A 288,358-nucleotide genomic window follows, 5' to 3' on the forward strand; every position below is an offset into this window, starting at 1 on the left:
AATGCCTTTAGCGGTTCAAGTTTTTTCAGTAATTTGTTCAAAAACCCAATTTGACCTTTAGTAGGAGCGCAGATATTGACAATGGTATAAATTTGGGAGTCTATACAACAGACAAGGACATGAAAATGACCGTTCACATCACCGAATTCCTCCAGCAGTTCGAACGACAAGGAGTCCCTGACTAGGGTCATGACACCTGCCTTTTTAGAGGGACCCGAGGCCTCAAAAACATGAGGGTAATTTTTTAGGGAAAACGTGGGATGATTATTAATTTTAAGTTTAGTCTCCTGGAGGCACACGACATCTGCTGCAGATTTATTAATTTCTCTCTGAAAGGAAAAACGCCTATTTGGACTATTAAGCCCCTTAACGTTATAAGTAACTAACGTAAGTACCATAAAAAAAAGAGAAAAATTGGCGTTAAAGAGCAATCACCAGCTGGAAAGTGTCAAAAAAAGAAAACACTACAAAACTAAATAACCAAAGAATAAGTACAAACTTAAAATTGTACAGTGTTAGAACCCTAAGAGGAAAACCACAGAAAATGGTTCTCCTACTTGCGCCGGGGGAAATGTCCGTGCAGCGCAAGGCTAAGAAAACCCTCATTAACACCTATATCAAATAGACAAATATACAAGCTAAGCACAATATTAAATCATATAATATCCGATAACCCATAGACACACATCACAATAGGCTCAGGTGACATGTCCTGGACCAGCAGAAGAAACTGTAGGAACAGAGGACAAAACACGCTGAGATTTCAGGAATTATAACCCCTCTTCAGGTAAAAGAAAAGTTGCATTCTTCCCTTTGTAATTAAAAAAGAGGCGTAGAGGAAAGCCCCACTTATAAGGAAGGCCTTGCTCCCTCAACACGGAGGTCAGTGATCGAAAGTGTTTCCGACCTTCTATAGTTGCTTTAGATAGATCAGAAAACAACGTTAGATGGTGATATGGTTCCGGGAAGCCTCCCTTAATTCTGACCAAATTCTGAATTTTCTCTTTTATGTGGTAGAAATGAATTTTCATAATTACATCCCTGGGTAGGTCTTTAGGGATGGATGGAGGCTTAGGAAGACGATGGATACGATCAATGATAAGATCCGTATCCGAAAGATTGGGAATCATCCTCCTAAAAACTCCCTTAACATAGTCAGAAAGCTCGACGGGTGAAATATCTTCTGATATACCCCTGATTTTAGTATTGTTGCGGCAAGAGCGGTCCTCCAGATCTGCCAATTTAAGTCGCAACTGGTGTATCTCAGACTTGGACTCCGAATGGTGTTTTAGAGATACCGTTTGTGATTTTTCCAATTCCCCCAATCTAGACTCATGGTTATCCAACCGAGCAGTAAAGTGTTCAAGAGTCTCTTGAAAAAGCTTTGTTTAGTTAGCCATGTCGACACACATCCTGGCACTAAGTTTTTCAACTAATGTGTTCATATATGCCTCAAGGGTTGTAGCACCAGGGAAGGCCCCGGACAACTCCTCAGGTTTTGGCCTGGATTTTTTTGGAGTAGGGTTGGGGGAAGAACTACAATCCTCTCCTGAGGAATTGGCACTGGAAGACCGTGTACTCCCCCCACCCAAGGGACCCTTCCTTTTTGAAGAGGAAGAAAGATCCATTGTCTCAGTATGAGAATTTGAGGAAGGAAGATCTCCACTTAACGCTGTCAAACAAGCACCATGTGTGGACAACGAGAGAGACACATTGTCGGTAGAAAGCTGCGAACAGTCTCTGTCAATGGGAGAACGGGACTTAAGCGGACTCAATAGATTAACCGTGTCCCTGGAAGAACCACGAGGAGACTTGGGTTCTTTATTTGGCTTTTGTCCTCTAGAGACACCTGTAGTTTTAGCCATAGGTAATTTTGAGTTGAAATGACTCATTTTGCCAAGTGATATAACCAAGAACTGAGAAAGAGTAGAATAGTAACTTTATATTAAATAAATTAACCCGGGAGATAATGTCACAGAAGTGTATAGGGTTGTGTTATTTTGAGGTGACCGGCTAGGGACCACCGCTACCCAACGTCAATTTTTACTAAAAAATTTTATTTATTGTTTTATTTGTTTTTTTGTATTTTATTATGTTTTATTTATTATTTCTAATACTGTTTCTTCTGTTTCCTCTCTCCCCTCTCCCTCCAATTTATATATTAAATATTATAATTATACTTTATAAACTTATTATTTAGTTTTAAATAATTAATATTAATTATATAGCATATTTGTTATTTACTTTATATATTAAATGAGCAACAATCCCCTATACCAATCAGTATGATGAAGTATGTATATACACTTTTCAATGCAAGAACAGCAAAAAAAGCAACATCAAATATTGAGTTCAAACCCACCAAGAAAATGGCCGCCCCCAGCAGCTGCGACACTAGACCGACCAATTAAATGGCTGCTACCATAGTCGGCGACTGCAGTCCCCCACAGCTTCCAGACAGGCTGCAATCAACGGCGATGTCACAGGCAGAGGTGAGGAAGCCTGTGGAGCAGGAGTATACAGCAATCCCTGCCTGTCACAGCCACACAATGCAGCTGGAGATCACTTCATTCAGAAGGCGGCCCTGGTCTAGCAATGATGTCACAGGAGGAGGAGCAGCCGGAGTATAGAGGAACAGGGCGAGCTGACAAAGGAACTTCTCGGGCAATGTGCCCTGGTAAAACATTCAAAAAAGATCCAAAGCCCCCCGGTCCATCAGGGGTAACCCCATAAATGGGGATAGATAAATTTTTATTCAATTTTGAGCCCAGAAAAAAACTGCATATAGCGGTGACGTCACTGGGAGGGAGGCGGCACCTGCAGCAGTCCCAATCCAAATCTTCACCTGCGATGTGCCCAGGCAAAATAAAGTTAAAAGGGGGAGCAAACCCCCCGGTTAGACAGGGGAAGACCTATAGAAGGTCACAGGTGGGGTTCCAATGTATTTTGTGACGCCACCCGAATAGCGGTGATGTCACTGGCAGAGGAGGAGGATCCGCAGCGCAGCAGAGCCCAGCGGTCTGTGGGGGGAACTTCCACAGCAGTGTCCAATGAAAACACACACAAAAGAGATCCCCGACCCCCCGATCCACAAGGGGAAGCCCCAAAACCAGTCTAGTTCAAATTTGATCTCAGGAAAAAAAAGTTTATAGCGGTGACGTCACTGAGAGGGAGGGAGATGGCGCCTGCAGCGGTCTCAGTCCAAGTCTTCACCTGTGATGTGTCCGGGCTAAACAAAGTTAAAAGGGGGCGAGAACCCCCCGATTGGGTAGGGGCACACATACAGAAGGTCCCAGAAGGTGTTTTAATATGCTTTATGATACCCACCGATTAGCGGTGCCGGTGACGTCACTGGAAGGCAGAAGATGGCGCCCAGAGAAATTTCTGACAGGATCTTCACCCCCGCTGTGCCAGGGTATAACACAGACAAAAGGGGGCTAAAACCGCCTGGTTGAACAGGGGTACATCCAGAGAGGGTCCAAGAGGAAATCTTCCAATAAACTGGCGCAATATCAAAATAACGAAAACGTCACTGAAAATTGATAAAAGCTCCAAAAGTCAAAAAAATTGTGGGAAAATGAATATAAATCCACACCAATGTGATGAAAGGTGAAAAATAAAATATAAAGAAAAAAGAGGCAGTCTGAGTCTTTTTTACCTCAGACAGGATCTCTCACAGTGACACGGCATCAACCGACGCCATTTTAGCAGGCCGCAGTCTTCGCCACAGGATAAAATGTCCTACGTATATCCGATTTTGACAGGAAACATCTTAAAACGTGCAAAACAACTTGCTGAATAAAAGTAAGTATGAATGAGAGCGAAAATTTAGAAATATAGTTGCGTAGTCAGTAGCTGTAGAGGGTTACCTCAGGAGCACGCACGCAGTGCGACTTACATCACCTGCGCCTAGGCCACGCCCCGACCACTGTCAATTTATGAGGCTATAACTCTGGAACACTTTAACGCAGTGTTCCCCAACTCTGGTTCTCAAGGCCCACCAACAGGTCATGTTTTCAGGATTTCCCTTGTATTGTACAGGTGATGCAATTATCACCTTGGCAATACTAAGGATAAGGAAATCCTGAAAACCTGACCTGTTGGTGGGCCTTGAGGACTGGAATTGGGGAACACTGCTTTAACGGATCCTGCTGATTCTGAGATTGTGTTTTCGTGACATATTGTACTTCATGTTAGTGGTAAAATTTCTTCGATATGACTTGTGTTTATGAAAAAAAACGTAAATATGGCGAAAATTTAGCAATTTTCAAACTTTAAATTTTTATGCCCTTAAATCAGAGAGATATGTCACACAAATTTCTTAATACAGTAAACTACATTTTCCACATGTCTACTTTACATTAGCACAATTTTGGAAACAATTTTTTTTTTGTTAGGAAGTTATAAGGGTTAAAAGTTGACCAGCGATGTCTAATTTTTAGAACAAAATTTACAAAACCATTTTTTTAGAGACCACATCATATTTAAAGTCATTTTGAGGAGTGTACATGACAGAAAATACCCAAAAGTGACATCATTCTAAAAACTGGACCCCTCAAGGTGCTCAAAACCACATTCAAGAAGTTCATTAACCCTTTTCGTGCTTCACAGGAACTGAAGCAATGTGGAAGGAAAAAATTAACATGTAACTTTTTTTTTTGCAAAAAATTTACTTCAGAACCAATTTTTTTTTATTTTTTCAAGTGTTAAAAGAGAAAATTAACCACAAAGTGTGTTGTGCAATTTCTCCTGAATACACCAATACTTTATATGTGCGGGTAAACCACTTTTTGGGCGCATGGCAGAGCTCGCAAGGGAAGGAACGCCGTTTGACTTTTTCAATGCAGAATTGGCTGGACTTGAGATCGGACGCCATGTTGCATTTGGAGAGCCCCTGATGTGCCTAAACAGTGGAAACCCCCCACAAGTGACACCATTTTGGAAACTAGACCCCCTAAGGAACTTATCTAGATGTGTGGTGAGCACTTTGAACCCCCAAGTGCTTCACAGAAGTTTATAAAGTAGAGTCGTAAAAATAAAAAATCATATTTTTTCCACAAAAATTATCTTTTTGCCCCCAATTTTGCATTTTACCAAGGGTAGCAAGAGGAATTGGACCCCAAAAGTTGTGAAATTTGTCCTGAGTATGCTGATACCCCATATGTGGGGGTAAACCTCTGTTTGGGTGCACTGTAGAGCTCAGAAAGGGAAAGAGCGCCATTTGTCTTTTTCAACGCAGAATTGGCTGAAATTGAGATCGGACGCCATGTTGCATTTGGAGAGCCCCTGATGTGCCTAAACAGTGTAAACCCCCCACAAGTGATTGCATTTTGGAAACTAGACCCCCTAAGTAACTTATCTACCCATAACCCTAATCCCAACCCTAACTCTAACCACAGACCTAACCTCAACACACCTCTAACCCTAATCCCAACCATAACCCTAATCCGAACCCTAACACACCTCTTTCCCTAATTCCAACCCTCACCCTAATTCTAACCATAATTCCAACCCTAACGGAAAAATTAAAATAAATATATTTTCTTTATTTCATTATTTTTCTCTAACTAAGGGGGTGATAAAAGGGGGATTGGCAACTAAGGGGGATTATTTACTATTTTTTTTATTTTGATCACTGTGATAGGGGTTATCACAGTGATCAAAATGTACCATGAATGGAATCTGCTGGGTGCCGGCCGGAAGATCTCGGCAGGCGCACTGTGCATGCCCCTGACATTTTCTTCCCGGAAGAAGATGGCTGCGCCCACTGGAGGATGCAGGAGGGCCCGAGGACCACTGGGAGGTACCAGGGGGGGATCGAGGACCCTATTTCTCTTCTGATGTGCGATCACAGAGGAGAGAGTAAATGCAAAATTGCAGCTTTTTTTGCGGTCGCCGTTATACGGTTAATAACGCCGCTCGCAAAAGCGGAGTCGGTAAAAACAGACCTGAATCATGTTCTCTGGGGTCTCAGCTACCCCATCAAGCAGCCGAGACCACAGAGAAAATCTGACTCTGGGGGGCGCTATACACTTTTTCCACACCGCTGTGAATTAACGGCGCTGTGGTTTAATCCCTTCACCCCCAGGGTGGTTTGCACGATCATGACCGGGCCAATTTTTACAATTCTGACCACTGTCCCTTTATGAGGTCATAACTCTGGAACGCTTCCATGGATCCCGGTGATTCTGACAATGTTTTCTCGAGACATATTGTACTTCATGATAGTGGTAAAATTTCATTCAAATAACTTGCGTTTATTTGTGAAAAAAGCGGAAATTTGGCGAAAATTTTGAAAATTTCGCAATTTTCCAACTTTGAATTTTTATGCCCTTAAATCACAGAGATGCGGCACACAAAAAACTTGATAACATTTCCCACATGTTTACTTTACATCAGCACAATTTTGGAGCCAAAATTTTTTTTTCGTTAGGAAGTTATAAGGGTTAAAAACTGACCAGCGATTTCTCATTTTTGCAACACCATTTTATTTTTAAGGACCACATCACATTTGAAGCCACTTTGAGGGGTCTATATGATAGAAAATACCCAAAAGTGACACCATTCTAAAAACTGCACCCCTTAAGGTGCTCAAAACCATATTCAAGAAGTTTATTAACCCTTTAGGTCCATCACAGGAATTTTTTGAATATTTTAAAAAAAAATGAACATCTAACTTTTTTTCACAAAAAAAATACTTCAGGTTCAATTTTTTTTATTTTACCAAGGGTAACAGGAGAAATTGGACTGCAAAAGTTATTGTGCAATTTGTCCTGAGTACGCTGATACTTGATATGTGGGGGGGAACCACTGCTTCAGCGCATGATAGAGCTCAGAAGGGAAGGAGCGCCGTTTGACTTTTTCAAAGCAAAATTGGCTGGAATTCAGATTGGACGCCATGTCACGTTTGGAGAGCGCCTGATGTACCTAAACAGTGGAAACTCCCCACAAGTGACCCTATTTTATCTAGATATGTGGTGAGAACTTTGAACCCACAAGGGCTTCACAGAAGTTTATAACGCACAGCGGTACAATTAAAAAATCATATTTTTTCCACAAAAATGATCTTTTCACCCCAAATTTTTATTTTCCCAAGGGTAACAGGACCCTAAAAGTTATTGTGCAATTTGTCCTGAGTACGCTGATACCCCACATGTGGGGGTAAACCACTATTTGGGCGCATGGTAGAGCTCGGAAGGGAAGCAGCGCCATTTGACGTTTTTGGCTGGAATTGAGATCGGACACCATGTCGCGATTGGAAAACCCCTGATGTACCAAAACAGTGGAAAACCCCCACAAATGACACCATTTTGGAAACTAGACCCCCTAAGGAACTTCTCTAGATATGTGGTGAGAACTTTGAACCCACAAGGGCTTCACAGAAGTTTATAACGTACCGCGGCACAATTAAAAAATCATATTTTTTCCACAAAAATGATCTTTTCACCCCCAATTTTTATTTTCCCAACGGTAACAGGACCCTAAAAGTAATTGTGCAATTTGTCTTGAGTACGCTGATACCCCACATGTGGGGGTAAACCACTATTTGGGCGCATGGCAGAGCTCGGAAAGGAAGCAGCGCCATTTGACGTTTTTGGCTGGAATTGAGATTGGACACCATGTCGCGATTGGAAAACCCCTGATGTACCAAAACAGTGAAAACCCCCCACAAATGACACCATTTTGGAAACTAGACCCCCCCAAGGAACTTATCTAAATGTGTGGTGAGCACTTTGAACCCCTCAGTGCTTCACAGAAGTTTATAACACCCTGGTATGAAAATAAAAAAATCTTATTTTTTCCCAAACATGATCTTTTAGTCACCAATTTTTTTTATTTTCCCAAGAGTACCAGGAGAAATTAGACCCCAAAAGTTGCTGTCCAATATGTCCTGAGTACGCTGATACCCCATATGTGGGAGAAAACTACTGTATGGGCACATGTCGGGGCTCGAAAGGGAAGTAGTGACGTTTTGGAATGCAGACTTTGATGGAATGGTCTGCGGGTGTCATGTGCGTTTGGAGAGCCCCTGATGTACCAAACAGTGGAAACCCCCCACAAATGACCCCATTTTGGAAACTAGACCCCCTAAGAAACTTATCTAGATGTGTGGTGAGCACTTTGAACCCCCAAGGCTTCACAGAAGTTTATAATGCCCGGGCATGAAAATAAAAAAATCGTATTTTTTCCACAAACATGATCAATTAGTCCCCAATTTTTTTATTTTCCCAAGGGTAACAGGAGAAATTGAACCCCAAAACTTGTTGTCCAATTTGTCCTGAGTAAACTGACACCCCATATGTGGGAGAAAACTAATGTATGGACACACGTCAGGGCTCGGAAGGGAAGAAGTGACATTTTGGAATGCAGACTTTGATGGAATGGTCTGCGGGTGTCATGTTGCCTTTGGAGAGCCCCTAATGTACCTAAACAGTGGAAACCCCCACAAAGGACCCCATTTTGGAAACTAGACCCCCTAAGGAACTTATCTAGATGTGTGGTAAGCACTTTGAACCCCCAAGGGCTTCACAGAAGTTTATAATGCCCAGGCATGAAAATAAAAAAATCGTATTTTTTCCACAAACATGATCAATTAGTCCCCAATTTTTTTATTTTCCCAAGGGTAACAGGAGAAATTGAACCCCAAAAGTTGTTGTCCAATTTGTCCTGAGTACGCTGAAACCCCATATGTGGGAGAAAACTACTGTATGGACACACGTCGGGGCTCGGAAGGGAAGTAGTGACGTTTTGGAATGCAGACTTTGATGGAATGGTCTGCGGGTGTCATGTGCGTTTGGAGAGCCCCTGATGTACCTAAACTATTGAAACTCCCCACAAGTGTCCCCATTTTGGACACTAGACCCCCCACGGAACTTATCTAGATGTGTGGTGAGAACTCTGAACCCCAAGTGCTTCACAGAAGTTTATAACGCCCGGGCTTGAAAATAAAAAATTCATTTTTTTCCACAAAAATAATATTTTTGCCCTCAATTTTTTATTTTCCTAAGGGTAACAGGAGAAATTGGACCCCAAAAGTTGTTTTGCAATTTGTCCTGAGTAGGCTGATACCCCATATGTGGGGGTAAAACACTGTTTGGGCGCATGTCAGAGCTTGGAAGGGAAGGAGCACCATTTGACTTTTCAACTCAGAATAGGCTGGAATTGAGATCAGACGCCATGTTGCATTTGGAGAGCACCTGATGTGCCCCAACAGTGGAAACCCACAATTCTAACTCCAACCCTAACCCCAACACACCCCTAACCCTAATCTCAGCCCTAACTCTAGCCCTAGCCCTAACCCTAGCCCTAATGGGAAAATGGAAATAAATACATTTTCTTTTAATTTTATTATTTTTCGCTAACTAAGGTGGTGATAACGGGGGGTTTGATTTACTATTTATGGCGGTTTTTATGTTTGGCAGCTGTCACACTCTAAAAGACGCATTTTATTGTAAAAATAGTTTTTGCATCAACACATAATGAGAGCTATAATTTTTCCGTATCTTGACCCACCGAGTCATGTGAGGTCTTATTTTTTGTGGGACGAGTTGACGTTTTTTATTGGTACCATTTTCGGGCACGTGACATTTTTTGATCGCTTTTTATTCCGATTTTTGGGACGCAGAATGAACAAAAACCAGCGTTTCATGAATTTCTTTTGGGGGGTGCGTTTACACCGTTCCGCGTGCGGTAAAATTGATAAAGCGGTTTTATTCTTCGGGTCGGTACGGTTACAGCGATACCTCATTTATGACTTTTTTTATGTTTTGGCGGTTTTATGCAATGAAAACTATTTTATATAAAAAATAATTATTTTTGCATCACTTTATTCTGTGAGCTATAACTTTTTTATTTTTTCGCTGATGATGCTGTATGGCAGCTCGTTTTTTGCGGGACAAGATGACGTTTTCAGCGGTACCATGGATATTTATATGCGTCTTTTTGATCGCGCGTTATTGCACTTTTTGTTCGGCAGTATGATAATAAATCATTATTTTTTGCTTCGTTTTTTATTTTTAATTTTTAAGGGATTCGCTAAAGGGGTTAACTAATGGGACAGTTTTATAGGGCAGGTCGTTACGGACGCGACGATACCAAATATGTGTACTTTTATTGTTTTGGGTTTTTTTATTTCCAAATTTATTTATTTGGGAATATTTTTTTTTTTCTAATTTATTTAGCGATTTTTTTTTAATTATTTTTACACTTTTTTTTTACCTTTATTAGGTTGTCCCAGGGGGGTCATCACTGTCCTGTGACAGATCGCTGATCTGTCACATCACAGATCACTGTGATAGATCAGCAATCTGTCACAGGCATAGACGCAGACTTTGCAGGCACTGAGGAACTCAGCTCCCTACAGGCCCCCGAAGGTCCCGTCGCCATCTTGGATCCGGGGACCTGTAGGGAAAGAGACCCCCGCAGCAGCGCTGCACATTGCGCTGCTGTGGGGGGATCAGGGAAGCACGGAGGGAGCCCCCTCCCTGCCGATGCTTCCCTTTAATCCCCGATACACTGCGATCGTGTTTGATCGCGGTGTGCAAGGGGTTAACGTGTCGGGGACGGTCCGTGACAGCCCCTGACACATAGTGCCGGGTGTCAGCTGTGATAATTAGCTGACACCCGGCCGCGATCAGCGGTGCTCACCACGTGGGCGCCGCTGATCGCTATGACGTAATATTCCGTCCATGGGACTTAGGGCCCAGGTCACATGGACGGAATATTACGTCCCCAATAGGCAGCATAGGTCCCCAATAGGCAGGTAAATGTCCCCAATAGGCAGCATAGATCCCCAATAGGCAGCATAGATCCCCAATAGGCAGCATTGGTCCCCAATAAGCAGGTAATGTCCTAACAGGCAGCATTGGTTCTCAATAGACAGGTAAATTTCCAAAATAGGTAGCATAGGTCCTGAATAGGCAGCATAGTCCCCAATAGGCAGCATAGGACCCCAATAGGCAGGTAAATGTCCCTAACAGGCAGCATAGGTCCCCAATAGGCAGGTAAATGTCCCAATTGACAGCATATGTCCCCAATAGGCAGCATAGGTCTCCAATAGGCAGCATTGGACCGTAATAGGCAGGTAAATGTCCCAATAGGCAGCACAGGTCCCAATAGGCAGGCAAATGTCCAAATAGGCAGCATATGTCCCCAATAGGCAGCATAGGTCTCCAATAGGCAGCATGGGTATCCAATAGGCAGCATTGGACCCTAATAGGCAGGTAAATGTCCCAATAGACAGGTAAGTGTCTCCAATAGACAGGTAAATGTCCCCAATAGGCAGCACAGGTCCCCAATAGGCAGGTAAATGTCCCCAATAGGCAGGTAAATGTCGCAAGTAGGCAGCACAGGTCCCCAATAGGCAGGAAAATGTCCCCAATAGGCAGCACAGGTCCGCAATAGACAGGTAAATATTGGGCAGCATAGGTCCCCAATAGGCAGCATAGGTCCTCAGTAGGCAGTATAGGACCCCAATAGACAGCATAGGTCCCCAATAGGCAGCACAGGTCCCCAATAGGCAGGTAAATGTCCCCAATAGGCAGCACAGCTCCCCAGTAGGCAGCACAGGTCCCCAATAGGCAGGTAAATGTCCCCAATAAGCAGGTAAAGTCCCCAATAGGCAAGTAAATGTCCCCAATAGGACCCGCCATTAAAAAAAAAAAACAGTACTCACCTATGTCCCCCGCTGCTCTGAAGAGATGCCTACTCGTCTCTGTCTTCTTCCAATACAGGCACAGGAGGCGTGACGTCATCAGGCTGCGCAAGCGGCGTGATGACAATCACGTCGTCTGTGTGTGCTCGCTTCATAGGGAGGGCTGCGCAACGCCTTTCTTCGGTGCCTTGTTGTTCTGCCCGCGATTACAGGGCCCACCGGCATTGAACTGCAGTGAAGTTCAATGACGTCCGGGGCCAGGGGGCCGGATAAAAGTCCTCGGCGGGCCACACGTGGCCCGTGGGCTGTAGTTTGAGGACCCCTGATATAAGCAGTGATCTTGCAAGTAGCTGGGCACATGTGAGTTCCTCAGAGATCCGGGAGAAATGGCTACAACTAGCTAACCAATAAGCTGAAGGGGCGGTTCTGAACAGAACAACAGTTAAAGGAAAAGGATTCTAAATCCATGAACGGGGCAACTATGACCTCTAATGGACATAGCTGGAACAGCAGTAAACCAAATCTAATATTATTTTCCTGCTATGCTGTTTATGCAAGGATCTACTGTATAACTTGCCACAACTTGTCTTTTTTGTACCCACAATTACATCCATATCTCCAGTAATACAGCATTCAATAGTTGACAGTTTGCAAAAAAAAGCAAATGCATCTTCATTGCCATTAGTGCAGACAGGACCGTATTTAGAGTTTATGCTGCCCTAGGCACTTTTAGTGCTGCCTTCCCCATTGGTGAGTAAGACTAATGCAGACACTTAGGTGTTATGAATGAGTCACCGTAGGAGGCAAAAAAATAAATGCTATCTAAGTCCAGAAAACCAGAGAAGTTGGCAGCTATCGGATTGCAGACCCCTGAACCTATCAACAACAACTAGCAGTAGCCGTGGGGGGTTCCTACGGTGCCCTAGACCCCTCGATCACAGCCGGAGAACTACATAGCCTAAAGACAGAAAACTTCCCCAGAGCAGACCCCAAAGCAATAGGCAGCCCCCAACATATAATGACGGTGAAGCAAGATGAAAAAACACTAACACAGATAGAAAGATAGACTGAGCAAATGATGGGGCCCAAGCTAACTAGATAGGACAGGATAGAAAAGCTGCTGTCTGTAATCGGCCGAAAACCCTATCAAAACATGAGCCAACAGACTGACAGGGAAAAAGGCCCTGAAGACGCTAGGCTTCAAAAAGACTATGTCAGTACTCAGGTATTTTCTGAAGACAGAGCAAAAAGGCACAAAGGAATTCAGCTCACCCCAGCAGGGAATGGCAGAATCCAGAAAAGCAAGGCAAAATAAAACCAAAACACAAATGCAAAAAGCAAGGCAGAAAACTTAGCTTTTGAGGAGCAGGAATCAGACTGGTCTCCTAGAATCCCTCAGAGAAATCACCAGCGAGGCAGAAGGGCGTCGGCTGCCTTATATCCAGTCAGCAACTCCCGTCACCCAGTCATCCTCTACCAGCTCAGGTGTTTGGTAATCAGCCTCACTACCTTCCTTCACCAGAAGAGGGAGTTCATCAGACCTCAATGGTGAAGGGGAAAATGAACTCATAACAGTACCTCCCCCTTGAGGAGGGGACACCGAACCCTCATCCACGCCACCAGGGCGATCAGGGTGAGCCCGATGAAAGGCACGCACCAATCTTTTGGCATGAATATCAGAGGCAGAGACCCAGGAATTATCCTCCTGACCATAACCCTTCCACTTAACCAAATACTGGAGTCTCCGTCTAGCCAGACGGGAATCCAGTATCTTCTCTACCTCATATTCCATGTTACCTTCTTGCGAGGCATCTCCACAAAAAAAACACAGCTTATTACGCCTTCTGAACTCCTGACGTTGCTCCCTGGACAAAACTCTATCACATTGCATAGGTTCATTCACTTGTTCAACAGGTGGCAACACCTCTCGTGCAGTCCTGCGTTCACGTAAACGCGGATCAACCTGAATGGCTAATGACATAGAATCGTCAAGACCAGAGGGAACAGGAAATCCCACCATAGTATCTTTTACGGCTTCTGACAAACCCTTCCGAAAGAGAGCTGCCAAGGCATTATCATTCCAGGTAGTAAGGACCGCCCACTTTTGGAATTTTTGACAGTACAATTCTGCAGAATCTCGACCCTGGCTCAATGCCAACAGGGTCTTTTCAGCCTGATCAATAGCATTAGGTTCGTCATACAACCCCAAGGCTTGAAAAAATGCATTCACATTAGTCAGAATAGGATCATCTGGTTTCAAAGAAAACGCCCAATCCTGGGGATCGCCACGCAGCAAAGAGATGACAATTTTAACCTGCTGCGCGGAGCTCCCTGACGAGTTAGGCTTCAAGGCAAAAAATAATTTACAATTATTTTTGAAATTCAAAAATTTAGACTGATCCCCAAAAAACACATCAGGAGTAGGGATCTTTGGTTCAGCAGCATGTGAATGAGCAAGGTAGGCGGAAATTCCCCGCACTTCCGCAGCGAGCTGCTCCACACGTTCAGACAATTGCTTTATCTCCATTGAGAGAAAAAAAAAAAAATTCCCCCAACAGCCTCAGAGATATAGAGGAAAAAATATACACACCTTTTTTTTTTTTTTTACAATTCTTTCCTGCTATTGAGTACCCTAGGATCTGCGGTATGGCTGGTGATTCTGTTATGAATGAGTCACCGTAGGAGGCAAAAACAGAAATGCTAGCTAAGTCCAGAACACCAGAGAAGTTGGCAGCTATCGGATTGCAGACCCCTGAACCTATCAACAACTAGCAGTAGCCGTGGGGGGTTCCTACGGTGCCCTAGACCCCTCGATCACAGCTGGAGAACTACATAGCCTAAAGACAGAAAAGGAAATCTAAACTGCCCCAGAGCAGACCCCAAAGCAATAGGCAGCCCCCAACATATAATGACAGTGAAGCAAGAAGAAAAAACACTAACACAGATAGAAAGATAGACTGAGCAAATGATGGGGCCCAAGCTAACTAGATAGGACAGGATAGAAAAGCTGCTGTCTGCAATCGGCCAAAAACCCTATCAAAACAAGAGCCAACAGACTGACAGGGAAAAAGGCCCTGAAGACGCTAGGCTTCAAAAAGACTATGTCAGTACTCAGGTATTTTCTGAAGACAGAGCAAAAAGACACAAAGGAATTCAGCTCACCCCAGCAGGGAATGGCAGAATCCAGAGAAGCAAGGCAAAATAAAACCAAAACACAAATGCAAAAAGCAAGGCAGAAAACTTAGCTTATTAGGAGCAGGTATAAGACTGGTCTCCTAGAATCCCTCAGAGAAATCACCAGCGAGGCAGAAGGGCGTCGGCTGCCTTATATCCAGTCAGCAACTCCCGTCACCCAGTCATCCTCTACCAGCTCAGGTGTTTGGTTATCAGCCTCACTACCTTCCTTCACCAGAAGAGGGAGTTCATCAGACCTCAATGGTGAAGGGGAAAATGAACTCATAACAGTTAGGCTACTTTCACATCAGCGATTTTTGCCATTCTCCCTAGTGCAGCCATCTCCCCAGTGCAGCCATCTCCCCAGTGCAGCCATCTCCCCAGTGCACCCTTCTCCCCAGTGCACCCTTCTCCTCAGTGCACCCTTCTCCCCAGTGCACCCATCTCCCCAGTGCACCCATCTCCCCAGTGCACCCATCTCCCCTGTGCAGCCATCTCCCCTGTGCAGCCATCTCCCCTGTGCACCCATCTCCCCAGTGCACCCATCTAGCTAGTGCACCCATTTCCCCAGTAAACCCATCTCTCCAGTGCACCTATCTCCTCAGTGCAGCCATCTCCCCAGTGCACCCATCTCCTCAGTGCAGCCATTTCCCCAGTGCAGCCATTTCCCCAGTGCACCCATCTCCTCAATGCACCAATCTCCTCAATGCAACCATCTCCCCAGTGCACCCATTTCCCCAGTGCAGCCATCTCCCCAGTTCACCCTTCTCCCTAGTGCAGGATGTGGGTGGAAAGTTTCCACAGCCTTCCCCACACCTCATGAAATATTCAGCGTCTCCTCTCCGGTTATTGAGTGACAGTGGGGGCTGAGCTCATCTCCTGCACTTGTTACGATGTCCTACAGTGAACGAGTCAGGACACTACGTGACTGAGTCTGCAGCCATATACACCCCAGAGCCCCGGGGCTAGAACAGAAGGGAAAACAGTGGCTCGGTTGTGAGGGGACAGGGGAAGTTTAGCTCCGCTCCCTCCCGCCGTCCTCTTACCTGGCTCCATACAGCCACCGTCGAAGTGAAGTTTGTCACTGAGAATCTGATGAAGACATGGCTAAAATATGCACGAAGAGGGGAGGCTGCAGCCTGAGCCACGCACACTCCCCTTCATAGCAGCGGCAGCTCCCTCATGGCTGGGGAGAAGGAGAGGAGGAGAGATGGACAGGGACAGCGGATGGAGGGAGGATGTGCCGAGATCAGTGATAGCTCGGGAGCCGGAAGACTGAGGTGGGTGGGCGGATGGGCTGATGAACCCCAGACTTAAAAAAAAGAAAAAAAAACCTTGCTGAGGTGCCACCCCCCACATCCTGGCACCCTAGGCACGTGCCCTCAAGTGTCTAGTGGCAAATAGAGCTGAGTGCAGACTCATTTTAGCAAATTAAATATCGGCAGAGGTTGTTTTATCATGGGACTTGTTAATCTCATATCTTTTGTATTTTGAGCCTAAGCGTTCATACACATTTGCGAGAAAAAAAACGGTCCTATTTCCGGACCGAAAAAAATGGACGAGTGCTATGCGAGAGTCGTGCGAGTGTAATGCGATTTTTCCACAAAATATCCTTATGACATCCGTATGACATGCATTTGCAATCAGTAAACAATGCGATTTTAACATGAGCTTTTACATACAGCAGTTGTCTCTACGTTAAATCTCATGTTAAAATAGCATTATAAAAAAAACCTAACACATCATTTTAAAACAAAATAATCATCAAAACATAGATATACAACCCCTGGCAGAGGTGGTGCAACAAAATACTAGTGGAATGTTGGTTTGTTTTTCATGATTCCCTAATTTTTTCCTCAGAATTGAGTGATTCCATAATTTTATCCCTATGCTTGGTTTAAAAAGCAACCATTACTGACTACCACATTTTTTGTTTTTGATTTCTTTTAGTGTTTCTTAAAGCCAGAAAGTTGCCATTTGAATTTACTTCAGTTTTGTGCCATGTCTGTGATCTGCTTTTTTCTACAAAATTAAACAACTGAATGAAAATCCTCCAAGGCCGGTAATTCCATAATTTTTTGCCAGGGGTTGCATATATACAGTATGTGTGTATATAGATAGATATATTAAAAGCTGGTAGATGCCGCGTACAGAAAAGAATAGAACAGGTTCGAATAGAATAGATAGACAAGATATATATAGATAGTATAGGCGTACAAAAACTACAAAAGACAAAATTTAAAAAACCCTGCTATAATTAAATAAGTAAAAAGCAAAAGTGCATTTAAATCATACAGAGTTCTCAGTAATACTGTATTTGATCAAACATAGCTTAAAAGCCGTCCCACCATCGACAAGGTGACTCTGTGGTCGGGGCGGTCCTACACTGTCTAGTATTAATACTAGACAGTGTAGGACCGCCCCGACCACAGTCACCTTGTCGATGGTGGGACGGCTTTTATGCTACAGTATGTTTGATCAAATACAGTATTACTAAGAACTCTGTATGATTTAAATGCACTTTTGATTTTTACTTATTTAATTATAGCAGGGGTTTTTTCATTTTGTCTTTTGTAGTTTTTGTATGCTTTTTGGCCATGTGAACATGCATTTATTTGCTGCATGTGTACCAACTCAAACCAAGCTCAATTTTTGTGTTTTTTTCTTTGTATTTTTGCATTCTGTGCAAGCTGGGGTGTGGCCTCCCTCTCCTGAGCTGGAAAATTGTATTTAAAGGCTTCCCCTGACTGGTGTCCGGTGGTTGGGACCCGGTCCTTGTCTGCCCTTATTCACATAGACGTCAACTTTGACACATGATAAGGGTATTAATACTAGACAGTGCAGGACTGCCCCGACCACAGAGTCACCTTGTCGATGGTGGGACGGCTTTTATGCTATGTTTGATCAAATACAGTATTACTAAGAACTCTGTATGATTTAAATGCACTTTTGCTTTTTACTTATTTAATTATAGCAGGTGTCATGATCCAGGACAGGGTTTCGCTTTGGCCCGTCCTGGTCAGACTGGGGGTTAATTGTTCTGCCTCTCTCTGGCAGAGAGCGGCTATTTAATGTTCACTGGACCTAGGTCCGGTGTCAGTTATACTCCTGCCCACGGTTGAGTTAGCTGACATCTTGTATACGTGTGCCTTGTCCCTGACAACTTGTTGCTTGTTTGGTTGTGATCCGGTTCTGTCCCTGTTACGAGTTCTGCCTGCCCCTCTTGTACCGCACCGCTCTCTCGTGTATGATTCTCTGCTTGTGACTCGACTGCTCTCTGCTTGTCCCTTTGGTACCGCACCGCCCTCTTGTGTATGACCTTTGGCTTTGTCTGACCTCCCGTCTGTTTACCCCTCCTGTACCTCGTTTGCCCGTACTGTCTATGACCTCCGTTTTGCCCGACTCTGAGTTTTCTACTTTCTCTGAAAGCAGGATGCTAAGCCCCACCCCCTTGCAGTCACATGACCGTAGGTCCTGTGCCGGCTTGCTAAACTTCAGCGTTTAGGTCCTGTGCATCTGTACTTTCTGGCTGTTCTTGTCCCCAGTGGTCCCTACGGTGGGGGTGAGTCCCTGCTCAGCAGAGGCTGTACGCCGGCGCTGTCAGGATTCTGACAGCAGGGTTTTTTCCATTTTGTCTTTTGTAGTTTTTGTATGCTTTTTGGCCATGTGAACATGCATTTATATGCTGCATGTGTACCAACTCAAGCCAAGCTCAATTTTTGTGTTTTTACATAGTATAGGTGTGTACATATATATATATCTAATATTTAAAGCTCAAGTGTGTATGTATGTGTGTGTGTCCGGGATTGGCATCCGCACCGTCACAGCTACAGCCACAAAATTTGGCACAGTCAGATGTCTGGACCCCGAGAGTGTCCTAGGCTATGTTGTGAGGCGAAATTTTAACCCCGCACGTTCCAATTCACCAAACAATTTTGCCCCATCTACATAATGGGGAAAAAGTGTGTATCAAGCCCCGCCCCTCATTATGATGTCATAATGGTTGCCATGGCGATGCTGATGTCATCATAGGTTGCAAGCCCCGCTGCTCATTATGATGTCATAATGGTTGACTATGGGATGGAGGATGTGTGATGAGTATATGGGCACTGGACTATGGGATGGAGGATACGTATGACGAGTATATGGGCACGGGACTATGGGATGGAGGATGTGTGATGGGTATATGGGCACTGGACTATGGGATGGAGGATATGTATGACGGGTATATGGGCACTGGACTATGGGATGGCGGATATGTATGATGGGTATATGGGCATGGGACTATGGGATGGAGGATATGTATAATGGGTATATGGTCATGTGACTATGAGATGAAGGATGTGTGATGGGTATATGGGCACTTGACTATGGGATGGCGAATATGTATGATGGGTATATGGGCATGGGACTATGGGAAGGAGGATGTGTGATGGATATATGGGCATGGGACTATGGGATGTAGGATGTGTGATGGGTATATGGGCACTCGACTATGGGATGGCGAATATGTATGATGGGTATATGGGCATGGGACTATGGGATCGTGGATATGTATGATGGGTATATGGGCACGGGACTATGAGATGGAGGATAATTATAATTTGCTATAACTAACCACAGTTAGTTACTATGCCCGGGCAGCGCTGGGCTCTTCAGCTAGTATATATATATATAATATATAAAGCTCAAGTGTGTGTATGTATGTATGTATGTATGTACAGTGGGGCAAAAAAGTATTTAATCAGTCAGCAATAGTGCAAGTTCCACCACTTAAAAAGATGAGAGGCGTCTGTAATTTACATCATAGGTAGACCTCAACTATGGGAGACAAACTGAGAAAAAAAAATCCAGAAAATCACATTGTCTGTTTTTTTTTCATTTTATTTGCATATTATGGTGGAAAATAAGTATTTGGTCAGAAACAAGCAATCAAGATTTCTGGCTCTCACAGACCTGTAACTTCTTCTTTAAGAGTCTCCTCTTTCCTCCACTCATTACCTGTAGTAATGGCACCTGTTTAAACTTGTTATCAGTACAAAAAGACACCTGTGCACACCCTCAAACAGTCTGACTCCAAACTCCACTATGGTGAAGACCAAAGAGCTGTCAAAGGACACCAGAAACAAAATTGTAGCCCTGCACCAGGATGGGAAGACTGAATCTGCAATAGCCAACCAGCTTGGAGTGAAGAAATTAACTGTGGGAGCAATAATTAGAAAATGGAAGACATACAAGACCACTGATAATCCCTCGATCTGGTGCTCCACGCAAAATCCCACCCCGTGGGGTCAGAATGATCACAAGAACGGTGAGCAAAAATCCCAGAACCACGCGGGGGGACCTAGTGAATGAACTGCAGAGAGCTGGGACCAATGTAACAAGGCCTACCATAAGTAACACACTACGCCACCATGGACTCAGATCCTGCAGTGCCAGACGTGTCCCACTGCTTAAGCCTGTACATGTCCGGGCCCGTCTGAAGTTTGCTAGAGAGCATTTGGATGATCCAGAGGAGTTTTGGGAGAATGTCCTATGGTCTGATGAAACCAAACTGGAACTGTTTGGTAGAAACACAACTTGTCGTGTTTGGAGGAAAAAGAATACTGAGTTGCATCCATCAAACACCATACCTACTGTAAAGCATGGTGGTGGAAACATCATGCTTTGGGGCTGTTTCTCTGCAAAGGGGCCAGGATGACTGATCCGGGTACATGAAAGAATGAATGGGGCCATGTATCGTGAGATTTTGAGTGCAAACCTCCTTCCATCAGCAAGGGCATTGAAGATGAAACGTGGCTGGGTCTTTCAACATGACAATGATCCAAAGCACACCACCAGGGCAACGAAGGAGTGGCTTCGTAAGAAGCATTTCAAGGTCCTGGAGTGGCCTAGCCAGTCTCCAGATCTCAACCCTATAGAAAACCTTTGGAGGGAGTTGAAAGTCCGTGTTGCCAAGCGAAAAGCCAAAAACATCACTGCTCTAGAGGAGATCTGCATGGAGGAATGGGCCAACATACCAACAACAGTGTGTGGCAACCTTGTGAAGACTTACAGAAAACGTTTGACCTCTGTCATTGCCAACAAAGGATATATCACAAAGTATTGAGATGAAATTTTGTTTCTGACCAAATACTTATTTTCCACCATGATATGCAAATAAAATGAAAAAAAAACAGACAATGTGATTTTCTGGATTTTTTTTTCTCAGTTTGTCTCCCATAGTTGAGGTCTACCTATGATGTAAATTACAGACGCCTCTCATCTTTTTAAGTGGTGGAACTTGCACTATTGCTGACTGACTAAATACTTTTTTGCCCCACTGTATGTGTGTATGTCTGGGATTGGCATCCGCACCGTCCATGATTCCTTCATTTAACACCTACATCCGATCCAGGATGGGGTTTGTCTTTGGCCCGTCCTGGTCAGACAGGGGTTAATTGTTTCTGCCTCTCTCTGGCAGAGCGCGCTATTTAATGCTCACTCGACCTAGGTCCGGTGTCAGTTATAGTCCTGCCCTCAGCTGAGTTAGTTGAACTTGTGCTTACATGTGCCCTGTGCCTGATAACTTGTTGCTTGTTTGGTTTTTAATCCGGTTCTGTCCCTTTTACGAGTTTTGCCTGTCCCTCTTGTACTGCGCTCTCTCTCTGTGTATGACCCTCTGCCTATTCTCTGCTCGTCCCTCTGGCACTGCACAGGCCTCTCCGTGTATGACCCTCGCTTGTCTAACCTGCGTTTTTCATTACATCATCTGCAGCAGTAGGACGCTAAGCCCCGCCCCCTTCAGTCACATGATCGTTGGTCCTGGGACTCCTTACTATTTTCAGTGCCGCAGGTCCTGTCTGCTTGAACCATCACTACAGTATTGGACCCCGTGCTCTCCCATGGTGTGGGTAAAGCCTGTTTCACACATCAGTTTTTCACAATCAGTCAAAATCCACCGTTTTGCAAAAAAACGGATCCGTCATTTTTCTTGACGGATCCGTTTTTTTCCCCATTGACTTGCATTATCGGCGGATTTTGACTGATGGTTGTCCGTCCCATCCGTATTTCTGCGGATCCGCCAATATGTTGGCGTCCGCTGACATCACAGGATGGACAATGCAATGTTTTTTTGGCGGCCGGATCCGCATTTTTGCCTTTCGCTACAGATTTAACCCTAAATCCAATGTGGCTGCTGGACAAAATTCTCTCTCTCTCTCCTCACCGTGTGACTGACGATATCCCAAACGACATTGCGGTGACCCGACATCTTCATCACAACCATTTGCCGCTGACATTCCTGCGATAGCCCAGCCTCTTCCCGCGATAGCACGCCCTCTTCTTCGCGGACATTCCCATGATAGCTTACCCTCTTCCGGCAATAGCACGCCCTCTTTTTCAAGGACATTCCCGCGATAGCCCGTCCTCTTCCCGCGATAGCACACCCTCTTCCCGCGGTAGCCCGCCCTCTTCTTTGCGGACATTCCCACGATACCCCGGCCTCTTCCAGCGATAGCATGCCCTCTTCCCGCGATAGCCCGCCCTCTTCTTCGCGGACATTCCCGCGATAGCCCAACCTCTTTCCGCAACATCGGCAGTATTTTTATTTCATGAGAAGAGAAGAAAAAGAACCACTGCAAATAGCGCACACTGAACCAGTACAAAAACAATGTTTTATTGATGCAGCAATACAATTAAAAACATAATAAAAACATATGAAGCATCCCACAATATATAACAGTGAAGTATGGCATATCACAATTATAGATTATGCTGTAATAACCTGTATATCAACCATGTGGTCCAACCTCACTGCAATTAATCACAACAACCACCCCATAAACCTGCTCATGGAGACCAATTTTTATTATGTTTTTAATTGTATTGCTGCATCAATAAAACATTGTTTTTGTACTGGTTCAGTGTGCGCTATTTGCAGTGGTTCTTTTTCTTCTCTTCTCATGTTTATTATTCCACTGTTGCTGCACCTAAACCTTCATTTATATATTTGTGATTGGTACAGTTGGTGCGCCCCATTTTTGTTATACAGTATTTTTATTTCAGCGCGGTTCCTTTAACTTTCCCTCATCGGCGGATCCCGTTGGTGTTTCCACGGCTACGGATCCTTTCTCCGCCTTTTGGCCGATGACTACTGACACAAAAAACGTAAGTGTGAAACAGGCCTAAGTCACCCTGCTCTGCGTGGCAGTTTGCCGACGCTGACAGGGTCCTGACATTAGAGTCCTGACAAGTATCATGCGAAGACAGAGCCCCTGATTGCAGTGATATGTCACTTACTTGGCTCCTTTCTATAGTTTTGATAAAGCCACTGTTTATTCAGCAGGAGATTATCACTGGAGGACTAATAAACCTGCTGCCATGTAGTCCTCCATATTCTTAATCTCTGTATTACCCACAGCCACCACTGATTGGTAGCCAACGGCCTCTGCACATTGTAGTGAGGAAACAACCAATCAGCCGTGTGGCAGGTTATACAGAGCTCAGCACTCAAGAACTGCTAAATTTGTAGACGATACAACGGTGACTTTATTAAACAACTGCAAGCAGCCCAGTAAGTGATACATCTCTGGAATCAGGGACTCTGCAACTACATTCTGCTGGTCTCAGATGGTGTAGCAAGTACCTGATGGCAGATTCTCTCTAACTCCCTGATATACTGTACACCCAGTCTGAAGTACATTTCAAGTTATTTCTCCTGTGTCATTAATTCTCTAAGTATCCTCAAAATGCATGTTTATGAGCTATTTCAAGGACTATATACCTGTTTTACGTAATTACCAGGAGCTGTTCAGCAATATAACCCCTTCATTCCAGGGCCATTTTCCTGTTGTTGTTTTCTCTGCCCCCCTATTTTCCAGAGCCATACCTTTTTTACTTTTCCGTCCATATGGCCATGTGAGGGTATGTTTTCGCGGGACGAGTTGTACTTTTGATTTTGCCATATAATGTACTGGAAAACAGTACAAAAATTTCAAGTGCAGTGAAATTGTAAAAAAAAGTGCAATTCAACAACTGTTTTTTTTTTTTACCATGTTCACTAAATGCTAAAACTGACCTGCCATTATGATTCTCCAGGTCATTATGAGTTTGCAGACATCAAACATGTCTAGGTTCTTTTTTATTTAATTGGAGAAAAAAAATCCAAAGTTTGTTAAAAAAAAACAAACAAAAAAACGCCATTTTCCAAGACCCGTAGCATCTCCATTTTTTTTTCAGGATCTCTGACTGGTTGAGGGCTTATTTTTTGCGCGCCTAACTGACATTTTTATCCATATGATGCTTTGATTGCCTGTTATGGCAATGTTGCAGCGACAAATAAACCCGTAATTCTTGCTTTTTGAATTTTTGTCTCGTTACTCTGTTTAATGATCGGATTAATTATTTTTATATTTTGACAGATCGGGCGTTTCTGAACACGGTGATACCAAATATGTGTATTTTTTTATTATTGTTTTATTTTGAATGGAGCAAATGGGGGTGATTTACTGTATATACAAATTCTAACAGGTATACCCTTTATAGGGCTGCATTCATGTGATTGCTCTCATTGGTATCTTTCCATATTGTGTTTTGTCATTTTTTGAAGCCAGATTTTGATATATACACCGTACATTGCTGATTTGGATTTAGTGTGGGTCAGTTACTGCCACAACATGGGCGTAACCAGACATTTTCCCATTGTTGGTGTTTTTTAAATGTTTTTATCAAGTCTGTTTTGTTGTTATGTGTGTTTTTGTCAATTAATAAAATCATATACCTTTATCAAATTTTGGGTGTTCCCAATTTTGTAGGCATGGCTCTTTTTTCTCTTTGTTTCTATCTCATATTTATTAGCATGCTCTTGAAGAACCCTTTTTCTCAGTAAAGCATAGTGGTGTCCTCCATATCTCAATCCTTCTGATCGCTTGTGTTACACAAAGCAGGGCTTCAGAATTGATCATCTGCCACTGGGCGGCGCTCATAGCAGATTGATAATGACAACCACGGGGGTCTCCTGATAGCAAAGAATCTACCATCCACAGAAGGGATTATCAAGGGTGACCATGACCATGCTCCCCCTCCCTTCACAATGATCTGTACACACACTCACTCTCAGTCTATTGCTATTTGTAGATTTCCTGAAAGAACTGGATGCATGACTCGAGATTCTCCCCAGTGGTCAGTGTTCTTTTAAATGAAGATCACGATAAGAAAAATCAATAGAAAAGAAATGCTTTAATTAAAAGAAATACTCAAAATAAAAAAAATTTTGAAATAATAGTGTAGAAAAAAAATTCAGCAGTCTTGAATGAATTCTGTAGATTAATTTTTTAACCGTGTTGTCCAATATAGTGTACAAATCGTGATGTTTCGGTCAACAATGACTTTCAAACTAACACTGTGAACGTAATACAATAACATAGGAAAAATGGAAAATCATAATAACCCCAATAAATATAAAAGACATATCCAGCAGTAGTGAATATTCTGAAAACAGCAGATATAATTTTGAGACACACTACAAATATTGTGTCACGGGGTTACCGCGACAGAGAGGAGCCAGAAGACCACAGTGTCTGATTGCTCCTACTGCTGCGCTGAAAAGAAGCACATTACCTTATTTTTAAACGTTGTTAATTTCTTTTGGCAGTACAGTGGTTAGTCGGCCATGTCGAGAGCTCTGGGAGCTAGTTCTCTCAGCTGAGCACGGTTAGCCACTCCCATCCCCGCTATAATCTTGGTCCTGACTGATGCATCGTCAGAGCTAGCTTTTGCTGCATGGCTGGGAGGATAGATCATCTGGACCCGTGGAAGCGTGTTTGACGCGAAACGGCCATAGTCCTGTTCCTTGCCTGCACTTATCCTGCCCTCATAAACCTTGTCCATATATGCTTTTCTAAAATAAAGGACTTAGGTTTCTTATGATATGGTTTTAGGGTTATAAGAGTAGGCATCTAGAGGGATTATATGTCCCATCTTCAGTTACATTTATGTCCTCAAGACCCAGCTGCAGGTCCACACTATGGTGGAGCTGGGAGCCTACATATCCTTCCGCCAGCGTTCAGTCTTTTGGGTCATGTCCTAGGTCACACGGTTAGACAGTGGAGAAGAGGAGCAGAAAAAAGGCAAGGTATGTATGTGTTTTGATGTAGCAGAGTTGTGTGTTGATGTTGCAGGGCTGTATATTTATTGCTGTAGCTGAGCGGTGTGTGCTGATGTAATTGAACTGTGTGTTGCTATAGCAGAGTGTGTTTGTTCATGTATGTATTAAGGACAGATGTATGTGTGGGGTGAGACATAATGCGTGGGAGGCTCTGTGGGGACATTACAACTGTGTGTGGTGGGCAATGAGAGGGTATTATACTAGGTTCCATGACAATTGTGTACAAGATAATTGTGTACGGACAATTGTGTACAGAAAATTGTGTACAGGCCAATTGTGTCCAAGGACAATTGTGTACAAGGACAATTGTGTACAGGGCAATTGCCTTGTACACAATTGCCTTGTACACAATTGTCATTGTACACAATTGTCCTGTCACCATTATACTACAGTATGTTTGGAGGAATATAGTGTGTGGAGGGCACTATGAGGGCGATGGAATGTGTGTTATATTGTGTAGAAACACTAATGAGTTCCACTAGGAGCAGCATTTCTATGTGGATGCAGTGGGTGTCCCTCTGATCATTCAAAATTAGGAGGAATGGGTTACTTATGTAAGAAGCATGTGCTGCTAAGAACATCTATGCTTTAGAGCCTGCAGCTTGCCAGATGGCAGGATCAGACCAACCCCAGTCCCCTTTCACTTATACCATGAGGCAGAGGCAAAACTAACTGTACTAGCAGTATTGGAGAACGCATAAGGCTACTTTCAAACATCAGGTTTTTTTCCCCGAAAGGCAGGATCCGGCTATTTTTAGAAAAACCGGATCCGGCGTAAATTTTGGAGAACTGAAGAAACGGATCCGTTTTTCCGCCGGATCCATCTAGAAGGTTTATATCTGTTTCCTGGGGGCTGACCAATTGGATCTGAGCATGCGCAGACTTAAAAACTGAATCCGGTGGCCGGATCCATCTTTTTCCAGATTCCGGGCGCTGTCCGGTTTTTTGCTGCAAACAAAAAAATGTTACTAGGGAAGTTTTTTCCAGACACTGGAATCAAAATTTTTGCCGGATCCAGTGAAAACCAAAAGAAACGGAAGGCCATGCGGCGCGATCCGGCGCTAAGACAATTCAATGAGAGAAAAACGGTTCCGGCGCCTGATTTTGGTTTTTCTAAAAATAGCCGTATCCTGTCTGTCGGAAAAAATCTGATGTGTGAAAGTAGCTTAAGTCTGACCAACGAAATGGTCATGCTGCAAAGCCGGAAACCAGTGTCTGAGAGTGTTGGGCTCCTGAAAAAGTAGAATACGTGAAAAAGTAGAATACACCAATCCTTCTCATTATAAGATAGGTTTACATACAATGCGCTTTTACATGCACAGTTTTATTCATTTTGACTTTATTGAAATAAGGAAAATAACAATCTGTCAGCTTTATATGTGTTCTACATGTTAAAGATTTGTTAGTTTACAAGAAAAGGCAATATTAACAGCGAAATACAGAAATTTATAACTTCGCCATATCGATGGCACCCCAAAGTTGACTAATTCTCAGGATAGTGATTTAGATATGAGCATACACTAGCTATGTACAGCACATATTCCTACAGATAATCCGGTATATAAAACATGTTACGTCCTACGACAGAGGTGTCACTTTAGGAAAATCGAATTACTGGGAGCAACGTGAATAACGTTTTGACATTCGTGATATTTTCTGTACGATGAGGCAAAATGTTTGATCTGTCTGCATTAACCTCGAAAACACTCCTGGTCAAGATGCCAGTTTTTGCATTTAACATCTTTGTACTTGTGGCATTTTGTCCTCACAACGTCCTGAGGGTTTTTTGATCTGTTTTCATGTGGATAATCATCACTGAATAGTAAAGTACTAATCCTTAGTTGATTTCATCCATATTAGATAAGGAAATAGATTAAAAGGGGGTTGGCGGGAAAGCTCCAACAGGGTCCAATTCCAAGTCAGTGATAAAGATGAAACATTTTACACTGTGAATTAACTTTAGTTTATTGGCTGTTGGGTTTTCGGGAAAAGAGCATACTTTTATTCTGCCAGCACTAATTTTCAGTTTCGGTTTCTAGGTGGCACTTTAGGAACATTTCTGTAGCCAGAGGTTGAGTGTGACCTAAAATGTTGAAAAATAACGTTATTTTGTTGCACCAAAGAAGTTTAATCAAATCTAGTAAAGCCCTGTGACTACCGGCAGCATAGCTTCTGATAATTAAGGAGCCATTACAGCTACTGTATTTAGATCTAATTTTAAAAGATCCCAGTAATTCCTGACTAAAATGTTACTTGAATTTGTCTGTCTTATTTATTTAGGAAAATAATAGGTAGTCAAACACTAAAGATTTTACTAAATATGACATGAAATGAAAAAATATGTCTAAAGGACAAGTACCAGATTATACTGCAGAGGTCAGGTCCGAATGGCTGGATAGTTAAACTCCACACCTGGACAACCCCTTTAACATGCCGGTGTACAAGTCTGCGGTCACTATATGATGAAAGACTTGTGAATCCTCACATTGCGAGTACACTATGTGCTACCAGGATTCGTATACAATTTTCATTCTCCCAGCCATATTCTGACTAGACGTGTCAATTCACTTGCAATGAATGAGGCCACGCACTTCTAGTCGGCATGTGACCACAAATCGCATACATGCGAACACACGCCCAACTGCTTCCAGCAACGGAGCATCCTGACAAATCGCGCTGTGAGGATACACAAGTCTGCGGTCACAGAGATTGACTGCAGACTTGAACCCCAAGCCTGGAAAACTCTTTTAAGTTGGGATGCCACAAACTTCAATGGCAGCACTCTCTGTCAAAAAGTGAGATCTCGCTCTTTTAACTAAGGCAATGTTGCATGCATCATTAACACAACCGTTGCCAATCCTTAATGTTATCACAGCTAACTGCTGTGTTAATGTTGCATATAGCACTGCTTTAGTGAAAACCAACAAAATCTCACAATAACATGCACGATTTGACAGAAAGGGTAGATGTGGAGATTATAGGCCCAAAGTTTATTGCTGACATCTGATGTAAAATATACTATTTTAGTAGATGCTTAGACACTGTCAAAGGGAATCTGTCAGCAGATTTCACTCTCCAAATTATTTATGCGCATGTAGCTCTTTTAAAGACAAGTCCAGCAATACCTTTACATGACCAGTTGGCTCCTCCATTACTGAGAAATCATCATTTGAATGGATATGTAAATGAGTCTGAAGAGCTCTGTGTAGATCTGAAGCCTCTGTCACTCCAGCTCTATTCCCCGCCCATCTGCTCCTGCTTGAGTAACTGCTCCCTTGCCAGAATAGAGGCTGTCAGTCAAGCAGAAGGAAACTGCACTGGGCGGGGAATAGAGCTGGAGTGACGGAGGCTTCAGATCTACAAATAGCTCTTCAGCCTCATTTACATATCAAATCACACACTGTTTTTTCTGTAGAATAAACCTACATTTATTCCCATCTTTTATAAAACTTACTTTTATCTAAATGTTTCTATACTCTTTAATTATGAGAAATTTTTATACAGCTCAATGTAACCCAATCTGTGATTTACATTTTCATTTTGTGAATAGGATTGTAGAGTTTATATCATGTGTATATTTATAGGATATTCACAGGATAATAAATGTATGACACATGCGCGTCCTAATGCAGTGATTCACATCTATCTCCTGAGAACGACCTGATCGCACAACGCTGTTAGGCTCGTTCACACGTTCAGTATTTGGTCATGTAACGATTTGTACTCACAGCTGCATAGGAGGAAACAGGAGGCACATTCTCGTCACCGTCCATGTGAGTTTATTTGCTCCATAAACCCTCAAATCCACAACAAAAGAGGTAAACAGTCTTTACATCAGGCAGACACGGCATTAATGTCCATAGCAGAGCTCTATCTGGAGCAACAGACACAGGAAGGCTTCGCCTTCTTTGCACACATGTAGGGTCGGTGGTGGGGTGCCGAGCTGGGGGGTGATAGGGGGTGGTCCCACTTCTTACCGCGCAGAGATGATAACAGACACGATGAGGCAGATTCTGGGTGCAACAGGTCCAAGTTTATTGCTCACCGTCCGACTGACGGTCCTCGCGGTACACCGCGATATCTCTCTCTGCCCTCCGTGTTCAGGGCCGCTTCAACACCGTATGTTACACAAGGGACGTACTTACACGTCACGTCCCGTCTCACACTGTGACAATCCTGACAGCTCGGTTACTGTGGCCGCCTTAGGCCCGTACACCAACAGCACTTTACTAATCAGTTTCGTCGTAACACATACGGTGTCTTCCACCCAGAGCCTTGTCTCTGCTGCGGTCCTTCCCTGTCAGGACCACCCCCCTGACGTTTCTTCTCCTCAGTCCCCCTGGTCGGATTCTCCTCAGGGCACACAGACTGGCGAAGTCCTCCTGTCACCTGGGCTCCCCCTGGGGACTGGAACTTTCTGGAACCCTCCCTCAGTATTTATAACTTCCCCGGTTCCTTGAAACTGTCACTAAATGTCACCACGCCCCCCATGACCAACGGTTTCTAAAGCCCTAAGCTGCTGTAAAGTCCTTTGCTCACACTCCACCCTGCCATCTAATGGTCATCCCAAGGTACTGCACGTCCACTACACTTTCCTAGTTGTTTCCCCACTGTAATCACTGTCTCCTACCTACACTGTGCAAACCTATCTTTCTTCACTCTGACTAGTCCGTCCGTCCGTCAGGTCACCTTCCCTACACTCCCCCTTCCTTTGTCCATTGTCGTCCTCGACAATCGTCATCCCTGCCTTCGTCGTTCTGAATCTACACCTACATTCTGTTGTCGGACCAGAAGTTGAGCCAAACCCACTATCTGCGGGGGCCGAACCATACTGGGAGCACTATGCTCTGAGCAGCCTACTGCTACTCACCAGCGCGCACGCCACATGACAACGTCTTTCAAATTGGGCAAGGTACACCCGTATTCTCTCTACGGCGTGTATCTTTCCCCTACTCTCCCCTACTGTTACCTTTCACTATCCGGTACGCCATGATCGAGGCCACTCACCTACCAGATCATTGCCGGCGCCCGCCTTTCCTTCTTCAGGGGTGTCCGTGGTGTCGGGGGACCTGACCTAGGACGGCTGTCTTTCTCACATCTTCCCATTCATTTTCCTTCTTTCAATTACATGTCATGGTCGGCGTCCCGGTCTCCCAGACCTCAACTCTTAGATCCCTACCGGATCTCACACTTTCCTTTGGTCCCGCAGACCTTCCCTTACCCGGACCTGTTGCATTTTACTTTGCATATTATACATCATACAACTTTATAATAGCACAAGTACCCATTTTTTTTATAATTTTATTTTTTTCCATTTTCTCTTACTTTTAAAACCAAAATATAACATAACATTGCATGTCTCCTTTCCTCCTCCCTTCCTTGGACATGGACACTCCCTCTCTTCTAAGTATCCTGCGCTCTGTCAGTCTAAAAAGTAAACACAATCTATCCTGTAAGAGGAACATAGAAAAACAGACATAAAAATCACAGATAAACATTTCTTTTTTTTTTAAAAGCTGACCGCGAACTGTCCTTTTGACCTGCACAACGGTGCAACGAACTCCTGACAGTTCAATCCTCCTTTCGGTGGTCAGTAGTATGGGACCCCACAACCGTGGAACTCCCAGAATGCAAGAAGTGTCCCTTTCTGCAAGTTAGTATAAACGAGCCGTCCCGGGGGTCGTGCAGCCGCCATGCCAGCCTCTCCCTTCTCATGGAGCAGGTTCCAGACATCCTGCCCCCTGGCCCTCTTCTTCTCTATAACTCCTGCGACCCAAACAGAGGGTCCGGCATGAGCCCTGGAGTCCGGTGGGCGGGACTTAACCGAGGAAGGGCGTGGATCAGAGGCGGCCGATGATTCCTGCGGCTCAACAGCCACTGAGGCCAGGTGGCAAATGGGGACAAACGGGTCCTCGGAGGCTGGAATCACAGGGCCCACTAAGTCAGCTGCAGTCGACTCCAGCAGTGGCATAACCGCGGCCTCAGGACAGGCTGCATCCACTACTTCCAATGGAGCCGGAGTAACGGCCGGTTCCAACGACGCAGCTGCTATCAGCAGGGGGAACGCAACAGCGTCTTCTTTGGATGACTTCCACACTGGCGGCTCCAGGCGGGGTACCTCTGGGACTTGAGCAGGGGCCTCGCTCAACTCTGCATACACCACGGGGCCCGTGGTAACTAGGCCTTCCGGTGCGCAGGGGGCCGCGTGCTGCAGCAGAATGGTGGGGGCCGCTTGCGGAGGCACTGGTAGGGCCGGGGGTACTCTCACCTTCCCCGGCGCTGCGGCCTCCGTTCCATCATCACGCAGTTTCCCCCGCAGCCTCCGTTCCTTGCTCCACTGTCCTGCGGGCCTTCCCTCCGGACTCGGGGGCTCCGCTGAGAAGTCCTCTGCTGGTATTGGTGGCAGCCGTTCTCGCTGACTCCCCTCAGGCTCCGCTCCCCGGCTCAGCATCCCGCTGCCTGCCCGTAAATCTGAAGATGACTTCTGGTGCAGCTCCATCTCCTGCCACCATTGCCACTCTAGGCGGCCAATGCCCCGACACCCGCAGCATCTCATACCGTTGGTTGGGCAGCACTCGAATGGCGTCAGACAGCTGCAGCCAAGTTTTTCTTTTGTGCCACTCCCTCTGTGAGGTGGGGTGTCGGCAGGCCTCTCCACCCACCTGTCAGGGTCCAATATAGGGAAGCGTCGATCTCCAGGCACATACTGCTTCTTTTTGGGGTACGTTGGAGGGGGTCCCAGTCCATTCTGAACAACTGCAAACACCCGGACCTCTCCTCTGCGCTGAAGCAATACCGTCATACTGCACAGTACCTGGTACCGCCCCGGATCCTCTGCTGGCCACACAGATCCGACACAGCGCTCCCAATTCATATTCCACAGGTAAGTCATTTGTAATCCACAGGTGTTTATAATCCATGCAGCATAGTCCAAGTCCTTTTCCATTACTTGAGGCAGGTCTGCCGCAGAAGATGAGGTATTAGCGGCGGCGATCCTGCCGACTACGCCAAATGTAGGGTCGGTGGTGGGGTGCCGAGCTGGGGGGTGATAGGGGGTGGTCCCACTTCTTACCGCGCAGAGATGATAACAGACACGATGAGGCAGATTCTGGGTGCAACAGGTCCAAGTTTATTGCTCACCGTCCGACTGACGGTCCTCGCGGTACACCGCGATATCTCTCTCTGCCCTCCGTGTTCAGGGCCGCTTCAACACCGTATGTTACACAAGGGACGTACTTACACGTCACGTCCCGTCTCACACTGTGACAATCCTGACAGCTCGGTTACTGTGGCCGCCTTAGGCCCGTACACCAACAGCACTTTACTAATCAGTTTCGTCGTAACACATACGGTGTCTTCCACCCAGAGCCTTGTCTCTGCTGCGGTCCTTCCCTGTCAGGACCACCCCCCTGACGTTTCTTCTCCTCAGTCCCCCTGGTCGGATTCTCCTCAGGGCACACAGACTGGCGAAGTCCTCCTGTCACTGCGGCTCCCCCTGGGGACTGGAACTTTCTGGAACCCTCCCTCAGTATTTATAACTTCCCCGGTTCCTTGAAACTGTCACTAACTGTCACCACGCCCCCCATGACCAACGGTTTCTAAAGCCCTAAGCTGCTGTAAAGTCCTTTGCTCACACTCCACCCTGCCATCTAATGGTCATCCCAAGGTACTGCACGTCCACTACACTTTCCTAGTTGTTTCCCCACTGTAATCACTGTCTCCTACCTACACTGTGCAAACCTATCTTTCTTCACTCTGACTAGTCCGTCCGTCCGTCAGGTCACCTTCCCTACACACAGACCACTCTGTAGTGTCCCAGTCTGTACACACTGCCAGACTCCCAAACACTCACTCCCATGTGCTAAACACACCTCAATTACATAGCCTGTAACCACACCCACAGGTGAGGTATGGATCACATGGGCTGGTCACATGGTTATGACCTCACTGCAGGTTCTTAAACATACACAACCACACAGGCTTCATTAGGTATTCAGACACACACCCCTTGGGTGGGTATGTAGGTGACTAGACCCACCCATCTCTCCAAGTCACCTGGAAGCCTCCCAATGTATAGCAAAACCCTCAGCAGTAGATCTGCAGAACAAAACACGCCTAGGCTTCCATCACAGGACCACCCACCTCTACGATACATACCGCCCATCAATCACGACCAGTCGCCATGCTACAGTCAGTATTTTACCTCAGTATTTGTAAGCCAAAACCAGGAGTGGAACAATCAGAGGAAAAGAATAATAGAAACATGTCACCACTTCTGGATTTATCACCCACTCCTGGTTTTTTACAAATACTGAAGTAAAATACTGACCAAATACTGAATGTGTGAACGTGACCTTAGAGGTGAACTCTCCACCGATGCGCCACTCCAATAACATCTCTAGAAGTTTCTGTCCATGATGGTGGATATGCCATCAATGTAAAAGATGGGAATAACTCTTTAATAGTAAAACTCAAATCAGCTTATAATGGAATTCTTATAAAAAACCCAGAAAAAAATTAATTACTTTATTTTGTGCTACAAGTTGCAATTGATATCTTGTTTAGCCAACAAATACTGTATATTTGGCCTTGCATAATAATTATGCATGCCAAGTGAGCTACAGCAAAAAAGGTTTAGGAGCTCAAGACCACTGCAGAGCCCCTTTTTTGTAAATATTCAGTAACTAATTTTAAAGACCCCTATGTATATTATCTTAACCTGTTAGAAGTTATAGTAGATGAAATTCCACTTGAAAGCATCTTTGATAAAGAACAATTTTTAGGACTGGAACCAATAGTTCAGGATTTATTGTGCAGGGTTACCTAGTGCTGCTTGGTATCCTGGGTGGTCTTGGTGGGGGTGTTTCTTCTGGCAAGGAATGCCTAGACCTGTATCGCTGAGTATATTCTGATGGCTCGTTATCCTATATCATTGGTAAAAAAAAAATATTTTTGCCTTAAGTTTCAAGGGTTGTTCAAGTGTGTGAATATATAGACTCAAGTTATTGTGCGCTTCCCAGTGAACGTATAGTACGAGTAAATACACGTCCGATCCCAACACACGGGTATATATACTGTATGTACTTTGGTATGGTTACCGCCAATCTCTACAATAACCAATGACAAAACTAGTTGTCACCACATATTGTTATACAGGCTGATTGGGCACCCGTTACCCGTATCGTATGGCTTCAGGGGTGCGGTTTAGAGAGCAAATGGAAATAATCTATTACATTTTATATACTGTATTTAATCCAAAAAATTTGGCAGTGTTATTACAAGTGGGACAAGATAATACAGTATATACAATCACATAAAATAAAAAGGATAAACAGAAAATTACTAGACCTGATGTCACAGAAATGGTGCAGATCTTAGCAGAGGAGAGAGCTCCGATTGGAAAATGGTATAGTCCTACAGCGAGTTGTACCTCCCAGCACTGAACGTTGACAGTAATTCAGAATCTGCTGTTAGCAGGTACAAGCCACTCCCCTTGGTGACCTCAGATAAGGGTTGGTATATGGGATGTGGTTCAGGTACTAAAATTATGAGATCCCAATCTTAATGACTTTGGCTCCCCTGAAGGTCCCAGACTAAAGATATTAATGCCGTATTTCCGATCATGATTTAGCCTTCTATAGATAACCAACTTTGTCCATCAGGCTGATATTAACTTAAAAATGATGGGCAGAACGCCCAGTGATATAAGCAAATGTGTTATGCTCGCGACACCAAAAATATGTCTCCCATAATTAGAGAACCTACGCCTGTCACAAAAAACAACACTCATAACTGGAATCTGGTGCCCAAGCATCTGCCTGTAATTTTTTGAACACCGGAAGACTTATCTATACAGGAGAGGAATTTGTCCCCTTACATCCTGTTGTACACACCGTGTTGGACTTCATGTCTGCTCTCTATCAAATAACCTACTTCAATTACCTGTTCACAGCAAGAGGTCGTAGAGCAACAAGGGTCAGATGCAGAGTTAGAGCGCTAGATCTTTTTTTTTTTGCCATGCTTCAATTCTCAACATGAGGGTGACACATCCTCACTCAGTGGATGGCTTTATAAATTGTTATTATTTTACCATTACATTATTAGACACTGTCTTATCTGCTGCATCTCTACTAGTTCTCTCTATGATAAGCTTCTGCTGTATGATCCTCGCTGTTCATGATCTCGCGCTATTCCACCCACAGCCATTGTTTGGCATCTTTATGCCTATGCACAGTGTAGGAAGAAAGCTCTCAATGAATGATGTGGGCAATGTTAAGCTAAGTTCCACCTATGAGTATTTTTAGTTGTTGCAAAAATTTCTCCCACAGCCGTCTGTTTCGTATCTTTGTTTTTTTGGTATGTCAAGTTGTAAATAAAAACTTTATTTTGGAAAATTTCTGTTTGTTAAGCTTTGATAAAACTTTATTGATAAAGTAATTTGTGGATTACATGCATTTTTACTGCATTTCCGCTGAGGAAACAAAATATAAAAAAATTGGTATTTTTTATAAGCAGATTTTCTGTGTCACATTCAAGTCTATGGGGAAAATCTACAAATAAAATGCACATTAACAGCAAGAGGAATTGACATGGTGCGGATTTTGAAAAACGCAAAGCAGATTATAAAAAAAAATTCCAATCTCTGATGATCCCCCGAAGCATCGGCAAATCCATTATTATTGAATGGAAAGAACATGGTACCACAATAAACCTGCTAAGAGAGGGCCACCCACCAAAACTCTGAGCCTGGGCAAGGAGGACATTAATCAGAGAGGCAGCACAGAGACCAAAGGTAACCACAATAAGCCGTACACTTCATAGAGGTGGCCTTTATGGAAGATTGGGCAGAAAAAAGCCTTTACTTGCACCCAAAAATTGTAAGGCTCATTTTTAGTTTACTAAAGTAATGTGGTAGACTCTCCAAATGTGTGGAGGAAGGTGCTGTGGTCAGATTAGACCAAAATTTAACTTTTTGGCCGCCAAGGCTACTATGTCTGGCGCAAAACCAACACAGCTCATCACTCCAAGAACACCATCATGCTGTGGGGAGGTTTTTCAGCAGCAGGGACAGGGAAAATTGTCATAATCGAGGGGAAGATGGATGCTGCAAAATTCATGGATATTCTTTAGTAAAACCTGTTTCAGTCTGTCAGTGAATTGAGACAGGGACAGAGGTTCACTTTCCAACAAGACAATGACCCAACAAAGCATACTGCTAGAGCAACACTCAAGTGGTTTAAGGGAAAACGTGTAAATACTTTGGTGTCAATGCCCAGACCTTAATCCAATTGATAATCTGTGGTCAGACTTGAAGATTGCTCTTCACCGGAGGAAACCATCTAACCTGAAGGAGCTGGAGCAGTTTTGCCTTGGGCAAAAATCTCAGTGGCAAAATGTGAAAATGCCATAGAGACTTATCCAAAGCTATGTGCAGCTGTTATTGCCCCAATACGAGGCTCTACAAAGGACTGACTTTAAGGGGTGAATAGTTTTGCACACTGAAGTTTTCAGTTATATTGTCCTATTTGTTGTTTGCTTCAAAATAAAAATAAAACCAAATGTGCAGAGTTGTAGGCATGTTCTTTACATGAACTGATGCAAACCCTCAAAAATAAAAACTACAGTGAAATTTCAGGTTGTGAGGTATCAAAATACGGAAAAATGCCAAGGGGGGGTGAATATGTTCGCAAGCCACTGTATCAAAATCTTATCCTGGTTGCTGGAGCTGTAATATATTGCTTTTTTTTAGAGCACGAAAATACTCCCCAAGGAACTTAGCATCAGGGTCGGCTCATATAACTGTTTTTTCCACATTTGAGATCAGAAAGGCATCAGTTTTTCTTGTGATATGGAAAGGAAAATAATCTTTCTTCACCTTCTCCATTCTGTCAGTCCTTGAAAATTGACCAATTTACTTACTGTACACATTGCTGCTTTTGATCTGGCAACTCGGACTCTCGGATCAAAATTAGACGTCTCCGATTTTTTCCATGGACCACTCGGGCCGAAGAAAAACAATCGGACACGTGCACAGCACCATACAATATCATACGCATGAGTGCTAACTGTGAAAATCACGCATAGCACCGTTCAAGAAAATCAATTGTGTGCCCGAGCCCTTAGACAATGTTCATCTATGAGAGGACTAGTGGAGATGTAGCAAATATAAGTGATTTTATCCAAACTACAGAAAGAAACTGTAAGGGTATTTCCACACAGGTTTTTAACATAGATTATTTTTGTGTGAAAAACCAATATTAAAGAAGTCAGAAATAGTTTTTTTGCACTTTATTTTGTTGTTTTTTTAAACTTTTTCGTATATTGTGCTCAAATGACTCAAAAGTTGTCAAGTTGGATCTTATTCTACTCTGAAAAAAATCCTTTATGGAATTAAACAGAAGAATGAGTACTAGAAATGTTTTCTATTGAAATTGACAGGGATCTTATTCAAAAGGTATTTGAAGACGTGTTTGATGAAGATTTTCTCGCAGAATATGCTCCAAAATCCACATGGTTGAACTTTGTGCGAACTTTCAATACATCATACACTGCTGAAGTTAGGGTGTTTGTTCGAGTTTTATCCTGCCCTCAGGTTGGAAAACATAAATCTGATGATATATTCCCCAAAGGGACATCATACCTTTTCTATAGTCAAAATTAAAGTTGCATTGAAGACTCTGTAAGCAAAGACTGCTCGAACACAAAAACAATCTTTAGCTCATTATTAGGATGTGCCATTATTTGTTTTTCAAAAGTGATACAACCACTAGGAATTAAGGATCAACGAAGCCCTTTGGAGTACAAGGACACCTTTATATCCCTACTGCCGTTCGCTCATCACTAGTAGGCCGGGGTCAGACTTACGAGAAACTCGCACGAGTCTCGCACGTCAATACCCGGCACTGCCGCCGGCACTCGGATCGGAGTGTTCAGCTGCATGTATTTCTATACAGCTCATCGCTCCGGTCCCGTTTAACTATAGTTAAAATTACCTCATTGTCTCCTTCCATGCCGCTACTCATGCTCTGATTGCTTCGGGTACTGGATCGGCTACTTGCACTGCCTAATTTGTAACAAATATAAAAGACAATGAGAAAACAAGAACAAGATTGTATATCCTATTGTCACAATCCCAAAGAGGGGAAAAGTGTTCCTACAGTATTCATAAACCCAGCCTAAAGGTTTAGATCATTACACCAGCACTCCGATAGTACAGATTTGCAGAATATATATATTGAAAACAACTTTAAAGTGTAAAGGGGATTTATCACACTGTAAAAATACAGTTTCACATGTTAGTTTTAACCACTTTTTTTGGCTGAAGATCAAGATGTCATTATGGATGTCTACCATGAGCTGGCTTTGTGCCGTATAATGGTAAGGGCTACCTACTTGCAGTGCTAGAGGTACTATCTGTCTTCCAGTTTCCACGTTTGATTTCTCTTTTTGCAAGAAATAAGGGAGATGTTGAGTTGTAAGTTCCAATGTCATACTTTACTTCTACGTTCTGACCACGTCGGATGGGCTTTGTGATATCTAAATCTAAGAAAAGAAGATATATTATTAACATTTATTTTATTTTACTTGTTCATTGTGAATGGTTAGAATTTATTTAGATTGCTATTGAATTAAATATGCAAATTGCCTCTTCAGAGAGGAAGAGGACTTGAGCACTAGCGCCACCTATTGGAAGTTGCTATTGATTTAAAGACACTATAAGATTTTATTCTGACTTGGCGCATCCCTAGCCAGAAATAGGGATTAGTGAAAACATGCTTTTTATGTCTCTGACATAATTTCTAGAGAGAGTCACTTCTAGAAAATGTATAGGACAGGGAGCAAGATCACATTCTGGGCAGCACGGTGGCTCAATGGTTAGCACTGCAGCTCTGGAGTCCTGGGTTCAAATCCCACCAAGGACAACATCTGCAAGGAGTTGTTCTCCCCATGTTTGCGTGGGTTTCCTCCAGGTTCTCTGGTTTCCTCCCACTCTTCAAAGACATACTGATAGGGAATTTTAGATTGTGAGCCCCATCAGGGACAGCGATGATAATGTGTGCAAAACTGTAAAGCGCTGCGGAATATGTTAGCGCTATATAAAAATAAAGATTATTATTACCACTCACAAAGGTTTAATTGGATGATTTTCCTAATTTTAAAAATAGCACAGTGCAATATGTTTGACTCTGTTCATCTCTTTGTAGGTCTTCTGTGAAAATCTGATGCAATTTTACATAAAATGTATAGTGGCATGTAAAAGTTTGGGCACCTCTAGTCAAAATTGCTGTTATTGTTAACAGTTAAGCAAGTTGAAGATGAAATCATCATCTTTACAAGGCCTAAAGTTAAAGATGACACATATATATTTTCATCTTTTACATTTTAAAAATTACAAAAAAGAAAATGGAAAAGTTTGTGTACCTTGCATGGTTAGTACCTAGTAGTACCCCTTTTGAAAGTATCACTGCTTCTAAACGTTTTTTGCAGCCAGCCTAGAGTCTATACATTCTTGATGGATTTTCATCAATTCTTCCAGTTCTGTAATATTCCTGGGTCGTCATGCATGGACTGCTATTTTGCCACAGATTTTCAATGATGTTCAGGAGACTGTGAGAGCCACTGTAAAACCTTCAGCTTGCACCTCTTGAAGTTGTCCATTGTGGATTTTGACATGTGTTTAGGACAATTATCCCTTTCTAGAAGCCATCCTCTTTTCAACTTGGTGTTATGTTTGCATGAAGAATTTGTTGAAATTCATTGAATCCAGTCTTCCCTCTACCAGTGAAATGTTCCCTGTGTCATTTTTGTTCGAAACGCGTAACCTATTTGTTTCTCATGTAAATTTTACTGTTTCTGGACTATATCTTATACAATAAATTGGACTTTTTGTGAAGCTGGACCTTTTTTCCACTTTGTTCTGACTACTACGTGATGACTGCACGTGGTCCGTGCTTCCCACAACGCATGCCGACAGGTGAGCTGGCTATCTTTTTCCTTTTATACTGAGTTTTAATTTAACCTCATCGGTCCACAGGACTTGTTTCCAAAATGCTCCAGGCTTGTTTAGATGTTCTTTTGCATACTTTTGATGCTGAATAATTTTATGGTGAGGACGCAGGACAGGTTTTCTTCTGATAACTCTATGAAGGCCATTTTTTTACAGGTATCTCTGAACAGTAGAACAATGTACCACAACCCCAGAGTCTGCTAAATCTTTGTGAAGGTCTCTTTCAGTCAAGTGGGGGGGAGGGGGGGGTTCTATGAGCAGCTCTCACTGAAATTTTGCTTGGTCTTCCAGACGGTATCTTGACCTAATTTGTTCCTGTTAATTGCCATTTTAAAATTACATTTCAATCGGAGTAAAAGGTAACTTGAAAACGCTAATCTATCATTTTATATTCTTCTCCTGCTTTGTAGGCCTCCACCATGTTCATTTTCAGAGTGCTTGGCAGCTGCTTAGAAGAACCCATGGCTGCTGTTTTTTGGTACAAGGTTAGGGAAGGCTGGGTTTTTATAAAGCTGGGAAATTTGCATCACTTGGCCTTTTCTAAGGATGATAGTGAAGAAACCATAACTGTAACAGGCCAATTAAGGTGTGAAACCTCCAGAAAAGTTATCTGAGCGCCTAAATCTCCAAGGATGCCAAAAATTTTACAAGCCACTGTATTCAGAAATATGGAAAATTATAGAAGGTTCACAAACTTTCAAGTACCACTGTATTACTCTGGAAAAAAAGGAAAAAAAAATAACATCTGCAGTGATGCAAAAATGAAAAAAAAAGAGGTCACCAGTACCACTTCTATTATGTAAATCAGCTTGCAAGAATTTAAAAAAAAAGTTCACTCAAGGAGAAAGGGGTAGATGATTATTTGTTGTACAGTATTACAAATTACATTTTATGTAAATGTGTATGTAAATGAAGATTCACAAATGTACAATGAAATAAGCTATGCAATTCAAACAACAGGTATCTACCAGCCTTTACTACCACTGATCTCAAGCATAATCTGACCTTAAGAATTTGTAATTATTTTCCTGATAACAATGGAGAAGTGGCCACCAATGAGGAATTATGCTGCATTTTGTCTAATTGCACTTCCATGTGCACAGAACGATCAGTAATGCGATGGTGATTGCTAGATGGTGATTAGACAGACCAATAATCGGGAAATGAGGATACCTGGCAATGTTCCTTCATGACTATTGGCCTGTCTAAATGGGACATCAGATAAGTCTAGAAAATGGCAGACAGGTCAAAGGGGTCAAGGCTGCTGGGTGGGATTCCCCTAAACAGGGGCAACCGGGATCCAGCTGTATCAAGGCCTGCGGTGTTTCTAGAAAATGATCCTTAAATACCGTATATACTCGTGGAGCGCATATTCATTACTTTAACGAGCGGTACCACGTGACCGCTCAGCATTGAAAGGAAGAAGACAGGAAGAGAGATGCTGGCGCCCGCCCCGGACAAAGATGCAGGGACTGGGATGTAGCAGTGCCAGGAGGGTGAGTATCACTGTGGGAGGGTGAGCCATACGACATTCACCTGTCCACCTTTCCACGTGGAACGGGGAAAGGTGAATAGCGCAAGTGCCGGAGGCCTGAGCCAGTGGCGACATCAGCACCTGGCCCCCATAGCACGACGGTGACCCCGCCTGCTCAGGACGCCGGCACCTGACCCCCCGTGACAAGAGGTGAGTATGTCATTTTTTTTCATCGCGACAGCAGCATTATATGGGGCATATTTTAATATGGAGCATCTTATGGGGCCATCATTAACCTTTGTGCAGCATTATATGGGGCATACTTTTCTATGGAGCATCTTATGTGGCCATCATTAACCTTTATGCAGCATTATATAGGGCATATTTTAATATGGAACATCTTATGGAGCCATAATTAACCTTTGTGCAACATTATATGGGGCATATTTTTGTGTGGAGCTTCTTATGGGGCCCATCATGAACTTTATGGAGCATATTATGGGGCCCATCATGAACTTTATGGAGCATTATAAGGGGGGTATTTTGTATGGAGCATCTTATGGGGCTCATCATGAACTGTATAAGCATTATATGGGGCTCCTGATTAAATATGCATATTCAAAAACATTTAACCTACTCATGTCTCAATTAATTTTACTTTTATTGGTATCTATTTTTATTTTTGAAATTTTCCAGTAGCTGTTGCATTTTCCACCCTAGGCTTATACTCGAGTCAATAAGTTTTCCCAGTTTTTTGTTGCAGAATTAGGGGCCTCGGCTTATACTCGAGTATATACGGTATATCTGGTTAATTCTTTGATATCTGTCAAAGCATAATTACCTGTAGTTTTTCCTATATTATTTTCATTACGTCTTCGGGTTATACTATCCCGTAACTTTTTTAAGTTTTCCTAAAAGAAAATGAGAATAAAAGTTATTTTTTCTTCCTCTAAATTTTTATTTCCATATAGAAAAAAAATCTTCAAAAGGAACCCGAAGACCTACAGTGGGGGAAATAAGTATTTCATCCCTCGCTGATTTTGTAAGTTTGCCCACTGACAAAGACTTGAATAGTCTATAATTTTAAGTGTAGGTTAATTTTAACATTGAGAGATAGAATATCAAAAATAAAATCCAGAAAATCACATTGCCCTATCTCGCTCGGCTCCACCCAAGCTCTGCCCATTTTGGGCCATAAAGAGAAGGCTGGTAGTGCAATAAGAGACTGCGCTGCTGTGGTAGAATTCAAGGTATCTTTATTGCCAACGCGTTTCCTGAGCCAGTCCCAGCTCACTTCATCATTGCCCTGATGAAGTGAGCTGGGACTGGCTCAGGAAACGCGTTGGCAATAAAGATACCTTGAATTCTACCACAGCAGCGCAGTCTCTTATTGCACTACCAGCCTTCTCTTTGTACCAAGTCCTTGGACCTTGTGCAGACTGCTGCAGCTGTTTTATGCGATTATAGGTGTTGTGACTCTCACAACCCTATCAGGTGAGCCTAACACTTGCTGTGCACTCATCTACCTTCCATACAGACCTACGCATTGGAAGCGCCCTGTCTCCCCCTTTTCATTTTGGGCCATGAAATGCCAAAAGTCACCATTTTTATTTTACAACTTTGGGTTATAGAAAAAATGTGACACTTTTAAAAGCTTTTATGCCACTTTTATCTCCATGTGACTTTTATTCGGGTGTACCTGGCCGCCATGCGAGACATATTTTCACCAGTAGCCACTACATGCAATATGAGTGGGCATGGCACAAGGAGCTTCCACTGTGATAACAGATGATCGCAACGGCCACATTCACACGTTCAGTATTTGGTCAGTATTTTACCTCAGTATTTGTAAGCCAATACCAGGAGTGGGTGATAAATCCAGAAGTGGTGACGTGTTCCTATTATACTTCTCCTCTGATTGTTCCTCTCCTGATTTTGGCTTACAAATACTGAGGTAAAATACTGACCAAATACTGAACGTGTTAATGAGGCCTAAGGGTTAGAGAAGCTAGACCTGCTGATCATTTTGCTAGCTTTATTATAAATTTGTAATACTGAGGACAGTAAACACTGTAACATATCAAATTAGTTCTTATTGGTTTAGTTCCCCACCGCTGTTACAAAAGGAAGAGTTCAGGTTGGTTGAGGTGATCGATGTATATTTAGCCATTCCCTATACCCCAAACTATACTACAACACAGCATGTGTGATCTTGCATACTAGATAGACTGCATTCTGCATTCAATGAGGTTAATAATCTGCCTTTTTCAGACTTTCTTACAGCAGCTGAAACTGAAACAGCAGAGCAATAAGGAATAATGGTGCCTTGCAGGTAAATTTCTAAAATTCATAAATTACATTATGTACTAAGATGAGAAACCTAAAGGCTATGGATGCCGTTGACATGGAAAAAATATTTTTCAGATGTTAGTGGTTAATTAAAAAAGTTGCACAGAGTCAGTCTGCAGTCGTAATGCCTTCATTCTTTTTTAAACTTTTTAATGTGCACCTTCTAGTCTGCTCTTTGTTTCAGCGTTTTTCCTATGGGAGTATCTCTCTCAGTAATATAGGCTGGTTGTGAGATCTGTGAATTTACAGGGTCCTGCTGTCATTACTAGCTCTTATGTATCATTCTTAGAGCAATTAACTCTACATGCAATTTCTTTGCATGCCCTTAGGGGCCAGAGGGTTTCATGCTTCGCCACACTCTGGTACAACCCTGCCCCATGCCTCCTGCTTTCTTCAACTCTAAGAGTAGGGAAGGCAGAGCCAAGAAAGCCCATACTGCATGGGCTCTGACTTGTGTAACAATTTGCAGAACCATCAGCTTAGATATAGGACTTATTATAGCAGCAAAATTCTAGAAAATCCTAATTTCACAGAAATCACAACCAGCATGTATTACTGTGAGGGACATGCCAACATGTGCTCTGCTCGTGACCCCCAACACTATTAATCAGAGCAAAAAGAGAAACTTTCACTCTCATAGAGTGGTCTTATGTATTAAATCATTACACATTTAAAGGGTTAATTATATCTTCATAAATGGATATTGTCTGATAATGTTCACAAATACAAGCAATTTTACAATTTAATTCCTATTAAAATTTTCACCTACTTCTTTTGTTTGTCTTCAAGACCTATGTCCACTGCTAAACAACAGAACATACACAGTGCTTACAAGCTCTTTACTATTGATCTTATAAGCAGTATTTTGAAGTTGACCGAGATCGCTGGCGCGCACTGTTACCGCCTAATCCCGGTCAAATCCAGAGCTGTTTACAAGCTAGACACCAGTGATGGTCATTCTGCCAGTCAGCAAGCTGTAACCATAAGAGTCTCAAAAAAATGTTTGCAAATTTTTACAGCAGTAAATTGCATAAGTGCTTCTGTTTACAAGTAATATTCAACAATATCCTTCTATGGAAATGGGAATAACCATTTAAATAAAAAACAAAAGGCATTTCATACAATATTCTCTAAGTTCCACTGCAGGGGAAATGATTGTCCTGATCAAAACTTTTCAAGGTGATATCAGCAGCTTCTTTTTTTTTATTCAAGAACCAGGCTGCGTACATGTTGCTAATCATTAGACTGGCCTGAGAATCATAAGGCAACGGTACTTACAACTATTCTACCTTGGTTCATATACAGTGGCATGTAAAAGTGTGGGCACCTCAGGTCACAATTATTGTTATTGTGAACAGTTAAGCAAGTTGAAAATGAAATGATCTCTAAAAGGCCTAAAGGTAAAGACTACACATTTACTTGGCATTTTAGGCAAAATATATATTTTCAACTTTTACATTTTAAAAAATACAAAAAGGAAAATGGTCTGATGCAAAACTTTGGGCACGCTGCATGTTTAGTTCCTAGTAGCACCCCCTTTTAAAAGTAACACAACTTCTAATCATTTTTTTAGCCATCCAACAGTCTTTCAATTTTTACAAGAAAGGAGGAACAGAAGTCCACTACAAAATAATATAAATTTTTATTTTAGATAATACAAAAAGACACATACGAGAGCAAAAGCCATAAAACCATCAAATACATAGTGTAAAGTGATGAGGGCAATCAGAAATCACTACTCAGCAGTGAAACAGACCAGGTGTTAACCCAAAAGTCAAACGTACAAAGCCATTAGAGCAAAGGTCATGAAAGAGTTAAACAGCAACTGCACAAGTATTAATCCAATATGGGACTCAGGGGATAAAAACCCTTACTGAGAAAGCAGTAGTGCATACCTCCAGAAATAACAAATACATGCAAGTGTGTCTCATAGCATTAAACCCCATACAGGGAAAATAGTTTAACAATAAACAAACAGGGAAAGGGCATTAAAGCTATGCATAACAAATTCTCCAAATACCTGCTGACTTAGGGCACACCGGTCTGACCCCAATGCACATTTCACAAACAGAAAGCTCACTTCCTCAGGGGGGCGTCTTTCAATTTTTGTATGAGGGATTTTCATCCATTCTTCTTTTGAAAAGAAGAGCCATTGTGAGAGCCATTAATAAAACTTCAGCTTGCGCCTTTTGATGTAGTATATTGGGGATTTTAACATGTGCTTAGGATCATTTTCCATTTTTAGAAGTCATCCCCTTTTCATCCTAAGCTTTTTTACAGATGGTGTTCTGTTTGCATCAAGAATTTGTTGAAATTTCATTGAATCCATTCTTATCTCTTCCCGTGAAATGTTCCCCATGCCATTGGCTACAATACAACACCAAAGCATGATTAATCGACTCCCATGCTTAATGGTTGGTGAGATGTTCTTTTCCTGAAATTCCGTGCCCTTTTTTCTCCACACATACCTTTGATCATTGTGGCAAAAGAGTTCTATTGTACCCTCATTGGTTCACAGGACTTGTGTCCAAAATGCAACAGGTATGTTTAAAAGTTCTTTTGCAAACTTCTGACTCTGAATTTTATGGTGAGGACACAGGAGAGGTTTTTTTCTGATGATTCTTCCCTGAAGGCCATGTTTGTGCAGGTATCTCTGAACAATAGAACAATGTACCACAACTCCAAAGTCTGCTAAATCTTTTTGAAGGTTTTTTGCAATCAAGCAGGGGTTCTGATTTGACTCTCTAGCAAACTTACCAGCAGTTCTCACTGCAATTTTGATTGGTCTTCCAGACCTTATCTTGACTTTCACTGTTCCTGTTAATTGCCATTTGTTACTTACATTTCGAACTGAGGAAAGGACAACATGAAAACGCTTTGCTATCTTCTTATAGCCTTCTCCTGCTTTGTGGGCCTCCACCATTTTAATTTTCAGAGTGCTAGGCAGCTCTTTAGAAGAAAGCATGTCTGCTGTGTTTTGGCACAAGGTTAGAGAAAGCTGGGTTTTTATAAAGCTGTGAAATTTGCATCACCTGGTTTTTCCTAGCACTGTTAAGCCATAACCCTAACAGACTAATTAAGGTCTGAAACCTTGGTCAAAGTTATCTGGCACCCAAGGGTTCCAAAACCTTTGCATTAGCCCATTTTGCTTTTTGTAATTTTTAAAAGGTTAAAAAAAACATTTTTTTTTGCCTAAAATACAAAGTAAATGTGTCCTCTTTAGTCCTTACAGAGATTATTTCATGTTCAACTTGCTTAAGTGTTCACAATAACAGTAATTTTGACCAGGAGTGCCCATACTTTTTTATGCCATTGTATACTGTATGTACAGTCATGGGAAAATCTGTGGTGTACTGTGTAATGGCTGTGTCTGATCATGCAGGATCATTATTTGATCATACCATGTCTCACGAGCAAGCGAGGACGCAAAAGAGAGTATGCAGATATTACAGCAAGGGATCATTTGCCTGTTTTTATGCAATGTTTTACCTCAAAGAAAGAATCAGCTGTGATCACATACTATAATGTCTGTATACTCTCTTTTGCTTTCTCCCCTGCCCAGGAGCTGTGGTATGATCAGTCCCTGTACGGTCAGACACAGACATTACACAGTACACAGCAGGGGCACACTTATAAGATTATCTCAGCACAGGAACATGTTATTTAAACACATGCAATTGTGGAAATTATTATTACTCCAAGGTCTATTTATTAAAATGCTGATTAAAATAACTTTGTCCATCGGAAAACCCCCTTTAAGATCTTTGATGCTGGTGGGATTTTGTTTATGCACACCTCTTTCAAGGTCCCACCAAAGCATTTTAATTTGGTTGAGCTTTGTACTTTGACTGTGCCATTACACCACCTTGCTTAGGATCATTGTCTTGTTGCATGATCAAGTTTTGGGCAAGCTTTAGCATTTGGATAGATGGCTTCATATTTTACTCTAGAATACTTTGCTATACAGCGGAGTTAATGGTTCACTCAATGAGTGCAAAGTGTCTAGGTCATTTGGTTGTAAAACAAGCCCAAAGCATCACCCCTCCACCACCATGGCTCTATAGTTGGTATGCAATGTTTAGTCCTGATATGCTATATGTGTTTTTTTCCCCAAAAGTGGTACAGTGCATTACAGCCAATCATCTCCACATTAATCTTGTCTGTCCAAGAGACATTGTTCCAGAACTCTTGTGGACTTATAACTTTTCACAGATTTATGAGTAGTAAACAATTGCTTTTCTAAGATAGCTAATATCTTTCCTCCTTGGCATTGCGATAACACATGCCTCCAGAACAGCAAACTAACCAAACTTTTACTTTTATAGTGGTTGTCACACTTGAGGATGAACTGTAAGGATATGGACATGCTACCCATGTTTCCCTCTGAAGAAACACATTTACTGTTGTATGGTGTAATGTGAATATATAATGTAATGTGACATGGTATAATGTGAATTCTTATGTGCATTAGTAATGTGTGTAGTTTGGCTATAGGGATTAATAAGAGTTAATGTTTAGGACAAGTCCACAGTGGGAGAGACTGAATTACAGGGAAAGTGACAATTACGTGTCAGAGAGTCAGATAGGGCTGGGAGCACATATTGAGTGGACCAGAAGGTCCAAGGTGAACAGAGCCACATTATAGGATGACTAAGTGAAAGGATACCGAAGAAAAGGGATAGCAAGATCTGGAGCATAAATTACTAAGAAACAGTGATCTACTGGAAACTGGTCGTAGGAGAGGACGCCTAGCCAAGAGATCCTGAGCTTATAACACAGGAAGATAACGGGCTTAAAGCAGGACTGAGTATGTGGGACAAGTCCTGGGGTTTAAGTTCCAGGATGACAGTCTTGCTGGCCATACTGGTACCAGGCTATGTGCCCACGTTAGTGTTTTTAAACGCTCAGCAAACTGATCCCCTTCCCAGAAAACGCGTGTCTTTTTTCCGCATGTTTCTTGAGCGGTTTTTGCACAAAAGACGTGCGTTTGACGCGTTTTTTGACGCGAGTTTACTGGGAACATTGGGGAAGGCTAAAAACGCTCAGCAATGCGGAAATTAATGAGCATGCTGCGTTTTTAGCCGCTAAGCGATTCCTGAGCGTTTAAAAACGCATGCATTTGCACAAAAAGCTAAAAACGCATGCAAATTAATTTGAAGCTTCTTTTAAGCGTTTCTGCAGCGTCTGAGCCGGCACAAACGCTGCAGAAACGTTTAAAAAAACACAACGTGGGCACACAGCCTTAAGGGGCTAAAGCGTCACCGATTTTGTGACGCAGCAGCGATATCGCTAGCGATATCGCTACGTGTGATACTTACCTCCGACCCGGCTCCCCCGCTGATTATCACTGATCGTGCAAGATCGTCCAGTTCCATTTCTCGTCGGGCGCTTCCTGCTGGGCTTCCTGCTGGCGCCGACGAGCGACGCATGGACGCGGGCTGGAGGACGTCAGGATCGCCGCGTCTGAAAGGTAAGTAACGACCGCTGCTGCGTCGCTACATCTCTGTGAGATCTGCCTGTTTGGCAGCTCACTAGCGACCATTTAGCGATGCACCAGCGATCCTGACCGGGTCGTATCGTTGTCGGGATCGCTGGTGCATTGCTAAATGTAAAGGGGCCTTTAGGGAAAGAAGATGCAGAATCAGAGTGTCATGATCTGAATTTGATCTGACAGTTTTAAAAGCACAGAGTGAACTTTTTTTTCCTTTTGGCAAGTTGCCAAAGTGACTTGACTGTCCCCTGTGGTGGTTAGTGGTATCACACCTTAGGTTTCAGTTTAATGTGCACGTAATTAGGAATCAGGTGTGGGGGCTCTATAAATGAGTCTCAGGGTGTGTAATCACGGCTGGTGATATTGATTCATTCATTGATTCTGAGTGGGTGAGAGCCTGGTGGAAGGATGGAGCTGAGGAAGAGTCCTGTGCAGCTTAGCCAGGGGGGACGTGTGTCAGCTATGGTGTCTGGACGAAGGGCTGGCATGGCGTGGTGGGGTCGCAGTGATGGTGTCAGCAGGAAGTGTCTGCATGGACTGGTGGAGTGGCTACTATGGAGAGTGGCACTCACCATGTGGGACTTGGCTGCTGAGCTAGACTCAAGCATGCTTGACTTCGTGGCAGAAGCTGAACTCATCCTTGGGACTCTGTTACTAAGCAGCAGCAACTGGTGGTGGACTCTGCTCCAAGGCTGCACTATGGTGAAGGATCCTGTTATGGTGATGGATCCGGGTGGAGGAGAAGACGCACGCAGGTGGAGGGCTCTGTTGCAGGAGCATAAGCACAGAGCATAAAGCTAAGTGGTGTCCCCCTGTATTGTCTCTTTCCCTCATGTGTGTTATTAGTGCAGTGGTGGGATTAGTCTCCGCACCGCCCAACTCCCTAGTGAGGGTTTAGGGTCAGGGCGAGCAAGGGCTTTGAGGTACGCGTGCGGCGCCCGGTGCGGAACCGGCATAGGGAACGTTAGGAGTGCAGGGACACTGGCTCAGGGGAGCTCAGGAGGTCTCCACTTCCCTTTTCCCTATCGCAGGGCCCACCGTTGTTGTTTTCCCAGGTCCCCCTTATTATTTAAATTCGCCGTACTGGAGGCGGAGTTTCCAGAATTTATATTAACGTGTAATACCTAAATTCGCCAGGTGGAGGCGGTGTATCCATCTGCACGTTTTATTATTTAAATTCGCCCCACTGGAGGCGCTGTATCCAGGGTCACGTGTGTTATGGGTCCGCCTTGCGGTATCATCTGCGTCCAGACACACGTGACCATGACATTATCACCAGCCATACATTTTTCTTTCTGGTGAGCTTTGGCCATGTGGAGGTCTGTGAGTAATTGCTGCCGGGCCTCACTGAGGTAAGTGGGGAGCGGCAAGGTGTGTTAGAGCCGCTGCAGCAGCAGTTATCAGGGTCTGGGGCCTCTGCTCAGGTAACCAGGAAATCAAAATGGCGGCTTTGGCAAATTGCGGGTCTGGCAAAAGCCCCCTTGAGTCGCTGCTGGGGAGCGGGACTTGTTCATACAGGTGGACGTAACCAGACAGGTGGGTGGAGTTGGTGATCCCCATGGTGCTGTCTGGGGTTCCCCGAGGTGAAGGGGTACGTCCCTGTAGTGAGCAGACTGGTGATAGTCCGCGGGGCTCACGCCAAATCTGCCATACCATTGAAGAAGCCGCCCCTCCTGGTCGTGTGGAGGCGACCAGCGAGTGTATTTTTTCACCATGTCCCTGCGGCTTTGGTAAAAGCCCCCTTGAGTCGCTGCTGGGGAGCGGGACTTGTTCATACAGGTGGACGTAACCAGACAGGTGGGTGGAGTTGGTGATCCCCATGGTGCTGTCTGGGGTTCCCCGAGGTGAAGGGGTACGTCCCTGTAGTGAGCAGACTGGTGTATAGTCCGCGGGGCTCACGCCAAATCTTCTATACCACCAAAGAAGCCGCGCCTCCTGGTCGTTTGGAGGAAGGCGACCAGCGAGTGTATATTTCCTTCATATTCATGTCCCCTTCTCCTCCAGGTGTGTGCAGCAGGTGCGCTGCGGGGGAGTAGGGACAAATCTCAACTCTCGCCATTAACCAACCCTGGGAGGCGCAGACCTCATGGTAAAAGGGTTGGAGGGTGGTGTCCCTTGGTGAATGGCGGGGGTGTGAGTGTGGTCACGCAGGGGGACGCCTCTGTTGTCGTGTCCAGAAGGAGTTCACCAAATATATGACAAACGAATGTGTGCAATAAACGTTCAGGTCCGGACCTGTGGGTGAAAGAGCATGTATGGGTGCCACCAAAAAACATCTTGTGGAAGTGTGTTGTGGAGCCTGATCAGCTCATAACAAACAAACATACACATACATAAACTCGTTCCCCAGGTCGGCGCTGTGGAGATGAGTGGTGCCTCCAAAATGAACTTTATTGCCAATACCAGCGGTGTGTTTGTCATAAACCTGAAGTGTCAGGTAGTGGTGGGGTGAACTCAGGATCTGGGCGTCCCCGCTGTAGGTGTTTCCCTAATGAGGAGTGGTCTTGAGGGTCCAGAGGCCCCTCATTAAGGAGGGGGTACTGTCATGATCTGAATTTGATCTGACAGTTTTAAAAGCACAGAGTGAACTTTTTTTTCCTTTTGGCAAGTTGCCAAAGTGACTTGACTGTCCCCGGTGGTGGTTAGTGGTATCACACCTTAGGTTTCAGTTTAATGTGCACGTAATTAGGAATCAGGTGTGGGGGCTCTATAAATGAGTCTCAGGGTGTGTAATCACGGCTGGTGATATTGATTCATTCATTGATTCTGAGTGGGTGAGAGCCTGGTGGAAGGATGGAGCTGAGGAAGAGTCCTGTGCAGCTTAGCCAGGGGGGACGTGTGTCAGCTATGGTGTCTGGACGAAGGGCTGGCATGGCGTGGTGGGGTCGCAGTGATGGTGTCAGCAGGAAGTGTCTGCATGGACTGGTGGAGTGGCTACTATGGAGAGTGGCACTCACCATGTGGGACTTGGCTGCTGAGCTAGACTCAAGCATGCTTGACTTCGTGGCAGAAGCTGAACTCATCCTTGGGACTCTGTTACTAAGCAGCAGCAACTGGTGGTGGACTCTGCTCCAAGGCTGCACTATGGTGAAGGATCCTGTTATGGTGATGGATCCGGGTGGAGGAGAAGACGCACGCAGGTGGAGGGCTCTGTTGCAGGAGCATAAGCACAGAGCATAAAGCTAAGTGGTGTCCCCCTGTATTGTCTCTTTCCCTCATGTGTGTTATTAGTGCAGTGGTGGGATTAGTCTCCGCACCGCCCAACTCCCTAGTGAGGGTTTAGGGTCAGGGCGAGCAAGGGCTTTGAGGTACGCGTGCGGCGCCCGGTGCGGAACCGGCATAGGGAACGTTAGGAGTGCAGGGACACTGGCTCAGGGGAGCTCAGGAGGTCTCCACTTCCCTTTTCCCTATCGCAGGGCCCACCGTTGTTGTTTTCCCAGGTCCCCCTTATTATTTAAATTCGCCGTACTGGAGGCGGAGTTTCCAGAATTTATATTAACGCGTAATACCTAAATTCGCCAGGTGGAGGCGGTGTATCCATCTGCACGTTTTATTATTTAAATTCGCCCCACTGGAGGCGCTGTATCCAGGGTCACGTGTGTTATGGGTCCGCCTTGCGGTATCATCTGCGTCCAGACACACGTGACCATGACATTATCACCAGCCATACATTTTTCTTTCTGGTGAGCTTTGGCCATGTGGAGGTCTGTGAGTAATTGCTGCCGGGCCTCACTGAGGTAAGTGGGGAGCGGCAAGGTGTGTTAGAGCCGCTGCAGCAGCAGTTATCAGGGTCTGGGGCCTCTGCTCAGGTAACCAGGAAATCAAAATGGCGGCTTTGGCAAATTGCGAGTCTGTCAAAAGCCCCCTTGAGTCGCTGCTGGGGAGCGGGACTTGTTCATACAGGTGGACGTAACCAGACAGGTGGGTGGAGTTGGTGATCCCCATGGTGCTGTCTGGGGTTCCCCGAGGTGAAGGGGTACGTCCCTGTAGTGAGCAGACTGGTGATAGTCCGCGGAGCTCACGCCAAATCTGCCATACCATTGAAGAAGCCGCCCCTCCTGGTCGTGTGGAGGCGACCAGCGAGTGTATTTTTTCACCATGTCCCTGCGGCTTTGGTAAAAGCACCCTTGAGTCGCTGCTGGGGAGCGGGACTTGTTCATACAGGTGGACGTAACCAGACAGGTGGGTGGAGTTGGTGATCCCCATGGTGCTGTCTGGGGTTCCCCGAGGTGAAGGGGTACGTCCCTGTAGTGAGCAGACTGGTGTATAGTCCGCGGGGCTCACGCCAAATCTTCTATACCACCAAAGAAGCCGCGCCTCCTGGTCGTTTGGAGGAAGGCGACCAGCGAGTGTATATTTCCTTCATATTCATGTCCCCTTCTCCTCCAGGTGTGTGCAGCAGGTGCGCTGCAGGGGAGTAGGGACAAATCTCAACTCTCGCCATTAACCAGCCCTGGGAGGCGCAGACCTCATGGTAAAAGGGTTGAAGGGTGGTGTCCCTTGGTGAATGGCGGGGGTGTGAGTGTGGTCACGCAGGGGGACGCCTCTGTTGTCGTGTCCAGAAGGAGTTCACCAAATATATGACAAACGAATGTGTGCAATAAACGTTCAGGTCCGGACCTGTGGGTGAAAGAGCATGTATGGGTGCCACCAAAAAACATCTTGTGGAAGTGTGTTGTGGAGCCTGATCAGCTCATAACAAACAAACATACACATACATAAACTCGTTCCCCAGGTCGGCGCTGTGGAGATGAGTGGTGCCTCCAAAATGAACTTTATTGCCAATACCAGCGGTGTGTTTGTCATAAACCTGAAGTGTCAGGTAGTGGTGGGGTGAACTCAGGATCTGGGCGTCCCCGCTGTAGGTGTTTCCCTAATGAGGAGTGGTCTTGAGGGTCCAGAGGCCCCTCATTAAAGAGGGGGTACTGTCATGATCTGAATTTGATCTGACAGTTTTAAAAGCACAGAGTGAACTTTTTTTTCCTTTTGGCAAGTTGCCAAAGTGACTTGACTGTCCCCGGTGGTGGTTAGTGGTATCACACCTTAGGTTTCAGTTTAATGTGCACGTAATTAGGAATCAGGAGTGGGGGCTCTATAAATGAGTCTCAGGGTGTGTAATCACGGCTGGTGATATTGATTCATTCATTGATTCTGAGTGGGTGAGAGCCTGGTGGAAGGATGGAGCTGAGGAAGAGTCTTGTGCAGCTTAGCCAGGGGGGACGTGTGTCAGCTATGGTGTCTGGACGAAGGGCTGGCATGGCGTGGTGGGGTCGCAGTGATGGTGTCAGCAGGAAGTGTCTGCATGGACTGGTGGAGTGGCTACTATGGAGAGTGGCACTCACCATGTGGGACTTGGCTGCTGAGCTGGACTCAAGCATGCTTGACTTCGTGGCAGAAGCTGAACTCATCCTTGGGACTCTGTTACTAAGCAGCAGCAACTGGTGGTGGACTCTGCTCCAAGGCTGCACTATGGTGAAGGATCCTGTTATGGTGATGGATCCGGGTGGAGGAGAAGACGCACGCAGGTGGAGGGCTCTGTTGCAGGAGCATAAGCACAGAGCATAAAGCTAAGTGGTGTCCCCCTGTATTGTCTCTTTCCCTCATGTGTGTTATTAGTGCAGTGGTGGGATTAGTCTCCGCACCGCCCAACTCCCTAGTGAGGGTTTAGGGTCAGGGCGAGCAAGGGCTTTGAGGTATGCGTGCGGCGCCCGGTGCGGAACCGGCATAGGGAACATTAGGAGTGCAGGGACACTGGCTCAGGGGAGCTCAGGAGGTCTCCACTTCCCTTTTCCCTATCGCAGGGCCCACCGTTGTTGTTTTCCCAGGTCCCCCTTATTTAAATTCGCCGTACTGGAGGCGGAGTTTCCAGAATTTATATTAACGTGTAATACCTAAATTCGCCAGGTGGAGGCGGTGTATCCATCTGCACGTTTTATTATTTAAATTCGCCCCACTGGAGGTGCTGTATCCAGGGTCACGTGTGTTATGGGTCCGCCTTGCGGTATCATCTGCGTCCAGACACACGTGACCATGACACAGAGAACAAGTAAATTACACTTGTTAATCAGGACTGTAGTGTTAGCTGGGTTCTGGTTAAGTAGTGCAAAACAGTGGCCATAGTGGGCGGGCACTATTGACTATGACAGAAGGAAAATATGGAAAATGCTTTAAGTTGTAAAGGAAACATTCATAAAACTGTGTACTCACTATTTCTTGTGCAGTAAATAAACCCTTATCAAGTGGCCGTTTAGTAAAGAGTTTATTTTTGAATGGGAAGATCTTCCTCATTGAACTGTGAAGCATCTGGTCATGGCAAACCTGCAACAATGGTTACATGCGACCTGCATGGGCATAATGCCCTGACAGCACAAGTCCACACACCCAGCCAGGACCTCCACACTCATGCAACTTGCTGGGACGGCACCTACGAGTGTCTCATCCTCGGCTACTGCCCTGCACCATGTTACAGAACAACTTATCAAGTGCATTTGGTCAGCAGCACTTCAACTTATCGTCTTAATTCCTGTAACACACATGGATCGTGGACCCAAAGTGCCACGAGCTGGGTGCGGCTTCAGGGTTCAGGTATCGCTGATGTGGCTACAGGGTTCAGGTACTGCAGGTGTGGCTTTAGGGTTCAGGTACCGCAGATATGGCTTCAGAGTTCAGGTACTGCCAATGTGGCTTTAGGTACTGCAGAGAGCAGTGTCAGGCACAGGTGCTGCAGGGAGCTGTGTTAAGTGCAGGTACTGCAGGAAGCGGTGTCAGGCATAGGTATTGTATGGAGCAGTGTCAGGCACAGGTACTGCAGGAAGAAGTGTCAGGCACAGGTACTGCAGGAAGAAGTGTCAAGTGTAGGTACCGCAGGAAGCAGTGTCAGGCACAGGTACGGCAGGGAGCAGTGTCAGGATTCATGTGCCATGGATGCTTCAGGCTTAGGTAAAATCAGGGTTCATGTGCTGTGGGTGCGGATTCAAGGCATTGGTACCGCTTAAGTAGCTTCAAGATTCAGACTAACACAGTATGGGATACAGGGACCTGGCAAGTCACTAGTTGCACAGAACTAGAGAATATTTCTCAGGCACCTCCCTACTGAGGAGGGTGCCTTAAATACTTAATGCCTCCCAGCTATTGGCTGGGGGCATTTCCAAAGTGTGTGCGCCGCCCCTTTAAGAACCGGGGAGCCCCCGCACTAAGTGAACCACTGGGAGATCTGAGAAGCGTGCACAAAGTAGAGGGAAGCATGGCAGGGAATGAGGATGCCGCCAGGGATGTATGTCGGCCTCCCTGCCGGTAGGAGATGGAGCATGCAGGGACGCTGGTGTAGCGTTAATTCCTATGGAAGCAGTATGGGTGTACTTATTTTTTAACTCACTGCTTCTGCATTTTGACATATTCTATAAAATATTAAATAATAACATGTTATAATGTGTCTCTCAAGGTTGTATTTACCTAATTTTAATACTTTCTAAGGACCTGATTTTTCTTTACTATGTCTTAATATGTAAAACAATGCATAAAACCATAGTTTTTATCTTAATACTTCGTGTGTAACATAACTCTATATTGGAAAAGGCAGAAATTGCTATTCAATTGTATATTGAAGCGAGTCCAAAAGTAGAAATGTATTTCTCACAAATCACTTAACCATCACTTAACTATCTGCTCACTCTTTCTATCCTCCTTCTCCTAGTCGCAGGAGACATTGCGCCCAACCCTGGTCCCCCATGATATAGAAAGTCAAACCCCCCAACTGCTACGCTCAGAAACCCCTCTAATCTTATTAATATTCCCTGCATGCCATCTGTCTCTCTTAATTGTGCCCTTTGGAATTCTCGCTCAGTGTGTAACAAACTCTCCTTCACTCATGACTTTTTCCTTTCTAATTCTCTTAACCTTCTGGCTCTTACTGAAACCTGGATCTAGCAGTCAGACACTACCGCTGCTGCTGCTCTTTCATACGGGGGACTACACTTCTCTCATACCCCAAGATCAGACAATAGAGCAGGTGGAGGCGTTGGTCTGCTCCTATCATTAAAATGTACCTTTCAGGTTATCCCTCAAGTACCCTCACTTGTCTTTCCTTCTTTTGAGGTCCATGCCGTCAGACTCTACACCCCCTTCTCCATGTGAGTGGCGGTGGTATATCGTCATCACAGCCCCTCCCATCAGTTCCTGGATCATTTTGCCACTTGGCTTCCACATTTTCTCTCCTGTGACATCCCTACCCTCATCATGGGCGATTTCAACATCCCCATTGCTCTTCCCCTCTCCCCATCTGCTACTCACCTTTTATCTCTAACCTCCTCGTTTGGCCTTTTGCAGCTTACTAATTCTCCAACGCATGAAGACGGGAACTCCCTCGACTTGGTCTTCTCTTGGCTTTGTGCAGTGGATGATTTTGCAAACTCCCCTCTCCCGCTCTCTGACCACAACCTTCTTTCATTCTCTATCAAGAACTGCCAGGCTGCTCAGGTCACCCCCACTGTCCATATTTATAGAAACATACAGGCCATTAACACCCAGAAACTTATGAAGAACTTGCAGTCTTCATTGGCCCCTATCTCCTCCCTTTCATGTCCTGATTCTGCATTGAAGCATTACAATGAAACACTTCAAATTGCCCTGGATGAATTTGCTCCTCTTATACATAGAACACCACAACACAGACGGCAACAACCCTGGCACACCCTGCAAACACGTTTCCTGCATCGGTGCTCCAGGTGCGCCGAACGTCTGTGGAAAAAATCCAACCTACCCGAAGATTTCATCCATTATAAGTTTATGCTTCGAACATACAACACTGCCCTTCACCTCTCAAAACAAACCTATTTCAACACCCTCATCACTTCACTGTCCAATAACCCTAAACGTCTCTTTGACACTTTTCATTCTCTACTCAACCCAAGAGTACAGGCCCCTACCACGGAGCTTCGAGCTGACGATCTGGCCAATTACTTCAAAGAAAAAATTGACCAGATCCGACAGGAAATTATCTCCCAATCACCTCATACCATGCACTGTCCTCCCTCCCCCACTGCATCTAGCTCACTCTCTGACTTTGAACCAGTCACAGAAGAAGTAGTAAGCAGGCTCCTTGCATCTTCCCGCCCAACCACTTGCACCAGTGACCCATTTCTGTCACATCTACTCCAGACCCTTTCCCCTGCTGTCACCCCTCACCTAACTAAAATATTTAACATCTCTCTCTCTTCTGGTATCTTTTCCTCCTCATTTAAGCATGCCATCATACATCCACTACTTAAAAAAAACCATCCCTCGACCAAAACTGTGCCGCTAACTATAGACCTGTTTCTAATCTTCCCTTCATTTCTAAACTCCTGGAACGCCTGGTCCACTCCAGTCTTATCCGCTATCTCTCAGAAAACTCTCTTCTCGACCCTCTCCATTCCGGTTTCCGCTCTTTATATTCTACTGAAACTGCCCTCACTAAAGTCTCTAATGATCTACAGACAGCTAAATCAAATGGTCATTACTCCATGCTAATTCTCTTGGATCTCTCTGCAGCATTCAACACTGTGGATTATCAGCTCCTCCTCACTATGCTCCGTTCCATTGGCCTCAAGGACACCGTTCTCTCCTGGTTCTCCTCCTATCTTTCTGACCGCTCCTTTACTGTATCTTTTGCTGGCTCCTCCTCCTCTCATCTTCCCCTTACTGTTGGGGTTCCTCAAGGATCAGTCCTAGGCCCCCTCCTCTTCTCTTTGTATACTGCCCCTATTGGTCAAACAATCAGTTGACGACACCCAATTATACGCTTCTTCTCCTGACATCACGCCAGCCTTTCTAGAAAACACCGGCAATTGTCTAAACGCTGTGTCTAACATCATGTCCTCACTATATCTGAAACTGAACCTGTCAAAGACTGAACTCCTTGTGTTTCCTCCCGCTACTAATGTACCTATACCCGACATTGCCATTTCCATGTGTGGTTCTACTATTACTCCCCAGCAACATGCCCGCTGTCTTGGGGTTATACTTGCCTCCGAGCTTTCCTTTGTCCCCCACATCCGATCACTGGCTCGCTCTTGTTATCTGCACCTCAAAAACATTTCTAGAATTCGACCTTTTCTTATTTTTGATTCTGCAAAAACTCTGACTGTTTCTCTTATTCATTCTCGTCTCGACTATTGTAACTCCCTTCTAATCGGTCTCCCTCTTACCAAACTCTCCCCCCTCCAATCTGTCTTGAATGCAGCAGCCAGGATCATATTCCTCTCCAGTCGTTACACCGATGCCTCTACCTTGTGCCAGTCATTACACTGGCTACCCATCCACTCCAGAATCCAGTACAAACTTATTACCCTCACCCACAAAGCTCTTCATTGCTCAGCACCACCCTACATCTCCTCCCTTGTTTCAGTATACCATCCTACCCACGCCCTCCGTTCTGCTGATGACCTGAGGTTAGCATCCTCAATAATCAGAACCTCCCAGTCCTGTCTTCAAGACTATACACGTGCTGCGCCAATTCTTTGGAATGAACTTCCCAGGTCAATACGATTGTCCCCAATCCCCACAATTTTAAGCGTGCCCTGAAAACTCATTTATTCAAACTGGCCTACCGCCTCAACACATTAACCTAATCTATCCCTATGTGGCACAGCCAAAAGTTTTTTTTACCATAACCAGGTTCCCCGCATCATGTTCCCACATGCTTTATGCATCCATTAGCCCTCTGCATCCGTACTGTTACACACTTAACATTATGGCTGGTCCATACAATCAGGGCAACTGTTACCACCCACCTTTCGTGTCTCCCCTTTTTTTCCTCATAGATTGTAAGCTTGCGAGCAGGGCCCTCATTCCTCTTGGTATCTGTTATGATCTATGTGATGTGGTACAGTAAAGGGTGTTTTACTGGATGGAAGATATGTTTCTCCTAGCAGATTAATGTTTGGTCGGGTTTTTCCTTAAAGACGGGACCTGCGATGATGTCAGGGTCACATGATCAGCCCATGTGATGTCTACCTCACTGGTGGGAGGGGTTAGGCCCTATGTAATGGAGGTTGGAAAATGCCACAGTGTGAGTGTGTTTCTGGAAACTACAGGGACTTGTGTGGACGCAGCCTGCAACTTGTATATAGGATTCCCGTGCTGCAGGACTGTTGCAGCAAGACTCGGAAGAACCCCAGGAATGGCACCTGGCGGATGCCGCAGGACCTGGCAGCCGCTTAGTTACGCCCGTCCCGTGCAAGGGGTAAGTCTGGGACCAGTGGTTCTCCAAGGTGGAGTATGTGTTTCATTTCCCTCATGTTTTGTTAAGCTGCTGGTTACTGAGTGACATTAAAACCACTGAAATTGGACTTTATGCCTGTGTGTTGCCTCGTTACTGCCGCCCAGCTATTGCCTACCAGAGCGAATCCCTACAGTGATTATTGTTATGCTGTAATGTCTATTGTCTGTACAAGTGCTGCGGAATATGTCAGCGCTATAGAAATAACATTTATTATTATTATTATTTTAATGGCTAAAGGAAATACATTCCATCCATATATTTGTTATCCAAATTAGATGGTATATTATCTGTCCCAGGTACTTGATTTAGCTTTCCTCTATGGATTAACGCCTACTACTTGCCTGCTGGAATTTGAAGGAATCCAACCTTCTCTTTTGATTCATCTGCCATTCTTTAAACTCAAGTACAGCATCATCCACACTGATCATTCCCAGTTTGACATGATTTTGTAATGTGATTAGTTCTCTCTGGCCTGGGGTTTTCATCCCAACAAACGGGTCATAGACACTTGACTGCTGTCGGTCTCTTGTCAGATTGCCACTTGCTCCTTGAAATAGGATACACATTGTAGAACAGTTATGAAGATGATATTATCTTATGGTTTAAGAAATATAGCCCTGTGGGAGAGATGTTTTACCTACATCTGTTAACAATGAAAAAGCAGCTTTTATTCTTGAACACTTCAGGTATCACGTTAGCTGTGGTTTTTTTCATTGCATTGTAGTGCGTTTTTTTACTTACGTCAGGTTTTAAATAAAGCTGCGTTGGTTTTTTTTTATACTTCCTGTTACTCGGATTTGATAAAACTTTAGTGATAAAGTTATGTGCATTACCACCGTGGAAATACGTAAAATTTGTTGTTTGCCTGCAAATTTTCTCCATTTCCTTCAAGTCTGTTGGGAAGATCGGCAAATAAAGTGCATATTTACCACAAGAGACATTGACATGTTCCAGATTTCAAACACTACGCAGGGTCAAAAAAAAAAGCCAGTGGCAGGAGATTTCCATAAATCCTTGCTGGAACTGTATGTAGCATCAAAAACACACCAAATACTCATTGTGGGAACTTAGCCTAAGTGGGTCTTGATGGAGCCTTCACACCAGAATTAGTCATTCGTGCTTTTTCTAGCAAATAAAAGTTAGACAAACCCCAGTCAACTGTCTTTCATCAGGTTAGGTAAGTTGCAGAACAAAAATAAATACTGCAAAATTAGGAATCCAATTACAGATACAGAAAGAGTAGTGGAAGGCAAAATATTTTCATACATCAATTACCGTGTACAAGATTTATTCAAACCCCTTATAACACCATTTCGGTAGTTTTTTTATTGCACCCCCTGGCAGCAGTATCACTAATGTATGATCCCTGTGTGTAGTCGAATACTTGATTGCCATCTTCTTCTATTCTCAGCGTCACTCCGGTTGTCTCCTGCAGGTTGTGACCTGCTGCATCGCTCGCGAGCTAGAAGTCACTTTTCAATATAAGTCTTTAAGAGCCAGAACAATACCCTCATAGACTTGAACTGAAAGCTTGTGACCGTTAGCTCTAAATTAGGCTGGAGGCACACTAGATGTATAAAATATCCGTCCATTTTTCATGGACGAGAATCGCACAAATGTTTCATGAAGAAGTGATCCGTATGTCATCTGTCTGCAATGCGAGGATGCGATTTCCTCGCATAAAAGTATCAGTGTGACATCTGTATGGCATCCGTACGGCGAGATTTTCTCACCAGCTTGCAAAATGAACATATAATGGGGTCCATAGCCTCAAATATTTGTGAAAACATATATACAGTCATAGATATATATATATGTTTATATTTCATACAGAGGTAGATAGCAGAATAGGTGAAAAATCAGTTGTCGGCTCCTGTAAAATCATTACAGAACCCGACAGGATATGAACCATGGTTTACATACAGTAAACCATTGCATATCCGTTGTTTTTTTATATGTCCCTCACTAATAATGTTGTTAATAGTGTACTGTATGTGTGTAAAATTTTGGAGCTGTAGGTGTTAAAGGATTAATTCACGGAAAAAACTGGCGTGGGCTCCCACCCAGTTTTCTCCACCAGAGAGGGCAAGCCAGTGACTGAGGGCAGATATTAATAGCCTAGAGATGGACCATTGTTTTTGGGCCCCCCCGGCTAAAAAAATCTGCCCCCAGCCACCCCAGAAAAGGCGCATCTTACAGATGCACCATTTCCGGCACTTACCTTCTCTCTTCCCATTGCCCTGTAGCGGGTGGCATATGGGGTAATAAGGGATTAATGACACCTTATTTTCCCTCCTCCTCACTAGGTTCACTTTCCATAGATCACAGTTCAGTGTGTGTCTAGAGGAGGAGCAGCTGCTCTCTGCACTGAGGCTGCTGGAGGGGAAGAATTTGTTACTGTGTGACGAGGGCTTCTTCATGTGGACGGGGAGGGCCTGTAGCTATGGAGGGTGGGGTTGTTGCTATAGAGGGCATGTTTGGAGTAGAGTAGGAGGTTACGACTAGTTCTCATTTCAATGCCATAACACCCCCCCTTGGACGTTCTGTTCAGAATATCTAGAAAACTGTGCAAACTAGTGACAGAAAGTAAATTACTTATTGTCATAATTCTGCAGCCCAGATATGTACTGAGATTGTGAAAAGCCCGGACAACCCCTTTAAGAATTCAGTCTATTTTGAGGCTTTAGGACATCGTTATCTTTTGTTTTTCCATCACTACCAACATCAATAGTATTTTTTAGCTGTATAAAGGTTGTTTTTGAGGGAGAAGTTGTATTTTTCAATAATATCAAGGGGAGAGGGACTGTACATATAATTAACAGACTTTTTTAGTTTTGTGAAAATATATGTGTGTGCAGCTATATGATGGCTTATTGGTTTATGCAGGTCAAGCTGTAGAACTGAAATTTTAGGGAACATACAGTCATATGTTAAAATTTGGGCACCCCTATTAATGTTAACCTTTTTTCTTTATAACAATTTTGGTTTTTGCAACAGCTATTTCAATTTCATATATCTAATAACTGATGGACTCAGTTATATTTCTGGATTCAAATGAGGTTTATTGTACCAACAGAAAATGTGCAATCTGCATTTAAACAAAATTTGACCGGTGCAAAAGTATGGGCACCCTTATCATTTTCTTGATTTGAACATTCCTAACTACTTTTTACTGACTTCCTGAAGCACTAAATTGGTTTTGTAACCTCATTGAGCTTTGAACTTCATAGCCAGGTGTATCAAATCATGAGAAAAGGTATTTAAGGTGGCCACTTGCAAGTAGTTCTCCTATTTGATTCTCCGATGAAGAGTGGCATCATGGGCTCCTCAAAACAACTCTCAAATGATCTGAAAACAAAGATTATTCAACATAGCTTTTCAGGGGAAGGATACAAAAAGTTGTCTCAGAGATTTAACCTGTCAGTTTCCACTGTGAGGAACATAGTAAGGAAATGGAAGAAAATAGGTACAGTTCTTGTTAAGCCTAGAAGTGGCAGGCCAAGAAAAATATCAGAAAGGCAGAGAAGAAGAATGGTGAGAACAGTCAAGGACAATCCACAGACCACCTCCAAAGACCTGCAGCATCATCTTGCTGCAGATGGTGTCACTGTGCATCGGTCAACAATACAGCGCACTTTGCACAAGGAGAAGCATTATGGGAGAGTGATGCGAAAGAAGCCGTTTCTGCAAGCACGCCACAAACAGAGTCGCCTGTGGTACGCAAAAGCACATTTGGACAAGCCAGTTACATTTTGGAAGAAGGTCCTGTGGACTGATGAAACAAAGATAGAGTTGTTTGGTCATACAAAAAGGCGTTATGCATGAAGGCTAAAAAACACAGCATTCCAAGAAAAACACTTGCTACCCACAGTAAAATTTGGTGGAGGTTCCATCATGCTTTGGGGCTGTGTGGCCAATGCCGGCACCGGGAATCTTGTTAAAGTTGAGGGTCGCATGAATTCAACTCAGTATCAGCAGATTCTTGACAATAATGTGCAAGAATCAGTGACGAAGTTGAAGTTACGCAGGGAATGGATATTTCAGCAAGACAATGATCCAAAACACCGCTCCAAATCTACTCAGGCATTCATGCAGAGGAACAATTACAATGTTCTGGAATGGCCATCCCAGACCCCAGACCTGAATATCATTGAACATCTGTGGGATGAACTGAAGCGGGCTGTCCATGCTCGGCGACCATCAAACTTAACTGAACTGTAATTGTTTTGTAAACAGGAATGGTCACAAATACCTTCATCCAGGATCCAGGAACTCATTAGTAGCTACAGGAAGCGACTAGAGGCTGTTATTTTTGCAAAAGGAGGATCTACGAAATATTAATGTCACTTTTATGTTGAGGTGCCCATACTTTTGCACCGGTCAAATTTTGTTTAAATGCAGATTGCACATTTTCTGTTAGTACAATAAACCTCATTTGAATCCAGAAATATAACTGAGTCCATCAGTTATTAGATATATGAAACTGAAATAGCTGTTGCAAAAACCAAAATTGTTATAAAGAAAAAAGGTTAACATTAATAGGGGTGCCCAAACTTTAACATATGACTGTACAACCTGTTTATTAACTTACAGTGTATTTTTTTTTTTAGTGGGTATGTTCACACAGAGTTTTTGCAGCATTTTTTCTGCAGCCACAACCTGCTCTCTTGGTAGTTAAAACACTGTGTTTTCTTGGTGTGACATTTTTTGTGACGCATTAACATGTGTGTTTTGTCCACAGTACATATATACCGTAATAAAATTAGCTGTAGTTTTTTTTTTCACCAAAAACACAACAAAAAAAAAACTACAAAACCTGTTTCCTGCCTTGCTTGCAGTAATTTTGCACTTTCTTATTGCTTTCTACAAGTGAAAAAACGCTGCAAAAACACTGAAAGAATTGACATGCTGCTGATTTCAAAAGCGCTGCACTATTCCAGTTCAGTCAAGAAAAAAATAAAACAAGCATTTGCATGAGATTTCTGAAATATCATTTCTTTTGCTGGGAATGTAAAAAGCAGCTTTTTATTGTACAAAAAAATATGAAAAAAGAAAACCAATACCCTGCTGCATGTGAACATAGCATAATGTGGATTGTTTTTAATCATCACTAGCCATGTAGGATAAATAATACATGAACTTTATGAATGGATCTTATGAATGCTATTCCATTTTGTACCATGTGTACATAATAAACATATTTTTTCTGAAGTAAGATATTATTTTTATCATTTGTTAAGGCAAATTAAGGACGTGAATCTGCATTTACTTCATTATTTTGATGATGCCTCTGACATTATCTAATAGGCATATACTATATGGCAGACCAGGGGCTTAGATTTCTGACCACTATGGTAACCCATCCCCACAACATGTACCCTTTTTATGGATGTTAGCCTTAATGCACGCTCTGTGTCAACTTACTGAGCAGATTTTACAAAGAGTCATGCTATCAAGAGGTGGCAGTGTTGCCTGTAGGATAATACATCACTTCTGATATATATATATATATAGATAGGTAGATACGGTATATCATAATCTTTATTAAAAAAATAATAACATTAATAATCTTGTAATTTCCAGTAGAAACAGGATTACAGTGACAGGCATCACTTACATATACAACTGATAAAACAGGATTCACCAATCGCAATAGGTAATTTCACAGCTCACCCCCCCCTTCACGATGACCTTTGCAAACGCTCATTAGATACTTATATACAAAAGATAGCCAAGGAGACCATTCATTAAAGGGGTGGTCCAAAACTAACATTTATTTTAAAATTATTTTTAATGCACAGTGACAGTGAGCTCCCTCACCGGCTCTGATGACATGACGAGCAGGCAAGAAAGCGCACTGTTAGTGCACATTGTAAGGAGATTATCCGGCGAGCAGAGACCTGCAAGTGACCTTATGGGGCTGTGGCTTGTCCCTGCTCACCGGGTTCTCTCTAAAATGTACACTAACAGCACACTCTCTTGTCAACTTGTCACTGATTTTTTCTTCAGACACAGTGTGCCTGAGGAAAAACAATCGCTGCATGCAAGAGTTTGATTTTCTATTCAGATTGCACTTGGCCATGCAAGTCAATAAATGCATGGAGATCATTGGACTGCATTTGGATGACATCTGAGTGCCGGCCACTTCTGCACACTGACACCATGTAGAAGATGGAGAAATTTTGTTCTCCACCTTCTCCTCAAAGTGGACTGTACCCTCCGAAGACATCTCATTTGAGTATTCCAGCCTGCGCTGGGGGTGAACAAACGAAGCGTCATCAAGCAGGAAGCAGGTAAAAAAAAACAAAGCAGTTAGATAGCATATTGAGAGAACAATAGCGAATTTTTAATGAAAGTATGTTAGAAAACAGATAAGATTATTACATTATATTTAGGATTAACATAAATGTTAGTTTTGGACCGTCTCTTTAAGGCTCACGCACATGGGTTGTTTCCTGAAACAACAAAAAGTTAATCTAAAACATCTTCCGTGGCCAGTGTGAAAACTGCAAGATTTTCATTTTTATTTTTCATAAAGTTTTGTAATATGAAAAAAAATGAGGCAAAAAAATTATTTTAGCACAAAAACAGATTTAAACAATGGTCATTCCTGATGACACGCTCCCTTTATATTTCCTAATATAGGAACCATGTAGTAAAAAAAACATATTTCACTTATTGTTATCTAGCGTGCTACTCTGTTATTAATTTGAGGAACTTCAAGTTCTGCTTCTGAACGTCCATAGATGACTCAGCCCAAGCCTATAAATCAGGTGTTATAAATATCTATATATTAAGAGCTGTAAATCATTCTCAATCACACATATACTCACCCTTTGATGGATCTGTAGATTCCACATAAACATTCTCTTCCCGCGTTGGTCTTATAAAAACTACAACAGAGAAAATAATTTTGAATAATTACTTTTACTCATCCAAAGGACACTCCAGGAAAAAAAAACAAAACATCACATTGAGGGGTCTCTGGGTGTGATGTCTACTTCTAGTTTACTTATTTTTGGAGTCACTAACCCTCAGGACCCGCACTAGGAAAACCGCACATGTATCAGTATTTCTGCAATGTTCTCAGGTCAGCTAAGAAAATTGATGAAATGCATTATAGCAAACATTCTGTAACTTGTTCTTCACATGATCTACATTAGGCCTCTTTCACACATCAGGTTTTCGCCGTCAGGCGCGATCCGGCGGTTTTGACAGAAACCGGATCCGGCGAAATGCAATGCCGGATCCGGTTTCCCCCCCATTGACTTGCATTTGCGCCGGATCGCGCCGGATGGCCATGCGTTTCATCCGGTTTTCGCCGGATCCGGCAATGTGTCGCAATGTGTCGCGATCCGGCGTCTGGAAAAAACGTCTACTGTAACGTTTTTTGTCTCCGGCGAAAAAGCCGGACACGCCGGATCCGGCGCGTTCGGCTTTTTCACACAATGAAAGCCTATGAGCGCCGCAATGTGCCGGATCCGGCGAAAGCCTGATCCGGCGGCCGGATCCGGTTTTTTGGTCTGAGCATGCTCAGTAGCTCTGCCCACAAGACATATATAAAAGCAAGACAGTGGGACCCACAGCCACACCCAACATGCCACCCAAGACAGCAACCAGGCGCAGGAGAAGGCAGGAGACATCTGCAGCAGCACCATCAGCACCACCCCAATTGGAGCAGCATGCTGAACAACGGGAGGGGAGTCCAGCAGCAGATGAGAGACGGTAATTATCAAATCACCCATTCCTCCAAACTAGGGCTATTGAATATCAAGATATTCATTGGCCCTTTGTTTCTCTTTATTCAACAGCCGCCCAATAGATGCAGCAGCAGCAGCAGCAATGGCAGCAGCTGGAACACCACCCACAGGCATGGAGTGTGGCCACCAGGAAGACAGCACATCATCTTCTGGGAGCCCTCCCTCGCATCGTCAGCGTTTGACGGTAAGTTTTTATTTCCAAAATCCATCTTCTCTGTAATATATGTCTATTCATGGCCTTTTATTTCAAAACAGGAATCACAAGATGAAGAGGAGCTCCCAGAAGAAGAAGGATGGGGTGGACAGACACCTGGAGTGGGCTCACAATTGGTAAGTTTTTTGCATCAAACGCAGAAACACAACATCACACTACACACAACACATAGAAAACAATGTTCTGCAGACCACACACAGCAAACAAATGCCTACATCCAAAGACATAACATTTTTTGTTTTCTTCTCTAGTCTTCCCAATCTGGTGCTCGGCCAAGAGGTCCTCGCAGTGCCTCCCAGGGTCGTCGGCGACAGCAACGCGGCGGTCACCAGCGTGTAAGTATAAATATTTTTGCTTTGTTTTTTTGCACTTTTTATTTCATTTCTTTTGTGGAGGCTAATTATGTTATTTTTGTCTTTTTCTTTAACAGCCTTCACAGCGTGCTCCCGACTCTGACGTTGAGGATGGAGGGATTGATGTGGACCGCCTCATCGATCTCGTCAGAGAAAGGGAGCCGCTCTGGAATATGGCTGACCGCCGCCACGCTGTCCTGATCGTTACCCGACGACTCTGGGAGGAAATCTGTTCGCTCCTTGTGGGCCGCTGGGAGGACCTCAATGTTCGGGCCCAGATTACAGAGCGTAAGTATATACAGTACCGGTTGCTTGATTTAAACCAGTGTTTCCCGAACTCCAGTCCTCGTGGTCCCCACGGATCATGTGTTCAGGATTTCTATTTACTATGGAAATCCTGAAAACATGACCCCTGGGGACCATGAGGACTGGAGTTTGGGAAACACTGATGTTGTATACTAACCACTCCTTTCTCGTTTCAGGGAACAGAATTGTGAATCGGTGGCGGTCTGTGAGGGATCGTTTCAAGAAGGAGTTCAATAAAGAGATGCGGGCCCCGAGTGGATCTGGAGGACGCAGGAGCAAGTACAAGTACGCAGAAGCCCTGTCGTTCCTCCGGGAAACAATGGTCACCAGAAGGTAAATATTACACACCACATGTGAAAAAAAATGTTAGATGTAAATTTTTTTTTCAGCCAGGGCCATACCATGTCAGTATTTTAATTGTTTTTTTTTTCTCTTTATTCCACAGCACGGTGAGCAGCACTCGGGAGCCGGCACAATTGGACCCTTCTGAGGCGATCCCTGAGGAGACCGGCACCGAGGGACACTTCGACCGCCCCGGTACATCTGCACCTTCCCAGCCTTCCCACACATTCGACCCATCTGTCCCATCCACCAGCACAGGAGCATCGTGGCCGCCTACATTACATGAAGCTGCTGGTGAGGAGATCGCTTTCCCTTTACCCCACCCTTCTGCCCCTGCCACCTCTAGTACACCTGCGGGTACTGGGCAGCAGCGGCAGAGGGGTCAGGAAAAGACTTATGCGCCAGAGTTCTTGCATCTGAATGCATCTTTCCAGAACTGTCTCAAAGTCTTGTCAGAGCAAATCTCCGCAGGCTATCAGCAGATCAACTCCAGCATTCTGGAGGTGAAGACACTTCTGCAAACCATGCATTCAGAAGCAAGATCTTCGCCAAACCACACCTTTTTCAGGTCTGTTGTGGAGCGCATGGAAATGCTCTCTCCTGCCCAGCAGATGCATGTAATGCATTCATGCCACGCTGCTCTCCAGCAAGTTACCTCCCAACCTCCTCCTCCTCCCACCACAGTAGTTCCTCCACCTGCACCCCCTCCAGCCACTTTCCATCCTCCCCCTCCTATTACATCTACACCCCCTCCAGCCACTTTCCATCCTCCCCCTCCTATTACATCTACACCCCCTCCAGCCACTTTCCATCCTCCCCCTCCTATTACATCTACACCCCCTCCAGCCACTTTCCATCCTCCCCCTCCTATTACATACCATCCACCTCCAGCCACTTTCCATCCTCCCCCTCCTATTACATACCATCCACCTCCCCAGCACCATCCACCTCCCCAGCACCATCCACCTCCCCAGCACCATCCACCTCCCCAGCACCAGCAACCTCACCAGTACCAGCAACCTCCACAGTACCTGCAAACTCCCCAGTACCAGCAACCTCCCCAGTACCAGACATCTCCCCACTTCCAGCAACCTGCCCCGTACCAGACATCTCCCCACTTCCAGCAACCTGCCCTGTACCAGACATCTCCCCACTTCCAGCAACCTGCCCCGTACCAGACATCTCCCCACTTCCAGCAACCTGCCCCGTACCAAACTCCTTCCCCATACAACTTGCCATCAACATCATCTGCTCCTACAGTCCCTGCCCAACCCTCCACTCCACCACCCACCACCTCTTCTGCTTCCCACATGTCCACCCATTCTGTAGTTTTTTCCACACCTTCACCTCTAACTGTTCCTTCCCCACCACGATCCCAGTCCTCTCTCCACACTCCCAGTGTCGAAGTGTCCCGCAGCCCCTACAGCAGTATTTCCACCACACACTACACAGAATTATGTGTGTATTTAAATAAAAATGACCAGTTTTATGGTTTCAGTTTTATAGTTTCAAATTTTTATTAAACATGTTTATTAAAATTTTAAAAAAGTTTACTAAAAAAAACATTTTTCAATAAAAGTTAAATTATTTTACACTGGTTGTCTGTCATTTCTTTCTGCGGCGAAAAAGGTTAAATACAGGGTATTTAAAAGGTGAAATGGTATTCAAAACTAGGTATATAACTGTGGGTAAATTTTAGCTTTTTGCCACAGTTGTGTTCCTGGTTGTGTTTGAAGCAAAGTATTTCACCTAAAAAGTTGTGTTTATTGTTGGTGATTTCCTAACAATGTACACAACTTTTGTTAAAAGGTGAAATACTTTGCATAAAACACAACCAGGTACACACCTGTGGCCTAAAGCTAAAAATAGAAACCATGACAAGATAGCCAACTTTGGTTGGCAAAGGTATATACTGTTGGTACAGAAGGTACACAAGTTTGGTTAGGGCACAAATCTTTCACACTCTGTCATCCTGCCAGTGTACTCTGCCTTGAGGTGACATAAAGTATAGTGCAAAATTGTCCCTCATTACTGAAACCGTCACAGAACTTCTAGTGGTAATGTCATGGTAATCTTGCAAGGTGGTTTCTTCAGAGGTGTCCTCAATGGAAATGGGTTCCTTGCAGATAACAAAATTGTGGAGTACCACGCACGCTTTGATCACCTCGTCCACAGTTTCTGTCTTGAGGTTGATCGCAGTCAATAGGACCCGCCATTTGGCTGTCAGAATACCAAAGGTACATTCAACCATTCTTCTTGCTCTTGTGAGGCGGTAATTAAAAATGCGTTTTGGTCTTGTCAATCCTCTGCTAGAGTACGGTTTCAAAAGGTGTTCTGACAGCTGGAAGGCTTCATCCCCTACACAGACAAATGGCATAGGTGGACCAGATGTTTGCGGCAGCGGTCTTGGTGGTGGGAATTGGAAGGTGTTTCCATACAGTTTACGCCCCATGGCAGACAAGAAAACTTGAGAGTCATTGGAGCGGCCATAGGCCCCAATATCAGCCGCAATAAATTTGTATTCCGCGTCAGCGATGGCCATGAGGACAATTGAAAAATATTTCTTGTAATTGAAATATTCCGATCCCGATCCAGCTGGCTTTACAATGCGGATATGTTTCCCGTCCACAGCGCCCAAGCAGTTTGGAAACTGACATATCTGTTGAAACTTGTCAGCAATTTCAATGCACCTCTCTGTTGTGGGCTCTGGTAAAAACTCTTCAGCTAAGGAGTCCCACAGTGCACGGCATGTGTACTTCACAATTCCAGATATGGTGGAAATCCCGAGTCTGTACTGGAAATGCAGTGACGAAAGGGATTCTCCAGTTGCAAGAAATCTGTGGGGAATTAACAAACAATAAATTAGTTTTAAATCACAGCGTTACATACCAAAACTGACCTATAACACTTGGAGATACAAATTACCACCAACAAGATTGCAGTGAAAGTGTGCTCTGATGCGATCATATCCAATAAATGTGGCTTACCTTAAAGTCACCATCAGACGCTCTGCGGGTGAAACTGAGAAGCGGCAATAGGTGTCCGCTTTTCTTATGAGGTGTGCAATGCGCTCCACCAAGTAATCAAAATTCTCCATTTTCATCCTAACATATCCAAAAAATTTATCCGGGTTTCGTCGAAGGTCCATGCATAGTGTAGAATAGACCCCACGCGTCATTCTCTTGGCTGTGATGGGGTGGATCCACAAACGTTGTCTACGATGCCTGATGCGCTGCTGTCTCGCTCTCTCCTTCTCCAGAACAATCACCCTCAAACGATTTGCCTCCGCTGTAAAATCCGCCAAATTCTTCAAAATATTTCCAATGACAACATCCATCTTCGCCAGTACTTGCTCTTCTCTCCAACCTGCACTTTCTCCTCTACAACCTGTCAAAGAAGGGCTGTAGGAACATGCTATATATAGTTTTCCAGTAGCCAATCCCGTTCGGAAGGCCACAAGGGTCAATTTTAAAAACCGGATCCGGCGTAATCCGTCGAAAAACGGATAGAAAAACGGATGAACCGGATGAGACGGATCCGGTTTTGTCTGTCAAGAAAAAGACGGATCCGGCAGAAAACCGGATCCGTCACATCAGGTTTTACTAAACATTTGCCGGATCCGGCGTTCCGGCACGACGCCGGATCGCGCCTGACGCCGAAAACCTGATGTGTGAAAGTAGCCTTAACCATTTATTGTTACTTTCTGAAGACCACGAGTTTTTCAATATGTGTTTCCTAAAAATGTACAAAGTTCAAAGGTAATTGCTACATTTCCTGACCCCCCCATGATACTTTGATGTCACATAATAGCACATTTTAAGAAGGCTAAAGTGATGAATGTAATGAAATGGTTATAATTTCTATTCCCCCTTAGGGTACCGTTACACTTAGCGATGCACCAGCGATCCCGACCACGATATGACCCGGTCAAGATCGCTGGTGCATCGCTAAGTGGTCGCTAGTGAGCTGCCAAACAGGCAGATCTCACCAGCGACATAGCAGGGGTCGGGGGTCGTTACTTACCTGTCAGACAAGGCGATCCTGACGTCCTCCGCCCGCGTCCACGTGTCGCTCGTCGCCACAGCAGGAAGCCCAGCAGGAAGCTGACGACGAGAAACGGTCCAGGATGTTCTCACGCGATCAGCGATCATCAGCGGGGAGCCGGTCGGAGGTAAGTATCAAACATAGCGATATCGCTAGCAATATCGCTGCTGCGTCACAAAACCAGTGACGTTATAGCGATATTGCTAGCGATATCGCGTAGTGTAACGGGCCCTTTAGTCTACTGTCCTAATGATTGAAATCTCTACAGCCTGGGGCATCCTATAGATTCACCTCTGAGCACACCACGGCTATCTATGTGTGTATTATTCCTTTTTCTACTCTATTTAGTTATTTATCTACAATCGGGTATTGATTTTGCTACATTATTTTTCAGCACTGATGTTATCTTTGGCGTGTTTTGCCTTTTGCCGGCTGTACGTATCTATATTAATATGGTTATTATTTTCAAGCTCTTTAGTGATATTTGAATATATATTGCACTTTTTAGTATCTAGCTCTACTCAGTGAAGATAAGGCACAGGTAGGGCTTCTTATCATGGTTAGCACTGTAGATGGAGTCCTGGGTTCAAATTCCACCAAGCACAATATCTGCATGACGTTTGTATGCTCTCCTCATATTTGCGTGGCTTTCCTCCGGGTACTCCGATTTCTTCCAAAGACATACTCATAGGGAATTCAAATTGTGAACCCCAATAGAGACCATGATGATAACAATGTCTCTAACAGGGAACCTGTCAGGTCTCCAAATGTTTTTAGGCTTCAGATATGAGGATAATCTGCAGGTTAATAGTGTTACAATGCTTTACAACTGCCTTACTAAAAGGGGGCTACTGGGAGAAATGGACTTTAATCTTCCCAGGAGCCGCCGGCTCTCAGTCATAGAGGCGCAACCTACGCGGCTTTAGTCACCGCTCAGTACACAGTGAGCGTCAGCTGTTATTATGTTCCATCACTCAATGATACTTCGCTCTGCAGCACAACTGTGGTGCTGGTCATACTCACGGACAAGCCGTGAGATTGAGTAGTCAAGAGGTCCGGGGTCAGATACCAAGAGAGCTCATCATAAATGAACGTAAAAAGGCAATGGCATAGTCAGGTAACAGTTCAAAGTCATAATTATGGGTAGGTAGCGGATCAACACAAAATGGCAAGACAAAAGGACAGTCAAGCCCAGATCCAAGGTTGGGCAGTAAAGATGAAATACAGGAACACAGGGAACAGAGCAAGTGAACACCATTTGAGCAAAACTACAACTGGAAATATAATTGGAGGTAAAGAGCCAGCCAAATAGCCAGGTGATCACTCGAATAGCAGACACATGTAGAAAGCCCCAGCATGTCCGGCCCTGGTTGAATGGCTGAACTCAACATAGTGACAGCTCAGCATGCCACTGTCCTAGATTGGATGGCTGAACTGTCACTCACTGCTTAACAGACACACCTATAGGTGGAATCATGACAACAACTGTGCAGAGTGGAGCTGTCAATCAAATTGCAAAAGCATGCTCACTGTGTACTGCCTGGTCACTAGCCGCTCTGGCCGTGCCTCTATGTTTGAAAGCTCAAGGCTCCTGGGAAGAATAAAGTTCATTTCTCCCAGCAAAGTTGCTGTACAGCATTGTAATGTTATTAACCTGCAGGTTAACCCTATGTCAGCACCTTTATATTATTTGGGGACCCAACAGAGTCTCTCTAAGCTTTGTGGAATATGTTAGCATTATATAGGCAAGCATAATAAATAAATATGCACAGTGGTGCATTTTAGGTGTTTTATTAATAAAATATTTTGCACTGTTTATATAATAATAATAATAATAATAAAATACTAATTTTATTCATATAGCACCAACATATTCTATGACACTTTACAATAAAAGCAGGGACATGTACAGTCAATGAAGATGTGATGGTCAACGTGTGACTGAACACATCGCCTCCAGCAGGGCAAATTTCTATGGCACACGTCACCCTGGATACACCGCCTCCAGCATGGCGAATTTAAATAATATAACGTGCAGCCGGATACACCGCCTCCAGCAGGCGAATTTCAGAATTACACGTATAACTAGATACACCACCTCCAGCAGGGGGAATTTAAATAATAAAGGGAAACACCAGGGAAACTGATACAATGGAGGGCCCTGTGATAGGGAACGGGGATGTGGAGACCACCTGCACTCCCCTGAGTCAGTGTCTCTACACTCCTAACGATCCCTATGCCGGTTCTGCACCAGGCGCCAATCAGGAACCTAAAAACCCTAGCTCGCCCTGCCCCTAGCCCTTTCTAGTGAAATGGACGGTGCAGAAACTAATCCCACCACTGCACTGAAACACATAAAAGGAAAGTTACAAAACAGGGGTAACACCACTTAGCTTTGCTCTGTTGCTCTTGCTCCCAGCAACAGAGTCCACCACCAGAATTCAGCTTCCACCTGAAGCTACTACACCAGAGCTCTGCCTGAGCTGCCAGGAACTCCTCTCTGTAGTTCCTTCCTCCACCAGACTTGGTTGGAAATGAGTAATATCACCAACAGTGAGTGAGAGAACAAGACACACCTATATAGTTAAACCAGAGCAATCACACCTGTTAGTGATAATCACGTGCACTAAACTAAAGAAACCAGAGTGCAATGACCCTACTGGCCACCGGGGGCAAAACTAGAACTGAAATCACCACAGCGCAATGATCCTAATGGCCACCGGGGGCAAAACTACCTTAAAGCCAAAGGCTTGAAGGAAAAAAAAGATTACTAGTGCATTAATCTGTCATAATCCAACCTGGATCATGGCAGAAGACATCCCAACGTAACACACAGTTCAACAGTTACAGGAGAAGTGAGGACCTTGCTTGCAACCTATAAGGGAATTAATATACAGAGGGAAAAATAAGTATTTGATACACTGCCGATTTTGCAAGTTTTCCCACCTACAAAGAATGGAGAAGTCTGTAAGTTTTATCGTAGGTACACTTCAACTATGAAAGTAAATTGCAAATTAATATTCACCCCTTCCCCCTCCCATAATCCCGCCCACCCCTCTGCACTGGTATCACTGATTCAATCAGACTTCTGCATGCCCAAGGATCGCATCTCAATCCTTAGACTGGCCGTCTGCTCCCATGACCTGATAATGACAGCTGCATAGAAATACATACTGGCACGCTCATGTCAGGAGAGCAGAAGGCCAGTCCGAGGAATACAATGTGATCCTCGAATGAGTAACTCGGCTGTCTGATTGAATTAGTGATGCTGATGCAGAGGGGTGGGCATGATTATTGGTAGGGGAAGGGCTGAACATACATTTGGCATTTATACACTTGCCGATAAGCCTGTAAATGCAAAATGAATATTCACCCTGCCCATAATCCAGACCAACCCCCCCCTGCCAGTGTCACTGATTCAGTCCGACTGCTGAGTTACTTCGCCAAGGATCATATCGCAATCCTCGGACTGGCCGTCTGCTCTCCTGAGCTGAGCGTGAAAGCATGTATTTCTATGCAGCTGTCATTCTTGGGTCAGGAGAGCCAACGGCCAGTCCGGGGATTACAATGTGATCCTTGGGCGTACAGCAGTCCAACTGAATCAGTGACAGAGGGGTGATTTGTTCGAGGCTTACAGCAGCACAATGGGGCTACGTGCAAAAATAAAAGTTACATATCCTGAAACGGCTGTCCATGCCCTATTTCTGGATATTATTAGGATACTACAAAAAAATGACCTGACAAATTCCCTTTAACTGCAGTGACTAAGACTGGAATACTCTTAACTTTATAGTAAATGTTTGGGTCTGCAATACAAACAAAGGACAGTAGGATTTGTGAACATCTTCAGGATTTGTGGGTCCTGTTCTAGCTAGATACACTGTAATGGTTGCAGATATTAGACTGTTTTTGTTTTTTTTGTTTTTTTAACAAAGCAGTATTCCTCTATATAGCACTGCTTTTAACCCATTTTTATTACATTACTTGTTAAGTGAGCCACATTATCTCTACATACACTCTGGTTGTTTAAGCTGCTTTCTGAACTAATAGGATTGAGTCTAAAGGTACTGTCACACTTAGCGATGCACCAGCGATCCCGACCAACGATATGACGCAGTCAGGATCGCTGGTGCATCGCTAAGTGGTCGCTAGTGAGCTGCCACACAGGCAGATCTCACCAGCGATCGCTGGGGACGGGGGTCGCTACTTACTTGTCACACTAGGCGATCCTGACGTCCTCCCGCCCGGCTCCACGAGTCGCTCGTCGTCACAGCAGGAAGCGCCGCAGGAAGCTGACGACAAGAAACGGTCCAGGACGTTCTCGCGCGATCAGCGATAACCAGGGGGGAGCGGTCGTAGGTAAGTATCAGACACAGCGATATCGCTAGCAATATCGCTATAACGTCACTAGTTATAGCGATATTGCTAGCGATATCGCTTAGTGTGACATGCCCTTAAGCATTCTTAAAATTGCCTTTGCTTGTCAGTGAACTTATTAGTTGAGTTGTGTGTGTTATTCTTTATCCCAAGCAAGGAGAATGCTCAGGAAAAGATAGAAAGTTTATGAAAAAGTAAATTCCACTCTTGTCTTAAAATGAGGAAGTCTGTGTGAATGAAGGCTTTCTCTGTCGCTAACCTTACCTGTGATCTCTGTGAAGTATATAGAATTACATTTTATACTTTCATTTTCAATTATTTTATTTTTACTGTATAGCGGTATCGGCATTTGACATTTGTAGTGGATAAAGCATGTAAATTACTTATAGTCTACCTGTCCTCTAAAAGGGAATGTGTCAGTAGGTTTTTGCTACCTCAAGTATGTGTAGCATGGTGTAGGCAAAGAGACCCTGAATCCAACGATGCATCACTTATTTTACTGGGTACAGAAGTTCTGACACAATTAATGTTTTTAGATTTAGCAATGCAGCAGAGCTGAGAAATCTAACCCCACCCACACACACCTCCCGGTCTAGACAGCTATAGACAGTGAGCTGCTTATCACGGGGGGTGGGGTGTGGGGTGGGGGAGTCAGACCAGGACTGTGCTAATACAGTCATTGCAAGTAAAACAACAGGACAGAGCTTGATAAGAGACGCCAAACTGAATTCAGTGTTTTAACCCCTACAGCATTCTGTCTTCAGATTACTACATTCCTTTAAAGGGAATCTGTCATGTGAAAATATGCTAGTAACCTGCAGACGTGGGGTAAATCAGAAAGTTAATAGCGTTCTGACACAGTACATCAATGAATATTCACTGCTCTCCACGCACATAGTACCAGCATGGGGAGCAGTGAGTATTCTGGCAGCTGTCCTCTGCTTGTAAGTAGCGCATGACGTCCCTGCCATGTGCAGCTTACCAGCATAAATCAGCTGCCAGCATCAGAATAGGATGTTGCGAGGGAGGGAAGGTAAGTAGGATGTTTTTTTTAAATGTTTTTCTGATGAGGGCCATGCATATCAGGATAGGGATGAGAGGGCTGTGCATTCCAGGATGGGTGCCATGCATACCATGCTAGGGAGGAGGGGGCTGTGAATACCAGTATAAGGATGAGGAGGCAATGCATACCAGGATAGGGATGAGGAGCCATGCATACCAGTATAGGGATGAGTGTGTCATGCATACCAGGATGAGGATGGGGGGAATCCATACCAGGACAGTTATGAGGAGCCAAGCATACAAGTATAGGGATGAGGGGGCCATGTATACCAGTATGTGGATGAGGGGGCCATTCATACCAGGATGGGCATGGGGGACATGCATACCAGTATAGGGTTGAGGAGTCATACAAACCAGTATATGCATATTAAGATGGGGATGGGAGTCTTGCATACTAGGATGGGGATGAGGAGACCATGCACACCAGGATGGGGATGAGGGGGCCATTCATACCAGGATGGGAATGGGCGGCATGCATACCAGCATAGGGATGAGGGGACCATGTATTCCAGAATGTGGATGAAGGGGTCATGCATATTTAGTGATGAGGAGCCATGCATACCAGTATAGGGTTATGGGGGGGCAAGCATACCAGGATGGGGATGAGGAGGCCACGCATACCAGGATGGGGATGAGGTGGGCATGCATACCAGGCTAACTCGAGTCAATAAGTTTTCACATTTTTTTGTGGCAAAATTAGATGTCTCGGCTTATATTCAGGTTACAATAGAGTATATATGTTTTATTTTTTTTACTTTTAGATTTCATTTTTGTCCTTTTTTATGTAACTATTTTATTACTCTATCCCTAAACCTACCCCTAGCACTAACCTAGACCGAACTCTATGGCTATGTGCATACGATGCACATTTTTTGCGTTTCCGCAGCGTTTTTTTCTGTGCGGAAATGCACCAAAAACGCAAAGGATTACTAAAGCAAGGTTAATCAATGATAATCCTGAATTCTTGTGCACATGCTGCGGAAATTTCTGTCCTTATTCGCAGCGTTTTATTTTCCGTAGCAAGTCAATTCTTTTCGTCGATCTGCAGCGTTTTTCACCTATTGACTTCCACTGAGTCACTCAAATCTGCAGCAAAAACACAGATGTAAAAAGGTTTGCGGATTTACTGCGGATTTTGTGCGGCTTAGCTGAGGATTTGATGCCAAAAACGCAGCAGATTTGTCAAAGGAAGTTATGTCAGAAGGAGGAAGAGTGTGTGGGCGGAGAATGTAGAATAGTGCCCATCTTGGTTGAAGCACATCAACAATGGAGGTTGGACAAGGAAATTACATCACATTTTTTTTTAAATACTATATCTTTATTTAGCTAACAAATTCGCAAACAGATCCGCATACAAATCCGCATGTAAATCCACATAAAAAATGCATAAAATTTGCATAAAAAACGTGTGGAATTTCCACTGCGTTTTCTGCCAAGAAATGCAGAAATCACGCAGAAATTTCCACAAGCAAATCCGTAACGTGCGCACATAGCCTAAGGCTGTGTGCCAATAATGAGTGTTTGGCGCTATGTATTTTTGCTGCATCAGAAACGCTGCGTCTTACAGTTCCGGCAAAGTGGATTGAATTTAAAGAGAAGTCTCATGGCCTCTGTGCTTTTTTTTAATGCTACATAAACTGACTTGTGGTGCAAAATTTAAATTGGCAACATCTCAGTATCTCTTCTTGGTACGCTTAGTTTAAAGTGCAGATTTTCCCAACAGACCTGCATTACATGCAGAAAATCCGCAGGGAAAAAACACATATTTTTACTGCGTTTCCGTTGCAGAAACGCATTCAAATAATGTGTAATTCATACATGAAGTTTTGTCAAAGCTAAATACCAGAAAGTATCCAAAACAAAGCAGCTTTATGTAAAAAGCAACACACCAAAAAGACAAACACCACAGTGTCAAAAATGTAATAAAAACTCATGAAAGAAACAAACTAAAAAATGCAACAAAAATACAAATAACCGAATTTACTTAATAGGTGCAGAAATACTGCAGAAAATCGGCAACATCAAAAACGAACAAAAAACTTGTGGGAACGTAGCCTAGCTCTAGTCCCAGCCATAATCGTAGCCATAACCTAACTCTATTCTTAACCATAATCCTATCTCTTATCCTAACCCTCTAATCCTAGTCCTAACTTTAGCTAAGAATTGAAAAATTAAGTAGAAAATTAAAGTTTATTCTAACATTAGTGATTGTTTTTTTTCAGGAGACACATTTTTAAATTTGGGACAGCGCTGCCAATAGTTCTCAGTCTCTTCTCTCACAAAATAACAAGTGGAAGGAGAGGCAGGGAGCTGTAGGGGAGCACAACTCAGCCTTTGTCATCTCAGTCACTGCATGTGCAGAGTGCATCAGTTGAGATGAGTTTTTCATAGGCTGCTGCTCTCTGCCTCAGCAGCCGTAGTCCACCCGATGAGCATTCAATGTGCATCACTACACTCTAATAAGAGATGGCAGTGGGGGAAAAGGGCAAAATTTGGCACCATCCTTCGAATTTGGTGCTTAGGTCAACAATTCTTTTGACCTCCTCCATGCTATGCCCATGACTATGAATGCTGAAAATTTCTTTTCCTTTCCCAGGATGCCTTGAGGCTATCGTCATCCATTTTCTTGTCTGCCTGACCGAAAAGCCTGCCCCTCTCTACTATGGCTCGGTGTGCCTTGAAAGACAGGAGAACAAGAGCAGAGACACAAAGACCTTCCCCTATTTCCTGTAATCCATCTCAGAATCTCAACTTCTAGAGATAGTCAGTCACCTTGGAGCACTCTTTTGGGGGTTAGAAAACATAATTGATAAATATACAGATCTGCAGATTGCTTATTAAGAATATGATATCTCAAAGGAGAAGTGTTTTTTTTAAGTACTATAAATATTTAAAATTAATTTTTCATAAAAAAATAACAATAGGAAATTTTAAACTACTTTTTTGTATTATTTTTTGTATATCTTTTTACACTGTTTTGACTGGCCAATGATTGACATGGAATGTATATTTGCAAAATAATGTACCAATAATTGGCCAGAAAAAAAATAAAGGAAAAAAAAAGATCAACTTATAAATTGATTTTTATAATATATGTTCATAAAGTGGTCCACTGTAAAATCAGAGTTAATGCAGTAAATATTTTCCAACATTTCTTAAGGTATACAAAAAAAAACAACCAACCTAAAATTTCAACATAAACTTACACTGTGCAATGTACGGCTGTTTATCTGGTAGTTGCGTCGGTCTTGGAACAGGTACAGGGGGGCGATTTTTTGCTACTGCTGAGGATTGTTCGGTATCACAAACTATCTCATAAAGTGAACTTCCAACACATGTGTCATATACACCTTCAGAATTTATATCATAATAGCCGGCTGTGCTGCTTCCTGGATAGAATTAATAAAAAAAAAGAAAAAAAAAAAAAAACTTCATTAATAATAATAATCTTATAATAATCTTTATTTTTATATAGCGCTAACATATTCCGCAGCGCTTTACAGTTTTGCACACATTTTCATCACTGTCCCCGATGGGGGCTCACAATCTAAATTCCCTATCAGTATGTCTTTGGAATGTGGGAGGAAACCGGAGTACCCGGAGGAAACCCACGCAAACACGGGGAGAACATACAAACTCCTTGCAGATTAAAGGGATTTTCAAAAGAACAAAGTACATTTTAATGCATAGACAATGGAATAATAATAATTTCCACAATTGGGTGTGTTTAAAAAAATATTCCTGTGCTGAGATAATCTTATTAATTTGCCCATGCTGTGTACTGTGTAATGACCATGTCTGGCCATACAGAGGAGGAAGCAAAAGTGTTTAAAAACAAGCAGCATGTTTTACATAATAAACAAAATCCGCTGTGATCCCCTGCTGTCCTGTGTGTATACTCTCTTTTGCTTCCTCCTCTGCCCAGGAGCTGTGGTATGTGCTGACTATGTTCCTGCATGGTATAATGTATATTTTTGTGATACTGGTATAACACTGGCCACTTACCGTAGGTTTCTGGGCATGATAGATTGAGATACTGGCAAAGGGTTAGAATATTGGAATTTACTACAATAAAAGCAACACTTACATGTAAAGGGACCTATGTTTTACCAAAGAGTCATCCATAAGAAGTAAAATAAAAAACTGCATGTAACATGTTGTGACATATACAGTGGGTGAATTAAGTATTGACCACGTCACCAACTTTCTAAGTAAATATATTTCTAAAGATGATCTTAACATTAAATTTTCACCAGATTTCGGTAGCAACCCATCCAAAGAAATCAAAACATAGATGTCCACAAATTAATTCATGTGTAATAAAAAGAAATGACACAGGGAAAAAGAATTGACGACATGAATAAAGATATTCTTCCGACAGGTATGTCCATCCACCCAGCTCTCCTGCTGTCTGTCTATGAAGGGCACACAGTGCATCACCCAGCTTTGCACATAGACTTGCCTCTGCACCTAGCATTCACATGGTATGCCTTTCAGCTAACCCCAGCTTACCCCAGTGTTATTTATGACCTTGTTTACTCTGGCTTGATCATATGCATCTGGTCCACTCTTAATTGTCTGACCAAGAAGAGTAGAGACTACTCCTCTCTGCTTCACACCTGACTACACTTAGTTGTACATATATTGCAGAGCACAAGTCTGCATAAAGACTTCAGTCTGCAGTGTCATTCCTATAAGTGTGTTCTAGAAGTGTGAAGATTAATTTAAGAATTAAAACCAGAATTGAACCAGAAGGGAACTGAAGGTAACTGGACACAGTCACTGTAAACAATGTTTCTGTTTGTTTACACTTTCACCCCCATAATCCTTCACTTTCTGCTAATTCCCCTAATCCCTACTCCTAGTAAGGAACTGTTCATCTCTTCTTCAATCCTCCCCATCCACCTCACCTCCACCTCAAAACTGTACCTTAACATACAATCCTCTGTCTCCAAACACAGACAGCCCCCTCATTCCCTCTCCTGCTCCCACCTGCTAACACTTTCTCTGCTCCTTCTCACTGCTGGTGATATCTCCCCAAATCCTGGTCCTCCTCACCACATTCCCACAGTCATTTCTACCTCCCATCCACGCTCTATCACAACCTTCCGTAACCTCTCCAACCTTATACCCATTCACCCAGCCCCCGCTTCCCCAGTCCCACTAACAGGAACTCTGTGGAACGCTCGCTCTGTCTGCAACAAGCTTTCCTACATCCATGATCTTTTTGTAACTACCAAACTTTCCTTCCTCGCCATCACCGAAACATGGCTCACCCCTTCTGACACAGCCTCTCCTGCTGCACTTTCATATGGTGGCTTCCACCTTTCTCACACCCCCCGCCCCAGCAGCAAACATGGCGGAGGAGTTGGTTTTCTCCTGTCAGATACCTGCTCCTTCACCCCAATCCCACTGCCACCCTCTGTTACCCTCCCTTCCTTTGAGGTGCACTCTGTGCGCATCTACTCCCCCTCCAACCTCCAACTGGCTGTCATCTACCTCCCCCCAGGGCCAGCCACCACCTTCTTTGACCACTTCACCACCTGGTTACTTCATTTCCTTTCCGCGGACATCCCTACTATCATCATGGGCGACTTCAACATCCCCATTGACACTTCCCTCTCAGCTGCCACTAAACTCCTATCTCTCACTTCCTCCTTCGGCCTCACTCAATGGTCTTCTACAGCCACCCACAAAGATGGCCACACACTGGACCTCATCTTCACCCGCCTCTGCTCCCTATCTAACCTCTCTAACTCACCTCTTCCTCTCTCTGACCACAACCTTCTCACATTCTCTTCCCTCTTCACTCCATGTCTACAATCCCCACCCCACAAACTTTCACACCCTCGCAGGAATCTTAAACACCTTGACCTACACTCATTCTCTGAATCCCTCCTCCCTCTTACAGATATAAGTTCCTTACACAATGCGGATGACGCTGCCGCTCTATATAACACCACAATAGCTGTAGCTTTGGAATCCGCTGCCCCACTTACACATACCAAAACTCACAAAATCAACAGACAGCCCTGGTACACCAGCCTGACCAAAGAGCTGAGGCGAGCTTCCAGGGCTGCTGAGCGCAGATGGAAAAGATCCCACTCCAACGAGCACTTCATCGCATTCAAACAGTCCCTCACTACTTTCAAGACCACACTCGCCACAGCTAAACAAACCTACTTCTCATCTCTCATATCCTCCCTGTCTCACAACCCTAAACAGTTATTCAACACCTTCAATTCTCTCCTCCGCCCCCCAGCACCTCCTCCCTCCCCACTCATCTCAGCTGAAGACTTTGCCTCATTTTTCAAGCAGAAGATTGATAACATCAGAGAAAGTTTAGGTCAAGAACCCCCAGAGCCCTTCCTCCCGACTTCCCAGCCCTCCACCTTCAAAACCAACTTCTCCACCATTACAGAAGATCGACTCTCCACTCTACTCTCAAGATCACATCTCACCACCTGTGCACTCGACCCGATCCCATCCCACTTCATACCAAACCTCACCACAGTCTTCATCCCAACCCTAACCCATCTCTTCAACCTATCACTAACAACTGGTGTTTTCCCCTCAAGCTTTAAACATGCCTCATCACACCTGTCCTCAAAAAGCCCTCTCTTGACCCATCCTCTGTATCTAGCTATCGCTCTATATCACTTCTCCCCTACGCCTCCAAGCTACTGGAACAACACGTCTACCTTGAACTGTCTTCCCATCTCTCTTCTTGCTCCCTCTTCGACCGCTTACAATCTGGCTTCCGGTCACACCACTCCACTGAAACTGCCCTTACTAAGGTCACCAATGACCTCTTAACCGTCAAGAGCAAGCGACACTACTCTGTCCTCCTCCTCCTGGACCAGTCGGCTGCCTTTGACACAGTGGACCATTCCCTATTATTACAGACCCTCTCATCCCTCGGCATCACAGACTTGGCCCTATCCTGGATGTCATCATACCTAACAGACCGGACATTCAGCGTCTCCCACTCACACACCACCTCCTCACCTCGCCCCCTATCTGTCGGAGTCCCACAAGGTTCAGTCCTTGGGCCCCTGCTGTTCTCTATTTACACCTTTGGCCTGGGACAGCTCATAGAATCTCATGGCTTTCAGTATCATCTCTACGCTGATGACACACAGATCTACATCTCTGGACCAGATATCACCTCCCTACTAACCAGAATCCCTCAATGTCTGTCCACTATTTCATCCTTCTTCTCCGCTAGATTTCTGAAACTCAACATGGACAAAACAGAATTCATCATCTTTCCCCCATCTCACGTGACCCCCCCTACGAACCTATCAATTACAGTAAATGACTGCCCACTCTCCCCAGTCCCACAAGCTCGCTGCCTCGGAGTAATCCTTGACGCTAATCTCTCCTTCAAACCACATATCCAAGCCCTTTCCACTTCCTGCCGACTTCAACTCAAAAATATTTCACGAATCCGTTCATTCCTCACCCAAGAATCTGCAAAAACCCTAGTCCATGCCCTCATCATCTCTCGCCTTGACTACTGAAACCTCCTGCTCTGTGGCCTCCCCTCAAACACTCTCGCACCCCTCCAATCTATTCTAAACTCTGCTGCCCGACTAATCCACCTGTCCCCCCGCTATTCCCCAGCTTCTCCCCTCTGTCAATCCCTTCACTGGCTCCCAATTGCCCAGAGAATCCATTACAAAACCCTAACCATGACATACAAAGCTATCCACAACCTGTCTCCTCCATACATCTGTGACCTCGTCTCCCGGTACTTTCCTGCACGCAACCTCCGATCCTCACAAGATCTCCTTCTCTACTCCCCTCTTCCCACAATCGCATACAAGATTTCTCTCGCGCATCACCCCTACTCTGGAACTCTCTACCACAACATATCAGACTCTCACCTACCATCGAAACCTTCAAAAAGAGCCTGAAGACCCACCTCTTCCGACAAGCCTACAACCTGCAGTAACCACCGATCGACCAAACCGCTGCACGACCGGCTCTACCCTCGCCTACTGTATTATCACCCATCCCTTGTAGATTGTGAGCCCTCGCGGGCAGGGTCCTCTCTCCTCCTGTACCAGTTATGATTTGTATTGTTTAAGATTATTGTACTTGTTTTTATGTATACCCCTCCTTACATGTAAAGCGCCAAGGAATAAATGGCGCTATAACAATAAATAATAATAATAATAAATAAAAATAGGTGACACCAGCTGAAATCTATCAGTAATTAGAAAGCAATCCTGCCACTCAGTGAAAAATAGTATCAGCTGATTCAACTGACGCCCCCCACACACAAATGATACACCATTTCAAAGGTGAACTTGCTCCCTTCAGCAAGAAAAGAGCCAAACAAACCACACATCCACGATTTTATCACTAAATACAGTTTAAACATTCATTTTCATAAACCTACAGAAAGACACAATGACCTGCAGGTGGCACCTCAACCGGAAAACATTTTTTGGTCTCTACTTATCAAACCAATTTATTGTATTACCAAGCTAGATATATAAATACACCCTAGTCTAACCCAGTCCTCCGGATTACTCCTGAAGTTGGAGACGCCGGGTTCACAAGCCTTGGAATGTTCCTATGTCAACCCTTATATGTTCTCTTCCCCCACTCAGGGAGGTGGGAAACCAAAGTGTATAAGATAACATTAAACAGACAATCAAGGGAAGATGGACAGGGATAAATTAAAATAACAATAATACAAAATGCACTCACCAAACACAGGGGAGTAAAAGGCAAGAGAAACCGAATAGGAAAGGATGAAGATGTGCACACAAAGAAAACTCCAAGCAATAATCGGAACAAATCTCTAAACGCCAATGCCAACTCCAACTACGAACTACACCTCCAACTCCAAAACAGGCAGTAAGAACTAACACTGGCAATTCATAAGTGCCAGAAGCGAGAATACATAGCAGAGGGGAGTGTCAAACACTGAACAGCGGAGGCAATCCAGGTAGGAAAACTCCAGGAGTCTCAACTGAACACATTAATCCTTGCACTGCCAGCAAGGAAAAAAAAACAATGTTTAATAAGATAGTGAAGTACTTTAACCAGTGCAGGAGTTTGTAAAACCGAACACCACAATCTTCTGGCCACTCTCTGTCTCAAAATCCCCTTCACACAATACTTTTTCCCTTTGTCATTTCTCAATAATACATATAACTTAATTTATAGACAGCTATGGTTTGATCTCTGCCTGCGTGGATTGGATGGGTTGTTACCGACATCTGGTGAAAATTTCACATCAATAGCACCTTTACAAATATATTTACGGTACTTAGAAAATTAGTGAAAATTTCAATACTTATTTTACCCGGTGTAGCTCCCCAATATATATGAACTCCTAACAGAAAAATGCTACCTGAAATTCTATATGTTAAAGGGTTATTCCCAGAGTTGCAAGTTATCCTCTATCCATAACTGAGACACCCAAGAATCCCTAGAAAGGGACTCTGTAGAGCCTTGTCTTCTTGATGATGTGCATATTATTTCACATTACTGTTGGTGTGGAAGTGGATAGCAATAATTAAAAAGGTAAACAGGAAAAAAAGTACAACTTACCTTCTAGGATTCTACGTAGCATTGAGTCTTGCTCATGAGGAGCTTGGCTAACTGATGATAGCTCATCTTTCATTTGTGTCATATCCATATCTATAAAAGATTTAAAAGAACAATAATCACTGCACAAAAAAATTTCTTATCCCTTCTTTTATCATGTTGTCGTTTCCTCTCCTTTCCTCTTCCTATTTTGTTCCATATCGCAATTAAGAATAAGTCTGATATACAGTGTATATATATATATATATATATATATATATATATATATATATATATATAAGTATGTGTGTCAGTGTCCAGCTGCAGCAATGAGACTCATGGGTCTTTCCCACCTGGTAATCAAGTACCTGCACGGACTGGATTAGGAGTAGATCCTTCAATAGGAGAACAAAAAGGAAATCCAGCAAGAACTCAGCAAACCAGGGTTGGAGTAAAATGATACTTTTCTTTATTTCTTCAACAAGGTAAAAAAACGACCCACAAGGATCAGAAACCAGAGTGCATGGCAGACAAACGCAAATGGGACTCTGGTCTACTCTGGTTTCTGATCCTTGTGGGTCGTTTTTTTACCTTGTAAAAGAAATAAAGAAAAGCATCATTTTACTCCAACCCTGGTTTGCTGAGTTCTTGCTGGATTTCTTTTTTGTTCTCATATATATATATATATATATATATATATATATATATATATATATATATATTAGCTCCACTTCTCAACCTTGAAACTGAAACACAAAGAAGGAAAAGACGTGAAATTATGGAAATCACAGGTTGGAGAGACATGATTATGATATGAAAATGCTGAAAAAAGAAACAAAATAATTAAAACACCTCAATTTATTCAGTACAGAGTGTGTGAGCTATGTGCAGAAATCCCCGCGCTTACACACTTTAGCTACACTAAATGCACTTTGGCAAATCATCAAGATCTGCTGCTGGCAGCTCCCTCTGCAATTACCACACCAACCAATGATATCCCAGATGTGCTCAATGGGAGACAAGTCTGGAGATGCTGCAGGCCATAGTAGAATGTTTAGACCACACAGTCTGCTCACAGTAACACAAGAAACATGCGGCCTGGTGTTATGTTGAATAATGGCTGTTTTTGTTTTCATTTTTTCATCATTTGCATATAACATGTTTACAAATTGTGTGATTTCTATAATTCCACAACTTTTCCTTCTTTGTGTTCAAATTTTAAAGTTAAAGATTGTGTGCGTGTGAGTAAAATGAAGGCAGGTGACACTAATACTGAGTTGCTGGCAGTCAGTGCGGTGGTTGCATGTTTAAGCCATGGGCTGGACAGAATTATTGGCAACCTCAACTTATTATTTGGTTGTACATCCTTTGAAATAAATAACTGCAGGCGTTTCCTATAAACATCTACAAGCTTCTTACACCTCTCAACTGGAATTTTGGACCAAGCTTGTTTTACAAACTGCTCCAGGTCTCATATTTGAAAGGTGTCTACTCCAAACAGCAATTTTGAAATCTCTAAACACATATTCACTAGGATTTAGATCCAGACTCATTGCTGGACACATCAGAACTCTCCAGTGTTTTGTTTCTATCTATTTCTGGGTTCTTCTTAAAGTATGTTTGGAGTCTTTGTCCTGCTGGAAGACCGAAGACCAAGGCTGCAAACCCAGCATTCCAACACTACATTCTAACCCAAATTCCTTTGGTAATCTTCAGATTTCAAGATGCCTTGCACACAGTTAAGGCACCTAAAACAATTCCAAAACATCTTTGAACCTTTACCATATTTGACTGTAGACAGAGTGTTCCTTTCTTTGTAGGCCTCATTCCGTTTTTGGTAAACATTAGAATGACGCACTTTACCAAAAAGTTCTATCTTGGTCTCATCTGTCCACAAGACGCTTTCCTAAAATGTTTTGGCTTACTCACATACATTTTGGTAAACTACAGTCCAGCTTTTTTATTTCTCTGTGTCAGCAGTGGGGACCTCCTGGGTTTCCTGCTGTAGCCTTTCATTTCATTTATATGTTGTTAGATATTTTGCGCTGACATAGATGCACCCTGAGCCTGCAGGACAACTTTAATTTTTTTGGGAACTTGATTGGGGCTGCTTATCCAATAGGAGGAGGTGTCGCATTGTATGTTAGAAACGCGTATATCTGCACAGAGATTGAAGCTTCAGAGACTGGGAGTTCTGTGGAAACTGTTTGGGTAAGAATACAAGGACAGAACAATTGAAAGGACACCATTGTAGGCATTTACTACAGGCCGCCTGTGCAAGCTGAAGATATGGATGAACTCTTTATGCATCAAATGGCCAAGTTCTCCAAAAAATATGACATAGTTGTCATGGGAGATTTCAACTATCCAGACATTTGTTGGGAATCTCTCTCAGGCAAAACTAACAGGTCAAGGAAATTCTTATCCTCTCTTGCTGACAACTTTATCTTCCAAAAGGTAGGGGAGAAAACAAGGGGAACTGCTACCTTGGATCTAATCCTTATAAACAGGGAGGAATTGGTTGAGGAGGTAAAAGTGGCTGGGACCCTAGGAGGTAGCGACCATGCTATTTTAGAATTTTGGATAACTAGAGGAGGAAGACCTGTGAAGACTCAGACGTCAAGGTTAGATTTCAGAAAGGCAGATTTTAAGGGATTCAGAAAGAGAATTGGAGGGATCCAATGGCTGGATATCCTTAAAGACAAAAATGTCCAGGAAGGATGGGAAATCTTGAAAAATGAAATTCTCAAAGCACAATTGTTAACAATTCCGAAAAGAGGGAAGAATAGGAAGCATTTAAGGAAACCAGGATGGATGAACACAGAACTTAAGCACATGCTAAAAAGGAAGAAAAAAATGTTTATAAAATGGAAAGAGGGAGGCATATCTAAAGAAGAATATAATGCTGTCTGCAGAACCTGCAGGGCAAAAATCAGATTAGCTAAAGCTGAAAATGAATTGAGGCTTGCAAGAGATGTCAAAAGCAATAATAAAGGATTTTGGGGATATGTCAAAAGTAAAAGAAAAGTCAAAGATGCTATAGGATTTTTACAGGATGAAAATGATGAAATGGTAAGACAGGATGTTGAGAAGGCCGAACTTTTAAATTCCTATTTTGCATCTGTTTTCTCTCAGAAAGGAAACGTAACATCAACTGTTCTTCACTGTCCTATTAAGGGTATAGAAGAATCCAGGATGTCTATAAACAGAAAGATAGTGAGGAAACACTTAGCTAACCTAAATGAATTCAAGTCTCCAGGTCCAGATGAATTACACCCCAGAGTACTGAAGGAGATAGCAGAAGAAATTTTTGAACCCCTCTCCATAATCTTTGAAAATTCTTGGAGAACAGGAGAAGTCCCAGAAGACTGGAGAAGAGCAAATGTTGTTCCTATCTTCAAAAAGGGGAAGAAGGTGGACCCAGGCAACTATAGGCCGATGAGTCTGACTTCTATACCAGGAAAGATCTTTGAACAAATTATTAAACAACATGTATGTGAGTACCTGCATAAGAATGAAGTGATTAAACAGAGTCAGCATGGGATTGTAACTAATAAGTCATGTCAGACTAACTTAATTTCCTTCTATGACGGAATCACTGATTGGGTGGATCAAGGAAATGCTGTAGATATAGTATATCTTGACTTCAGCAAAGCATTTGACAAAGTATCTCATACAATCCTTATAGAAAAAATGACTAAGTATGGAATGGACAAGGCAACTGTTAGGTGGATTCATAACTGGCTTAGTGATCGGACCCAAAGAGTGGTCGTAAATGGCTGCACATCCAGTTGGAAGAATGTCTCAAGTGGGGTACCACAGGGCTCTGTCCTGGGCCCTGTATTGTTCAACATCTTTATCAATGATTTAGATGAAGGAATTGCGGGTAAACTGATTAAATTTGCTGATGACACAAAGCTAGGAGGGATAGCTAATACTAGAGAAGAGAGAGAGAGGATTCAAAAAGATATAAATAAACTGGAGAAGTGGGCAGCAACTAACAGAATGGTTTTTAACAGGGAAAAATGCAAAGTACTACATCTGGGCAATAAAAATGAAAAAAGCATATACAGAATGGGAGGAATAGGGCTAAGCAACAGCACATGTGAAAAAGACTTGGGTATACTAATAGATCACAGACTGAATATGAGTCAACAGTGTGATGCAGCAGCAAAAAAGGCAAATGCCATTCTAGGATGTATTAACAGAAGCATACAGTCTAGATCACGTGAAGTCATTATTTCCCTCTACTCCTCTTTGGTCAGACCTCATCTGGAATATTGTGTCCAGTTTTGGGCACCACATTTTAAAAAAGACATCAACAAACTGGAGCAAGTTCAGAAAAGAGCGACCAGAATGGTGACTGGTCTGCAAACCCTGTCTTATGAGGAAAGGTTGAGGGATTTGGGAATGTTTAGTTTGCAAAAGAGAAGACTGAGAGGAGACTTAATAGCTGTCTACAAATATCTAAAGGGCTGTCACATTGTAGAAGGATCAACTTTATTCTCATTTGCACAAGGAAAGACTAGAAGCAATGGGATGAAACTGAATGGGAGGAGACACAGATTAGATATTAGAAAAAACTTTTTGACAGTTAGAGTGATCAATGAGTGGAACAAGCTGCCACGAGAAGTGGTGAGTTCTCCTTCAATGGAAGTCTTCAAACAGAGGCTGGACAGACATCTGACTGGGATGATTTAGCGAATCCTGCTTTGAGCAGGGGGTTGGACCAGATGGCCCAGGAGGTCCCTTCCAACTCTACAATTCTATGATTCTATGATCCGGACTATCCCATGTTGCAACTTTTCATTAATTTTTTTCTGAAGACCACATTCAGTGAAATTAGTTACATTGCCATGCGTTGTAAACTTCTAGGTTATTTTGCACACTGTGGACAAAGGAACAAGATCTCTGGAGATGGACTTGTAACCTTAAGATTGTTGATATTTTTTCAACAATTTGGTTCTCAAGTCCACAGACAATTCTCCTCTCTGTAATCCATGCTTAGTGTGGCACATAGACACACAATGCAATGATTGAGTCAACTTCTCTTTTTATCTGGTGTCAAGTGTGATGTTCATATTGCCCACACCTGTTACTTGCCACAAGTGAGTTTGAATGTGCATCACATGCTTGAAGCAAAGTTGTTTACCCACAATTTTGGAAAGGTGGCAACAATTTTTTTCAGTTGTTCACCATTCAGTATAAATGATGTGTAAACTTTGTTCTGCAGGTCAACACAATCAGGTAATACCAAATTTATCTTGTTTATTTTTAAAGTGTACTTGTTTTGCCCCCCCAAAAAACTAATTTTATCCAGTCACCATATTCTGGGGCTTATAACTTCTTTATTTTTCCATAGACAGAGCTGTGGGGGGAGCTTGACCTTTGTGGGAGAAACCACAGTTTTTACTTAGGCCACTTTTGAGTAGATAAGATTTGTTAATCACTTTTTATTCCAATTTTAGGTATGATGTACACAAAATAGCAATTCTGGCATTGTTTTTTTGTACATATATATATATATATATATATATATATATATTTTTTTTTTTTTTTTTTTTACAGTGTTCACCATGCGGAATCCACAATGACATGGTTTTACAGTACATGTTGATAGGATTACACAGATACCCAATTAACATGCGGTCCTTATGGGCTGCAGTGTGTTGTCCATGCCAGTGAGTGTGCTGCACGATCTAACAGACTTCGGTCTGTGCAGGCGCTCTGCGATTCATTGCAAAAATCCAATGTGGTAACAAAGGGAGAACCCTTCCACCTCTTACTTGATGCAACTGCTATTGACAGAGCCATTTAAGAAGTTAATAGAGTTGCTCCAGACACAGACGTGCACGCTCCCTGCTGCTGTGTCGCTGCTTTTAGCCTGGAGTGAGCAGAGGAAAATGATCACAATCTGTGAGAAGACAGCACTGCTTTTTTATGTCCCGTTGGAAAGCAGCACATTCCAGTAGGATGTAAATAGGCAGTTCAGTAACGGGAAGAGTTAACCCGTAAATGCATTCATTAAAGCGTTAGTCCAGAATGCAAAAATAAATTTCAATTAATAAATCTTTAAAAACTAATAATTTTCATAATTTAAATCTTGGTACAATTTCCCACCATTTACTCTGTCGTGCAACTTAGGGTTCTGTCTATATTACCCACTTCCTATGATGGTTCGTTTGAGAATCCCCAGTGCACGAAGGGATACTCAAATGAATCGTCATCTCCTGGATGAAACTGCTGTCACTCCCCTTTCCACCAGTTGCATTCCCGTGCGGTCGGCAGGCGCGTCAAAACGAAGCATCGGCATACATCCGCATGTCCTGCATACCCAATGTTAAAGATAGGTACACAGGACGCATGCAGAAGTAGGCGGGCCTAAATGGAAGAAGTGTGGAAGTGGGCAGAGCTTCAGGGAGGAAGTACGCAGCCCTCCGCAGAGCCCTGGTATGCAAGTATAAACCCAGCCTAAATAAACCCCCCCCCCAAAAAAAACCATTGTGGAATTGTGGGATTCTTTGCCATTTAGTCATGCTTGGATTTTTTTCCCCTGCTTTCCAGTAAATCACATGATAAAATGAACGGTGTAATTCAAAAGTGTCACGGTCACGCGTGTCTGGACGCAGCGAGTACCGCAAGGCAAACCCATGTGACGCACGTGACCCTGGATACACCGCCTCCAGTGGGGCGAATTTAAATAATAAACACGTGCAGCTGGATACACCGCCTCCAACTGGCGAATTTAGACATTACACGTATATACAAGTCTGGAAACCTCGCCTCCAGTAAGGCGAATTTAAACAATAAGGGAAACCTGGGAAACATTAACAATGGTGGGCCCTGCGATAGGGAAAAGGGAAGTGGAGACCTCCTGAGCTCCCCTGAGCCAGTGTCCCTGCACTCCTAACGTTCCCTATGCCGGTTCCGCACCGGGCGCGCAACAGGAACCTAAAAACCCTAGCTCACCCTGACCTAAACCCTCACTAGGAAATTGGTCGGTGCGGAAACTAATCCCACCACTGCACTAAACACACAAGGGAAAATGACAATACAGGGGAAACACCACTCAGCTTTGCTCTGTTGCATACGCTCCTAGCAACAGAGCCCACCACCTGTGTGCATCTTCTCCTCCACCCAGATCCATCACCATAACTGGATCCTTCACCATAGTGCAGCCTTGGAGCAGAGTCCACCACCAATTGCAGCAGTCCAGTAACAGAGTCCCAATGATGAGTTCAGCTTCTGCCCAAAAAGTCAAGCATGCTTGAGTCCAGCTCTCAGCAACAAGGTCCAGCATGGTGAGTGCAACTCTCACCATCGTCGCCACTCCACCAAGCCATGCAAACACCTCCTGTCGACACCATAAACTGTGACTCCACCACGCCATGCCAGCCCTTCTTGCAGACCACATAGCTGCCACTCGTCCCCTCTGGCTGGGCTGCGCAGGACTCATGTTCAGCTTCTTCATTCACCCAGGCTTCCTCGTGAATGACTAACACACAATCAATATCACCAACAGTGATTGAACCCACCTGGCTCCCTTTTATAGAGCCTAACACCTGTTTTGTAATTGCGTGCACATTGACCCTAAAACTAAGGTGCGATACCACTCACCACCACCGGGGCAACTTAGAATGAACGACACCACGTGTAATAATTCTAATGGCCACCGGGGGCAATCAACCCACTTTGGCACCTAGCCAAAGGAAAAAAAGTTCACTTATCCATTTACCTTGTCAGATCCAGCCTGGATCATGACAAAAAGTACACCTCGTCCCGGATAAAGCAAGTTCTCACATGTCAAGAGCAGTGAGACTATGGAACTCTCTGCCATATGATGTTGTAATGAGTGATTTCCTACTAAAATGTAAGAAGGGTCTGGATGCATTTCTTGACAAGTATAATATTACAGGATATATACACTAGTCTCCTTAATATTGCGTTGATTCAGGGAGCTAGTCTGATTGCCGTATGTGGAGTTGGGAAGGAATTTTTTTCCCCAATGTGAAGCTTACTGTTTGCTACATGGGTTTTTTTGCCTTCCTCTGGATCAACATGTTAGGGCAAGTTAGGACAGGATATGGGTTGAACTAGATGGAGTTAAAGTCTTCCTTCAACCTTAATTACTATGTTACTATGTCATTGTGAACAAAAAAAATAAAAATGTTATGGATCTTGAAATAAGGTGTTGAAAAAACGAACAACGCAAAAATGAAAAAAAAAAAAGCCAGGTCCTTAAAGGGTTAATAAATCTGTAAGACGCATCTAGTGAGGAGACCCCACTTCATACCTTAGATTGTGGGTGTGTAATTGTTCATCTTTTTGTAAAATATTTTTAACTTTTCGCTAATAAAGGAATTTGTTTTCTATATACACCTGTATCGGAAGCTGGATCCTTCCTTCTCCTGAATATTAATATTGAGCAGAATTAATTTCAGTCTTTAAAGCCTATTAGTTTGGCCTTCACAACAGTCACAGTCTCTCATGTGGCCCCTTGGGAAAATTCTCGCACCCCTGCTCTATTTTATATAGCGCTGTGTTATGTATAGCGCTGTAAATGAGGGATAATTAGCATGAAAACATCTGCTTGCAGCATCAGAAAGTGCACAGTTCGGGCAAGCAACTCAACAATATCACTGGTCCAAACTGTCAACATTTTGGTGTGCAGAAAGCCAGGAGGCAGGGAAGTGCTAAGCTCCTGTAGACCGGTAACAATATCTTTAAGGCTGTGTTCACACAGGGTTTTTTTAGTGGTATTTTTAGCGGTTTTTCCAATAAAACCGTTAAAAATAAGCTTCCCATTCATTTCTATGCATTTTGCACTTTTTGTGCTTATTGATGCGTTTTTTACAGCGAAAAAAACGCATCGCGATAAAAACCGCAGTATGCTCATTAATTTCACGGATTTTGCAGCGTTTCTGGCTAGTTCTATGCATTTTGAAAACGCATAAAAACCGCGCGTTTTCTGCGCAAAAACCGTGCGGAAAACGCGCAGAAAAAAACGTGCGGTTTCTGGGAAGGGAGTCAGGTTTTTCAGCAGAAATTTTCTGCTACGTGTGCACTTAGCCTAAAACTTTGGAATTTTCAGTTTTTAGAACAGATTTGCATGCGAACATTCTTTCCTGCAAGTGACCAAAAGGCAAAAAATGTTGTCCCACTGGTCCTAACTGTAACGTATGATCTCTTATAGCAAAAGAAGTTTTAAAGAAACATGTTTCTGAAATAAAGTTTTTTTGTTGTGTTTTACACGTCTTGTTTGTATTTTTTTTCCCTGTGAAAACAAAATATCCTAATTTTCATGTATACTGTAGTATATTAGTCATGGACCTCATTTATCAAAATCATCTCAATGAAAAACTCTCTGTAGCAACCAATCTTGTCTTCCCGCTTGTCATCCTTGAGTTTTCCGTCTCTATGGTACTACTTACAGTATTTACAGCTTTTCTTTAAAAATGGTGGTCCAGCCTTAGGCTATAAGTCTGCTGTCATTCTATGTGACTGCAGACTTGCAAATTCTCACATTGCGAGCACTATGCACTGTGAGCATCCTTCAGTGCTAGCACTGGGAGCAGCAAGCATGTGATCACAAGTGTGTGATTAGCATACATGCAGTCACATGCCGACTAGATGGACGCCGCCTTGCTCAATGAAAGTGTATTGAGCAAGGCCGGACAGTCTAGTTGGCATGTATGCAAGTCGCACATGACCACCTGCTCCCTGTGCGCGCAGCATGAGCATTCACAAGTTTGCAGTCACATAGAGTGACTGCAGACTTGTAGCCTAAGGCTGGACAACCCCTTTAAGTACTTGCTTCAGGTATTACTACATTAGTTTATAAAGCCATTGCGAGGCACAACAAAAACACTATTGACAGGCAAACACTAGGACCCTCACTAGTCTAGAGAATGGGGCACTGAAGAGACCCATGTGAGTGGGGTAGAGGCTGGGCATGCGCATCCATTCTTTCACTATGGGATTGCTGGAGACAGATGAATACAGCGCTCAGCTACTAGCAGTCTCATAGAATACAAATGGAGCAGAGATGCCATGCCAAAGTTCCGTTCCATCCAGACCGGGTTATTTAGACCTGCATTTTCAGTATCGGTGGGGGTCCAAGCGGTCAGCCCTCCAGTGATCGAGAAGTTAGCCCCTATTGTATTGATGGGGAATAATGCCCAAACTTGGTAGGTGCAACCACGTTAAAGTATATAGTGTATATATTGAAAAATCTACAAAACAGTCTCGGCCATCTAAGATTTATTGCTTTTTTTATTTTTTTTTCATGTATTTTAAAATGCATAAAGCACTTACAGGTTCCATCACTGTCATGTGGACTGACTGCGCCTTTCATAGGTAGATATATCTCCGTATCAGGCTGCATCGTATATTTCATCAGCAGGTCAGCAGACAGGTTTGCCATCGACTCATATGTATTTTCATTTTCATTATCATGGCTTAGTTCCTCCTTAATATGACTTCTCAACAAGTCTGCAGTTTCCTTTATCACATAAAAATAATGAAATATTAACCCGCAGTCAATTACCTTATTAAAATGTTTCACGTTCATATTTGCTTACAAAAGTGAGGCTTTTGACATCTGAAAATGTAAGAATAACCAACCACTTGTTGCCACATCACTTTTACCTTCTTGGTACCTGACGGTAAGCTGCCCCTTTGTTATTTATAGAACATACTAACAAAGTGAAATAATATTGCTAGTTTCTGAGAAGTTAACACAAAAGTGTCAAAAAAAATATTTATAAGATATAGAAAAATGTTCAGAATTGAGAGTCCTCAGTGGTTGATAACTTTTAATGGCTAACTGAAAAGATGGTAACACATTGCAAGCTTTCGAGACTACTCAGGTCTCTTCTTCAGGCTAGACTAATACTGGCTAACACGGTACAAAGATATACATCTTTCCTGTATAAGATATAGCAAACTTTTGAAATTACTCAAGAATCTAAGTGAAACCAAAAACCTGAGCTGGACTATAAGCTGGTATTTATTTTGCAAATTCAAGAGCTCTTATATTTTGTACATATAACAGCTAATAGTGCGGCTCAGGTTTTTGGTTTTGCTGTAATTTTTTGCACTCTGTACAAACACGAGGCGTGGCCCTCCTTTCTGAGCTAACTATTCCATCTGCATAGCTTCCCATGCATGGGTGTCTTATTCGGGGCTGTATCCTAGTCTGAAAACATGAATCAAATAACTATACAGGTATCATATGAATAAGGAGGACTTTAAAGAGCCCCTACTACTATTTGCAACAACTTTAATTAATAAATGTTAAAAGGGGGGGCTTTACAAAGCAAGGGTAGGTCACATAGATGAGGGATAGGGATTCTGGCCCTAGTTTGACCTAATGGTTTCCCTACCTTGTCGCGGAGGTTGGCACCCTAAAGAGCGATGTGGTGCCCCCACTCAACATCGGCTTGCCCTCAATGACCCTGTTATATCCTACAGAGATGTAGCACCACCGTGAACAATCAAATAAAAGCAGACAGGTATATGTTACCCAAATGGTAACATTAAAAATACATACAGGGAGATAATCCTATCCAAGAATGTGAATATATCACCTATGTCTTATTGGTCAAACAATTGTAAGTATATCACATAGGTCTTATTAATCAAACAGTATTGTGAGCACTTTTCTATATACACAGACTAGACCATTTCTGAGTTTTGATCCTGTGTAATCCTTAGGGAACATATGAAGGTATATTGCCCTTGCCCAATGGCCTAAAACAATTCAACAATATAGATATGTCCCAAAACATGCATATTAAAACACAGGAACACGATCAAATCTCATTGTTTATAGGCCATGAAAGACATATGAATGATGTCTATAAGGTACTTATCATTCGTATTCTGATGTACATCCATCTACCAACGCGTTTCTCCCCTCGTGTATCAGCGGTTCATCAGGAGATTGGGGTAAGAAGAAACAATTGCTATGAATGCATTCTCCCTGAAGGAAGTGATAGCATTCATGGCAAACATTTCTTCTTATCCCAATTGGGGTTACAAGATGGGGGAAACACATTGGGAGTTGAGATGTACATCAGAATTCGAACGATAAGCACCTTATGGGGTTTTTTAAGTCCATCCTGGTCTACCCTTATTTATACTGATGTCCTATAACACATGGTAAGGTTTTAATACTAGATATCGTAGGTTAGGACTGTCCTGTGGGACACACCTTGTCGTGGTGGGATGGCTTTTCTGCTTTTTTGATCAGAATAGCATTATCTAAGTATTCCATGAAATTTACATGTATTTACTTGTGGTAGTGTCTATGCTCATTTTTTTTTGTTTTTTCTCTAAGAACGGTATCTAAAATGTATTTTAGGTTAAAATCCTTTAAATGGGAATCACATGTGAAGTATTAATGACAACATTTGTTGCAGGTTTTTTGAGCCAGTAAATTAGTACCTTAACCCCCTATGATGTGCCATTAAGTCATGTAGAGGTGTCAGGGACTTTGGAGCGGGCTCAGGAGCTGATGCAAACGGAGGACGCATTTGTTCCTTATACTGTATGCTTTGCAAAGTGTCATTCTCCCTCTTATATGTTTTCTTATTTGTTCCTTGTTTCCCTTTGCCTTTCCTATTGCCTTTCCTTTTTTATGTATCCCCTCCCCATAATATTTGAAAAATCTCAACAAAAACATTTTGAACAACAAGGGGCAAATGCCGGATATGTTATATAGCTAACATCTGCCTCTACTGGTAATCCTTTAGAAGCCCTGTAAACCACTGAAGCAATTAAGTGCCGTAATACAGCCCGTACGCTAATTCCGGCACCCATTGTCCCACTCCTTCCTCGACACTGACCCAAGAAACTGATGGGTTGCTGTGACAGCTGGGGGTCGGCTGAGCGCCTGACGTATTGTTGTATCTAGTAGAAATTATAAGATGTTTGCAGATTCAAGTCCCCAAATAGGACTAACAAATAGATATAAAGTAGCTACATTAAAAGAAAATGTTACAAATACAAAAAGTTGAATCACAATCCTTTTCCCCAGTTAAAAAGAATCTGTCAGCGGGTTTTTACTATGTAATCTGAGCATAATGTAGCAGCTGAGACATAGATTTCAGGGATATGTCACTTATTAGGCTGTGTGCTATTGTTTCCATGCAATGAGTGTTTTATCACCAGGATATTATCACTTCCAGCTAGCTCCCTCATGCCAAGTGGTCTGACCACACCACCTCCCCTAATAAGCAGCTCACTGTCAATGGACAATGTACACAGAGCATGGTGGTGTGGGCGGCGGCAGCTTCCTGAGCTCTGCTACATCTAAGAACTCTGATTGTGTCACAACTACTGCACCCAGTAAACTAAGTTATACATCAATGGATTCAGGCTCTCTGACCCTACGTTATGCTGCTCTCAGATGAGTACATGTACAAACAAAACCCTTAGTGCTGACCCACTGACAGTATTGGGGATAACACCCAAAAACAAATATAATAATATGGTAATATCCCAGATGATGAAACCCAGGAAGAAAAGGGTGATACAAAAAAATCTCAATATAATAATTAAAAAAAAATTATTTACATACATTAAAAAGTACAAACATGTTAAAAAGCAAAGTTTTACTCGTAATAGGAGGATATAAATTGATCATTAAGAATTGCAATTAATAATTTACAATTTGGCTAAAAAGATTACGGCAATTTAAAATATGAAAATCATATTACAATTGAAAATATATTGTGATTTATATACTGCCATTGTGTGTACAGAGCTGCCTGCATCAGAAAACATGAGACATAGTTTATCAAGGTAAAGATCCCGTAGCAGTATAGTATGTCAGCACAGCAACCAGGGAGAAGTTACCAAAATAAGCAGAAGAAGGAAACAGAATAACAGATATCAGTAGACCACATGCACAAAGTGTGGAGCATATCTAATAGTGTTGACAATGAGAGTAGTGAAAAAGATCAGTGTGTCATGATGCCCAGGAATGGAATATACCTGGTAACTGCCGGCCTGGATCAACTGTCTTTGCGCACTATAGAGCGTTTCGCTCTGCTTCTTCAGGGGGTGTGTGACCCTATGGGCCTTAATGCAGAACCTGCTGTCAGTCAATGCTGGGGGCACAATTACAGCTGCTGCTCTCTATATACAGAGTGGTGAATGATACCACGCCTGCACCACCCCCATAACTGAACGCCAAACACTGCCGTGGGGGGGGAGTAAAGTTAATTTCCCCCCAGAAGCAGGGCTCTAAGTGCTGGCGTCAAACAAATCTTCATCAATAGTCAACTGACTTATACACAGACAATACCCAGACAGATCACCATCATAAATAGACAATATATCCTCATTCCACTCAGTCATATAACAACCTACATAATCACTCATTACTAACATCAAGTGCACGTTATTATATGACACCTCGTGATACATTGTAACCATGTACTTCGCCTTTTGCTGCCTGACTTACAATGTGACACATAATACAGTGCTTGATGTTAGTAGTGAGTTCTTTTGTTGGTTACTATGTGAATATGTTGATTCAATAGGCGATTAAATAAAACCTTTCACTTTTAGTAAAGCGCTGCGGAATATGTTGGCGCTATATAAGTAAAGATTATTATTATTATTATTATTATTTTAGCACCTGCAGCATAAAAGAGATGTGATAGCAGAGATACCGGTCAAACAACATACAGCTTGTTCATAATATGCTACTTTACACATTTTTTGTTATTTTATACTGTATAGGACCTGCTCTACATTGCTTTGACTACCAATGCTGAGACGGTAAAGTTAAAAAAGAAAACTGTAGAGATGAGTGAAATTTATGGCTAGAATCTTACTTAAAGGGAACCTGACAGCAATTTTTTGCCACCTCATCTGAGAGTAACATAAAGTAGAAGCAGAGACCCTGATTCCAATGATGTGTCAGTTAGTTTACTGGGTGCAGCAGCTGTGATACAATCTGAATTCTTAGATGTAGTAGAGCTCAGGAAGCTGAACCCGCCCATACCACAGCTTCTGTGTACATAGTATATTGACAGTTAGCTGCTTATCAGAGGAGGGGGTGTGGTCAGACCAGGGCTTGTGTGCACTGTGGTCCCAGCATTAATTATCTCCTAGTGATAAAACCTTCATTGTTCGTAAACAGCACACAGCCTAATAAGTGAAACATCACTGAAATCTGTGTCAGACTCTATATTATGCTGTCCTCTGACTACTTATCAAAAGCCTTCCCTTTAACAGATTATTGCCAATTTGGCAATCTATCACCTATCTGAATGCTGGGACCTTCAAGTATCTTGAGAATCTGGCTCTGAAATGTTCTACTAGAATAGAGCAATGGCTGTCTGCTCCATTTATTGTCTATGGGACTGCCGGAGATAACCAAGTCATGTGCTTGCCTATAACCAATAGTCCTATTAAAAATAAGTGAAGTGGTGTTGTGTATATGCCCCCAGGATCAGTGAGGATCCCAAGGTCCGATTTCCAAAAAACAGTAAGTTGGGAATAACCCAATAACAGAATCTATGGCAATAGTTATGACATAGGGTTGTCCCAAATTGTGCACAGATTGTAGAATTATTATTTGCTATATTAAATAATAAATCAGTGTCTACATGTAAGGCAAGAATAAATTACATTCAACTGATTCCTGCATAATAATGTCTCATCAATGCCAAGTTGTTAAAGTCATACAGCATCCACCATCTGATTTAGCACGATAACTATATTTGTGACTTGACACTCTTAATATAAAAAATAATTTTAAAAAAACCTTATGCTCAGAAAGAAGTAAAGGATGCTCATTGCTCACCACATATTCATCTATGAATTGCCGTAAGTCCATGTAGCCATATTTTTCTGCAATGTTGTTTGGAAAGTCCCCATTTTTATTAGCTACGCTGTAAGCTTGTAAAGATCCAGGGCAAGTGAGAAGGAGAGCAGTCAAATTTTTTAAACCATATTTTGCTGAGAAGTGCAAAAGTGTTGGCAATTCTTCATCCCGATGGTCTGAAAAAAAAATATATGTATGTTTTTTATCCATAGCAGTCTACAAATAGCATACTGACTCAGTAGTTTGCTTTGTAGTACTGAGGACCGGAGGTTCCCACTCAACTCGTTTTGCTGTATGCTATTCTGGCCGACAGCTTTCTCTCTAGAATCCCTGATAAATATGCAGGCGTGCAATGGTTCACTTAGACGGGCCGATCACAGCCCACTAACAGCAAAGATTAATAGATATAATATCGATTAGCCCAGGTCTATGAAAACTAGCAATAAAAAGAATGAATGTTAATACAACCATTCCTTCCTCATACTTAGGTGACCTCGGCCCCAGCTGGAAGAATATAGATCTGCTCCACTGACCATCGCTGAACCATGGATACGTTTGGATAAAGCCAGGATTGGGACCCGCCAGTCACCTGGCTTCATGGAGATGTTCGAAGAAGTCATGTTGTGACCCTCGGGTCAACTGGTCTTGTGCCTCAATGGACTGTCATCTTACTAAGCTTGTCGTTACTTTTCTCTGTGTGTGTGCCACAGGTGGGGTAATCAACCCTGGAAGATGGAGCCAGGTTGTGACCCTCTGGTCAACTGGCCTTGTACCTGGACTGTCATTACTTCCTTTTGAGTGTGCCACTGGTGGTGTAGACAACCCTGGAAGATCTGAAGTAACAACTGCCATTATCCCGGCGAGTCAGCGGAAGAGTGAGACTCTGCAATGTGCACCATCTTGGGGTATTTTGCTGGGACTGTTGTATGTATTATTTGCCTGTTTTGTGGTTCAATAACGTATTGCCACACTCTTTTACCCTCACCGTATGTTGTCTGAGTAGCATTACGCCCACAATAAAGGGAGAGCAGGCGTTTGGTGGAACGATCCCTGGTCCATGTGATTTCTGCTAGCGGTCCAGGGTGCCCGCTAACCCCCCCTTGTCTTGACAAGTATTATGTTCTCGGCAGCACATTCCCTTTTTTACATCGTGTGATGTGCTGCCGATAATAATTTTTTGCCAGCATAAGAGATTTGCTCTTTTGAGGGGTTGCTTTTTTTATGGACCGATAGTTAGGAACGAGTGTGAATTCTTCTTCGCTAATTCTCAACTTGACTAAATGTGCCTTGAGTCACTGTAGCCTACCGCCTAGGAAATCAAAAGATTATGGTGTTGCAATTCAACTTACGCAAAATCACCTATAGGGAAAGAGTCTGGGGGTCACAGACACATTAGAGCAGCTACTTTAGCCTAATATGTATGGGATCTTTAGATTCACATCCAACTAAGGACAACAGCTACGTGTAGTTCCTATGTTCTCCCCATGCTTGCATGGATTAAGAAAAACATTGGCTTCATAAAAAATGGCCATAGGATGTGTATCTGAGACAGGGAAATTGAATTGTAAGTCCAATTGAGGACAAGGTCTAATGTGAATGGTGACAATTTTTGCACAATGCTGTAGATTAATGTTTCTGTTATGTGGAAAATGAGAAAAACAAAACACATCCTATAGTGCTACAAAGCAGCTTGTACCTCACTGTAGTATATTTGGCCGCATTAAAAAAACACTTTATGTTAAGATATATATATATATATATATATATATATATATATACACATACACACACACACACACACACACACTCTTCTGACCTTAAATATGTCAATCACCAGAAATCTATGTATATTATAGCTATGAAATGCAAATCATGTCAGAACAACTTTTATGTGGTGTTAATCTGTGAAATGTTGAAAGTAAAAAGGAGCTTTAAGATATGATAAACACTATCTCACAAATAAATGTGTCATTAAAGTAAGAATTGACACTTGAAATTAATTTGCAGATCTCAAAATGCTGAATAAAATATATACATGTTTTTCCAACAGTGCATAAAGATTCTCATCCATATTGAACACCTCCATCTGTCACATAATCCATGCAGACAAAAAAAATTATTAAATTGCTGTGAAAAACAATATAAATTAATGTGCCAGAGGGGAAAAAAGAAAGGGCTGTGAAAAATGCTTTCATGGAAATGCACAAAGAAGGAATCACTCCTGCTATAGCTTCCAGAATAGATAGAAACCTGATGGATATGTCTGATGTTTAGGCATTAGAATGTTTTCAATTGATATGATACTTTTACTTTTATTAGTATGTCAGTATGTCACAAAAAAAACACATTCACATTGCTGGAACTGGATCAAAGAATGCTTTTTTGTTTTCTTTTTACTTTATCTGAACCACTTAGCATTTAAGAAGAGGTTGTCCAGTAGTGGGCAACCACTTTTAAAGCAACCCTATGATAGAAAATGAAAACACCCAAAATAATTTTGGAATTATTTTATGTTTTGTTATTGTGTTCTCTGTACAGCGTCTTGAAAAATTATTCATACCCCTTTTACACATTTTTTGAGGCTACAGCCACAAACTTAAATGTATTTTGTTGGGATTTTATGTGATATACCAACACATAGTAACACGTATTTGTGAAGTTTTAAGGACATTTTACATGGTTTTGTAAATATTTTAAAAATATATACTGTATATACTCGTGTATAAGCCGACCCCCCCCCCTAATTCTGTCACAAAAAACTGGGGAAAACTTATTGACTCGCGTATAAGCCGAGAGAGCACAGTGAGTGGCCCCAGATAATGCTGCACAGTGAGTGGCCCCAGATAATGCTGCACAGTGTGTGGCCCCAGATAATGCTGCAGAGTGTGTGGCCCCAGATAATGCTGCACAGTGTGTGGCCCCAGATAATGCTGCACAGTGTGTGGCCTCAGATAATGCTGCACAGTGAGTGGCCCCAGTTATCTGCACAGTGAGTGGCCCCAGTTATCTGCACAGTGAGTGGCCCCAGTTATGCTACACAGTGAGTGGCCCCAGATAATGCTGCACAGTGAGTGGCCCCAGATAATGCTGCACAGTGTGTGGCCCCAGATAATGCTACACAGTGAGTGGCCCCAGTTATCTGCACAGTGAGTGGCCCCAGTTATCTGCACAGTGAGTGGCCCCAGTTATGCTGCACAGTGAGTGGCCCCAGTTATGCTGCACAGTGAGTGGCCCCAGTTATGCTGCACAGTGAGTGGCCCCAGTTATGCTGCACAGTGAGTGACCCCAATTGTGCAGCACAGTGAGTGACCCCAGTTATGCTGCACAGTGAGTGGCCCCAGTTATACTGCACAGTGAGTGGCCCCAGTTATGCTGCACAGTGAGTGGCCCCAGTTATACTGCACAGTGAGTGGCCCCAGTTATACTGCACAGTGAGTGGCCCCAGTTATGCTGCACAGTGAGTGGCCCCAGTTATGCTGCACAGTGAGTGGCCCCAGTTATGCTGCACAGTGAGTGGCCCCAGTTATACTGCACAGTGAGTGGCCTCAGTTATGCTGCACAGTGAGTGGCCCCAGTTATACTGCACAGTGAGTGGCCCCAGTTATACTGCACAGTGAGTGGCCCCAGTTATGCTGCACAGTGAGTGGCCCCAGTTATCTGCACAGTGAGTGGCCCCAGTTATGCTGCACAGTGAGAGGCCCCAGTTATGCTGCACAGTGAGTGGCCCCAGTTATGCTGCAAAGTGAGTGGCCCCAGTTATGCTGCACAGTGAGTGGCCCCAGTTACGCTGCACAGTGAGTGGCCCCAGTTATGCTGCACAGTGTGTGGCCCCATCATATTGCTGCTGCTGCCGCTGCCTCCGTTACCAAAAAAAAAACTGCATACTCACCTCCGTCGCTGCCCCCTACTCATCAGCATTGTGGGCTCTGCAGTGACTGTGCAGGCAGAGGGCGCGATCGCACCCTCTGACCTGAATGTCACTGCAGAGGACGCAAGACAGCAGAGCGACGCGCAGGGACAGGTGAATATGCCTCCCCCTGTTCATACTCAACCCCATCATGGTGCTTGTCTCTGCAGCGCAGCCCCTGCTTCTTCCATGTTCTCGGCGCGCTGCTCTCTTCCTGCTTCAGCGGTCACGTGGTACCGCTCATTAAATATGCGCATATTCATGAGTTTAATGAGCGGTACCACGTGACCGCTGAAGCAGGAAGGAAGAGCAGTGCCGAGAACATGGAACAAGCAGGGGGGCTGCAGAGGGTGAGTATCATCTCTGACACCCCCGCTCCCCCTCCCCCGCTGATCCCCCCGGTATATGACTCGCGTATAAGCCGAGGGGGGGGGGGGGGAGACTTTCAGCCCCCCAAAAATGGGCTGAAAATCTCGGCTTATACACGAGTATATACGGTAATTTTGAAAATTGTGATGTACATTTGTATTTAGCCCCCTGAGTCAATACTTTGTAGAACCGCCTTTCGTTGCAAATACCGCTGCAAGTCTTTTGTAGTATGTCCCTATCAGCTTTGCACATGTACAGGCTGAAATGTTATCCTATTCTTTGCAAACTAGCTCTAGCTCACTGAGATTGGATGGAGGCGTCCGTGAGCAGCAATTTTCAAGTCTTGCCAAAGACTATCAATAGGATTTATATCTGAATTTTGACTGGAACTTTCAAACACATGATTATACAGTACTTTGATCTAAACCCTTTCATTGTAGCTCTTGCAGTAAGTTTAGGGTTGTTGTCCTGCTGATAGTTGAACCTATGTTCCAGTCTCAAGTTTTTTGCAGCCTCTAACAGGTTTTCCTCCAGGATTTCCCTGTATTTAGCTCTATCTATCTTACCATCATATCTGACTAGTTTACATGTCCCTGCTGAAGAAAAGCATCCGAACAGCATGATGCTGCCACCACCATGTTTGACGGTGGGGATGGGGTTTTCAGGGTGATGTGCAGTATTAGTTTTCCACTGCACATTGCGTTTTGCATTTAGCACATGAAGTTTTACTTTGGTCTTATCTGACCAGAGCACCTTCTTCCACATGCTAGCTGTGTCGACTACATGGCTCTTTGCAAACTGCAAACGGGACTTCTTATGGCTTGCTTTCAAAAATGACTTTATTGTTGCCACTCTCCCATAAAGGCCAGATTCCTGGAGTATATGACTAAGGCTACCTTCAAATGTTCAGTACTTGGTCAGTATTTTACCTCTGTTTGTAAGCCAAAACCAGGAGTGAGTAAAAAAAATACAGAAATGGTGACATATTTGTATTATACTTTCCCTCTGATTGTTCCACTCATGATTTTGGCTTTCAAATCTTGATGGAAAATACTGATGAAATACTGACCGCATGAATGCGGTCTTATAGTTGTCCTGTGGACATATTCTCCCTCCTGAGTTGTGGATCACTGCAGCTCCTCCTGAGTGACCATGGGCCTCTTGACTGCTTCTCTTAATGAGTGCTATCCTTGCTTGAGATGTCAGTTTAGGTGTATGGCCATGTCTTGGTAGGTTTTCAGTTGTGCCATATTTTTTCTACTTTTGGATGATATACTGAACAGTTTTCTGTGAGATGTTCTGAGCTTGGGCTATTTTTTATAACCCATTCCTGCTTTACTCTTCTTCACAACTTTATCTCTGACCTGTCTGGTGTGTTCTTTGGTTTTCATGATGCTGTTTGATCCCTAATATTCTCAAACCAACTTCTGAGGCATTCACAGAACAGCTGTAGTTATACTGAGAATAAATTAGTTCCAGGGTGGACTCAATTTACTTCTGGAGGCAACTGGACATTCAGAATTTTATTTAGGGGTATCAGACTACAGGGGGCTGAATACAAATCCATGTCACAATTTTCAGTTGTATGCTTTTAAGATAAATAGAAAATTGTGTATAATATAATAATAATAATCTTTATTTTTATAGTGCCAACATATTCCGCAGTGCTTTACAGTTTAACAGTTTCAAAACACAAGTCATAAGTAACATCGTTAACAATACAATAAATATAGTAAAATAAGACAACCCTGCTTGTGAGAGCTTACAATCTATAATTTCCTTTAACCTTCGCAAATACTTGCTACTTTGGGTTGGTATATCACATAAAATCCCAATAAATTACATTTAAGTTTATGGGTGTAATGTGGAAAATTTCACAGGATAAGAATACTTTTTCAAGGCGATATAATATACCATATATACTCGAGTATAAGCCGACCCGAGTATATGCCGAGGCACCTAATTTTGTTACGGAAAACTGGGTAAGCACTCGAGTATAAGCCGGGTATGCATTGTCCCCTCATCCCTGTCCTGCTATGCGTGGCTCCCCTCATCCTGTCTTGGTATGTGGTCTCCCCATTTTGTCCTGGTATGTGTGGCTCCCCCCATCCTGTCCTTGTATGTGGCTCCTCTGTTTTGTCCTGATTTGTGTGGCTCCCCCCGTCTTGTCCTGGTATGTGTGGCTCTCCCTGTTTTATGCATGGCTCACCCGCCCTCCCATCGTTGTATGCAGGGCTCACTCTCCCCCAGTCCTATTCACCCTCCTCATGCCGTCTCTGCATCTCCGTTGTCCCAGCGCAGCAGCTCTCCTGTGCTGAGCGGACACGTGGTACCGCTCATTAAGGTAATGAATATGCACTCCATGACTATGGGAGTGGAGATGCGTGCATATTCATTACCTTAATGAGCGGTAGTATCACATGACCGCTCAGCACAGGGAGAGCTGCTGGCGCCGGGAAGGAAATGCAGCGACGGCATGAGGAGGGTGAGTAGGATGTCTTCTTGAAGCCAGCGGCTGCAACTGTCACTGTGCCACAACCACTGGCTCCTGCCGCTGCTCCCCCGCTTCCTCTCCCCCATTCTTTCTGAACAATGACTCGTATATAAGCTGAGGTGGGCGTTTTCAGCACTGTACTGATAATCTCGGCTTATACACGAGTATATACGGTACATATATCGTCAGTAATTAATTAGATTTTTCTGGGTTTTTTTTTTTTGCCTGTTTTTTACATATTCACTTCTTATATATACACAAGACAAGATAATAGACTGTAAATAATGGAAATAATACAGGACACTACACTTTGCATATATGTGCATGCCAGTATTTTACCTTTGTGTATTTAATAATCAAAAAGGTGGATGGAGTAAAAATAAGAAAATGAGTTGAATAAGTCCATAGGTCCTATTACCTGGTGGTAGTAGAAAATTTAGAGATGCCTTCCATTACTTTAGAGACATAATATGGTAAGTGTTTACTCACTTGCATCCACATTCTCTTCTTCTATCTGGTTAATTCCAAAGAGGTGTAGCCCACTGGCAGGAATGTTGTTCTTTAGTGATTCTGTCAATGTTTTGTCAAGTAAATCTCTGTCATATGGCATAATTTTAAATGCCTGTAAAGACATATGCCGTATATAGTATTCAAAAAAAGACTCAGTTTGGGTAAAAAGATAATTTAAAGCATTTGCTTAACTAAAAAAAGGAGAGCAGCTACAAAGAATCTGAGTTCTCACTAGCTGCTCCTTTCCACTACCTGATTGATGCCCACTCATAAAATTATAAAAACATGATAATAATAGCGTACATTTATGGTAATGTATCTGACTGCACATCTGTGAAAAAAAGACTTTTCATGACCTTGAAGGGGTTGTCTCACATTCTTAAACGAATAAAACGGTGGCTCAGTTTTTAGCACTGTTGCTTTGCAGGGCTGGTGTCGCGCCCCCACCAATCAGACATTGATGACCTATCCTAAGGATAGGTCTCGGACAATGCTTTTAAAAATCCTCTCTGTTACTAAAAGAGAGAGATTTATAATTCTATTGTTTACGGCTCTTTGCCAATACTGCAGTCTGTAAGTGGTGGCTGATCTTGTCGGCAGGGAGTTCAGGGCATAAAAGCTCTTTGCCATACAGCTAGCAAGTAGGGATGAGCGGTCCAGTGGAAGTCCGAGTTCTAGTACCGTAACTGAACTTTATTCCAAAGTTCAGTTCGGGTACCAGAACTGTACCCGAACTTGAAAGAGAACCCAAGCCTCATTGAAAGCAATGAGGACCCAAACTTTTGTCTCTCTCTTTCTCTCTCTCTCTCTGCAGTGGACTTCCCCTGGAACTCTGAACATTGCAAACGTCTTCCGGGAGAAGACTGTTTGTCGTGTAGTACCGGACACTAACTTTAAAGTTCGGGTTCACTCATCTCTACTACAAGCACTTCTCTGAATCTGGCCAGCATCAGTGCCCCTATGCTCCTCTGATGTTGCAGAGACAAACCTGCATCTACTTGCAGAATCTGGGAGTGCACAGTTCAGACCAACCATCCAACAATGCTAAAGGCACAAACGAGCAATCATCAGGTGCGCACTGTCCCTGGGAAGTAGGACACCATGAGGCAGGGGAGCAGTGCGCTCCTGAAAACAGAACAGGAGAAAACCCTTTTAAGTGTTTGGATTAATTTCACCTTAGCCTTAAGAACATATTCCAATGGAAGACTTTCCCCATATAAGTGAAAATTGAGTGTAGATAAGACAGCACTCAGACTAAACACAAGCCAAATCCACATGGACCATCTGAAAATGGCAAAGTGCACTAGCTTGGATCTTTGGTACAATTTTCAAACCAGCCTCTCCCATTAAATTCAATAGGTTTATGAATAAGAGACAACATGCAGTCACAAAAGGAATTAATTTGGATAGAAAATGTCCTGCTTCTCACAGATGACTTTTACATTGTTCCTCTGTGATACTCACAGGACATGCATTCACATTAATACTTTCATAACGGTGGATACACTGCAACATGGCAGCTTTGCCTCGATTCCAAAATAATCTAAAAAAAATAAGTTACAAAGCCACTAAAAAGGCTTAAGTATGCACACCCTTTCAGCAGTGTGAAAGCAGATTTAGCCTGACACAATTATTACGAATATGCATTTTGTCAATTATTTTCTCACCTGACACATAAATTCAATGGGATTAGATGCGCTGTCGAGTAAATTACTAATTTCTTCCATGTCAGTGAAGTAGGAGATTTTGGCTTCACACATAACTAGAGTTCCAGAATAGACTTTCAAAAATACCAATCCGGATGGTAGATCTATGAAGAACAATAGTATATTAAGGATCAAGGATGCATTAGAACAGGGGTCCCCAACCTGTAGCTTAGAAACCACTTGTGGCTCTCTGTCCCATGAATTGTGTCTCATGGCTGTCTGACAACTTGGTGCATTCTCCCCCGGTCTAGCAATTAGGTATGAAGAGCACATCTCAAAATGGTGAATTTGTCAGTAGCTCTGTGCAGAAGAGCAGATCTGGATGGAGGTATTGTTGGAACCCCTGGATCTTGGTATACTGCTTCGGGGTGATTTCTATGGAAAAGCTTTGGTTATCATGATTTATACATGTAATCGGGGCTTTGGTTGCCACTACTATAAGGGGGATATGAGCTGGATGTGGTTCACGACCCTCTCCGACCTGAAAGTGGCAAGCAACCCTCTCTCAGAGCTGAAAGGTGGGGGACCACTGCATTAGAAGCATCACTAGAATGCGGTTTGGTAACCGTCAGTAATACGGAATCACAATATAGACGGATGATATTGCAACAGCATGTCAATAGTAGTTAATCGGTAATAATGATGGTGGGCATTCATTTCAGGAGCAAATTAAACTACTCATTTAATACAGGCATACTACATAGCTCAATGGGTGGTTTCTATATGCACGACACTGCTTTAAGTTACGCTCATATTTTACATAACCATGTGAATATTTTAAGATCTTGGGCAGGAAATGAAATGAAACCTGTTTGTTTCATGTTAGAGTGTTTAGAGAGGACATAAAGAGGTCAAATTTAGGCAATGTTTGCTCTTATTCCCTCTGCTCCACTGAGTATTGCATTTTTGTTAAATCCACCTGAGATTCCAGAGATATGGGTCTATTTATATAGTAAGCCCAATATGATCATTTTTCTGGTCTTTACCAAGTGGGAGTGATAATGTGGCACACACTAAAGTCACACCCCCAGAAAGTCCACCCTCTTAGTAAAGATCATAACGATTAGCATAGTGGGCACACTAAATAAAAAGGGCTGTATCCACAGAACCATATGACAGATTTAAAACAAGAAAATAAATGGAAGTGGGGCAGCAGGAATAAAATCTGAGCAAAAGCTGTGCCCATTTGACCTGGCGACAGGTCCCCTTTAAGGCTTTAAGAAGGGTGTATGCAGATAAAAGACCACGGACATTTTAGGTTCAATGCCTGTCCCCATGTTACCCAAAGAAACAAGTACTGGAAACCAGGTGGAGAACATCTTTCAAATCATACCACGTTTTTCTTTTCAACAAACAGATGAAAACAATGGTTGATTTGTTCCTCCACTCCTTTCATTGTGATGTATTGGGACCTAATACCCAGAGAGAAGAGACATTTTAATTTTTGCTATTAGGCTCTCTATCTCTCTATTCGTACAGTTTTGAAGAGTAGGAGACTGGAAATAACTGTATTTAAGTTTTCCGTGAAATTCTGACCACATGATGAACACGTTTAACCTCTTCCTATTTCCAGTTCTCTAGTATATCTCAAAGGTTAATTTGTTTTCCATCAATCAATAACATAAAGCAGTTGTACATTCACAAACTTTGCCCATTAAAAGTAGATACCGTAAATGCTGACACATCAGGGTGAAATCCAATGTATGTGAGGGCATCCAAACTGAATTGCCTCATACCTGATGAAATACTCTGCAGAGAAATTTAGGAGTTGAGTATTGATGTGCTGAGAAGGTAAGTTTGGCAGAAACTGCGTCACCTTTTGGCACAAATTGTTGCATTTAGTACTGTTTGCACCTCACAAAAGGAAAGTAGCTTTATTGGGGGGAATGTAGCTTAGTTGGAAAGAAGTATAACTTTTAAAAAAAATGGTCTAAAAATGACTAAATCAATAGGTGCTGTAATATTAGGGTATGTGCACATGATGACCTTTTCTGTCGGATTCAACTTGAAATCCGCCTGCAAAAATGCTTAAAAAACGCGAAAAGGAATGTTCATATACTCTGCAATGTGAGAACCACTTGCTGAACATATGTTCTGTCTTTTTAAGTTTCTTTTTACCTCTTCAGGCTTCGAAAGCTGTGATGTGGCTAAAAGTAACCTGACCATTTTTCAGGCCCTCACTAGTCTATACACACAGTTAAAAAAGGACACCAGTGCAAAGTCGATACAAAAAGCACACCATGAAAACCGCCTCTGGGAAAACACCGCTGGCATTTTATAGAAGTGTCTCCACCCACACAGCGGGACTGACAGCTGCAGCCTGTACTAAGCAATGTGAGATTTCAGCAGCAGCAAGGAGATCACTGAGAAGCTTAAGAGCTTATCAGTCAGGTTAGGTGGGTGAGATTCAGCAGCAGCATAGGGGGCACTGAGGAGCTTGTCAATCAGGCTAGGTAGGCTGAGATTTACAGCAGCAGGCAGAAGGGGTACTGAGGAGCTTGTCAATTAGCCTAGTTTGGCCGAGATTTACAGCAGCAAGCAGGAGGGGTACTGAGGAGCTTGTCAATCAGTTTAGGTAGGCCGAAATTTAAAGCAGCATTCAGGAAGGGCACTAAGGAGCTTGTCAATCAGTCTAGTTAGCCAGAGATTTACAGCAGCAGGCAGGAGGGGTACTGAGTAGCTTGTCAATCAGTATAGGTAGGCAGAGATTTTGTCAGGAACACCGCACTGAACTTGCTCACTGAGCCAGTGCGTGTGTCCTGAGTAAAGCGAACTGTGCTCAAAGATACCTGTGGAGCGGGCAGCAGCCGAGTAGATGCGTACTTCAGAGCAGCAGGACCTGAAGCACGTGACTGTTAGGGGCGTGGCCTAAACTCCAGAGAGCTAGGAGCTGCAAGAGCAGGGTAACTGCGAGACAACGTTACCAAGGGGCATAGACAGGGAGGATAGTCAGGACGTAGCCAATGAGTCACACACAGAGATAGCTGCAAGGTACAAGAGGGGCGAGCAGAGAGTAGTCAGATCACAGGCAACGAGTCATACACAGGGATGGTAGCGAAGTACAGAATCAACAGGCAAACTCACAACAGGAAACAGAACCGGGTCAGAACCATATAAACAAGCTATAACAACGAACAGGCACAGGCACAAAGAGGTCAGCACACTCGGCCAAAGGCAAAAGTATAACTGACAGGGATTGGAGCTTCCCAGGGGTTTAAGAAGCTCTCCCAGAACCAGAAAGAGGCCACAATCATTAACCCCAGGTGTGCAGGTCAAAACCTGCACTGAGCTCCAGACATTAACCCCTGACGTGCAGTTCAAAAACCTGCACTGGGATCAATACAGATTTACAGCAGCAGGCAGGAGGGGTACTGAGGAGCTTGTCAATCAGCCCAGTTAGGCAGAGATTTACAGCAGCAGGCAGGAGGGACACTGAGGAGCTTGTCAATCAGTTTAGGTAGGCCGAAATTTAAAGCAGCATTCAGGAAGGGCACTAAGGAGCTTGTCAATCAGTCTAGTTAGGCAGAGATTTACAGCAGCAGGCAGGAGGGGTACTGAGTAGCTCGTCAATCAGTATAGGTAGGCAGAGATTTTGTCAGGAACACCGCACTGAGCCAGTGCGTGTGTCCTGAGTAAAGCGAACAGATTTACAGCAGCAGGCAGGAGGGGTACTGAGGAGCTTGTCAATCAGCCCAGTTAGGCAGAGATTTACATCAGCAGGCAGGAGGGACACTGAGGAGCTTGTCAATCAGTTTAGGTAGGCCGAAATTTAAAGCATAATTCAGGAAGGGCACTAAGGAGCTTGTCAATCAGTCTAGTTAGGCAGAGATTTACAGCAGCAGGCAGGAGGGGTACTAAGGAGCTTGTCAATCAGCCTAGTTAGGCAGAGATTTACAGCAGCAGGCAGGAAGGGCACTGAGTAGCTTGTCAATCAGTATACGTAGGCAGAGATTTACAGCAGCAGGCAGGAGGGCTACTAAGGAGTTTGTCAATCAGCCTAGTTAGGCAGAGATTTACAGCAGCAGGCAGGAGGGGTACTGAGGAGCTTGTCAAATAGCCCAGTTAGGCAGAGATTTACAGCAGCAGGCAGGAGGGACACTGAGGAGCTTGTCAATCAGCCTAGTTAGACAGAGATTTAGAGCAGCAGGCAGGAAGGGCACTGAGTAGCTTGTCAATCAGTATAGGTAGGCAGAAATTTACAGCAGCAGGCAGGAGGGGTACTAAGGAGCTTGTCAATCAGCCTATTTAGGCAGAGATTTAGAGCAGCAGGCAGGAGGGGTAGTGAGGAGTTTGTCAATCAGCCTAGTTAGGCAAAGATTTACAGCAGCAGGCAGGAGGGGTACTGAGGAGCTTGTCAATCAGCCTAGTTAGGCAGAGATTTACAGCAGCAGGCAGGAGGGACACTGAGGAGCTTGTCAATCATCCTAGTTAGGCTGAGATTTACAGCAGCAGGCAGGAGGGACACTGAGGAGCTTGTCAATCATCCTAGTTAGGCTGAGATTTACAGCAGCAGGCAGGAGGGGCACTGAGTAGCTTGTCAATCAGGTTAAGTGGAAGTAGACTGAGTGTGAGAATCCATGTAAGTACTCCAGCATTTTTAGATCTAGGAGATCTATTCAATAAGATTTGCAGTTTTTATTGTGAAATATGGTGACAAATCTGATTTAAAATGCATATTTTAAGAACCATAGCTTGGTACGTGGGTGCATGTAAAAACAGTTTTTTTGATCCAGTTTGATCCTTACGTCTACCACAATATTATGTTATAGGAAAATTAATAAAGTTAAAATAATCTCAAACGTGTTTAATCATTTTTGTTAGTAAAAAAGTTATATAAAACTGTAAAAGTTATAAGGAATTTGAACAATCCTCTACTTGTGTACTGTACTCAGGTTATAGACAATCTAAATATATGAGCTTGGGGGGATAATAATTACTTATCACCACAGGTTTCTCTTCCTCTCAATACTTTGCTGAACACATGGTAAGTTTCTCAGGAGCGTATACAAGAATCCTCCCAACACAACACAGGCATAATATTTTTCAGCATGTTATACACAAGTACACACAACTGTACCCAAGCTTTTTAAAATTTCAGTAATTGTTCAAAGTAAAATCTTGTTAAAGTCATTAATAATTTATTAGGTAAATATTAATCTGCCAAACAAAATGGTAACATGGTCACATTAGAAATATCAATCACACTTTGCTTGCTCTTAAGCTAACATTATTTTAATGAATATTTTTATTTTATTTTTTACTATCTGTTCCCTCTTTCACACAACACTCCACTCTACATAAAGGCCCCCATACATGTTAGGCTAAAGTTGGCAGGAACAGTGAAGCCAGCACTGATTGGGCACATAGGTCGTGTGTCATAACAATGTGCCGCCATCCTGGGAGAACACATTCTGACACCGCTGGGATGGTACCAGCACCGGCAGTGAGCATAAGTATTGCTATATTACTGGGGGCAAACATCCCGATTGTGAAGGGGTTGTCCAAGTAGTGGACAACCTATTTAACAGTCTAGAACTGGGTTTACACAATCTTTATTTGTTGTAGAATTCTGCAATGAACTACAATACAATGTGATTTTACCAATACTCATCCGTAAATAGCATGACAAATCTGCAGTGGATTTTTGGCACGTTAGAAGTACCATCTCAATCGCTCACTTCTACTGTATATACAAAGCAGGAAAGGCCTGTCAATCTTAGTGAGTCAGGCAAAAGAGGGAGCCACCCAGCAGACATTTCTACCTGGTAAAGGCATTTCAAAATGGCCACCACCCAAAGATAAAGCTTTGTGTTCTCTAAAACACAACAAGGGATTATAGTCACAAACCACAGGCACCATAAATTTAGTGAGAAGTTCCCTGGAATCCATAGATGACACAGACCCGTAATGGGTCGAAACATAGCTCTTATGTATTTAACACAATAAACTCTGCTTGATACGTTATCACCCATTTTGGACGCTGTCTATTTTTCCCTTGCTAGTGGCATTCATATAGGTCACAGATCTTTTATATTTGCGACTCAGTGATTATCTATCTAAGTACCTGCTTATAGTATCTGGCAGCTAAAACATCTTTGTTTTGTCATATTCTAGGCAAATATCTAGAATAAGTTATCATCTTCACACATTACATATGAGCTAGTAATTTAGAAAAATATTGCATACATTCTTCTAATAAAATAGCCAATTTATAAAATCATTTGTTAATGCTGAAAGTATTGAAGAAACCCTTTAAGAGATAAAAAATAAATCTTACCTGGAGCATCCACTGATAACATGTATTCATTTTGCAAAGTTGCAGGTAGACATGTAGAAGGACCACTCAGAGGGGTAAAATGGACCTCATTTTTAATCCGACTGTCCAATTTGCACTTAAAAATTAGGTATATTTGTGTCTTTACCTGTAAAACACATTTATCAAGGTTATGAGTGAAATGGAAAAGTACAAGATGTTGTTTCATGATCACTATGATCATATTATATTCAGTCTCTTGTGTCATTATTGAAACGGTCACTTTTGTAATAGATCAGTGAACTGTCACCTGCTCCAAAAAGTTGAGTTAAAAACCTGTAAGATGACCACTGGACACATCATACATGGGAGATATGTATCACGGAGGTGGTTGCTCTCAGTGATGCAAGCCCGGAAGCAAGCTTCAGCATGTACAGTGGGGAAAAAAAGTATTTAGTCAGTCAGCAATAGTGCAAGTTCCACCACTTAAAAAGATGAGAGGCGTCTGTAATTTACATCATAGGTAGACCTAAACTATGGGAGACAAACTGAGAAAAAAAAATCCAGAAAATCACATTGTCTGTTTTTGTTTCACTTTATTTGCATATTATGGTGGAAAATAAGTATTTTGTCAGAAACAAGCAATCAAGATTTCTGGCTCTCACAGACCTGTAACTTCTTCTTTAAGAGTCTCCTCTTTCCTCCTGTAGTAATTACCTGTAGTAATGGCACCTGTTTAAACTTGTTATCAGTATAAAAAGACACCTGTGCACACCCTCAAACAGTCTGACTCCAAACTCCACTATGGTGAAGACCAAAGAGCTGTCAAAGGACACCAGAAACAAAATTGTAGCCCTGCACCAGGCTGGGAAGACTGAATCTGCAATAGCCAACCAGCTTGGAGTGAAGAAATCAACTGTGGGAGCAATAATTAGAAAATGGAAGACATACAAGACCACTGATAATCTCCCTCGATCTGGTGCTCCACGCAAAATCCCACCCCGTGGGGTCAGAATGATCACAAGAACGGTGAGCAAAAATCCCAGAACCACGCGGGAGGACCTAGTGAATGAACTGCAGAGAGCTGGGACCAATGTAACAAGGCCTACCATAAGTAACACACTACGCCACCATGGACTCAGATCCTGCAGTGCCAGACGTGTCCCACTGCTTAAGCCTGTACATGTCCGGGCCCGTCTGAAGTTTGCTAGAGAGCATTTGGATGATCCAGAGGAGTTTTGGGAGAATGTTTGGGAGTCTGATGAAACCAAACTGGAACTGTTTGGTAGAAACACAACTTGTCGTGTTTGGAGGAAAAAGAATACTGAGTTGCATCCATCAAACACCATACCTACTGTAAAGCATGGTGGTGGAAACATCATGCTTTGGGGCTGTTTCTCTGCAAAGGGGCCAGGACGACTGATCCGGGTACATGAAAGAATGAATGGGGCCATGTATCATGAGATTTTGAGTGCAAACCTCCTTCCATCAGCAAGGGCATTGAAGATGAAACATGGCTGGGTCTTTCAACATGACAATGATCCAAAGCACACCGCCAGGGCAACGAAGGAGTGGCTTCGTAAGAAGCATTTCAAGGTCCTGGAGTGGCCTAGCCAGTCTCCAGATCTCAACCCTATAGAAAACCTTTGGAGGGAGTTGAAAGTCCGTGTTGCCAAGCGAAAAGCCAAAAACATCACTGCTCTAGAGGAGATCTGCATGGAGGAATGGGCCAACATACCAACAACAGTGTGTGGCAACCTTGTGAAGACTTACAGAAAACGTTTGACCTCTGTCATTGCCAACAAAGGATATATCACAAAGTATTGAGATGAAATTTTGTTTCTGACCAAATACTTATTTTCCACCATAATATGCAAATAAAATGAAAAAACAACAGACAATGTGATTTTCTGGATTTTTTTTTCTCAGTTTGTCTCCCATAGTTGAGGTCTACCTATGATGTAAATTACAGACGCCTCTCATCTTTTTAAGTGGTGGAACTTGCACTATTGCTGACTGACTAAATACTTTTTTTCCCCACTGTATAGCACTGAGAGTGTTAATATTGTGTGTCAAGGGCAGGGATTGCGAGCAGTCAGAGAGATGGGTGGGACGGGCTGCTCACATATCCAATGAGTGTGGTATGGCGGATATAAGAAGTCCAGCTGTATCATTAGTGAGCAGTGAGTGGAGATAAGAAGGTCTCTTTTGTGTGTTGTCTCCAGACTAAGTTGATATAATGGATGCTATCAAGTTGAGGGTATTGGACTATCATTAAAGTGCCACTATTGAACTGTTTATTTTGTTTTGCCTGCACTGAAGGACCATTTATTTTCCTTTGCTTGTGGTATGGTTTATGAAGCCTTAATAAACCAGCCTGGACAGTTTACTTAAACCACTTCCCGAGCCTACCTCAATGCAACTGCATTAGTAGAAAACATTACATACCTTATTAAAAATCCTTGAGTTTCTCTGATTCTGCCGCTCCTTTGTACTTTGCGCTGCATCACTCTATTGCAGAATTATACACATTTATTGCTTTTGGAGCGCAGTATGTGAAATCTCTGCTTGCAGTCCAACTGGGTGTTTTTTCATAGTCTTCTTCCAATGTTTTTGGAGCACGTATGTGAAATCTCTGCTTGTAGTGCAATTGGGCATTTCTCCAGTCTTCTCTGGGGGCACGCGCTTATATGCTTTGCTTCCAGGATCTTCTAATCACAGCTTAGCAGCATCTGAGAGTGCCAGATCAGCAGGGAGGGAGGGAAAAACCACAAGCCCCCAGATAAGATAAGACTCTGAAGAAATGCCCAGCTGCACTACATGCAGAGATTTCACATACTGTGCTCCAAACACATTAAAAGTAAATATCTCTACACTGTAGCGATGCAGTGCAAAATGAAAAAAATCCACAGAATCAGGGTAGCGCAGAAATTTTTTCAAGATATTAAACTCCTTTGTTTTAACAGGTCCTATTTATAGTCAATCAATAGCAAATGCAATGGCTAACAACATTGAAAGTACCTTTTTTACCCCAAAAGAGGTTTTCAGCCTTAAAAATACTGCAAATTGCCACCTGTAAGGTGTCTCACTTTTTGTCTAACTTGTTATCCACTGATTGCTTTTAAGTATAATACACCTCTAGCCAGCGCTCCTGTCTGTCAAACTATAAATTGGCATATCAGAGAGGTAGGCTTTCAATCCAATGCAGGCAAGCCATAGGGCAATTACAAAAGCAAAGCATGCTGGGAAGGGAGATAAAAGGATGTTCTAGCACCTGTAGTGCTGGCTATATGCTGTTGAAGAGAAACTGCTTACTAAAAAAAAGTAAGTTGGAAGTTACAAAGCAAAAGAAATTGGACAATCTGTGGCTATATAAGACAACTATGGTCAGCAAAAACAGTTTAAATTTTATTTGTAAGGGATGAGGACATCAAGTCCAGGCATTTAATCTGGTTTGGGTAAAATAATCAGTACAATTTAGCCAGTAAATATTGGGAAACTGGTCTAATCACAAATCTTTAATAAATTGTTATTAATAGACTGTATCCTACGGATAGCAAAGGTCATCCAACAATAACTACAGCTAATCAGGCAAATAATGTCCATGTGTTCTATAAAAATCCATTTAATGTTAGATCTGTGGAAAAAAAATACATATTGAAAATGTAATAACAAAGAAATAACTTGTACAAACCCCACAGCGTATCCGGTGCGGCTGTACGGTCAATAGTTTTTCTGTAATCAGAGGTGAAGCCAACTGTTCTTTATCACTTTCAGCATCTGTATCGCTGACGGAGCCACAGCCAGAATCTGGAAGAACTTTAAAAAAAGATGCTGAGAACTTACAGGTTGTATGATCATCGGTATGAAAACTCCAAGTAGGATAACATAGTCCTCATTTATTCAGACCCACACTGGTTCATGATATGTAAAGTACGGTGAACCTAACAAGAATGCTGGATGCACTACAATATAACTAATCACAATCACTCAAAGTTGCAAGGTGCCACTGGATACATGGCAGAGAACCTGGAAAATATGTGCAAGAGAAAAGACCATGACATATAACCAGTGCACACTTGTATATTCATCAACATATTATTTTATTAACATCACAAAAAAGCACTCGAGGGTTAAAAACAATTAAAACCAACAATCCGTGCCCATGTCCAATTGGGGACAACTGTAAATGTCACTCTAAATGCTCTGTTCCTCCATCTCCCGTCCTCCCCTTGGGCGGTATTCTCAAGTACACTTTACTTTGGTAATCCCATTCAGGACCCATTACTTACCTGGGAGGTGTGCTTCCATTATTTGTAGTCCTGGGGTGCGCTGAGTGATCATTTTTGTGCTGCCTTCACTTGTCCTATTTGGGACATTTTCTGGGGGGATTCTCCTGTATGTGGTTGCATTGTATATCCCTTATATATTTCTTGGCTATTCCAGACATTTTTTAACTGCCAGTGAGAACCAGGGTAGGGGACTGTCTAGTGCTCTTATATGCATAGTTCCCTCTCAAATTGGTGAGCTGCTGTCCTTGGGGACGCCCTCGGCAGCTATATATATATACAGAGTATGTGTGTGTTTATACATAAAATATGGTATTGTTTTATTGAGTGGTGTTTACTAGTCCGTGCATTCTGTACACATGTATCTTTTGCACTTAGAGTGACATTTACAGCTGTCCCCAATTGGACATGGGCATGGATTGTTGGTTTTAATTGTTTTTAACCCTCGAGTGCTGTTTTCTGATGTTAATAAAATAATATGTTGATGAATATACAAGTGTGCACTGGTTATATGTCATGGTCTTTTCTCTTGCACATACATTCCATGTAAAGAACGGAATAGACTATAAATCGAAGACCAAGGAGGGACGTCATTTATAATAAATTACTGATCATTAGAAAATGGGTAGCCATAGTTTGTATTTAAGATTGAAAGCAAATATGGAACTTAAAATGTATATAATTTTACATGATTGATTACACTTTGCTTTTGATAACACAAAGTTTCACATTAACAGAAAAAAGTGACGAGGAGGATAAACAACCTTGGCAAAATTTGTCGCAAATTTTACAACTATTTAGTATATGTTTTAGACATGTTTTGCACTAGATTTGATAAGTCAGCATGGCTTAGAGGAAATTCATGCATCTTACAGCCAAACATGCAACAAATTGGGAAGATATGTTTTTCCAAAGGAGTGATACAAAGTAAGCTATCCAATAGGCTTAAAGTTGGACGAAAGTGTCTCCTTAGGCACAAATTTATCAACCAGCGTAAGCCACTGTGCTACATTTGGATGCCATTACTTTGGTAAATGCTCAGAATTTTCAATACAAGGAAAATGAGAAAACTCGAAAGACAACCCAGAAGATAACCAAGAAGACAACCAGACTTTTTTGGAGCATTTTGCAAAATTTTTGCAACAAAAAAAAAACCACTAGCAGTTTCTTAATTATTCAAGGGAGTGAAAAACACAACAACCAGAAAACAAATGTAACAAGATTTCACAAAAACATAGGAAAATCCTTGAGTTTCTCTGATTCTGTCGCTCTTTTTCATTTTGTACTGAGTCACTCTATTGCAGAAATATAAACATTTATTGCTTCTGGAGCAATTGTGTGAAATCTCTGCTTGCAGTCCAATGGGGCGTTTCTTCGAAGGCTAAAAAAAACACTGGTGGCAAAAAAAAAAAAACATCAAGAGAATACTCAGTTAACAACTGAAAATATCAAAACAAAAGCCGCTTCATGAAATAAAACTTCATGAAGAGTCTTCTGCTTGAAAAAAACTTGTGAGGTTCACCTGATGTCATAACCGGGCACATAGCCAGTTTCTATTGTACTTCAGAATGCAGCAGAAAGACTCTGTGCATATTTCCTAGAGTTCTCAAGTCCTGGGATTTCAGTTTAAAAAATGGTTTGTGCAACAAAAAAGGAAAGAAGACCACATAAAAATGCACACCACCGATATATATAATAATAACAACAGGAAAAGCTTTATTGACAACAATATAAATGTAAAAACATGTAAAAACAAAAAGGGTAAAATACAATCCCCCTGTTAGTCCTGATCAATACAATAATGAATTGAGTTTCATGCATATATCATCAGCATAAATAAAGGAACAAAAAAAGTAAAAACATCCACAATAAGGTGTATCCATATGATAGATGTAAATATATACCGGTAATTACAGCAAGGAGCACCTAATGGCGCACAATCCTGATCAAATCGCCCTAATGCTGGAGACTCAAACAATAAAATAGCCTTCACGTGGAAAAATACCATGGATCACATGTCAATCACAGCTGAAGTGCCACATAGTCTAATATATAACATCCACAATACTTGAGGTGAAGGTCCAGAAAAAATATATGTAACCCAGCGCACAACATGTGCAAAAAATGGTTCAATCCCATAAAGATGAATAAATAAATAACCGCACTGGATGCTGAGCTGCACACATAAAACCACTTAAATGAGTGGTAATAAAGAATCAAACAGGCAGATATTATTCAAGTAGCCATGATAATACCAAGTGAAAACCACACTAATGTGGATCTGCATGAAAGACGCCACATAAATAAGTGGCAATAAGATATCAGGCAAAAAACGCTGTTGAAAAACAGCCAAGTATGCCCAGTGAATGGCAGCCCTCTCACGGTTAGAAGCAACAGCTCACATATGGAACAGGTATAATGATATGCATGAAAGGTCCATACCAAGGCAACAGTACAGACAGGACGGCAGAAGGGAGGAAACCCAACGCGTGTCGCCGTATCAAGACGGCTTCATCAGGGGATGTATGCATGACATTGCTGCTAAAGCCTTTAACCCCTTCACCCCCAAGGGTGGTTTGCACGTTCATGACCGGGCCAATTTTTACAATTCTGACCACTGTACCTTTATGAGGTCATAACTCTGGAACGCTTCTATGGATCCCGGTGATTCTGACATTGTTTTCTCGTGACATATTGTACTTCATGTTAGTGGTAAAATTTCATTCAAATAACTTGCGTTTATTTGTGAGAAAAACGGAAATTTGGCAAAAATTTTGAAAATGTTGCAATTTTCCAACTTTGAATTTTTATGCCCTTAAATCACAGAGATATGGCACCCAAAAAACTTGATAACTAACATTTCCCACATGTTTACTTTACATCAGCACAATTTTGGAACCAAAATTTTTTTTGTTAGGGAGTTATAAGGGTTAAAAGTTGACCAGCGATTTCTCATTTTTACAACACCATTTTATTTTTACGGACCACATCACATTTGAAGCCACTTTGAGGGGTCTATATGATAGAAAATACCCAAAAGTGACACCATTCTAAAAACTGCACCCCTTAAGGTGCTCAAAACCACATTCAAGAAGTTTATTAACCCTTTAGGTGCGTCACAGGAATTTTTTTGAATATTTAAAAAAAAATGAACATCTAACTTTTTTTCACAAAAAAAATACATCAGGTTCAATTTTTTTATTTTACCAAGGGTAACAGGAGAAATTGGACTGCAAAAGTTATTGTGCAATTTGTCCTGAGTACGCTGATACCTGATATGTGGGGGGGAACGACTGTTTCGGCGCATGGCAGAGCTCAGAATGGAAGGAGCGCCGTTTGACTTTTTCAATTCAAAATTGTCTGGAATTCAGATCTGACGCCATGTCACGTTTGGAGAGTCCCTGATGTACCTAAACAGTGGAAACCCCCTACAAGTGACCCCATTTTGGAAACTAGACCCCCCAAGGAACTTATCTAGATATGTGGTGAGAACTTTGAACCCACAAGGGCTTTACAGAAGTTTATAACGTACAGCGGTACAATTAGAAAATCATATTTTTTCCACAAAAATGATCTTTTCACCCCAATTTTTATTTTCCCAAGGGTAACAGGACCCTAAAAGTTATTGTGCAATTTGTCCTGAGTACGCTGATACCCCACATGTGGGGGTAAACCACTATTTGGGCGCATGGCAGAGCTCGGAAGGGAAGCAGCGCCATTTGATGTTTTTGGCTGGAATTGAGATCGGACATCATGTCGCGATTGGAAAACCCCTGATGTACCAAAACAGTGGAAACCCCCCACAAATGACACCATTTTGGAAACTAGACCCCCTAAGGAACTTATCTAGATGTGTGGTGAGAACTTTGAACCCCCAAGGGCTTCACAGAAGTTTATAACATAAAGCCGTACAATTAAAAAATCATATTTTTTCCACAAAAATGATCTTTTCATCCTCAATTCTTATTTTTCCAAGGGTAACAGGACCCTAAAAGTTATTGTGCAATTTGTCCTGAGTACGCTGATACCCCACATGTGGGGGTAAACCACTATTTGGGAGCATGGCAGAGCTCGGAAGGGAAGCAGCGCCATTTGACGTTTTTGGCTGGAATTGAGATCGGACACCATGTCGCGATTGGAAAACCCCTGATGTACCTAAACAGTGGAAACCCCCCACAAATTACACCATTTTATAAACTAGACCCCCCAAGGAACTTATCTAGATGTGTGGTGAGCACCCCCCCAGTGCTTCACAGAAGTTTATAACGCCCGGGCGTGAAAATAAAAAATTCGTATTTTTTCCACAAACATGATCTTTTAGTCACCATTTTTTTCATTTTCCCAAGGGTAACAGGAGAAATTGGACCCCAAAAGTTGTTGTCCAATTTGTCATGAGTACGCTGACACCCCATATGTGGGAGAAAACTACTGTATGGACACACGTCGGGGCTCGGAAGGGAAGCAGTGACGTTTTGGAATGCAGACTTTGATGGAATGGTCTGCGGGTGTCATGTGCGTTTGGAGAGCCCCTGATGTACCTAAACTATTGAAACTCCCCACAAGTGACCCCATTTTGGACACTAGACCCCCCACGGAACTTATCTAGATGTGTGGTGAGCACTTTGAACCCCCAAGTGCTTCACAGAAGTTTATAACGCTCGGACGTGAAAATAAAAAAATCATTTTTTTCCACAAAAATGATATTTTTGCCCCCAATTTTGTATTTTCCTAAGGGTAACAGGAGAAATTGGACCCCAAAAATTGTTTTGCAATTTGTCCTGAGTAGGCTGATACCCTACATGTGGGGGTAAAACACTGTTTGGGCGCATGTCAGAGCTTGGAAGGGAAGGAGCACCATTTGACTTTTTCAACTCAGAATTGGCTGGAATTGAAATCAGACGCCATGTTGCATTTGGAGAGCCCCTGATGTGCCCAAACAGTGGAAACCCCCAATTCTAACTCCAACCCAAACCCCAACACACCCCTAACCCTAATCTCAGCCCTAACCCTAACCCTAACCCTAGCCCTAACCCTAGCCCTAACCCTAGCCCTAACCCTAACCCTAGCCCTATCCCTAACCGTAATGGAAAAATGGAAATAAATACATTTTTTTATTTTTTTTATTTTTCCCTAACTAAGGGGGTGATAACGGGGGGTTTGATTTACTATTTATGGCGGTTTTTATGTTTGGCGGCTGTCACACGCTAAAAGACGCTTTTTATTGTAAAAATAGTTTTTGCATCACCACATATTGAGAGCTATAATTTTTCCGTATTTTGACCCACTGAGTCATGTGAGGTCTTATTTTTTGCGGGACGAGTTGACGTTTTTATTGGTACCATTTTCGGGCACATGACTTTTTTGATCGCTTTTTATTCCAATTTTTGGGACGCAGAATGAACAAAAACCAGCGTTTCATGAATTTCTTTTTGGGGGGTGCGTTTACACCGTTCCGCGTGCGGTAAAATTGATAAAGCGGTTTTATTCTTCGGGTCAGTACGGTTACAGCGATACCTCATTTAGGTCATTTTTTATGTTTTGTCGGTTTTATGCAATGAAAATTATTTTATATAAAAAATAATTATTTTTGCATCGCTTTATTCTGCGAGCTATAACTTTTTTATTTTTTCACTGATGATGCTGTGTGGTGGCTCGTTTTTTGCGGGACAAGATGACGTTTTCAGCGGTACCATGGATATTTATATGCGTCTTTTTGATCGCGCGTTATTACACTTTTTGTTTGGCAGTATGATAATAAATCATTATTTTTTGCTTCGTTTTTTATTTTTATTTTTTAAGGGGTTCGCTAAAGGGGTTAACTAATGGGACAGTTTTATAGGGCGGGTCGTTACGGTCACGGCGATACCTAACATGTGTACTTTTATTGTTTTGTTTTTTTTATTTTAAAAAAATGGATTTATTTGGGGGAATATTTTTTTTTTTTTTTGTAATTTATTTGGCGATTTTTTTTAAATTATTTTAACACTTTTTTTTAATTTTTTTTTTACTTTATTAAATAGTCCCAGGTGGGACATCACTGTTCTGTGACAGATCGCTGATCTGTCACATCATAGATCACTGTGACAGATCAGCAATCTGTCACAGGCAGTGCACAAGGCTTCCTCATGCCTGCGCTTTGCAGGCACTGAGGAAGCCAGCTTCCTGCAGGCCCCCGAAGGCCCCCGTCGCCATCTTGGATTCGGGGGCCTGCAGGAAAGGAGCCCCCGGCAGCAGCGCTGCACATTGCGCTGCCGTGGGGGGCTCAGGGAAGCACGGAGGGAGCCCCCTCCCTGCCGATGCTTCCCTTTAACCCCCGGTACACCGCGATCATGTTTGATCGCGGTGTGCAAGGGGTTAATGTGTCGGGGGCGGTCCGTGACCACCCCTGACACATTGTGCCGGGTGTCAGCTGTGATAATCAGCTGACACCCGGCCGCGATCAGCGGCGCTCACCACGTGGGCGCCGCTGATCGCGGTAGACGTACTATCCCGTCCATGGGCATAGGGGCCCGGGTCCCATAGACGGTATAGTACGTCTGATGTCAGGAAGGGGTTAAATACCTGTATATGAAGAGCTCAGTCTAGCCACCTGTGAAGGAACATGTCAGACCCAAACCAGAAATAACAAGGAAAGCTGAAAACCTGGCAGACGTCTCTGCTCAAGGTGTCAGTTGCACGCGCGCTGTGATAGCAATTGAGACTCACGGGAGCCGTGCATGCGCACTTTATGCTTCATTTCATGTCATCTGCACCGCGCTGTAATCACAGCGCGCGTGCAGCTGACATGGGATTGAACCATTTTTTGCACATGTTGTGCGCTGGGTTACATATATTTTTTCTGGACCTTCATCTCAAGTATTGTGGATGTTATATATTAGACTATGTGGCACTTCAGCTGTGATTGACATGTGATCCATGGTATTTTTCCATGTGAAGGCTATTTTATTCTTTGAGTCTCCAGCATTAGAGCGATTTGATCAGGATTGTGCGCCATTAGGTGCTCTTTGCTGTAATTATATATTTACATCTATCATATGGATACACCTTATTGTGAATGTTTTTCCTTTTTTTGTTCATTTATTTATGCTGATGATATACAGTATGCATGAGACTCAATTCATTATTGTATTGATCAGGACTAACAGGGGGATTGTATTCCCTTTTTGTTTTTACATGTTTTTAAATTTATATTGTTGTCAATAAAGCTTTTCCTGTTATTATTATATATATCGGTGGTGTGCATTTTTATGTGGTCTTCTTTCCTTTTTTGTTGCATTAACTCTTCATGTGACCATTTGCACCCCCGACATTAATTATTTCATTGAGTATTTGCAGTGCGCCCTTACACTCTTTTTCCAGTTGTTTTGTTTAAAAAATGGTTTGTGCACACAATTTTTTTGTGGAGGTAAAAAACTATGAATTATCTAGTGGAAACTACTTCCGAAAATGCTCCATCTTTGGGAAGTTTGGTGAGGAGTTTTCTTTACATTCTGATGCAGTTTTAAAGAGTTTTTTAATTTTTTTTCCTGAAACTTTGTTTAGCAGCCTTCTGATTTTCTGTTCAATACCTAGTTTGGAGCACATTCTATTCCGAGCTGCTAGAAAAAAAAAAGTAACATTTCTTTTCACCCATTAAACACTGATCGTATGAACAGTAAAGTGGTTTTACAATGGAAATGAATAGGAAGAGTTTTTGAAGCAAATCTTCAGGCATTTTTTTTAAGTAGACCAACTCAGAAAAAAATTCCTCAAAAACCTGGTGTGCACATACCCGTATCGTACAACATGCTTGATTCTTTGTTATGCAGGGAGCTAATGCTATCTGATTAATGTAGGAGCAAGCAAAACTGTGAATTTTTTACACCACCATTTTATGTTAAATAATTTGAGGTTCAACGTCAATTTTTTTCACCAAATTTTTGTTTCCCGATGTAATTATAGATCATGAATACAATGAAATCTAGAAACCCTAGTATAAAGCTGAAGGCTGATATGACACTGATAGTAGGTGAGGGCGACAGCGTATTTCCTCCTTCGCAGTACAGTGACATTTACACGTCATAGAGCATGCCCACTAAAACCTTCTTGTGGAAGTAGGTAGTTTTACTACTAAAGAAGTTGATCTAGCAAGAAGGAGAAGTATAAGTCTTTTTTTATATATATTTCCTGTAAATAACTATCAGTCTAAGCTGAATGTGTCAGCCCTTGTCAGATTGCAGATAACACACAGTTTTTGGCTTTGCAAGAACCATCATGGGAGATTGGCTGGAAATCATTGGTTCCATTCAGGACTTATGTCTACCTACAACCTTTAAAACTATGGAGTATTGTGTGCAATTGTAACAACCCTGCTGGCATCACTGCATGGCCTCCCATCGCCCGCACACCAACTTACTTTCTGCTTCAAGCCATGCTGTGAATTCTGTCTGTTGCCAGCTCTGTGCCTCTGCGCTCCATGTTTCTTGACTGTGTATAGGGGGGTGGCGCCTGAACTCTCTGGTTCTTATGCAGTCAGGGTGCACCTGTGTAATATGTCCCTTGCCAATCACCTAGAGCCCTTGACTATTTAGTTTCACCACTCCCACTGAAACATTGCCTGTGCAATGTCTAAACTCAGTTAGCTACTTGCTGCTGAGCTAGCCAGGCCCTGTCCTATGTCTTGCCTTCTCTGAAGGCTCTTACTGCATATTCCTGTGTCTTGGTACCTTGCTTAGTACTTCTCTGTCCACCTGCCAGGAGGCAGAATATTCTGGCCCTTGAGTCTTGTTCCCAGTGCCTTGTCTGTTCTCTGTCCGCCTGCCAGGAGGCAGAAGATCCTGGTCCTTGTGTCTTTGTCCCTGTGCCTCTGTCTGAACTCAGTCTTACCTCTGTCTGTCTCCTTGTCCGTGGCTTCCTTCCCTGCTGTGTCTTTTCTTGTGTCCTCTGTCTGCACGGCACCCTAGCCGCTCTGTCTGCACGGCACCCTAGCCGCTCTGTCTGCACGGCACCCTAGCCGCTCTGTCTGCACGGCTCCCTAGCCACTCTGCCTGCACGGCTCCCTAGCCACTCTGCCTGCATGGCTCCCTAGCCGCTCTGCCTGCATGGCTCCCGTGTCCGCCTGTCCTGTGTCTCCAAGCCGTGTCCGCCTGTCCTGTGTCTCCAAGCCGTGTCCGCCTGTCCTGTGTCTCCAAGCTGTGTCCGTCTGTCCTGTGTCTCCAAGCCGTGCCCGCCTGTCCTGTGTCTCGAAGCCGTGCCGCTCGCCCAGCGTCTCCAAGCCGTGTCTCCAAGCCGTGCCTGCCTGCCAGTGTACCAAGCCGTGCTTGCTTGCCCAGTGTCTCAGCTTGCCTGTTAGTCACACCTGTCCAAGTGACTTGTCCCCGAGTGGGATCAGCAGCCACAGCCAGGCACCACCCTGGAGTGGCACCCGACAGCTATCTGCCGCACAAGCCTGACCTCACCATCAGAGGCTCCAGTGAAGACCGAGGTAGCTGTCGTAGTCACGCCCCTTCCAAGGGTAGTCTGGTTTGTGGCACAGTGGGGCCACAACCCCACGGCTTGCGCCAGTCAGCCAAGGCGCGAGCGTGACAGCAATTTTGGACGCCGGTGCTCAAGAAAGTCATTACTGAACTTGAAAGGGTTCAAAGGCGGGCTACTAAAATGATAAATGGAGTTGGTTCACTACAATACCCAGAAAGGTTATCAAAATTAGGTCTATTTACTCTAGAAAAGAGAAGACTTAGTGGAGACCTAATATATATGGGCAAGTATATCAGAGGGCAATACAGAGATCTCTCCAATGAACTGTTTGTACCAAGGACTGTGACAAGAACAAGTGGGCATTCTCTTCGTTTGGAGGAAAGCCAATTTCTGCAACAGCATAGAAGAGGGTTCTTCACGGTAAGAGCAGTGAGGCTCTGGAATTCTCTTCCTGAGGAAGTGGTGATGGCCAACTCACTGAATGAATGTAAGAAAGGAATGGATGCTTTTCTTGTGAGTAACAGTATAGAAGGTTACGAATAGCCTAATATTATAGGTAGATGGTTGACTCAGCTTTGGGGAAGGAACTTTTTTCCCTATGGAGAAAATTGGCTGCTACTCTGTGGGTTTTTTGCCTTCCCCAGGATCAACAATGCAGAACAGCTGCACTAAAAATAGGCCGAAATAGATGGACATAAGGTCTTCCTTCAGCCTTTAAAACTACAGTATGTAACTATGTGACACAATCAGGCTTTGTGCTGACCACTCTTTTTAGCAGCATTAGTTTTCCCTCTTTAACCCCTATATAGGGATCTGGTGTTAACTGCAGAGATCCCCGGGCTGCTTAGTAGCCGCTGGCAGGTCAAGTTACATTACGTCCCATGCTGTCTTGTCTGTATATTCTTTTGCTTCCTCCCTTGCACAGGAGCTGTGGTATGATCAGACTATGTCCCTGTACGGTCAGACACAGACATTACACAGTACACAGCAGGGGCACATTTATGAGATTATCTCAGCACAGGAAAAAAATTTTAACACATCTAACTGTGAAATGTATTTTTATTCGACGAACTAATAATTAAAATGTACTTTGTTTGTGGGAAAACCCCTGTAATGATTTTGGTTATATAATGTATCTTAAAGGAGTTTTCCCAAAGAACATTTTAATCAGTACATCTTGGAATAATAATAATTTCAGCACATATTTTTTTAAACACATCCAATTATGCAACATATTATTCAAAGATCTGTTGATTAAAATTAACTTTTTTCATGGGAAAACCCCTTTAAGGTAGACGTTTTCAGAAATAATGTTGTCTGCCTTGTAGTCATATCAAGGTTGGGTTTAAGATTCTTCACATGATTTGATAATTTCCAACTGTACCAAGTATTAATAACTCGCTGTAAATTAACAGTAATTTTCAAAAAAATAATGCTCCACGCTATATGCTAAAAAACCAGTGTCTTCAAATAAACCCACTTGATTGCCATATGGATGATATGACAAAAACAGAGAAGGGTATGTCCTGCCAGGCTTTTTGTAAGTTCTCTCCACAGTTCAGTGGTAGATCTGTATTGAACAGAACCAGAATGATTGCACATTTATTCTACAGGAAAATAACCCCATAATACAGAACCTAAGAGTGCCATACATTGGCAATTTTTATTAAAATATGAAATTGAGAGATCTGAGTGGCTTAGAATACAACGTGGTCATCGGTGCTGGACTAGCAGGAGCTGGTAATTAAAAAACAGCAATTTCAACAATGTCAAAAGTATATAGGGAATATTGTGATCTAGGAAAAACATTTGGATATAAACAACTTGTCCATGAAAGAGGTCAGCAATCCTTCTGATAAGAAGAATGCAACATTAGACAAACTGCATGCAAATGCACAACTTGTCATTCCTTAGCGCAAATAGACTATAGTAGTAGAAGAAAAGCAAGGATACAAAAGGTCAAGGCTCCAGTGGGCAGAAGAGTACGAAAATTGGGCATGGAAACTAGTGTTAGGAGAAGTACTAAGCTTAAAGAGAATCTAGAATTTAAAAGAAGGGGTGCCCACTGTTTAAAGGTAGGTGCTCTGGAGAAAAAATACTTAAGTAATAACAAAAGGTAACTCCAGCACTCAAAATAGAGATTAGTTTCCAAAAATATTTTTTATTTCCAAAAGAACGAACAGGAATGTTGCTAGCAACTAATCCAAAAATACAGATATGTACATCTCCCAAAAATTACAGACACATATAGCTCTCAACGTTTCGGCTTGATTTAAGCCTTTTTCAAGAGGTGCCTGTTTCTGTAGAGACAAGACAGAAACACAAGAAAATAACTTAAAGAGATGCAGTTCAATGTACAGAATCACAATCCAAGTAAAAAAACAAGGTTTTAATTAGGTGGGTTTAATTATTAATTCTTTTTTGGTTCTCAATAGTAACATGGATCTATATTCATCGGTAGTGAGATTATGTTTAATTCGTAAATGGCCCTTCTCTATAGTTTCTAAAGCTGCCTTTACATCCTGTTGAACAAGTTCAGTGTATGTTTTGATCAGATGGTATGATCGAGGCGGTTGGAACGTACTTGGAATTCGTAAATCGACGGCTTTCAAAGTAAAACAGGTATCCGAAAGTGATTGCACACTTGAAGTGTCCAAAGGACGCATTGAAAATTGAAAATGTGCTTTAAGTTTTAAAGCCCTAAAAAATCGATGTAGATCCTGGTCAAGTTGAAAAGTATTAAATTTAGGTGTTATCTTGTGTTGGTGTGTGGCAATGTCTCTGGCTTAGTGGGACCAATGACATTTTGAAGCCATTTACATTGAATAAAGTATATATCTTTTTGCTTCTCTCATGGGTTACATTAAGTATGAAAGTGTTATATCATAGTGGTATAGTCATGGTGATATAATTATATCTATTTAAAGGGTATCTTTCACCCCATTTTTGGCCTATAAGCTGTGGCCACAGCCATCAGGGGCTTATCTACAGCATTCTGTAATGCTGTAGATAAGCCCCCGATGTAACCTGAAAGATAAGAAAAAAAGAGTTAGATTATACTCACCTGGGGATCCGGTCCGGTCCAATGGGTGTCGTGGTCCGGCACCTCCCATCTTCTAGCGATGACGTCCTCTTCTTACTTCTGCCACGGCTCCTGTGCAGGCGTACTTACTCTGCCCTGTTGAGGGCAAAGTAAAGTACTGCAGTGCGCAGGTGCCGGACCTCTCTGACCTTTTCCGGTGCCTGCGCACTGCAGTACTTTACTCTGGAGCCGCAGCAGAAGTAAGAAGGAGGAAGTCATCTCTAGAAGATAGGAGGCGCTGGACCGGACCGCGACACCCACCGCCCCCGCCCACCGGTGAGTATAATCTAACTTGTTTTTCTTATCTTTCAGGTTACGTCGGGGGCTTATCTACAGCATTACAGAATGCTGAAGATAAGCCCCTGATGGCGGTGGCCGCAGCTTATAGGCCGAAAATGGGGTGACAGATTCCCTTTAATTAGACAAATGCATGACTTTTAATAATAGAATGTATTAATATAAATGCATGCATATTTCTGATTCCATTTATCTTTTGCTACAACTATTTTCATGTAATATATTGTTTGATCCAGTTATCAGTGCTATTATTTTGATGCCCTCAAAATATATATAGTTCTGCTGAATCAGTTACCTTTTTTCTATGTAATTTTTTTTCTTGATTGAGGTATATATGTAACCTTGTTTTTTGACTTGGATTGTGATTCTGTACATTGAGCCGCATCTCTTTAAGTTATTTTCTTGTGTTTTTGTCTTGTCTCTACAGAAAAAGGCACCTCTTTAAAAAAGCTTAACTCAACCCGAAACGTTGAGAGCTATACATGTCTAATTTTTGGGAGCTATACGTATTGTGGCGTGGCTAAAGGTCGTATAGTCGATGGGAGGTATGTGCCACAGAGATGGCTTGTCTGAGTGTTTTTGTTAGTGCACGTAAGCACTAAGGGATGTCACTGTACTTCTATATGTGTTTAAGGACCTGTGGTGATGTCACAGTCACGTGACTAGTCAGCTGGTGGGTTCGTGGGTATGGCTATACCTATATAATGTAGACTACTGCTTAACACAGCTGTATGTGGGGAGGGATAAGCCTCCTGTGTGTGTTGAGGCTCCAGGACTGAGACTGAAGTACTGGAAATTTGTACTTTGCTTTGCCTGAGCTAAAGCTAAAGGATATTTCTTTTGTTCTCTTTTGTTTTGTGGCTGTGTGAAGCGATAAACCCCATGAACTTTAAAAGGAACGAGCCTCCTGATTGTCACCCGTTGCACCTGAACGAATATAATCCCTACAATTGGTGCTAGACGTGTGGGCAGTGTTCCCAGCAGAGATTTGAGACTGTTACTGCATGTCCTGAGTCAAGTTTGCAGCAAGCCAGCAAGCATTGCCGGGAAAAATGGAGGATCTGCTGAAACACCTGGGCCAATCACAGTCACAGTAATAAGAGTAACAGAGCCAGCAGGAGCAACGGCAGCAGATGCAGCTTCTGGCAACCGTCATCTAGGGCAGGACAAGCACCCCAACCCCAGGTCTGACTGATGACACCCATGTCAGGAAGGCGGTAAGACGCGCATTGCAGAAAATGACCCCTGATGATGTTGAGGCCATCCTGACGGTATTTGAGAGGGTGGCTGAGAGAGAAAAACTTCAGCCAGAGCAATGGGCAGAGGTACTGGCACCATACCTGACGGGGGAGCCCCAGAAGGCATACTATGACTTGACTTTGCAAGACGCCAAGGAGTATCCCAAACTAAAAGCTGAGATACTCGCACGTTTGGGGGTGACAATGACTGTCAGGGCACAGCGAGTTCACGCTGGGCCTATCACGGGGACAAACCGACTCGCTCCCAAATGTTCGACCTGTTGCACCTGGTCCAGAAATGGCTGCAGCCAGAGTCTTCTATGCCTGCACAGATGCTAGAACGAGTGGTGATGGATCGGTTTGTGCATTCACTGCCGAGACCCCTACAAACTTGGGTTGCCCAGGGTGATCCCCAGAATTCCGATGAACTGGTCAGACTGGTCGAGAGATACCAGGGGATGGAAGGCTCCTTGGGGAAGCAGCCCATTCCATATTGGGGGTTTCAGCAGGGGACGGAGTCCCAAAAAGGGGTGGGGCATCCAAGGTCAAAAAGGGCGGGGGAAGCGGTGCCCAAGGTCCCCACGGGTGATATTATTTGCTGGAGGTGCCACAGGCCAGGACATATAGCTGCCTGTTGTCCCCAAACCACCGAGCAGATGGACTGCAGCATGGGACGCCGTAGTTCATACTATGCATATCCAGCCTGCAGTGTGCACACTCTACCTAATGAGGGGCCTCTGTTATGATTGAGTCACCGAGGAGGAAAAACAAAAACAAGCTAAGCCACAGAAAACCAGAGAGGATGGTAACTAAGCGGATTGCAGACTGTTGTAAGTTCATTCTCTGGTTCACCAGTTGTGAGTTCCCCTTCCAGACTCCCTCTGGTGGTGACAGGAGGTGGTGAGGCTGGTTTGATCGGTGGAGGTCTGCCACCTGAGAATGAGGATGATGATTGGACCTCAGGATTCTCAAATTGGATTTAAGACAGCCGACGCCCTATTCAGTTGCTGGTGATTCCTTCTGGCTTGTCAGCTCTGTTCCAGTCATCTAAAGCCAAGTTTTTCTGCTAATGCTCACACTTGATTTTGTTGGTCTATTTAGTTTTTTGTGTGGTCAGCCACTCTTATTTATCAGTATTTTGCCAATAGGCTTTTTGTCCCTTACTAGTTCGGTCTCTTTTTGCGCTCTGTCTCAGAATATTTCAGAGTGCTGATATAGTGGGAGAAGTCTAGTGACTTCAGGGTTAATTTTGCTATCAGAAGTGTTGGACATGATTTTTGTAGGGTTTATGGCAGGTTGCAGACAGTGTCTTTTCTTTCCTTTCCTGTCTAGTTAGCTTGGGCCCCATCATTTGCTCAGCCTATTTTCCTGCCTGTGTTTGTGCCTTTATCTTGTTTCACCGTCAATACATGTGTGGGGGCTATCTATTCCTTTAGGGTCTGCTCTGGGGCAGTTAGTTTTCCCTTTTCTTGCTTTAGGCTTATTTAGTCCTTCGGCCATGACGAGGCGTCTAGGAACATCGTAGGCACGCTCCACGGCTACTGCTAGTTGTGTGGTAAGATTAGGGATCTGCAATCTGCATAGTTACCAACCACTCTGGTTTTCTGTGACTTGTTTTGCTTTTTTCTCCTCCGGTGACCCATTCATAACAGCAGACCCCTGATCCTATCCACACAACTAGCAGTAGCCGTAGAGCGTACCTACGATGATCCTAGATGCCTCATCACAGCCGGAGAACTAAATAAGCCTAAAGCAAGAAAAGGGGAAATCTAAACTGCCCCAGAGCAGACCCCAAAGCAATAGCTCCCAAACATGTATTGTCGGTGAGACAAGATGAAAACACAAACACAGATAGAAAAATAGGCTGAGCAAACGATGGGGCCCACACTAAATAGAAAGGACAGGAAAGGAAAGATGCTGTCTGCAATCACGCACAAAACCCTGCCAAAAAGTGTCCAACACTTTCTGATAACAAAAACCCTGAAGTCGCTAGACTTCAATTCCCTATATCAGCACTCTGGTATATTCTGAATACAGAGCAAAAAGGGACCAATCTGATCAGGGACAAAAAGCAAACTGGCATAAACAGAGACATAAGAATGGAAATTCAGCATAGCCCCAGCAGGGGCTGGCTGACCACAAAAACTGAATACACCAGACCAAATCTCATGTGAAAAAATGGCAGAGCACACTAAGCTTGAGAAGGCAGGAACAGAACTGGAAACCAGAACCTCAGGGCAGGAAAAATCACCAGCACAAAATTATGATACAGGAAAGATGTATATCTTTGTACCGTGTTAGCCAGTAGATAGAAAAATATTCAGAATTGAGAGTCCTCAGTGGTTGATACCTTTTAATGGCTAACTGAAAAGATGGTAACACATTGCAAGCTTTCGAGACTACTCAGGTCTCTTCATCAGGCATAGACTAATACAAAATCTGAAGAGTCACATATTTATGCACAATACAACACAGAAAAAATGCAATAGATGAGACAGTTCTGCTTCACGTCACTTATCATTATGGGAGAGGGAGAAACATAAATATATCTCCAGTTCATATATAAGGAGTCCGGATGTTTTATTGTCCTCTGATTGGGGGCTCCTAATGTGTTGTGATGCCCCCACACGGTCCTAGGAGCAAATTCCTTAATTGATGTAAAAAGACATAAATCCATGCGACACATTCATTCCAGCACTGAGAGTGTCAAAGGTCGTCATAAATTTATACTCACAGACTCTTCTCTCTCTCTGAGATGTGAAGTTACCTTTCAATACCAGTAATTTCATATCCATGTTCCTGTGATCAGGCGTACAAAAATGTTTTGCCACAGGTAGATCTATTCTTTTTTCTCTTATTGTGTGACGATGAGCATTCATCCTTGTTCTAAGCTTTTGCCCTGTCTCCCCCACATACAGACCCCCTGTTGGACATTTAGTACAAATAATTAAGTACACCACATTAGATGTAATGCAGCTGAAAGTACCTGGGATCTTGTAGTCCTGATGTGAATTGGGGATCGTTATCTTGTCCGTGGTCATTATAGATGGACAGGTTTCGCATTGTTTTTTGGTTGCAAGGAAAGGTTCCTCCAGCTGTTGGAGAGGACAGGGAGCTTCTGACAATGATGCTTCTTAGATATGGGGGCTGCCTAAAGCACAGTAGTGGGGGGTCTGGAAAAATGGATTGTAATCGGGCATCTTTACCTGCTACATTACAAAGCTAAAGAAGAAAATAACCGGGTGCCTCTAGTAGTCACCTACAACCCAAATCTGGAAGTGCTAAGGGGAGCTGCACGGAAATTACAACCTTTACTACAAAAAGATGCCCGATTACAATCCATTTTTCCAGACCCCCCACTACTGTGCTTTAAGCAGCCCCCAAATCTAAGAAGCATCATTGTCAGAAGCTCCCTGTCCTCTCCAACAGCTGGAGGAACCTTTCCTTGCAACCAAAAATAATGCAAAACCTGTCCATCTATAATGACCACGGACAAGATAAAGATCCCCAATTCACATCAGGACTATAAGATCCCAGGTACTTTCAGCTGCATTACATTTAATGTGGTGTACTTAATTATTTGTACTAAATGTCCAACAGGGGGTCTGTATGTGGGGGAGACAGGGCAAAAGCTTAGAACAAGGATGAATGCTCATCGTCACACAATAAGAGAAAAAAGAATAGATCTACCTGTGGCAAAACATTTTTGTACGCCTGATCACAGGAACATGGATATGAAATTACTGGTATTGAAAGGTAACTTCACATCTCAGAGAGAGAGAAGAGCCTGAGTATAAATTTATGACGACCTTTGACACTCTCAGTGCTGGAATGAATGTGTCGCATGGATTTATGTCTTTTTACATCAATTAAGGAATTTGCTCCTAGGACCGTGTGGGGGCATCACAACACATTAGGAGCCCCCAATCAGAGGACAATAAAACATCCGGACACCTTATCTATGAACTGGAGCAATATTTATGTTTCTCCCTCTCCCATAATGATAGTTCTGCTTCACGTCACCTGTCTCATCTATTGCATTTTTTCTGTGTTGTATTGTGCATAAATGTGATTCTTCAGATTTTGTATTAGTCTATGCCTGATGAAGAGACCTGAGTAGTCTCGAAAGCTTGCAATGTGTTACCATCTTTTCAGTTAGCCATTAAAAGGTATCAACCACTGAGGACTCTCAATTCTGAATATTTTTCCAGCACAAAATTAGGAAGTCGGCTGTCTTAAATCCAGTCAGAGACTCCTGATATCCACTCACAGTCCTCCTCCTCAGGTGGCAGGTCTCTGCCATTTAGATCAGCTTCATTACCTACTGTCACCACTAGAGGGAGCCCGGATGGATTCCTCTGTCAACACAGCCAGCTCCACCACCCTCACAAGAAGCCAGAGTTAAACCAGAAAATGAGTTCACAACAGTACCCCCCCTTGAGGAGGGGTCACCGAACCCTCATCCACACCACCAGGCCGATCAGGATGGGCCCGGTGAAAAGCACGAAAAAATCTATCTGCATGAATGTCAGAGGCGGAGACCCAAGAATTCTCCTCCTGGCCATAACCCTTCCACTTGACCAAATACCGGAGTCTCCGTTTAGCCTGACGAGAATCCAGTATTTTCTCTACCTCATATTCCACATTACCTTCAACCAACACAGGGTCAGGAGGTGCCACCATAGGAACCACTGGCTCAACAAACCTCTACAACAGAGACTTATGAAACACGTTATGGATCTTAAAGGTAACTGGAAGAGTCAATCGAAAAGAAACCGGGTTAAGAATCTCCAAAATCCTATAAGGTCCAATAAATCTTGGCTTGAACTTTGGAGACGCAACCTTCATAGAGAGATTTCTTGACGACAACCAAACCATATCACCCACTTTAAACCGGGGACCAATGGTCCTATGCCGGTTGGAAAACCGCTGGGCCTTTTCTTGAGAGAGGGACAACTTATCCACCACTTGGTCCCAAATCTGCTGCATTCTCTCTACCACAGTGTCAACACCTGGGCAGGCTGAAGATTCCGCTTGCCCTGAAGAAAATCGAGGAGGAAATCCAAAGTTACAGAAAAAGGGCGACATCAATGTGGCAGAACTAGCTCTATTATTTAGGGTGAATTTGGCCAAGGGCAAAAATGAGACCCAATCATCCTGATCAGCAGATATAAAACATCTCAAATAGGACTCCAAAGTCTGGTTTGTTCTCTCAGTCTTCCCATTGGTCTGTGGGTGATACGCAGAGGAGAAGGATAACTGAATTCCCAGCTTGGAACAAAAAGCTTTCCAAAATCTGGAGACAAACTGGACTCCTCTGTCCGACAAAATGTTCTCAGGAATCCCATGCAACCGAACCACCTGTTGTAAAAACAAAGGCACCAACTCTGAGGAAGATGGCAGCTTTGGGAGTGGTACAAGATGGACCATCTTAGAAAATCTATCACAAATCACCCAGATAAGAGTCATTCTCTGAGAGACAGGAAGATCAGAAATAAAATCCATTGATATATGGGTCCATGGCCTCTTGGGCACCGGCAAGGGCCTCAACAACCCACTAGAACGAGAACAGGGTTTAGACCGGGAACAAGTCCCACAAGACTGCACAAAATTCCTGACATCACGAGATAAGGCGGGCCACCAAAAAGACCAACTCACCAAATCTCTGGTACCAAAAATACCTGGATGACCAGCCAACGTGGAGCAATGAACTTCAGACACTACTCTCTTCCTCCACTGGTCAGGAACATACAATTTTCCCATAGGACAACACTCAGGTTTGTCCTCCTGAATTTCTTCCAGGGCACGTCAGCTCCTGAAATGCCAAAACAGCCTCTGGAGACCAATTCAGCACATCAGCGCCCTTCTTGGTCAGATCAGTCAGTGGTTTGGCAATACCAGAAAAATTAGCTATAAATTTACGATAAAAATTAGCAAAACCCAAAAACTTCTGGAGGGCCTTCAAAGAAGTGGGCTGAACACAATCATAAATGGCCTGTACCTTGGCGGGGTCCATTTCAATAGTTGACGGAGACAAAATAAATCCCAAAAATGAAATTCTCTGTACACCAAAAAGGCATTTCGATCCCTTAACATACTGGGAATTCTCCCTCAAAATCCGGAACACAGTCCGAACATGTTCCACATGAGAATCCCAATCACTGGAAAAGATCAGAATATCATCCAAATAGATGATCAAAAACTTATCCACAAAGTCCCGGAAAATATCATTCATGAAGGATTGGAAGACAGAAGGGGCATTAGTGAGCCCAAAAGGCATCACCAGGTACTCAAAATGTCCCTCCGGAGTATTAAACGCAGTCTTCCATTCATCTCCATGCTTGATGCGAATAAGATTGTACGCCCCCGAGGTCAAGCTTAGTAAACCAGCAGGCACCTTTAACTCTGGAGAATAAATCAGAAATCAGGGCTAACGGATACTGATATCCAACCGTAATCTTGTTAAGGGAACGATAGTCAATACAAGGCCTTACTGAACCATCTTTCTTAGCCACGGAAAAAAACCCAGCACCTAAGGGTGAAGAGAATGGTCTAATATGACCCTTCTCCAACGACTCCTTAATATAAGATCGCATAGCCTCATGTTCAGGTACAGATAAGTTGAAAAGCCGACCCTTGGATAATTTACACCCAGGCCTCAACTCAATTGCACAGTCATAACTCCTATGAGGAGGCAGGGACGCAGACTTACTCTCACTAAATACATCATAAAAATCAGCCAAATAGTCAGGAACATCATGAGACTGGGGAGAGGTGGAGAAAACAGGAGTGTCACCAAGAGCACACCGACAACCCCAACTCACCACAGACACAGATTTCCAATCCAAAACTGGATTATGAGTTTGCAACCAGGGAAAACCCAGAACAATAGTATCATGCAAATTATGCAGTACCAAAAATCTACAATTTTCTTGGTGGTCTGGGGCGACCCACATTATCACCTGGGTCCAAAACTGAGGTTTATTCTCCGCCAAAGCAGTAGCATCAATACCCCTCAAAGGAATAGGCGTCCGCCGAGGTATCATGGGAAAACCACAACGTTTAGCAAAATCCAAATCCATCAGATTCAAAGCCGCTCCTGAATCCACAAAAGCCTTGGCGGAAAATGTGGATAAGGAGCAGATCAGAGTAATTGCCAAAAGAAACTTAGGTTGCACGCCACCCACAGCAAATGTGTGTGCAAAACGTTTCTCTCGTTTAGGGCAGACAGAAATAATATGAGAGGCATCTCCACAGAAAAAACACAGCTTATTACACCTTCACATTGCATAGGGTCAGACATTTGTTGAAAAGGTGGCAACACCTCTCGTGTAGTTTTACGTTCACGTAAACGCCGATCAACTTGAATGGCTAATGACATAGAATCATCAAGACCAGAGGGAACAGGAAATCCCACCATAATATCTTTTACGGTTTCTGATAAACCCTTGCGAAAGAGAGCTGCTAAGGCACCATCATTCCATGTAGTAAGGACCGCCCACTTTCGGAATTTTTGACAGTATAACTCTGCAGAATCCTGACCCTGGTTCAATGCTAATAGGGCTTTCTCAGCTTGATCAATAGCATTAGGTTCATCATACAACAACTCCAAGGCTTGAAAAAATGCATCCACATTAGTCAAAATAGGATTTTCAGGTGTCAAAGAAAACGCCCAATCCTGGGGATCGCCGCGCAGCAAGGAGATGACAATTTTAACCTGCTGCGCAAAGCTCCCCGATGAGTTAGGCTTCAAGGCAAGAAATAATTTACAATTATTCTTAAAATTCAAAAATTTAGACCGATCCCCAGAAAACACATCAGGAGTAGGGATTTTTGGTTCAACAGCATGTGATTGAGCGAGATAGGCGGAAATTCCCCACACTTCAGCAGCGAGCTGCTCCACACGATCAGACAATTGCTTAATCTCCATTAAGGAAAAAATCCTCCTACAGCCCCAGAGAAAAAGAGGAAAAAATACATATAAAAAAAAAAAAATTCTGACACTTTTTTTTTTTTTTATAATTCTTTTTCCCTGCTTTTGAGTACCCTAGAATCTGCGGTATGGCTGGTGATTCTGTTGTGATTGAGTCACCGAGGAGGTAAAATAAGCTAAGCCACAGAAAACCAGAGAGGTTGGTAACTAAGCGGATTGCAGACCCCTGATCCTATCCACACAACTAGCAGTAGCCGTGGTGCGTACCTATGATGATCCTAGACACCTCGTCACAGCCGGAGATCTAAATAAGCCTAAAGCAAGAAAAGGGCAAATCTAAACTGCCCCAGAGCAGACCCCAAAGCAATAGACAGCCCCCAAACATGTATTGTCGGTGAGACAAGATGAAAACACAAACACAGATAGAAAAATAGGCTGAGCAAACGATGGGGCCCACACTAACTAGAAAGGACAGGAAAGGAAAGATGCTGTCTGCAATCACGCACAAAACCCTGCCAAAAAATGTCCAACACTTTCTGATAACAAAAACCCTGAAGTCGCTAGACTTCAATTCCCTATATCAGCACTCTGGTAAATTCTGAAGACAGAGCAAAAAGAGACCAATCTGATCAGGGACAAAAAGCAAACTGGCATAAACAGAGACATAAGAATGGAAATTCAGCATAGCCCCAGCAGGGGCTGGCTGACCACAAAAACTGAGTAAACCAGACCAAATCTCATGTGAACAAAATAGCAGAGCACACTTAGCTTGAGAAGGCAGGAACAGAACTGGAAACCAGAACCTCAGGGCAGGAAAAATCACCAGCACAAAATTAGGGAGTCGGCTGTCTTAAATCCAGTCAGAGACTCCTGATGTACATTCACAGTCCTCCTCCTCAGGTGGCAGGTCTCTGCCATTTAGATCAGCTTCATTACCTACTGTCACCACTAGATGGAGAACTCATGACTCCTCTGTCAACACAGCCAGCTCCACCACCCTCACCAGAAGCCAGAGGTAAACCAGAAAATGAGTTCACAACAGGCCTCAAGCGTATCCCGTGAAGGTGAACAGTCGAGCAGTAATGGCCCTGCTAGACTCCGGGAGCTTGGTGACCCTTGTGAGGGCCACTTTTCCTCTCAACCTGCTCCTGGGGAAAAAGGTGTGTTCGGTGCATACATGGTGATGCAAAGGACTACCCAATGACCAGAGTGGACATTGAAACGGTGCATGGCACGGAGTCCCATTAAGTCAGTGTCGTTCGGGACTTGTTGCATCCTATAATTATAGGCTGGGATTTCTGTTTGTTTTGGGATCTGTGGGGATCTGTGGGGAAAGGGTTCTGAGATCGCTAGCAAGAGTAGGGAACAAACCAGAGGCAGACGGGTATCGCCACAACCAGAGGCAGACGGGTTTCATTTTTGTGTCCTTGTAGAGGATGAGGAGGAAGTGTCTCCTGTATCTGACATTCCAGAGTTAGGGGTGGCTGGTGAGAATTTTGGGACTGCCCAACATAGGGACCAAACTTTGAGGGAAGCCTTCAACAATGTCACTGTCATTAATGGCGTTGCACAGGAGCCGGGAGCTGACACAAGATTTCCCCATTTTATGATGAGGGGGAGTTGTTATATCGGGTCACGAAAGTAAGGCAGGAGTTGGTGTAGCAGTTGATAGTACCAAGCCCCTATAGAGGAAAAGGGGCCATTCATATATCTTGGGGGGACACCGGGGGGTGGAAAAAACGCAGTAACGGGTTGTGGAGAGGTTCTATTGGCCTGGGTGTCACCGGGAAATAGTGAACTATTGCAGGTCCTGCCCTACATGTCAGTTAACTGCCCCCACCTCTCACTTCCGGAGCCCCCTTGTACCATTGCCCATTATTGAGGTACCATTTGAGAGAATTGCCATGGACTTGGTCGGTCCCCTAGGTAAATCAACCTGGGGCCATCAGTATATATTAGTCATCCTGGTCTATGCCACAAGCTGAGGCAATTCCCCTGAGAAACTCTTACGCAAAGATTATAGCCCGCGAGTTGGTCCATGTGTTTTCCCGGACAGGTTTGCCGAAGGAGATCCTGACCGTCCAGGGGACACCTTTTATGAGCAAGGTGATGAGGGAGTTGTGCAAGGTCCTGCAAATCTTCCAGTTGAGGACTTCAGTGTACCATCCTCAGTCAGATGGCCTGGTTGAGAGATTTAAAAAGACACTGAAGAGTATGCTAAGAAAAGCCATCGAGAAAGACGGTAGAGACAGGGACTGTCACTTACCGTATCTGCTGTTTTCCATTTGTGAAGTTCCACAGGCCTCCACAGGGTTCTCGCCCTTCGAGCTCCTGTATGGCTGACATCCACGAGGTCTCCTGGATATAGTCAAGGAAAGGAAACCTGGGAAGCTGAAGTCTCGCCCCACAGAAGCGTCATTGAGAATGTGGCACTGATGCTGCAGAGGGTTGCAAAGGTGATGCCCATCGTGAAAAAACACCTCCGCCAGGCACAAGAGGCTCAGGCCAGGGTCTATAACTGGTCAGTAAGAGTGAGGCAGTTCAGTCCGGAAGACTGTGTTCTTGTGCTAATTCCGACGGTGGAGAGCAAGTTCTTGGCCAAATGGCAAAGGCCGTATGAGGTGGTGGAGAAGCATGGTGAAGTAAATTATAAGATTTACCAACCAGGAAGACGGAAACCAAACCAGCTTTACCATGTCAACCTCATCAAGCAAGAGAGAGAGCCAGCGGTAACTCCGTGCTTGCTGGGCAACCCAGAAGGTGAGGATGGAGCGGTTACTATAGCAGAGATGCTATCGAAGGCCCAGAAACAGCAGTGCCGGGAGTTACTCCAAAAGAACAGGGACCTGTTTTCAGAGTTGCCGGGGTGCACGAAGGTCGTTGAGCACAAGGTACTGACAGAGCCACGTGTGCAGGTGAACGTGAAGCCTTATCGAATTCCTGAGGCCCGTCGAGAAGTAATATCCAAGGAGGTGCAGCGTATGTTGAAGCTCGGGGTCATTGAGGAATCTAAGAGCGGTTGGTCGAGCCCGATCGTCCTGGTCCCCAAACCTGATGGTGAATGGAGATTCTGCAATGACTATCGGAAGCTGAATGAGGTCTCCAAGTTTGACGCATATCCCATGCCACGCGTTGATGAACTCATCAAAAGACTTGGGCCCGCCAGGTACATAACCATTTTGGATTTGACAAAGGGATATTGGCAGATCCCCATGGCCCAGGAAGCCAAGGAGTTTTCTACCCCAGACGGATGCTTCCAGTATGTCCGAATGCCGTTTGGCCTGCAGGGAGCTCTGGCGACCTTCCAGAGGGCTATGGATAGAATCCTTGCACCTCATAAGTTATACGCCGCTGTGTACCTGGATGATATCGTCATCTTTAGCCCAGACTGGGAGAGTCACCTGGAAAAGGTCCAAGCAGTGTTTGATGCTCTAAGGGAGGAGGGGTTTAAAATAAACCCAAAGAAGTGTGCCTTGGGTAAAGAAGAAGCCAATTACCGTGGATATGTCGTGGGTCGAGGCAAAATAAAACCCCAAGTAAGTAAACTGTAGGCAATTCAAACATGGTCGAGACCTTTGTCCAATAAGCAAGTTAGAGCCTTCCTGGGGATCATGGGATACTACAGGAGGTTCATCCCAAACTTCGCTATGGTGGCTGCGCCTCTAACCGATCTTCTCAAGGGGACAAAATCAGTAATGGTCAGATGGTCCGAAGAGGCAGAGTCAGCCTTCTAAGAATTGAAAGGAGCTCTATGTAAGCAACCCGTTCTCATGGCCCTGGACTTTAAGAAAGAGTTTATTCTTCAGACAGATGCCTCAGATGTCGGGGTAGAAGCAGTCCTTTCCAAGGAGATACATGGGGAGGAGCATCCTGTTCTCTACCTGAGTAGGAAGCCATTTTCATGTGAAAGGAATTACTCAGTCGTAGAGAAGGAGTGCTTGGCCATAAAGTGGGCAGTGGATACCTTATGGTACTCTCTGCTGGGATGTAAGTTTAGGTTGATATCCGACCATTCCCCACTCAAATGGATGAGGGAAACAAAGGGTAAAAATGCTAGGGTCACCCGCTGATTCTTAGCCTTGCAAGACTTCAGCTTCCATGTAGAACATAGGGCAGGGAAGCTACATGGTAATGCCGATGCCCTCTCAAGAATCCCTTGTCTAGTGGGGAAAGTGCCAAGCCCCACGACTTTAGGCAGAGGCGGGAGGTATGTGGCGTGGCTAAGGGTCGTAGAGTAGATGGGAGGTATGTGCCACAGAGATGGCTTGTCTCTGATGTAGCCCGGAATGTTTTCTTTTAGTGCACGTAAGCACTAAGGGACGTCATCGTACTTCTATATGTGTTTAAGGACCTGTGGTGATGTCACAGTCATGTGACTAGTCAGCTGGTGGGTTTGTGGGTGTGGCTATACCTTTAAAATGTAGACTACTGCTCAACATAGAGCTGTATGTGGGGAGGGATAAGCCTCCTGTGTGTGTTGAGGCTCCAGGACTGAGCCTGAAGTACTGGACATTTGTACTTTGCATTGCCTGAGCTAAAGGCTATTTCTTTTGTTCTCTTGTTTTGTGGCTGTGTGAAGCCATAAACCTCATGAACTTTAAAAGGAACGTGCCTCCTGATTGCCACCCGTTGCACCTGAGCGAGTACAATCCCTACAGTATCTGTATTTTTCTATCAATTGCTAACAACAATCCTGTTTGTTCTTTTGGAAATTAAAAATATTTTTGGAAACTAATCTCTATTTTGAGTGCCGGAGATACCTTTTGTTATTACTTAAAGAAAATCTGTCACATCCCTAAACACTATTAACTTATACATATAGGGTTAATCTGCAGATTTAATAGCATTACAATGCTTCCCACCTGTCTTACTGAAAGCATTGATGCTGGGAGAACGTGAACTTTATTCCTCCAGAGAGCTGCCGGCTTTCAGTCATAGAGGCTTGCTGGGAGGAGTACTACCACTCATTAGACAGGGAGCGTCTGTATCCATGCCCAGACACTTTGAGAGACAGTTTGTTCTACCCAGTGACTGCCAAGTGACTTTAGGTGCTCTGCCATTATTCTATGACTGAAAGCAAGTGCCTTCCTGAAGGAATGCAGTGCTGCTCCATTCTTATAGGGATTAAGGCTCCCTTTTCTGCCAATCAATGCAAGTCCTAGTGGCCAGACCACCACAGATCAACAAGTTATCAGTTTTCTTGTGGACAAGTGATAACTTGTTTTAACCAGACAATCCCTTTAATGTGGCTAAGGTCTGTAAACTGGAGGAAGGGGATGAATAGTGTCTGTATAAAGAGGTATCTGGCAATGGGTCAGATGATGGTTACAGTTCATGAGTTGAGGGCCTGTGTGCTGGGGGACCTATGGTGAGGGTGGTATCGGCATAAAGGATATCAGGTCTGGGGTCTATATTTTTATTTAGAAGGTCCAGAGGGGATCTGTATCCATTTTAGGGTGTACTGAAAGGGGTTATATCTACTGTTTGTGTTTTAAATGCTGTAAGTCCTGTTTAAATAAAAGATGCCTAAAAAGTTTTAGATGGCGTGCTGATTATGTCTCTTTTTAACCTGTTCTCTGAAACAGCCGTGTCACATAACAGGCGCCAATGGCACCATCCCTGTTGGCTCCATTATTGATAAGGGGAGAAAATAGTGTTTATGTCTGTATAGGGGAGAATAATGCTGTAAGCTGAACTATTCTTCCCATTTAATCTGGCAACAACTACTCCTAACAAAGCTCTTGATGGCAATGATGACTCCTGATTAGGGATGGGCAGACCTTACATGTTTGAGTCCGTAGGGTTTGGCTGAACTTTATTAGAAAGTTCAGTTCAATTACTAAAAGGGTACATGAACTTGATCCCGAACGACATTCAAGTGAATGGGGCACCAGAATATCTGGCGGTTCCCACATTGTCATCTGTGTGACAGCGAGGGAAACATCGGCTCTGAATGGTGGTAACCTTACTGAGGTCGCCGCCAGTCACAGCCGCTGCGGGGTATCGAGGACTGTTGCGGGTTCCCACACTGTCACACAGAGGACAGCATGTGAGCTAGCGGCTGTGACTGGCGGTGAAAAGGTTACTGCCGGTCAGGCGCCAGCTGATGGCTATTATTCTCATCATCGTGTGCCTGGTCTTGCTGGTAGTGATTCACCAGCCGGCGCCTGTGCATCGTAAGAAAGATGTCAGTGACATATATAGTTAGTGCAGTTCATGTGTAGTAGTTTGACAATAAATGGCTTCACCGAACCTCTACCCATGAGTGGAGAAAAAGTTTTGGCGTTATCATTCATATTCGCTGAAAAAAGGCCAAGAAAGCCAAAATTCTGTCAGGGTATGTAAACTTTTGAGCACAACTGTATATATATATTTAGCTAATAAAATAAAAAAAAAGGCAAGGGGTCCCCCTTATTTTTAATATCCAGCTGAGGAAAAGCAGGCAGCTGGGGGCTGATATTAATATGCTGGGAAGGGTTCATGGATATTGGCCTCCTCCCAGACTAATAACACCAGCCCTCAGCCGCCCCAGAAACGGCGCATCCATTAGATGCGCCAATTCTGGTGCCTAGCCTTGGCTTTTCTCATTTGCTCTGATGTGTTGGCAAGCGGGGTTAGTAATGGAGAGGTGTCTATCAGATACCCCCAATATTAACCTTGTAGTCAAAAGCAATAAACACACAAACAGAGAAAAGTCTTTTAATTGTAAAAAGCACTTCCTGATAACTACATTCTTTTACCCATTTATTACTTTTGAAAAATAAAATAACCCAAAGGCATCCACCGTAAATCCATCCCATGTCCCACAACAATTCCGAACCCTGCTGCATCCGGATGCAGTGCTGAGCGGTGACATCACTAAAGTGACCACTCAGCATGACAGCTGGAACACACTGACAGCAGCGTGTGAATTCAGCTGGTGTGAGGAACGCTAACGTCAAAAAGATTTTCTTAGTTCACAGCCGGATATGAACTGCGATAACCTTACTGATGTCAGCGCTCACAGCGTGAGAAATTTCTCACACTGTGAGCAGTGACTTCAGTAAGGAGGTTGCCGCAGTTCATCGGCTGTGGACTGCGATAACTTTAATGACGTCAGTGCCCGTCGCAGCAGCCGGATTCACACTCTACTGTCAGTGCGTTTTGGCGGTCGTGTTGAGCGGTCACATTACTGATGTCACTGCTCAGCACTGCAACCGGATGCAGTGTAGGAATTTGCATGTGCATTCACAATTTAATTCCTCAGTGCTGGCACATCATATTACTACAAAACTAGTATCATTTGTATTGCTGTTTTTGGACCTATGCAACCATACCTCTAGTTTCATTAGTAAAATAATCCTGACAGGTTTATTTAAAAGAATCCTGACAATTACTTATGTTCTACAGCTTCACTGGTAGTAGCTAATATTAGCTATGCATTAAAGCAAACCTGTCAGCTGTTTTGGCCGATTTAAGATGCGGCCACTGCCTTTCAGGGCTTATCTACAGCATTCTCTAATGCCTGTGAAGCAAGCAGGAGGGCGGCATCGCAAGAAGATGAGAGGCGCCGGACCCGGACCTGCGACACCCATCGGACCGGACCGCCCTCCGGGTGAGTATAATAAAACTTATTTTTTCTTATCTTGCAGGTCGGATCGGGGGCTTATCTACAGCATTATAGAATGCTGTAGACAAGCCCTGAAAGGCGGTGGCCGCATCTTATATCGGCAAAAACTGTTGACAGGTTCCCTTTAACCAATTATCATTCTTGAAGAGTCAAAGAATCAATACTCCAAAAATGAAGGTGTGAACTTTACCATATCCAGGTAAGCTAAATTAAGCTAAATGTTCTTGTCTTACCTGTATATGTTTTTAGTACTGTGCAGTCATAGTAATACTGAAAATGTAAATGAAGAGACTCACAAAGTAAATGCTCAGTTTCGAGAAGTTCAGTACTTCCCCATTTTTTGTTCCCAAGCATCAGGATGATATAGGTTAAATGTTCACATATCATTGGTAAGTGTCATTTTGATGATATGTAGCGGTCCCAATATATCTTAAAGGGAATCTGTCAGGTCGTTTTTGCATACCATACTATAGTATCCTGAAATAGGCTGTCCTTTCAGGATATGTAACATTTATTTCTGTACATTGCCCCATTGTGGTGCTGTCAGTTTCGGAAAACTGTATTATGGTATGTCAGCTAATTAAGCATATGTAAATTGCAAGTGAATATTCACCCCTTCCCTTGCTCATAATCCCACCCACCCCTCTATACTGGTGTCACTGATTCAGTTAGACTTCTGTATGCCCGATGATCACATTGCAATCCTCGTATTGGTCGTCTGCTCGCCTGACCTGAGAATGACAGCTGCATAGAAATACATGTTGTCACGCTAATGTCAGTAGAGCAGACGGCCAGTCCGAGGATTGCAAGCGATCCTCGAACGAGTAACTCATTGCAATCCTCAGACTGGCAGTCTGCTCTGTTGACCCAAGTGTGATAACAACATGTAATTCTATGCAGCTGCCATTCTCAGGTCAGGAGAGCAGATGGCCAGTCCGATGATTGCGATGTGCTTCTCCGGCATACGGCAGTCTGACTAAATCAGTGACACCAGTGCAGAGGGGTTAGCAGGATTATGGGAGGGAGAAGGGGTGAATATTCATTTATCAATGACAATAAATGTGTCCAGGGCTTATATGAACACTACGGGGTCATGTGCAGAATATAAAAGTTACATATCCTAAGAGGGCTGCCCAAGCCCTATTTCAGGATGCTATTAGTATACTACACAAACATGACCTCACAGATCCTGTTTAAAATACTGTACCTAATTAAATACAATTTAAAAGGCATTGTAGGGTTCATTCACTTTCAGGCAACTGGCACAAAGTTCTAGTCTCAAACAGGAAGGTTTATTTCAAGTCATAAACATTCAGCACAAACCTACTTCCAATACGTGGCACTAGAGTTCTAGTCCTCTATTTCTTTTAAGAGGCAATTTGCATAATTAATTTCCCAGAGGAGCGTCACATGGCCTATAAGCCTCCTTACCCTGGCTTGTCACTCTCCATAAAGAAAAATTAGAAAATAATTTGTCACACAACAATTCCATGGAGGTGTGGTCGGGCATAAAGCAGATAACTGGGTTTAAGGCAAGGCAGGAGCGTGGGGAAGTGGATCTGCCCATGACTAATGAAATGAACGAGTTTTTCAACAGATTCACCGCCACATGCGCTGCATCATCAGGAATGGGGGATGGAGCAGGGGAACGATCGGCAGCATTGACATTGGGGGATAAACTGTCTGCTTTCTCTGTCTCCCCAAGCTATGTGAGGAAACAGTTTAGTAAACTAGTCACTGGCAAAGCAGCTGGGCCTGATGGCATTAATCCACGTGTCCTCAGAGCGTGTGCAAACCAACTGTGTACTGTCTTCCAACTCCTGTTTAACATGAGCCTACAATTACAGAGAGTACCAATGCTGTGGAAGACCACCTGCCTAGTGCCGGTTCCCAAGATCACTTTCTCGACTTCCCTACACGACTATCGTCCAGTGGCCCTAACATCGCATTCTATGAAGTCGTTGGAGAGAATAGTACTTGCCTACTTGTGACCGAGGGTGATGGCCTACACTGACCCCCTACACTTTGCGTACCAGCAGAGATTGGTGGTGCATGATGCGGTAGTGCCACTGCTGCATACAACACATTAATTCTTGGACAATGATGGAACTGTAGTTTGCACCATGTTCTTTGACTTCTCAAGTGCTTTCAATACCTTACAGCCGCCCCTACTATGAAATAAGTTGACTGATATGGCGGTAGATGAGGGGATGCTGAATTGGATAAGCGACTACCTGACGGACAGCCCCTCAGGGTACAGTGCTGTCGCCCTTCCTCTTCACATTGTATACAGCTGACTTTCAGTATAAATAGGATCTCTGTCACCTCCAAAAATTCTCAGATAACTCAGTGATTATAGAGGGCATTGTGGGGGACCGGGGGAAGGAGGAATATAGAAGGATGATTCTGACTTTGTGGATTGGTGCCAGACTGTCTAGAACTAAACATGAAGAAAACCAAGGAGCTGGTGGTGAGTTATAGAAGGAAAAAGGATGATTACTTACCGATCACTATTGCTGGCCAGATGGTGGAGATGGTTGAGAGCTACAAATATTTGGGGGTTCACCTTGACCGCAAACTCGATTGGAGGTGCCATACGGAGAAGGTTTACAAGAAGGGAATGAGCAGACTGTACTTTCTACGGAAGCTCAGGTCGTTCAATGTGTGCAGTAAAATGATTGAAATGTTTTACCAGTCCATTGTGGCAAGCGCCATGTTTTTTGCTATCATTTGCTGGAGCAGTAGTGTGCGAGTAGCTGATGCTAATAAGCTCAACAAACTTATCAAGAAGGCAAGCGCGGCTGTTGGCCTCCATCTTGACTCTTTTGAGAAGGTAGCGGAAGATAGGATTCAGAAGCAGTGTAGGGCTATAATGAACAATAATACACACCTACTATACGGGCTGTTCTTGAAGCAGAAGAGCACATTCAGCAGCTGTCTAATCCTACTTAGGAGCAAAAAGGAGAAATTCAGGAAATTGTTTGTGCCTACTACTATGGGGATATATAACAATTTCCTAAGGGTGAAAGACGACAATGACCTATGGCTGGTGCACTAATGATGACAATGATCAGAGATTTAAGATTTATAGTACCTGCATTTACAAAAATGTGTTTGTTACGTAATGTGGTTAGTCATGTGCAAGATCCGTGTTTAGGAATAACTTTATGTAATGCTGGTTGTAATGTTGTAATGTTTGGAATGCTGTTTGTAACACTGCTGTAATACCATAACTTCCCTCGGGATCAATAAAGTGTATCGTATCATATAAGGAGAAATGATACTCCTCTCGTACAGCCAAATTAGATTTCATGATTTACACTGACGAGGGGCAACATTCTAAAACAAATGTCTGCAAATTGAGATTCCGGTTTGGCTAATTAATGTGGCAGTGGCAAGGCTCATTAAAGTGTCTCTATTGACTTTTAGGATTGCTACTTCTCATGGGTGGCATTAAAGTTCAAGTCCTCTTCCTCTCTGAACATACAATTTGCATGTAAATGTTTGATTGATGCAGATCCTGACTCTGGAACCTGCAGTTGTCTGAGAGCAGGACCTTATCTCATGCCATGAAAAATAATTTTGGTATGCAATGGTAGTTCTGAAAATTTTCAGCCATGCTTCACAAGGGAGACATCTGTCATATGCAGTGGTTAATTCCCGCTCCATGATGTATATATGCCTTGTCTCAGTCTAGCACCCTACCCGTGCCCTCTGTTCTGCTGATGACCTGAGGTTAGCATCCACAATAATCAGAACCTCCCACTCCCATCTCCAAGACTATACACGTGCTGCGCCAATTCTTTGGAATGCACTTCCCAGGTTAATACGATTACTCCTCAATACCTACAATTTTAAGAATGCCCTAAAAACGCATTTATTCAGACTGGCCTACCGCCTCAACACATTAATCTAACTATCCCTGTGTGGCACAGTCAAAAGTTTTACCATAACCAGGTTCCCCGCATCATGTTCCCACATGCTTTATGCATCTATTAGCCCTTTGTGTCTGTACTGTTACACACTTAACATAATGGCTGATCTGAAACAATGAAGCCAACTGTTACCACCCACCATTCGTGTCTAACTTTTTTGTCCTCATAGATTGTAAGCTTGCGAGCAGGGCCCTCATTCCTCTTGGTCTCTGTTATGATCTATATGATTATTGTTATGCTGTAATGTCTGTTATCTGTACAAGTCCCCTCTGAAATGTAAAGTGCTGCGGAATATGTCAGCGCTATAGAAATAAAATTATTGTTATTATTGCCATGCTGATGTCACAAAGACTGTCACTGTATTGCGAGATCAGAGGCCGGAGCCTGATCTTGGTACTTGGTGAGGACTCTGATTTCCATATTGTAACCCCTTGGATGGCTCACTCAAACAAAAATATGGCATCCAAGTGGTAAGACGGAGGTAGAGGGCTGCTTTGTCAGCTCTCTGGCCAAATACAAATCCCACCAAAGCCTTCATATGGCAACCATTGATGGAGGAATTAAATAGTTAGGAATGCAGACATAAAAAACAATTAAAAAAATAGCCGTTTCCTCAAGGCCCAACATGGCTGCATCCTGAAAGGGTTAACTATGTGAAATCCATGCTGAGATAAGATTGCATAAAGTTACTGGCACAAAGCCTAAAGGCTGCACTGATGTCTACTTGAGGACGTAAATCACCACGCACTTCAACATGAACAGTGATGAGAGGGGTGATTTCAGTCTGCACACACTTTGCATGACACCAGTGCAGCTCAGAAAGATATAAAGAAAATAAAGAAATATCATCTTAATCTTTGAGGGAGAGGCTCTCGGCATCTTCATGTTCTCGGTCCACACCTGCATGAGTTCTCTCGATGGTGAATTCAAATGATGCAAAATGGTTTTCACGTTGTTACTCCACATTACATGCTCCTTTTTTGGTGGGCACCCGCAAGAAAAAAAAGATGTGAACAGCCCTATAGACGTGGCTACATGTTCTATTCCTGAAAAAAACATGTACGACGTGATAGAAGTCTGAATGAGGCCTTAGAGGAATGGTCAGTTTCTTTTCCAGAAACCTTACCGCTTTTGTCCATGGGTTCTGGTTTTGATGATCAATCCTATTTGTTTAAATGGAGATCAGCTGCAATACCAGACACTGCCCATAGACAAAGCACTGTTACTGTTTGGCTGAAAGAAAAGAGACTTGTTTTTAGAAACCCTCCACATCATTTTTAGACTTTACTGGCTAAACCACAGAATTACAGTCACTTTAGGTACGGGCAGGGCAGTAAGCTGGGGTATCTAACACTGTACAGGAACATAACTTTAGTTCCCCTTTTGTGGGAAGCTCAAAATCCATCTATATGGGAACTACAATGACTCCATAAGGTCTCGTTCATACGTCTGTGTTTAAACACCTACGTGAAAAAATGGTGTCGGTGTCATCAGTGTACGGCCCACTTTTCCGTTTTTGCCATTAGTGTCATCAGTGTTTCTCATGGATGGATAGACAAATAAATGACAAAGCTGCTCCTATACTTTACAGTGTTAAATACGGACAGCACACAGACTGGACACTGACGTCACCTGTGTGCTGTATGTGTTTTTCACGGACCCTTAGACTAATACTTGCCCTTGTCATCCATGCTACCAGAAAAAACGGACACATGAACAGCCCATAGATTATAGTACGCGCTGTGTACATTAAAAAAAGAAAACCAGAAGTGACGTGTGCATGCAACATGGACGTGATACCTACGGCCTCATTCACACATCCGTGTTGTACGTACGTGTTGTATCCATTTTTTTTCACACATACAACACACACTTTAACAATAATCTACAGGTTTTTTACGTCCGTGTTTTTTCTCATGACAAGGGCCAATACAAGTCTAAGGGTCCATGAAAAACCCGTACAGCACACTGATGGCATCAGTGTACGATCTGTGTGCTGTCCGTGTTTAGCACTGCAAAGCATAGGAGCAGCTTTGTAATTTATTTATCCATCTGTGAAAAACACTGATGACTGATGGTAAAAACAGACACATGGACCATACACTGATACACAACACTGAAATGACACCATTTTTTTTCGTACGTGTTTAAACATGGATGCGTGAATGAGGCCTAAAGGATTATACCCTTTACAACCACAGAATCTGATAGACCAGCATCTCAAAAACTGCATCCCTAATTGTGAGGTGCTTACCAGAGTAAGGGTATGTGCACACGTTGCGGATTCCATTGCGGATTTTTCCGCAGCATGTGCACAGAGTTTTTTATTTTCCATTGGTTAAAATGGTACTGTACACCACAGCAGAATCTGCTGCGGATCCGCAGGGCCAAATCGTATACGCACCAGAATCCGCAACATATTCACAGACCCTAAGGGCTCATACTCACATTCGATAAATTTGGACGAGTCTCACACGTCAATACCCAACACTACCGCTGGCACTCGGATCGGAGCATGCGGTTGCATGTATTTCTATGCAGCTAAAGGCTCTGATCCGAGTGACGGCGGCAGTGCCAGGTATTGACGTGCAAGACTCATCCTAGTTTCTCGCATGTGAGTATGAGCCCTTAAAAAAAGAAACAGAACACTATTCATCTTGTAGGAACCAAGGCAATATAATTAGAATTTCTAATACACACCCAATTGTCACATCCATTGTAATAAATCTGCTGATGACCATTTTTCACCTCCAAAATGTGGGTTTTTTTATTACGACAATAGCCTTAAAATAAAAAAATTAAAACATATTTTGAAAAAAGGCCAAGTGTAAGATTTCTTCGCATTCATAGTGGATGTTTGTGTTTTCTGGGTCTGTGACTTGCACATCATGGGTTACATAATTACAGCACAGGCAGCATGGTCTGGACGGCAGCGAGCAGGGTCCAAATGATGGCAGGAACCGTTTACGGCACTTTTTATATTAAAGTAGTTTATTTAAAAATAAAGTTTGGAAGTATAAAACATATTTTGATTCCTACTTATTTCACAACATTTTAGGGCAAGTTAGGACAGGATATGGGTTGAACTAGATGGACTTAAAGTCTCCCTTCAACCTTAATAACTATGTTACTATGTAACTTACAATTCATTGACCGATTATGAAAAATAATCCAGTGTGCTCTGATTAAGGAATTAAGGAGAATGGCCACATACCTTCTGATATGGAATTCGAAACTGCAGAAATATACAAGTCGGGGTCATCTTCAGAAGACAGAGATTTCCATTTTGGCCAGTCTTGAAAAAACAGAGTAAAATCCTCTTTGTATATTGCCCCGCAGAATAAGACAATCACTTTGTTTGGTGGTTTTAAAACTTTCCCTAGGCTTTCTAAAACTTCTGGATTGTCAAAAGTATTCTCTAAGTCTCCAGATAGAAGGATGAGAATACATCTACAAGTCTGAAATGTTTTCTGGCTTTTCTTTGGTATAGGGCAATCCTCACAGAGTTCATAAGATTCAACAGCAAGCGGGTTGTGATGATTTGTCTCGAAGAGGCAGATGAGATATTGGCACCATTCCGTTGCATCAGGTCCATGAAGTATTAATAAGTCACAGATCCCTGTAAAAAGAACAAGAGAAACAGATTATACATGAGGTGATTAAAATGTAGGTTAACAGCATCTACCCACCCCTTAATCTAGTAGAAAACAGAGTGCGATTCAAGCAAGTTATCGAGGTCTGTAAATGGCCAACGGGCCTGAGGTTCCCCACCCCTGCACTAGGGGTACACAATATTATTTTAGTCTAAATGAATGCTATTTCTCATATTTTTATGGGGAGGTCAGTGTTGAAGTTATGATAGATGGTGCCTTGCGCAACACATTCCGCTTGCATGGCCCCCAGCTATTCCACGCACAAAGAACCATATTGTCACATTGTGTCTAAACATACTGCTGCAAACCCGGCCCTGGTCGATATTACGGACCTGCAAATCAGGACTAGGTTAGAAGGGGGAAAAGCTGACCATGTACTAGGACTAGGCTGAAACCCTACGATGGAGTGGGCAACCTATTCCTTGTGAATAGACCCACCGATGTTTCCTAGGCTAAAGTCAAAAGAAGACCTATAGGTAGGGGGAAGGGTATCCCTGAACAATCTAGGGACTGGGAACAAAAAAACAGGTAAACTCCTAGCAGGGAAATATAGGAAGCTGCAGAAACGAACGGAAAATCAAAAACAAAACTGGACTAGAGATCCCAGAACTGCACAATATCACACACAGAAAGCAATGAAGGCACCAAGTCAGAACACTAGCGGATAAACACTGTTGTCCAGCAAGGACTGGGAGGCAGGTGCTGGGTAATAAAGGATGATACAATCACCTGACCTAAGACAAACCCAGCACCAGAGGAAAAAGACCAGCTGCCTGAAAACCACAACAAGATGGAGGATGGTCAAAACGAAATAGATTCTAACAGTCGACAAATTTCAAGGTTACAGCAACTGAGAGTAGTTGGCCCTTTCCTGTCCACTTGTGTTTTGCTGTAGTAAGCTGATAATGTAAATTATCTCTCTGCTGGGAGCCATGGATGGGGCTCTTTTCTATATAAACACCCCCGTACAGTCTCCAGCTGTCACTTATTTAGTTCAGCTAAAACCTGTTCACGCTGTTCAATTGCCCCTGTATGCTATTTTGTATATCCTGTTTTCTGACCTCCTGCGTGTTTTATGATTTTATCCTAGATGTGGAATCGTGCCTCCAGCTTGCTCCACGGTTAGCAGTTTACACCATCGACACTGCCCAGAGGTCTCTGTGTAAGTCCAGATCCCTGTACAGAGGTTCAATGGTGAAGGCCCATGCAACCCATGGAAACTGGTAAGCATAGTAGCTTGAGCTAAGTCTGTCCATGAAATCTTTATTAACAGCTGTCAGGCCTCCATTAACAGTGCACCTATAACACACACCATATACAACACTATTAAGTAATACGGTAGGTGTGGGTCAAGGAAAATATCTGTCTAGCAGTTATGGAAAATATACCCCTTTGTACCACTGCCATGTTGCGTATACTTGGACATGAACGCTGCAACCATACACAAAGGACTTGCAGGGAGGTTCAGGAACAAATCACTGGAATTATGGGCAGGAGGTCAATCAATATAGATTTTTTTCTAATTTTAGCTTATTGGTGGCAGTGGGAATGATTCATTGATTTGGAAAACCCCTTCAAGAGGAGTAGAAGGCAAAACCTATTACAGTGGACTTATCTTTGTGAATATGCCAAAATAGTGCCAAAACTTAAAACAGTGGGGGACATACTAACCTAAAATTGGCAAAACTATGGTGCAGTTTCCACCAAAAATTTGCTATACGTGTTTTGTGCCATGGTTATTATGAATTTTAGACATTTTTGTGCTCCTCTCAATGCAATGCAATTCGATGTGGCAAATTAGTCAAATAATAAGTGATGTAAACCTGGACTAGACAATTTAAGGGCAGTCAGATAACGGTATAAATCAGACTGAGATCGGACAGCAACGTACAGACTGGTCGGCGGCTCTTCCAACCATGTATTTCTATGAAGCTGCACACTCAGGTAGGGAGACCCACTGGCCAGTCCGTACATTGCAGTAAAATCTGCAACCTATTTTATACGGACATCTAAATGCATCCTCAGAGTGCACCCAGCATAAACCACTGTGATAATCATGGCGCATTTTAAGACCGCCTAGCAAAATCTGAAAATTAGGCAGGTTGAGTAAACCTGGCACGATGATGTTGTCTACATATTAAGCAAAAGCAAAGAAAGTATTATGGTGATTTCATCCACAACGCAGCATGTTACAAAACTTCACTTCTGCGCTGCATTTTTATGCAACACACACCACATGCTTTTAATCAAATAAATTGAGAAACTTTGGACACAACATTCTTGGAATGTCATCGCCATTCACTGACAACATACTATACAACCTTATAGGATAATGCTAAATAAGAATACATTGCTTAGCCTGTTTTTATGCTAAAATTACAAAGTTAATGGTTTAATTTCTTTTCTCTTATTGTCTCATTAGTTTCGTATTTCAACATTTTTTTTTACATTTTTTAAACAAAATTATAAACTAACCAAATTCCAATGATACCTCTTTGGTAAGACAATGTAACACTGCATCACTATAACACACAACGTTGGTAATCCATCAAACAGAAATAAAAGATAAAAAAAAAAAAAAAAAGTATATCAGCATTTTAGTTATAATCCACCTTATGCTGTGGCTACCACTTCATTGGGTACAGGACTTACATTGAGGCTACGTTCATGTGGCGCCCCTGAGGCTCAGTCGCCACAGAGGTACTGCACCTTCTCCTAAGGTGTGGTGCCCCACCATCCAGGTAAGTTGGAGGCTCCTGACCACGCTCCAACACTCGCACCCCACACAATAGAGTAGTTCAGCAAAACCACATTGCAGCTCCTTGCTTAGAGAGAGGCAGAGCACCTTTGGTGGTTCCCTGCTTGGAACACTAGACCTGCTGGGAGGTGGGTGGAGTTTAGAATACATAAAAGAGCGGGATGGTTTAGGATTACAGGTTCAGTCAGATGGGGAGTCTGAGGGAGGAAGTCACTCAGAGAGGAGTGAAAAAAGGAGATCCCTGGAAGAGGGATGGAGGAAGGAGTGCTGCAGCTGCCTCAGTGATCTGAGCCAGCTGGCACGGGAAAGGAAAGGAGAAAGACATTGAATCGAAGCCTGAGCTTCCATAGAAGGGAAAGACAGGTACGTATCGTAGGAGTGAAAGGGAACACAGAGGACGTGGGTTAGAAAAAGAACCCTGCCTAGAAGTTCTAAGCGCAAGGCCGGGGCCCGGTCCCCGAGGTTGTATGGACACTAATGGTTCTGCAGCAGGCACCGGTGGAGTAGTGGGCTGTAAATGCACTACTCCCATCTAAGACTTGGGGGCACAACAGCAACATGGATAGAGCGCCGTGACTCAGGAGTAGAGAGTCCCCAAAGCAGGCTACAGCTGTCTGCCGTACAAGTAGAGTTCTTGGGAACATCTGTCAGGAGGAACTCCAGTGTAACTCAGTACTAGGAGATCTTCACACTTAAAGGCGCTATAGAGGAGACGTTCAGAAAAGGCACATAAGTTGGCGGAGTATCGGAAGGGAGCATTCCATCTTGCCTGGAGGTTGACTGAGTCCCTGACCTGGAGGACACGGCACAGAAGCGGGCACTACAGACTGTGAGTAAAGCTTTGGAACTACATGCCCTGGTGTCCTCCATTCCTCCCTGCATCCGTCCACATGACACTGCTATATCCCCTGCGCCAAACACTACACCATCTAAGTGTCTCTTCACCTATCCTGCCCTGGGACAACAGTCCTGCCTGTGGAGGGCTATAACATCTTTGCTGCACCATACCATCAGTCCCAGTGGATCTGCATGCAGCGTCGGCTTAACACCTCCCTTGCCGAACACCACAGGTGGCGTCACGAACTATTCATCTAACTACATCCCACCATTCACATCTTCCTATTACTTGGGTGCCCAGGGCCACGGTCCAGGTCACCGCTGCTGTGACACATCCCACTGATACCGGCCCTATACCGAGTACCCCACGGCCCTGGGAAGTCGAGCCATTTATACGTCGCGGTTTTTCGCAGCAGTTTTTAACGCGCGATTTTGCCGCGAAAACGTAAAAAAACAGCCTCCCATGCAATCCTATGGGATTCCGCAATGCTGTGCTAATGCTGCGGATTTTCCCGCAGCAAAATCGCATCGCTGAAAAATACGCAGCATGCTCATTATTTTGCGAAATCGCGGCAATTCCGCCCACATAGGAATGCATTGTTCTGCTTACTTTCCGCATGTGGCTGTGCCCACCATGCAAAAAGTAAGCAGAACATTTGCGGATGGTACCCACGGTCCGGAGGAGAGGAGACTGTCCTCCGGGCTCTGGGTACCATATCCCTGTAAAAAATAGAATTAAAATAAAAAAATTGGGTTATATTCACCTTCCCATGTCCCGCGTAGCGTCCCCCGGCTTTAGCAATACACGCGGCAGGCACCATTCCCAGTGATGCATTGCAAAAATGACCTTTGCTGACATCGCTATCTCGCGATACTGTACGCGACGTCATCAAAGGTCATTGCCGCAATGCATCACTGGGAACGGGACCTGCCGGGAGCATCGCGGAGGCCTGGGGACGCTGCAAGGGATATTTTTAACATTAGATCTTTTTACTACTGATGCTGCATAGGCAGCCTCAATAGTAAAAAGTTGGTCACACTCATCAAACACTATGTTTGACGAGTGTGACCAACCTATCAATCACTTCTCCAAGCGATGCTACAGATCGCTTGGAAAACGCTAGCATTCTGCAAGCTAATTACGCTTGCAAATCGATAGTTTTTCCGCAGGAAAATCACGGGAATTTAAAATGCGATTTTCCCGCGGAATGGAATTCCTGAATTCTCGTGGTAACTTCCGCGGGAGTTCCGCTACGTGTGCACATAGCCTGAATCAGCTTTTAATTTTAGGCGCCTTTGCAATTAACACTTCTGGCTGCAATAGTGCTTTTCTTATGACGAAGGTGACCTGGCCCATCTTACGGTCAGGCAGGTCGAGGTTCTGGCATACACACATGCTTGTATTTAAAGAGGTTTTCCATCACAAAACAAACTTTCAGCAAGCAATTTTCTATCGAGAGAAGCGGATGAGAATCTAGGCGGAACGTGACCGCAAGTATGCACTTTTAGCATTTGGCAAGCTACAATGTTTCCTAAAAGTTTGCCATAGAATGGAAAATCCCTTTAACCCCTTAATGACCATCAATCCGTCATTTAACTGACCTGAGATATAATAGCATCCCCATACAGATGACACTCCATCAGCTTTCGGCTGTACAATACAGCTGACAACTTGCTTCATCAGCCACGATCAGTGTTGTCACAGTCCATATCTGTTTAACCCCTTGGTGGCTGCTGTCAATAATGACTATATCATATAAATGTTTGCCATCGCAGTTCACAGCCAAATAGCGGCCTTAGAGTCTGCCGCCTATATTAACCTGTTCAATAGTCAGCGACATTTAGGTGGTAAAAATCAACTTTTTCTTTCCTATCATGCCACTTTGTATTAATTCCTGAAAAGCACCTAAAAGGTTAATAAACTTCCTTACAGCAGTTTTCAGTATGTCAGGAGGTGTTGTTTTTAGAATGGTATCACTTTGGGGGGTTTTCCAGTATATAGGACCTCTAATGTCACTTCAAACCTGAATAGGTCCCTAAAAAAATTTTTTTGAAAATTTCCATGAAAAAATGAAAAATTACTGCTACATTTTTAAACCTCCTAAAATGCTCACAAAATAAAATAACATTTTACAAATTATGCTGAAGTAAAACAGACATGTGGGAAATGTTAATTATTATTGTTTTGCTATGGTATGACTGAATTAAAGGGATAATTGTTCAAAATTTGAAAACTGCTATTTTTTTTACATTCTTGTCAAATTTCTGATATTTTTATAAATAAACACAAAAATATATCAACCTAAATTTACCATTATCATAAAGTCTAATGTGCCACGAAAAAAAAAATAAATCTCAAAATCACTGGAATTTGTCAAAATGTTCCAGAGTTATTACCACATAAAGTGACACTGATCAGATTTTTAAAATTTGGCTCTGTCACTTAGGGGTTAAGATGTTTCTTCTGTAAAAGCTATTCTGAAAAGCAAAAGCAGAATTAATCAGAGGGAAATAACAAAACTTTTACTACTTGAAAAGCTTTTTCCTTAATTGAAAATCAATTTCTTTTCTGCTATGATCCAGTCCAAATTTTATAAAAAAGAAGATAATAATTATATATATATATATATATATATATATATATATATATATATATATATATATATAGTATACAGATATACACCGGCGCTACCAATAGAAAAGGAGGGCTGCTGGTGCCTAGACAGAAGCTGTGCTTGTTCTGCCAAAAAAGGGTTAAATAAGTAAATAGAGAAAGGCACCTCCTCACAGGAGGATTCACAGATAATAATGTAAAAGTGAAAGTGAAAGTCCTGCCTTTCTCACATAAGCCCCATAGTCAAAGCTGCAGGAGATGAAAATCTGCCACAACAAGATACACTGATGAATGGTAAAGGACTTGTACAAACTTACCCTAGCTCTGCTGAATGAAGGTGCTGTGCTGATCACAGTGAATGATCCACAGAAATGCTGGAAAACCAGGTGAGAAGCTGGGAGGATGAAGTGAATGAAGTAGCTGACTGGGGTGCAAGTAATGAAGAGAGCTGGGCAGAGCCAGGATATCTCCGGCCGATAGCGTCCTGGATGCACAGCTGAGGGTGGCCGACACTGTCCTGCGCTGACAGCGTGTGACGTCACAGGCTGAGGGACCCTGATGAAGAAGCACGTTTTGCTTTGAAACGCATAGGTTTTTGGCCCCAGCTATGCTCTGTAGCCTCAGCCTGTCACGTCACACGCTGTCAGTTAGTTCACTTAGGGTTAATGTGCACGCAATTACAAATCAGGTGTTAGGCTCTATAAAAGGGAGCCAGGTGGGTTCAATCACTGTTGGTGATATCGTGTGTTAGTCATTCACAAGGAAGCCAGGGTGAAGGAAGGGGCTGAACATGAGTCCTGCGCAGCCCAGCCAGAGGGGACGAGTGGCAGCTATGTGGTCTGCAGGAAGGACTGGCATGGCGTGGCGGAGTCACAGTTTATGGTGTCGGCAGGAAGTGCTTGCATGGCTTGGTGGAGTGACGACTATGGAGAGAGTTGCACTCAGCATGCGGGACTTGGTTGCTGAGAGCTAGACTCAAGCATGCTTGACTTTTTGGGCAGAAGCTGAACTCATCTTTGGGACTCTGTTACTGGACTTCTGCAATTGGTGGTGGACTCTGCTCCAAGGTTGCACTATGGTGAAGGATCCAGTTATGGTGATGGATCCGGGTGGAGAAGATGCACGCAGGTGGTGGGCTCTGTTGCTAGGAGCGTACGCAACAGAGCAAAGCTAAGTGGTGTTTCCCCTGTTTTGTCATCTTTCCTCATGTGTGTTTTAGTGCAGTGGTGGGATTAGTTTCCGCACCGACCAATTCCCTAGTGAGGGTTTAGGTCAGGGCGAGCTAGGGTTTTTAGGTTCCTGTTGCGCGCCCGGTGCGGAACCGGCTTAGGGAATGTTAGGAGTGCAGGGACTGGCTCGGTGGAGTGCAGGAGGTCTCCACGTCCCCATTCCCTATTGCAGGGCCCACCATTATTAATGTTACCCAGGTTCCCCCTTTATTATTTAAATTCGCCTTACTGGAGGCAGGGTTTCCAGATTTACATGTAATACCTAAATTCGCCTGTTGGAGGCGGTGTATCCAGCTGCACGTCTTATTATTTAAATTCGCCCCACTGGAGGCGGTGTATCCAGGGTCACGTGTGTCATATGGGTTCGCCTTGCGGCAGCGTCCAGACACACGTGACCGTGACAGTATGTATGAATACGGAACAAGTGCTATGGGAGAAAAAAGTGAGGCTGGGAGGCTGCGAGGCATCAGTGACTAGTGGTGATGTCACTGATGTTGCGCAGCCTCCCAGCCTGACCCGCGATGAACTCGGCAGCGTGAGAAAATGAACTGTCATTTTCCCATGCTCAAAAATTCAATGCGGGTCAGGCTGGGAGGCTGCGCTGACTTCACTGATGCTGCTGCTGGCAGCTTCTCATTCATTCCTCAGTGGTTTACAGCCAGGGTGGTGGCATTAGCATCGCTCCTGGTTGTAAACTATTTAACCCCCAGATATGGATTACGTCGTGGGACTAAACACTGGACAGGTATGGTATATTGCTGTTTTTTTATTTTTTATTTATTACAGGAAATCGAGGGCATCCTTTGGATTAGCAGAAGAATAAAGATGGCAAAATTGTGTGATCTTTCATTTTTATTAAAATACTTTTTTCTGCCTGTGTGTGATTATTTAACCCTTTACAAACTTTAGGATTATAATACAATACCAAAGGTATAGACCAGCATCCTGTATGTGACAATGCAGGTCATATATCTGATTGCTGGTGATTAAGTATGCAATTTTGACTGTATTTTTTGCTATGCATTTTTTTGGAGACTATAATGAGATATCTTGGTTGTATTTTTTTGTGGTTTCCACATCCCCATTCTATATTCACAACGACTGATCCTTTATTGTGTCCATGATTCACAGCACCTGTTGTTGCATTGTCACATACAGGATGCTGGTATATTCCTTTGCTATTGTATTATGGCATTATTGATCTGTGTTTTGCACAGGGAGTTGCTCTGGTAATATGGACTACAGGGCCAGGGAAAAGTTCTGGCTGGGACAAGTTGATGAAGTTTTCTGACAGGACGGGACCAGTGGTATGCAGGCTGGTGATCACAGGAATGATGTTTTATTTGAGTCTATTAAGAAAATGTTAATCAAACGAACAAAAATTTGGTGGAACAGAATCTATTTAGAAAAATATATTGCGAAGAATATGATACCGAGGGGCCTTCGGGTCCGGGTTCTACCCACCTTTCCCATTGATGATGCCGAATTTATGTCTAGTTGGGAGGATGCGTGTGGACATGTTCTGTCACCTTCATGAAATTACTTGTGGGCCGCAATACCAAATGGATTGTTTGGATAAGGAGATTGATCAGACCTTGGGAGACCTTCGTGCCAACTGCTCTATGGAACAATTGAAGTCATATGAGGATATTCTTGAGAAATCGGTTGATACGGTGGTGAAGAAAATTAATGAGACGCAGGCCTCTAAATTTAGTTGGGATCTGAAGGACTACCAAATGAAAGTGGTATACCAATGGAAAAGACATGTTGGTAATCCTTCATCTATGCACCGGAGTGTATCCAACACTTTGGTATCACCACTCAGTACGCAGTCTGATGTTTCCACCTCATCAATAGTTACCCGGTCAGGAGTTAATTATGGGTGAATGAGGAATCACAATTTTCACCCATATAAACGAAAGAAGAATCGCTCACCTCCAGGCTATAGTAGAGACAACAAGGTAATTAACCTAAGTAATCATACCCTCACAAGCGCTGACTGTGCACTATTGCATAAGGGCCTGTCTTTCTCACCAGTGGGGGGGTTTGATAGGTTCACGGCCATTAAAGATCTGCACATATTTGCCAGATCCCTTTTATTTAAACGATTTTTCTTTGATGATAATATGAGCAAATTATTCCCCACAGAAAAAGAACAATCAGCCTTGAAGATCTTAGAAGAGTTGTCTGACGAGCATTTATCTTCTGAGGGAGGTAAGATACCTCCGTCTTTGAGGGTACGCTCCAAGAAGTTCCTCCCTCTCTCAAACTGTAGTGTCATTGACCTTTTTGTGAAAGTAGTGAGTAATGAATTTTTGAAAGTATCACAATACATACAAAGGGACAATCTAACTGGGGAGAAGAGGAAGCTTTTGGTTCATTTAAGTAGTCTCCCTGACATTGTGTTTAAACCGGCGGACAAGGAGGTAACATCGTTTTATGGCCTAAACAGCTTTATGAGAAGGAAGCCATGCAACAGCTCTCTAACACTACTTGTTATAAGAAATTGACATACAACCCCTTGTCCGCCTTTTATACACAACTAAATGAGATCCTAACAAGAGCTATGGAAGCTGACATCATTTCCAAGGAGCTCTCGGCTGCATTAATGGTAGCTGAACCAACTATTCCAACCTTCTATCTCCTCCCCAAGACTCACAAGGATGTGAAAACCCCTCCGGGTAAACCAATAGTTTCGGGGCGGGGGGGCTATTTGGAGTGTGTTAGTAGGTGGCTGGATTCCATGCTCCAGCCACTTGTGGAGAATCTGCCCTCATATCTGAAGGACACAAATCAACTGTTACGTAAGATGGATAGCCTCACTTTGGATGCGCATACGGTTTTAGTCACTATGGACGTGGAATCATTATATACGAATATCCGTCATAGTGATGGTTTACGTGCTACCGAATTTTTTCTATCTACGTCCAATTTGTCTTGAGGTTTGAGGGCTTTGTTTATGGAAGTCTTAGAGTTCACTTTGACGCATAATTTTTTCATTTTCAGAGGGTCTTTCTTCCTGCAGCTCCAGGGAACAGCCATGGGGGAGGCCTTTGCACCCTCCTATGCAAATCTGTTCCTGGGGCTGTGGGAGAGGGACCTCCTGATGTCGGATCATCTGTCATCTATGGATGCGCTACATAGATGACATTTTAAAACCAAAAGCAAAACACAAAACAAATATCCTGGAATGAAAAAGTAAAAAAATAATATATTGCAAAAATTGCATGAAGGTAGTAATAATAGTAATAATAAGGGTATTTAGTTAACATAATTTTGATCAAAATAATGTAGAAGCCATCCCGCCACGTCACGGCAACCCTTGTGGGACAGTCCTAACTCTTGTATTTAAAACCTTTCCACTTGTCAAGTGACGTAAATGTGAACAAGGACAGAGGGACTGAACCACCAGAAATAGTATAGGCCAGACAGGATGGATTTTCCAACTCAGAAACAGGGCGGTCACACCCTTATATGCACAGAATGCACAATGAAACAAATGAGAAACTGGGTCTGAGCAGAAAAAGTAAATTAATGTGCATGCAAAATGTAATTGCATATGAACACATGACCTTTACACAGAGAAAACCAAAAGCAAAACACAAGACAAATATCCTGGAATGAAAAAGTAAAAAAATATATTGCAAAAATTGCATGAAGGTAGTAATAATAGTAATAATAAGGGTATTTAGTTAACATAATTTTGATCAAAATAATGTAGAAGCCATCCCGCCACGTCACGGCAACCCTTGTGGGACAGTCCTAACTCTTGTATTTAAAACCTTTCCACTTGTCAAGTGACGTAAATGTGAACAAGGACAGAGGGACTGAACCACCAGTAATAGTATAGGCCAGACAGGATGGATTTTCCAACTCAGAAACATTTTATTGATCTGATCAGGGGAGTATGTAATCATTAGAGAGTTTTATCCTGGATTTGAATGAAAATGGACGGAACATTCATCTTACCGCCACTTCTGATAAAGATAGGGTGGAATTCTTGGATGTTACATTGAGTAGGGGCAATGGACGGACCATCCAGACAACTATATTCAGAAAACCGATGGCCACAAACATGCTCCTACACGCATCCTCCTCACATCCGACACACATGGTGCGGTCCGTACCTATAGGCCAGTTCCTACGTCTCTGACGTATCTGTTCAACCAATGGGGAGTTTGAGCTTCAGGCTAGGGACTTGAGGAATCGGTTCTCTGAGAGGGGTTATAGCAATCGTTCTATTAAAAGGGTCTATTTACGGGCCAAGCATAGTAATAGAAATTCCCTCTTGTATAAGTCTGATGATGAACCACGTAAATCTGATGTGGTGAGATTTATCACCAGTTTCAATTCTCAATCGGAACGGGTGCGTGGGATTCTGAATAAATCGTGAGCTATTTTGAAAACGGACCCAATTGTCTCTAAAATCATCCCGGATAGACCCCAGATTACTTTTAGGAGGGCCAGGAATTTACGAGATTACCTGGTACGTAGCCATTACGTCGGTGATCCCCCTAAGACCTTTCTGGATGATTTTGCCCATAACAAAAGGGGGGGGTAGTGCGGCGTGCGGCCACTGTGTGGCATGTGTGAACATGATCAAAGAGGACACGTTTACGGATTCTTCGGGACAGAAACAGTACAGGATCAGGAAATCTATTAACTGTACGTCCCGTAATGTCATCTATTATGCCACATGCCCCTGTTCCCTGATTTATGTAGGGCTTACCACCCGACAGTTGAAGGTTAGGATCAGGGAGCATGTTCTAGGTATACAGGCCGCAGCAAATGAAGGAGATCTGCACTTACATAAAACGCTACCTAGACATTTTAAGACCTACCACAAGTGTGACAGTAGTGGCCTAAAAAATAAGGGGTATAGACATGATAGATGTAGGGATTCGGGGTGGGAAAATATCTCAATGTTTAGCCCAAAAAGAGACGAGGTGGATATGGACCTTAAACACGGTGCATCATCATGGCTTAAATGAGAGTTTGTCGTATGATCCATTCCTCTGATTGCCTAGTCTGCTTTGGGACTGTGCCTCGGCACATACCGATGCAGCGGTTTTTTATGCAATTTTTATGCATTGTTTTTAACACATTTTTCTTTTTTTAGTTTCTCTATTTACTACCCTAACTGGAATCGGCCCGCAATTCTTTTTCACCGTTTATATTCGTTATGGAGGAAGAATTCCATGTGATCATCAACAACATCATATGGAAAATGAATATATATGTCCAGTGTCTGCCATTACACATGTTATATGTAAATGAGTTACTTTATCTCTATTTTTAATTTTCTCATTTTTTATTTTTATTTATATTTTGTAAATTTTTTCATTTTTCTTATATTTATTTTTTGTTTTGGTGATATGGCCTATGGTGTATAAGTCTGAATTGTTTATATACTGTGGGTATAATATGGCATAATGGACACAATTATTTGTACTATCTTGCTGTGCCCATTGGGATATGATTTGACTTAAGGCATATTATTATTATAGGATGTTTGTCCATATGTTTTGCAGTGTATTGAACTGACGTGGCGAAGTCCTCGCACGCATGCGCGTTGTGCCCCGGCATACCTGATGGTCTCGGCGTCTTTGTTTGTGGGGAGTGCTTCGGCGCCTCCCACTGCATGATGCGGCGGCCACCCGGCGTCTCTGGTTGCTACAACGCTGCATGCGTCACGGGCACTTCCAGTCCGGCGGTTTTTAAACTGCGGAGTTCATTTGATTTCATGCCCCCTCACGAAAGAGTATATCTCCGAAATGCGCGTCGGGGTGACGTGCGGACCGCCCGGCCATTTGGACTCTCACCATTTGAGGTAATACCGTCTTGGGGTTATTGACCCTTTCTGGGTGGGTGCTAGTATGTGTTCCCCGGTAGGGCGGGTAATATGTCTCCCCGATATGACGAGCTCTCACCGGCAATAATCCTCACTTTGAGGTATTGGTAGTAATTGGCTACGTTAATATTTTGGTCACACTATCTAAATGATTATAGGTATGGACTTATATGGACACAGGTCTGTTATAGTGTAGGCCTTTTAAAACGTCATTGTGAGCAGGTCATGTATCTGATTGCTGGTGATTAAGTATGCAATTTTGACTGTATTTTTTGCTATGCATTTTTTTGGAGACTATAATGAGAAATCTTTTGCCTCTAGAATACCATGTTAGTGATACTTTGGTATCCAAATATATTTGTTTTGGCCGTGGTTAATCCTGCATGTCCTCTAGCACTGCTGCACTTTGTTTGCTCCTTTGCATATGTTCCCCATTTTCTCCCGTTTATTTGTCCTTCCCTAATAAATAGATACTATTTTTTGCTTAATATTGGATCCTTGGTCGTATTTTTTTGTGGTTTCCACATCCCCGTTCTAAACTTTAGGATTAGTAATGGATAGGTGTCTTATTGACACCGCTCCATTACTAAATTGGGCTTAATGTCACCTTATAATACAAAGGTGACATAAACCCCTTATTACCCCATATGCCACTGCTAAAGGGCAGTGGAAAGAGAGAGGCTAAGTGCCAGAATTGGCGCATCTTACAGATGCGCCTTTTCTGGGGTGGCTGGGGGCAGATGTTTTTTGCCGGGGGTGGCAATAACCATGGTCCCTCTCTAGGGTATTAATATCTGCCCTCAGACACTAGCTTTACCTCTCTGGCTCAGAAAATCGCGCGGGAGCCCACGCCAGTTTTTTCCATGAAAACATTCTTTTATTAAACACATACAGGTCCCAAATTTTACACACACATACTTCTAACAGTATTAGACACTGATATACATAAATCTAACTGTTCTGCAATGGTTTACTGTGTGTTAACCATGTCTCCTTTCCTGTCGGCTTCTGCATTGATTTTACAGAAGCCGACAAATGAATTTTCGGCTATTCTGCTATTTGTCTATGAAATACAGTTGTGGCCAAAAGTATTGACACCACTGCAGTTTTGTCAGATAATACTCAGTTTCTTCCTGAAAATGATTGCAAACACAAATTCTTTGGTATTATTATCTTCATTTAATTTGTCTTAAATGAAAAAACACAAAAGAGAATGAAGCAAAAAGCAAAATATTGATCATTTCACACAAAACTCCAAAAATGGGCCAGACAAAAGTATTGGCACCCTCAGCTTAATACTTGGTTGCACAACCTTTAGCCAAAATAACTGCGACCAACCGCTTCCGGTAACCATCAATGAGTTTCTTACAATGCTCTGCTGGAATTTTAGACCATTCTTCTTTGGCAAACTGCTCCAGGGCCCTGATATTTGAAGGGTGCCTTCTCCAAACTGCCATTTTTAGATCTCTCCACAGGTGTTCTATGGGATTCAGGTCTGGACTCATTGCTGGCCACCTTAGAAGTCTCCAGTGCTTTCTCGCAAACCATTTTCTAGTGCTTTTTGAAGTGTGTTTTGGGTCATTGTCCTGCTGAAAGACCCATGACCTCTGAGGGAGACCCAGCTTTCTCACACTGGGCCCTACATTATGCTGGAAAATTTATTGGTAGTCTTCAGACTTCATAATGCCATGCACACGGTCAAGCAGTCCAGTGCCAGAGGCAGCAAAGCAACCCCAAAACGTCAGGGAACCTCCGCCATGTTTGACTGTAGGGACCATGTTCTTTCCTTTGAAAGCCTCTTTTTTTATCCTGTAAACTCTATGTTGATGCCTTTGCCCAAAAAGCTCTACTTTTGTCTCATCTGACCAGAGAACATTCTTCCAAAACGTTTTAGGCTTTTTCAGGTAAGTTTTGGCAAACTCCAGCCTGGCTTTTTTATGTCTCGGGGTAAGAAGTGGGGTCTTCCTGGGTCTCCTACCATACAGTCCCTTTTCATTCAGACGCCGACGGATAGTATGGGTTGACACTGTTGTACCCTCGGACTGCAGGGCAACTTGAACTTGTTTGGATGTTAGTCGAGGCTCTTTATCCAACATCCGCACTATCTTGCGTTGAAATCTCTTGTCAATTTTTCTTTTCCGTCCACATCTAGGTAGGTTAGCCACAGTGCCATGGGCTTTAAACTTCTTGATGACACTGCGCACGGTAGACACAGGAACATTCAGGTCTTTGGAGATGGACTTGTAGCCTTGAGATTGCTCATGCTTCCTCACAATTTGGTTTCTCAAGTCCTCAGACAGTTCTTTGGTCTTCTTTCTTTTCTCCATGCTCAATGTGGTACACACAAGGACACAGGACAGAGGTTGAGTCAACTTTAATCCATGTCTACTGGCTGCAAGTGTGATTCAGTTATTGCCAACACCTGTTAGGTGCCACAGGTAAGTTACAGGTGCTGTTAATTACACAAATTAGAGAAGCATCACATGATTTTTCGAACAGTGCCAATACTTTTGTCCACCCTCTTCTTTATGTTTGGTGTGGAATTATATCCAATTTGGCTTTAGGACAATTCTTTTTGTGTTTTTTCATTTAAGACAAATTAAATGAAGATAATAATACCAAAGAATTTGTGATTGCAATCATTTTCAGGAAGAAACTGAGTATTATATGACAGAATTGCAGGGGTGTCAATACTTTTGGCCACAACTATATATATATATATATATATATATGTCACTGACATATATATACACCTTTTCTATGTGTATATATCTATTCTACCTATTCTATTCTAACCTATTCTATACTGTACGCAGCATCTGCCAGCTTTTAATCTCTCTCTCTCTCTCTCTATATATATGTTTTGAAGATTATTTGGCTTTAAAACGATGTTTACAGTAATATTTTACAATACGATTTTAAAATGAGCTTTTACATAGAGAGAACTGCTGTATGTAAAAGCTTATGTTAAAATCGCATTGCAAATGGTTGCCATACGAATGTCACACTGTTACTAGATGTGAGGAAATCGCATCCTCGCATTGCAAACGGATTAAATACGGATCACTGTTTGGGCAACATTTATGTGATTCTCAGCCGTCAAAATCGGACCGATATTTTTATATGGTAAGTGTGACTCCAACCTTATACATACTCTCAAGCAGAGCATGTCCAGTGGGCCTCCATACACTTTTATTGAGGAAGGCAACTCGCCGACTAGTGACGCAGCTGTCCAGTGGGTGTGCCATACCAGTATATGGAGTGAAGCAGACGTGCAATGGTTGGGCTCTGGAAGGGAGTATATAAAATGCATACATACCCTCCCGTCCCGACTCAGAATTGATCCAAAATGTTAGTTTCTAAATTTTTGCACAAAGCGAGACTGTGCAAGAATTTTGCACAATAATTTTTCGCTCATTAAATTCATGATGAGCAGTGGTATGCCTTTTGCCAAAAATCTTACTTCAGTCCCATTTCAGGTCACTTCGCACCTTGACTGAATTATTAAGAGTGTGCGCCTCCTAATTAGATGCCTATGACTCCACCCTGCTCCACAACAAGACTGTGGGGAAGAACACCGATCTTGATCAATCAGGGCCTGTATGTGCGTGTGTGTATGTGCTATTCTAACCTGAAATTAATATGCAGTAGGTTCACCACCATTTCACCTTGTTGTTTTTAAGTTTGCAAAAAAGGATATCAAAGTGAAAAGGTTTTACCACATTACTAATTTTGGGACCTAAGATTTAGTATAATTTGAGCTGTATTGTTCTGAAGAAGCTTTAGGATACTTTTAATTTGTAAAGTCTACAAGCTCTATTTCTGCTTGACCATTTTATTCTGGATAAAATTATGTACAATTTTGTAGGGCTGCAAATGATCACATTGGTCCCTCACATGATATTGGTCTCAGATTGCAATATTTTCAACATGGTATGTCTTTACTGGGAAAATGTATATTGAAATCTCCTTAATTGCCTAAAAGAATTAAAAAAAATAGGCAAAAACACTGATAAGACACCTGTATTAGTGAAGATCATGCACCGATTGACACCTCTATATAGTAGAGCACCATTTTAAATGTTCTGTATTGCTCTTAACTTGTGTCATGAAGAGCTGCTCCATGAGAGTGGCTCCATCTTACTTTCCTGATGCACTGTGTGTACTGTGCAAAACTCTCCTGTCACCAGCATACAAAGCGATTTAGTTTCCTGTAGTTCTCTGTCCATTTGTCTTTAATCTTAGCATTTTTCTTATTTTGATTTAACAGTTTGGTCGCTTTGGAAATCAATTCTCAGTGAGTGACATCACGGATAAAATGTCACTGCATTACTCTTATGAAAAATCACACGCAATCGCGAATAATTATTTTGATAAGTTTAGTAAAAGATGGGACTAAATTTACATCATAGTTTAGTTTGAAGGTCCTCATTTTGGGTCCGAGGATTTCATTTTCACATTCTTTCTGTATTGCTCCATGTGACGAAGTTAGTCTCTCACCGCACTGTAATAAAGCAATATCTTACTGTTAAGTTTATAGATTTATTATGCATCTCTACCTCTTTCTTCTAAATGTAACTCTAGTGTTATATTCCCCCCCCATCCTTTCCTTTTGTTTTGCCCTTTGTATGTCTTTAATAAAGCAATTTAAACCTCTTTCCAAAGATCCTTTACCCTTACCACTCCCTTTTACTGTCTTTTGTAGTGTTAAAATTTGAATAAAGTTATTTGAAAATGGAAATCAATTCTCATGATAAAATATTTTCATTTCACAATGATTTATTTAGAATGAAATTTGTCTCGTAATCCCTGTGTATGAATTCAGAACTAAAAAATCATATCTTATAAACATGTTATCTCTGGCAGAAGGCATGTACACAATAATTTTAAAGTGCTGAAGGTAGTAATGTGGTTTAACTTATAACACCTTGGTCGTTATTAATCATGTACCACTTGGAGTTGATTGCATGTAGAACAGGATGCAATGGGGGTTGGAAGCTACAGTTGTGTGAAAAAGCGTTTGCCCTCTTGCTGATTTCCTATTCTTTTGCATGTTTCTCACACGTAAACGTTTCAGATCACTAAACAAATTTTAACATTAGACAAAGATAACACAACTAAACACAAAATGCAGTTTTGAAATGAAGGTCTTTATTACAAAGGGAAAAGTAAAACCAAACCTACAGAGCCCTGTGTGAAATAGTGATTGCCGCTCCCCCACAAGACAAAAATTAATTGTGGTTTATCACATCTTTGGGAAGCTGAGTTCAAATTCCCTAGCCACACATAACTACACCCTTCCCTCAGATGAAGGCAGCAGCCGAAACGCGCGTCGGGATCGACACCACCTGGATGAGGAAGTCACTAACTGTAAATTCATACTGCTTCTACTAGTAACAATATTATGTTGTAGGAATCTTGGTCAAGTTTTGACACATTGCAAACTTAGGGTCCATTGCCTTGCTTTTGCTGCACTTGCATTCTATATGGGCATGGATCTAACAGTTATTGTCATGCACCACCATCAAATTACATAAACCTGATACAACAAATCACCTTTACACATTTGCACTTTACTCTTTTAACTCTATGACATACTGCTGGGTAATAATTATTTATCTTGGAAGCATTGTATTTATGTGTTATAGTCATATTCATGACTTTAATGAGCGGTACCACGTGACCGCTGAACGCAGGAAGAGCTGGGGCGCCAAGACCATGGTAGAAGGCTGGAAGCAGGGGCTGCAGAGACCGTGCGCCAGGAGGGAACCGCTATGTCCTCCGTGTCCTCTGTCTGTGACGTTCAGGTCAGAGGGCGCGATAACGTAGTCAGTGCGCGCCCTCTGCTGAACGTCACTGCAGAGACCCGGGAGACAAAGCGGCGCGGTGATGGATCGGGGACCGGTAAATATCGCCAGTGCTGGGGGCCTGAGCCAGCGGCGACACCAGCACCTGGCCAACATAACGCGCCGGTGCCCCCGCCTGCTCAGGACACCGGTGTAGGGTTGGTGGGCCGGACTATGGGGTGGTCCCTCTTTATACTGAGCAAAGACGTCACAGACACCAGATGGAGGCAGATTTTGGGTACAACAGGTCCAAGTTTATTTCCAGCCGTCCGTCTGACGGCCCTAGCAATACACCGCAATTCCTTCATGGCCCTCCATTTCCAGGCCCCGGTATATACGTGGATACACACACCGTCCCTTTTTCAGCTTAGTGACGTTCCTGCCAGTTTGGTCACTGTGGCCGCCTTAGGCCTGTACACCAACAGCAATTTTACTGGTCAGCTGTCGTCATCAAATTCGGTATGCTTTCCCTCGGGACCTCATCTGTACTGCAGTACTTCGTGTCAGGACCACCCCCCTGACTTCTTTCCTCCTCAGTCCCCTGGTTTAGCTCTCCTCACAACACACAATTTGTCACAGACTTCTCGTCTCTTGAGCTCCTCCCGGGGACTGGAACTTTCTGGAACCCTCCTGTCAAATTTATAACTTTCCCAGTTCCCTGTAACTTCGCCCCCCATGACCAACGGTTTCTAAAGCCCTAGGCTGCTGTCAAATCCTGAACTCACACTCCCCCTCTGCCATCTTGTGGTCATCCAGGGTACTGCACTTCATCTACACTGTTCAGCTGTTTCCCTTCTATCATAACTGACAAGTCCGTCCATCCGTCAGGTCACCTTCCCTACACTCCCCCTTCCTTTGCCTATTGTTGTCCCCGACAATCATAGTCCCTGCCTTCGTCGCTCTGAAGCTTCCCCTACTATCTGTTGTCGGACCGGTGGTTGGGCCAAACCCACCTTTTGCGGGGGCCGAACCAAACCGGGAGCACCATGCTCCGAGCAGCCTACCGCCACTCGCCAGCGCGCATGCCACATGACAACTCCTTTCGAATTGGGCCAGGTACACCCGGATTTTCTCTACAGCGTGTACCTACCCCTACTCTCCCCTTCTGTCACCTTCCACTATCCGGTACGCCCTGACCGAGGCCTCTCGCCTACCAGATCATTGTCAGTGTCCGCCTTCTTTCTTCTGGGGTGTCCATGGTGTCAGGGACCTGATTTTGGACTGCTGTCTGTTTCCACATCTTCCATCTCTTTGCTTTTCTCTCAGTAACAAGTCATGGTCGGCTTTCCGTTCACACGGACCCTCTTATCTCATAGTCCCTTTGGTCACACAGACCCCCGTATATGCATATTATACATTAAACCAACTTTATAATAGCACAAGTACCCCCCCTTTTTTTCATTTACTGTTTCTTTTTAGACAATACACAAAAAAACATAGCAGGTTAACTCCCCCTTCCTTGGAGACTGACACTCCCCTTTTTTCTATATTTGCATCCCCGCTATGTCAGGTAAAACATTTTAACTCTCATATAGAAGTAAGAGAAAAAAACAACAACACAAAAAAAAACATTTTCCTTTAACCAGGATGCAAACTGTCATGATCTGCATAACGATGCAGCGGTTTCCTGACAGTCCAAACCATCTTCTGGTGGCTGGTAGCAAGGGGCCCCACAGCCGTGGAGCTCCCAGGATGCCGGGAGTGTCCTTAGAGTCCTCTCTACAGGGTTTCATGTTCCTCGGGTTCAGCGAGCACGGCTACCGCATAGTAGCCGTGGGGACAATACTCCTTATAGTAGAATACCAAGTCCCCCTCTTGCAAGGCCCGGCCATGACGTATAGAGGTTACATTAATATACACTTTCTGGCCGGTTGTGAGGTCTCGAATGAACCCGCACCCTTTTTGTAAGTTAGTATACACGAGCCGCCCCAAGGATCGTGTAGCCGCCATACCAGCCTCTCCTCTCATGGAGCAGGTTCCACACTTCCTGCTCCCTGGCTTTCTTCTTTTTGATGACCTCCGCGACCAAAACAGAGGGTCCAGCGTAGGCCCCAGAGTCCGGTGGGCGGGACGTAGCTGGGGTTGAAGGCGGAGCAGAGGCGACCGTAGATGTCAACGGCCCAGCAGCAGCTGGGGCCGGGTGGCGGGTATGGGCAGCCGTAGTCTCCGATGAATAAGCCGCAGAGCTCCACAAGTAGGCCGTGGCCGACTCCGGTGATGACGCGGAAGTGACCGCATTGCAGGCCGCGCCCGAAGTTGCAGACGGGGCCGGAGTAGCGGCCGGTGCCATGGATGAGGCCACTGCTGGCAGGGGGAACGTAGCAGCATCGGCCGCGGGCAGGCTCTCAGGTACATGGGAGGCCACGTGCTGCGGCTGAGTGGTGAAGGCCGCTTGCGGAGCCGGGGGAACTCTCACCTTCCCCGGCGCCACGGCCTCTGGCAAATCAACCCGCGGCTCCTCCCACAGTCTCCGCTCTTCAAGCCGCCGTCCAGCGGGGCTAGCCTCCAGGCTCAGGGGTTCCGCGGGGAGGCTCTCCAGTGTTGTCTTTGGCGGCCGCTCCCGCGGGGCCTGCATTCGTTCCTCCTCTCTGCGAGAGGTCGGGATGGCTGTTCCTGACTCCCAGGTACAGGTCTCCCAGCGAGACTCGATCTCCCGACGCCATCGCCACTCCAGGCATCCGAGGCCTCGACAACTACAGCGTCGCATCCCGTCCGGTGGGCAACAGTCAAATGGTGCCAAACAGCCGCAGCCTGCCTTTTCTTCCGAGCCACTCCCTCTGTTGGGTGGGGTAATGGCGGGTTTCTCCACCCAGCTACCAGGGTCCAGTATGTGGGAGCGGTGGCCTCCTGGCACACTTCTCTTCCACCAGGGGTACGTTGGAGGAGGCCCCAGGTGTCCGGAACCATTGCAAACACCCGGGCCTCTCCCCTGTGTTGGAGCACCACCGCCATCTTGGACAGAACCAGGTGCCACCTCGGATCCTCTGTCAGCAGCACAGATCCACAACAGCGTCCCCAATTTGTAATCCACAGGTCAGTAATTTGTAATCCACAGGTGTTGATATTCCACAACATACCAGTCCAAGTCCTTCTCGGTTCTGCAGATGCAGGCCTGCCGCGGAAGGTATCGTATTAGCGGCGGCGATCCTGTCGACTACGCCAAATGTAGGGTTGGAGGGCCGGACTGGGGGGTGCAAAACACCGCTATTCCTTCACGGCCCTCCGTTTCCAGGCCCCGGTACACACACACACCGTACTTTCACTTGAGACGTGGAGACACACACCGTCCCTTTTTCAGCTTAGTGACGTTCCTGCCAGTTTGGTCACTGTGGCTGCCTTAGGCCTGTACACCAACAGCAATTTTACTGGTCAGCTGTCGTCGGCAAATTCGGGATGCTTTCCCTCGCGATCTCATCTGTACTGCGGTACTTCTTGTCAGGACCACCCACCTGACTTCTTTCCTCCTCAGTCCCCTGGTTTAGCTCTCCTCAGAACACACAATTTGTCACAGACTTCTCGTCTCTTGAGCGCCTCCCGGGGACTGGAACTTTCTGGAACCCTCCTGTCAAATTTATAACTTTCCCGGTTCCCTGTAACTCCGCCCCCCATGACCATCGTTTCTAAAGCCCTAGGCTGCTGTCAAATTCTGAACTCACATTCCCCCTGCCATCTTGTGGTCATCCAGGGTATTGCACTTTGTCTACACTGTTCAGCTGTTTCCCTTCTATCATAACTGACAAGTCCGTCCATCCGTCAGGTCACCTTCCCTACACCGGCACCTGGCCCCCAGCGACGAGAGGGGAGTATGTCATTTTTTGTAATTGCAGCAGCAGCAATATATGGGTCGTATTTATCTATGGAGAATCTTTTTGGGCCACCATTAACCCTTCTGCAGCATTTTATGGGGGTATTTATCTATGGAGAATCTTCTTGGGCCACCATTAACCCTTGTGCAGCATTTTATGGGGGGTATTTATCTATGGAGCATCTTCTTGGGCCACCATTAACCCTTGTGCAGCATTTTATGGGGGGTATTTATCTATGGAGCATCTTTTTGGACCACTATTAACCCTTGTGCAGCATTTTATGGGGGGGTATTTATCTATGGAGCATCTTTTTGGACCACTATTAACCCTTGTGCAGCATTTTATGGGGGTATTTATCTATGGAGAATCTTCTTGGGCCACCATTAACCCTTGTGCAGCATTTTATGGGGGGTATTTATCTATGGAGCATCTTCTTGGGCCACCATTAACCCTTGTGCAGCATTTTATGGGGGCTATTTATCTATGGAGCATCTTTTTGGACCACCATTAACCCTTGTGCAGCATTTTATGGGGGGTATTTATCTATGGAGCATCTTCTTGGGCCATCATTAACACTTGTGCAGCAGTTTAGGAGGGTTATTTATCTATGGAGCATCTTCTTGGGCCACCATGAACCCTTGTGCAGCACCACCTCGGCTTATACTCGAGTCAATAAGTTTTCCCAGTTTTTTGTGGCAAAATTAGGGGCCTTGGCTTATACACGGGTCGGCTTATACCTGAGTATATACGGTAATCATTTTGCAGTTTTGGGCTCACACCGAGCTCTTTTTCAAAAACCCAAATACATAGCACAATTAGTATTACAGGGAAAGGGGGTTTAAATACTGAGGAAAAAACATCAACAGTTAAAACAGGGGAACTGCCTGCCTGGGCGTGAACAAATAGTTAACACTGTAAAAAGACTAATATTGGTATAAAAAAACCAAAATGTATAGTTATTATGACATAAAACTTGACATAAAGCCACTGCCGAGGACCTGCCTGTCTGACTAGTCTGTCGCGCAGCTTGGTCCCTGGCCGATATTCAAGTACGGTATGTCTTTCTCTGAAACACTGCAATACAATTGTGTATTAGTCACATCAATAGTGAATATTCCAACTAAAGGCAAAACCACACAACTGACAACACTACAGCAAAACCCATTATATTTAAGGTGCATTTACAGTATACTGGCCAACTGCAACCATTAATCCACTGCCTATTGACTACATGCCAGCTGATTGACAGTTGCTTAATAGCCTGTTTAGACAGGCAGACGGCACTTCCATGCACACAGAACAATTCTTACTACAATTTAGTTTTGTGTTGATAGAATATTGTGGGCTAACCCCTTTGTCTTGATCCGCTGACATTTTGGAATTTTGACCACGTACTGTGACCTGACTACGCCTTTGCCTCAACTCTCTGTTTAAGACTTACTGGCTTTTGACCTCCAACTCCCTAACTTCACCACCTCAAGGCGTGTCCGTAAATTTCGTATACAAAGCTGAAAACGGTCCTGTTGTCAATGTACTGTCAATAATAAAATGGTTTTCAATTTTGATTTAGTTCAGATCTTTTGTTATATAAAAGGGACTTACTTGTATAAGAATCTGCTGCATCGAAGCAACAGGGCCTTACAGCGTCTTTGGCCAGTCCCAGAGTCATCCTGTTGAACCCACCCATTATTTGAATCAATCGTGCCATGGGCCAGAGACATCAGTGGCGATGTTGCTGAAATCTTGGGCATGCTCTATTACTGGACGAGGTCAGAACGCATCTGCCATGCGTAGTAAATGTCTTTAGGCTGAACGTTTATACCCTGGGGTCAGATTTAAATGTGAAATTCTGATGTCAGGTTCCCTTTAAGTCATATCTTTGGTATGTTTGTCCTTTTTAAAATACTTGTCCCTTTTAATACAGAATACCACCTGTCATATCTGGAAGTCACTCACAAGCTGTAATAGGTTAGAACACTCGATTTTGCAGCTAATACATTCTATGGCACTCGCTATATAGCATCCACAGTGACAGCGTCCAACAAATAGGCCAACCAAGCAATAATAATGTAATGCTTGCAACGAGGAAAATACTGCAAAACAGAAACCTAAGGATTATGATTTTGCGCAAATGGCTCATAAATATTTTCCTTCACATTCATGACATGAATGAATGACCGATAACACGGAACTTTAGATCCACTGATTTCAGTAATCCATAGTAAGTAAATGAGAATAGTGAAACTGTAAAAACTGAAATTTCAGCAGCAGGGGAAATCCCTGCAAGAATCTCCCTCCAAGGACCCTTTATTCCAGCTAAAAAGAAAGTAAGCATGTTGTAATAGCTCAACATCAAATATATAAAGTGTAAACCAAAACCAATACTTTACTGAAGTAGGAGGACAATGTATGAAGTGAAGAATTTCAGCAATGTAGAATGATGTAGAGAGAGGGTAGAATAATGCAGCATATGAAGTGATATGTTACCTTCAAAGTTAAAACATTAGTACTTAAAGGGGTTGTAGCCTTTCAGAAAAACTTTATCCCCAGCCGCAGTTTCTTACAAAATAGCAAAACACTCTCTACCTTCCATTCTCAGATAGACTGCTTCGTCCCCACAGCTCTGTGACCCTACCGCTGCATCCCCACCACTACGTCCCCACCGCTTCATCCCCAGTGCTGCTTCCCTAGAACTGCGTCCTCAGCGTTGCGTCCTCAGTGCTGCATCCCCACCGCTGCGTCCCTACCGCTTCATTCCCAGTGCTGCTTCCCTAGAACTGCGTCCTCAACGCTGCGTCCTCAGTGCTGCATCCCCACTGCTGCATCCCCACTGCTGCTCCCCGTGTTCAGTATTCTACACTGTGTTCCAAATTACTATGCAAAAAATATTTCCTCATATTTTCTCTACATTACCTATATGAATTGCAGTCATTATTTTCCAGTCATCTACTATTCTAGTATAATTGCAATGTTTTTGAACAAACTGCCTATGAAAACAGTATATTTTTAAAAATAAGAAACACTCAAAATGCATGTTCCAAATTATTATGCACAGCAGAGTTTTCAACCTTTTTATTTTAATTTTGAACCAAAAAATGGTCAATTGTGAAATTATAAGCATTATCAGCTTATTACAAAATGAAATCAAACAGTTTTCAAGTCAAAACTTTCTTCTCGGTGATGTTACATTTGCACATAGGACCCCTTGTTCGAAAGAAGCTTCTGAACGCTCTCGTCCATTGAATTTGTCAGTTTTTGGATGGTTTGTGCTTCATTTGTTTTGCCTGTGGACAGAATACCCTCCCAGAGCTGTTGCTTAGATGTGAACTGCCTCCCGCCATCATAGACACTCCTTTTGATGATGCTCCAGAGGTTCTCAATGGGGTTGAGGTCAGGGGAAGATGACCACTCCATAAGTTTGTCCTCTTTTATGCCCATAGCAGCCAGAGATGCAGATGTGTTATTTGCAGCATGAGACGGTGCATTATCATGCATGAAAATGATCTTGCTGCAGAAAGCACGGTTCTTCCTCTTGAACCATGGCAGGAAGTGCTGTTTTAGAAACTCCACATAGATTATGGAGTTCATCTTTACCCCTTCAGGGATCCTAAAGGGGCCGACAATCTCTCTCCCCATGATTCCAGCCCAAAACATTACTCCACCTCCTCCTTGTTGGCGCCTTAGCCGTGTTTTCATGGGGTGTCCATCAACCAGCTATCCTCCACTCCATCCATCTGGACCATCGAGCGTTGCACGGCACTCATCGGTGAACAAAACAGTTTGGAAGTCAGACTTCATGTATCGTTTGGCCCGCTGGAGTCGTTTCTGCTTGTGTGCAGTGGATAGAGGTGGTCGACAGGATAGCTCACACACAGCTGCAAACCTCTGAAGGACCCTGCATCTTGTTGTTCGGGGGACGTTGGAGGCACCAGCAGCTTCAAAAACTTGTCTGCTGCTATGACAAGGCATTTTTGCAGCTGCTCTTTTAACCTGACGCAATTGCCTGTTGGAAAGAGTCCTCAATTTTTCCTTATCAGCACGCACACGTGTGTGCTGGGAATCAGCTACATACTTCTTGATTGTGCGATGATCACGATAAAGTGTCTTGGCAATGTTGATTGTAGTCATGCCTTGACCTAAATACTCCACAATTTGTTGCTTCTCAGCAGCCGCCGACACATCCTTTTTCTTTCCCATTTTGGCAAAAAATGTAGGCTGCTTAATAATGTGGAACAGCCTTCTTAAGTAGTCTTGCCTTTATTTGGACACACCTGCCAAACTAATTTGCACAGGTATCTGCAATTGCTTTCAGTGATATAAAGAGCCCTGACACACATCACCATCAGTGAGTTTAAATGACAAACAAAAAAATTCTAAAAATTCACTCCTAAACTCTTTTGGCATAATAATTTGGAACACAATTTATTTACATGCAGACATAGGGTTATTCTACAGAGAAATGGAATTAACATCCTGCCTGACTGCTTTACTGGAGCAGCTGCTACAGTAAGAAAATGAACTTATATACTCTGCAGCTGTTCGTTCCAACCATCATTTCGGTGTATGGAGCGGTTATAGTCACTCCACACCGTACTGTCTGCGCATTGTAATCCCTCTCCAGCACATTGATTGACAGCCTGCTGTGCACACTGATGCTGTGGAGCAGGCTGTCAATCAAGGCAGGAGAGTGACTATAATCCCTCGCTGCACTGCCCCAAGTCAGTGGAAGCTGGAAGCTACAGGAAGGAAATAATTTCATTTTCTCCCTTTCGCATCTGCTGTAGTAAAGCCAGGCAGTATTTTGAAGGGAACCTGTTGTCAGAAAAATGTTATTAACCTGCCTGGAGCCCGCACATAGGCAAAAGCTGCTGGGAGAAAATTAACTTTATTTCCCCAGCAGTGTTCTGGTCTCAGTCACTGTGGCGGTGCAGGCTCAATCACCACTCTGTGTATACAGCAGACCACCAAATCATGACAGTGTATGGTGCGCATGCTGCAACAAATCCTTGGTATTCCTGGTGCAAACGCATGGTCATGTGACTACACGTATGTGACTTGCATACCTGCCGTCACATGTTGACTAGCTTCCTCAGTCTTCTCTCAATTCACTTCTATTGATAGAAGCTGGAATTGTGTAGTTGCCACATGACCGCAAGTATGCAAATCATATACATGTGGTCACGTGACCACTCGCTCTCAACGGAGACTGAAAAAAATTGAAAATAAAAAACAAAAAAGTTTTTATTCCATGCTGTAGTAATTATTACATTGTTGGTTCAATTCAACATGATACATTTGGTTAAAGGTTCTCATTAAAGGGAATCTGTCAACAGGTTTTTGATTTGTAATCTGAGAACAGTATGAGGTTGGGGATGAGACACAGATTTCAGCAATATGGCACTTACTAGGCTGCATGTTGTTGTTTCCATACAATGAAGGTTTTATCACCAGGAGATTATCACGACCAGGACAGGTGCTCTTGTGAGCCCTTGTCCAACTCTCCAGAAAAAAACGGAGCACTAAGCGGAGGAGGACATTACTTTGGGAGGGGTAGACCTTTAACTCCTGCAGCTTTGTTTGTATAGCGGAGTAGATTTTAAGCAAGAGTGATGTTGCTTTAAGAGGAAGGAACACAGTATGTCTGCGCCTGGTGTGTTACTGTGAGGAGGGTGGGGCTTATATACAGGAGGTAACTCTGTCTCTCCTTTCTCTCTAGTGATGGGCAGTCCGTCTTTTTGGTGTTCTGGCTCTCATGGCTCCGTTCACCAAGAGCTTGCTCTTTTTGGATCCTAAGTAGATCCCTATTAAATATGTATTTGCAATATGTGAACACATTTATGCCAAAGTAACGCAACCGAAACCTCACCCACCTACAGCAGAAACTCCGCCCACTTGCTAGTAGCAAATGAAATTGATTTTACGCCCAGTGAGAGCCATTCAGAGAATTTAGTGGCTCTCACTGGGGTGCCAGCTCCCATCGTTCACAGCAGGCTCTCACCGGAGGAACTGGAGGAAACATGTCTGCAGGGTCAGCGAGTATAATACTGGAGTTTTCACCTCACATTACAAATGATAGGAGCACATTTACCTCAGACATCATATACTTGTGTAGTATCAGCTCCTACATCGTATATGGGATGAATACTACCTCAAAAATTCATGTAGCTGCCATGTCCCTCATGTGTTTGCTACATTTTACCTCACACACTGCGGAGGCAGCTCCTGTGTCACTTCCCTGCAGACATGGCTGATATATCACACATTACTTCTGTATTATACAGAGTCTTCATGAGCTTTGGGTGCTACTGACTGTATAATATGGGGAACAAGGGCTGTGAGCAGATATCTGCCACGACACATACAGTGGCTGTCATTACTATGATGGAGCTAGGCAGTCACAGGTACTAGGCACACTGGTGAGAGGGGCAGTTGGGGGATGGTATATGTATGATGATGAGAGGCTGCACTTCATGTCAGTGCACTGTATACTGACCCTGTTGTGTCCTGAGTATTCCTTCCCTTTCTCAGTAATGGAGTCTGGTGATCTGTATGTGACCTCATCTCTGCTACATACTGATGATGCTGGTTGTACATATCCAGAGTAACCAGGTTATTCTCCTCACTATATATGTGGTATATGTGCACAGGCTCCATCCCTGTGTTGTATTCTTATCATATATAAAGATGTTGTGGTACAGTTTATCACTCCTCACTGTGCTATACTGTATATTGATTATGCTGTGTATACAGATCCTGTGTATACTGGTTATGTTCCTCACTGTACATATAATCTGTACATGACTTTCAGCTCAGTGCTTTATTTCTGTAGCTATGGCAGCCTTTAGTCCTCTTATGCTACATGTTGTCCTGCCTGATATATCCATCCTGTTTCTGTATATTGTCCCCCTCATATGCTTGCAGGATCTGTGTTCATCCACCAAGTGCTTATTTTATATTACCTAAGATGGTGGATAGCACAGGCCTGTGTGGATTACCTGCAGCGTTAGCATATAATGTTTATTCATATATAAAATAAATATTTGGGGAGTAACTCAGCACATGGCGGGGGCGGTGAGTGGGCACTAATAACTCCGCACATGGTGGGAATGTGAGTGGGCACTCCTAGTGTGCTGCACCTTGCTCTAGAGGACACATCATGGGCCCAGTTTTCACCCCTGTCTCTTGTCTATTGTATGTAGGTAGCGAGACTGACTGGGATACTGACCTTGCAGTTTTCTGCACATGCAGCTATGCTTGCAGGCAGCTTATACTAGACCTACATATTATATTTCTTATGATTTTTGTGCAGCTGATGATTTGAGAGCCGTGTCTGTCGGTAGCAGACTCCACTGCACTCAAACAAGCAACACCTGCATTGAAATCAGCTCTCACCTCTGCCAAACAGACCTACTTTACATCCCTTGTATCTTCCTTATCCCACAATCCCAAACAGTTATTCAATACTTTTTACTCCCTCCTCCGCCCACCACTGCCCCCTCCAACTTCCCTAATCTCTGCTGAGGACTTCGCCACGCACTTCAAAAACAAGATAGACCAAACACGGCAAGTCTTTATTATTCAACCACCACAACTCCTTTGTATACCAGACCAATGCCCAAACCCCATAACCTCCTTATCCAACATCACTGAAGGGAAGCTTATTCATCTTCTCTCCAAATCACACCTCACCACTTGTGCATTCGACCCCATCCCATCCCACCTCCTCCCCAACCTCGCCACCACTCTTATCCCATCTCTAACCCACCTCTTCAACCTATAACTAACATCTGGTACCTTCCCTTCTGCTTTCAAACATGCCACAGTCACGGCTATCCTCAAAAAGCCAACCCTTGACCCAACCGCTATGTCCAGCTATCGCCCAATATCGCTGCTCCCATTCGCTTCCAAACTCCTGGAGCAGCACGTCCACGCTAAACTTTCCTCCCATCTCTCATCTAACCTGTTCTTTGACTATCTAAAATCTGGTTTCCGCCCCCATCACTCCGCTGAGACAGCCCTGACCAAAATTACTAACGACCTACTTACAGCCAAAGCGAATGGACAATATTCTATACTCTTCCTTCTAGACCTGACCACTGCCTCCTACTACAGATCCTCTCTTCCTTTGGCATCAAAGACCTCGCCCTATCCTGGATCTCCTCATACCTCTCCAACCGCACATTCAGCGTCTCCCACTCCCACACTACCTCCTCATCCCACCCTCTCTCTCTTGGAGTCCCCCAAGGCTCTGTTCTAGGACCCCTACTCTTCTCAATCTATACACTAGGCCTGGGCAACTCATAAAGTCCCACGGATTCCAGTACCACCTTTATGCCGATGATACTCAGATCTACCTCTCTGGCCCAAACGTCACCTCTCTGCTCTCCAAAATCCCGGAGTGTCTATCAGCCATATCCTCCTTCTTCCCCTCCCACTTCCTCAAACTAAATGTGGACCAATCTGAACTGATCATCTTTCCCCCATCTCACAGATCTTCCTTACCTGACCTATCTATAACTATTGACGACATTACGCTCTCCCCGTACCGGAGGTCCGCTGCCTCGGAGTAAACCTTGACTCTGCCCTGTCCTTCAAACCACACATCCACGTTCTCTCCACCTCCTGCCGCCTCCAGCTCAAAAATATTTCCAGAATCCGTCCTTTCCTCAACCCTCACTCTACTAAAATTCTTGTGCATGCCCTCATTATCTCCCGTCTCGACTACTGCAACATCCTTTTCTGTGGCCTCCATGCTAACACCCTCGCACCTCTCCAGTCCATCCTTAACTCTGCTGCCCGACTAATTAATCTCTCTCCTCAATACTCCTCCGCTCTTCCCCTCTGCAAATCTCTTCACTGGCTCTCATTCCCTCAGCGTATCCAATTCAAATTACTAATACTGACCTACAGGGCCATCTATAACCTGTCTCCTCCATATATCTCTGAACTAATCTCCCGATATCTTCCCTCACGTAATCTCAGATCCTCCCAAGACCTCCTTCTCTCCTCCACTCTTATTCGCTCCTCACCCAACCGCCTCCAAGACTTCTCCCGAATAGCCGCCCATAGTCTGGAATTCTTTGCCCCAACACGCCCGGCTAGTAACCACACTCGGATCCTACAGACGGAACCTGAAAACCCATCTCTTCAGGAAAGCCTACAGCCTGCAATGAACCCCTCTACCTCCTCACCACAACTGGAGCTACCGCCTCACCATCACTGGAGCTGCTGCAACCTCCCAACCTACTGTCTCCTTCCCAACCATCCTGTAGAATGTAAGCCAGCTAGGGCAGGGTCCTCTCTCCCCTCTATATGAGTCTGTGATTGTTAGCTTGTTTACTGTAAGTGATATCTGTAATTTGTATGTAACCCCTTCTCATGTACAGCACCATGGAACCAATGGTGCTATATAAATAAATATTAATAATAATAATAACTATTGTAGAGGAGCAGGCGGCTTCTTCTCATTTATTGTTACAGTATATAACACAGCATTGCCCATCACTGACTATATCTGATCTTATGATGGGAGATTTTCCAGTATCAACCTGTTGTGTACCTTGGTTGTAAATTTACATGGTGTTTCATCCTCACTTATCCCACATCTTATACATTTCAGAAACTGAATTAAAAAAATGATTACGGGGGTAAAGAGTTCTCAAAATTAGTGTTTAGAGAAAGATACCAACTTTTCTAATTAAACTTTACAATAAGCTGTCATGTGGATACACTCTTACTGGTCATTATATGTTTCTATATAGTACATATAAAAAAAACTGTTATTTGTTTTTCCTTTTTAGTGGGTCCTTGAAGTTACTAATAATTTGGTCAGTAGGGGTAACCATCTCAGGTATGGTCCTCTGGTTTGAAGGGGTGTCCATCACAGTATGACCCCCTGGTGTGGAGGGGTAACTTTCTCGGTTATGGCCCCCTTTTGTGGAGGAGTAACGATCTCGGTTATGGGACCTCTGGTTTGGAGGGGTGTCCATCACAGTATGACCCCCTGGTATGGAGGGGTAACAATCTCAGGTATGACCCCCTAGTTTGGAGGGGTAACCATCTCGGGCATGGCCCCCTGATGTGGAGGGGTAACCATCTTGAGTATGGCCCCCTGGTGTGGAGGGCTGACCATCACGGTATGGCCCACTGGTCTCCAGAAGCATTTATATCTTATAAGACCCTGTTAGGGTAAAGTCCCTGGGGTCGTGGCAATCATATTTTGCATGCCTACAGAATAAATTGGCTCCTCCAAGCTAGGAACAGTGGCTGGAGGGGAGAAGGTAGGCATGCTTTTCAATACAATCTGTAACTTCAAGGACCCTCTTTTTTCATGTGACTTTAGAATACTGAGGCACCGATTTTGACTGTTTATATTGCCCAACTCCTGTTTCTTTCAAGGTTGTCATCTGAACAATGCTGTAATCTAGTGCATTAAACTGAAGACCAATGTACCTAATCTGGGTGCCCTTGAGTTAGTGGAAGCAACTAAAGGTAAAGTAATCAAGTGCATTACCACGGAGGGCAATATGCCTATTCCTGGTGCTCTTGATCTGGTGGGAGCAGCTCAAAGAAAAGTAATTAAGTGCATTAACACCAAGGGCAATATGCCTATTCCTGGTGCCCTTGAGCTGGTGGGAGCAGCTAAGGGTAAAATCATCTGGACAGACATCAGACTGGGATGATTTAGCGAATCCTGCTTTGAGCAGGGGGTTGGACCAGATGGCCCAGGAGGTCCCTTCCAACTCTACGATTCTATGATTCTAAGTGCATTAACACAAAAGGAAATATGTCTATTCCGGATGCCTTTGACTTAGTTGGATCAGTTAATGGTATATGTTATCAAGTGCCTGAAAAACAATTAACAATGGCGCAGCAGGGTTATTAATAATGCCTTTGTAGACTTTTCTTCTATAGGTTTATTTCAATTACTATGTCCAAATATTATGAAAGTTATTTAATGGTCAGTTATAATGTTGATGTTATATTGTGTATGGATTTTAATTACTCCTTATTTATAATATCTTTCTCTTTATATATACTCATAACTTTTTGGCTAATAGTAGTAAGTGGGATTCAGAAATTATTATTGCACAGCTACTGTACATAATAGTGGTTTCTAGAACCAAAAACTGTGAATTGGTGAATTATTAGAGCTGGCTACAATACATGCAGTACAATAGTTTTTTTAGGCATGACAGATGTCATTATACAGGTATTCACATTGTGGCTACCCCCTTTATTATGGTTTACTTTCCAAATTCCCCCTCAGAGGATCATTGTGGGATGTTTAGCGATGGTTATTTTGCTTTAGTACCATATTATCGATGATAATTTGGTAGAGTTGCGTTGATAGTTATTCTGTTGTAGCTCTGGAATTGTGTTACTTGTATGCACAGTCTTTCCATAGCATGTAGAAATGGTTGATGACTTTATTAGGCATGGTTGATGGCGGTCACGTCCATTCAAGGTGTCAAATGGCCTCCTTGGTGGCGGTTTAGGAGTGAGGTGGAAGTTGCAGACAAGTTATGGTGGACTCATTTTAACTAATAGAGGATGTAAAACCTCATGGTGGTGAACAGGCTCGGCTTTGGTGGCCAGCCTCAAGGACGTTGTAATGGTAACATCAATCAGGGGCGGGCACAGTGGTTAAGCACAGGAGTGAGGATAATAGGATCATTGGTGCCCTGAAAGTTTACTGGCTCTGCTTGAATGACCCCCAGGGCGAGCCGCCACTTTTACGGCTGTCTATCCTAGTGCTGTATGTCAGACAGCTGGGGATACTTGTGAATCCCAATGTACTAGAACTTCACCTGACTTCTACTGTGATTGTTTTAATCCTGTGATTTAAATAAAGCTGTGGATATTTTGACAACCAAAATAGTGTGTTTTGTATATTTATTCTAGTACCTAGGTTTACTGTAGTTATGGCGGTTTTAAGATGGAGTGGGGGTCCGTCCCATATCCAAACGTCATGTGAAAACCAGCTCACTGTCTATAAACAATATACATAGAAAGCCTGGTGTGGGCGGGATTAGCTTTCAGAGCTATGCTTTATATTACATCTAAAAACTCTGATTGTGACACAACTGCTGCACCCAGTAAACTAAGTGATACATCTTTGGAATCATGGTCTCTGTTCCTACATTATGCTGCTCTCACATGAAGGAGCAAAAACCTGGTGACAGATTCCCTTTAAGAAGGCAGAAATACTGTATACTCAATAAATAAGTTTTCCTATACAGCTTGATGGATCTACTTCTCTTTTGTATTTTAGCAATTTCATGTTATCAACTTAATGATTTCTGCCAAACGTGGATTAATTTTTCCATCTCTATCTCTTTCCTGTTGTTTAAAGGTTTAGTATGTAAATGAAAAGCTGATAATATAATGTGCTAAAATAAATCAAATTTTTTCCTTTCTTCTTTATACTAAAATAATAAAATCATTATTAGCTTATCTTCAATAGCCAGACATCGCAATGACTGAATGTCCTTGACACGTGGAATTTGCATATGGTTTGCTTTAGTAAATTCACAAACACTTCCTATGAGAGATTATTTGCATTATAGAAACTTGAATGATACAAACGTTACTTCCAATCCATGGTCCAATCTACATTTCATTCACAGTTTTAATATATTATTATTAATGAATTATTGTATGGGTGCAAGGAGTGCGCGCGACTAGGTCACGCCCTGGTGATGCAAGGGATTCTGGGACTTCACATGACCTCAGCGGATGTCAGCGGCGGCTGCAGTCTGGGTCACGTGATGCCAAGTGAGCGGTCAGCGTTATCGCCACTCACAGGCACAGATGACAACAAGAGGTATCTACAAAAATACTTTTTTACAAGGTTTAAATCGGTAGCGGACATTATACAGTGTAGTGGACAACCTCTATATGTTACCTAGGTGCTAAAGGTCAGCATTTACAAAGGATCGACTGTCCCAAACCTGATCATTGGGAATTTTCCTTCCGATTCCTCTCTGTTCTCAGAAATAGATATGACTATCCCTATGTCGGGAGTTAAAGAAAAGAGGTCATTGTCTAATGTCTATTCATCCACGGCACATTGAGAAAGAAAGCATTGTATTCATGGCTATAATATAATATTTACCTGGAAGTCACGATACTTAAATCAAAAGGTGAATTATGTAAAGGTAAAGTAAACACAATAATGGGTAGGTTTATATCAAGACAACATCCTTAATAGGCTATCACAAATAATAGATCTGTTTTTTTCTGCATGAAAAATGCAGGCTATAACTAGAAAACCAAAGTAAAAATTACACACTTTTTTTAATCTTTTTGGATGTATTTTTTGTGCTAAACCATCTTGATCTCAATGGGGAAAAATAAAGTAAAACCGCTGAAAAAATTCACATACTGTATTTTTAAAAACGCACCATTAGTAAAAGACAAAAATGTAAAAAAAAAACAAAAAACTACATCATGTAAATTTTTGTTTTTTTTTTAAACCTCATTCATTTTGCTCATTTTGCAGTTATTGTAAAAAGCTACTTTTTTAGGCACAAAAAAGTGTGTGAAAAAACTTAGCAAAAAAATGCTATGTGTGAACAAGCCCTAAAGGTACTGTCACACTAAGCGATATCGCTAGCAATATCGCTATAACTTGTGACGTTATAGCGATATTGCTAGCGATATCGCTGTGTGTGATACTTACCTACGACCCGCTCCCCCGCTGGTTATCGCTGATCGCGCGAGAACGTCCAGGACTGTTTCTCGTCGTCAGCGTCCTGCGGCGCTTCCTGTGGAGAGACGAACGTGGAGCCGGGCGGGAGGACGCAGGATCGCCTAGTGTGACAGGTAAGTAGCGACCCCCGTCCCCAGCGATGTCGCTGGTGAGATCTGCCTGTGTGACAGCTCACTAGCGACCACTTAGCGATGTACCAGCAATCCTGACCGCGTCATATCGCTGGTCGGGATCGCTGGTACATCGTTAAGTGTGACAGTACCTTAGGGAATTTGTCAATAGGGGTTACACGATGGATCGAGTTAATTCTTATAGAGTTAAGGCTCAAAATATATCGGTGGAGGATTCTAGCCGTAAGCGAATTAAAGGGCCTATGAGACGTGTTCCTTTTGTCTCAACATATTGCCCAGTTAGTGGCAGGATTGGAGGTATCCTGAACAAACATTGGAGCCTCTTACAAAAGGGTCTGCCTCAGATATCAGAATTTGTGGACAGGCCATTGCTTTCATATAGACGTGGACACAATCTTAAAGATAGATTGGTAAGGTCAGATATTGGTTCATCAAAAGTCAACGTACAAAGGACAATATGTCCTCCTAAGATGGGCAATTTCCCATGTTTGGGATGTGCCTGTTGTGGCAATATGTTAAAAGGTGACAGTTTCAATCACCCTCGAACCGGAAAAAAGTTTTCTATTAAAGAGAGGTATACGTGTTCGTCAAGTTTTGTGATTTACTTGATTTTGTGCCCTTGTGGGCTTACGTATATAGGAGAGACCACCATGGAGATTAGGGCTCGCATTAGTAAGCATAAGAGTACAATTAGGACTAAACTTGTGGAGTTGCCGATTCCGAAGCATTTTTTAGAGTGTATACATTCAGTGAACCAGTTACGATTTAGAGTGATAGATGGGATTCCTGTATTGAGACGTGGGGGTGATAGGGTTAAGATGTTGAAGAAAAAGGAGTTGAGATGGATATCGATTCTTGATACGTTGCAACCAAGGGGTTTGAACTTGGATTACAATCTACATACTTGTGTCACCTAATCCCTCACTTTGTGTCATTATTCTTTGTTGTGGGTATATACTTATCTATGTGGCCTTTATGGTCTTTTAATCAAATTTTTTTTATTTTTTAGTGTTTATAGGTGATATATTTGGATGGAGTGGAGGACACGGGGACTGAACAGTCCTGAATTACGAAGAGGATGTTGTCCTTTGTGAATTTTTGTCGTTATTTCTTGCCTGCCATTCCCCGTGCCCTCTTTTCCTTTCTTTTTTTCTTTTTTGCAATTATCCCAGTTTTGCTCCTTATATAATGTGCAACGTATGCGAATCTCGTAAAGTATGGAATATTATTAAAGTTACTATGGATATGGTTCCTTGATTCCAAATGTCTCTTATATGCTGCGTTGTTTGGGAGCATTTTGGCCTATCTGTGTGGACTGTGTGAAATTTCAGCATCTCCTGCCCTGTAAGTGCAAGAGCTCAGTGCTACCAGTGGCTGAGCTTCCTGCACTTACAGCCAGGAGCGGCGTCCGCGCCGCCCCTGGCTGTTAAGCCCCTGAGTGCAGCGATCGTGCACGATCACAGCGTTCAGGGGGGAGGCAGAGGGTCGGGGGCTCCCTCTGCCTCAGATCGGCATCCCCGCGATGTAATCGCAGGGCCCGATCTCAGCCATGATGACCTGGGGTTGTCATGACAACCCTCGGGACATCCAGCTACGGAAAGCCTCTGAGACCATGCTCACAGCATGGTCTCAGAAGCATTCTGCATAGGGAATAATACATCGCAATGTATTATACCTGCAATCAAAGTGAAAGTCACATAAAGGGACAAGGTAAAAATTTTAAAAAAAGCGTAAAAAAAAAAATGAAAAAATAATAAAATAAAAAAACTCCCCTAACAAATACACATTCTTATGTAAAAAGAATAAACAAAAAAATACACGTTTGGTATCTCCACGTCCATAAAAATCGCATCTATAAAAGTGTCACCCTAGTTAACCCCTTCAGTGAACGCCCCTTCATCATACCGCTTGGAAAGAGTGTAATAAAACGAGATAAAAAAAATTGTGGTAAATATAGTATCACTGAAAGGGCCATCTTGTCCCACAAAAACACAAGCCACCATACAGGTCGATCAGGGGAAAAATAAAAAAGTTATAGCTCTCAGAATAAAGGGATGCAAAAATAATAATTTTTTTTTATAAAAGTTTTTATTGTGTAAAAAACGCCAAAACATAAAAAAGATATAAATGAGGTAACATTGTAATCGTAGCGACCCAATGAATAGAGCTGCCTTACCAATTTTACCACACGCGGAACGGAGACAAAAAAAAACAATTCCTGAATTGCTGGTTTTTGTTCATTCTGCCTTCACAAAAATTGGAATAGAAAGCCGAATAGAAGCCCGAAAATGGTACCAATAAAAACGGCAGCTCGTCCCTCAAAAAACAAGCCTGCACATTACTCTGTTGGCCAAAATATGGAAAAATTATAGCTCATTAAAGATCATTTTTGTGGTAAAAAATATGATTTTTTAATTTTCACAGCTCTACGTTATAAACTTCTGTGAAGCACTTGAGGGTTCAAAGTGCAAACCACACAAGCTCTTTTTGGGATCTAGTTTCCAAAATGGGGTCACTTGTGGGAGGTTTCTACTTTTTAGGCACAAATAGTGGTTTTCCCCCACATATGGGGTATCAGCGTACTCAGGACAAATTTCACAATAACTTTTGGGGTCCTGTTACCCTTGGGAAAATAAAAATTGGGGGTTAAAAGATTATTTTTGTGGTAAAAAATATGATTTTGTTATTTTCACGGCTCTACATTATAAACTTCTGTGAAGCACTTGGTGGTTCAAAGTGCTCAACACTCATCTAAATAAGCTCCTTGGGGGGTCTAGTTTCCAAAATTGTGTCACTTGTGGAGGGTTTCCACTGTTTAGGCACATCAGGGGCTCTCCAAATGCGACTTGGCGTCCGATCTCAATTCCAGCCAAAAAAGTCAAATGGCACTCCTTCCCTTCCAAGCTCTGCCATGTGCCCAAATAGTGGTTTTCCCCCACATATGGGGTATCAGCGTACTCAGGACAAATTTCACAATAACTTTTGGTGTCCTGTTACCCTTGGGAAAATAAAAATTGGGGGTGAAAAGATTATTTTTGTGGAAAAAATATGATTTTTTAATTTAACGGCTCTACGTTATAAACTTCTGTGAAGCCCTTGGGGGTTCAAAGTGCTCACCACACATTTAGATAAGTTCCTTGGGGGGTCTAGTTTCCAAAATGGGGTCACTTGTGGGGGGATTCCACTGTTTAGGTACATCAGGGGCTCTCCAAACGCGACATGGTGTCCATCTCGATTCCAGCCAATTTGACATTCAAAATCTCAAAAGATGCTCCTTCCCTGCTGAGCACTGCCATGTGCCTAAAGATTGGTCTTCCTCCACACATGGGGTATCGGTGTACTCAGGAGAAATTGCACAACAAATATTGGGGTTCATTTTCTCCTGATACCCTTGACAAAATAAAAAAAAATGTGTCTGAAGAAAAATTTGGGGGAAATAAGTTAAATGTCCATTTTTTACTTCCACATTGCTTCAATTCTTGTGAAGTAGTTTGAGGGGTGCAGCTTTTAGAATGGTGTCACTTTTGGGAATTTTCTGTCATATTGACCCCTCAAAGTGACTTCAAATGTGAGGTGGTCCCTAAAAAAAATGGTTTTGTAAATTTTGTTGGAAAAATGAGAAATCGCTGGTGAACTTTTAACCCTTATAACTTCCTAAAAAAAAAATTTTGGTTCCAAAATTGTGCTGATATAAAGTAGATATGTGGGGAACATTATTTATTAACTATTTTTTGTGACATATCTCTGATTTAAGGGCATAAAAATTAAAACTTTGAAAATTGCAACATTATTAAAATCTTCACCATATTTCCGTTTTTTTCATAAATAAACGCAAGTCGAAGAAATGTTACCACTAGCATGTAGTACAATATGTCACAAAAAAAAAACCTCAGAATCAGCGGGATCCGTTGAAGCGTTCCAGAGTTGTAACCACATAAATTGACAGGGGTCCGATTTCAAAATTAAGGCCTGGTCATTAACCTACCTACAAAGTGGCTTGGTCCTTGAAGGGGTTAATGAGCCTGTGTGCTCTTCAAGAAAAAAATCATACAGCACACAGACCACTGGCGTAGCGTGGGGGGGGCGGGGGGGGCGGCCCGCCCCAGGCGGCACGTGTGTGGGGGCGGCGCGGCACCAGCCAGCAATTCAATTCCTCTGCTCTGCTCTGTGAGGACTCCGCGGAGGGCGGAGGCACAGTACAGGCGGCTGCGCTTTCTACCTTGCTGCTGCCTGCTGGACTGTGGACAGACTCCTACTTGGAGCCCCGGCTGCTGTCCGCTCCTGAGCCGGTGCTGGGCGGTGGGCGCACTCAGAGACCCGTCCGCTCCTGGAGGAGGTGTTGGCCGCTCAGGGCGGGTTGGTCGTTGGTCGGAGCTGCCCGAAGAACACGTGGAGGCGGCGCTGAGAGGCTGAGGTGACGCAGGAGCAGATCCTCGTGGGGACACAGGAGCCGGTGAGTGAGGGGGACGGCGGGAAGCGCTGCCGCTGCCCCTGATATCTGTGAGGGGAGGGAGGGAGACACTGGCCTGCAGATAAACATTCAGAGTGAGGATCATGATGTGACAGGCAATTCTCAATTCTGACAGGTATAGCCATGGAAAGAATGAGAGGGGAATTATTTACATCAGGATATTGGAGAGGAGACCCATGGGTGTTTTGTGTTCCATTTAGAAAGGCAAGTGGGCTGCTTGTATGTGGAGACAGTGTACAGAAAGCATTATTGCATGTGGAGGATTACTGCAGGGTCGGGGGGGGGCCCGGGGGGGCATTCATTTGTGTAGAGAAGAGTGCTGAAGTAGTCATACTGCATGGGGGGGAGGTATGAGGTCCATGAAAGGGATATACTGGGTGGGAACATGAAGCATTATTTCTCTGTGGGTGCGCAAATTCAGTTAGTTAGGGGACAACACCCTTGAAGAAGCTGGACGAAACGCGAGTGAAGGAACACAGAGCCAAACACTGTGCTGCACACTGTACAGGCTTAGGGCTAGTCTAAGGTACATTCTGTCTAATTGTAGTGCTGCCACACACACCGCCTGGAGATTGGCGTCTTCTATAACTCCAGCTGCCTGTAATGTAGTCAGTGCTGGATACAAACGCCTCCATCAAGAGCAGATATCAGCGTCCTAACGCCTAAAAAAATGCCACAACTTTTAAACTGCTCTCTGGCCTCCACCAGTCACGTACGCGGCGGCGGGCCGGCCGGCACAGCTGTCATATTCGCCAGTCATGTAAGCCATCATATATGTCAATGTCAGTCATGTACGCCAGTCATGTAATATATGCCAGTCATGTAATGTATGCCAGTCATGTAAATGTGCGCCAGTCATATAATGCACGCCAGTCATGTAATGTACGCCAGTCATGTAATATACGCCAGTCATGTAATGTATGCCAGTCATGTAAATGTGCGCCAGTCATGTAATGTACGCCAGTCATGTAATGTACGCCAGTCATGTAATGTAATCCAGTCATGTACGCCAGTCATGCAATGTACCGTGAAGCACAAATCACACTGATATATGGCTCCGGGCAGACGCTCGATCAAATAGATTGGCGGAATGTGAGATGATATAAATCAGTCCAACTCATTACTGGCCCAGAAACCTCCGCTGCACCACACCGGACTTAACCCTTCCCTGGCTAGGGGTACCCGTTATTGGACCTGGGGACACTTGCCACCTGCCACCTTCTGGCTGTGCTTGCGTCACGACCAATGCAGTCAGACATGACGTCTGATGGGAGATTAGGACTGTAGAAAAAATACCCGACGTACAAACAATATAATCAGCTGGTGCATTCTCTGCTGGAGTACGTCCATAGCAGATCGTCGCCCATTTCCCCCAGTTGTAAGCCGCCATTATGAACGCTCACGAATAAGAACACTGTTGGCTTGTCATGGACTGAATGGTGTGTGCCGCTTCACCCGGGACCGCGGTACATTCTTGCAGACTATGGATGATGGGGCAGTTGCGTTTTGTGTTCCAGTAGGCCAGTGATTGCCAACCATGATGCTGTGGCTTCTATTCTAGGAAGGCTGAGTTAGTAGTAGTGGCATTTTGTCATGGGTCCTGCACTGTTGCTGTAGATTCCCAAAATGTGACTTCCTTCACTCAAGTGCAAAACAAAATAAACATGGATGTGGTCTATCGCACGCCCTTCACCAGAGGAAAAAGACCCCAATCCCTCCTTGTCAGAAGGCTATGCCCCCATACCCGTCCAGCTCCAGGATTATGTACGCCAGTCATGTACGCCAGTCATGTAATGTATGCCAGTCATGCAATGTAAAGTAAGCCAGTCATGTGATATATGCCAGTCATGTACACCAGTCATGTAATGTAAGCCAGTCATGTAATGTAAGCCAGTCATGTAATGTACGCCAGTCATGTAATGTAAAGTAAGCCAGTCATGTGATATACGCCAGTCATGTAAGCCAGTCATGTAATGTAAGCCAGTCATGTAATGTAAAGTAAGCCAGTCATGTGATATACGCCAGTCATGTAATGTAAGCCAGTCATGTAATGTAAGCCAGTCATGTAATGTACGCCAGTCATGTAATGTAAAGTAAGCCAGTCATGTGATATACGCCAGTCATGTAATGTAAGCCAGTCATGTAATGTAAGCCAGTCATGTAATGTAAAGTAAGCCAGTCATGTGATATACGCCAGTCATGTAAGCCAGTCATGCAATGTACGCCAGTCATGTAATGTAAAGTAAGCCAGTCATGTGATATACGCCAGTCATGTAAGCCAGTCATGTAATGTATGCCAGTCATGTAATGTAAAGTAAGCCAGTCATGTGATATACGCCAGTCATGTAAGCCAGTCATGCAATGTACGCCAGTCATGTAATGTAAAGTAAGCCAGTCATGTGATATACGCCAGTCATGTAAGCCAGTCATGCAATGTACGCCAGTCATGTAATGTAAAGTAAGCCAGTCATGTGATATACGCCAGTCATGTAAGCCAGTCATGCAATGTACGCCAGTCATGTAATGTACGCCAGTCATGTAAGCCAGTCATGTAATGTAAGCCAGTCATGTAATGTACGCCAGTCATGTAATGTACGCCAGTCATGTACGCCAGTCATGTACGCCAGTCATGCAATGTACGCCAGTCATGTAATGTACGCCAGTCATGTAATGTACGACAGTCATGTAAGACAATCATGTATGCCAGAAGTACGCCAGTCATGTAGGCCCATCATGAAAGACAGTCATGAAAGACAGATATGTATGCCAGTCATTTACGCCAGTCATGTATGCAAATCATTTATGTCAGTCTTGTAAGCCAGTCATGTATGCCAGTTATGTTACCCAGTCATGTATGCAAGTCATGGAGGGCAGTCATTTACACCAGTCATGTAACACAGTCATGTAAGACAGTTATGTACGCCAATCTTTTATGCCAGTCATGTAAGCCAGTCATGGGGGCACCAGTGAGCCTTATCAAAAAGCTATGTACACCTGTATACACCTCTGGAAGCCACCTATCGAAGCTATATACAAGTATACACCCCTGGGAACACCTATATACCCCTATATACTCACCTGGGAGCCACCTATAGAAGCTATATACACACCAGGCAGTAGTCTACAAAAGCTATATACCCGTATACACACTTGGGAGTCAGCTATAGAAGCTATATACCCCTATAAACAACCGGGGATGTGAGATCCACCTATAGAAAGGATATGCACATGGCAAAGTGTGATTCATCTCACTATATAACACTCATGGTATTATACAGAAGATGTGGTATATACCAGTGTACGCACACCTCTACCTATATACTCCTCACATCATGTTCTATTTCTGTATATAAACCCTGTTATATTCCATTATATAATATATACTTACCTGTAATGTGCTCATCTGAAGAAAATATATTATTCTCTATACATAGGGAGCAGTATTATAGTAGTTATATTCCTGTACATAGGAACAATATTATAGTAGTTATATTCTTGTACATAGGAACAATATTATAGTAGTTATATTCTTGTACATAGGGGCAGTATTATAGTAGTTATATTCTTGTACATAGGGAGCAGTATTATAGTAGTTATATTCTTGTACATAGAGGGCAGTATTATAGTAGTCATATTCTTGTACATAGGGGGCAGTATTATAGTAGTTATATTCTTGTACATAGGGAGCAGTATTATAGTAGTTATATTCTTGTATATAGGGAGCAGTATTATAGTAGTTATATTCCTGTACATAGGGGCAGTACTATAGTAGTTATATTCTTGTACATAGGAGCAGTATTATAGTAGTTATATTCTTGTATATAGGGAGCAGTATTATAGTAGTTATATTCCTGTACATAGGGGCAGTACTATAGTAGTTATATTCTTGTACATAGGAGCAGTATTATAGTAGTTATATTCTTGTATATAGGGAGCAGTATTATAGTAGTTATATTCCTGTACATAGGGGCAGTACTATAGTAGTTATATTCTTGTACATAGGAGCAGTATTATAGTAGTTATATTCTTGTATATAGGGAGCAGTATTATAGTAGTTATATTCCTGTACATAGGGGCAGTATTAAATTCAGATGTCATTAATATCATGTTGAACTGAACAAAAGTTAGTTCTGCAAATCTAGTGACAGACCTTAATCTCTGTGACCAGGTGTGCTCTCCTAGTGCTCTAATTACACCGCCGCACACTCACAATGCTGGGGAGAAGCAGAGGTGCACAGCACAACCCCAATATGTGAGTGACCATTTGGCCCTATACATACTCCTCATTGCGCCCCTTCTCTTTGTGTTTTTTTTACATGCTGGCCATTACAGAACATTGAAACACAGCCGGCCCTGCGGCAACGTTGATGCACATCCTGTCAAATTAGTTTGCCCTATGCGTGAATTTTCAAGAATCTTTGCGTGAATTGTAAGTGAAGGCATCATAATGAAGAGTAAAAGAGAGCGGTGCGGCATTCCGTAAAAAGAAAAAAGCCAAAGAAGAGGAGGCAGCAAAGAATAAAGGCGCGCTTTTAAAGTTCATCCAAAAGACATCTACGCCTACAGCCGAAGTGGTGGAAGCAAAAGACAACATTCATGCTGAGACTGAAGATGAAGTTGATATTGCTAACGTTGATACTGCCGAAGGCGCCATTGAGCATGTCGATGATGCGGAAACAGTCGGTGATGCGGAAGATGGTGCGCGTGAAGTTGAAGCATTGGAAGGGCAACCACTAGTCGGTCTGAAAACGGACATACCAACTGATTTTACTGATGTTGGTATGTGGCCTGTTAAGATTGACCATGAAATTCGTGCTATGATTGTCCGGCAGGGATATGCTGCTGTGCAGCACCTCGAATGTGAATTCAAGGAAGTAACGCGACCAGGAACTAAAACAAAAGGTGACACGAGGAAACTTACAAAGACATGGTTTTTTCGTGATTTGCGGAACGGAGAGAAAAGTTTGAGAACATGGATGGTGTATTCTCCTTTGAAAGAGGCCCTGTTCTGCTTTTGCTGCAGACTTTTTTCAACTGGGCTGTCCAGTTTTTCTGCTGCTGAGGGCTTCAGGAACTGGTGGAAATTAAATCCTAAAGTACATGAACACGAAGTTAGCACATCACATGCTCAGGCATTCCTCAACTGGAAGGAGCTAGAGATCCGGCTTGCTGAAGGAAAGACAATTAACAAAGCTATGGAAGGTGTTATTGAGAAGGAGACTAAGAAGTGGCGAGAAATTCTAGCTAGATTACTGGATATCGTCAGATTTCTCTCCAAGCAGAATTTGGCACTACGGGGTCACCGGGAAGACATCCACAAAGATGAAGAAGGCCAGGAAAATAGAGGCAATTTTTTGGAATTGGTTCATTTGTTGGCCAAGTATGACCCTGTGCTCCGCGAACATTTGGTAAAAGTTAAGCTGGGAAAAAAAATCGTTACTTCTTATCTGTCACCAGAAGTTCAAAATGAATTTGTGAGCATTTTGGCAGAGCATGTGAGAAAGAAAATCATCGCACAGATAAAGGAAAGCAAGTATTTTTGCATAATTTTTGACAGCACTCCGGATATATCTCACAAGGACCAGATGAGCGAGGTGTTGCGCTACGTGAAACTGGACGGAAATGAAGTGAAGGTGCAGGAATCATTTCTCCGCTTCATTGAGACAAAGGGTAAAAGCGCAGAGGAAATTTCCAGACTGATATTGGCAGAACTGGAGAACGATGGGCTTCCGATAGATGATTGCCGTGGCCAGGCTTATGACAATGCTGCTGTTATGGCAGGCCATCGATCAGGTGTCCAGAAGCGCATCTCCGAAATCAACCCGAAAGCTCTGTTTGTGCCATGCTCAAACCATTCCCTGAATCTGGCTTGTGTACATGCAGCTTCTGTGTCGATTTACTCTGTGACATGTTTCGGCACACTGGACCGGTTGTTTTCGTTCTTTTCTGCATCTACGCATCGCTGGGATGTTTTGATTCAGGTGACTGGTCTAAGCATCAAACGGCTTGTGGAGACTAGATGGAGCAGTCGAGCAGATGCTGTAAATGTTGTGGCGAACAAATTATCAGAAGTCGTAACGGCCCTAGAACAGCTCACAGAAGAAGGAGAAAATGTGACGACAAGAACAGATGCATCTTTAATGCTCACCTCATTACTGTCATTTCCGTTTCTGTCGTTTCTGAGCCTTTGGAAATCTGTTCTGCCAGAAATCAATGATGCCCAGAAGTATCTTCAAACAAAAGGGCTGGATCTGCACCAAAGTTCTGTCAAGCTCACAGCGTTGAGAGATTACCTCCTTCAGAATAGGGAAGCAATGGTGGACAGTGCAATGCACAAATCCAAGAAGCTCTGCTCTGAAATGGGGATAAGCATGGAGCGTAGAATTCGGAAAAAGAAACGAATGGATGGTGACGGATCGACTGATGCAGTGATGACATTTGATGCTGAGTTGAGACGGGAAATGCTGTCTGTCATAGACATGCTGACTGAAGAAATATACAGCAGATTTCAACAAGTTCATGATCTTGCAAAGAAATACGCTGTCCTTGCACCCTCAAATCTGCTTGATGATAATTACGATTGCCAGCTCAACGAAGTTGATGACGAGGTGGAAAAAGAGGAATTCTTGGTCGAAAGGAGAAGATTGAAGTATTTTGTGGAAGCTTCAGGAAACGACGGAATCGACGGACCTTTAGAAGTTTTGAGCTTCATACAGAGATATCGCCTTGGAGATTCTGTCCCTAATATTGTTATCTTGCTGCGCATCTTCCTTACCCGAGCTATTAGCGTTGCCAGCTGCGAGCGCTCCTTTTCCAAATTGAAGCTCATAAAGAACTATCTTCGATCTACAATGAGTCAAACAAGGCTTACAGACTTGGCAGTCCTCTCCATAGAGAGGGAGCTTGCTGATGGTCTCAATTTTGATACTGTTATCAAAAACTTTGCCGAAAGGAAAGCACGAAGAGTTTGTTTGTAAATTTTGCATTGAGTTCATACATTGCAGCAGTTCTTTTTGTAGTCGAATTAACTATTTTGAACATGGCCTGAATAATGAATCATAATTGTTAGTGAGTGTTACGTGACTGTTACAAATAAAACAACTTTACCCAAGTTTCGAAAATAATTTGTACTTTGTTTTTTTTCTGTCACATTATTAAAAATTATTATAAAAAAAGCCATTAGGTCTTCATCCAGCATCATCAAGCTAATACATACATATATATAGAGAACTGCAAGAAGATGAAAGTCTAGAAACTTAGAAATAATAACAGCAGAGATCTTTGAGTGTAGTGTGGGCTCTTCGGATGCTTCCGGATTTTCAACGACCAAAGGGGCGGCAAATTTTTCGACCGCCCCGGGCGCCACAAACAGTTGCTACGCCACTGACACAGACACTTCACATAGATTTGAACTCAGGACTCTAATGCTGGAGAAAACAGCATTTTAAAGTTACTGTAGTGGTTACAGATACCTGACTATAAGGCTATGTGCCCACGTTAGCCTTTATTAACGCTCAGGAAACTGATCCCCTTCCCAGAAAACGAACGTTTTTTTTCCGCGCGTTTCTTGTGCAATTTTTTGCACAAAAGACGTGCGTTTTTTGACGAGCGTTTTCTGGGAACATTGGGGAAGGCTAAAAATGCTCAGCAATGCGGAAATTAATGAGCATGCTGCGTTTTTAGCCGCTAAGCCATTCCTGAGCGTTTAAAAAAGCATGCATTGGCACAAAAAGCCAAGAATGCATGCAAATTAATTTGAAGCATCTTTTAAGCGTTTCTGCAGCGTTTGAGCCGGCACAAACGCTGCAGAAACGCTTAAAAAATGCAACGTGGGCACACAGCCTTAAGCTGCCACACTTTATAATGTTTGTTTCTATCTAAAATAAACTGTACAATCACCAATGTTTCCTTAAGGCCCCGTCACACATAGCGATCTCGCTAGCGAGATCGCTGCTGAGTCACAATTTTTGTGACACAACAGCGATCTCACCAGCGAGAACGCTGTGTGTGACAGCAATCAGCGACCGACCCCCCCTGCCGGTATCACTGAAGGAAAGGCCAGGACTTTTTTTGGTCGCTGGTCTCCTGCTGGCCACCACGCATCGCTGCGTGTGACAGGCGGGAGACCAGCGATCTGCTGGTAACTAATGTACACATCGGGTATCCAAGGGACGTGCGTCCTTTAGATACCCAATGTGTACATTAGCTACCAGCTTCCTGCATCAGCGCGCTGGTTACTAACGTGCACAGCGACGCCGGGTGCTGGGCGTTGCTGTGCTGATCGCTGGTGAAGCTGTCTGTTTGACAGCTCACCAGCGATCACATAGCGACTCACCAGCGATCCTGACACATTGATATCGTTGTCAGGATGGTGAGTCGCTATGTGTGACTCCAGCCTTAGTCGTCAGGAATTTGACTATCCTTATGTAAATAAATTAAAGCTAATCTGTAATCAAGTCTTTACATATGTTGCTTGATGTACTGCTCTATAGGTGCATGTCCCACAATAAATTGTAGAACTTGTGTGGAATCTGATGTGCCAGTTATTATAAAACGAGCATAGAAACTAAAGATAATTGGATCTTTTGACATATAAACTTGCGATTTTCTTCCAAAAATTACAGTGAAGAGAATTGTAGAACACTCTGAGGTCTCCATTCAAACTCTTTCAATATCTTTCAAAATTTTTCACGTAAACACAGCCTTAGTAATGTCAAAGTGACCTCCAGATGTATGGCTATGGGTAAGCATTCTTATTTATTATGCTTTGCTTATATAGCGCTATTGTCATGATCCAGGACGGGATTTCGCTTTGACCCGTCCTGGTTAGACTATGGGTTAATTGTGCTGCCTCTCTCTGGCAGAAGGAGGCTATTTAGTGCTCACTGGACCTGGGTCCGGTGTCAGTTATACTCCTGCCCTTGGCTGAGTTAAGTGACCTCTTGTATACGTGTGCCTTGTGCCTGATATCTTGCTTGCTTGTTCGGTTGTGATCTGGTTCTGTCCCTGTTACGAGTTCTGCCTGACCCTCTTGTACTGCGCTACCTCTCGTGTATGACTCTCTGCTTGTGACCCGACTTCTCTCTGCTTGTCCCCTTGGTACTACGTCGCCTTCTTGTGTATGACCTTTGGCTTTGTCTGACTACCCGTCTGTTTGTCCCTCCTGTACCTCGTTTGCCCGTACTGCTGTGACCTCTGTTTTGCCTGACTCTTGAGTTGTTGTGTGGTGTCCTGTCCTATCTGAAAACAGGACGCTAAGCCCCGCCCCCTTGCAGCCACATGACCATAGGTCCCGTGCCAGATTATTCAGTTTCAGTGTCCGCAGGTCCCGTGCCTCTTTACCTTCCAGCGCTGACTGGACCCTAACACTATTAGACTGAAGCACACATGGTCACCTCTGCTGTCCTGCTCCACAGGTATCTTTTAGCACTGCTTCTGTTCTCAGGACACACGCACTGGCTCTATGAGAAAGTGCAGTGCGGTGTCTCTGACAGCTATCATATTCCACAGCGCTTTACATAGCTGTAAATATTAAAGTAGTGTGAGGCAGTCATCAGTGTCACAGGTAGGGGTCGCCGTTTGTGCTCGCCAGGATGCACACTGATACGCCTCAGGTCTTGAGGGGGCATTGCAGTTGCAGGTGTAGCTGCGATTACAATGGTGAAGCAGTGACCGATGTCACAGGTAGGGATCACTGTGTTCTCCCCAGGATGTGCGTGGAGGCGTATTAAGGCCATAGGAGTGCATGGCAGTAACGGGCGTAGCGGTGACTGCAATGCAGACTAGAAGCAATAAAAACATGAGCTAGTCTTGGACATGCTAGTGTCCAAGGCAGATGTAGGGAAAACCTGCTCTGGGATGTTGTGTTGTGAAACAGACTGCAGGATGGTAGTTGTGCAGTCTGTTTCATTCCAGGCTGGGTTTTCCATGTGGCTGAATGCCACAGTTCTCAGTTAAAATCCCTGCAGTAAAGGTTATTGGTGTGTCAGTGTCAGTCTGGTGTTTGGAGGAGGACAGAGCAGTCAGCTCTGCAGAGCTCCACCTGTGGGAGGCAACACAGGCCAGCTGAGCCAAACACCCAGGGCAGCCGAGATGCCTGGCACCCACAGCTTGCACAGCAACTGGTCAGAGGAGGACTAGCGTGTTTAGTGACTGTAAACTGGTGGATATCGTGTAATGCTGTGAGTAGGACATTGACACGGCAGTGCAATCACCCACTGTAACTGGTCAAAGGAGGACTAGCGTGTTTAATGACTAAACTGAAGGATATCGTGTTGTTATGATTGAGTCACCGTAGGAGGCAAAAACAGAAATGCTAGCTAAGTCCTGAAAACCAGAGAAGTTGGCAACTATCAGATTGCAGACCCCTGAACCTATCAACACAACTAGCAGTAGCCGTGGGGGGTTCCTACGATGACCTAGACCCCTCGATCACAGCCGGAGAGATACATAGGCCTAAAGAAGGAAAGGGGAAATCTAACTGCCCCAGAGCAGACCCCAAAGCAATAGGCAGCCCCCCACATATAATGACGGTGAAGCAAGATGAAAACACTTACACAGACAGAAAGACAGGCTGAGCAAAGACGGGGTCCAAAAACTACCTAGATAGGAACGGATAGGAAGGCTGCTGTCTGCAATCTGCCAAAACCCTATCAGAGACAAAAGCCAACAAGCTGATATAAAAATGGCCCTGAAGCAACTAAGCTTCAAAAACTAAATCAGCACTCAGGTACTTTCAGAAGACAGAGCTCACGGAACACTGCACACTCCAGCAGGGAGTGGCAGAATCCAAAAAGCAAGAAAAACAAAAACAAATCTTAGATGCAAAAAGGCAAAACAGAAAACTTAGCTTTAGGAGAGCAGGAATCAGACTGGTGTCCAAGAGTCCACAGAGAAATCACCCGCAGGGCAGAAAGGGCGTAGGCTGCCTTAAATCCAGTCAGTGACTCAACTCAGCTAATCGTCTTCATTAGTCCCAGGTGCCTGATAATCAGGCTCACTACCTTCCTTCACTAGAATAGGGAGTTCACCAGGCCTCAGTGACGGAGGGGAAAATGAACTCACAACATCGTGTACTGTGAAATGCTGTGAGTAAAGAGACATTAACACAGTGGTGCAGTCGCCCACGGCAACGGGTCAGAGGAGGACTAGTGTGTTTAATGACTGTAATAAAGAGGATATGTGCCTGGCTGCAATCCGGAGGATATCATGTGCTGTATTTATGTGAACTGGACATTAATGCTATGCATTTATATGAGTTGGACATTAACAATGTGTGAAGTAAACACATTAAAAAGACTTTTGCTTTGAACTTTGCTGGGTCACTGCCTCGTCACTGCATAAGTGTGCTGCCGCTGCATCACAATAGCCAAATACAAAGAAAATGAAAGCATTTATGTAGGAATACACATTAATGTAGATTTCCAAGTTACATATGTATGATGACCAAATGCAGCAGCCAAATGGCTAAATAAGAAATTATGAGACATACATGTTACAGTCACATGTATGTGTTAATCATATAAGGCCCTTGTGAAGACACAGGGGATCAGCGGGTCCTCTAAAACCACATTGTCCAGGGTACATCCCACCAAATGCTCTCCTTTTAACGTGGACATAACACTACTTAGACTACACAGAGTGAGGGTAAAACTGTGTGTCAATACTTTATTGAACCACAAAACAGGCAGATAACACACAGAACAGTCCCAGCAAAATACCCACAATGGTGCAAAATTACAGAGTTTCACCCTTCCGCTGACTCGCTGGGATAAGACTGTGACTTCAGAAGCTGTGACATTAGAGTTTCCATGGCTGACTACCCCTACCTGTGGCATGCAAAGAGAGGAGGTAATGACAAGCTTAGGAAGTTGACAGTACATTGAGGTACAAGACCAGGTGACCAGAGGGTCATAACCTGGATTCTCCAAACATCTCCATGGAGCCAGGCGACTATGTGGGACCCAATTCTGGCTTTTCCAAATGTATCCTTGAGGCTCAGGCGAACGGTGGGTTCTAATCCTGACTATCACAAACATATACATGGGTTCTGTGAAGGTCAATGGAACAGATCTGTATTATTTCAGCTAAGGCCGGGGTCCCCTAAGCTGGCATCCTCTAGAATGTCAAATCTGTGTCCATCGTGATGGAGCCATGATCTGGCAGCTATATTGTAGAGTGTTCCTGACTGTGGTTTTGTAAAGAGTTTCTGGTTCTTTGGAGCTCTCTGCTGTCTGGATGAATGGATGTCTTGGTATTTTTTTTTAGAGGCATACCCGCCCTTATATAGCTCACAACTGTTTTCCTTCAAGCCAGCATCCAGAGGTCAAGAAGAAGATGTGATGAGGTTATCTCGCATTGTTTGACTACTTAATCAATTTGCATAGTTTTTATTCCTCTGTTTTGCAAGTCAACAAGCTACTTGGCATGGACAATGTGTAATCAACATATCAGCAAACACCATTGTTCAATGACCCTGCATCACTGTCTTGCAAAGATAGCAGACAAAAAGTTGTAGAAGATGATATGAGGCAAACATTAGCAAATCAAAAATATAAAAAATCAATGTTTAAGACTCATGACAACTTGTCCAACTGAAGAAAGTAAATAATGTCAAAATTATAAACAATTACATGGTGGATTGAGGCAGGAAAACAAGCTGGACAACAGCATGGATCTTTCCATAGAACCTTCCCAAAAATCCACCTGAGATACATACAACTTTTTTAATCACCATCTTTTAAATTCTGTGGTGACACGAGATGACTTTTCTATTTTTGAAATGGGAAAAGAAGGGCGATTTCATTTTTAAACTTTTTGCACAGTCTTTTAAGTCACTTTTGGGTACTTAAGCCTGGAATCATTTTAAGTCGGCATCTGGATGGTGTAAGATAGTACTTACTGTTAGTGTTGGGGGACACTCACTTGGCTGTGAGATTTAAGGCACACAGGAACACTTTCCGCTTAAAGTCTATGTGGTTTATTTACACGTAATAAAGGAAGCATGAACAAAAGGCAACAGTCTTACATCAGACAGATGATTCCTCAATGTTCATAGTAGAGCTCCACTCTCTCAGACCTGTTGTCACACAGGCTGTGCCACGTCCAGCATGGAGGCACTATAGCCTAAACAGTTATTTCCCCATGTCCGGGGTTACCTCTCAGGAGCTCCTGCTCCACAGACTGACCTCCTGTCAGTCCTGGTTCCTGGGGAAGCTGCAGAACTGGGATCATCATCCTTGTGTCCAGTGCACTACCAACAGTCCAGATCTTCAGACGGAGGGTAGCTCCCCCCAACGCAATGCCTTCAGACTCCGCAAACACACGTGGCCTGTCCGAGTGCTATTCAGGACACATTCGTCCAACACCCAGGCCACCAGGTTCAGGGCCTCACCGGTTGCCATCCAGGGATCCCGTCCTACTCCCAGGATCTCCTAACACATCGGCCTCCAGGTCCAAAGTATCACCACATGCTCCAGGGATCCGATCCTACTCTCAGGATCTTCCAACACAGACCTTACAGAACCTTGCACCCTGAACCATTCAGGTACACACACTCTCCCCTTGTGACCCTCCCTGGTCACATTATATGGTCCGTAATTACACCCACAGGTGAGGTATGTATCACATGGTTATGACCTCACTGCAGGTCCTATTACACATAGCAACACATATATACCGGGTCACTGCATTACAATGGGTATGGCAATTGGCTATTGAAAGTGGAATTAAAGTGGTTAAACAGCATCAGTTGGAGCAAGCATTGTTACAGGTAGGTGTCATCTGTACGTGGAGGGTTTGGCGCCTGAGTCGGTGTATGCACGCAATATCTGCCGTGTATGAATGATGCATGTTGGGAAGGTGTTAGAAAAATATGCTCCAAACTAAAAATAAAATAAAGTTTGCTTACTTTACCACTCCTCTTTCAATATTGCTCAGATCCTCTGCCAGACTCTGTACTTCCTGATCTGAAGAGACGGAAAGTGAACGCTGCAGCCAATCATTGGTTGTGGAGGTGACAGAAGTATGATGACTGGCTGGAGAACTGTGCAACATTGGATAAGAAGCAGAAGGGATCGTAAACTGATGGTTTGGAACAAAAGGCTGGTCAGTAGAATCTGTTAACAAATACCCTTAAAATACTGCATTTTACCGGTACTTAAACTTTCATTGAGAAAAGAAAGGTATCAGTCTGGCTAGCATTCGCATTGTACGCCTGTCACTATGTGTGGAATTTTTACAATTTTTTTTTTACTGTAATGAATACATTTCAGACATATCTTCATAGTTCCTCTTTCACACAGATGAGTCTCTCTGTTCATGGGTGCCCTCACTGGTTTATCCAGACCTGTATTTCATGCTTGACACTTTTAAAAAGACAATTTTTGGTCATAGACCAACAGAATACAATAGGGTCTATTTTCATAAAAGATCTAAAAATGATGTTAATTAGGCACAACACTGTGGCAGTGACATGTATGAAGGGACTCACTGACTGGCTTATTTTGATAGCTAAGCAAGTCTCCCATTTAAGTATCTGTCTCAGACTTATTGGAGAAGGGGCTGAGCCTGCCCTCTTATAAACATCATTTACATGGACATAACTTTTAATGTCACCCACCAACAACCTTAAAGTTTAACAGGGATTTACAGTTCGATGGTTGTATAGAACAAACATCTAATACTAATCTTTCCAAAAACCTTAAAGGGAAGGAGCCATTTTGTTGGTGACTGCAAAGTTATACTGACAAGTAGACGGTCACCGAGCATGGCAGGCAGCAAGGTTTCTGTTAGCTGGTGCGGCTCATAAACTGGGGAATACACATACACGCTCACACACAGGAAAATACACACGCTCACACACAAAAATACACACTCACGCTCACCTGCTCTTATGCTCACACTCACCTCACGCTGACACTCACACTCACCTCATGCTGACACTCACGCTCAAACTCACCTCATGCTCACACTCACCTCACACTCACATTCACCTCACGTGCTCATGCTCGCACTCACCTCATGCTCACACATTCACGCTCACATTCACAGTCACACGCTCACGCCCACATGCTCACACTCAGCCCGACACCCTCATTACTAAGCAGATAAGTAAACACAAACACACACAAACCTACTCACACATTGTCACCAGCCTATGCAGGAGCATTAACAGAATGAACGTACATAGGCTGTAACCTGACAGCAACTGTTAATTTTAAAGAAAAAAAATGAAAAAAAAAAATGGTGTGGGCTCCTGCATATTTTTAAAAACTAGTAGAGGGAAAGCCGACAGCTGGATGCCTATGTTTATAGCCTGGGAAGGGGTTAATACCCATGGAGCTTCCCAGGCTATTAATATCAGCTCACAACTGTATATTTAACCTTTACTGGCTATTTAAAAGGGGGACCCCTCAAAAAAATTAGTACCCCTATAATTAATAACCAGCAAAGACTATGCAGAAAGCTGCAGGCTGATATTATTAGCCTAGGAAGGGGCCATGGATATTGCCCTCCCCCAGCTAAAAGCATCAGCTCTCAGCCGCCCCAGAAAAGGCGCATCTATAAGATGCACCAAATCTAGAACTTATCCTTGCTCTTCCCACTTGCCCTGTAGCAATGGCAAGAGGGGTTCATATTTGTGGGGTTGATGTCACCTTTGTATTGTCGGGTGACATCAAGCCCACAGGTTAGTAATGGAGAGGCATCTATAAGACACCTATCTGTTAATAACCCATAGTGATATTGTATAAAAACACAGACACCCAGAATAAAGTCCTGGCGATACACTGACAGGAGGTAATCACTCACACAGTGTATCACTGAGCTGCAGTGAGAATTCACCTGAGTTCATCAGCTCCAGTGATCTCCCTTACGGCACCACTGCTGCGTGGGAAAGTTCTCATGCAGTGGTGCTGTAAGTGAGAGCACCGGAGCTGGTGATCTCCGGTGAACTCTCATGGCAGCGCAGTGATACACAGCTGGAGGGATTACCTCCTGTCAGTGTATCGCCAGCTGTCTTTGACAGCAGTTAAATCACTGATGTGACTGCTCTCAAAGTGATCAGAATCATCATGGGACATTATGGATTATCTTCTCTGCCGACAGGTGAGGAATATTGTGGCTTATTTTATTTTTGTTGCAGGAGACATTGGCGTCAATGGATTATTCGTTCGGTGAGTATGGTTTAATTAAGATTATTAAAGGAGTCTGTCATTATTTCCCGATGTGACTGTTCTACATATGAGATCGCCGTGGGACACTCGGATTACCTGGACTACAGCGGACAGGTGAGTGTATGTTGGTTTATTATTTTACATTGTTTCTAGGAGACAAGGGCGTCAGGAATTAGGTGTTAGGTGAGTATAATGTTTTTTTATTTTTATTTGACTATGTATGTAATTTTACTTTTAATTTCTTTTTTTAACTGTGAGCACAGGCGCCGGCAGATGATACTACTCTCCCATCAGCAGCACCTGTTGTCACTGTTATCAGTGACAGCAGACGTAGCCCGATGGGAGCAGTAGTCTCATCGGCCCACGTCTGCTTTTTTACCGCAGATCACCGCTGTGGGTCACAGTCAGCTGTGGGATCACGCTGACATCTGCCAGCATGATCCCGCAGCACTGTGACCGACAGTACCGGCGGTAGCGTTACCACGGGTGACAGTCACAGCTGCGGGGTCACGCTGACTGTGAACAGTAGACAACCTGCCGCTGTATGTGGATTTTCTCATGTAATCTCTATGCAGAGTTAGTTGACAACTTGTATTTTTGAGGATTCATTATATTGTTGAACAACACCGAAAAAAATATTACTGACAAATATAGCCGCCTTTCTTTTTAAAACATGGATTTTTGTGAGTACTCACCGTAAAATCCTTTTCTCCGAGACGCTCATTGGGGGACACAGAGACTGTGGGTGTGTGCTTCTGCCGTCTGGAGGCCGACACTAAGTGTACAAAAAAAGAGTTAGCTCCTCCTCCGCCGCATACACCCTCGCCCCTAGGCCGGGCGTAACTCAGTTTAGTGCATAAGCAGTAGGAGAACGCGCCTTAAACTCAGGCAAGAAACTATATGTCTGAAAAAGGGGGCCACCCTAAACTTTGTACAAGGATTTGTATAACTCAAAATAAGTAAATGCCAACTGGCTGATAGGGTGGGTGCTGTGTCCCCCAATGAGCGTCTCGGAGAAAAGGATTTTACGGTGAGTACTCACAAAAATCCATGTTTCTCCTTCGTCTCATTGGGGGACACAGAGACTGTGGGACGTTCTAAAGCAGTCCTCTGGGCGGGATCTTAGCTCACCCAATCCATGCTAATTTGCGCCCCTGATTAGAGGTGCGCAACTGCTGCCTGGAGAATCTTTCTTCCCAGGCTTGCATCCGAGGATGCCTGGGTATGTACGTTATAATGTTTGACAAACGTATGCAAACTGGACCAGGTAGCTGCTTTGCATACCTGCTCCGCTGAAGCCTGGTGTCGCAGTGCCCATGAGGCACCCACTGCCCGTGCCAAGTGAGCCTTGATCCCTGCCGGAACCGGCGTGCCACTGATTTGATAAGCTTCTTGGACCGTCAGGCGAACCCATCTGGCCAAAGTCGCTCTGGACGCAGCGAGCCCCTTCCGCCGCCCCTCTGGAACCACGAATAGAGAGTCTGTCTGGCGGAATGGCGCTGTCCTTGTCACATACCTTCTAAGAGCTCTTACCAGATCCAGGGTGTGCAAAGCCTTCTCTACCCTGTGCACCGGTGCCGGGCAAAACGAGGGTAAGACAATGTCTTCGTTGATATGAAATGCAGACACAACCTTCGGCAAGAAGGGAGGAGCTGGCCTTAAAACTACCTTATCTTTATAAAAGGTCAGGAACGGCGGTTTACAAGATAAGGCCGCCAATTCCGAAACCCGCCTAATAGACGTTATAGCTACTAGAAAAACGACCTTTCTGGACAGGTAAGGTAAGGAGACCTCTTGCAATGGTTCGAAAGGAGCCTCCTGAAGGGCCCTGAGCACCAAGTTCAGGTCCCATGATTCCGTCGGCGCCTTATAGGGGGGTACTAAATGTGCGACCCCCTGCATAAACGTCCTAACCTGCCAGACGGAAGCGACTTTTCGTTGGAAAAGCACCGACAGGGCCGAGATTTGCGTTCTGAGCGAACTCGGAGCCAACCCTGCGTCCAGCCCTGCCTGTAGAAAAGCCAGTACGTTGGGGATCGAAAAAACCAGAGGAGCCACTTCACGATCCCTACACCAACGGAAAAAAACTTCCCAAGTTCGATGATATACTCTCGCCGAGGAAGGCTTTCGGGCACTCACCATCGTGGCCGCCACATCGCGCCTGAATCCTGCCTGTGTTAACAGCCAAGATTCAATGGCCACGCCGTCAAACACAGGGCCCCTAAGTTCGGATGGCAGATCGGCCCTTGGGACAGTAAGTCCGGCCGATCTGGAAGACGCCAGGGTACGTCCACCACTAGTTGGACCAGATCTGCATACCAGGCCCGCCGGGGCCAGTCTGGGGCCAGCAGAATTGCTGGAACCTTCTCTCTCCTTATTTTCCTGATAACTCTTGGAAGCAGCGGCAGCGGGGGGAACAAGTACGGGAGACGAAACTGGCTCCACGGGAGCACCAGAGCGTCTGCTGCGATTGCCTGCGGATCGAGGGATCGAGCGACAAACCTTTGTACTTTGGCATTCTCTCTGGATGCCATAAGGTCCACGTCTGGTGTCCCCCACCGTTGGCAGATCTGCTGAAAGATCTCGGGGTGCAGGGACCATTCCCCTGCCGCGACCCCCTGTCGGCTGAGAAAATCTGCCGCCCAGTTTTCGACTCCTGGAATGTGCACCGCTGAAATTACCACGCGGTTCTTCTCTGCCCAACGCAGTACCAGTCCGACCTCGCGCATGGCTGCCTGGCTGCGCGTGCCCCCTTGATGGTTGACATATGCTACTGCTGTAGCATTGTCCGACTGGATGCGCACCGGCCGGTGTCTCAGGAAACACTGGAAATGTTGCAGGGCCAATCGTATTGCCCGTATCTCCAGAATGTTGATCGGGAGAACTATCTCCTGAACGGACCACCGCCCCTGGGCTATGTGACTCTGGAAAACTGCTCCCCAACCTTGCAGGCTTGCATCGGTCGTCACAACCAACCATTGTTCCGGGGGAAAGGGTTTCCCCTGGACCAGAGACGAGTCGCGAGTCCACCACCGGAGTGAACCTCGTACCAGCGGAGACAACTTGCACCGATGACTGAGAGACAGCAGCCTCCGGTCCCATGCTGTCAAGAGCGCATGCTGAAGCGGACGGAGATGGAACTGGGCAAACGGGATTGCTTCCATCGCCGCCACCATTCTGCCCAACACACTCATGCCGTACCGGATGGATCTGGTGCCCGGCTGTAGAAGGTTCCGTACCCCTTGCTTGATTTTTTGCGCCTTGTCCTGAGGGAGGATCACCAGCCCCCGGGAGGTGTCGAAAATCATGCCTAGGAACACGATTCTTTGGGCTGGAACCAAGGACGACTTGCTCCGATTGATCAACCAGCCCAGACGGGCCAGGGTATCCAGAGTGATACTGACATTGTCCTGGCACTCCTGAAACGACGGCCCCTTTACCAAAAGGTCGTCCAGGTAAGGTAACACCGTTATGCCCCGTGCATGCAGGATGGCCATAACCACCGCCATTATCTTTGTAAAGACTCTGGGGGCAGTGGCTAAGCCGAAGGGCAGAGCCACAAATTGGAAATGACGTCCTCCGATCGCAAAACGCAGGAACCTCTGGTGTGGGGGAAATATCGGAATATGCAGATATGCATCCTGCACATCGATCGAGGCCAGGAATTCCCCTGGATCCATGGCTGCAATGATCGAGCGGAGGGACTCCATCCGGAATCGCCTGACCCTGATGAATCTGTTCAGGATCTTTAGATCCAGTACTGGCCTCACAGTCCCGTCTTTTTTGGGGACCGAAAACAGATTGGAGTAAAACCCCTGCGACTCTTCGCCCTGCGGCACTGGGGCGATGACCCCTTTGCGCTGTAGCGTCATTATAGCCTGTAACAAACTCTCCGCCTGCGAATCTGTCTTGGAAAGTCGGGAACGGAAGAATCGCTGTGGTGGCCGTCCGACAAACTCTATCTTGTACCCGGACGATATTAGTTCTGCCACCCAAGTGTCGCGTGTCACTGCGACCCAAACGTGGCTGAACCCTAGTAGGCGTCCGCCCACTCTGTCGTCCGTAGGTACGGAGCGCCTCCAGTCATTTAGCTGGAGGTTTTTGGGACCTGGCCCCCCTCGCTCTGGGCAAACGGCCTCGGCCTCTACCCAGCGGATTGGCCCTGTAAGAGGCTTGCTTTTCCCTACTCTGGCCATCGTTTGCGGAGGAGTATGCCCTGGCCGAAGTCCCCCCCCAGGGGCTACGAAAGGGTCGAAAACGCCTCTGCGTTTGCCTGAATGCCGGGCAACTTCTCTGCTGCGGGAGGAAACTACTTTTCCCCCCTGTGGCTTCTGAGATAAGCTTGTCCAGCTTCTCACCGAACAGCCGATTGCCCTGAAAAGGCAATGAGGTTAAGGATTTTTTAGAGATAGAATCCGCTTTCCACAGCCTCAGCCATAATGCACGCCTAATGGCGATCGCATTCGCTGCCGCAACAGCCGAACACTCGGCCGCGTCCAGTGAAGCGCTGACAAGATAATCACTCGCTCCTGATATCTGATTTGCCACCTCCAAGACCTCCGCGGGCAGATCCCTGTCTTGGAGGGCCTTATACAGAGCGTCCCCCCACGAAACCATGGCTTTAGCCACCCAAGTTGCCGCAAAGGAGGGGGCCAGAGCCGACCCTGCTGCCTCATATACCGAGCGGGCAAGCCCGTCCATGAGGCGATCAGTTGGGTCCTTTATAGAAGAAACACTGGGTATCGACAATAGCGATCTTGATGCTAAACGTGATACTGGTGGGTCCACTACTGGCGACTCTACCCAACCCTTATGAAGCTCAGGAGGAAACGGATACTTTGCTTGCAGCGCTTTTTGCATTGCAAAACGCTTATCCGGGTGTTCTCTATGTTTCTGGACTAGCTCCTCAAACTCCGGATGCGTGGCAAACCTTCTATGTGGTCGCCTGGATTTCTTGAAAGAGACCTTGTGACCTGAGGCTGTGGGCACCTCGTCCTCGATCTCTAATGTCTGGTTGACTGCCTCAATGAGACTGTCCACCGAGTCCTGGAACCCCAGGCTTTCTAGATTCCAGGCCTCCTCCTCCTCTCCTTCATCCTGATCGCTCCCTGAGCTCAGCGACGGGGAACGGGATGCCCTAATACCCGCCGACGAAGCCCCGGAGGGCCCGGCCGACGGGGAACGAGCCCTTTTGATATGAGCTTGCCTGGTACTGGAGCGACCTCTAATGGTTGGAGGGTCCTGAGACGAGGACGAGCTCTCTTCCGCTGGCAGACCACCATCCTTGTTCCTGCCCGGGCCTTGAAGGGATTCAATTGCCCTTGTGAGGGACAGCATAGAATGCGATAAGGACACCGCCCATTCCGGGGGGTCCTGACCCCTGGGTTCAGAAACAGTGGGGGGCTCCTGGGCGCGCTCCGACTCGCAGGCTTCACAATATTTACCCGCCTGTGCCTTTGGCAGCCTGACCCCACAGGACACGCAAACCGCGTAAAGGAAAGAGTGAGCTTTCCCTTTGGCAGACATACTTGCACAGGCTGAAGGCAGGGTAGAAGGAGGAGGAGGGTAACCCCTTCCCTGACAACCAGTGCGGTTCTCCAAACGGAGTTACACTCACCCACCGGCAGGGTCCCACTCCTGTTTGAAGTACCCCGGGAAGCTCCGGATGCGTGGACGCGAGGTGGTAGGGCGGAAGTCTCCTCTCCGGGACCTATGCGCCCGCCGTTTTCCACCCCTTGACCCCCAGGCCTCCTGCTCCTATACAGCGCGTCTCCCCGACGTCAGTGGGCGGGACTTCCGGCTACCACCGGAAGTCGGCGCGCGGCCTCGCGCGATAGTCACGGACCTCCTCCTGCAGCGGGGCTGCGGCCGCCGGCGGGCTTCCGGCCGCACTCCGGTACACGCGGTGTGCGGCGTCCGGTTGCAACGCCACTCTGGCTACCGTTACACACCGGGGCAAACTTGCGGTGCGCTCCAGGAGCGGATCCCCCAAATATTAAAGGTGAGCAGGGCCATCCGCCGTGGGCTCCATCCCCGGCGGGGGGGGGGGGGGGGGGGGACTTCTGGTACCGGCTTCTTCCCACCTGCGCCTCCAATTCAGCCCCTGGACTCACTACCAAGGGGTGGAAGGGGCCTCCATACATTGTTGTTGTAGGAGAGGAACAACGTGGAGGCTGACCCCTGGTTCTGCTCACACGTGCTCGCCTGATGAAGTTTATGGGGAAACCGAATCCTCTTATCAGGACGCGTTGCCCCTCTTTTAAAAAAAAAAAATAGTTGTCTGGAAAAAAGTCCCAGATGTGTCCCTCGGTGCGGGAGAGGACACGTGGAGGGTTACTCACACGTGGTCGCCCGTTGATGATTTGGGGAGATCGGATCCTCTCTATAGGATCCGTCGCCCCTGTCTTATCTTCATAGAAAAAAAGGGAAAAGAAAAAAAAAAAAAGAAAAAAATCTAGTCTGGAGCTCCAGACTGCGTGTGCCTCCATCAGACACTAAGCAAAAACTGAGTTACGCCCGGCCTAGGGGCGAGGGTGTATGCGGCGGAGGAGGAGCTAACTCTTTTTTTGTACACTTAGTGTCGGCCTCCAGACGGCAGAAGCACACACCCACAGTCTCTGTGTCCCCCAATGAGACGAAGGAGAAATCAGTCATAATCCTTCCATCTGTGAGGGTGTCAGTTTCTTAACCTGTTAACGATCAACTTGTTTGACAGCACCAACCACAACCTCCCAGACACTGTTCAGAGGGGTGTACTGTTTTGCTTCACCGTAAATCTCCTGTTTAAGAAGGACCAACAAGTTCTCATTAGGGTTTAGGTCAGGTGAGGAAGGGACCAAAGCATTATTGTTTCATCTTTAAGGCTTCTACTTAAAGCAGCCAAGCAGTGGAGACTTCAATGGATGCGATGGAGCATTGTCCTACATAATAAAATAAAATCATGGATTTCTTGAAAGATGCAGACTTTTTCCTGTACCGCTGCTTCGAAAAACTGGCAGTAAATTTGAGAATTGATTTTCAGTCCCTCTTGAACCCAAAAAGGTCCAGTAGCTCATCTTTAGTAATACCAGCCCTTTCCATTACCTCACTACCTTGCTGGCATCTGAGTCAAAATGATAGTTTGTGCCTTTTCCTGACCCAGCCATGTTCCCATCCATCTGGACTATCAAGAGTTACTTTCATGTCATCAGTCCATAAGACCTTTGAAAAATCTGTCTTCAGATACTTCTCGACCCAGTCTTGACATTTCCATCTTTGTCTTTTCTTCAGTCGTGGTCGGGTTTCTGCCTCCCTTACCTCGGCCATGTCTCTGATCACTGAACACGTTGTACTTCTGGACACTCCAGGGAAATGTAGTTCTGGAATATGACAGCACTGGAGGATAATGGGGCCCTGGTCGCTTCACATTTGCATCTTCTCAAATCTTTAGCAGTTATTGAGCATCTTTTTTTCTCATCATGTTTTTTTTACCCTGTTGACTATTTACGACAAAACTTTTGATGTTTCTGTGATCACGCCCCAATATCTTAGCAATTGCAAGAGTGTTGCATCACTCTGTAACAATTGCTGATGCTTCAGAATCAGTGAAAAAATTTTTGTGGCCCATTTTGCCTCAGAAAAACAAGCTGCCGAATAATTCCGCACACCTTTATAAAGGGTCCTGATATCCTTAGGCCGCACCCTCCCTCATTACACAAATACACATCACCTGATCTGCTTCATCCAATAAGCATTCAAGGTTGTACAGCTTGAATTTGTCAAAAATGTATAAAAATGAAGGTCAAACTACTAATAATTCTGCACAGTGATGTACTCCTTTTGCAGCTAAGGGTAACTGTCTCCACCCTGAGCTGCAACAAATTGTGAGACTCATTGTATCCCGATAGATCACAATGTACCAAGGCGGCCCTTACCCGTCCTATAACACATGGCTATGTTGTTTGCAAGCCTTCTTCTGTACACTCTCATTACAGGGCTCATTGTATTCTTCATATTTAATTTGGCAGACCGAAAAGGTATTGCGCCAACTCATAAAATTCAGTAGGTGAAGAGGGCAGCTATGAGTGAATCAGATATGTATGACTGCCCTCTTCAGAGCAATCAGGGATACCGGCTTTATGTAAATAAGGATTTTTCGTTATGTAATGAAAAGTGATATACCTCAATATTCTCTGCTGTTTTCACTAATAGTGAGAGGTGACACAACTCACACGAGTGTCAGTAATCCTGTCTGACGTGTAACTTGCACATTCCGGCTGCTGCCTGCCAATCAGCATGGTAAAGAGGATTTATTAGGACATTTTAATTGCTTTTTTAACCTCTAAACGATCAACAGACTTTAGAAATATGAGAAAAGGGCTCCCTGATGGGCCAAAAATGCAGCAGGTGTCAGCTGCATACTATAGCTGGCACTTTCAGCCACGATTGGTGTTACGACTATTAACCTCTTGTATGCTGTTATCAATGGCGACATCTGAATGATTATCTGAAGAAGGGGGTGGCTTTTTCTTTAATCCTATTGGCAGCCAGCGATCACGATAGTGTGGTTCCTATGATTGCCATGGCAACCTGAGGCTTTGGGTTTGCCAGCTATGGTAGCCTGTTAGGATCTTAGCAACATTGTGGTGGAATTTTTTTTTTTTTAATTTTTCATTCCAATGATTCTACTTAGATAACCCTTCAGGCACGTCACAAGAATTAACACAAACTTCCTGACAGCAGTTTTGAATACTTTGAAGGTCGCTGTTTTTAGAGTGGTCTCACTCCACCACCCCCCCTCCTCAATTTATAGGCTTCTCAATTTCGCTTCAAAACTATTTAGGTCCCTGAAAAAAATCAGTTTTGAGAACTTCCTTGAAAATTAAAAAAAAATAAAAATGAAAAATTGTTGCAAAACTTTTAACCCTTTTAACATCTGAGCAATGTCTCAGAATCACTAGGATGTGTGGAAGCGTTCTAGAGTTATTACCACATAAAGTGACAATCTGACCATCAGATCCAACTTGGGCATGCAGCAAGCCTTTCCTCGGACAGTCTGTGTCCGGGAAAAAAATCAGACATGTGCACGCCCCATAGACTAACAATGGTCTGAGTGCGATCCGATGTCTTATCGGATCACACTCAGACCGAAAATACGTTTGCACCTGCCCTAAGAGTGTTACACCAGTGAATACAGCAAAAATGTATTGAACAAAATAGAAACATATCTCTTCTTTTTAAACAAGATTGTACCGTATGTCGATTTGCCATAAAAAAGCAAACAAACAATTAATATAGTGTACAAGAAAACTGTGCTCCCATTTTGACTTGGTACGTTAAAATATTAGAGAATTGCAATATGATAAATTCTTGACATTTAAAGACATTTAGCATGCATATCGGGGATACGTAATAAGTGTCTGATCGCCGGGAATCCGATCGCTGGGAATCCTACCACTGGGATCCTCATTGATCCCGAGAATAAGGATCACATGTGTGGCGTTTGAATGGAGCAGTGGTCTCACACGAGCACTGCTGCTCATTTCAGTGTCTATGGGACTGGTGGCGTTAGATGAATACATCGTTTGGTTATCACCGTCAGTCCCATAGACAATAAAGGCAGCGTTAGTGCACATATGTCACCACTTCTATGCACACATAGACAGAAGAGAGCCCCTGTGTAAGGACAATATATGGGCCCTTTGCAGTTCAATAGCTCATCATTATACACACTTCCACTAGCTTTGGAGGTGGAAATGGGCTCCTTTACCTCTTGGGCCCCTGTGCGGCTGCACAGGTTGCACCAATCATAAGTCTGATCCTGTTTCTATGTTCAAATAGTGGACACAGGGCTCATGTCAAAGGATTTGTGGGGAGTACTGATGAGCGAACGAGCCTAGATAAGGTGTTATCCGATCATACTCGGGTGCTAACGCCAATTTTTCAAAGGTCTTATGGACTGCTCAAATAATATGTTCAAGTTCCCACGACTGAATATCTCGACAGCTGCAACAAATGCGGGGGTTGCCTAATGCAGGGTTCCCCAACTCCAGTCCTCAAGGCCCAACAATCATGTTTTCAGGATTTCCTTAGTATTGCTCAGGTGATAATTGCTTCACCTGTGCAATACAAAGGAAATCCTGGAAACATGATCTGTTAGTGGGCCTTGAGGACTGGACTTGGGGAACCCTGGCCTAACGGACAATCCCTGCATGTGTTGTGTCTGTCAAACAGCAGCGAGACATGCAGCCGTGGGACACGAACATAGCATTCAATCACGCCAAAGATACTCTATTAACACCGAGCCTGCTCTGATAACATCTTATCTGTGCACGTTCGCTCATCACTAGTGGGGCGCAATAACCTGTGGAAAGGTTAAAAATTATTATTAGCGGGCCCCTATAAAGTTGTTCAGTCTTTATACAGCAACTAATTGATAGGGACAGCGGTGACTGGTACCATTAACGTGAACGGGAATGGTTTATAGCTGGACCCCCATCATAGACATTAGTCACAGAGATCCCCTTTGCTATACTTTAACTCCAAATAATTCTAAAACATTTCTAAGTACAACAAAATGTGAAACTTTCTGCGTAAATAAAATAATTTTAGATTCTCAGCACCCTATTAGTAAACTCCCACTTTCAGCAACAAAATCATTTTAGTGCAACATCAGTCACTTTGAGCTGAATCCACAGAAAGAGGAACTTTGTAAGGAGGAAATATGTTTTTTTTTTTTGTTTTGTTTTTTAAGAGTCAGATATAAGGTAAATGAAAAACAGTACATACCTCTGGATGCCATTCTGGAAATTGTAACAAGATATATATAATCCTTCAGTTTCAACTGAGCGGCCTTCAAGGGGACATAATAGTTATCCTCGTCATAGCCCCATCTTTTAACACTGTCATTCTGTGTTTTCTGAACTGCCCATGAAGTGCACCTCCTTGTCTGATCCCAGCGTCAATGCGCAGAACCAAGGGCTGCACAAGAGTCAGCAGAAGTTGGGGCAGAAGTGAGCGAGCGCCGACACCTGTTCCTCCTCGGTGTGAGCAGATGCTGTAATACAGACTATACAGAATGTACTACACTTCCTGATTTCACTCCTCCAATACTTCCTGTGTTAAGTCTGACAGTAGTGACAAGCAAACTGCAAGCACAGCCCTCTCCAGAGCTGGAGCTTCAACTACTGCTGTTGGCCAAGTTTCATCGCTTTACAGGGATCATTATACCTTACAGTTTGGATAAAAAGTATTTTAAAGGTCATTTCCAGATGTAATCATTAGCTTTGCTTCTGGGAAGGATGTGGTGTCACAATGAAGCACCATATAGCAGCACATGATGTATTCCTGTGTAGGCTCTGTGCACAAAAATCCCAAAATCCCCTTCTATGATGCCCCCTTTAACCTTTTCCCTTCCTGAGCCTGCAAAAATGTCTGTTTTTCCTTTATCTCCTACTACAGTGAAAGACTGAGCAATAAAAAAAAATGCAAAGTTCCCATCGATCTTTTATAACCTCACAGCTGCCAAACCTGGTGACAGGTTCTCTTTAATAACTGTATTAACTTACACACATTCTGCAATTTCATTTTCTTACCCCTTACAACATAAGTTTTTCTGAAACTCTCCCGTTCCATAGATTATCAGCCAAACTACTTAGTTTCTGTTCCTTCTACAAAAAGTGTTGTAAAAATGAAATAATCATTAGGCTATGTTCATATTGGGTTTTAGGCTACCACCGATGGCTTGGTCAAGGGTTTACGTCTGAGACCCTGGAAAATGGGGTTTGGACGTTTACACTGCTAGGGGTCAAAGACTATAATGATACAGACAGAGACACTGTGGTTTGTCGGACATGTTTTTAGACAGTATCTGCCTATTTGAGGTGGGCACCACGATGTGGTCGACTGCGTCTTGGTGTTTGCCTCAAATAGATGGATACTACTGGAATTATGGCTGACAGAGCACATAGTGACTCTTTCTACATCATTAAAGTCAATATCCCTGTCCACACAAACGTCTGAATCCAGTTTTTCAGGGCTTCAGACACAAGCCCAATGGAGACACTGAAGAGTGGATAAAACATGATGTGAACAGTCTTGTATCCTCTTTCCAGCGCCTCTTATTGGGAGTTGCTCTATGGAACAATAAATATGTATCTGGGATCATCACATAACTGATGGGAAAGAATTGGGACAAACTTGTATATCAACCTTTGATTTGGAACAAGAATGTCATTTTCTCTAGAATTACACCAGCACAAATTACATATCATTAGTATTATCTACACGGCACATAATATGGATTAGAAAAGATAGAATGTGCAGCCAAATAAATATCTGGTTAAAACCATGGTCTCCTCCTTCAAATCCACAAAGGGTGAATAAAATACATAAAAGCACTTACCGGGACTTGTTTTGAACAAACACAACATTCTTAGTCATGGCACAAATATGTGCAAAGGAAAAGGCAGATATTTATTGCACTGCCAAATAATTGGCCAATAAATACATCACATTAGGTGTCAAATACCCTGATCTTAGAAAAAAAAAAATAGTAAGAACCTGGTATAGGCATAAGGTATAAGGAGATATAGTTGTAAATATATACTGTCTATATTTGTCATAAATTAACACCAACATTATTCAGCACTATTTATAATCACTGAATATACAACATTAAAGGTTTTTCCCACAATCGCATTATTTTTCCCAAAGCACACGTATTGTTAATACAAAGATTAAATCCAATATAACTTGTCTTTCTTGAACCTTTGTTCATTTCTATCTGCCCTTCTTTGCATCCAGCTCACAGCTGAGTGGGTGTCCTATTCGGGCACTGCTAAAACCACAATTTCTCAAGAGCTTAGGGATTCTCCTCAGTGCTGCAGACCCCTCTCTTCTGTGGGCTTCTGACAAGCCCCACTTCTGAGTTAATGACTCTGCTCTGTGTGTTGACAGCCTGCTGACTGTGATGGTGGCGGGTGGTAGCGCTACTGATTGTACTGGCACCTGTGGACTTAATAAAAATATTGGATAGGACACCATCATACTGACACCTCCCACTCCAGAAAACGAAACCTTAGTCCTTTAGCTTTATATTGCTTCTGTGCTATATGAATTTTTTCTCGTCACTAATGAACGCGTCAACTTTGCCATGCTATGTTCAACTTCATCCACCACACATATTTAGCATACTATCAATCTAATCTAAGTAAAGAATTCATTTTCTACTTTTATGAACTAAATGGCCCTGTACAAAACTCTGCCTGCCCAAATATGTCTTCTGCCATTATATTCTGTATATCTGCCTCTGTGTTTTCAAATAGTTACTGATATACCTGGTCTCAAAGAGCGGGAACTGGGCTGCACTCCACTCTGCCTGTGTAAGGGGGTGGTGTTGCTATGGACAGTAAGAGACATGCTGCCACTTTAAGAGACAGCATCCTCCTTGGCTGGTGTGATGGTATGTTCTGTCTCCCCTGCAAAAGACTGTGTGTGTTGTTCTGCAAAGACTGGAGAGGGGAGGGGCTTGGCTCCTGTGTGGATTCTGAGCTGAAGACTGTCACGCCGCGCTCACCTGGGGGCGGGACCTCGGCCCCGACGTCATCTCTTCTGGAGCCGCGGTCACTCCGGGGGTCCCGCCAGGTGCGCACGCGCACCTCTCGTACCTAGGTCCCTGTCTCCTTCATGTTATGTCAGCGCTTGCGCGCTTTTCTCAGTTCGGTCTCCAGGTCAGTCCTCTCTATGGTACTGGAGGAATTGACCCGGAAGCTCTCGTGATCATGTGCTATATCAGGCTACCTCTTCCTAGGGGAGGTGCCTGATTATTGTTGTGCTTTCTGACTTGGTCTGCCGTGTCCCTGCCTGGCTGTGCGCTGTATTCGGGTCCCCTGCCTTGCACTCTGTTGTGCCTCTTGGCACACGCTCTGAACCTGCACTCTGCCTTGTACTCGGTTGTGCCTCTTGGCACATGCTCTGACCCTGTGCTCTGTCTTGTACTTAGTTGTGCCTCCTGGCACACACTCTGATCCTTTGCTCTGTCTTATACTCAATTGTGCCTCCTGGCACACACTCGGACCCTGTGCCTTGTCTCATACTCAGTTGTGCCTCCTGGCACATGCTCTGATCCTGTACTCTGTCTCTTACTCAGTTGTGCCTCCTGGCACACGTTCCAATCCTGCACTCTGTCTTATGCTCAGTTGTACCCTCTGGCACACACCCTGCTCCTGTACTCTGTTACACCTCCTGGCACACCTGCTGCCTGACTCAGTGCTCTGACGTGCTCCTTGCACGCATCCTGCTTCACTCACACTCGGACGTACGAAGTCTCTGTATACCACGTGTTCCCGTGTCCACGCTTTACACGTTCCTGCAGACACACTCACCCACTCGTGTCTCCTGTGAGCCGGCCACCTGGTGCCAGCAGTCGTGGTACCTCACCCCTTGGGGCTTGCCCCTGACACTCCCTGTATAGTGGGTGGTCTTCACTAGGTCAGCTCGCCCTGGGAGGGTTGGTGCCACGACCCAGAGGGTCCACTCCAGGAGTCGTCACAGTATAATCAGGCCATGGACTCCTCTGGTACCACTGCCTCCGTCCAAAAGGAACTGGTGTTCCTACGGGAGAGTCAGACCAGGATCATGTCCTCTCTGAAATCCATGAAGTCCCGTTTGTCGGCCATGCAGTCCTCTGACCCTGGGAATGCTTTCCAGCTGGCCAGCCTCCAGCAAGAACTCACACAGCAACGCGACACCCAGGTCCATATCCTCAACTATATGGCATTGGTAGACAGTCGGCTTCTTTCCATACAAGCCGTTTCTGCCCAGTCCTCGGCCCCGCACCCGCGCCTCGGCAAGCCACCCCGATATAGCGGGGACCCTAAGTTTTGTCGAGGATTTCTGAACCAATGCCAGTTACATTTTGAGCTTTTGCCGCAGCACTATCCCACTGAGCGCGCCCAAATTGCCTTTATTGTTTCACACTTAGAGGGGGAGGCATTAGCATGGGTGAACCCCCTCTGGGAGCACAATGACCCACTCGTCTCTCAGCTTTCCACCTTTTTGGACACCTTCCGTAAGGTGTTCGACGAGCCGGGTCGGCTGGCCTCTACCACCGAGTCTCTCTTTAACCTCCATCAGGGTACGCTACCGGTGGGACAGTATGCCATCCATTTTCGTACCTTGTCCTCCGAACTTGGTTGGAACAACGAGGCTCTTATAGGGATCTTTTGGCGTGGCCTGTCCGGTCGGATCAAAGACGAACTGGCAGGTCGGGATACTCCCACCTCTTTAGAGGATCTGATCTCTCTGGTGACACACATTGACCTGCGGTTTCAGGAACATGCCCGTGAATCAGCCAGAGAGAGGAGCTCCTCTCACCTCCTTCATTCCTGCCCCAAGAAGCCGGGAAACTTCTCCGCCTAGGGTTGGTAGGAGAGGCCTTACAAGGTGTACGTGATCCCTCTCCTCCCCTGCTCGTGTCCGTGTTATTGAATCTCAGTGCCAAGCGTTATTCTGAGGAGGCTTTTATGGATTCTGGCGCGGAGGGGAATTTTATCACACTCGAGGCGGTTAAAAAATACCGGATTCCTGTCAGATCCCTGGAGACTCCTCGGTCGATAGTTTCGGTCAATGGTACGTCCGTGCTGGAGACCGTTACCCAGGCCACCGAAGACATCGAGCTGCATATCGGAGCGCTTCACCGGGAGAAGATCTCCTTCCTCGTCTTGTCTACCATGTCTCACACGCTTCTTCTAGGTCTCCTTTGGCTACGGACTCATGAGCCAACCCTGGACTGGCGGTCGGGCGAGATACTCCGTTGGGGACCGTCCTGTCAGGAGAAGTGCCTGTTGCCCGTCCATCCGATGAACTCTGCCTGTCCATCCCTGGCACCTACAGGTCTGCCGTCGGCTTACTGGTCCTTTGCAGATGTCTTCGACAAGAAGGAGGCCGAGACTCTGCCCCTCCATCGGCCATATGACTGTCCGATTGACCTCAATTCTGGTTCTACGCCACCCAGGGGTAGAATATATCCGCTATCCCCTGCTGAAACCCAAGCTATGTTTGAGTATATCCAGGAGAACCTTGCAAGAGGTTTTATCCGTAAGTCCTCCTCGCCCGCGGGAGCGGGATTTTTCTTTGTCAAAAAGAAGGACGGCTCCCTCCGTCCTTGCATAGACTACTGAGGCCTGAATGATATCACAGTCAAGAACAAGTACCCATTGCCATTGATCCCGGAAATCTTTGACCGGCTTAGAGGAGCTCGACTTTTCACCAAACTGGATCTTTGTGGGGCCTACAACTTGATCCGCATTCGTTCCGGTGATGAGTGGAAGACCGCCTTTAACACCAGAGACGGTCACTACGAGTACTTGGTCATGCCCTTCGGCCTCTGCAATGCCCCAGCGGTGTTCCAGGAGTTCGTGAATGATGTCTTCCGGGATATGCTGTACTCCTGCGTGCTAGTCTATCTGGATGACATCCTCGTTTTTTCTCCAGACCTCTCTGCCCACAGAAAGAACGTGCGTCAAGTCCTCCAGTGCCTGAGGGAGAACCGCCTTTATGCCAAGCTCGAGAAATGTGCCTTCGAGCAAACATCCCTGCCATTCTTGGGGTACATTATCTCAGAATCAGGTCTACGCATGGATCTGGCAAAGGTGTCCGCCGTCCTCGATTGGCCACAGCCCCATGGGGTGAAGGCAATCCAACGCTTCCTTGGTTTTGCGAATTACTACCGACAGTTCGTTCCTCATTTCTCCTCGTTGGTTCGCCCCATCTCGTCCCTTATCTGCAAGGGAGCTAACCCAAAGGCTTGGCCCTCTGAGGCTGAAGAGGCCTTCCAGTCATTGAAACAAGCCTTCGCCGCTGCTCCGCGCTTCACCGACCTGAGGTTAGTAGACCTTTCACTCTCGAGGTGGACGCATCCTCTACCGGGGCTGGCGCAGTCCTTCTGCAGAAATCCTCTTCTGGACGTTTTGTCACCTGTGGCTTCTTTTCTAAAGTATTTTCCTCCACTGAACAGAACTATTTCATTGGCGACAAAGAGCTATTGGGCATTAAATTGGCCTTGGAGGAGTGGAGGTACTTACTGGAAGGCGCCATACATCCATTCAAGATCTTCACGGACCATAACAACCTGGCGTACATCCAGTCCGCACAGAGGCTCAATCCTCGGCAAGCCAGGTGGTCCCTATTCTTCGCCCGCTTTGACTTTGAATTACATTTTCGGCCCGGCGATAAAAACGTTAGAGCGGATGTGTTGTCAAGATCATTCCTGTCGTCTGATGCAGAGGAAGAACCCTCTCATATCATTGATCCATCAAAAGTAATTACCGTGGCTCCTGTCAAGTTAACCACGTTACCTCCGGGAAGAACCTTTGTGGCTGAGAATAAAACGAGTGTTAAATTGGGGGACATTCATCCAAGACTGCCGACCACGTTGGTGTCCAAAAGACTTTGGACTTAATCTCTCGCTATTATTGGTGGCCTTCACTCTCTCAGGATGTTAAAGACTTTGTGGCATCTTGCCCGTCCTGTGCCCAGAACAAGATACCCAGACAACCACCCTCTGGTCTTCTGCTCCCGCTTCCCATACCGTCAGCTCCATGGCAGCACATAGCCATGGATTTCATTACTGATCTGCCTTGTTCTTCCGGTTGTACTGTGGTCTTGGTGGTTGTAGACCGATTTTCAAAGATGGCCCACTTCATTCCTCTTTCCGGACTACCCTCTGCTCCTGACTTGGCGAAGATCTTCATTTCCCATATCTTCAGGATTCACGGCTTCCCCCAGCACATCGTGTCAGACAGAGGGGTCCAATTCACCTCTCGGTTCTGGAGAGCTCTATGCGGACTCATGAAAGTGTCATTGGATTTCTCTTCCGCCAATCACCCCCAAACCAATGGGCAGGTGGAACGTACCAACCAGATCCTTACATCCTACCGCCGGCATTTTTCTAATGCTCATCAGAATGACTGGGTCGGTCTACTTCCTTGGGCTGAGTTCGCCTACAATAATCACTCCAGTGAATCGTCTACCAAGTCTCCTTTCTTCATCGTCTTTGGACAGCATCCCAATGTGCCTCTACCGGTACTTCCTGTCTCGGGGGTACCTGCTGCCGATTCTCTGTCTGTGGAGTTCTCCAGGGTATGGCAGGAGACCAAAACTGCTCTCGAGAAAGCACGTGACAGAATGAAATTACACGCTGACAAGAGGCGCCTAGACGTTCCTCCATTTCTCCCTGGTGACAAGGTGTGGCTCTCCACCAAATACGTCCGCCTTAAGATACCATCTTACAAACTGGGTCCCCGTTACATTGGTCCTTTTGAGGTCCTCAGGCGGATTAATGATGTTGCTTACAAACTGAAGCTGACTCCTTCACTCCATATTCCCAATTCCTTCCATGTGTCTCTCCTTAAACCTGTGGTTCTTAACCGATTTAATCCTTCTCCAGGCCACACACAGCCTGTTGGCTTGGGGGATGAATTTGAGGTGAATGACATTTTGGCCATGAAGAAGGTAAGAGGGAGAACCATGTTCTTGATCGATTGGAAGGGTTTTTGCCCCGAGGAGAGGTCATGGGAGCCCAGGGAGAATATCCACGCACCCCAGATTTTGTCTAAGTTCCTCTCCAGTTTTACAAAGAGGGGGCATAAAAGGGTGGGTACTGTCACGCCGCGCTCACCTGGGGGCGGGACCTCGGCCCCGACGTCATCTCTTCCGGAGCCGCGGTCACTCTGGGGGTCCCGCCGGGTGCGCACACGCACACGCACCTCTCGTACCTAGGTCCCTGTCTCCTTCATGTTATGTCTGCGCTTGCGCGCTTTTCTCAGTTCGGTCTCCAGGTCAGTCCTCTCTATGGTACTGGAGGACTTGACCCGGAAGCTCTCGTGATCATGTGCTATATCAGGCTACCTCTTCCTAGGGGAGGTGCCTGATTATTGTTGTGCTTCCTGGCTTGGTCTGCCGTGTCCCTGCCTGGCTGTGGGCTGTATTCGGGTCCCCTGCCTTGCACTCTGCTATGCCTCTTGGCACACGTTCTGAACCTGCACTCTGCCTTGTACTCGGTTGTGCCTCCTGGCACACGCTCTGACCCTGTGCTCTGTCTTGTACTTAGTTGTGCCTCCTGGCACACACTCTGATCCTGTGCTCTGTCTTATACTCAGTTGTGCCTCCTGGCACACACTCGGACCCTGTGCCTTGTCTCATACTCAGTTGTGCCTCCTGGCACATGCTCTGATCCTGTACTCTGTCTCTTACTCAGTTGTGCCTCCTGGCACACGTTCCAATCCTGCACTCTGTCTTATGCTCAGTTGTACCCTCTGGCACACACCCTGCTCCTGTACTCTGTTACACCTCCTGGCACACCTGCTGCCTGACTCAGTGCTCTGACGTGCTCCTTGCACGCATCCTGCTTCACTCACACCCGGACGTACGAAGTCTCTGTATACCACCTGTTCCCGTGTCCACGCTTTACACGTTCCTGCAGACACACTCACCCACTCGTGTCTCCTGTGAGCCGGCCGCCTGGTGCAAGCAGTCGTGGTACCTCACCCCCTGGGGCTTGCCCCTGACACTCCCTGTATAGGGGGTGGTCTTCACTAGGTCAGCTCGCCCAGGGAGGGTTGGTGCCACGACCCAGAGGGTCCACTCCAGGAGTCGTCACAAAGACATTGCAGGGGCTGGCGTGCCTGCAGCTGTGAGAAGAAGATGCATAGCTTGAGGCTGACTAAACTTGTGGAGATTGTGTAGACTCTTCTGGGGATAATAAAGGTGGCTGTCCTGTGTTACCGTGAGGAGCCACAAAGAAAAATAAGAAATAAATCTACCGTTTCCAGGTGTATCTCCAGGACTGTCAAGCAAGGAGAAGATCACGTTTCACAGAGCTTCTGGAGAGACTTGCGCACCATCATTTAGGACTGCAGGGGTCCCCATAACTGGACTGAGTCTCCAAGGTTACTGTGAGTTTAACCCCGTATGTGCACATGTTAGGGCCTAGGATAGGCTACAATAGACAGAGCACGGCAGCCGTGTGGCCTGCATCGCAGAGGCCAGGTAGGCTACAGTTATGCCTGTTGGAAAATAAATTGTTCTGTGATAGTTGGAGCACTGTGCTATTTGAAGGCCAGCTAAAGAATATCACTCTTGTAAATTGTATATTGTCATTGCATACCCCTGTTTACTCCTTCCTATCACTATATTCCTTGCCTTTCAATAAATTTACCCTTTGCTGTTTGCACCTTATCTTGTGTACTGTAGTCTCCCTGCACTGTGGTGGTTTCCCCGGCCATCGCTTCAAGTGGCGCTGCAAGCAGGGTGACTGTCACCAAGATGGAGGCAGCAGACAGCAACGGCGGGAATGCTAGTGGTAGTGGGGATGCTGTGGGAATTGGTGGAACCCCTGCAAGGACACTCCCTATGGGCACCATATTTAGTGTGCTACAAAAGTTTGACGGCAATAATATGCCCCTGTCTGATTGGGTGTCCTGGCTGCAAAGCACCCTGAAGATTTATAACATCAGCACAGACCTTGAAGTGGACATTGCTTTGACTGCCCTAGAGGGAGAGGCCCGTAGAAACGTCTGTATACAGCCAGAACTTACCCGCAGTACCCTGAAGGAGTTAGTGAAATTCTTGGAAGAGATCTACGGCGAGACTGCTAGCGTGGAACACCTCCGAGCCAAATTTTTCTCCAGACTACAGCGGGAAGAAGAAGGAATCTCTCAGTATGCGACAGCACTGCAAGAAGTGTTAGCAGAAGTGCAGAGAAAGGAGTCGGATGGGCTTGGTGGCATGAGCTCCAAAGACCGGATACTCCAGTAACAATTCATTCTGGGACTGCACAGCATGTCCTTGAGGAGAGCACTGTCAGAACGGGTCCGGGCAGATCCGGCTCTTTCATTTAGTCAAATCCTGGCAGAAGCAGTGACCCGAAGTAAGGAAGACAGATACGCGTCTGGGGTGATGCGTGTCCAGGGCGCCAATACCAGAGAGGACCCAAAGCATCAGGAGGCGCTGGTCCAGGTAGTGCAAGACTTGCAACGATCTCTTGTTAATATGCAAGACAAATTAACCCAGATGGAGCAGAGAATGGGAGAACAGCAGTCTAACCCATTGTACTCATACAACCATTCTTCGACCCGACCTATAAGGGATCAGTGGGTGCAAGCTCCCTTCCGTCAGGCATCGGAGGCCCGAGGACCACCTTGCCAGGGACTGTCGGAATTATGCCCAAAGCCAGTGGACTGCTTGATAGATACCGGGTCACAAGTGACAACGATGCCATAAATGTAATTCAAGCAGCATTTTCAGGTCCTGGCCAAGCCAGAGAAGGAGACACTGATCTGGTTGTTTGCTGCCAATTAACAACCGATCTATTTCACAGGGGTCGTATGGATGAATATTCGAATCTGTGGGCAAGAAGTGGGAAAAACTTTTCCTTTTGTACAAAGACCTGTAGCCTTCATGAACACAGTGCAGTACTTTCTCAAATACAGGATGGACACGAGAGAGTCATTGGGTATGCCAGTAGGATCGCTGGTGCATTGCTAAATATAAAAGGGCCTTAAGATTCAAGTTCGAACAGACCATAATCCCCTGGCCCACCTTGAGAATGCTAAATTGGGGGCCTTGAAACAATGGTGGGTGGCTCGCCTAGCCAAGTTTGACTTTACCATTCATTATCGCTCTGCTACTGAAAATGCAAATGCTGATGGGCTGTCACGAGTGACGGTGGAAACTCCAGTAGGGGACCTCAATGAAAAACTCGAAAAGGAAGAAACCCCAGATTTCCGTAAGTTTAGGCCTCCAGTGGTTGTGGTCCAGTCAGGTAGGAATGCCTGCGCACTACCCTGGGGAGAACCAATGAGGAATAGGGATATGTTCAGGACGAAGACGAAAGACTGAGATAGATGAGATAGATGAAATGTTGGGTAACGCAGAAGCAGAAGCCAGGCAAACAAAAAAGAGATAGTCTGGATGCAGAAATGAAGAGTGTCTTACACCAGTGGGACAGACTGGAGGTGCAAGAATCAATGTTATATCATAAGAGACAACAGCCAAAAGATATGGAAGTAAGGAGGCAGGTGGTCATCCCAGGAGGAATAGCCCAAGAAGTGGCTAAAGAAGCCCACAAATTTGGAGCCCACTTCAGGTCCACAAAGACCTACCAGTGGTTACAGCGGTATGTGTACTGCCCCCGGTTGGAGTCTGTGGTGGAGGAGGTTTGCCGGCAATGTCGGGTATGCGACCTCATTAAGAGTACTGAACAAAGGGCACCCATCCAGACCATACATACTAAGGAACCACTAGAAGTCTTGATGATTGACTATCTCCTCGTGATAGATACAATAGAGATCAGACTGCCGAGTCGGCGGCGTGGGCCATCTGTCAAGACTTCATCCGAGTGTATGGGCATCCACTCTCACTAAGGTGCATGTTTCCAAGACAAGGTGATGGAAGAATTGTATCGTTTGTATGGCATTGAGGGGTCCCAGACTACCCCTTACCATCCTCAAGGCAATGGAGCGTGTGAATGTTTCAACCGAACCTTACTTTAAATGCAGAGGACATTGGAGGAGGATAAGAAGGCATGCTGGCCAGACTTCCTGCCAGAGTTGGTCTGGACCTAAAACAATCGGGTCCACTCTACAACGGGTTACACCCCATATCTGCTGCTGTTTGGAAGAGCTGGATGAGTTGAAGTTGGAACAGCCAGAGGAGCTGATGGAGCGAACTGTCACTTCATGGGTGAAAGAACATCGGTAACGATTGCAAACGATACGGCATTTGGTGGGTCAGCAGCTGCAGGAAAAAGAACATACGGGCTGTAAACCGGCGGCACCCTGGATTTCTCCTGCAGGCACTAAGCGCTGTATCTGTTTGCAGAGCCTGCACTCCTAGCGCTATTAACCCATTCCTGTAGCCCTGCCTTATCTAGTCACATTTATCTAATTCCAACCAGATAGACTCGTGCTCCAGCCTCTATATAATACCAGCATAGACTTTGCTACCACCTAAGGATATCTATTACCCTATCGGTATCTTTTGCAGTTTTCTTCCAAAAGAAACGAAAAAACCTTTCTGATGAAGGTCCGTTGTTGGACTGAAAACGTTCATACGATATGAGTCTATTTTTGTCTGGATGCTAAATAAAGAATATACTGCTTCTTCATTTTTGAGTGCCAAGTATTTTTATACATATTTATGGGTTGGAAACCTTACTTGAGCACCGAACAACCTTCCTTTTACTCTGGAGTGCCGTGTTTTTTTTCCTACTTGGGATTAGGGATATGGTTAGGGTTGGGATTAGGGTTAGGGGTGTGTTGGGGTTAGGGTTGGGATTAGGGTTAAGCTTATGGTTAGGGTTATGGTTGGGATTAAAGGGGTGTTGGGGTTATGGTTAGGGTTGGGATTAGGGTTAGGGGTGTGTTGGGGTTAGGGTTGTGGTTATGGGTGTGTTGGGGTTAGGGTTGTAGTTAGAATTGAGGGGTTTCCACTCTTTAGGCACATCAGGGGATCTCCAAACGCGACATGGCGCCACCATTGATTCCAGCCAATTATGCGTTCAAAAAGTCAAACTGTGCTCCCTTCCTTCCAAGCCCCGACTTGTGCCCAAAAAGTGGTTTACCCCAACATTTGGGGTATCAGCGTACTCAGGAAAAATTGCACAACAACTTTGGGGGGCTAATTTCTCCTGTTACCCTTGGGAAAATAAAAAAATGGGGGCTAAAAAATTATTTTTGTGGAAAAAAAATGATTTTTTATTGTCACGGCTCTGTGTTATAAACTTCTGTGAAGCACATGGGGGTTCAAAGTGCTCTCCACACACCTAGATAAGTTCCTTAGGGGGTCTATTTTCCAAAATGGGGTCACTTGGGGGTTTCTACTGTTTAGGCACATCAGGGGCTCTTCAAACGTAACATGATGCCCGCAGACCATTCCATCAAAGTCGGCATTTCAAAACATCACTACTTCCCTTCCGAGCCAGACATGTACCCAAACAGTGATTCCCCCCAAATATGGGGTACCAGTGTACTCAGAACAAACTGGACAACAACTTTTGGGGTCCAATTTCTCCTGTTACCCTTGTGAAAATAAAAAATTGCGGGCTAAAAAATACATCTAGATAAGTTCCTTGGGGGGGTCTAGTTTCCAAAATGGGGTCACTTGTGGGGGAGCTCCAATGTTTAGGCACACAGGAGCTCTCCAAGCGCGACATGGCAACCGCTAAATGTTAGAGCATATTTTCCATTCAAAAAGTCAAATGGCGCTCCTTCCCTTCTGAGCCTTGCAGTGCATGCAAACAGTGGTTTATGACCACATATGAGGTATCGGTGTACTCAGGAGAAATTGCCCAACAAATTTTAGGATCCATTTTATCCTTTTGCCCATGTGAAAATGAAAAAATTGATGCTAAAAGAAAACTTTTGATGGAAAAATTAAAATGTCCATTTTTTCCTTCCACATTGCTTTATTTCCTGTGAAGCACCTGAAGGGTTAATAATCTTCTTGAATGTAGTTTTGAGTAGCTTGAGGGGTGCAGTTTTTAGAATGGTGTCACTTTTGGGTATTTTCTGCCATATAGACCTGTTATGAATGAGTCACCGTAGGAGGCAAAAACAGAAATACTAGTTAAGTCCAGAAAACCAGAGAAGTTGGCAGCTATCGGATTGCAGACCCCTGAACCTATCAACAACAACTAGCAGTAGCCATAGGGGTTCCTACGGTGCCCTAGACCCCTTGATCACAGCCGGAGAACTAAATAGCCTAAAGACAGAAAGGGAAATCTAAACTGCCCCAGAGCAGACCCCAAATTTTGCTATAAATTTCCGATAAAAATTAGCAAAACCCAAAAACTTCTGGAGGGCCTTCAAAGAAGTGGGCTGAACCCAATCATAAATGGCCTGTACCTTGGCCGGGTCCATTTCAATAGTTGACGGAGACAAAATAAATCCCAAAAATGAAATCCTCTGTACCCCAAAAAGCCATTTCGATCCTTTGATATACAGGGAATTCTCCCTCAATATCCGGAACACAGTCCGAACATGTTCCACATGAGAATCCCAATCCTTGGAGAAGATCAAAATATCCAGATAGATAATCAAAAATTTATCCACAAAGTCTCGGAAAATGTCATTCATGAAGCACTGCAAGACAGAAGGGGCATTAGTGAGCCCAAAAGGCATCACCAGGTACTCAAAATGTCCCTCCAGAGTATTAAACGCCGTCTTCCATTCATCCCCATGCTTAATGCGGATAAGATTATACGCCCCCTGAGGTCAAGCTTGGTAAACCAGCAAGCACCTTTAACTCTGGAGAATAGATCCGAAATCAGGGGTAACGGATACTGATATTTAATAGTAATTTTGTTGAGGGCACGATAATCAATACAAGGCCTTAATGAACCATCCTTTTTGGCCACGAAAAAAACCCAGCACCTAAGGGTGAAGAGGATGGTCTAATATGACCCTTCTCCAACGCCTCCTTAATATAGGATCGCATAGCCTCGTGCTCGGGTACAGATAAACTGAAGAGCCGATCCTTGGGAAATTTACATCCCGGGCTCAGTTCAATTGCACAGTCATAACTCCTATGAGGAGGCAAAGACGCAGACTCATTCTCACTAAATACATCATAAAAGTCCGCCAAATAGTCAGGAACATCATGCGACTGAGGAGTGGTGGAAAAAAACGGAGCCTCACTAAGGGCACACCGACAACCCCAACTCACCACAGACACAGATTTCCAATCCAAAACAGGATTATGAATTTGCAACCAGGGAAACCCCAGAACAATGGTATCATGCAAATTATGCAACACCAAAAATCTGCAATTTTCTTGATGGTCTGGGGCGACCCGCATTACCACCTGGGTCCAAAACTGAGGTTTATTTTTCGCCAAAGGAGTAGCATCAATTCCCCTCAAAGGGATAGGCGTCCGCAGAGGTGTCATAGGAAATCCACAACGTTTAGCAAAATCCAGGTCCATTAGGTTCAGGGCTGCTCCCGAATCCACAAAAGCCTTGGCGGAAAATGTGGACAGGGAGCAGATCAGAGTAATTGCCAGAAGAAACTTAGGTTGAACACCACCCGCAGAAAACGTGTGTGCAAAACGTTTCTCTCGTTTAGGACAGACAGAAATAATATGCGAGGCTTCTCCACAAAAAAAACACAGCATATTACGCCTTCTGAACTCCTGACGTTGCTCCCTGGACAAAACTCTATCACATTGCATAGGTTCAGACACTTGTTCAACAGGTGGCAACACCTCTCTTGAAGTCCTGCGTTCACGTAAACGCCGATCAACCTGAATGGCTAATGACATAGAATCGTCAAGACCAGAGGGAACAGGAAATCCCACCATAGTATCTTTTACGGCTTCTGACAAACCCTTCCGAAAGAGAGCTGCCAAGGCATTATCATTCCAGGTAGTAAGGACCGCCCATTTTTGGAATTTTTGACAGTACAATTCTGCAGAATCTCGACCCTGGCTCAATGCCAACAGGGTCTTTTCAGCCTGATCAATAGCATTAGGTTCATCATACAACAACCTCAAGGCTTGAAAAAATGCGTTCACATTAGTCAGAATAGGATCATCTGGTTTCAAAGAAAACGCCCAATCCTGGGGATCGCCACGCAGCAAAGAGATGACAATTTTAACCTGCTGCGCGGAGCTCCCTGACGAGTTAGGCTTCAAGGCAAAAAATAATTTACAATTATTTTTGAAATTCAAAAATTTAGACCGATCCCCAAAAAACACATCAGGAGTAGGGATCTTTGGTTCAGCAGCATGTGAATAAGCAAGGTAGGCAGAAATTCCCCGCACTTCCGCAGCAAGCTGCTCCACACGATCAGACAATTGCTTTATCTCCATTGAGAGAAAAAAATAATTCCCCCTACGGCCTCAGAGATATAGAGGAAAAAATATACACACTTTTTTTTTTTTTTTTACAATTCTTTCCTGCTATTGAGTACCCTAGGATCTGCGGTATGGCTGGTGATTCTGTTATGAATGAGTCACCGTAGGAGGCAAAAACAGAAATACTAGCTAAGTCCAGAAAACCAGAGAAGTTGGCAGCTATCGGATTGCAGACCCCTGAACCTATCAACAACAAATAGCAGTAGCCGTGGGGGTTCCTACGGTGCCCTAGACCCCTCGATCACAGCCGGAGAACTAAATAGCCTAAAGACAGAAAGGGAAATCTAAACTGCCCCAGAGCAGACCCCAAAGCAATAGGCAGTCCCCAACATATAATGACAGTGAAGCAAGATGAAAAAACACTCACACAGATAGAAAGATTGGCTGAGCAAATGATGGGGCCCAAGCTAACTAAATAGGACAGGATAGAAAAGCTGCTGTCTGCAATCCGCCAAAACCCTATCAAAAAATGAACCAACAGACTGATAGGGAAAAAAACCCTGAGGACCCTAGGCTTCAAAAAGACTATATCAGTACACAGGTATTTTCTGAAGACAGAGCAAAAAGACAACAAGGAATTCAGCTCACCCCCAGCAGGGAATGGCAGAAATCCAGAAAAACAAGGCAAAACAAAACCAAAACACAAATGCAAAAAGCAGAGCAGAAAACTTCGCTTTTGAGGAGCAGGAATCAGACTGGTCTCCTAGAATCCATCAGAGAAATCACCATCAAGGCAGAAGGGCGTTGGCTGCCTTATATCCAGTCAGCAATTCCAGTCACCCAGTCATCATCTATCTGCTCAGGTGCTTGGTAATCAGCCTTACTACCTTCCTTCACCAGAAGAGGGAGTTCATCAGACCTCAATGGTGAAGGGGAAAATGAATTCACAACAGGCTCTGTAAAAACAAAACCACGGTCAGGTAGACCAACAAAAGTTTCACCCACAGCTGCCAGGAAAATTGTTCGGGATACAAAGAAAAACCCACAAATAACATCAGCTGAAGTACTGGACTCTCTGAAAACTAGCGGTGTGACTGTTTCAAGATGCACAATAAAGAGGCACTTGAAGAGCACTTGGCTGCATGGTCGAGTTGCCAGAAGAAAGCCATTACTGTGCAAATGCCACAAAGTATCTCTACTACAGTACACAAAACAGCACAGAGACAAGCCTCAATACTTCTGGAACAAGGTAATTTGGAGTGATAAGACCAAAATTGAACTTTTCGGCCACAACCATAAACGTTACATTTGGAGTGAGGTCAACAAGGCCTATGATAAAAGCAAAACTATTCCTACTGTAAAGCATGGAGGTATATCGCTGATGTTTTGGAGATGTATGAGCTACAAAGGCACAGGAAACTTGGTCAAAGTTGAAGGAAAGATGATTGCAGCACATTATCAGCAAATACTGATGCTGGGCATGGGACGTACTTGGACGTTTCAACATGACAACGATCCAAAACACAAGACCAAGTCGATCTGTCATTGGCCACAGAAGAACAAAGTGAAGTTTCTGGAGTGGCCATCTCAGTCTTCTGACCTCAATATCATTGAACCACTCTGGGGAGATCTCAAGCGTGCAGTTCATGCTAGACAGCCCAGGAATTTACAGGAACTGGAGGCTTTTTGTCAAGAAGAGTGGGCAGCTTTACCATCTGAGAAAATAAAGAGCCTCATCCACAACAACCACAACAGCTGTCATTGATGCTAGAGAGAGCAAAACACGGTATTAAGAAATAGGGTATGTGAACTTTTGATCGGGGTCATTTGGATGTTTTGGGTTGTCATTATGATTTAAAAAGAGAAAACACAGTAGTTTGACAATAAATGGCTTCACCCAACCACTAGCCACGAGTGGAGAAAACGTTTTGGTGTCATTGATATTCTCTAAAAAAAAAAAGGCCATGAAAGCAAATATTTTGCTGGGGTATGTAAACTTTTAAGCACAAGTGTATATTAAAAAAAAATAATATATATATATATATTTACAGTATATACAGCAGTCTCAGTGTAAGCTAAGTGATGTACACTGTAGTCTCAGTCTATCCTTTGTTATCCAGCAGTCAGTGTATCCTATGTGATATAGATACAGCAGTCACAGTGTATGCTATGTGTTGTATATAGTTGATTCTCAGTGTATCCACTCTCTTATACTTTCACGGCATTTTTATATTCTAGGTGTGTGTATGAGGTTGTTGAGTTCAATCATTAGACCAGTGGCTAAAAGTTAGGGGCATGAAAAACCTTTGCAAATACTTACATTCACCATGAAATAAAAATTCTGGAGTATCTTTTTGTTCCTCAGTTATTATTGTTTGAAATGAATAAATTAATTGACAACTGGGTGTAACTATGACCCTTGTAAAAAGAACCGGATGATACACTGTATCTCATTGATAAAGTCTCTAAGCCAGGGTATGTTCATGGGGAATAGAAGTACATATTGCAAAGGTATTTCAGAAAAGGTTAATAAGTCATCTTTATACATATCTGCCACCAGTACTAGAACATTTATTTAAAAAAAAACTTGCAACGTTTTTGAACTGTTCTTTGCCCAGTGCGTCAATAATTGACTTTATATAAATGTACACTTTTGCAAGTTAAAGTAAAGATATCACTGTAATGGTGCTATAATACTGATTACATTGATACCTTTGTTGAAGAAATCCGCTTTGTGGTTCTTCTTTAATCAGCATTTGAAGTTTTCTGGAAATTAGATTTTGGTGCACAGGGGCCGGAGTGTGTAAAGGGCCTTCTCCTTCCTCAGTCCCTCTCCACCTGCCTTCGATGTTTCAATGACAGGTCACTGCTTTTTTAGATATCTGCCTTCCGTTTGAAATTTTGCGCCATAATTGCTGCATGGATGTCTTTTTGTGATGTCATTGATCGTAGATCTCACTCTATGCGTGTGCTGCCCCTGTACCATTTTATTGAAGACCAGCAGGGAAATCAATCTGCGCATGCACCGCCTGTGGCAATGACAGAGTGAAATTTCAAACAGGAGGCAGGTAACTGAAAAAGCAGTGACCTGTCATTCAAACACTGGAAGCAAGTGGAGGGGCCCAGGAAAGAGAAGGCACAATACACAGTCCGGCCCCTGTTCAAAGAAATCTCAATAGCAGAAAATTTCAAATGGTGATTAAAAAAGAACCACAAAGCAGATTTCTTCACCAAATGTATAAATTTAAACTGTATATCATCCCCATTATGGCCATATCTTTATTTTAACTTGCAAAATCCTGCTGACAGGTTTTCTTTAAGTACTTTTGACAAATTTGAATAAATCCATCTATCAATATTCTGAAAACTTTGTAGAAATATAACTCTTTTCAGCATTTTCCTTGTGTTGTCCTCTTGGCTTCTTTTGGCATCCACCTGAAAATTCATTGTCAGTATTGAGTAATGATTGCAATCTCTAATTCCATAGGTCAGCGGCTGATAGAAATAGTTAATATTTGCCAAACATTATGACGCAGCTTTTATGAGATAGTAATAAAAATGTCACTGTATAGCGAATAATTTACATTCTTACATGGAGAAATTACAGTTCAAAAAGACTTTTCATGCAAGTTGTGTCTAGCATGAGCGTTGCACTGCAAATGAATGTCCATAAGCTTAAAGGACCACTCCAGTAATTTTTTTATATGTCAGCGCTGGAGTGATGTGGGTAATGTAAGTTCCGTGACCCTAGTTTTTTACTTACCAGCACCACTCTGGTCCCGATCCACCATCTTATGACCACAGCTCTTGACTGAGCCGAAGTCACAGGTAACAGTCACAAGTAGGAATGAGCGAGTAGTGAAATACTCGGACTTGCTGTACTCGTTACGAGTAGCTCCAAATACTCAGGTACTCGTAACGAGTAGCGAGTCCAATGTAAGTCTATGGTAAATGCGAGTAATGGGCAGAGAATGTGTGTGGGTGGAGACCATGTGTGCGTGGAGAATGTGTGTGTGTGGGGCTGTGTGTGTGTGTGCGGGGCCTGTGCGGGCTGAGTGGGCATCGTCCGATGGTTCTACTTGTCCCATCTGGCTATGCCCGCTACAGTGACAGCATTAGCGGATGATGGGAAAGTAGTATTCCCATCATCCGGCTAATGTGGTGAATGTAAAAAAAAAAGACATACAGAACATACAACATATAACATACACATAACATACAACACTTAAAATAGAGCACGTACTCACCGCACACACCTAATTCCCCGAAGCCATTGATCACCTGTAAAAAAAATTAAAATAATAAAGCAACCTATACTCACCTTTCCGCCGTAATCCCATCAATAACGAGGGTCCCACATCGATCTCCCATGGAGAGCAGCTGCATCAGATGATGCGACCGCTCTCCAGGGGCTCCAGCGATACAGTGGTGCTGCGCGGCCAGCCAATCACAGTAATGCCACAACAAAGAAGGCGGCGGCTTTACTGTGATTGGCTAACACATGCCGGGTGGGAGATCTGAATATTGTGAGGCGAGTAGTGAAATTTACTCGCTAGGATTCGAGTACTGCGAATAGCTCATTACTCAACGAGTACCGAATCCTAACGAGTATACTCACTCATTCCTAGTCACAAGCTCTCAATGTAAGTCTATGAGATCCTCATTCTGGCCCTCCTAGACTTACATTGAATGTGACCTCCAGATCACCCAGCAAACACTGAAGTAATTCAAGAATATTGTGGGGTAAAAAACACGAAATAAACCACCCCTATTTTCCTGCATTTCTAGAAAGTACTGTATTTTGGAAGTATGTATACGGTTGTCAGTTGGCCAAGTCAGTAATCTGTATCTGCTCTAAGGGATTTTCAGGCTTCCCTTCCAACAGCCACAGCGAACTGACATGGCCAATGGATTAGATCCTGTGACTCGGTTCACAGCAACTTTAAGGCCTCGTTTACGTTCAGTTATTTGGTCTGTATTTTACCTCAGTATTTGTAAGTCAAAACCAGGAGAGGAACAGTCAAAGGAAAAGTATAATGATAATACATCACCATTTCTGTATTTTTCACCCACTCCCAGTTTTGGCTTACAAATACTGAGACATCCAGCCTAGAGGATACTATTAAAAATTAACTTTTAATTAAATCATAGCTTAAAAAATCAGTAGTGCAGCAAGAGCCCAAATCCAAACCTAACACCTACCGTCAAGATACTTCAAACTACAAAAAAAGCATTCCCATCTTTTAGTAAGAATGCTAGCTAACATACAGTATCTGACTAGTGGCGCTAGGACTAAATAACTACTGTCACAGTGCAATAAAGTGAATGAAAAAGGAAGTAGCATCGTGGATCTCATCCAATTGTAGTGCAGACTGTTCTCTGGGTCATGTCCATACGGGTAGAAGCATCCATTACTCTCCCCTGTCGTGACCTCTGGTAACAACACTCTGCTGGTGCCTCCCAATTAAAATATAACCTGGATCAGTGATCAAAAAGATATATATTCGCAGGATAATAACAATTATATTAAATCTTTATTGTTACAGTGGTAAAATACACATAAAAATTAATACTAAATTATTAAAAAATGACAAAACACTGCTAACTAGAAGTGTCCACACCACTATCATATGTATAAAGGGTATTATATATAAGAAAAAAAAAATTTTACATACAAAAATATTCTTAAAAGAGATTAAAAATCAATAGTCAGGAAAAAACCTGATCAGTAAAGATCCATGATGGCCATTAAAATAAATTTCAGTATCTATGGATCAGGGACAACAAAACTAATAAAATAGTAATAGTGTTAAAAAATATACCGTATATACTCATGTATAAGCCGAGATTTTCAGCCCATTTTTGGGGGCTGAAAGTCCCCCACTTGGCTTATACACGAGTCATATACCGGGGGGGGATCGGCGGGGGAGGGGGAGCAGGGGTGTCAGATCATACTCGCCCTTCTCTGCAGCTCCCCTGCTTGTTTCATGTTGTCGGCGCTGCTCTCTTCTTGCTTCAGCGGTCAAATGGTACCCGCTCATTAAATATGCACATATTTAATGAGCGGGTACCATGTGACCGCTGAAGCAGGAAGAGAGCAGCACCGACAACATGGAACAAGCAGGGGAGCTGCAGAGACAAGCGCCAGGACCGGGTGAGTATGACCGCGGGGGAAGCATAGTCACCTGTCCCTGCGCTCTGCTGTCTTGCGTCCTCTGCAGTGACATTCAGGTCAGAGGGCACGATCGTGCCCTCTGCCTGCACAGTCACTGCAGAGCCGGCAACGCTGATGAGCAAGGGGCAGCGACGGAGGTGAGTATGCAGTTTTTTTGTAACGGAGGCAGTGGCAGCAGCAGCAATATGATGGGGCCACTCACTGTGCAGATAACTGGGGCCACTCACTGTGCAGATAACTGGGGCCACTCACTGTGCAGATAACTGGGGCCACTCACTGTGCAGATAACTGGGGCCACTCACTGTGCAGATAACTGGGGCCACTCACTGTGCAGATAACTGGGGCCACTCACTGTGCAGCATAACTGGGGTCACTCACTGTGCAGCATAACTGGGGTCACTCACTGTGCAGCATAACTGGGGTCACTCACTGTGCAGCATAACTGGGGTCACTCACTGTGCAGCACAACTGGGGTCACTCACTGTGCAGATAACTGGGGCCACTCACTGTGCAGCACAACTGGGGCCACTCACTGTGCAGCACAACTGGGGTCACTCACTGTGCAGCATAACTGGGGTCACTCACTGTGCAGCATTATCTGGGGCCACTCACTGTGCAGATAACTGGGGCCACTCACTGTGCAGGATAACTGGGGCCACTCACTGTGCAGGATAACTGGGGCCACTCACTGTGCAGATAACTGGGGCCACTCACTGTGCAGGATAACTGGGGCCACTCACTGTGCAGGATAACTGGGGCCACTCACTGTGCAGATAACTGGGGCCACTCACTGTGCAGATAACTGGGGCCACTCACTGTGCAGCACAACTGGGGTCACTCACTGTGCAGCATAACCGGGGTCACTCACTGTGCAGCATTATCTGGGGCCACTCACTGTGCAGATAACTGGGGCCACTCACTGTGCAGGATAACTGGGGCCACTCACTGTGCAGGATAACTGGGGCCACTCACTGTGCAGGATAACTGGGGCCACTCACTGTGCAGGATAACTGGGGCCACTCACTGTGCAGATAACTGGGGCCACTCACTGTGCAGGATAACTGGGGCCACTCACTGTGCAGATAACTGGGGCCACTCACTGTGCAGGATAACTGGGGCCACTCACTGTGCAGGATAACTGGGGCCACTCACTGTGCAGATAACTGGGGTCACTCACTGTGCAGATAACTGGGGCCACTCACTGTGCAGCACAACTGGGGTCACTCACTGTGCAGCATTATCTGGGGCCACTCACTGTGCAGATAACTGGGGCCACTCACTGTGCAGGATAACTGGGGTCACTCACTGTGCAGCATAACCGGGGTCACTCACTGTGCAGCATTATCTGGGGCCACTCACTGTGCAGCATTATCTGGGGCCACTCACTGTGCAGATAACTGGGGCCACTCACTGTGCAGGATAACTGGGGTCACTCACTGTGCAGCATAACCGGGGTCACTCACTGTGCAGCATTATCTGGGGCCACTCACTGTGCAGATAACTGGGGCCACTCACTGTGCAGGATAACTGGGGCCACTCACTGTGCAGGATAACTGGGGCCACTCACTGTGCAGGATAACTGGGGCCACTCACTGTGCAGGATAACTGGGGCCACTCACTGTGCAGATAACTGGGGCCACTCACTGTGCAGGATAACTGGGGCCACTCACTGTGCAGGATAACTGGGGCCACTCACTGTGCAGGATAACTGGGGCCACTCACTGTGCAGATAACTGGGGCCACTCACTGTGCAGGATAACTGGGGCCACTCACTGTGCAGGATAACTGGGGCCACTCACTGTGCAGATAACTGGGGCCACTCACTGTGCAGATAACTGGGGCCACTCACTGTGCAGCACAACTGGGGCCACTCACTGTGCAGCATAACTGGGGCCACTCACTGTGCAGCATAACTGGGGCCACTCACTGTGCAGCATAACTGGGGCCACTCACTGTGCAGCATAACTGGGGCCATTCACTGTGCAGCATAACTGGGGCCACTCACTGTGCAGTATAACTTGGACCACTCACTGTGCAGCATAACTGGGGCCACTCACTGTGCAGCATTATCTGGGGCCACACACTGTGCAGCATTATCTGGGGCCACACACTGTGCAGCATTATCTGGGGCCACTCACTGTGCAGTATTATCTGGGGCCACTCACTATGCAGTATTATCTGGGGCCACTCACTGTGCAGCATTATCTGGGGCCACTCACTGTGCAACATTATCTGGGGCCACTCACTGTGCAACATTATCTGGGGCCACACACTGTGCAGCATTATCTGGGGCCACACACTGTGCAGCATTATCTGGGGCCACACACTGTGCAGCATTATCTGGGGCCACTCACTGTGCAGCATAACTGGAGCCACTCACTGCGCACACTCGGCTTATACGCGAATCAATAAGTTTTCCCAGTTTTTTGTGACAAAATTAGGGGGGTCAGCTTATACACGGGTCGGCTTATACACGAGTATATACAGTATTTCAAAAAAAGTTATTTGTGGAATAATAAATTAATAAATAAATAAATATATATATATATATTGTGGCAGGGCTATGGGTCGTGTAATCGATGGGAGATATGTGTCTCATAAATGGCTTGTCTCTATAATGTAAGGCAGAAGTAAAGCATAACAGATATTGTTATTGTTTTTGTTTGAAGGACCTGTGGTGAGGTCACAGTCAGGTGACCAGTCAGCTGCTGGGAACGTGGGTGTGGCTACAGCCTTATAATGTGGCCTGCTCCTGAACCAAGGAGTTGTGTGTGGGGAGGACTAAACCTCCCATGTGTGCTGAGACTCCTGCTCTGAGTCTACAACTACGGACATTGTGTTATTTTGCCTGAGCTAAAAGGCTATTTGTTTGCTGTTACGTTGCCTTGTGCGTTTATGCCGTGAATAAACTGCAAGCACTGTGGAAGAACCTGTCTCACATTTGTCTCCCGCTGCACCTAAGCGAGCCACATCCCCACAATTGGTGGTACACGTGCGGGCAGCGGTCCCAGCAGAGACTTGAGACAGTTGCTGCATGTCCTGGGTGAAGTTTGCAGCGGGGCAACAAGCATTGCCTGGAATCATGGAGGACCTCATGAAACACCTGGTCCAGTCCCAGGCACTGCAGCAGGAAACCAACAAGCTGTTGTTACAGCAGATCCAGCAAAGCCAGCAGGAGCAGCGGCAGCAGTTCCAGCAGAGCCAGCAGGAACAACGGCAGCAGATGCAGCTTCTGGCAACCGCCATCCAGGAGGGCAGGACGAGCGCCCCAACCCCAGGTCGGGCTGATGCCACCGACGTCGAGAAGGCGGTAAGATGCGCATTACAAAAAATGACCCCTGAGGATGATGTGGAGGCCTTCCTGACGGTGTTTGAGAGGGTGGCTGAGAGGGAAAAACTTCAGCCAGAGCGGTGGGCGGAGGTACTGGCCCCTTACCTAACGGGGGAGCCCCAGAAGGCGTACTTTGACCTGACGGTACAAGATGCCAGAGAGTATCCCAAATTAAAAGCGGAAATTCTCGCCCGCTTGGGGGTAACAATGACTACCAGGGCACAGAGAGTGCATCGTTGGGCCTATCACCGGGACAAACCCCCGCGCTCCCAAATGTTTGACCTGTTGCACCTGGTCCAGAAATGGCTGCAGCCAGAGTCGGCTTCCCCTGCACAGATGGTAGAGCGAGTTGTGATGGATCGGTTTGTGCATTCTCTGCCGAGACCTCTACAGACTTGGGTTGCCCAGGGTGATCCCCAAAATGCTGATGAACTGGTTGGGCTGGTCGAGAGATACCAGGGGATGGAAGGTTCCTTGGGGAAGCAGCCCATTCCATATTGGGGGTCCCAGCAGGGGGCGGAGTCACAAAAAGGGGTGGTGCGTCCAAGGTCAAAAGGGGCGGGGGAGGCGGTGCCCAAGGTCCCATCGGGTGTTATTTGCTGGAAGTGTCATGGGCCAGGACATATAGCGGCCCGTTGTCCCCAGACCACCGAGCAGATGGACTGCAGCATGGGACGCTGTAGTTCATACTACGCATATCCAGCTTGCAGTGTGAACTCGCTACCTAACAAGGGGCCACAAGCGTGTCCCGTGAAGGTGAACGGTCGAGCAGTAATGGCGCTTCTGGACTCCGGGAGCTTGGTGACCCTTGTGAGGGCCAGTTTTCCTCTAAACATACTCCCGGGTAAAAAGATTGGTGTTCGGTGCATACATGGCGATGCAAAGGACTACCCTATGGCTAGGGTGAAGATTGAAACGGCGCATGGCACCGAGTCGCATGAAGTTAGCGTTGTTCGAGACTTGTTGCATCCCATAATTACACAGGTCAACGAAAAAAAATTTTTTTTCTGGTGTCCAAAATATTTTAATGAATTTGGGGTATTTTTGGGGTGCTGATTCTGAATATGTCATCAGTTTTGCCAGATTGGCTCAAGTTTTTGAGATTTTTGGTATCTTATTTATAGCACTTGTTGGTAAATGCGACGCATCATCTCATTAATTTCTTTGGATTAGTACTTGAACTGAGCAGTTCTCAATATAGTTTTGTGTTAATTAGTGTTCTAAAAGTTTGTTCATAGCTTGATTTTTGCACTAACTTTATGTTGTTGTCTGTTTTCCAGTGAAAAGCATGAACTCATCATGAAGAAGTTGTCTTAACGATCCAGACTCATTCTGTTACATTTGTGGTGAATATACACTGCCAAAACATAGAAGAAACATAACACACTTCGTAAAAAAAGTGTATTTTGCCTATTTTGGGGTTATGCTTGGGGACCAAGACAAGTTTTGGGCACCACACATAGTGTGCAAAGCATGTATCGAATTATTACGAAAATGGAGCAAAGGACAAAGAAAAAGCTTCAAATTTGGTGTTCCAATGGTGTGGAGAGAGCCAAAAAATCATCATGATGACTGTTATTTCTGTGCAGTGCAAGTGCAAGGATTCAATAAGCATAAGAAACGAAAATGGGAGTAACATGGAATCTGCAAGAAGGCCTGTCCCTCATTGTGAAGATGTGCCTGTACCTGTGTTTACCATAAATAACAGTCATCATGATGATTTTTTGGCTCTCTCCACACCATTGGAACACCAAATTTGAAGCTTTTTCTTTGTCCTTTGCTCCATTTTCGTAATAATTCGATACATGCTTTGCACACTATGTGTGGTGCCCAAAACTTGTCTTGGTCCCCAAGCATAACCCCAAAATAGGCAAAATACACTTTTTTTACGAAGTCTGTTATGTTTCTTCTATGTTTTGGCAGTGTGTATTCACCACAAATGTAACAGAATGAGTCTGGATCGTTAAGACAACTTCTTCTTGATGAGTTCATGCTTTTCACTGGAAAACAGACAACAACATAAAGTTAGTGCAAAAATCAAGCTATGAACAAACTTTTAGAACACTAATTAACACAAAACTATATTGAGAACTGCTCAGTTCAAGTACTAATCCAAAGAAATTAATGAGATGATGCGTCGCATTTACCAACAAGTGCTATAAATAAGATACCAAAAATCTCAAAAACTTGAGCCAATCTGGCAAAACTGATGACATATTCAGAATCAGCACCCCAAAAATACCCTAAATTCGATGAAATATCTTTGGCACCAAAAATGCTGTTGACCAGTGTTATTGGCCGGGATTTCTGTCTGTTTTGGGATCTGTGGGGGATGGGTTCTGAGTGTGCTAGCAAGAGGAGGGAACCAATCCACCCCACTGAGGTATCGCCACCACCAGAGGCAGACGAGTTCCCTTTATGTGTCCTTGTTGGGGATGAAGAGGAAGGGTCCCCTGTACCTGACATCCCGGAGTTAGGGGTGGCCGGGGAGAATTTTGGGACTGCCCAACATAGGGACCCCACACTAAGGGAAGCCTTTAACAATGTCACCGTCATTAATGGGGTTGCACAAGAGCCGGGAGCAGACACAAGGTTTCCCCATTTTATGTTGAGTGGGGAATTGTTGTACCGGGTCACGAAAATAAGGGAGGAGGTGGCAGAGCAGTTAATAGTACCAGGCCCCTATAGACGAAAAGTGTTGGACATGGCCCATTCACACATCTTGGGGGGACACCTGGGGGTGGAAAAAACCCAGGAACGGATTGTACAGAGGTTCTATTGGCCTGGGTGTCACCGGGAAATAGTAAACTATTGCAGGTCCTGCCCGACATGTCAGTTAACTGCCCCCACATCTCATTTTCGGAACCCTCTTGTGCCACTGCCCATTATTGAGGTGCCATTTGAGAGAATTGCCATGGACTTGGTCGGTCCCTTAGTTAAATCAGCTCGGGGTCATCAGTATATATTAGTCATCCTGGACTATGCCACACGCTATCCTGAGGCCATTCCCCTGAGAAACTCCTCTGCGAAGAGTATAGCCCGTGAGCTGGTCCATGTGTTTTCCCGGACGGGTTTGCCGAAGGAGATCCTGACCGACCAGGGGACACCTTTTATGAGCAAGGTGATGAGAGAATTGTGCAGAGTCTTGCAAATTTCCCAGCTGAGGACTTCAGTGTACCATCCACAGTCAGATGGCCTTGTTGAGAGGTTTAACAAGACCCTGAAGAGCATGCTGAGAAAAGTCATAGAGGAAGATGGTAGAGACTGGGATTGTCTCTTACCGTATTTACTGTTTTCTGTCCGTGAAGTTCCCCAGGCCTCCACGGGGTTCTCCCCCTTCGAGCTTCTGTACGGCCGGCATCCGCGAGGTCTCCTAGATATAGCCAAGGAAACCTGGGAAGCCGAAGTCACGCCCCACAGAAGCGTCATTGAGCATGTGGCACTGATGCAGCAGAGGGTTGCAAAGGTGATGCCCATTGTTAAAGAACATCTCCGCCAGGCACAAGAGGCTCAGGCCAGGGTCTACAACCGGTCAGCCAGAGTGAGGCAGTTCAATCCGGGAGACCGAGTTCTCGTGCTAATCCCGACGGTGGAAAGTAAGTTCTTGGCCAAGTGGCAAGGGCCATATGAGGTGGTGGAGAAACTGGGAGACGTAAACTACAAGATCCACCAACCCGGAAGACGGAAGCCATACCAGGTTTACCATGTTAACCTTATCAAGCCGTGGCAAGATAGAGAGCCAGCGGTAACTCCGTGCTTGCTGGGCAACCTAGAAGGGGAGGTTGGAGCCGTTACCATAGCGGAGACTCTATCGAAGGCCCAGAAGCAGCAGTGCCGGGAGTTACTCCAGAAAAACCGGGACCTGTTCTCAGCGTTGCCGGGGTGCACGAAGGTGGTGGAGCACGAAATTCTGACCGAGCCACATGTGCGGGTGAACGTGAAACCATATCGTATTCCTGAGGCCCGGCGAGAGGTAATCTCCAAGGAGGTGCAGCGTATGTTGAAGCTCGGGGTCATTGAGGAATCCAAGAGCGGCTGGTCGAGCCCGATTGTCCTGGTCCCAAAACCTGATGGTGAATGGAGGTTCTGCAACGATTACCGGAAGCTGAATGAGGTCTCCAAGTTCGACGCTTATCCCATGCCACGCGTTGATGAGCTCATCGAGAGACTTGGACCTGCCAGGTACATAACCACTTTGGATCTGACCAAGGGATATTGGCAGATCCCCATGGCACAGGAAGCCAAGGAGAAGACGGCATTCTCCACACCAGACGGGTGCTTCCAGTATGTCCGGATGCCGTTTGGCCTACAGGGAGCTCCAGCAACCTTCCAGAGGGCGATGGATAGAATCCTTGCACCTCATAAGCTATACGCTGCTGCATACCTGGATGATATCGTCATCTTTACCCCGGACTGGGAGACTCACCTGGAAAAGGTCCAAGCAGTGTTTGACGCTCTAAGAGAGGCAGGGTTTACAATAAACCCGAAGAAGTGTGCCTTGGGGAGAGAAGAAGCCAAGTACCTCGGATATGTAGTGGGGCGTGGCGAGATCAAACCCCAAATCAATAAAGTGGAGGCAATTCAAACATGGCCGAGACCTCTCTCAAAGAAGCAAGTTAAAGCCTTCCTGGGGATTGTGGGATATTACAGGAGGTTTATCCCAAACTTCGCCACAATGGCTGCACCTCTAACTGATCTGCTTAAAGGGACAAAGTCAGTGATGGTCAGCTGGTCCGAAGAAGCAGAGTCAGCCTTCCAAGAAATGAAGGGAGCGCTTTGTAAGCAACCCGTTTTGGTGGCCCCAGACTTTAAACGTGAATTTGTCCTCCAGACAGATGCCTCAGATGTCGGGGTAGGAGCTGTCCTTTCCCAAGAGATACGTGGGGAGGAGCATCCTGTTCTCTACTTGAGTAGGAAGTTGACTTCTTGTGAGAGAAATTACTCAGTTGTAGAGAAGGAGTGTTTGGCCATAAAATGGGCAGTGGACACATTACGGTACTACCTGGTGGGACGGAAGTTTAGGTTAATATCCGACCATGCCCCACTCAGGTGGATGAGGGAAACCAAGGGCAAGAATGCTAGGGTCACCCGCTGGTTCTTAGCCCTACAAGACTTCAGCTTCCATGTAGAGCATAGGGCCGGGAAGCTACATGGGAATGCCGATGCCCTCTCCAGAATCCCTTGCCTGGTAGGTGAAAGTGCCAAGCCCCACGGCTTTAAACAGAGGGGGGAGGTATGTGGCAGGGCTATGGGTCGTGTAATCGATGGGAGATATGTGTCTCATAAATGGCTTGTCTCTATAATGTAAGGCAGAAGTAAAGCATAACAGATATTGTTATTGTTTTTGTTTGAAGGACCTGTGGTGAGGTCACAGTCAGGTGACCAGTCAGCTGCTGGGAACGTGGGTGTGGCTACAGCCTTATAATGTGGCCTGCTCCTGAACCAAGGAGTTGTGTGTGGGGAGGACTAAACCTCCCATGTGTGCTGAGACTCCTGCTCTGAGTCTACAACTACGGACATTGTGTTATTTTGCCTGAGCTAAAAGGCTATTTGTTTGCTGTTACGTTGCCTTGTGCGTTTATGCCGTGAATAAACTGCAAGCACTGTGAAAGAACCTGTCTCACATTTGTCTCCCGCTGCACCTAAGCGAGCCACATCCCCACAATATATATATATATATATATATATATATATATATATATATATATATATATATATATATATATACATACACACACACAAAGAACTGCCAGTATATAATTGTGCAAATCAATCAGAAAGTGCTACATGCAAAAAAACTTATTTCTTATCTGGTAGAGTATTATTCACATAATAGTGCAAATGCCTGATAAAGTGCAGCGTGCTAAAAATCCAAGAACTAGTGACCAAAGAAAAAAGTATACAAAGTCCCACGCCAAAATGGCGATGTATTTAAAAGAGAGAGATATATAAAAAAAAGGGCACCATGAATAGATAAAATCTCACTGTTATCGGATATAATAGTGGCGTGGCACGTCCCCGATGTGCGTTTCGGAAGTTTTTCCTTCGTCTGGGGGGTGTCAATCAATCAGAACCCGGAACTATTTATATCCTTGGGGAAAGTGGTGATTGGTGCGACTGCAGTGTACATGGCGCATACGCACAAAGACTCCCCGGGAGTCCCAAGCCCCGGCGTCATGTGACCAATGACGTCAGGACACATGATCGTGACCCGGCGTCCTGGAAACATAGAGACGCCGTGAGCCGGAACAAAACCAGGGAGCTGAAGCGTGCACGCGCACCACCCAGGCCACAGCAAATCCCACATAATATAGAAGTGACAAGACAATGTATATATATACATTATATCTGGTTAAAATACATTGTAGTCTTATTTTTGTGTCCCAGTATATATATATATATATATACTGGGACACAAAAATAAGACTACAATGTATTTTAACCAGAAAAAAATATATCATATATAGCACATATAAAAATACCACAGTAAATATCAATTTAGAAAAACAATATAAGGGACAAGATATTCTACATATACAGTTGTGGCCAAAAGTATTGACACCCCTGCAATTCTCTCAGATAATACTCAGTTTCTTCCTGAAAATTATTGCAAACACAAATTCTTTGGTATTATTATCTTCATTTAATTTGTCTTAAATGAAAAAACACAAAAGAGAATGAAGCAAAAAGCAAAACATTGATCATTTCACACAAAACTCCAAAAATGGGCCAGACAAAAGTATTGGCACCCTCAGCCTAATACTTGGTTGCTCAACCTTTAGCCAAAATAACTGCAACCAACCGCTTCCGGTAACCATCAATGAGTTTCTTACAATGCTCTGCTGGAATTTTAGACCATTCTTCTTTGGCAAACTGCTCCAGGTCCTTGATACTTGAAGGGTGCTTTCTCCAAACTGCCATTTTTAGATCTCTCCACAGGTGTTCTATGGGATTCAGGTCTGGACTCATTGATGGCCACCTTAGAAGTCTCCAGTGCTTTCTCTCAAACCATTTTCTAGTGCTTTTTGAAGTGTGTTTTGGGTCATTGTCCTGCTGGAAGACCCATGACCTCTGAGGGAGACCCAGCTTTCTCACACTGGGCCCTACATTATGCTGCAAAATTTGTTGGTAGTCTTCTGACTTCATAATGCCATGCACACGGTCAAGCACTCCAGTGCCAGAGGCAGCAAAGCAACCCCAAAACATCAGGGAACCTCCGCCATGTTTGACTGTAGGGACCGTGTTCTTTTCTTTGAATGCCTCTTTTTTTCTCCTGTAAACTCTATGTTGATGCCTTTGCCCAAAAAGCTCTACTTTTGTCTCATCTGACCAGAGAACATTCTTCCAAAATGTTTTAGGCTTTTTCAGGTAAGCTTTGGCACACTCCAGCCTGGCTTTTTTATGTCTCGGGGTAAGAAGTGGGGTCTTCCAGGGTCTCCTACCATACAGTCCCTTTTCATTCAGATGCCGACGGATAGTACAGATTGACACGCTTGTACCCTTGGACTGCAGGGCAGCTTGAACTTGTTTGGATGTCAGTCGAGGTTCTTTATCCAACATCCGCACAATCTTGCGTTGAAATCTCTTGTCAATTTTTCTTTTCCGTCCACATCTAGGGAGGTTAGCCACAGTGCCATGAGCTTTAAACTTCTTGATGACACTGCGCACGGTAGACACAGGAACATTCAGGTCTTTGGAGACGGACTTGAAGCCTTGAGATTGCTCATGCTTGCTCACAATTTGGTTTCTCAAGTCCTCAGACAGTTTTGGTCTTCTTTCTTTTCTCCATGCTCAATCTGGTACACACAAGGACACAGGACAGAGGTTGAGTCAACTTTAATCCATGTCAACTGGCTGCAAGTGTGATTTAGTTATTGCCAACACCTGTTAGGTGCCACAGGTAAGTTACAGGTGCTGTTAATTACACAAATTAGAGAAGCATCACATGATTTTTCGAACAGTGCCAATACTTTTGTCCACCCTCTTTTTTATGTTTGGTGTGGAATTATATCCAATTTGGCTTTAGGACAATTCTTTTTGTGTTTTTTAATTTAAGACAAATTAAATGAAGATAATAATACCAAAGAATTTGTGTTTGCAATCATTTTCAGGAAGAAACTGAGTATTATCTGACAGAATTGCAGGGGTGTCAATACACTTATGCAAGATAATAAAATGAAAAATACAAATAAATATAAATATAATTAAAAATAAAGAATAAATAATAATAAAAAATAATAATAGATAATAAAATAAATAATAATAAAAAATAATAATAGACAATAAAATATATAAAAATAAAAAAAATAGAAAATAAAAAATAATAGTAAAATAATAATAAATAAATAATAATTAAATAATAAATGCACTAAGCAAAAATAATAAGAAAAATAATGAAAATAATAAATAATAATAGATATAATAAATCCAAAATATATCAATCTTCATGAAAATTCCTTTGACCATTAAAGTACAAAAAGATATGTGTCAAAAGAATATCAAAAATAGCGCAATCAAAAATTTTTTTAGATCCACCAATGTCCATAAGGATAGCAACGTAATATAAGAATATAAGACGTGTTCATCTTATCTTCCAAAAATTGGACTTCTTCAAAATAATTCATTAGTAGTACCAACTGGGTGTAGATTCCTTTATCGATAAAGATCATAACTGCCACCACGTAGTACTAAAAACTGAAATGAATAAAAAGATAAAAATTTAAAAATTATTTAAAAAATTCCACTAAAAAATAATTATTAAAAGGGGGCAAAGCTCACATTTTCATTTAGACCTGCAGGGGAAACAGTATTAAGCATCTAGATCCATTTAGTTTCCATTTGGGCTAGTTTGGTACTGATATTAACACCCCTAATGTGTGGTTTAATCATATCAATACCTCTCACTCTCTAAAGAGGTGCATTGCATTGATGATACATTTGAAAGTGTCTAGGTATCATTTTCAATTCAGAAGCATCTTGAATATCTTAAGCCGCCTCGATACCTAAAACATGCTCCTGTACCCTGACTTTTAACTGACGTGTTGTTAAACCAATATATACAGTATCAATCTACAGGGACATGTAGCATAATAAATCACAGCTTTAGAGGTGCAGGTAATTGAGTGCCTGATTTTATACCATCATCATTACCACCAAATGTCTGTGCCCAATCGATATTCGGGCAAGCCACGCATTTACCACATGGCTTAGGCTATGTGCACACGTTGCGGATTCTGCTGCGGATCCGCAGCGTTTCTGGCCCTGCGGGTCCGTAGCAGATTTAGCTGTGTTGTATAGTACCATTAAAGTCAATGGTAAACCGCAAAACGCTGTGCACATGCTGCAGATTTTTCCGCGGGTTCAAATCCGCAGCATGTCAATTCTTTTTGTGGTTCTGCAGCTTTTCTCCACTCATTGACTTCCATTGAGTCATGCAATTCTGCAGCAAAACCGCAGAGGGAAAAATATCTGCGGTTTTTGCTGCGGAATGGGGTGAAAAAGCGCTGCAGAGGGAAGTGATGTCAGGTGGGAGGAAGAAGTGTGTGAGCGGAGTGTAGTGTAGGGAAGAAGTCGCCATCTTTTACCATCATTGAAGTATTCCATCGCATGGGGATCGATGTGGGCCGTCTCATTGATTTGGTATGTATGTATGTATGTATGTATGTTTGTGTGTCAGTCTGTGTGCGTCAGTCTGTGTGCGTCAGACCCCATGCGACGGTAGTCCCACAATTGTGCTCAGTCGCCGTATGGGACTGCTGCTCCCATCCGGCTACAGGATGGGAGAGTAGCCCCTGTGTCCGGCGACCGAGCACAAAAAATCACATACAATATACCGTATTTTTAGGACTATAAGACGCACCGGACCATAAGACGCACCCCAATTTTCAGAAGGAAAATAGGGAAAAAAATAATAATGTGTCAAATGGGGGTCCGTCTACAGTCCAAATTCAGCTTACCTGGGAAGGGATCCGGCACAGGTGGAGGAGTGGTCACAGGGGTCATTCAGTGGTCCAGGCTCGTGTGGTGGCGGCTCTGTGCTGGGGCAGGTTGGTTGTGCTGGAGCAGCTGGGCTGTACTGGGGCAGCTGGGCTGGGGCAGCTGGGCTGTGCTGGGTCTGGGGCAGCTGGGCTGTGCTGGGGCAGCTGGGTTGTGCTGGGGCAGCTGGGTTGTGCTGGGGCAGCTGGGTTGTGCTGAGGCAGCTGAGCTGGGGCAGCTGTGCTGGGGCTGGGGCAGCTGTGCTGGGTCAGCTGGGCTGAGGCAGCTGGGCTGGAGCAGGTGGGCTCTGTGGGGTGAGGGTGGCGGCTCTCTGTGCTCCAGTGCAGGGGTGGCGGCTCCACCGGCATTTCCTCCAAGCCCGGAGGCCCCCGCACATCCCTTGCTGGCTGCCGCCATGTTGCAGTGGCCTCCTGGAACATGGATGCCGGGAAGATGGCCGCCGGTCCGGGGACGGCGCATGCGCAGGTTCAGATCTCGTCCCGAGATCTTGGGGGACGAGATTGAAATCTCGGCAATGAGATCTCGTCCCCCGACATTAAACCACTGAAATTGGACTTTAAGCATGTGTGTTGCCTCGTTACTGCAGCCCTGCCATTACCTACCAGAGCAAATCCCTACACCCCTTTATTACCCCACATCCCACCGCTACACGGGAGTGGGAAGAGAGGGGCTAAGTGCCAGAAATGGCGCATCTTATAGATGCGCCATTTCTGGGGCGGCTGCTGGCTGGTATTTGTAGCCCAGGGGGGGCCAATATCCATGGCCCCTTACTACTCTATGAATATCAGCCCGCAGCTGTCTGTGTAGCCTTTCTGGCCCTAAAATATAAGGGGACCCCACGTCATTTTTTTGGGCAGTCCCCTTATTTTTATAGCCAGAAAGGCTATGCAGACAGCTGCAGGCTCATATTCATAGCCTGGGAAATGGGCATGGGTATTAACCCCTTCCCAGGCTACAAATATTAACCCGCAGCTGTCTGCGTAGCCTTTCTGGCTGTAAAATATAGGGGGACCCGACGTCATTTTTTTTGGGGTCTGCAGTTTTTTATTGCCAGAAAGGCTGCGCAGACACTTGAGGCCTGATATTCATAGCCTGGGAAATACATGGCTATTAACCCCTTCCAAGGCAACACATAATTGTTGACCCCGTCCGTATTTGTGATTAGGTTTGGGATGGGGATTAGGGGTGGGATTGTGATTATGGTAGGGATTGTGATTAGGGTAGGGATTAGGGGAGGGATTGTGATTAGGGGAGGGATTGTGATTAGGGTAGGGCTTAGGGGAGGGATTGTGATTAGGGTAGGGATTAGGGGAGGGATTGTGATTATGGTAAGGACTATGATTATTAGAGTAGGGATTAGGGTAGGGATTGTGATTAAGATAGGGGTTGGGGTTAGGGGGAGGGTTAAGGGTATGGTTATGGGTAGGGTTAGGGTTGGGATTAGGGTTGGGATTTGTTTTTGTATGGTTGTTTGTGTTATGCTTTTCCCTGTGGTTATGTTATGGGTTATTTTTTTTTTTTTTTTACGGTTGTTGGATATAGTATCTAATGAGATTAATCTATACATTGTAGGCATGTGATTTTCTGCTCATATGGGACCCCTCAGACGAATCATACAAGGACCGCTATTACTGTGACCACTGCTGGACAAAAGTTTTACGGCAGCTCTATCCTGAATAGGATTCTTGTCCCAATGCAACACAGTTGCAAATTGGTAATTATAATGTTATTACAACTTTTTCCATTATTTTTGAAATATATGATTAATTTTTTTTTTTTTAATCTTAGAGAAAGATGTAAAGCAAAGGTGGTGGTCCGTGAGGGACAGATTCAACAAATTTGTGTCAAGCTGTGCCAAAAGTGGCTCCTCTCCCATCCGGCAAACCTTCCCATTTTATGAAGAGCTCCAATTTTTGATAACAGGCAGGACATTGCGGAGGTAAATAATTTTTATTTAAAAAAAAAAAATTATAGTTACATCTATCCTCTATTTTTCAATGTGGTATAGCACAATCGGCTGCGTCTTGAACGCTGCATACAACTGCAGCGTTCAATTTGTATTGTCCAGATAGAACAGCATAGTGGAGGAGATGTGATGAAATCCCCTCTCCGCTATGCGCACAAACATTGGAGGTGGCAGACCTACGTCCCCGGACATATGGAACGTCTTTTGTCACCACAGCATGTCACTTGTCTTGCATTTGCACTCTGTCTACGTAAGATAAGTAGCACAGTATATTGATATCATGTGTTGATTCTGCCTGTGTATTAAACCTGCGTTATCACCATGTGTTAAAAAATAAAGGTGCCAGCGCTAGCGGAAGAGCGTTCTTTTGGCTGCCTCAAAATCGTTGCTCCTATGAATCATGTAAACATACCTTAATTTATTTATTTTTTTGGTTTTCAAACATCAATCAAGGGAACATTTTACCTCCGGCTGAGGATGAATCAGAAGAAGCATCAGGAAATGCAACTGGAGCTGGCGTGACATCTTCTGCTCTTGAAGATGCTTCTGCTGGTGCCCCATTGTCAACAGATGCTGGCACATCGGCGTCCGCCGCTGCTGAAGATTCTGGTGCAGCAGAAGCGGTTGTTAGAGAAAGGGCTTGCGGTCCGGTGGATAAGGATAAAACGATCAAAGCTGCTAATGAGACTCTAGCATTGATCCAAAAGTCGACAACTGAAGACAAGTTTGATTTTTTTGCCTTGCAAATAGCAAACAAGGCTCGCTCACTGACACTGGATCGCCAGTCCATTTTCACAAGTCTTGTACAAATGTCGCTGACAGCTTTGCAGGATCCGACTCCAATTTTGCCATATGATGAAATTTTGATGGGTGTTTTTGGATTATTCCGTAAAAAAACCAAGGCCAGCAACAAACCCAACATGAATATCAACCAAGTCGACCATACAGCAGTGAAATGATGGGACCCGCACCAAATGCAAGTTACCCTCCGGATGCTTCAACACCCTATGGCTACTACCCGCAGTACCATAACTTGAATTAAATAATAACTTTTGTGGTTGACCTTTTTGTTGTTGGTCCCAAATGTTTCATATGTGCCCATCAGTTATATTTCAAATTGAAAAATGAATAACAGTGTTTGTCATGAATAGTTTCTTGTTTCTATGATAAATAGTTTTTTTCAAATCTACTTGGTGTTCTTTCTAAAAATTATAATAAGGGGGCTCTACAACGGCTAGATCCGGACTGTGTCATGGGTACATGAGCACAGGACTATTGGGTAGAGGATATGTATGATGGTGTAAGGTCACGGGACTTTGGGAAGTAGAAGATTCTTGAAAAAAAATTTTCAATAAACCACACAGAGTAAAAATAAAAAAAATTATGACCATAAAATTAACAATCCAAATATTTTTATTGCAGAATGATACATATAGAATATGTGTTTTTTTTAAAAATATATATATTGCTTGACGGGTCCTTCTTTGGTGCCGCTCAATCTTCTTCTTTCATCTTTCACTGCTGTTCAGGCTGCCCAACACCAGCACAGTATTGCCAGTGCACGGCACCTTCTAGACTAAAATAGTCAGTAAAGGTTTCTCTCACACGCACACCCGAGTTGGATGGCCTTCCCTGACCCACGTTGCACACTGGATTACATTGTGGCTGCTGGTACTCCACATCTACCTCGGAGCTGTACTCACGAGCGTAGTTGTGGAGTACACAGCATGCCTTAATCACAGTGTCAATGGTGTCTGGATCCCAACTGGGTGGCTGTGTGAAAGATCCTCCACTGACTAGTCATGATCCCGAAGGTGCATTCCACATATCTGCGTGCACGACTCAGCCGATAATTAAAAATTTTTCGCCGGTCACCTTGTCCCCTTCGTAGGTATGGGCGCAGCAGGGTTGTTATTCAGGGAAATGCCTCATCCGATACCATCACAAAGGGCACTGGATGTGTGGAACCCGGCAAAGGTCTTGGGGCTGGGAGCGTTCCACCATCTCGAAGAATTTGCTGACCAATATGTGATGTTCGCAATACCCGAGAGTCCTCAGTACTGCCATAGGCACCAACATAAATGGCAACAAATTTGTAATGTGCATCAGCCACCGCCATCAGGACCACCGAAAAATACTTATTATAATTAAAGAAGCGTGATCCAGATCGTGTTGGCTTCTACACGCTTACATGTTTGCCATCAACTGTGCACCTATGCATTTTGGGAAATTGGCCACAGACTGAAAGCCTGCTGAAACCTGCAGCCAAGTCTCCTCGGTTGGGGAAGGCATCACCTTGGGCTGCAACTTCTGCCAGATGACGGCACATGTGCACCTCACAATTTTAGAGATGGTGGATTTACCAACTCTAAATTGGAGGTGTAGGGATGTGTAGCTCTCTCCTGTGGCCAAAAATCTGCAAAGAAAAAAAAATTTAGTAATGACACAAAAAATTGCAAGGGAACCTGTCAGCAGTTATGGCCGCTATAAGATGCGTAAACCGCCTTTCAGGTCTTCTCTGAACCATTCTATGGTGTCAATAACATCCCGGTCTGACTTGAAAGCTGTAAATAAACCCAATATTACCAAAAAATGTGTGGGGCATTCACATCAGATGTGAGTTTAAGGTACGTGTGTGGCCACTCCAATGTTTTCGCACCGCCACCGCCCTCCTGCTTGCTTAAATGCTATACTGCTCTGCCGTAGTTATCTGGCTTGTTGAGGGAAGAACAAATTCCTCCTGTGATCAAGCGCCAGTAAAAGCTCTGTGAGGCCCAGCACATGCACACCTCCAGACTTTGGTATATACTCATCAGAACATAAAAGTACGCCTGCGCAGTACAGCGAGTAAGCAAGCAGGAGTGTGGTAGTGCATTAACCGGGGGGGTTAATTATAGAATGCTGTAGATAAGCCCTGAAAGACAGTGGTGGCATCTTATAGCAGCAACAAATGCTGACCGGTTCCAGGCGTGTTTTAAAGATCTGGATATTTGTGGTACCGTAAAAGACTGTACCAAACATATCCATGTCAATGTGTGAGTGTGTGCGAGGCACAAATATGGCAACCGTGTGCTGCATCATTCCCACATGGATGGCTGGCAGGGAACAAGCGCTATAGAAAGTCCAGTTCCAAGGTGGCAAGTGCTGAAGACAAATCCCATTCTTCCCTGATGGTGGTGAAATCCTGCAGAGCATGGGAGAATGATGACAAAGTTTTCATCACCTGCCGCTAGGGAACAGCACTTCCTGTAGCACTTATTCAACAGTGCAATGCATGTCACACAGAGGACATCAATGTGTGTTCTCCATGTGCACATGTGCATGACACTTTGGGAACCGTGCAACTGCTAAAAATCTGACGTGGAAGCATGTTTTTACCACTGACACATGGTCCGCAAAAACACGCTGACATGTACTGTACATAGACCCATAAATTTGAGTGGGTCTACCTGTGTGTGTGTCTCCGGTACATGTGAAAACTTTAATCACACTTCACGGATACACTGATGTGTGACAGGGGCGTAATGACATACAAACAGAAAATTAGTTACTTACCACAAGGTGATGAGCAGCCTTTCCTCAGCAGTGATCGCCTTCCTCATGACCGTATCGGCCAATGTAAGATGGGGACACAAGATTTGTAGCAGATTATCGAAGGCGGTGATTGGAAGCCGGCAGAATGACACAAACTTTTCCGGATATCTGCAAAGTAGACATAAAATAAATGGTTAGTTAATAATATATTTTCGGACACATGTTAAGTTGTAAAATATCTTGAGATATTTGGCAATTTACCTCCTCAAATCGTTATAAAGAATGTAGAAATGCCCTATGTCTGTTCTCTCCACTAACAGTGGGTACACCAACAATTTACGGCCTCTCATTCTTCTTCTGTGCTGCGCCTAAAAAAAATATAGTTTTAGTACACAACACACTCAAAAAACAAAGACATGTCAAGAATTTTCGGAATCCCAACCCTAATCTCAAAAATATTCCTAATCCAACCCATAATCGAAAGGCTAATTCCAACAATAACCCCAATCCCAAGTTTATTCCTAATCCATACACTAATCACAACCCTAATCCGAATCACAACCATAACCCTAATCCCATACCCAATCCCAAGTCTATTCCTAATCCAAACACTAATCACAAACCTAACTCAATCACAACCCCAACCATAACCCTACTCCCAAGCATAACCCTAATCCCATACCCAATCCCTAATCCCATACCCAATCCCAAGTTTATTACTAATCCAAATACTAATCACAAACCTAAGCCAATCACAACCCTAATCCAAATCCCAACCATAACCCTATTCACAACCATAACCCTAATCCCAACCATAACCCTAATCCCAACCATAACCCTAATCCCAACCATAACCCTAATCCCATACCCAATCCCAAGTCTATTCCTAATCCAAACACTAATCACAACCCTAATCTGAATCCCAACTATAACCCTATTCACAACCATAACCCTAATCCCACACATAACCCTAATCCAAGCCATGACCCTAATCCCAACCATAATCACGTTCCTAACCCTAATCCCCAAAAATCTCAACCCTAAACTAATCTAACCCTAATCTACTTTATCTTACATGCTCTCTGTGCCGCATCAGGATTTGCCGCAAACAGCCCAGCATGAGTATTCTGAATGGCCTGCGGAACAATAGGCGCTGCGTGCTATACTCTTCAGCCCGCTGGGCACTCTGCTGCTCATTTCTGGCACTCATCATTGTTGCTTTGGTAAAAGCAAAATGGAGAATGGAAAAGGAGGGGTTGGGCAAGGAAATAACATCATTTTTTTTTTCTTGAGTCTAGTTTGTCAAACTTTGTTTATCTGTTGCTGTGAGAAAACCGCAGACAATTCCACAGGAAAACCGCACTAAAAAACCGCAGCAAAACACCACATGTGTTTTCTGCCAAGGGCTGTGGATTTTGTGCAGAAAAATCCGCAGGAGACTCCACAATGTGTGCACATAGCCTTACATCCACCCAGAATTTTGATATTAGAAAGAAAGGTGATTGGTTCGTTATTGAAATGACTACTGACTAGAAGAGCTCTCACATTTGGAGACCTTCTATAGGAAATTTTAGGTCTATCGCCAATATAAAGTGAAATAACCGGGTCTGCTTGTAAGATTGACCAGAATTTTTCCAATGAATATATCATTTATTGTATTTGACCGTGATATTGCGTAATAAATCTTACACATTGATCCAAATTTGATGATTTAATTGGGTTCAGAGTATCATGTCTTTGTGTGTTTTTGGCTCTATTATAAGCCCTATTGATTGAACGATGGCTGTATCCCTGTTCGATGAATCTAGATTTTAACCCCTTTCTGACATCAGACGTACTATCCCGTCCATGGGACCCAGCCCCTATGCCCATGGACGGGATAGTACGTCTAGCGCGATCAGCGGCACCCACGTGGTGAGCGCCGCTGATCACAGCCGTGTGTCAGCTGATTATCACAGCTGACACCCGGCACAATGTGTCAGGGGCAGTCACGGACCACCCCCGACACGTTAACCCCTTGCTCACCGAGATCAAACATGATCGCGGTGTACCGGGGGATTAAGGGAAGCATCGGCAGGGAGGGGCTCCCTCCGTGCTTCCCTGAGCCCCCCACAGCAGCGCTGCTGCGGGGGGCTCTTTCCCTGCAGGCCCCCGAATCCAAGATGGTGACTGGGGCCTTCGGGGGCCTGCAGGGAGCTGACTTCCTCAGTGCCTGCAAAGCGCAGGCATGAGGAAGTCTGCAGCAGTGCCTGTGACAGATCGCTGATCTGTGATGTGACAGATCAGCGATCTGTCACAGGACAGTGATGTCCCACCTGGGACTATGTAATAAAGTTAAAAAAAAAAATGTGTTAAAATAATTTTTAAAAAAAATCGCCAAATAATTTAGAAAAAAAAATATATATTCCCCCAATAAATACATTTTTTGGAAATAAAAAAAACAAAAAACACTAAAAGTACACATATTAGGTATCGCCGCACCCGTAACAACCTGCCCTATAAAACTGTCCCATTAGTTAACCCCTTTAGGAACCCCTTAAAAAATAAAAAAACGAAGCAAAAAATAATGATTTATTATCATACCGCCAAACAAAAAGTGCAATAACGCGCGATCAAAATGACGCATATAAATATCCATGGTACCACTGAAAACGACATCTTGTCCCGCAAAAAACGAGCTGCCATACAGCATCATCAGTGAAAAAATAAAAAAGTTATAGCTCGCAGAATAAAGCGATGCAAAAATAATTATTTTTTATATAAAATAGTTTTCATTGCATAAAACCGACAAAACATAAAAAAAGACCTAAATGAGGTATCGCTGTGACCATACTGACCCGAAGAATAAAACCGCTTTATCAATTTTACGCACACGGAACGGTGTAAACGCACCCCCCCAAAAGAAATTCATGAAACGCTGGTTTTTGTTCATTCTGCGTCCCAAACATCGGAATAAAACACGATCAAAAAATGTCACGTGCCCGAAAATGGTACCATTAAAAACATCAACTCGTCCCGCAAAAAATAAGACCTCACATGACTCGGTGGGTCAAAATACGGAAAAATTATAGCTCTCTGTGGTGATGCAAAAACTATTTTTACAATAAAAAGCGTCTTTTAGCGTATGACAGCTGCCAAAAATAAAAACCGCCATAAATAGTAAATCAAACCCCCCGTTATCACCCCCTTAGTTAGGGAAAAATAATAAAATTAAAAGAAAATGTATTTATTTCCATTTCCCATTAGGGTTAGGGTTAGGGCCAGGGCTAGGTGTTATGATTGAGTCACCGAGGAGGAAAAAACAAAACACAAGCTCAGCCCAGAAAAACAGAGAGGTTGGAAACTAGCGGATTGCAGACCCCTAATCCTATCACACAACTAGCAGTAGCCGTGGAGTGTTCCTACGGTGATCCTAGACACCTCGTCACAGTCGGAGATCTACATAAGCCTAAAGAGAGAAAAGGGAAAAACTGACTGCCCCAGAGCAGACCCCAAAGCAATAGGCAGCCCCCAACATATAATGACGATGAAGCAAGTTGAAAACACTAACACAGATAGAAAGATAGGTTGAGCAAACGATGGGGCCCAAGCTAACTAAAAAGGACAGGATAGAAAAGCTGCTGTCTGCAATCCGAGAAAAACCCTGCTAAAAATATTACCAACACAACTGATAAGCAAAAATGACCCTGAAGTCACTAGACTTCAAACCCTATATCAGCACTCAGAATATTCTGGAAGCAGAGCAAAAGAGAACACTGATCAAGGAAAAAGAATCCAGCACACCCCCGGCCGGGGATGGCTGAACTCCAAAATACAAGGTAAACAAAACCAAAACTAATAAGTTCAATAGCAGAGCAAAAACTTATCTTTGGGAAGCAGGAATCAGACTGGTCTCCAAGAATCCAGCAGAGAAATCACCAGCGACTCAGAAGGGTGTCGGCTGCCTTATATCCAGTCAGAAGTTCCCGTTACCCAGTCACCATCCACCTGATCAGGTGTTTGGTAATCAGCCTCACTACCTTCCTTCACCAGAAGAGGGAGATCCTCGGACACAAAAGATGAATGAACAGATGAGCTCACAACAGCTAGGGTTAGGGTTAGGGCTAGGGCTAGGGTTAGGGTTAGGGCTAGGGTTTGGTCTGAGATTAGGGTTAGGGGTGTGTTGGGGTTCGGGTTGGAGTTAGAATTGGGGGTTTCCACTGTTTGGGCACATCAGATGCTCTCCAAATGCAACATGGCGTCTGATCTCAATTCCAGCCTATTCTGAGTTGAAAAAGTCAAATGGTGCTCCTTCCCTTCCAAGCTCTGCCATGCGCCCAAACAGTGTTTTACCCCCACATGTAGGATATCAGCCTACTCAGGACAAATTGCAAAACAACTTTTGGGGTCCAATTTCTCCTGTTACCCTTAGGAAAATAAAAAATTGGGGGCAAAAATATCATTTTTGTGGAAAAAAATGATTTTTTTATTTTCACGCCCGGGCGTTATAAACTTCTGTGAAGCACTTGGGGGTTCAAAGTGCTCACCACACATCTAGATAAGTTCCGTGGTGGGTCTAGTGTCCAAAATGGGGACACTTGTGGGGAGTTTCAATAGTTTAGGTACATCAGGGGCTCTCCAAACGCACATGACACCCGCAGACCATTCCATCAAAGTCTACATTCCAAAACGTCACTACTTCCCTTCCGAGCCGAGACGTGTGTCCATACAGTAGTTTTCTCCCACATATGGGGTGTCAGCGTACTCAGGACAAATTGGACAACAACTTTTGGGGTTCAATTTCTCCTGTTACCCTTGGGAAAATAAAAAAATTGGGGACTAATTGATCATGTTTGTGGAAAAAATAAAATTTTTTTATTTTCATGCCCAGGCATTATAAACTTCTGTGAAGCCCTTGGGGGTTCAAAGTGCTCACCACACATCTAGATAAGTTCCGTGGGGGGTCTAGTGTCCAAAATGGGGTCATTTGTGGGGAGTTTCAATAGTTTAGGTACATCAGGGGCTCTCCAAAGGCAACATGACACCCACAGACCATTCCATCAAAGTCTGCATTCCAAAACGTCACTACTTCCCTTCCGAGCCCCGACGTGTGTCCATACAGTAGTTTTCTCCCACATATGGGGTGTCAGCGTACTCAGGACAAATTGGACAACAACTTTTGGGGTTCAATTTCTCCTGTTACCCTTGGGAAAATAAAAAAATTGGGGACTAATTGATCATGTTTGTGGAAAAAATACGATTTTTTTTATTTTCATGCCCGGGCATTATAAACTTCTGTGAAGCCCTTGGAGGGTCAAAGTGCTCACCACACATCTAGATAAGTTCCTTAGGGCAGTGGTCCCCAACCTTTTTTGCACCAGGGACCGGTTTCAAGCAAGACCATTCTTCCATGGCCCGGCAGGGCGGGGATGGAGGTGTGGCAGGGGCGGGGCTTTGGTCATAAGGGGGCGGGGCTATGGACACGGTTGTAGTGTAGCAGTGCATACTTATAATTAAATAACATTTATAATGTGACTCAACTCACCATAGGTTTTGAATGAGTGCTCCATCACCCCCTTCTCCCCATCATTGCCTTCACCCCATCACTCCCCTCTCCCCATCATTGCCTTCACCCCATCACTCCCCTCTCCCCATCACTCCCTTCTCCCCATCATTGCCTTCACCCCATCACTCCCTTCTCCCCATCATTGCCTTCACCCCATCACTCGCCTCTCCCCATCATTGCCTTCAGCCCATCACTCCCCTCTCCCCATCATTGCCTTCACCCCATCACTCCCCTCTCCCCATCATTGCCTTCACCCCATCACTCCCTTCTCCCCATCATTGCCTTCACCCCATCACTCCCTTCTCCCCATCATTGCCTTCACCCCATCACTCCCTTCTCCCCATCATTGCCTTCACCCCATCACTCCCTTCTCCCCATCATTACCTTCACCCCATCACTCCCTTCTCCCCATCATTGCCTTCAGCCCATCACTCCCTTCTCCCCATCATTGCCTTCACCCCATCACTCCCCTCTCCCCATCATTGCCTTCACCCCATCAATCCCTTCTCCCCATCACTCCCCTCTCCCCATCATTACCTTCACCCCATCACTCCCCTCTCCCCATCATTGCCTTCACCCCATCACTCCCTTCTCCCCATCATTGCCTTCACCCCATCACTCCCCTCTCCCCATCATTGCCTTCACCCCATCACTGCTGTCTCTCCATCACTTCCCTCATGGCCTTCTCCTCATGTCCCCATCTCCTCCAGGGCCAGGCTACACAAACACAGACCAACACACACACATATACACACACACATATTATACGTACATACACACACACACATATTATACGTACGTACACACACACAGACACACACACACATATTATACGTACGTACACACACACAGACACACACACACACACACACACACATATTATACGTACACACACACAGACACCACCTCTCTCCTCTCACCTGCCCGCCGCCCGCGCTTCCTCGCTCTGACACAGCAGCGGCCGCGCTCCTCTCTGTGTCAGAGACAGGAAGCGCGGGCGGCAGGCAGGAAGCTGGACGGGTCCTTGCAGCTCCGCTCCTGCTATTCCCTCTTGCAGGCAGCGGAGCTGCTTGGATCGCTCCCTGCCGCCGCTACACACGCCGCCCCAGCCCCCGCTACGTCACTGACCGCCCCTGGCTCCCCTTGTGTCCGCGGACCGGCAAGGGCACTGCAGCGGCCCGGTGCTGGGCCGCGGACCGGCGGTTGGGGACCCCTGCCTTAGGGGGTCTAGTTTCCAAAATGGGGTCATTTGTGGGGGGTTTCCACTGTTTAGATACATTAGGGGCTCTTCTAAGGCAACATGACACCCGCAGACCATTCCATCAAAGTCTGCATTCCAAAACGTCACTACTTCCCTTCCGAGCCCCGACGTGTGCCCATACAGTAGTTTTCTCCCACATATGGGGTATCAGCGTACTCAGGACAAATTAGACAACAACTTTTGGGGTCCAATTTCCCCTGGTACCCTTGGGAAAAAAAAAAAAAATTGGTGACTAAAAGATCATGTTTGTGGAAAAAATACGAATTTTTTATTTTCACGCCCGGGCGTTATAATCTTCTGTGAAGCACTGGGGGGTTCAAAGTGCTCACCACACATCTAGATAAGTTCCTTGGGGGGTCTAGTTTCCAAAATGGTGTCATTTGTGGGGGGTTTCCACTTGGTACATCAGGGGTTTTCCAATCGCGACATGGTGTTCGATCTCAATTCCAGCCAAAAACGTCAAATGGCGCTGCTTCCCTTCCAAGCTCTGCCATGCGCCCAAATAGTGGTTTATCCCCACATGTGGGGTATCAGCGTACTCAGGACAAATTGCATAATAACTTTTAGGGTCCTGTTACCCTTGGGAAAATAAAAATTGGGGGTGAAAAGATCATTTTTGTGGAAAAAAATGTGATTTTTTAATTGTACAGCTGTACGTTATAATCTTCTGTGAAGACCTTGTGGGTTCAAAGTTCTCACCACATATCTAGATAAGTTCCTTTGGGGGGTCTAGTTTCCAAAATGGGGTCACTTGTGGGGGGTTTCCACTGTTTAGGTACATCAGAGGCTCTCCAAATGTGACATGGCGTCCAATCTGAATTCCAGCCAATTTTGCATTGAAAAAGTCAAACGGCGCTCCTTCCCTTCTGAGCTCTGCCATGCGCCGAAACAGTGGTTCCCCCCCACATATCAGGTATCAGCGTACTCAGGACAAATTGCACAATAACTTTTAGAATCCAATTTCTCCTGTTACCCTTGGTAAAATACAAAAAATTGAACCTGAAGTATTTTTTTTGTGAAAAAAAGTTAGATGTACATTTTTTTTAAAATATTCAAAAAATTCCTGTGACGCACCTAAAGGGTTAATAAACTTCTTGAATGTGGTTTTGAGCACCTTAAGGGGTGCACTTTTTAGAATAGTGTCACTTTTGGGTATTTTCTATCATATAGATCCCTCAAAGTGACTTCAAATGTGATGTGGTCCATAAAAATAAAATGGTGTTGCAAAAATGAGAGATCGCTGGTCAATTTTTAACCCTTATAAGTTCCTAACAAAAAAAAATTTTGGTTCCAAAATTGTGCTGATGTAAAGTAAACATGTGGTAAATGTTACTTATCAAGTTTTTTGTGTGCCGTATCTGTCATTTAAGGGCATAAAAATTCAAAGTTGGAAAATTGCGACATTTTTAAAATTTTCGCCAAATTTCCGCTTTTGTCACAAATAATCGCAAGTTATTTGAATGAAATTTTACCACTAACATGAAGTACAATATGTCACGAGAAAACAATGTCAGAATCACCGGGATCCATAGAAGCGTTCCAGAGTTATGACCTCATAAGGGACAGTGGTCAGAATTGTAAAAATTGGCCCGGTCATGAACGTGCAAACCACCCTTGGGGGTGAAGGGGTTAAAATCAAAGCTTCTTTTTCAAAATCTGAATCACTTGAGCAAATCCTCCTAATTCTCAAAAATTGTCTAATAGGAATTGATCTGATTATTGCAGGGGGATGAGATGAGGGTGCATGTAACAGGCAGGGGTGGATTAAGGGTAGCCAGGGCCCGGGGCAGTTCAGACTCTGTGGGCCCCCCTCGTCACGTGACGGGGGTCACGAATCGTAGAGCCACACTCTACATAGAGAATAATGGAGCCTCCAGCACTGACCTCCACCCGCACTCCACATAGAGAATAATGGAGCCTCCAGCACCGACCTCCACCCGCAGAGCCGCACTCCACATAGAGAATAATGGAGCCTCCAGCACTGACCTCCACCCGCACTCCACATAGAGAATAATGGAGCCTCCAGCACCGACCTCCACCCGCAGAGCCGCACTCCACATAGAGAATAATGGAGCCTCCAGCACTGACCTCCACCCGCAGAGCCGCACTCCACATAGAGAATAATGGAGCCTCCAGCACTGACCTCCACCCGCACTCCACATAGAGAATAATGGGGCCTCCAGCACCGACCTCCACCCGCAGAGCCACACTCCACATAGAGAATAATGGAGCCTCCGGCACCGACCTCCACCCGCAGAGCCGCACTCCACATAGAGAATAATGGGGCCTCCGGCACCGACCTCCACCCGCAGAGCCACACTCCACATAGAGAATAATGGAGCCTCCGGCACCGACCTCCACCCGCAGAGCCGCACTCCACATAGAGAATAATGGAGCCTCCGGCACCGACCTCCACCCGCAGAGCCGCACTCCACATAGAGAATAATGGGGCTTCCAGCACCGACCTCCACCCGCAGAGCCACACTCCACATAGAGAATAATGGAGCCTCCGGCACCGACCTCCACCCGCAGAGCCGCACTCCACATAGAGAATAATGCAGCCTCCAGCACCGACCTCCACCCGCAGAGCCGCACTCCACATAGAGAATAATGGAGCCTCCAGCACCGACCTCCACCCGCAGAGCCGCACTCCACATAGAGAATAATGGAGCCTCCAGCACCAACCTCCACCCGCAGAGCCGCACTCCACATAGAGAATAATGGGGCCTCCAGCACCTACCTCCACCCGCAGAGCCGCACTCCACATAGAGAATAATGGGGCCTCCGGCACCGACCTCCACCCGCAGAGCCGCACTCCACATAGAGAATAATGGAGCCTCCAGCACCGACCTCCACCCGCACTCCACATAGAGAATAATGGAGCCTCCAGCACCGACCTCCACCCGCAGAGCCGCACTCCACATAGAGAATAATGGAGCCTCCAGCACCAACCTCCACCCGCAGAGCCGCACTCCACATAGAGAATAATGGGGCCTCCAGCACCTACCTCCACCAGCAGAGCCGCACTCCACATAGAGAATAATGGGGCCTCCGGCACCGACCTCCACCCGCAGAGCCGCACTCCACATAGAGAATAATGGAGCCTCCAGCACCGACCTCCACCCGCAGAGCCGCACTCCACATAGAGAATAATGGAGCCTCCAGCACCGACCTCCACCCGCAGAGCCGCACTCCACATAGAGAATAATGGAGCCTCCAGCACCGACCTCCACCCGCAGAGCCGCACTCCACATAGAGAATAATGGAGCCTCCAGCACCGACCTCCACCCGCAGAGCCGCACTCCACATAGAGAATAATGGGGCCTCCAGCACCGACCTCCACCCGCAGAGCCGCACTCCACATAGAGAATAATGGGGCCTCCAGCACCGACCTCCACCCGCAGAGCCGCACTCCACATAGAGAATAATGGAGCCTCCAGCACCGACCTCCACCCGCAGAGCCGCACTCCACATAGAGAATAATGGAGCCTCCAGCACCAACCTCCACCCGCAGAGCCACACTCCACATAGAGAATAATGGGGCCTCCAGCACCGACCTCCACCCGCAGAGCCGCACTCCACATAGAGAATAATGGGGCCTCCGGCACCGACCTCCACCCGCAGAGCCGCACTCCACATAGAGAATAATGGAGCCTCCGGCACCGACCTCCACCCGCAGAGCCGCACTCCACATAGAGAATAATGGAGCCTCCGGCACCGACCTCCACCCGCAGAGCCTCACTCCACATAGAGAATAATGGAGCCTCCAGCACCGACCTCCACCCGCAGAGCCGCACTCCACATAGAGAATAATGGAGCCTCCAGCACCGACCTCCACCCGCAGAGCCGCACTCCACATAGAGAATAATGAAGCCTCCAGCACCAACCTCCACCCGCAGAGCCGCACTCCACATACATGGCTGCTCTCAGTGCTCTGTGCTGTGCGCACAGGACCTGTGATGAGGTCACAGGAGGGGAGGAGACAGGGGTCACATGATCGGGGGCCCTGACACCTTACCTCCTGTGATCTCATCACAAGCCTTTGCACGCTACCAGCAGCACCAGCGTTCACGCTACTTGTAGATGCTGCTGGTAGCAGAGCACATAATGCCGCCCCCACGGTCACTCACTTTTAGGTGGGGAGAAGATGGAGTGCCATTGCAGCAGCCAGCAGGAATGTGGTGGGGGCCCCCTTAGAAGCTCTTGTGGTGGGGGCCCCGGGGCTGAAGCCCCGCCTGCCCTGCCTATAATCCGGCCCTGCGCGGTGGCGGATTATAATGGGGCAATTTACTGGCCTGGGCTGTGGGCCCCTTAACCCCACTGGGCCCGGGGCAACTGCCCAAATTGACCTCATTATAATCCGCCACTGGTAACAGGGCATTAATGGATGTAGGTTTCTGATATAGTTATATAGTTCTGTTTGTAGACAATTACCTGTGTCTCTTTTAATCCTGATACCCAAAAATTCAATATAGTCATAGTTACACTGATATGTCAAATGTATATTTTGTTGATTACGATTGCGTGTAGAAATTAATTCATCCAAGGAGTCCACAGTACCATGCAGGGGCAGGCTCATAGCCCAAAAATGAGGTGACAGATTCCCTTTAATACTTGTGCTAACGTCATTTCAGGTCTTTAGGGACACCTAATGGCCGATATAAGAAAGTACATTACAATTGAAAAAGAATCTGCTGTTTCGACTTTCAAAGAACACTCTACCATTAAATGGGGACAAATGCAGGTGTATCTGTAATAATAAATGTACCTTAGAAACAGAAATATTAATATGTTCTGCTTTGATGCAAATTGCTTTAATATCATCCACTGCATGTTTTTTTTAGCAGGCATATGTATTCAGTGATCTCCACATAACCCCTCTCATTAAGGCTTGATTTATGCCTCCTGCATCATCTAATGTCATATGCATAAATATCAATCAAATCTAAAAGAAAGGAGTTACTGTTGAGATCACAGGACATTTGGCTACTAGAGAAACACTCAGTGGAGGCTTATAAAGCAATTTGCCTATATGGACACGCTCACACTTGCGATGAATTTGGAGAAATGCAATCTGTTAAAAAATCGGATTGCATTCGGACAAATGTAATTCAATGATTCAGTGCTCATGTGCAATTTTTTTTTATCAGCTCGGATTGTGATCACACTGATAAAAAAAATTGCAGCATGCTGAAAATGGATGCGAATTTTGGATTGCAATCGCCAATACAAGTCAATAAGTGCAAGAACAAAATCACAAGGCACTAGGACCATGTGTGTGCCATACGATTTTTATGCACCCATCGGCTTGAAAACCCGACATTTCAGCAGTCGCGTACAGTAAACTCAGAGTATTCAGAATAGAATAGATAGAATATGTATATACACCTAGAATAGATAGCCATAAAGATGACAGTCACATATATAATTAGTGCAGTGCATGTGCAGTTTACTGTATATTTATTTAATTAATAAATTTCTGAAAAAAATGTCATGGAATGCAGCAGAGGGAAAGCGGACAGCTGGGGGCTGTTTATAGCTGTTTATTGCCTGGGAAGGGGGTAATGTTGTGAACACTTTTGACCTGGCTTCTAAGTTTGGGCTCCCTCTGGTGGTTGCTGCTGGTAGTGGAGCTGGTCTGGCTGACAGAAGTCAATCACCTGAGGAGGATGATTGGAGGTCAGGTGTTACAGACTGGAGAGATTTAAGTGAGCAACCATCCCTCAGTTGTTACCGGTGATTTGGTTTTCTTCCTGAGCATTTTGGAAGTCTACTTGCCTCCTGCTTTGTCCTGCGTCTTTCAGATAAGTTATTTGTCTGTTTGAATCTTTTGCATTTGATCCATTTTTTGCTTTCCTCTGATTTCTGGTTTGCTGGTGTGAGTTCAGCCTTGTTCCCTGCTGGGACCTGTGCTGGACTCTGTTCCATATGCCACAGCTCATGTCAGTCTTTTCAGTATTTCTAATCCCCTGTTATATCAGTATCTTTTGTTTTGTGTCCAGTTCACACCAGAGTTCTGATTTAGTGGGGGAGAGGTCGTGTGGCCTCAGTATTTTTTGCATATCAGACGTGTTGGATTTTTTCTTAGGGTTTTTTGCGTGATTGCATACAGTATCCTTTCCTGTCTTGTTCTATCTAGACAGTTTGGGCCCCATCATATGCTTACTAGTCGGATGACTGCAGAACAACGCGTTTCGACGCCTCAGGTCTTAATCATGAGCACATGATTAAGACCTGAGGCGTCAAAACGCGTTGTTCTGCAGTCATCCGACTAGTATGCTGTACCTGCTGGAATTTTAATTTGCATTGGCACAATAAAATGGATTTTTAATTTTCCATTTCTCGCGCTGGAATTTCTCTTTTTTCTTTTTCACTGTTGATTGACTGCCTGGTCAAGTCCGTGCGCAAGGATTTGGATTCTGCCGGCAGGGCAGTACGGTGAGCTGGATTGTTTTTTCTTTTTTATTGTACCATCATTTGCTTACTCTATTTTCTGCCTGTGTTTTGTACCTCATCTTGTCTCACCGGCAATATATGTTCGGGGGCTATCTATTCCTTTGGGGTTCTACTCCGGGGCAGTTTAGCTTTCCCTTTTCTCTTTTTAGGCTTAGTTAATTCTTTGTCTGTGCCGAGGCATCTAGGGCATCTTAGGTACGTCCTACGGCTAATTCTATAGTTGTGTTGTCAGTTTAGGGGTCTGCAATCCGCTAAGTTACCAACCTCTCTGGTTATCTGGTTGCCTAGTCTATTCCCCTGCTATCCTCCTCGGTTACCTAATCATAACAGGGTAATACCCATGGAGCTTCCCAGGTTATTAATATCAACTCACAGCTGTATACTTAGCCTTTACTGGCTATGAAAATGGGGGCTCTCCCCCCAAAAAAATGCTGTAGGGTCCCCCACTAATTTATAACCAGCAAAGGCTAGGCAGACTGCTGAGGGCTGATATTTATAGTTAATCAAGGGGTCATGAACATTGCCACCCCAGAATAAAACATCAGCTCTAAGTTGCCCCTGAAAAGGTGCATCCATAAGATGCACCAATTCTGGCACTTAGCCTCCGCTCTCCCCACTTGCCTTGGTACGATGGCAAGTGGGTAATGCTGCTGGGGTTGATGTCATCTTTGTATTAGAAGCTGACATCGAGCCCAGTGGTTAGTAATGGAGAGGCGTCTATAAGATGCCCCCATTACTAACCCCATTAGTCACACCACTCTAACACTGCAATGTTCATATCATACTTCTAGATATTGCCTACACTCTTCTGTCACATAGTACCTAAATAATACTACCATGCCGTTCTCAGTGTAAGGCCACGGTCATCACACATTCAGTATTTGGTCTGTATTTCACATCAGTATCTGTAAGCCAAAACCAGGAGTGGTTAATTTATACAGAAGTGGTGACGTGTGTCTATTATACTGTTCCTCTGATTGTTTCACTCCTAGTTTTGGCTTACAAATACTATGTCTCTTTCCTCATGTGGAGACATTGCAGGACCTTAGGTATCCATGGTTACTGTTACGGGCTGGCGGAACGCACCAAATAATATGATAGTGGGTGCGTTCGCAACCCGAGGTCCACCATGCAGAGGAAGTAAACTGCTGCTTAATAATGGCGGACGTATATATAGCGGTATACAAAGGTCATACGCGGGTTAACGTCACCCGGTGTGAACAGGAGCGGTCTCTGTTACGTCACAGAGCCGCAATACCGCGAAACTTAAATACCGGAGTCTGTTAGCACTCACAGAGCTCGGTAAGTGGGCGCTCAGAATGTGGTCACAGAACTCTGCCCCAAGGACACGGGGTTAGAGTCCCTCTAGACCTCCTGAGCATGCGGCGTCACACCTGCAGACTCCACTATAGACGCTGACTATGGAGTGTCGCTCACGTGCACCGTGGCATGCTGAGCCATAGGTGGACACTGATGCCTGTCTCAGACTCTGTCCTACCTACACCTAAGCCTGGGCGCTTAACAGGCTAGGCTGCACTACACATGCGTACCAAGGGTAGGGGTTTCTTAATGAGTCATTCACCAGAGACATTCATACATGCATATGACAGTCATTTCTCATAGTCTGATAATGCAGTCTATACTAGGGCATGGCCGAGCGGCCATGCGAACTTTTTATAGCGGCGTGCTTCCGGGACCTTCCTGACCTTTCTGATGGTCCAATCCGAGCTGGAGAAGGATCTGAGCATGTGACCGTCGATCTCCAATGAGAGATCGTCCCATGGGCATGTTCAGTGGACCCAAAGGAGGACTTAGTCCCTGGAGTAGCTCGCTGCTGACCATCCTGCGTTGCTATAGCTGGATCAGAGGTGGCAGCAGCATCTAAACCTACAGAGCTGGTCTGAGCAGAGCGCCTGGATCGACGAGTCTGCTGAGCAGCCTCCTGTGTGGCGGAAGAGGAATGGGAGACTGCCAAATGCAAGGCTCGGGATTCCTGCTGTGCAGCCACAGGAACCCAACGCCTAATATTACCCCCCTCCTCTCTGAGCCTCGCTACGCTCAAATGCCGCAATAAGGAGCGGAGCGTGGATGTTCTCCACTGGCTCCCAGGTCCGAGCCTCTGGACCATGACCCTTCCAGTCCACCAAATAAAACTTTTTGCCCCGCATCACCTTGCATCCTATGATGGCATTGACCTCAAACTCGTCCGAAGACAGGTCTGATGTCCCGGCAGATGACTTGGAGAACCGGGACATGTGAACAGGCTTAAGGAGGGACACGTGGAATGTGTCCTAGATAGCCAAGTGTGGTGGAAGGGCCAGACGGCAGACCACAGGAATGTGTCCTAGATAGCCAAGTGTGGTGGAAGGGCCAGACGGCAGACCACAGGGTTGATCTGCTCAAGGACCTTGAAGGGGCCAATGTAGCACGGTGCGAACTTAGCGGACTCAACCCGCAGCCTGATGTTTCGGGCAGAGAGCCACACTAATTCACCAGGAGCAAAGGTCAGAGCAGGGCACCAGTGTGCGTCAGTGGAGGTCCTCATTCTCTCCTTGGAGGCCCGAATAGCATCCTGAGTGCGATCCCAAATGTCACGTGCCTCCACCGCCCAGTCTGCCACCCTAGAGTCAGTGGATGACACGGGCATGGGCACAGGGACGCGTGGATGCTGGCTGTAATTTAGGAGGAATGGGGTCTGACTGGTGGAGTCGGCCACAGCGTTGTTCAAAGCGAACTCTGCCCACGGCAGCAAGGATGCCCAGTCATCCTGCCTGGCCGACACAAAATGTCATAGATATGTGACCAGGGTCTGGTTGGCTCTCTCTACCAACCCGTTTGTCTCGGGATGATAGGCCGAGGAGAGATTTAGCTTGATGCTGAGCAGGGAATAGAGCTCTCTCCAGAACCGAGACGCAAACTGAGGACCCCGGTCGCTGACAATCTTATCTCTCATGCTGTGCAGGCGGAAAATGTGCTTAATAAACAATGCTGTCAGGCCCCATGCAGAAGTTAGCCGAGAGAGTGGTACCAGATGCACCATCTTGGAGAAATGGTCGGTGACAGCCCAAATGACGGTGCTGCCACTGGACTTGGGCAGTACCACCACAAAGTCCATACCGACCATCTCCCAGGGCCTGTCCGCTACCGGCAGGGGGTAGAGTAGCCCAGCGGGCTGCTGCCGAGAGGACCGATTCTGGGCGCAAGAGACGCATGCCTGAATATAGTCATTAACGTCACGGGCCATATGCGGCCACCAGTACATCTTCGCCAGAAGCTCAGAGGTCCTTTTGGTCCCAAAATGTCCACCCACCCTGGACGAATGAGCCCAACAGAGGACCTCCGGTTGCAAACGGGCAGGAACAAAAGTCTTGCCCGGAGGTACAGACTCAAGGGCGACCGGAGCCATGGTCCTCAGGCTCTCAGATGGGACTATTAGCCGAGGCAACTCCTCCTTCTCCGATGACACAACGGAGCAGGAGAGAGCATCGGCCCGGACGTTCTTCTCCCCGGAGAGAAAATGCAGGGTGAAGTGGAATCGGGAGAAGAACAAGGACCATCTGGCCTGGTGAGAATTCAGCCGCTGGGCTGTTTGTAAATAAACCAAGTTCTTGTGGTCGGTGAACACCTGGAAAGGGTGGCGAGCCCCCTCCAGGAGGTGTCTCCATTCTGAAAAGGCCAACTTCATTGCTAGCAACTCCCT

General features: G+C 44.3%; 1 protein-coding gene and 1 long non-coding RNA gene across 2 annotated transcripts; both read right to left on the reverse strand.

The window, feature by feature from the left end:
- Window positions 1-27,295: 27,295 nt before the first annotated feature.
- PIK3AP1 (phosphoinositide-3-kinase adaptor protein 1) lies at window positions 27,296-230,629 on the reverse strand. The gene is made up of 17 exons (XM_073585858.1): window positions 230,330-230,629; window positions 161,692-162,096; window positions 124,333-124,457; window positions 120,663-120,807; window positions 114,347-114,489; window positions 112,659-112,791; window positions 105,379-105,575; window positions 99,873-100,059; window positions 89,583-89,672; window positions 83,219-83,401; window positions 68,388-68,447; window positions 61,896-62,101; window positions 43,296-43,365; window positions 39,366-39,515; window positions 38,966-39,036; window positions 34,797-34,897; window positions 27,296-28,056 (listed from the first exon to the last, which is right to left on the reverse strand). Exons 1-17 carry the CDS (start codon window positions 230,340-230,342, stop codon window positions 27,996-27,998), a joined length of 2,340 nt encoding a protein of 779 aa, XP_073441959.1. The 5' UTR covers window positions 230,343-230,629; the 3' UTR covers window positions 27,296-27,995.
- A 38,715-nt stretch (window positions 230,630-269,344) lies between these two features.
- On the reverse strand, window positions 269,345-271,775 carry LOC141098295 (uncharacterized). The gene is made up of 3 exons (XR_012234200.1): window positions 271,658-271,775; window positions 271,418-271,564; window positions 269,345-270,278 (listed from the first exon to the last, which is right to left on the reverse strand). It is a non-coding gene; the product is annotated as an uncharacterized lncRNA (long non-coding RNA).
- Between the last annotated feature and the right edge of the window lie 16,583 nt (window positions 271,776-288,358).

Source organism: Dendrobates tinctorius, unplaced genomic scaffold (genome assembly GCF_039654945.1).
Source record: "Dendrobates tinctorius isolate UK_male_01 unplaced genomic scaffold, ASM3965494v1 ptg000089l, whole genome shotgun sequence".
Lineage (NCBI taxonomy): Eukaryota > Metazoa > Chordata > Amphibia > Anura > Dendrobatidae > Dendrobates > Dendrobates tinctorius.

Coding starts and splice junctions, on each gene's coding strand:
- PIK3AP1 (XM_073585858.1), bottom strand. Junction 105,576..112,658: donor AGAAGAGAATGTGGATGCAA/GTGAGTAAACAC, acceptor TTTTTTTTTCAG/ACCATCGGGATGAAGAATTG. Junction 34,898..38,965: donor GCATGGAAGGAGACAATGAG/GTAATTTTAACT, acceptor CCAATGATATAG/GATAACGAGCCATCAGAATA.